Source organism: Acinonyx jubatus, chromosome D3 (assembly GCF_027475565.1).
Source record: "Acinonyx jubatus isolate Ajub_Pintada_27869175 chromosome D3, VMU_Ajub_asm_v1.0, whole genome shotgun sequence".
NCBI classification, from domain to species: Eukaryota; Metazoa; Chordata; class Mammalia; order Carnivora; family Felidae; genus Acinonyx; species Acinonyx jubatus.
Window position 1 is genome coordinate 16,637,730 of NC_069392.1, and position 288,358 is coordinate 16,926,087.

Below are 288,358 nucleotides of genomic sequence, written 5' to 3' on the forward strand. Positions count from 1 at the left end.
CTGCCCTGCTTTTTAAAATTATAGTCATCTTAGTGGATGTGAAGTGCTATCTCATGACTGATTTGTATTTCTCTGGTGATTAATGATGTTGAGCGTCTTTTCATGTACTTATAGGCCATTTATAGATCTTCTTTGGAGAAATGTGTATTCAAATCTTTTGCCCACACAAAGAATTGAATTATATTTTTATTGTTGAGTTGTAAGAGTTCTTTAAATATTCTGGATACTTAATCTTTATTGGTGATTTACAAATAATTTATCCCATTCCTTGGGCTTTTTATAGTCTTGGTTGTGTCTTTAAAGCATAAATGTTTTAAATTGTGATGAAGTGCAATTACCTATTTTTTTCCTTGGTTGTGTTTTAGGTATCCTGTCTTAAAAAATCATGCTTGGGGTGCCTGGGTGGCTCAGTCAGTTAAGCGTTTGACTTCGCCTCAGGTCATGATCTCATGGTTCCTGAGTTCAAATCCTGCATCAGGCTCTGCACTGGCAGTGCTTTAGATCCTCTCTCTCTCTGCCCCTCCCCTGCTCCCACTCTCTCTCTCTCTCTCAAAAACAAACAAAAAATATTAAAAGAATCATGCTTAATCCAAGGTTATGAAGATTTATGCCTATATCAATGTCTTTAGTGACCTAGCTTTGGAAATCTTACACTATCATTTCACATTCTGTGGTGGCCACACAGACCAGTCCTGATAGTGTGGGAGGGGACGATATAGAGAACATAAATACCAGAAAGAAAGGATCACTGGAGACCATTTTGAGATTAGACGGACTTCTTAATTCCTGTAAATCTGGATTCCCATCTGGGCTCATTTCCCTAGACCTGAAGAACTTTTTAGTAATTCCTGTAAAGTAGGCCTGCTGCTGCTGACTCCTCGTTACAGTTTATCTGAAAATGTCAATATTTTACCTGCATTTTGAAGAGTATTTCCACTTGGTGTAGGATTCTGGGTTGACATGTTTTACTTTCACACCTTTAAATATGTTATCTCATTGTCTTCTAGTCCCTGTGACTTCTGATGAGAAGTTTGCAGTATTTCATATAATTGGAATGTGGTTTCTTTGTAAAGCGTCATTTTTATTTTGGTGCCTTTAAGATTTTCTATTTTTAGTTTCCAGCAATTTGACTATGAAGTTCTTGAGTGCAGCTTTCTTTTTATTTATTCTGTTTGGGGTTTGTTGTGATTCTTGAACTTTTTCCACGTTTGGAAAGTTTTGGCCATTATTAAAAAACAAAAAACCTGAAGCACCTGGTTGTAGAGCATGTGACTCTTGATCTCAGGGTCCCGAGTTCAAGCCCCACGTTGAGTGTGGAGCCTACTTAAAAACAAAGAAAAAAAAATCCTCTTTCTACCTAATTCTTTCCCTCTTCTCATTCCAATTATGTATTTGTATGTTAGACTGTTTGTTGTTGTCCCACAGATCAAAGATGCTCTGACCATTTTTTCAGGGTTCCCCCCCCACCCCCCGTTCTTCAGATTGGATGTCTATTGTTCTATTTCAGGGTTGAAAAACTGGATCACTCCAGGCCACATCTGTTTATCCCTATTCATTTACCATAGTTCCTTTCACACTACAATGGCAGAGATAAGGAGTTGTAATGAAGACTTTTGACCCTCAAAGCCAAAAGTATTTACCATGATTCATCCCAGAAAAGTTTTACCAACCCCACTCTTTTTCAAGCTGAATGATCCTTTAACAGGTCACTGTCAATGTGTTGTTAATCCCACCTACTGAATTTACTTTCAGGTCTTGTATTTTTCAGTTTTATAATTTTTATTTGGTTCATTACTTTTTCTCTGCTGACAGTTCCTCCTTGTGCATTCATTATATTTTCCTTTATATTTTTTGGCATCATTGAAATAGTTGATTTAAAAGTTTTAAGTGTTAATTCTAACATTTGGGTCATCTCAAAGGCACTTTCCGTTAGTGCCTCTTCTCTTTGGTACGGATCACATTTTCTTGTTTTTCATTATGTGTAGTAATTTTGAATTCTCTCCTAGATACTGTAGAAGTTCTGAAGACTATTTTGAAAACAGGCAGTTAGGTTGGCTGACCTCAGACTAAAAATTTGATTCCCCTGTGCTGTGCAGCAGCCATTCCTTTTAAGTTCTTCTAGTTGGCTGCTTGGAGTCTGCTAAGTGTGTATTTAGAGATAAAAGATTTAGGCAGAGTTTATACATAGAACATGGACCTCTCTTTCTGGGATTTACTCCCTCATTTTTTAAGGTGCTAGGGTCATGCTGAACCATTTCCTTTGGTGACTGAAGCAATAACCAGGTCCTCTGGCACCTGGGACCTGACCTCAGGCAAAAAGCCATAAACATGGGAACTCACTCCGTGACATTTCCCTCCAACCGTCAACTAACTCCCTTTCAGTTTCTCTCCAGTTTGGTTGCTCTTCACTGCCTTACAGTGGTGGTTTTCTTCATTTCCTTGAGAATTTATAGTTGTCATTTGTGGGAGGGTTGAATGAATACTTCTACCCTTAGCAGAAGCAGAATCTTCTTTACTGCTTTATAGAAGACACTTTCTAGATTTTAAAGTTATTTTTAGCAGGAGGATTGGTTTGAATTACAGCCCACCATTACTGGAGATCATAACAGCAGCTGACAGTTGTTTTCATTTATTTTTATGGTTTGTTGTTTTGTTTTAATGACAGCAATGGGGGATTCATCATTTTAACATTAAAATCTGGTTGCTTCAGACGCCTCAAAGAGAGGTTTTGTTTGGTCCTGGCCCCTCCTTCTAGGGACTCCTGATTTGTACAAGAACAGTCTTTCGGTTAGTCCACACTGCCATAACATTACTGGGAGGAAGGCCTCGCATTATGCCTCTGAACAGCAGCTGGGTCAGAACAGGGCCCCAGGCAGCCCAACTCCAGCTCTTCCCTGCCTAACAGGGTTGGTGGTCACTAACCTCCAACAGTACGCTGTTAGCGCGGTGCCCTGTTTACGGGCCCTCCACCCCCTTTGTTTTAGCCACACAAGTCCTATCTACAAAACCTGGGTGGGACTACTTTCCGATAAGCTGGGCAAGGAGGCAGGAAGATCTGAGGCAAATTATCTGACCTTGAAACTCCTTTTTCTGGTGTGTAAAATGGATAATAAAATCTGTCTTCCCTGTATCATGAGGTTTTATTAAAAATATGAGGTGATTACCATCTTGGCCCCCAGAGGTGGAACATGCGCTGGATTTGGGAAGATCCAGGCAGAGGTGGTTGCAATGATCATTATTTGCTTTGGGCAGTGGTTGGGCTTCAAATGTTTCGCACCCAGTAGGCCAGAGAGCCGTGACAGAGTGTCTAATGACTTAGCTGTATTTTGAGGGTGGGGACTATCTGTAGTTCTGTGCTGGGGAGGAAGTACAGTGGTTAAGGTCACAGGCCAGCGTTTAGAGCAAATTCTGCCACTTGCCAGATCTTGGGGGCTTGGCCAGTTCCTCTGTAAAACTGGTGGTGGTAGTGGCACTCACCTCAGAGGACTCTTGTCAGGCGAGGCGGTCCTCATCTCTGGGGTCTGGCTATCACTTGCCAGGACTCTCTTCATCCAATTTCCCGGTGTTCAATGACCTGTCCTGGCCCTCTGAGCTCTGTTTGGATCATGGTTACGTTTTCTCCTTGCTTCATGTCCTCTTCCACTTTGCTAGCCTGGCAGTCGTGTCCTTAGCCACACTGGCAAGAGAAACGTTGGGCGAGGCTCAAGACAAAGACGAGGCCGTTCCTCCCAGTTACTGCCAGGCCATTCCTCTGCTCATTTGGAACAGAGCCATTCAACCAGTTATTAATCCACTACAACAATGACGTATGAGTATCAGTGATACTCAGCCCTGACTTCCCCACCTTGTCCCTGAGGATAATTTTCCAAATGCTTGCTGGCGCAGAGGCGCAGAGAGAGAAAGGCATTCTTACTTTTTACTCACACTGGCTCCTGTTCCCCTTCTATCTTGTGGACTGCAGCCAAGTGGCTTAGAATGACGCTGCTCTTTATTTTAAAAGACTGCAAGTTTGGCCCACTGAGTCTTTTGTTCCAAAGGTGTTCAAGAAAAGCCTACAGAGTTGGGAGCTACTACAAGCCCACAATGACTGAAGGGGTGGTTTCACAGTGCAGCGGTTAACTTTTCCCTCAAAACACATAGCAGGACTCTAAAGTACACCAGTGTAAAAAAGGGCATATGTGGCGTTTATTACGGAAAAGAAATGTACTACAAAAAAGTGAAAACGTCACCAGTGGTTGTTTGCAGAATCTGGTTACAGGTTGATACCCTTGGCCTAGGCGGCCAAAATGTTTAAGGACCTATTAGGCAGAACCTATCCCAACTGTGTTACTGGAAAGACTAATGTGGGGACACGTCACGTTTCTGTTGTGAGCATTCTGCTCAGTCTGGGCTGCAAAAAATTAAGGCCGAAGCTGCCTCATAATGAATGGCTAAGGGAAGGCTCTAAAGGTTCTGGGAGGCCATTCCTTAAACTTAGCCAGGGAGAGGCATACCGCTGGGTCCCACCCAGACATCCCAGGATATGCAGATGTGGGAAACTGCTACACACTCCCACCCATCATCCCTGCTTTGTATCAAGTCCTTCGGTGCTTACAGGAAAATGTCAAGACCCTGGTCTGGCCTGGTTTTATGGTAAAGATCCTACTACCTACGCAGAATCCATTCTGTTTTGGAAGACTGGACTAGGATTCAAGTGCCAGCTCTCTCTTCACGTCTCAACAGTGGAAAGATAACCAGTTTCTTCAGTGATGAACTGGAAGCATTTACAGAAGCTGTGGTTGTTTAGATAATGAAAGTGTGACACCTGTTTAAATAGGGTTATCTTAATTGTATTCTAACTCCATGAAGACTGATAAATTGTGTGGAATACATGAAAACTCAATAGACCAGTGTAGTGCCTAGTATTTATTTAATATTCTATTCTTTAAAAGCTAGATTTTTAAATGTTCATTTGTGAGAGAGTGCACATGATTGGGGAAGGGGCAGAGAGAGAAAGGCATAGAGGATCTGAAGCAGGCTCTGCACTGTCAGCACAGAGCCTGATGTGGGGCTCAAAGTCACAAATGCGAGATCATGACCTGAGCCAAGGTTGGACGCTCAACCGACTGAGCCACCCAGGTGCCCCTTTAATACTTTAAATAAGGCATTGTTATCCCCAAGGTTCAGAGGGGCTTTGTCACCAACCCCAGGCCACATGTGGCTATGTGAGGCTAATTGCTGACGATGCCTTACCACACAGAATGTCATGGGAGTCACTCTCCTGCCTCTCACTATTGCCCTCACCTTGGTATTTAAAGCCTCGGGGAATGTATGTTTCTATCTTTAAGACATCCCAGTTCTTTTTTAGCTGCTCTACTGGCTAAACCAGAACTCTTCTCCTTTATCTTTCCTTTCTCTCAGTTCTGGTAAATAGCTTTTCAGGTCAAAAGCTGAGGGGTCTCCTTCCGGTCCCCATCCTCTCCATCCAGTATGGCAGAGGGTTCTTCCCAACCCTTAGTCCCAGCCACCTTGCACCGGGACGGCACAGCAGGGGACCTGCTGGCAGAACAGCTCCGTGAAGACCACGGTGAAGGCCAGACCGGATGGCAGCAGGGGGACACATTAGGTGACATCCAGTGGCACAGGCCCTGATTGCACCTGTGGCTGTTGAAAGGGCCAGGGCAGTGGAGAATGGGGGAGGGTGTCTCTCCATTCCCCGAGCTTCTGGGTAGGGCTGGGGCTCATGGCCCGAGCTGCCAGCAGCCTTGGGGAGGGCAGCACCGTCTCCACCGCTGTCATCCATACAGTGCTTTGTCATCTTGGAGGCCAGCGGTGCTCCTTCCTGTACTAGCAGGTCCTTAACCTCTCTTTTGAAATTAGCTGTCTACCCTCCCCAGGAAGCTGCATAAGTGGGCACAGCAGCCCAGGATGTGCTACTGCATACCCACCAACTGAAGTATGAGGAAATCCACTGTCTCTAGGGGAAAAGGCTCAACTACGAAGGCCATAAGTTAGGTACACGTGCTACCTGCATCTCAAAGTCCAGGCGAGCTGTGTGAACAGTCTCATTAGAAGGTGGATAGGTAGAGGCACCTGGGCGGCTCAGCTGGTTAAGCGCCCAACTTCGGCTCAGGTCATGATCTCGCGGTTCGTGAGTTCGAGCCCCGTATCGGGCTCTGTGCTGACAGCTCGGAGCCCGGAGCCTGCTTCAGTTTCTGTGTCTCCTCTCTCTGCCCCTGCCCTGCTCGCACTCTCTCAAAAAGTGAATAAACGTTAAAAGAAAATTAAAAGAAGGCGGATAGGTAACTTGCTTGGAGCCAGTCTATTCGGCAAGGCAGAGGAACTGGCACTCAGAACCCAGAGGCTGGGATGCCGGCACGTGGCCACCCTGCTGCCCTCTCTCCATCTCTTTGTTCTCTGGACACCCCTTCCTTTCTTTCATTCCTCACGAGGCAAAAGCCCACTGGTTGGCATACTTCCCGACTCCCAGTCTCAAGCCTTGTTTCCTCTGCCTAACTTGGTTCCCGTTCCTCAGTCTTGTGGATCTAGTGAGGATCCCAGGACTCAGTGGGGGCTGGAGCAAGCTCACGGACTCCTCTATTTCAGGACCACTGTTCACCTGCGAACCAGCGGAAAGTTACACAGTTCTACTTAACAGGGGATAGACTTCTTGGAACTTAAACAATTGACTATGCAGCATCCAAATGAGAGGAGCCATAAGCCTGAGTCCACCACATGAATTTTTAATAATTCAAGTATCCAAGAGCTCTATAGCACACCAAAGTGCTCACCACTAGAAAGCACTGCAGAAAGCTAGAATTGCCACAAACGAACTGCTGGCTCTTGGTAGTGAGACTTCCAAACCATGCTTCAGAGACAGAATGTGCTCGGTGCTTCCTTCGGTGTCGTTTATACATTTAGTCAGGAACATGGCTTCTTCTGCACTATGGTTATAACCCTGCTTTCAACTTTGTTAGTTGGGCGCATCCAGTCCCGTGAACAAGCATTCCCAACTATGTCTTTGCTATTTATGGGAAAGCCCAGAGTCCTGGACTGAAAGCTCTAGAATGTACTTGTCAAAGGTGAAATAAAATGCAGCCGGGAGGCCATTAAGGAGGTGGGCCTCAGGCATATCCTCACCAGGTGGGGCCGTGAACTGGGCTAAACTGCAGATACTCCCAAGGACTCTGCTGGGACCTGCAACTTGCTACAGTGACAAGCTTCGCCTTCCAGGGGACAGCCTTAACAACCCATTATGTTCTGCCAAGATTAGCTGTCTGCCGCCAACACCAATGAGAACTCTTCGTAGACAATATCTATTCGCTCAAAAAAAATCCTCTGGTTTTTGCCCCCTAGTGGGACACTACTTGGGATGCTACCCAAATCGGTGTACCCCGAATTGCAATTCCTTGATCCCAAATAAACACCCCTGCTTACTACTGCCTCCTGACAATTTTAGGTTGATGCACTCTGAAACTCAGTGCTGTGCTGCTGGGTAACATCATGTGCGGGGACAACGTTCCATGGTTAAGCAGCCCCTGCAACAGACCACTAGAGTAGGGCATCGGCTGTTGGGTTTTGTTCCCCGGAGCAGCCAGTGCCTGACGCGGCTTAAGTTGAAACATGACTGAATTACCACCTATGGGTGGGAAAGGGTTTGAGTTCCAAAGGAAAGGCCAAGGAGGAAACCGATTACATGGCCGAAAAGGAGGAGTGGACAAAGTACTGTTCTGGGAGAGGCTCCATTCACATGAGAAGTTAGACTCCGAACCTGCAGAAGTGAAGAGTTCATTCAGTCTCGGAAATAGGGAGCAGTCTGTAAATTGCACCAGAATAGAAATAACTCATGGGTAAAAAAGGTCTTACCTGGCTTATCCCTCCCGGAAGAGAGAAGAGCCCGGGTTCTGTGGCCACATCTGCAGGACTTCATACAGACTCCATGGCAAGGCTGACACCCGTGTTAAGAGCCACTGTTCTTGAAGTGATTTCACGGCTGGAAACTGCCAAGGTGATGTGACGGAGCGAAGGGAGGAGGCCGTGCAGGCCGTTGTGCGCTGGAACACCAGAAGTAGGATGCGTTGCTTTCCTTCGGAGCCTGTGCGGCCTGGCCTGCCTTGCTTCCATGGAAAAGAACCGCAGTCGAGATTCCTGAGGAGTGTGCTTCATGTATATACAAAACGATTACATTCCGAGGCTCTGACGTAAATGTTGGCCTTCACCAAACACAAATGTCTACATACAACGCTGGATCTGGTTAGCGGTAACGTGAGAGCTGCTCTGCAGACACGGCAGAATCTATTTTTAACACTTTGTTGACAAAACAGAACTCCCTTCGCTCCAGCCTCACAGAGAACTAGCCTTTTTTCTTGTAGGTAACATAACTTACCTGTTTAACCAAGGCCTGTGCTGGCATGCTACAAAGCCACCCCCCAAGGCCCCCAGTGCTGATTTGCACCATCCCCACACAAGGCGCTGTGTAGTTGTCTTATTCAGAAAAACAGAAGCTGTAATAACAGTGATGGAACGTACAAGACTTTGGGTAAACTTTGCTGTCTTATCTTCATTAGCTCAAATTAGAAGACAGTTACTATGAGAGTTTCAAAGTGCAGTCTCTCTGGAGGTGGAAGAACCTCAGACCAGTGAGGAAGGAAGGGGGACTGTGCTAGAACTTTGTCAACATGCCTTGCCTAATGCAAACAAGACTTCTTAGAAAACACCAGAAGTCAGAGCATCTGAGAAAACAGAAAAAATAAGAGGAAGACAGAAGTCTGTATGAGGCAGGGGAGGGGAGAAGATTGTAAGGAGAAATTGAAATAATGTGCTATAACTGTAGCTGCTCCCTGCCCCCCAAGAGTCCTGTTATTTCCAGAACCAGGGGAAATTCTAACGTGTCTTTTGTGGTTGATTTAAAACAAAGGGAATATTTGCGGTTCCTGTGCCAAAGTTTTAAGGGCTTTGAGGACTAGCAGCTGGAATCCAAATTACTTTCAGGAGACCCGTGTGGGTACTTTTCCCCCTAAACCTGCACAGGAGCAAGGATGACAAAAAATTATATTGTCCGGATTTTAGGTTTTTCATGAAAAGATAGTTAAATAAAGATAATCACTGCCAGGATACTACCTCTAACCATTACTAGCACTTACTCACTTTGGAAGAGTTCCCCCACCCCCTGCCTTGTTTAATTAGCATCCTCGAGGGCTGAGGAAGGATACAGCTGATGAGCAGCGAGCACATGAGTGTACCTTTGGTATTCACCAAATCCAGAGGCTGTTATGAGTGCTGTGGGCAACGGAAGCTTCAATTCTTTGACATCTCTAGGACTGAACCAGAGCCACGGGTGACCTTGTCTGGAGACAGGGTCTTCCCATCAGTCTTCTGGAACAGGCACAGCAGGTAGGAGGTGACGGGAGCTCTGTGTGGTACCAACAACCAAAAGTGAAGATGAGGTGACAAAGGCTAGAAAGGAGTCATTTATTAAAAAAACAAAAACAAAAACAACAGAACACAAAAAACAAAACAGCCCTCAGCAGGATTTGAAGACACAACAGAAGAACGCACCATCCTGATCGCTTCCCGCCCTCACGCCCTGCGACGCGCACGGCCTACGAGCTCTGTCCACCGTGGCTTCTGGCAACGGGAAGCCCAGCACACCAGTTCATCACACAGGTTGAGGCAGAGGCACGTCACCTGCCAAAGGGAGATATCAGGACACGTGGGCCCTTCTCCGACCTCTGCTGTCAGGTAGCCAGGATTCTCTCTGCCTGTACAGTGGGCAATTTCTTACCGGGCTGGGGCTGCTGAGACAAAGGCGAGCTGACACGATCACACTTAAATTACTACCAGAATGCCAGCTCTCCAGCAAAGACCACAGCACATGGTCAGATTCTAAGGGGACAGAGCAGCTCGCTCCTTCCACAACTCCTAGAATGTAGGGCCCAGCTCAGAGGGGCATTTGACATTTGTCCCCAACACCCAGTTGTCACCACAGGTAAACCAAGACCATAATCACAACAGCAAGGACAGGATCGTGTTGCTTTTTTCCTTTTTTTTTCTTAAAGGAGTGAGGGCATGGAAAATACAGCACACCAATGAAACAAAATGCCAAAAAAAAAAAAAAATATACAAAAAAAAATAGAAAATAGAAAAATGTATTTACAAGTAGTACATTACTATGATCAGAAAGCACAAAGACACCTGCTGCTATATTACATGCATTGGTTCGAGAAGAAACTACTAAAAACCCTGCAAGGGAGAAGCCTGTAAAAACAAACAAAAAAAGGGCCAAAAAGTTTTAACTTTTCATCCCTAATTTGCTACACTGATCAAAACCAAATGAGAGCCCCCTAAAGTCCATGAGTATATCAGTACAAATACTATACTGGTTTTTAACTGCACGTTCAGTTGTGGAGGGAAAGACAGCAGCTTATCCATATACAAGAAAGCCAGAGTAAACTGCTCTACATGCTAAAAATTACAGCAAGTCCCTGTCTGCTACACAGCATGATCTTAGCAGGTTTTAATTTTTGTTTATTCATATATACCTATGTGCGTGTGTGTGTATGTATAAAAACCGTGCCCTCGTTCACTGCCAACACAACATCTGGGTGGACATGAACTCATTACAACAAATTCTTATGTTTATGTTGTAAGAAGTCACTCAATGTCTGTGGATTTAATAAGTCACTTCACACCACAGAAAATATTTAATAAATCCAAAAAAAGGAAAGAATAGAACGACAGAAGAGCTTCTGTCTCAGTTCTCTGAAACTGAGTCCCCCATAGGAAACTGGTCCCAAAGTTCTTGAGGGTTCACTGAAGAAACTTCGGTTTGCTAATATTTTTCATCCTTTTAGTGTTCAAAAGGTACAGAACGACTCCTTGCCGTTGTCAGTTTTAAACAGTCACATCTCCATCCCCCACGGGTAACAGTCTGGTGCAGATTCATAAAAACGGGGGAGGAAGGAGCGCTGGGGAGGGCCTGTCACTTCAGGAGGGGCTCCGCCTCTACAACGGCAGGAAGAGAAAGAACCAAGCAGGGCTCCAGCACCTCGCTCCTGCAAACAAGCTCCCTGCAAACGCAAAATCCAGTCACACGTCAGTTCCTTAAACAGGTACATCTCTGAGTACCAGGCCAGCTCTAAGAGGAAACAAAACCACGCGTTGACAGAAAAGGACTAAGATGGCCATTCTGGTCACTCTCTGGGATCCATCATACTTCCAGGAATCGGGAGCTGCTGGACTTGGAGTGGAATGGCTCAGACCACATCCGCCGAAGGTCACCCTGGGAAAGAAGGAACTTTACTAAGTTACAGGTTTAAACGTGAGCCACACACATCTACAAGTCCTTTTTGATCTCACACCACACTGCTTCTGCAGAGAATCAAAGAACATTTCAATTTCATGCACTGACAGATAACCACCATTCTTTGAAGAACTCACTAGAAGAGCTCTTAGGCCCCTTACGCCAAGAAGGGTGTAAGTTCTCTCATTTCTCAGTGAGATGCTAAAGGCGAGTTAGTTTGCCTCTCTGCCTCCTCCTCTGTAAAATGGGGATAATGCAAATATTATAAGGTAATGCTCCAAGTCTAGCTGTAATCATACATTTCTTATTTCCAAACTTTAAGGCAGAGTACTAAAAAAGCTGTTAAGTGACAACAGGGCGCTGCTTTTAAGGGAAACAGGAAGTCTCTGCAGCTGAGCTCTAGGGATTTCAGTTAGTCCATCCGTAACCAGGTGGCGTGAGTAGTGTAACTCACTAGCATTTTCTGCCAATGGCTGCAATAGTCTGGAAGAGGTTGCTAATACCAGGTTAGCAAAAACCCATCAACCCACTGTCAAGACCAAGAGCTCTGGGGCTTAAGGAGAACCACCTCTGGCAAGGAGAATGTATGCCAAGTTATTGCTTTCATAGGTTTTTAACTGCTTCTCTCACCTTTAAATAGGCCATCGTGAGCAGTGGCAATAAGGTAAATGGCACCAAATAGAGAAGGGCAGGCTGGGCTGCTCGGTGAATGCGAGATGCCACAGTAGCGGTGAGCAGACCTATAAGGAGAGAAAAACACTCGTGAATAATGCCAAGGGGCCAACCCCGAGAGAAAAGAACCTGTAATATGGCTGCTGCTTGCCAGGGTCTTCAGACTGGACAGCTCTACTGTGACACATTCTGTCCAATAGGTAGGTTATGAAATGCCCAGCCCTAGCAGTTAAAGAAGCATGGAACACTACAGCTTTAAAAATGCTAGCATCGCAAGGACGCGTGAGTGGCTCAAGTCCCTTTCTGTGCTCAGGTTCCTGGTTCAAGCCCTCACTTCCGCACTGAGCGTGCCTGGTCTTCCTCAGTCTTGTGTGGTATGTGATGCCAGACTCGGAGGCAAAAGACCTGGGTCCAAGTTCCAACTGTGCTACTTACAAAAGCTGTGTAACCCTGGCTACGGCACTTCACCTCTCTGAGCCTCAGCCTCCTCTACTGTTCAGTGGGGCTGACACCACTTGCCATGCCTGTCTCTGAGTTTTTGTACTGAAATGAACCACTATGCTGTAGCCATTGTAGGTGCAGACAGGTTACCGCTATTCCTAGCCCAATCACACAGGTCTCTTCCTGTTGGTCCGTAAGTGAGCTGCCTAGAGAAAAACTAGCCTAGTGAGAGTCTGAGATTAGAGGTGATAAACATTTTAGAACAAATGAAGGGAAATACCTGTTTAAAAAAATGGGAAATTAAGCAAGACATGGATTAACTTCAAGCTGAAGATTTAAATAGGCACACAGACTGATCCATGATCACTGTGTGGTAGAACTGACCATATTCTTCTTCCAATGTTCTTCAGAGATTACTGCTGGATCGGGAACGGGCTGACCAGTAAGGACAGCACCTGTCATCTCACAGGCCACTGTTACTGGTCCTTCGTGGTTGTCTGTAATAGCAACCAGTTACTGCACTCCTTCCATCCAGCGTCTGCAGCTAGAAGACCTGATTTAACTCCACGGGTTGGAGGACAGTTAGTGGATCACGTGCCTCTCCCACTGTCTTACCTACAAAGTATCCAATGAGGGTGCAGTGAAAGTAGGAGACCTTCTGCATGCGTCCAGAGATATTGGCGGGTCCAGAGGCACCGCAGGAGTCACCGTTGGCTTGTTTTTTGTAGTTGTCGTAACGAAGGACAAAGCACAACAGGAGTCCAGGCATCACGATGTCCCCAATGCCCAACATAGAGAAGTGACTGCCGGTGGAGCTGAAATGCAGTGGCACAGGTCAGGGATGCCACCCTCAACAATCCCATTTCTCCTCCTGTGCAGAGTCATTTGTCAGCTTTTTTTTAAGAAGTTGGACTTACCTGAATGGGAGGCAATCTCTAGCGGTGGAACAGCACTAGTTTGTAAGAGTTTAGAGATTACAAGCCAGAAGAGTACTGACGATGAATGTCTTTAACCAGGCTCCCTCACTGCTTTAAGAGAGCACCTCTAAAGTGACTGCTAAAGTCGTCTGTTTAAGTACTGTCTCCTCTAGAAATGTCAAGCAATTCAGTATTTGTCACACATTCACTGCTGTGACTTCAAACAAGCACCTGACTACTACCAGACACGGATATTAAAGCAACACAATTTTTTCCAAGATTATATTACCAGCCACTGTATAATTTTAGCATTAGGACATATTTTTACAAACATCTTAGAAGAAAAAAGGATCCAGATTCTCCTGTGAATTCCCTTCAGCCAACTCCAAAATATGGTAACAGTAGTAACATATGGTTATTTGAGAACATTAATCAATAATAAAAAGTAACACCTGTATCATTTAGTGACAAATCTTTGCAAGTCAAATCAATATTCTCTTTCTCATTTGTATAATGGACAGATGACTCACAGCCCTTTTCCAGTCTAGGATAAGAATGCTGGTGACAAAGACCAATCAAGGAGCACAGAGGCACAGGGAGAAGACAGTGTATTAACCATCACAAGACGAGGCCCAACATGCTAGTCCTACCTGGGAAAGACCAGTTTTCCAGGCAGAGACAGGCGAGGAACATCACGCCCAACATTGGGCCCCAGGTGGAGCTTCCGGGATAGAACGTCAAGGGGATTGTCAGCCGGTTGTGTGGCCACCTTCACCATGACATTGCTATTGAAGATGTAGGCGGAGAAAAACACCTGCCGAATGGAGAGATGTCTTCAACAGAGGGAGCTAGAAGCAACCTGATCTCAGCATCAGCCCTCCTCGTTCTTAAGAGCAAAGTCTCAGAATATTACATCATCAAGCTTTTTTGACTGCATGTTTTGGAGGTGAAAGAAAATCTTTGCTCCCAGGGCACAGAACTTTGCCTGCCTGCTCTCCCCCCACCCCAAGAGACACACACGTACTCCAATTAAACACAAAAGAGAACAGTGGCTTCAGGGAAACAGACACTTACCCAAAAGACATCATAGATTAGAAGCCCTGAGAGAAGCAGGCAGGAGACCTTGAGGCTGGGCAGGCGGACAAAGGCGATCATGGCGACACAGAGACCCATGGCCAGGGCTGGGGAGGAGGCCACAGACATTGGTCAGTGTGGAGTAGACTCATCCTCTTTCCACAAGCTATTCTGCTTATAAACCTGACAGTCTCTAAGTCCCCTCAAAAGTCAAGCAGCCCAGTTTAAGCTCCAAGTTAAGACATTTACACCCTACTTGTGCAAAGTGCCCACTTTAGCCCATTCTGACGGGCTGGTTTTCGGGGACATCCCTTTTCTCATGCTCTTGGATAGTGCTCAACTGTGTAAGACCCAGGAGATTGTTTTGAATGATAAAGCTCTGGGGTGCCTGGATGGTTCAGTCAGTCAAGCTTCTAATTCTTTTTTTTAAATTTTTTAAAATGTTTACTTATTTTTGAGAAAGGGAGAGACAGAGCATGAGCAGGGGAGGGGCAGAGAGAAAGGGAGACACAGATCTGAAGCAGGCTCCAGGCTCTGAGCTGTCAGCACAGAGCCCGACGCGGGGCTCGAACTCACGAACTGTGAGATCATGACCTGGGCCAAAGTCGGTCGCCCAACCGACTAAGCCACCCAGGCACCCCGAGTGTCCAACTCTTAATTTCAGCTCAGGTCATGAGCCAAGGGTTGTAGGATATTGCCCCGTGTCGATCTCAGTGCTGAGCATGGAGCCTGCTTAAGATTCCCTCCCTCTGCCACTCACCCATGTGCACGAGCTCTCTTTAAAAAAAAATTTGTTTTTGAATGATAAAGCTCTAAGCCAGGCCTGGTTTAGGACTTCTTAGCTCTGTTTCCTGTCTCCCCCACCCCTGAGGATACTTCCTCCTTGCTCCTGACTTTAGCGTCTGCCCATACCCAAGATTAAGCCCCCTTTTATTTACTCAGCAATTCATTCTTCTATACTGGCCTTTTTCTCTTGTACCTTTCAAAATCTGACATATGCCGTATGTGTGTGCGTATGTATGTATACATACACACGCACACACACACATATATATACATACATACATGTGTATACATATAATTTTTTTTTCATTCTCTCTCAACTAAAACGTCAGGTCCTTGAGGGCATGGTTCCCTGCTGTACCACGGGACTCTAGAACAGGTCTGGCAGATGAATGGTCTCTCCCTGTCTTCAGCTCTCCTCCTCCATTCTTCTCAAACACAGGTCTGATTAGGTCCCGTAGCTGCTTACACAATTCCAGTGGGTCCTCACGGTAGTGGGATGAGAGTTGAACAACGCGGCCAGGCACTGACAGGGATGCACAGGAGGGTGCTTGCTCTCCACTGTGCGGCCCCCCGCCCTCAGTGTGCACCGATGACACCTCTCAACACCACTGTGTTCCTTCCTGTTCTCCACAGAAGGCCCTGTCTCAAGCTCCTTTACCTAGAAAATCTATCCTCATTCTTTTAATTAAAAAAAAATTTTTTTTTAACATTTTATTATTGAGAGACAGAGCATGAGCGGGGGAGGGGCAGAGAGAGGAGACACAGAATCTGAAACAGGCTCCAGGCTTCAAGCTGTCAGCACAGAGCCCGACGCGGGGCTCAAACTCATGAACTATGAAATCATGACCTGGGGCGAAGTCAGTCGCTGAACTGACTAAGCCACCCAGGTGCTCCTATCCTCATTCTTAGGTCAGAAAACTCTTTTTCAGGGAGTCTTTCCTGATCTATCAGATTAAGTAGGGTTTTTGTTTTTGTTTTTTTTTCTTTTTGACACCACAGAACTCTGAAATCTCTCTCAACTTGCTCACCCATTCTGTAACAGTGATTATTTATATACAAGCAAATTTATTGCTTAAATTTGGTACTCCTGGTTGACCAAAACCATGGCTTATTCTTTCTGTGAAGCCCCAGCACTTATCAGAGTAGATGTTCAATAAATATTTTCAGAATGAATGAAAAATTATGTTCCATCTACTTTAAATTTAAAATTACTCCAAGGAAAGTTAGAAAAGTGAGGCCAGATTACAGATGTATATCATTTTAATAGAATTGGTGGTAAACTGTCAGGACATGTAGCTAAGTGGGCAAATAGAGCAGTCTGGCAGACCCTGGACATGTCAAATCAACTCATGTTTGGGGAGTTCCTACCATGGGAATGGTGTTGCACAAACAAAAGAGGAGAAAAACCATTCCTAACCCTGGAAGACAGTGCTAACACTGGGAAAAAGAACAAACTATCTTGATTCTTCCTCTGTCATACCGTTATCAAGCACTCGGTGATCTCCACGCTGTGTACTGCAGTATGCATTTTGGAGAGATGTGGTTGAACATAATTTCTGATTTTACGATAATCTAGGATGTGCTTGTTTTACTAGGGTCTCCTTTATTTTTTTATAAATTTCTAAGAACAAAACCAAGGCCCATGATATAATCAACCCATATGCATTTTTTTTAAACAGGGTTTCCCATTGTAATGATCTCCAGACACAAATAGTTGGCTGTGCTGTGAATCGATAAACAGGGCACTGGCAGGGATAAGCTCAGCTGGCCCGAGGAACAACAGTGGTCAGTGGAGGGTGGGAAGCCCCTGGGGCAGAGGAAGGGGTGAGGGCAGTAGGGTAGCAAGTGATCTGTTCAGGAACTTACAAGTGCAAACATGGGGTGCAAAGTGCACCAAGGGAACAAAGGAAGAGATGAAAGCCTAATGGACAGACCAGGGACAAGTGTGTGGCAGTAAAGGTCAGAGGGCTGACTGATGATAACCAAAGGGGCAGGTTCCCAAGGTTAAATGTATATGCCTCTGTGACACATGCAGGTGACCGGTCCGTTCCAGAATTTTTCAATTTACCATACAGTCCCTTAACCCTAAACTGGGAGAAGCCTTTACAGGCCACAGGGTCTAAGCATCCACTCATTGCTTTGTCACTCCTCTTATGCTGATCCTACCCCACCTGAGTCACAACCAAACACGGACAAGACAGAACTGCTCAGGGACATTGTCATTCTATCCCTATCTTCCATACAAGAAACTCTAGATTCGTTTTCAATTTATCAGTGTTTCATCACGTGCACTCCATCCACGGCCATTCTGCGTACCACCCTTTGTTGTTACAGCACACCTCGGTCACACTTCCCTAGTTTGATGTGCGTCCTTCTTCACTTTCTCTCTTTCCCACTTACTCTTCACTGCCACTGTAAACAATTCACTTTGCATCATTTCCTGCCTTACAGTCACTAGGCTCCCTACTCTGATGGATCAAGTCTAATTATAAGTCCCACAGCACTGGGCACAACTGACGGGATGGCGTGTCCCCAGAGTCTGTCTTCCTTTGTTCCTATTCCTCCCCAGTTAAGCCGAGCAATACCCTCTTCCCAGTCATGCCAACCAAGCGTCGCCAGCTGTGCTGTGAGTTCCACATTTGAAGCAGAATGCATCCCTTCTGTTTCAGATAACGAGTATCACTCTACCCCCAGAAGAACACTGCCACAATGTGTCACATCACAGGAACATGCCCTCAAGTATTCTAGTTTGCCTCTCTTTTTCTCCATTCTTTCATTCAAGTAACTCTTCATAATCTTACCTCCTCCTTAGCACTTTTCCAAGCCAAAATTAAGAGAAGTGATAACTTTCCCTCATTCCATGTTGCTTGAGAGACTCAAGACTCTCCCAAATGGCTTTACCAACCATCTTCACTTTGGGTTAATTTACATTTAAAATTAACCAAAAACGTTAAGAGTAGTAAATTATTACTCTTAGCCACTTGTCTAGAATTACTTTCAACTTAGTATCGATATAATCTTTGCGTCGCTTTGTCTTCCACAACCAGCAGGTTCAGGGACAAAGACAATGACACCAAACCAAGCCAAAATGTTCTTGATAAGCAACATGCAACCTGTAAATTCTTAAGCAGTGCTCAGTTCTAAGATAAAGTATCTGTAGATAGCTAAGCCCTATGTGGACTAAGTACCAGCGTCTAGCATTTTAAAACAAGAAAACAAATCAATTGCTAGATTTTTGGCACTGAACATTTTCTTATCACAGATTAGTAGCAAGTGTATTAGCTGAGGGGGCTGAACTAGACATCTGTTCAAGACTCTTCTAGTCCCTGAGCTGGTCAGTGGATCCACACTGTGAACCTGGTTTAACGACCCCTGAACAGTAAATGTGTGTGCACAAGATTCATCAGCTTTTAGCTAATGCATGATACCACCTATTGGTTAAATTCTCTCAAGATTTCCCAAATTTAAAAGGTTAATTTGCCAGATGAAACTGAAAGTAGATAAAACTCTAGATTTAGTCCAAGAACACACTGAAACGTCTTCTTACTATTAACACTTCTTAGTATATAAAATCCTGAAAACACACTTCATGCCAGGGCACCTGGGTGGCTCAGTCGGTTGAGCGTCTGACTTTGGCTCAGGTCATGATCTCACGGTTCATGGGTTCAAACCCCGCATCGGGCTCTGTGCTGACAGCTCAGAGCCTGGAGCCTGTTTCAGATTCTGTGTCTCCTTCTCTCTTTGCCCCTCCCCCAGCTCACACTCTTGTCTCTTTCTCTCTCAAAAATAAACATTAAAAAAAAATTTTTTTAAAAACCATACTTCATGCCTTGCCCTAAAACAACCACATTTATAATTGTCTTCACTTTAAATTAACTTCAAAGAACAGGCTTTAACTGAGAAACATTCATTCAAAAAAATTCTACTACCAAATTATCACTGCCTACAAGATGATTTCTGATTGTGCAGAGAAGTCTGTAAAGATAATTTCCATGTCAGAGAAGAACCTATTTCAAAGCATTAAAGACCATGGCTAGAAAGCTACATTTTCTGTAACAGCAGAAAACAAACATCAAACACTAGAATCTGAGAAACAGTAACTGTAAGAAAAGCTCAGGGGCGCCTGCGTGGCTAAGTCGGTTGAGCATCCAACTCTTGGTTTCGGTTCAGGTCGTGATCTCACGGTTCGTGGGTTCGAGCCCCGTGGGCTTGGGATTCTCTCTCTCCCAGTCTCTCTGCTCTCACTCGCAGGGGTGAGCACGCGCACCTTCTCTCTCTCTCTCAGAAATATATAAACTGGGGGCGCCTGGGTGGCTCAGTTGGTTAGGCGGTTGATTCTTGATTTTGGCCCCGGTCATAATTTCATGGTTGGTGAGTTTTTTGTCCCTGTGTCGGGCTCTGTTATCAGTGCAGAGCCCACTTCATATCCTGTTTCTCTCTCTCTCTCTCTCTGCCCCACCCCCGCTCTCTAAAAAATAAATATTAAAAACTATCATCAAAATAAATTTTAAAAAAGCTCAAAAGTTCTTTTTTGGGGGGTGGGGAAAATTCTACTCTTGGTCACGGGAAGTTCAACCAGTGCAAACTGGCAGGGAAAAGAGACTCCTGGGTAAGTAAATATTGGGGAAGATCAATAATGACAAAAGGTGATGGAAACGTCTACATGTTAGGGTTGATTAGGGTTTGGGGAACCTCACTGGACACTCAGAATTTTAGCTATCAGGTGAATTTCATGATGGAAATGTATTTCTGATGGGTCACTGGGAAAATAAAGGTGCCTCTTATGGGCAGCTTTCTATCGGCTCCACAGTCTAGAGGAAATGTTGCAGTGAAACGTACTCTGCAGCTATCTTACAGACAACTGCTTACCCCATTCTGCTGTCAGTGAGTCTAGTAAGCCTGGCCCCGGCCCCTGCCCCTGCCTGTAAAGGTACAATGAAGAAAATTCTGCTGACTTGTTCTCAAGTATGTGTTTCAGATGGCTGTGTAAATCAGTGTATCTTGAAAAGAATGTCACCTTCTATCATGCCAACTTTTTCTTTTTTAGTGACGTACTACTAGAAAATAGGTATTTTTCTCTTCTCTGCAATGCCTGGGAAGAGTAGACAAGAGAGTATAAAGAACATTGCTTGCTGTTTTGAGAGGTATCCCTTTTTGGGTCAGCAGCTTGGTAAATTTAAAACCCTTAGCAAAACCTATAAATAGTATCATGTGTGTCTGGACACACGAATAAAGGGCTCCACGAAAGCAGAGTCACCAAAAGTTAGTGGGATTACAGAGAACCTCAGACCACAGAGGGGGCTGACAGACTTCAGGTAATTTTTTTTAATGTTTATTTTTGAGAGAGAGAGAGAACGAGCGAGCGAACGAGCATAAACAGGGGAGGGGCAGACAGAGAGGGAGACACAGAATCTGAAGCAGGCTCCAGGCTCTGTCAGCACAGAGCCCGACGTGGGGATCGAACCCATGGATTGGACCATGAGATCATGACCTGCTGAAGTCTGACGCTTAACCGACTGAGTCACCCAGCTGCCCCAAGACTTCAAGGTAATTTACACACCATTTGTCATCAGAAGGACTTTGGGTTTGCCAGTGTTGAGATGAATCAATGTGGTGATGATTCAGGTGATGACTGCCCTATATTACTCTAGTTAAAGCAGTGGCACCTGAAGCTTTTATCATCTCATTTCACATAATATTTGTACAGGGAGAACCATTATGCTTGCAGTATTCTTATGGATTGGTGTTTACAGAAGTGGACTCTTTCATTTAAGGGCATTAGCATAAAACAGTTTCTCTTCAGAATATATAGCTAAAAGTCATTTTATATGGACTGAAATAATCTGGTTTAGGTATTAACCAGCTAACGAGCATTTCTAAATCATTTTTGTTCAAAAGTAGTAGAGGAGAAATGTCTGTGCTGCCTGCTTTCTCATCAGGAAGCACTGGTTTAGGTGAGGCTGAAGGATATAATCATAAAAGCAGCTATGCAGCTATGAGATTGATGTGGACTAACACTTACTATCTCTACTCCAGTCATTATCATGATTAAGACTCCCTAATTTTCTGTAACAGATTTAAAAAGAGATTAGGCTCTATGAAAGTCTTTCAAAATCACCTACATGCTTTTCAGGTTAACAAGTCATTCTTCTGCAGAAATCAAGACTTAACCTCAGGAAAAGTCAAACACACACACTTGCTACTTCATCAATACTCTTAATACCTAGTATATAAAGATAGGCATTTACTCTTCTACAATAAGCTGGGCAAGGAATTTATGTGATTTCAGATGTAACTTCTTTTTCTGAACTTATTCTTTATCAACCTCCACAAGCACTGAAGTATCAAACACCAATCCATAAGAATACTGCAAGCACTGATACTAGATTTGGGAAATTTAATAGTTCTGGTAACTACTTAAAAATCCTAAACACTGGGGCGCCTGGGTGGCTCAGTCGGCTGAGCGGTCCAACTCTTGCTTTTGGCTCAGATCATGATCTCACGGTTGGTCCTGAGACAGAACACACACATGGAACCTGTTTAAGATTCTCCCTCTCCTTCTCTCTCTCTCAAAAACAAACAAACAAACAAACAAACAAACAACCTAAACACTGCACTTCAGGATGCTTATATACATTCCAAAGCAAATGATCACAGAAATGTTTTTTTATAAGGCAATTTAAGATGCTAAACCGGTCAGAAATCAGCAAATATGAATTATCACATGGTCAGGCAGATTTTGACACTGTTTTCCATTCTGACTCATTAAAGGCCTCTAAATAAATCTAAGGGGTAATGTGGTCTGCAACCTCATGGAACTTTTTTTTAAAGTTCATTTATTTATTTTGAGAGAAAGAGCATGTGCAAGCAGCAGTGGGGGCAGGAGGGGGAGGGGAGAGGGGAGTCAGTTTCAAGCAGGCTCTGCACTGTGAGCGCAGAGCCAGATGCAGGGCTCGTTCCACAAACCATGAGATCATGACCTGAGCTGAAATCAAGAGTCAGGTGTTTAACCAACTGAGCCATCCAGGTGCTCCAGGAACTACTTTTGAGTCTCAAGAGCTTGGTATATGGTAGGCACTCAATAAAAGTGATGAACAACAACTATGACAACAATTATACACAAACAAATTATGTATTTATACAGTTATACATATTTTATATAATATTTAAGTATTAAATATTTTATGAATATGTGTAATGTTTGAAGATTAATGAACAGTAATATTGATAGTTTTTATTTACAGGTAATTCAGTGAATTTTAACACAGGCGTACACTTATATAGCCACCACCACCCTCAGTGTGTAGAATACTTGTATCACCCCAATAAAATCCTTGAGCTATAGTCACACCCTCTCCCCCACACAACCACTTGTCTGTTCTCCATCACCATAATTTTGTCTTATTGTTTTTATTTATTTATTTATTTTTATTTTTTTTTCAACGTTTTTATTTATTTTTGGGACAGAGAGAGACAGAGCATGAACGGGGGAGGGGCAGAGAGAGAGGGAGACACAGAATCGGAAACAGGCTCCAGGCTCCGAGCCATCAGCCCAGAGCCTGATGCGGGGCTCGAACTCACGGACCGCGAGATCGTGACCTGGCTGAAGTCGGATGCTTAACCGACTGCGCTACCCAGGCGCCCCGTCTTATTGTTTTTAAAAATATTTTTTGCTGAAGAAGTATACTGGATATCTCTGTATGATTTACAATTTAGTATATGTGCTGCCGAAGCGAGCACTGTATGATTTACAATTTAAAAAGCGCTTTCTCTATAATTATCACCTATGATTAAAATCACATGTGCCATTTACCTATAGCTTTACAGAGCTCTCAATCCACTCTATAGCTTGTTTCCTTACAATACTCAGTTTCTTAGAGTTTTTCACTAGTTAACTTGGCACATAAATTTCAAATTCTTGAACTGGTACAAGACAAAAAAAAAAAAACCCTTGAAACAAAAGAATAAGATTTTAATTTTCCTCAAGGTTTAAAATTTCCTCCTTATCAAGATTATATTACTAATTCTGGATCACACGTGCACACAAAGTTTAAAATCCTTTTTGTCAAGTTCTATCTGATTTGACCATGAGCAGAATATTGCGATACAAGTGTCAGCTACTCCTGAACTTGAGGCATGGACAGTGAGCATCACTCTCGCTGGCTCTGTGCTTAGGTAACACTGAATGACAGTTCCACAGTTAAGCCATCCTCAGAGCTGCAGGGACCAGTGCCTTAGTGGAGAGGAGCCTCTCAGACCTGGCAGTTGCTTCCAAAGAGCTCTGTCTCCAAGGTCTTGATTAGCCTTGTAGTTGCTTGGAATGAATAATGGGAGTAAGTGCAATCCATACCCATAATCTCTGATTTTTAAATTCCTCCTTTAAAAATTCTTTAGATAGTACTACAAACAGTATAAAATCATCTTTTGTATTTTAACTTCCTTCCCTTCTGAAACACCAGAGGAAAGGAGAAAGTGAACAGACTTTGTGGGGCAGAGCAATGGTTAAAGTTTCTTGAGATCAGGAAAATGAACTGTGAGAACAGGAGTCAGGACTGAATGAGCAAGGAGATGGAGGTGCTTACATGGTCTTTAAGAAAAATGAGAAACGTCTTAGGGGAGAGAAAAGAGCAAGGGGGGATTTTTGGAAATGTCCTTCCAAGATATTTTGAGAAGTATCAAGTATACACAGGAGTTCTGTGACTGGGTAAGTGACTTCTCTGAACTTCGTTTCCTTGTCTGTAAAATGGAACAATAACAGTACCTACTTCAAAGACTTTCCAGGATTAAATGAGATAATCCACACAAACACCCAGGAAAGCACCCAATGCGTAAGAAGCACTCAATAAATGTTAGCTAAATAATACTGCCATTATTATTTCATCATTATCATCACCAATGAAAGGAAATCCTCACATGCTATGGACAGGAGTATAAACTGCCACAGCCTTTCTGAAAGGCAGTATAATAACAGATAAAAAAACTTTTTACTACAAAAACCCTTTAATCTAGGAATTTAATATCTAGGAACTCATCCATAGAAAAATAATCTTATTAAGTAACCTGACATGTGTACCATGAGGTGGAACAAGACTGTTTACCTCAGGATTATTTATAAGAGAAGATTAAAATCAATCTAAGGGCCCAGCAATAAACAACATACAATGGAATACTCTGGAATTATTAAAAAGGATAGGATACATCTTTATGTAATGATACAGACATGTATTTGTATCATTACATAAAAGAGTCTATTGTATATAATACATATATGGCATATATTCCACATATGTATTTTATATTACAGTATTCCATTTATGTAGGAAAATATATAGTCTATAGACAAAAAATTACATATGAATGTTCATACTAGTATTACTCATAATAGCTAAAAAAGTGGAAACTGATGAACAGATAAATAAAATTGGCATATCTATACAACTGAACAGTGTTTGGCCATAAAAAGAAATGAAATACTGATTCAGGTTACAACATGAATAAGAACCTTGGAAACATGATGCTAAGTGAAAGAAGGCAGACACATAGGTCATATAATGTTATGATTTTACTCTCTGAATATACTAAAAGCCACTTCAAGTAGGTAAAAATGTGGACTATACCTCAAAAAGCTGTATTATTAAAAATATCTTGAGAATGTGGGTAAAAATAATAACTCAACAATATGTAACACCACCACCTTTGGACACCTAATACTCATGGTAATCAGAGGAAGTATTACTAAAACACAAAAAGCAGAGGAAGGGAGGACAAATTTAACTATAAACTGTATTAACACTTCAACTTGTCACATGTTACTCACCATCCATGAGAAGCCAATGGCCAGTGAGAACCCAGATAAGGACGAGCATGACAGACAGAGAGAATGACAGTAATTCAGCAGCAGTAAAACGCCCACAGCAACCAAAGGAAATCCTGGAAAACACATGGTATTTATTGGACTAACAGCTGATACGTTATATTCAATAATCAAACTCTCCCTTGGTTCTTCACGATTAGAGTTCATCAGGGCCAGATTAGAATAGCAGGCAATACCTAGACTCCCAGAAATTGAAAACACCCAAACCTCTTTGGAGTAGGCTACAGGAAATGCAAAGGCATTAATGATCCTTCTGCAGCCCTCTGATATTGTAGTTTTTATCCCAAATTATCAACATGGATGTTTACAATTTAAAGTGACAATACCAACCTTAGGAGAATGAAGTACACTATAGGGTAATTCTGTTTTTATGAGGAAAGCAAAATGAAGAAGGTCAATAGTTCAATCCACTGGGTGATGATGAATACATATTTATAAAATGGTAACAACTCTATCTGGTTATCACGAATTCCTGGGAAAATCAGCTGCTCCTAGTGACTGGTTTCCTTACGTTCATATGGGATCTCTATTAACACAGCACTTGGTGTCCATGTAGCAATGGCTTTAGGAGTTGAGGTGTGAAAGGTGTGCACACTGGGTTTAAACCCAAGTGGTTAGTATATATTCTTGGTCACCAAAGACAAAAGGCAAAGAATGTCTGAGTTGACCACATCCCATTAACTCACTAGTCAAGAGACAAAAGCATTGCTTCAAAATGAAACTGCTCATCTTTCAATAATCTAAGCAGGAAGCATGTTTCAACGACTCCGACTTCCTAAGATTTGTGTATATTTCCTCTCCTATGAAAAGGTGCAAAAGGAAGTACTACCTTCCAGTCTTAAAGATCAAACGTCTCCCTTCCCAGTCTTCTAGCATTTGTGTGCTCTGGTCCATACCAGAAATTTAGACTCCTAACAATGTTATCAAGTGCGACATAAAAACATTTAAAATTTAGAGAAAAATCCCAAGTCCTTACTTGTTCTGAGGTGAACAGGGTCTTGTTAAATACTGGCACATCGGGAGAAGGAGGAAAGCAAAAGCTATTGTGGCAAGAACTAGAGAAAGAAAATATATGGTTAAGTTTTGTTCTTTATTTTCAACACCTATAAGAAAAATGGCAGGACTTATGGAAACACTGACCAGAATACTCTTCTCAATAAGTAGATACAATTAATTAACTACAGAAGAAAAATATCTTCCTTTAGCACTGTACAAATAAAGTCTTGAAAAACAAAAAGTACCTGATTTGAAGGAATGGGAAGCATAGACAGGTTTTCTCATTCTTTTCTATCTTAACACGGAAAGATAAATAGCGAGCCAGGGGATGATCTAACATGTCTGGCATTTTGTTGATGTTCTATACATTTCCATCATCTCTTGACTTGAAAACTGATCAGAGGGTTCACAGTCAAATTACTCTGATTAGTTACCAATGTGTCTGTCTACAGAAACACTGGTGGGGGTTGCCAATGACCGCTTCGCCACACTGGACCTTCTGGACACTTTGACTCCAGACAAGGAGTCAAAGTGGTCCTGTTCTGGTGTCATAAAGCTCACAAGTTTTCAAACCCCTGGCCTTTTGTTCAGACTGTGCTGACAGTCCTGAACTGATGATACGGGTATCCAATGGTTCAAGGAGAAGATGGGGAAGAAAAGCCAGACTTATGGAAAAAAACTTGCATGGCAGGTTGTACAGGTCTTAAGTTTTGAATGATGATTAAAAAGAAGTACACAGAAGATCCTGGGTTCGAGTCTCAGTGGAACCTTGGTTCCAGGAAACTTACCTTGGTTTCCTTTCAAAAGAAAAAAAAGACGTGAGAGGTGCCTGGGTGGCTCAGTTGGTTAAATGTCCAACTTGGCTCAGGTCATGATCTCACAATTCTTGAGTTCGAGCCATGTGTTGGGCTCTGTGCTGACAGCTCAGAGCCTGGAGCCTGTTTCGGGCTCTGTGTCTCCCCCTCTCTTTGCCCCTCCCCAACTTGCACTCTGCCTCTTTCTCAAAAATAAATAAACTTAAAAAAAAAAAAAAGAAGTGAAAAAATTTCCTTTTAGGTTAATGTTCAAGAATAGAGAAACATGGGACACCCAGGTGGCTCAGCTGATTAAGCATATGACTCTTGATTTCAGCTCAGGTCATGATCTCATGGTTTGTGAGATTGAGCCCCAAGTTGTTGGGCTCTGCACTGATACGGTAGAAAACCTGCTTGGGATTCTCCTCTCCCTCTCTCTCACTGGTGTGTGCATGCTCTCTCTCTCAAAAATAAATAAACTTAAAAGAAAAAAGAACAGAGAAACTTATTTACCTGCTGTACATATTGTAAAAACTACTTGAACTGAGTCAAAGAAGAAGAACATTACTAGGAGAGAGACAGATGCTCCAATTGGAAGGAATAGGGCCTGGGTAGAGTCAATAGTTTGGATACCTGAAAGAGAATAAGGGACATATTAATGACTTATATGATAAGTACTGTGCCCATGTACTCCAGAGACATTAACCCATTAAAATGCAGACAGTCTATGGAGCGCCAGGGTGGCTCAGTTGGTTAAGCTTCTGACTCTTGATTTCAGCTCAGGTCATGATCTCACAGTTGGTGAGATCGAGCCCAAGTGGGGCTCTGTGCTGACAGTGCCAAGTCTGCTTGGGATTCTCCCTCTCTCAAAATAAATAAATAAACTAAAAAAAAAAAAAGTACAGACAGTTCTAGGAGTTAGTATATAAGATATAGATTATCTAGGACCTCTGATTCTTTCCTTCCCACTGAAATTATGAGGTCCTTGCTCTCCTCATGGTGCATTCGTTATAGCAGGTACTCAAATACTTGTTGAACTGAACTACTACCTCCTGGTGCTAACAATCTGGTTGGCAGGCTGAAGGAAGGAAGAAATAGGAAGAAGAGGGGGAGGGAGATGGGGGGGGGGGTAGAAAGATGAAAGGAGGGAAAACAAAAACTAAGAACATCAACAGGTAGTAAAAAGATTAGTCAATCTGAGTACATCTGTAATCTCATGTACAGGTTTGGTAAAAGGTAGTTTAAAGCCACTGACTGAAATCCTTTCTCATTATCTACAGATTTACTCATGTTCACTCTTCCCCACTGTTGCTGAGAACTGACTCTCAGTGGAGCATAAGAGTGGAGGGAACAAGACATCTGAAAATCAAAAATCAGAAAGATTATTCTGTGGGAACATCGTAAGGACCAAACAGGAGATAAATGGGGGGAAATAATTACTTGGGATATAGGATTCTTGGTTAATCATTAGAATCATCTGGAGAGCTTTAAAAATTACATGCCCAGGCACAACCCCAGAACAATTAAACTGAAATTTCTGGGTGTTATTAGGCCCAGCTGAAAACTCTCCACAAAATTTTATTTTGCATATAGAGTTGAGGAACACTAAGTATTTGGTAGAGAAGAGAAACACGGCACGATCTGGTAACTACTGAATGAAAAGAAAAAAAATTACTAATCTTGTGTGCTACTTCCAAATTAACACTGCTGAGATATAAAGTTCTTGAGTGGAGTAAAAAAAAAAAAAATGTTCATATGAGCTATTATAAAGAAATACTAGGGACGCCTAGGTGGCTCAGTTGGTTAAGTGTCTGACTTCTGCTCAGGGCATGATCTCATGGTTCGTGAGTCTGAGCCCCACGTCAGGCTCTGTGCTGACAGCTCAGTGCTCAGAGTCTGTTTCAGATTCTGTGTGTCCCTCCCCCCACCTCTCTCTGCCCCTTCCCAGATTGTGCGTCTGTCTCTCTCAAGAATAAACATTAAAAAAAAAAAATTATAAGTAAACATCTCTCTCCATTAAATTAAGGCAATGAATAAAATATAATGTGACCAGGATTAACATAACTAGGCACAAAGGGTTGTAATTATCAACCAATATTTAAAAATGGTTCTTTGATATTTGAATTTACCTGTCCCAAGAAAGCTATTTAGGGATTTTAGTTAAATAAACTATTAAATATTTCTACAAAACACAATTGCTTCCTACTGGCTAGATACATGAGTCAAATAATTCACTTAGGAATAGGGCATTTCAATTTAGGAGGAGTGGCTATGTGTCAAGACAAACAGAGATGCTCTTCAGAAGACAGCTGGCCAGAAGTGCAGTCAAACTTGTCTTCCTGGCCCCTTGATCGTGTGTGTGTGTGTGTGGGGGGGGGGGGGTGGTATCTTACTTAAAGTGTCTTATGGACATTTACAAAGTAAAACTCTACGAAATCTCTAACTGAATTTCACCTAGTTTTTTATCTGAGTGCTCTACACTAGTTCAAAGAAATACTAGAGGAAACTACAGATTTCAGGTGCCTTTCACAACAGAAAATAATGGTTTCTCAATGGCTCTGCACTGACAGCATGCAGAAAAATTAAATGGCTGGTGAAAACAAAAACTGTTTAGTAAGTCAGGTATATGAGAAGTATGTGTTTATAATAAATCTAAATTTTATCAGTTTAGTCTGCAATTAAAATGCAAAGCTGAATACAAAGAGCCTTTCTAGAATATTAGGTAAGAATGCACAGATTTTTGTTTTTTGAAAGCACAGATTTTAAAGCAAGAGGTATTAAGACACTGCTTCCATTAGTTCTATGGAAGAATGCCTAAGGGAGTTTACCAAACAGCAATGTCACAGGTAAAGTGAAGTTCCTTTAGTTGCTGACAATATGCTTCCCAAAAAAATACAAAATTTCAATATTGTACTTCCTAAAGGTCTGGAGATAATGGTCCTGAGGGAGATGGAGCTAATTAATTAGAAATTTCAGTGACTTCAAAACAAAACAAAATAAAATTCTCCGTCAGTATTCTAGCTTTATATTAGATCCTTGGTATTTCCTCCCTCTTAGGTGGTGACTTTAATCTGTCCTGTCAGTCACTCCTCATAATTAGGAGGAGTTACTCAAATGCAGTGGGCATTACCTTTAAAGCCAAAATTATGATAAGAAATAGGCATGGTTTTCTCTTCAAGGCGGACCCTAGAGATAAGACGCTTTAGGACAAAGGCAAGAAGCTGCTGGAGCACAAAGAGATAGAGGGCAGTCTCAAAACAAAAGAAATAGGCATGGTGACAGAAAAAAATATGTACAGAGAAATTATTTTTAGCATTCAGTCAACAAGGCTACAGGCTAAATACATGGTCATGAAATAGATACTGAACAATACACCAATCAATGTATTATTGATAATCATTAAGAAAGTTAATGATTTAGCACCTCCGTGAGAGAAGCATGTTTTGGCTATTTACTGTATTACACAGTAGGTAACACGAGGGACTGAAAAACCTGCACAATCTTCAGATATATTACATGGGTAGCCTGGTAAAGGCCTTCAAGATGTCAGATAATGGGGGTGAGGTTGGGAGTTGTCCTTTTCAACCCACCTAACACTGATTCAATGAAGGACTGGTGCGCCAGGGGAAAAAGTATCTACCTAGGTTTCTTGGAGCAGATGTAGGGATAAAACAGGATTTAAACAAGGTTAGGGAAAATTAGAGAGGCCCTGGAGGGCGCTCCCTCCTCCCCACTTTCTAACTCTTTTTATTGCAAAACATAACACACATACAGCAAAGTACATAAAACAAAAATGCAGAGTTCAGTCAATCATCAAATGGCTAATACCACCCAGGTCAAGCTTGCCAAGCCCAGAAGTCTTTCTTGTGCCTCCCAGTCACTACTCTTCCTCCCAGAGGGAACTACTACCCTGGTTTTTATACTTCCTTCTCTGCTCTATTTGATATGTTTTCCACCCAAGCATGCATCCTAAAATACTAATATTTATTTTGCTTGTTTTTGAGATTACATGCCTTGAATTACCAGGATTTTTTTTTTTTTTTTTTTGCATCTGGCTTCTTTTGCCCAACATTGTGAGCAACATCCATGCTATTTATGTAGCTGTACATCACTCATTTTCCTGTCTTTTTCAAATTCCTTGATTCTTACTTATTTTGGGAGTAAGCAACCACAACATTTATTTTTAATTCTGCAACCTTTAAAAACCACCTCATCTATCTACACTTTTTCCTTCAATCAGTTCAGAACACTTTTGCCAAAATCTGAACACTAAATTCATACCTTCCTTTCCTGAGAACTTCCCCTTAATTGTTATCATTCAGGACTTCAATCTCTTTGGTGCCTACACAATCTCTTGTATTTCTCTGTTTATCTTTCTGGCTGTTATTTCCTTGAGTTTGATAAATGTACCATGTTTTCCATGCCATCCCTTCAATCTGGAATGATGTCGTGCTCCACGATCAAGTGCTGGCCTTCCCTGCAGCAACAGCCATTTCTTTATGTTTTTTTCTGATTATGTGGAAGTGGAAGGCATTCTCTCCTCATCTATCCCTTTTTGGTATCCATGGCCCAGATGAGGCACTGAGGAAATACACCTGTGAGGATAATTTAGTGTAACACAGGAGACAGATTTAAGACAATGACTATTTAGCCATTTGGCTCCCTGAGCAGCGCCATGGTGGTAGGCAAGAACAAGCGCCTTAAGAAAGGTGGCAAAAAGGGAGCCGAGAGTGGCTGATCCATTTTCAAAGAAAGAGTGGTACGATGTAAAAGCACCAGCAATGTTTAATATAAGAAATATGAGAAAAACACTAGTCATCAGAACTCAAGGAACCAAAATCACATCTGATGGCCTCCAGGGTCCTGTGTTTGAAGTAAGCCTTGTTGATCAGCATGATGAAGTTGCATTTAAGAAATTCAAGCTAATTACTGAAGATGTTCAGGGCAAAAACTGCCTAATTTTCATGGCATGGATCTTACCCGGGACAAAATGTGCTCCATGGTCAAAAAATGGCAGACATGATTGAAGCTCACGTTGATGTCAAGACTACTGATGGGTATTTGCTTCGTCTTTTTTGTGTTGGTTTTACTAAAAAACGCAACGATCAGATTCAGAAGACCTCTTATACTCAGGACCAACAGGTCTGCCAAATTCGGAAAAAGATGGAAATCACGACCCTAGAGGTGCAGACAAATGACTTTAAAGAAGTGGGTCAATAAATTGACTCCAGACAGCATCGAAAAGATGTAGAGAAGGCTTGCCAGTCTATTTATCCACTCCATGATGTCTTCGTTAGAAAATTAAAAATGCTGAGGAAGCCCAAGTTTGAATTGGGAAAGCTCACGGAGCTTCATGGTGAAGGTTGTAGTTCTGGAAAAGCTACTGGGGATGAGACTGGTGCTAAAGTTGAATGAACTGATGGATATGAGCCACCAGTCCGAGAATCTGTTTAAAATTCAGGCATTTAATGGTGATAAACAAAAAATCTTATTTGTGATGTTTAAAACAAAACAAAACAAAAATGATTATTTAAAGCATTTATTTAAAGCAGATTATGATCTGACAGTTCATGGGTTCGAGCCCCATGTCGGGCTCTGTGCTGACAGCCCAGAGCCTGGAGCCTCCTTTGGATTCTGTGTCTCCCTCTCTCTCTGCCCCTTCCCTACTTGTGTTCTCTCTTTCTCTCTCAAAAGTAAATAAACATTAAAATACATATATATCTAAAAGAATATCTAAAAAATACACATCTAATAAAGTGCATGATAGGAACCCAGCATCAAGCTCTTAACAAATCAAGTCTCTTTATTTATAATTCAGTTCAGATGCTGGTAATGAGAAATAGAAAACTGACATAACCAGATACCCTTTCACTGTACGGACTGAGGATTTATTTATTTGAGGATAAAATTATACTTAGACACACAGTATCAATTTCTCTTAGGTTTCTGTGATGGAATGTACAATGGATTTATAATCTAAGTACATCATTTGCATATATGCTATGTAACACAGGACTTATAAAGGAGTTTCAATTGTATAAGGTGATTTGGCTTAAAATGTTGATAGAAGAGAAGTGCTCTGTAATAATTTAACCTGAAAATTAGATATTGACACTGGGTTTTACCTGATTCCTAGTAAGTTGGTGGTATGGTCTTTTACCTCATATAAGGATCTGTGTCCTAAGAAAAGCCTCATTATGTTTCAGTGATTCTACTTACTAGATTTATAATGCCTACTTTACACTGCTAGGGACAACAAACATATTTAACTGGGTGAAAACTGGGCAAGTGTGATTTGGCTGATGGGGTAGTAACTAGAGAAACTGAAAGTGATCTCTTAACAAGTTAACTTCTAAAATTCTCCATCAGCATTCTAGTTTTATATTAGATCCTTAGTATTTCCACCCCCTTAGGTGGTGACTTTAATCTGTCCTGTCAGTCATGCTCATTCTCTCCCCTGTGCCTATTACATGCTCTTCCCACCCAGAATGCCTTCTTCTCCAGCAATCCAAGTTCACAGTTTCAAATTTCTTTTTTTTTTTTAATGTTTTTTTTAATGTTTTTTATTTATTTTTGAGACAGAGAGAGACAGAGCATGAACGGGGGAGGGGCAGAGAGAGAGGGAGACACAGAATCGGAAGCAGGCTCCAGGCTCTAAGCCATCAGCCCAGAGCCCGACGCGGGGCTCGAACTCACGGACCGCGAGATCATGACCTGAGCCGAAGTCGGACGCTTAACCGACTGAGCCACCCAGGCGCCCCTACAGTTTCAAATTTCAAGTCACACTCACCTTGTCTGGGAGGAAGTCCCTTATTAAATTGGCCCTCTGTGGCTCACCCTGACTTGCCTCTTTACTCTCTTTGTACATGGATGTCAAAATCACTTCATCTCTAGTGTGTATTCTGATCTACTGATAGTAGATGCTGATTCAGAAGTATTCTAAGGCTATGGTAAGGGTCTGTGAGAGGAAGTACCTGCTCTAGGGACAGGAAGTGGTATTTGCTATCTCCGTCTCAGTACTTTATTAACACTTGAGAAAGTACTTTGGCCACAATGCCTATGTGACAGCTTGGGTGCAATCTCTTGTACTTCTGCAGCTTTCAAAATATGTAACAGAATATCCAGGGGCACCTCGGTGGCTCAGTTGGTAAAGGATCCAACTTTAGCTCAGGTTATGATCTCACAGTTCATGGGTTCGAGCCCCGCGTCGGGCTCTGTGCTGACAGCCCAGAGCCTGGAGCCTCCTTTGGATTCTGTCTCCCTCTCTCTCTGCCCCTCCCCTACTTGTGTTCTTTCTTTCTCTCTCAAAAGTAAATAAACATTAAAAAGTGTGTGTGTGTGTGTGTGTGTGTATATATATATATATATATATATATATATATATGATAGAATATCTAAAAAATACACATCTAATAAAGTGCATGATAGGAACCCAGCATCAAGCTCTTAACAAATCAAGTCTATTTATAATTCAGTTCTCTTTATAATAAACGTCACCAATTTTATATAACTCTACTGAGGCACAACTTATATATATTCATCCATCTTCACTGTACAGTACTTGCCACATAACTACAAATCTACTTTCTGTCTCTCCATATTTGCCTTTTTGGAAATTTCATACACGTGGACTCGCACAATACGCAGCCTTTCCTGTACGGCTCCTTTCATAATGTCTTGAAGTGCATCCACGTCGTGGCATCTACCAGCACCTCATTCTTGTTAACGCTCAACAGTATTCCTTCGTGTGGATACTTTCTCCACCCACTACTTTATTGATCTTTGAGCTGTTTCTACTTTTTGGCCACAATAAACAATGCTGCTAAACATTTGCCATATAGCACACTTCTATTTTTTATAAAGCAAGCTTTATTATCAGGTTGCCACAATACTTAGCTTTACAAGTACTTCAGAAGTAACTATCTTCAAGAACCACTGAGTGAATTTATGATCAACACATACAAAACTATCAACCTCACCAAAGGATTTAAATGAAGTCTTAAGCAGGCGGATACCTATTTTCCTACTTATTTTTAAGAAAATAAAGAATCTCAGCAGTAAGCTTTCAGGCATGAGTTAAAAGCAGTACACAAAGTACACAAGAAATCTGTAGTTCAGATTCAGAATGTAAGCATTTTTACAAATTCTACCATACAGATTAGATTTTATTATTACACCAAACAAATCCTTAACCCCAGTAAATTACCTTGGGTTATAGAAACAATCAAATGAAGCCCAGTGCATGTATGAAAGTTAATTGACATAAAAGGCCTTACTATTATTGGTGCTGTTGCCATTGAAAGACCCAGTAGAACTGCTATTGTCTTTCTCCTTATCTTGATTTTCAAAGTCCATATTAAGGGACCTGTGGAAAAATGTATAGGCAAGTTTTAATTTTGCTTAAGAAATGAGGTCAGAAAAGTCTGTTATGAGATAATATTTTAACATGGAAGGCATCAGGGAAGATAGGAAGGTCTCTTTTGAACAACTCTGCAAAACAGTTCTTGTTGGTACATTTTGGAAAAACCATCTACATCCCTTCCAATATGTCAGTTCAAGAATTCTCCTGACTGAAGATTAAAAGCATTCCACGTGGCTGATCTTCCAGACACATCTCCGTGCACATCCTTAATTACCTACTTATGATAAATACCTAGAAAGAGAAATGTTGGGTCAAAGGGCAAGCACAATTTTGAGACTTTAACATACTACACAACTGCTCCAACAAAGTTATACCAATTTGCTCTCTGTAGCAGTGTATGAAAGCATCTTCTCTATACCCTGTCAGCTTTCATTTAACAACAGCATACACTTGAATTTCTGCCATATATAGGACTGCTCTAGGCAGTGGAGGGGTGATAAATAGTGCGTAAGACAAGTTTTCATGGATTGTACATTCACAGAGGGGGATGCCAACAATAAACAAGTAAGTTAAATGGGTATTAATGGTAACAGCTAATGAGAAAATGCAGGAAATGAAAAGACTAGATTTGAAATTTTAAATAGGGTGGGCTGGGGAGTCAACACTGGCATGATTTCCATGTCAAGACATGAAGGAAGTGGTCATTGTCCAGCTGGGGAATGAACAATGCAATCTCTTAAGTTAGCGTTCTTTAACTACTAAACAATTTTGTGTATGTGAGCTCACTCATTTTTTCCTTTTTTGTAAACTATTTAAGTCCTTAGCTCATCTTCAACTACTATGTTACTCTAAGGTGTTTGTGCCCTAAAGAACTTCCTGCAATGATGGAAATGTTCTGTATCTGAACTGGGTAGACATTAGCCACATGAGCACTGAATACGTGGGAGTGCAACAGGAACTGAATTCTACATTTAATTTTAAGTAATTTTAATTATTTGGGGGCTAAAACTATAAAATTCTTAGGTGAAACATAAGAATAAATCTTTGTAATCTTGGATTGGGAAGTAGATTCTTACACATGATGCCAAAGATACAAGCAAAAAATTGATAAATTGGACTTCATCAAAATTTAAAACTTGTGCTTCAAGGACACTATCAAAAAAGTCTCTAACCCAAAGGATGGGAGAAAATATCTGCTCTTATACGTCTGTTAAGGGCCTTGTATTTATTTTTTTTTTCAACGTTTATTTTTTTGGGACAGAGAGAGACAGAGCATGAATGGGGGAGGGGCAGAGAGAGAGGGAGACACAGAATCAGAAACAGGCTCCAGGCTCTAAGCCATCAGCCCAGAGCCCGACGCGGGGCCCGAACCCACGGACCGCGAGATCGTGACCTGGCTGAAGTCGGACGCTTAACCGACTGCGCCACCCAGGCGCCCCAGGGCCTTGTATTTAGAACACATAAAGAACTCCTACAATTCAATAATAAAAAGACAACCCAATTAAACAATAAACAAAGGATCTGAATAAATACTTCTCCAAAGAAGCTATGCAAATGGCCAATAAGCACATGAAAAGACTTTTCACATCATTAGTCATCAGGGAAATACAAATCAAAGCAAAATGAGATGCCACTTCATACCCAGGACGATGGCTATAAGCAGAAAGTCAGATAATAACCAAGTGTCAGCAAAGACATCACTGGTGGGAATGGAAACTGGTGCAGATACTTTGGAAGCCAGTCTGACAATTTTCAATTTCTTTAATAAATATGAGGCTATTCAGGTTATCGATTTCTTCTTAAGTGAGCTTTAGCAGAGTGTGTCTTTCAAAGAATCGGTCCATTTCATTTAAGTTGTCAGATTTACTGGCATTAAGTTGTTGATAGTAGGCCCTTATTATCTTTGCAATACCCGTAGGTTCTAGTAACATCACTTCTCTCGTTCCTGATACTGGTTTTAGGTTTTCTCTTTTTCCTGATTAGTCTGACTAGGGTTAAAAAAAAATTTTTTTTTTTAAGTTTATTTATTTTGAGAGAGACAGAGACAGCATGAATAAGGGAGTGGGACAGAGAGAGAGAGAGAGAGAGAGAGAGAGAGAGAGAATGCCAAGCAGGCTCCACACCATTAGTACAGAGCCCAATGCGGGGCTTGAACTCATGAAACTGTGAGGTCATGCCCTGAGCCAAAAACCAATAGTTAGATGCTTAACTGACTGAGCCACTCAGGTGTCCCATAGCCTGGCTAGAGATTTACCAACTTCTATTGGTCTTTAAAAATTAGCTTTTGGTTTCACTGATTTTTCTCTACCCCTAGAGAAAATAATTCACTTATTTTGGCTTTGATCTTCATTCTTACCTTTTGTCCATTTACTAAACTGGTTTCAATTTGCACCCCCCCTCACCCCACCTAGTTTATTAAGTTTAAAGTTTAGATCATTGACACCTTTTTCTTCTATTCTAATCCAGGCATTTAGAACTGTAATCCCTCCTCTGAGTACTGCTTTTGCAAAATTCCATAAAATTAGTGTTTTTCACTTTCTTTTCATGCACAGTATTTTCCGTTTTGCTACATGACTTCTTTTTTGATGCATGGAAGTGTTATTTTTGTTTTAAAATATCTGGGAATTTTCTAGACATCTTTCTGCTATTGATTTCTAATCTGATTCAACTGTGATCTGTTAGGGACTGAATGTGTCATTCTCTAACCCCCAAAAGTTCATTTGTTGAAGCCCTAACACCTAGTATGATGGTATTTGGCGACTGGGTCTTTGGGATGTAATTCTGTTGAGGTCATGAGGGTGGGGCCCTCATGACAGAATTAGTATCCTTCTGAGAAGAAATACCAGAGAGCCTGCTGAGTGGGCACACACTGAGGAAAGACCATGTGACCACACAGCAAGAAGGGGTCTTTCTGCAAGCCGGAAGAGTGCTCACCAAAACCCAATCCTGCTGGCACCCTGACCTTGGATTTCCAGCCTCCAGAACTGTAAAAAAAATAGTAATTTTCTGTTGTTTAAGCTACCCAGCCTGTAGTATTTTGTTATGGCAGCCCCCCGCTAATTAACAGAGATCAGAGATCATACTTTGTATGCTTAGTATCCACTTACTGAGACTTATTGTACGTCCCCAGATATGTTCTAAACTGGTAAATGTTCCATGGGCACTTGAGAAGAATGCATATTTTCCGGTTGAAGGGAGTGTTCTATGAATGCCAATTAGGTGAAGTTGGTGGAGAATACTATTCAAGCCACTATATCCTTACTGATTTCCTGACAACTTGTTTTATCGAATACTGAGAGGTACTGAAATCTTCAGCTACACTTGTGGATTTCTTAACATTTATTTTGGGGACAGCACAAGTGGGGGAGGAGCAGACGATCCAAAGTGGGCTCTGCGCTGACAGGCTGACAAAAGGGCACCCAATGTGGGGGGCTGAATTCACAAACCGCGAGATCACAACCTAAGCCAAAGTCGGACACTCAACCGAGTGAGCCACTCAGGCACCCGTTTTATTTCTCCTTGAAGTTCTATCAATTTTTGCTTCATGTATTTTGAGGATCTTTTATGAGATGCATAAACATTTAGGATTATTACGTCTTGTTGTTTAATTGACCCCTTTATCATTATGAAATAGCCTTGTCTGTAAATATTCCTTGCTCTGAAAGCAGCTTTTGTCTGGTATTAACATAGTTATTCTAGCTTTCTTTTGATGATTATAAGGTATATCCTTCCCCAACCTTTTACTTTAAATCTTTTTCTGGCTTCATATCTGCTTCTTGTAAGCACCATGTAATTGGATCATGCATTTTAATTCAATCTGATAATTGTTGCCTTCTGATTGTAGTGTTTAGGCCAATTTCATTTTACGTGATTATTGTTATGATTAGATTTGAGACTATCATGTTGCTATTTGTATTTTTTGCTGTTCTCCTTTATCTAACTTCTTTTGGATTAATACAGTATTTTTAATGATTCTGTTTTATCGCTTTTGTTGTCTTATTATCTGTACTCGTTCTTTTATTTTAGTGGTTGCTATAACATTTATATTAAACATCTTTAACCAATACAGTGTACCTTCAAGTTATATTATGGTACTTTACGTACAGTATAAAAACCTGACAACAGTTCACATTTGTTACTCACTCAATCTTTGTACTATTACCATGCGTTTTACTTTTACATGTTATGCTACAAATTCCACAATATATTGTTAATTTTGTTTATATAGTCAATTATATTCTAAAAAGTTTTAAATAATAAGAAAAAATTATTTTATACTTATCAATGTTGTTACCACTTCTGGTGATCTTTATTCCTTTTGTGTAAATCCAGACTTTCAGCTGGTACAATTTTTAATGTGTTTGAAGTACTTCCTTTCACACTTCTTATAATGGAAAGTGGTTGGTGATAAATGTTTCAGGTTTTGGGTATCCAAAAACAGCTTTATTTTGCCTTAATTTTTGAAAGATACTTTTGTCAACAAAATTTGTCAACACAGAATTTTATGTTGATGGTTTTTCCTTTCTGTACTTTAAAGCTGTTGTTCCACGGTCTTCTCATTTATATTATTCTCAGTGAGAAATCCAGTATTCACCCTTATTTTTGTTCCTCTCTGTGTAATGTGTTCTTCTGCCTACTCCCACCCTGCCCCCCCATCCACCTCTGGCTCCTTTGGATTTTCTCTTTTATGACTGGTTTTGAGTGACTTATGATGGGCCTTGGAGTAGTTTTCTTCATGTTTCCTGTACTATGGGTTTATTAAGCTCCTTAGAGCAGTGGGTTATAGTTTATTTCAAGTTTGGAAAAATTCTGGCCACTAACTCTTCAAGTATTTTTTTTTAATGTTTGTTTATTTAACATTTATTTATTTTTGAGACAGAGAGAGACAGAGCATGAATGGGGGAGGGACAGAGAGAGAGGGAGACACAGAATCGGAAGCAGGCTCCAGGCTCTGAGCCATCAGCCCAGAGCCGGACGCGGGGCTCGAACTCACAGACCGCGAGATCGTGACCTAAGCTGAGGTCGGACGCTCAACCGACTGAGCCACCCAGGCGCCCCAATGTTTATTTATTTTTGAGAGAGAGAGAGGTAGAGTGTGAGCGGGTGAGGGGGACAGAGGATCCGAAGCGGGCTGTGCTGATAGCAGAGAGCCCAATGCGGGGCTAGAACCCACCAACTGTGAGATCATGACCTGAGCTGAAGTCAGATGCTTAGCTGACTTAGTCACTCAGGTGCCCCTTCAAGTATTTTTCTTTCCTTCCCTTTCTTCTCTCTTGTAGAGACCCCAATTACCCATATATTAGCCCACTGGAGGTTCTTCTTTGATGTTCAATGATAGGTCAAAGACACTCTTTCCATTAAGAACAATTTCCCCCTCTTTTCTCTATTTCATTTTGGATATTTTCTGTCACTGTGACTTCAAGTTCATTAATCTTTTCTTCTGTAATGTCTAATTGCTGTTAATCTCATCCAGTGTATTTTTTTCAGGTTTTAAAACTTTTTATTTACACATTAAAAAAATTGTGCATTCTAGTAGTTAAAATAATTTGAACAAAAAAATAATGCTCTGATGCAACTGCATTTTACAGCCTGCGGGACATCTTGGAAAGCTTGAATTTTACTCTCGATTTCACTGTTGTCCCAGCTAGCTTCTTCCGTCACCAACATGCAAGTTCTTTTCCTTTCCTGCCAGCCAGAGAGGCAGATGGGAGGTGTGGCCTTTGTCGTCAGTAGTCCTAGATTCTTTTTTTTTTTTTTTTAACATTTATTTATTATTGAGAGACCCAGAGAGACAGAGCTTGAGTAGGGGAGGAGCAGAGAGAGAGGGAGACATAGAATCTGAAGCAGGTTCCAGGCTCTGAGCTGTCAGCATAGAGCCCGACGTGGGGCTCAAACTCACAAATCACAAGATTATGACCTGAGCCGAAGTTGGAGGCTTAACCGACTGAGCCACCCAGGCGCCCCCTTTTTTTTTTTAATGTTTACTTATTTTTTGAGACAGAGTGCAAGCAGGGGAGGGGCAGAGAAAGAGGGAGACACAGAATCAGAAGCAGGCTCCAAGCTCTGTGTTTACAGCACAGACACGGGGTTCAAACCTACAGACTGCGAGATTATGACCCGAGCTGAAGTCAGACACTTAACTGACTGAGCTACCCAGGTGCCCCAGCCATCGATTCTTTGATGTGAAAAGGGGCAGCATTTAAACTTGATCCAAATTCTTTACAATTCACAAAGTTAAAGAGCTAGAAGCAGCAGAATAAGTAGGCAATGCTTGTGGAATGTACAGTGCATATTGTTAGTGCACACTTCACTACATTTTGCCTGCTTGCTTCTTCTGGTTAGCTGTTTCTTTTGAAGGAAGTAGATTTTGCGTTTCTATATTCTTCAGTCTGACTTCTTGAATTTCTCCCTATCAGCCATATCGGGTTTGTCAGACATGGTTGCAGAGGAAGCAGAGTGAAGTACATGAGCCTGCAGAGTCTGGTCTGAGCGGTGGCTGCCACTGAGTGCCCATTCGGTGTATTTTTGGTCTCAGACATCGTTGTTTTCCTCTCCAGAGGCTTGATTTGGGTATTTTAAAACATCTTCCATCTGTATCTATCTAACTTTTTTGTACAGATGGAATATAACTTATAGTAACAGGTTTGATGTATTTCTCTGCTAATTCCAACATACATGTGTCAGTTCTGGGTTGGTTTTGATTATTTCCATCATTGGTCATGTTCTCCTTTTTCTTTGTTGCCTGGTCATCTTTGTACTCCAGATATTGTGAGTTTTACCCTACCGAATGCCACGTGAGTCATACAGTTTTCCAATCTGGCTGACAGGAGCAGGTACTCTTTTAACCCCTTCACATTATTCCTTCCTTAGCCTTAGGTGATTTCCTCACATGCACGCACTGATTGATACCTGATGAATGCTCAAGGAGTGCACCTGCAGATCTCTGGGACTTTCTCTGTTTGTTGCTCTTGTCTTTCATACTCTGTCCTATTAACTCTGGCTGCCTCAGGCTTTCTAGACTCCCAGCTCTGTCTCCACCAGGCAGGGAATGTTTCTCCTACAAATTGTCTTTAATGTGTTCCCTTTTTCTTAAATTTGTTTCTGATTAGTAAAAACTGTACTATTTACTGTACACAACATGATGTTTTGGTGTGTATATACACTATGAAACAATTACCACAATAAAACTCATTAATATACCCACTGCCTCCCATAATTACCTTTTTTCATGGTCAGAATACCTGAGATCTACTCTCTAAGCAAATTTTAAGTATATAAATACATTATTATTAACTATAGTCACCACAACGTACATTAGGTCTCTAGAACTTATTCATCCTAGATCTTTCATCAGTCTCTCCTCTTTCCCCCACCTTCCAGCCTCTGGTACTACCACTCAACTCTGTTACTATCAATTCAACTTTTCTGGAGGTGAAGAGGACAGAGAGGACTATCTTAATACAGCTAGAAAAATAGTTTATCATCTCTCAGGATTTGTCCTTTGTTGTCTGATGAACAGTATCTTAGAAATCATTATTTCAGGTGGGATAGTAAGTCCAGTTCCTGTTACTCCATCTTGGCTGGAAGCAGAAGTGCTTCTAGGTAGTTCTTTTAAATATTCAGGTTCCAAACTGAGCAGATTTTGAAGTGAAGGAGAGGTCCCCTTTTATTCTTATTCATGCTGTTTTTAAGTCCTTGAGGTACTAGAACATTGTTGAGGTACTGGAACCTTGTCTTTTTAGGAAGAATACAGGATGCGGTCTTGGAGAGGTCAGAATTCTTCCTGGAAGGGACTCTTAACCAAACCATGAGGCTCAGGTGGTACTCGAAATGTTCTTCACTTTATAGTTTCCTACGCTTACAACTCAAAATTTGCTAGATACAGGAAATCTGCCTCCTACTGTAATAGTTTGACTTTGCCATTTGGCTTCCTGTTCTATCAACCACTGTCTAAAACTCCCTTATCTGTTACTGGTGCTGAAGAAGCCTCAATTGGTTATGACTTCAGTTAGAATTGGTGGCCTGCCTAGAAAAGCCTGTGGAGTATTGACTAGTTAGGTACCTTTCACCCTGGTCCTCTGTAAACTTGGCTAATTAGTTGCTTAGCAAACTGTCCCACTGGAAGGGCAGCTCTAATGGGTGACAAATTCTCCCATAAGACCAAAGGAGACTATATACGTATGTATATAGATGTGATAGACTCCCTAAAATATGGCTAACACTCCTCTTCTGAATACAGTCAGGACTCTGATGTGTTGGCCTTCCTGGGAGTTTTTAATTAAAAAAAAAAAAAAAAAGGCCCTGTATTTTGGAACATTCATCTTTTCCTATCTAATACTGGGGGCTTCTATTTCTCTGGCAATCAGAGGAAGACACTTTAACAGAGATTAGCAAGTATACGGGTTGTTCTCACCTCAGTCAGCCCTGGTCATTGCTACAGGACTGGCTCTGGGGACAAACTTTACCCTGTCAATCTGTTTAGTTCCACAACAAACTGGACATAATGTTTTGCATCTATTTCCCCTGCTAAGACACCTGCCCTAGTTTTCAGTATACGGTTTCATTTCTATGGTTTTTAAACTTTAATTCATGTTTCTCGTGGAAGTGCTAACGATTTGTGGACAGTTAAACTCTAAGACTGGTGGTGCAAGTCATGAGGGCCTGTGTGGAGCCACGGGGATATGAAGACTGCTTCTTCCTTGTGGGCATGCTTTGGAAAAGACCTGTAATAATTTAAACTGCATTTTTCAGATTCACTTATGAATGGATTGACAACAACATTTACTATGCACAGTCTGGTTCTCAGAATCCTGGAGACAGCATAGTAAATTTACAGAAATTGTTAACCCCCATCTCTACCACTGGGACTGGCTAGCAGGCATAGTTAGCTTCTCCTATGCTTTCTGCTGGCATTATATATTGATGTCTGGACTGGAAAGTTGCCAGTCATCTCTGATTTGACCCTAGGCACAGCTGGTACAGAGCCTCTGTCTTAAGACTGGGTAAATGAAACAGGGTGCTGAGAGTACTGCCAGATAGGCTTAGGGGTAGTATCTAAGTCTAGTTCAATTTTTACTAACTGAGGACTATTTAAGACTCTATCCTGGCTTTTTTTTTTTTTTTTGTAAGTGTTTATTTATTTATTTTTGAGAAAGACCGAGAGGGTAAGCACAAGTCGGGGAGAGGCAGAGAGAGAGAGGGAGACACAGAATCCGAAGCAGGCTCCAGGCTCCAGCTGTCAGCACAGAGTCAAGTGCAGGGCTCAAACCCACAAACTGCAAGAACATGACTTGAGCTGCAGTTGGATGCTTAACTGACTGAGCCACCTAGGTGCCCCTATCCTGGCTGTTTTAAGACAAGGATTCCTCTTCTTTTCAAACACTGGTAGGCTGTGGTTACCTTAAAACCAGTTTTAACTGTTCCATTTTCGTAGAACCCAATTTAAGAACTGTTGCAAAGGACGTGAAAGCTTTAGACAGACTAATGAGGTACTGGGGTGGTGGTGTGGTGGGGTGCAGAGTCAGCAAGCATGTCATATAATCTGAAGCTTACTCTGAATTTCTTATTGCCTCAAATACACTTAGCTAAAATCAAGCACTGCCTGATCCTTAGAGGCAGACCGTGGGTGACTACTACACAAAACAGAATGAAGTTGGTTAGATGAAGTGGTGGGCCCCCACACATTTGCTCAAACAGGAGGTTCATGTATTGTAGCTTTACAAAACAAGATCAATGAACCTGGGTTTAACAGATTCCAAGCCACTGTGACTGAAGTCCAATAAGAGTTACCCATACCGTATAGCTAACAACCAACTTAAGCAGTTTAAGTAAAGTCTTTGCTGAAGACTCTGCCTCCTGAGCTATCCAGGGACCATTCTGAATTTTGGGCCTTTATCCTGCCTTACTTGGTAATCTCTATTAACTCTATAGACATGAAACTGCTTGGCTGGATCTAGAACAGTTTATTCCATCTTCATAAAAGACTACCCTTCACTCTTCTCCTCTCTCTCCCTGCCATCCCAATTTTACTGTTATTACTACACAATAACATACATTAACTCATCATGATGTTATTACTAGACATTCCAGCCAAACTGTATGTGGGCTATTCACTTAACCTAAGTCTGGGTTACTGAAACCAATGTTTAAATACTCACTGAAAGACTTGAGCTATTGCTATTTCATCACAGACAACCATCTACCATCACAGAAAAAGCCATCTAAATTATAGCATATTATTTGCTATTGTTAGTTGCCTTATCATCAACTATGACTGAACAGGAAATAGTTATGGGTCAAGCTGTAGGAGGCAGACAAATTTCCAGTTATTGATGCTTGCAAAGAAGCTACACCAAGAATCTACTACTAAGAATCCAGGTAGAAGAGATGGTCTTTTGCCTAGGAAACTGAAAACTTCCTAAAGGTTAAAATAATGATAATAGTTCACCTTTACTGAGCTTATACTGTCAGGCTAATTATGTAACTGCTTTATAGGCAAGATTTCTTTTGTTTCACAGAATAACTATAATTAGTAATGTTGACTGTATTTGGAGACAGAGCATTTAAAGAGGTAATTAAATTAAAATGGGGGTAGATAGGATGGGCGCTAATCCAATATAATTGGTGTCTTTATAAGAGGAGGACATTAGGTAAGAGAGACTGACCAGACACATGCACACACAGAAGGCCAGGGGAAGAGCACCATCTACATATGAAGACAGTAATCTATAAGCTGTTTCAGAATGAAACCAACCCTGCCGACACCTTGATCTTGGACTTTTGGCCTCCAGGAATACATTTCTGTTTTTTAAGTCACCCAGTCCGTGTTACTTTGTTATGGCAGTTGTAGCAAACTAATACAAAGATGCTCTATTACTATCCCTACATGGTTAAGGAAACCAAGGTTCTCACTGTACACCTTGCCTCGGCTATATATTATCTTCCCTTCTAAAACAAATGAACATCTATTTTTTTGGGGGGGGGAGAATATATATGATTACCAAAAAGCCTCAAATGATAGAAAAAGGTACAAAATAATGGATTCCCATAATCTCTAGAAATAATCTCCAGAAATAAATGCACTTGGTATAAAATTGCCTTTTTTAAAAATGAGGATTAATATTATTTCACAAATTAAGCTTGCATTCAATAGTACGTCAAGGGCATCCTTTTACATCAATACATACTGCTTTTTCTCATTAAAAAAAAAATAACTACACAGTATTTCTCCTTGAGTTAATGTGATCCAATATCATTTTTGGATGAACTGCATATATCCTGCCTTGTTACAGAGAAATATTAAGACAAGCAACCTTTTATAAGCAGATGATATGGTTTTATCTTGAATTGGGTGGGGTTCAACTGACAACTGAGCCTGCCAGTTAATTAGTGTCAGAAGAACAACAGGGGCGCCTGGGTGGCTCAGCCAGTTGAGCATCCGACTTCGGCTCAGGTCATGATCTCATGGTTTGTGAGTTCGAGCCCTGCGTCAGGCTCTGTGCTGACAGCTCAGAGCCTGGAGCCTGCTTCAGATTCTGTGTCTCCCTGTCTCTCTGTTCCTCCCCTGCTCACACTCTGTCTCTCTCTCTAAGATAAAGATAAAAGAAAGGAAGAAAGAAAAAGAACGAACGAACGAACAACCACCGATCAAGGTTCTTCCAATTTAAATTAGTGTATAAGTATAATCCTAAGTGTGCCTTTTTGGGGTCACTTTGATGTACAACACAATATATCACAGACACTACATCAGGAAGTGGTTTAATATTCCCTGAGAGCTTTAAAAGATTTTATTTTGGCTAAGGTGGAGATCTGGTCATCGTATTTGCTCTAAATTTTTTGGACTAAAGCTAACTCAGCTATAAGGAACAGAACTTTAGGAAATCAACTACTCATGTCTTTATGTACTGGACTGGATTATACAGGATTTTCTGAGCAAAGTCCTAGGCCTGTGGGAACTTCCCACTGCTTGCCCAGCATAAGGGGAAAGATGGGCTTGTCGTTAGGCCTTTTTAGGTTCCTTGGTTCTGATGAAGGTACAAATGTGCTGTGAGCACTGTTAAGACGAAGAGGTCTATATTCAGCCGGCAACAGACTACATGTCTAGACTGCTGCCAACATTTATCAAGAGATCAATACTCAGGAGTAATCAGTTGATGAACTAACAACCCATTCATTTCTCTAGATATTCTAAAACATAATATTAGACGAGCGTAAGCTAGCAATCTGGACCACCACTTTCTGCTGCTGACTGTGTGCCTTTTTTTTTTTTTTTTAATGTTTATTCATTTCTGAGACAGAGACAGAGCACGAGTGGGGGAGGGGCAGAGAGAGACACAGAATCAGAAGCAGGCTCCAGGTTCTGGGCTGTCAGCACAGAGCCCGATGTGGGGCTTGAACTCACAAACCAGGAGATCATGACCTGAGCTGGTCAGTCGCTCAACCGACTGAGCCACCCAGGCGCCCCTGTGTGCTTCTAATTTTGGCAAAATTACTGTTGCTGAAATGTATTTTCATGAAATGCCACTAGCTTATATTGAAGGGCACTATAATTCATTCAACAAACATTTGAGTGCTTACTGTGAAATGCTACAAAACTCAAAGCTGCATCCTCTTTTTGAGGACCTTCAGGATAAAGGTCTGTCTGATCTTAAGACCAAGAACAGATGCAACTCACCTGAACTGGGTTCTTTTTATCCAAAGGCACTGTGAAGTTTTTTTTGTTCTTCTGAAAGTTGGCTGCTAGAAAGCTTACTGTGGTATTTGTGGACAACCAGTAGTAAAGGTGTTGGCCAATATGGTTTGCATTTTTAGAATTATTTCTGGCTCTCTGTTTCCACCCATACTTTTTCTTTTCTTTGGCCCCATTTTAATTTACCTTATCTCATCACAACTTGGAAAACAGCGAATGGTCTGAAATCCTTTTGAACAGGGCAGAGCAAAAACAGACAATCGCAGGAAGCAAAACGGAGCCGAGAATGTATTTACTGAGTTACATTTGTTCATTCATTTGAATTCTGATAACAGAGTACACTGTGAATACTGGAGAAGAAAATGGGAACTTTTTATCTTAATATTTTACTTTAAGAATACCACGTTTTTTGATCATCCTAATAGTAGAAGCAGGTGCAATGAAGGAGAGAATGCACTTGGTCAGGGTAAACACTATATGGTTGAACTGGATTTAAGCTAAGTGTGTGTTCCTAAAAAACTCAGTGGTTTTTATAAATGGAAAAATATACCGCATCCTACCCTATATTTTATGGTATTTTTTAAAAGAGTTGATGAAATTGTTAAATATATCAAGGAACTTGTCCATATACATTACAATGTACACATAACCGTTTCCTACATTACCTGATAAGTCAGATTTCTGTATAGGACGTTTTCTTAAAGTAGGACAGGCTCTGAGAAGGCAACAAGCAGCTCAGAAGGTAAAACATCACACACCATTGTGTGATAAACACACATTCTGACACTGTCAAGCATGGTGGGACTTGTTTTTGTTAACCTGGTCTGATTTTACAATTATACACGTTTAGTTTGAAGGGCAACACAATCATAGAAAGTACATTTCTTATTATCTCTGTAGTCTCATTAACCTGATGACATTGTCTTCCTAGACCAGGTTAGGGTATAAGCAAATAAACTGCTTTGTCATTAAAGAGAGCACAGGTATGGGGCGCCTGGGTGGTTTAGTCAGTTAAGCATCTGACTTCGGCTCAGGTCATGATCTCACAGTCTGTGAGTTCGAGCCCCTGTGCTGACAGCTCAGAGCCTGGAGTCTGCTTCAAGTTCTATTTCTCCCTCGCTCATGCTGTCTCTCTCTCTCTCAAAAATAAACATTAAAAAAAAAAATTTTTTTTTTTAAAGAAAGCACAGGTCCTGTTTTTTGTTGTTTTTTGTTTTTTTTAACATTTATTTGTTTTTGAGAGACAGAGACAGGCAGAGCATGAGCAGAGGAGGGGAAGAGAGAGAGAGACACAGAATCTGAAGCAGGCTCCAGGCTTTGAGCTGTCTATTAGCACAGAGCCCGACACGGGGCTCAAACTCACGAACTGCAAGACCATGCCCTGAGCTGAAGTCGGACGCTCAACTGACTGAGCCACCCAGGTGCCCCAAGGTCTTTAAAAGGTAGTAGTTACCCTGCAGTTATAGAAGTTTCATTATTCCTTCATATAGCCAACTTTAGAGATTATAGATAAATATATAATTATTTAGGGAGAGAGGAAATAAAGTATATCTCCCTTTTGATTTTTTAAGATCTATCTCAAACCTGTTATTTTTCTATGATTCCTGACGGGACAGAAGTCAAGTGTCTTGCCAGTAATGAGCTGCAGTTAGAAGTTCGTATTCTCTCTCTGTCTCTCTCCTTCTGTTAATGCTCTTCTATAGTTTGTCTAACTCTTCAGGGACATACTGATTAGATGAGTAATTATGCTATGTTTTTTCTGAGTAGCTGGAAAGACTAAGGAGAGACAGGTGTCAGTTGAAGTAATTTAGGAAATCCAGCAGAGCTCAGCCACGGGATGGCAAACATAAGGATTCCTAAACTGAGGATTTATTTTGGCTTTTAGAATCTGGTGTTTTGCGGTATAGTTTTCCCCTCTGTACTTAAAAACGTGAAAGCCTGATGGGAAATAACCAGTACAACTGACAAATCTTTTATCCTAAATTTTATGATATTCACCATGTCTTCACAGCTTTTAATAAATAAAATGTGGGGACACCTGGAGGGCTCACTTGGTTGAGCACCCAACTCTTGATTTTGGCTCAGGTCATGATCCCGGGGTTGTGGGACTGAGCCCTGTGTCCATCTCTGCTTAAGATTCTCTCCCTCTCTCCCTCTGCCCTTCTCCTCTGCTCACACACATTCTCTAAAATACAATTTAAAAAATAATAAAATGTGGTAATTTAACTGAGCAAATAACATATTTTTATGGTCTCAGGGGAGATATGAAAATATTTGGTCGAGTAGCTGGGGGCAATACAGACACAGTTCTATTCAAATTCAAGAAACATTTTTTGTGCTTGTCTATGGAGGGTAGCATAAAAGTGAATCACGGAAGCTAAGAGAGGAGAAAATTTCAAGAGTAGGTGGTGGCATACCATCAAGGACAGCTCAAAAATGAAGCCTGGAGGGGAATTTTTTTTTTTTTTTTTTTTAGCAAAAGGGAAAAACTCTGAGACATCTGGAGAGTTTCAAATAGACCTGTAAAGGGTAAATAACATATTAATGAATGGGCCCTGAAAATGCTATCAGCAATTAAGAACTAATGACTTAGAAAGTCAAGAAAGTTTCCAGAAAGTGTGTTGTGCAGGCCACTTGAACAGGCTTGGGTCCTGGGCCCCCAGGTGAAGCCCAGTGAAGCAATCTTCTCCAGGTGATTTTGATGCACAATAAAGCCTGAAGACCACTGCTAAAGAAGAAAAAAAAATTCACCAAAAAGGGATTTATAAGAAAGCTTCTCATTCCTTCGGGCTTTACTACGAGATCAATGTATTTGGTTCAGAAATGAAATTTTGTTATTGTTCTCAATGGCCAAAAGCAGTAAAGTACTTAAATCCCAGCTCCATCACTTACTACATTACTACTTAACATTTTTGGGACCAGTTTCCTCATTTGTAAAATGGGAATATCAATATCTATCTTGCGGCACCTGGGTGGCTCAGTCGGTTAAGATCCAACTCTTGATTTCAGCTCAGGGCATGATCTCAGGGTTTGTGAGTTCGAGCCCCATGTAGGGCTCTGTGCTGATGCCATGGAGCCTGTTTGGGGTTCTTTCTCTTTCTGCCTCTCTCCCTCTCAGGTGTCTGCTCTCTCTCAAAAATAAATAAACATTAAAAAGAAAAAACCAATATCTATCTTGTTGAATTAATATGAGGATTAAACAAGACTTTATGTAACACATTTAGCACTGTACCTGTCACATAAATGCTTAGTAAAATATTAGCTATTTTCTTCATCTTCATCAGATTTCTTTAATATAGTCAATGTCAAAGTAAAAATTTATTAACAGCCAACAGAAACCACACATCTCTACCCAACCTGCTCACGCAAGCAAGAGACATCAACTCACAATAATTAAAAAGCATCTAAGCTGTAGAAAACCCAAAGGTGGAAGTCAGACAGCAAGTGGGCTATGAAGCATCATGCAGAACCCACAGGGTACCCAACTGGCTACGCCTCAATGGAGAAGTCTCTGTAAATATTTTCATCAAGGAATCTATGTTGAAATAAGTCACAGGCCAGTTCTTCAACCAGCTATCCTGCATTTATGTGAAAGCAAAAATCAAGGAAATTGCTTTGCTACTGATTTTACCTCATATTTCAATTCTCACTTCTATTATCACAAAGAGATGTGTTTGAGAAGAGGCATAAACACCCTTACGTGACCCTAGGTCAATGAGTAAAAAGAATCTATCAGGTTGAACTACATGAAACTGCTAACATTTAACAAGTTTTGATCTACCAGAGCAATAATTACAGTATTGCTTGTTTATTAAATACTTAGAAACAAAGAGATGTGAAATTTTATTGTAAAAATACGTTTGGTTAAGCACTACTAAAATATACTTACAACTCCCTCTGGAAGCTTAAAGAGAGAGAGCATTACAGTCAAAGTATAGTTAATATGACACTATTATTGTTATAAATTAAAGTAATACTTGTAATTAATGAAGTAACAATCTTCCAGATGGGGTCTGCAGAGGTTAAGTTTAATTTACCCCAAATTAAACAGTTTGGGAAGAGCCAAACTAGAACGAACATCAGTCTCTTGACAAATTGTATCTGCTTTGTAGATCAAGTTTCCATGAAAAATCAGCTTCTTTTACAGAGCTTTCCATCTCAGAAACTACGTCATCGTTGGATCCAGTTGTTTAGGCCATACACCTTGGAGGCTTCCTTGCCTCCTCTCACACACACACTATCCATTCTATCAGCAATCATGTCCTAAACCCACTGACATTTCACTCCACCACTATTAACCTAGTTAAAGCCACCATCATTTCTTGGGGCTCGTGGGTGGCTCAGTCAGTTAAGCATCTGACTTCAGCTCAGTTCATGATCTCACGGTCCGTGAGTTCGAGCCCCGCGTCGGGCTCTGAGCTGACAGCTCAGAGCCTGGAGCCTGCTTCAGATTCTGTGTCTCCCTCTCTCTCTGGCCCTCCCCCCGTTCATGCTCTGTCTCTCTCTGTCTCAAAAATAAATAAATGTTAAAAAAAAAAAATTAAAAAAAAAAAAAAAAACCCAAGCAAACAAAACATTAAAGCCATCATCATTTCTTGTTTATACTAGGGCACTGCTTCCTTTATGTCACTTTCTCTCCTTACCCAACAAGCTATTTCTCATAGAGAATCCAGAACAATCTTTCTAAAACACAAACCAGATTATGGCACTTCCTGCTCTCAACCCTCTGTTGAAGGCTGATTTTTAATTGCACATGGAACATTCTTCAGGACAGATCATATGCTAGGCCATAAAACAAGTCTCAATAAATTTAAACGGACTGAAATCATAAAAAGTATCTCTCTGACCACAATGGAATTGAATTAGGCTCTTAAAATTCCTTTCAAAGAGAGAATTTTGAGATATCCCCCAATAGTAGGAAAGTAACCAACATCCTTATAAAGAACCCATGGGTCAAAGAAAACAATCACCAGGGAAATTACAAAGTATCTTTAATTGAATGATATGAAAATACAACATAATAAAATGTATGGGATGCAGTTAAAGCAATGCTTAGAGGGAAATTTGCAGCTTTAATCGCCTAACTTAAAAAAAGAAGAAAGGTTTCAAATCACTAACTTCAGCTTTCACCTTAAGCAACTAGGAAAAGGAGCACAAACTAAACCCAAAGCAAGCAGAAAGAAGAAAATAATAAAAATTAGAGTAGAAATCAATGAAATTAGAAAATAGAAAAAAAATAAAGAAAAATTAATGAAACCAAAAGTTGTTTCTTTGAAAAGATCAAAATTGAGAGCCTTCAGCTAGACTGACCAAGGGGGAAAAAAAAACCAAGATACAAGTGACTACAATAAAAAAATGAAAGAGGGAACATTACTACCGACCAATAAAAATTAATTATACATGAGCAATGTGAACAAGCTAATGCCAATAAATGAGATAATTTAGAAAAGATGCACAAAACCTAGAAAGACACAAATTACCAAAACTGATTCAAGAAGAAACAGAAAATGCAAGTAGACGTATAAGAAGAAATAAAATTAGTAATTAAAAATCTTCCCACACACAACCATAAGAGAGCTGGAATGGTTATACTGACATCAGACAGTTTAAGACTTTTAAGACAAAAATTATTGCTAAAGAGTGATATTTTATCTCACTCTATCAGGAAAATATAAAAATTGTAGACATACAGAAAGTGAAAAGACAAACCCACAGGCCAAGAGAAACTCTTTGCAAGCGTTGATCTGATAAAGGACTTGTACCCACAATATATAAAGAATTCTCAAATCAGTAATAAGAAGACAATGTAATTTTAAAATGGGCAAAAGATTTGAATAGACACTTCACTACAGAGGACACACATATGGTAAATAAGCATGAAAAGATGCTCAACATCATGAGCCACTAAGGAAATGCAAATCAAAACCACAGCGAAATACACTTCATATCCACCAAAACAGAATACAGTATCTATAATCAAAACAGATAATAACAGAAATTGGAGCCTTCATACATTGCTGGTAGGAATGTAAAATGATGCAGCTCCTCTGAAAAACAGTGGCAGTTTCTCCAAATGTTAAAAAAATAGAGTTGCCATATGACCCAGCAATTCCAGTCATAGGTATCTACTCAAGAGAAATGATGACTTATGTCCCCACACAAACTTGTACATGAATATTCATAGCAGCCCAATGTGGAAACATAAATGTCTATCAATTGATGCGTGGATTAGCAAAAGAGAGTATTATCGGGCAATAAAAAGGAATGAAGTACTGACACATGCTACAACGTGAATAAACTTTAAAACATTATGCTAAGTGAAAGAAGCCAGTCACAAAAGGTCACGTACTGCAAGATTCTACTTAAATTGAAATTTCCAGGATAGGCATATCTATATAAAAGACAGAAAACAGATTAGCAGTTGGCTAGAGCAAGAGAGAGAGCAAAGGGTAATGACTACTAATGGGTACAAGGTTTCCTTTGGTATAATAAAATTGCTCTAAAATTGGTGATAATTGCACAACTTTGTAGACATACTAAAACCACTGAATTGTACACTTTACATAGAAGAATTTTACACTATATATATATATATATATATATATATATATATATATATCTCAATAAAGCTGTTAAAAAAACCCCACACCTTACCAATACTTAAAAAAGGGGCCGGGGGATGGGGAAGGAATAAACTAGTGAGCCAAGCGGGAAAAAAACGAAACCAAAAAAATTTTCCCACAAAGAAATGCCTAGCTTTAGACAGTTAAACTCTATCAAATACTTGAAGAAACAATACAGTTCTACACAATCTTTTCAAGGAATAGAAGAAACACTTTCCAACTCATTCAATGAGGCCAATATTTTCCAAGTACCAAAGTTATAAGAAGACATAATAAGTACAGACCAATATCCCTCATGAATACAGACACAAATCATATATATAGATATATATAATTGTATATATGATATATGATACATATATCATATATATAATAAAAATATATGACCAGGGGCGCCTGGGTGGCTTAGCTGGTTAAGCCTCCGACTCCTGATTTGATTTTGACTCAGGTCATGATCTCACAGTCGTGAGAATGAGCCTCACATCAGGCTCAGGGCAGAGTGTGGAGCCTGCTTGGAATTCATTCTCTCCCTCTCCATCTGACCCTCCCCTGCTGGCCTGCGTTTGTGCCGTGGCATGTGTGTGTGCGCGCGCGCGCGCTCTCTCTCTCTCTCTCTCTCTCCCTCTCTCTCAAAAAAAAAAAAAAAAGCCCTGTGTGTCTTCCAGCTACCTTGGTCCTCATGCTCTTGTGACAAGAATGATATACTAATTCATTCTGTATCTTCTTTAAACATATATACATACATCATATATATGTACATACACACATACACATGATATATATATGTGTGTATATATATATATATATATATATATATACACATACATATATATGGTATATATATGACAAAATCCATTCGTGATAAAAACTTTCCACAAACTAGAAACAGGAGGAAATTTCCTCAACCTGATAAAAAGCATTGATGAAAACCTACAGCAAACACTATACTTAATGGTGAACAATTAAATGCTCTCCCCTTAAGATCAGGAACAAGGTAAAGAAGGATGTGTGCTCTTGTCACTTTCTATTCAACACTGTACTGGAGGTTCTATCCTATACAAGAAGGGGGAAAAAAGGAGAAGGGGGAAAAAAGGAGGAGGAGGAAAAATTAAAGGCATTCAGATATGAAAAGAAGCAAAACCGTCTTTATTTGCAGACCATGTTATCCTGTGTGTAGAAAACCCTAAGGAGTCTGTACACAAAAAAACTACTAGCAGTAACAAATGAGTTCATCAAAGCTACAGGATACCACATCAATATACAAAAAGTCAACTGCACTTCTACATGCTTAGCAATGAAAAATCCAAAAATGAATCCAAGAAAAAAGGAGTACTTAGGAACACTGGAAATACTCAGGAACATCAAAAGAATGAAATACTTAACAAAAGAAGTACAAGCATTGTGCACTGAAAATTACAGAGCATTACTAAGTAAAACTAAAGATCTAAATAAATGGAGAGACATTTCAGGTCCTGAACTAGAAGATTCACTATTATGAAGACAGCCATTCTTCTTGGATTGATCTGTAGATCCACAATACCTGCAAACCTCCAGCAGAATGTTTTTTTGGTAGAAATTGACCAGTTAAATATAAATTTTTATGGAAATCCAAAAGACCTAGAGTATTTGGAATTTTGAAAAAGAACTAAGTTGTAAGACTTACACTACTGGAGTTCAACACTTACTATAAAAGCTACAGCAATCAAGACCTGTGGTACTGGCCTAAGAAAAGACCTATAGACCAAAGCACAGAAATGGGAATCCAGCGATGAATCCTTCCATTTATGGTCAACTGTGTTTTCACAGTGGTGCCGAAGCAATTTGATGGGGTGAAGGACAGCTTTTTCAACAAATGGTGACGGCACAACTGGACAGCCATGTTCATAAGATGAATTTAGATTTATTTGTACTTCATGCCACACAGAAAAATTAACTCACATGAATTATGGACTTAAATGTAAGCAGTAAAACTAGAAAACTTCTTAAAGAAAATACGAGAAACTCTTTGTGTCCGTGGATTAGGAAAAGACTTTTTTGCTACAATACCAAAAAACATGATCCATCAAACAAAAAATTGGTAGGGTTCACTTTATCAGAATCAAAGATGTTCACACTTTGATTTTTTAAATGTTTATTTTTGAGAGAGACAGCGCAAGTGAGGGAGAGGTGGAAAGAGAGGGAGACACCGAATCTGAAGCAGGTTCCAGGCTCTGAGTTATCAGCACTCACAGAGCCTGATGCGGGGCTCAAACCCATGAGCCATGAGATCGTGACCTGAGCCGAAGTCAGATGCTTAACCAACTGAGCCACCCAGGTGCCCCAAGACATTTATACTTTGAAAGACAGTATGAAGAAAATGAAAAGGCAAACCAGAGACCGGGAGGAAACATTTGCAAATCCTACGACTGACAGAGAACTTGTATCCAGAATATTTAAAGAACTGTTACAATTCAGTATAAGAAAAATAACCCAATTTAAAAATGGCCAAAGATCTGAATAGACATTTCACCAAAGAAAAAAAGTATGTGGCCAATAAGCACATGAAAAGATGCCCAACATCTTTTCAACATTTTAATTGGAATTATTGGGGAAATGCAATCAAAGCCACAATGAGGTATCATTTCACACCCAAGTATTAAAACAGTCATAATAAAAGTAAAATAATGGACAGCTCCTGGTCATGATCTCACTGTTGGTGTGTTCGTGCCCTGCGCTGGGCTCTGTGCTAACAATTCAGAGCCTGGAGTCTGCTTCGGATTCTGTGTCTCTCTCTCAAAAAAAAATCAACATAAAAAAATAATAAAAAATAAAAGTACAATAATGGGTATTAAAAAACCCTCAAATCTGCTACTGAACTGTATACTTCAAAATGGTTAAGACAGTAAATTGTTATGTATATTTTATCACAATGAAAAAAATTTTTAAGCCCTTACCAATACTTAAAAAAAAAAGTAGTGAACAAAGTAGGAAAAAACAGAAACAATCTTTTCCCACAAAGAAAAGCCCAACTTTAGATGGCTTTACTGGTGAGTTCTATCAAATACACAAAGAAGAAATAACAAAATTTTGCACAATCTTTTCCACGAAACAGAAGAAAACACTTTCAAACTTATTCAGTGAGGTCAATTTATTTATTTTTATTTTTGAGGTCAATTTAAATGTGTAATTAAAGGCATTATGATTTACTTTTTGCAGAAATGCATTGAAGTATAAAAGACACAAGGTATTGGACCAGAAGCATCAGGAGCTGGGTTCCAATCCAGAGTCTGTTACCAACTAGTTGTGTAATCTTTGTCAAGTTACTTCATCTTGTTGGGCTTCAGTTTCCCTATTTGTAAAATACGAAGGTTGACTGGCGAAATCCTTTCCATCTATATGATCTAATTCCATGGTATACTTATTACATAGAATTTTGTTTAAAATTTATCCAATCGGGGGCGCCTGGGTGGCGCAGTCGGTTAAGCGTCCGACTTCAGCCAGGTCACGATCTCGCGGTCCGTGAGTTCGAGCCCCGCGTCAGGCTCTGGGCTGATGGCTCAGAGCCTGGAGCCTGTTTCCGATTCTGTGTCTCCCTCTCTCTCTGCCCCTCCCCCATTCATGCTCTGTCTCTCTCTGTCCCAAAAATAAATAAAAACGTTGAAAAAAAAAAATTTGTCCAACTGTATAATTGCTATACCCTTTCTGGAAAACAATATGGCAATATATATGTAGTAATAGCTAGCTCATACTCTCTGGCAAAGTATTTCAACTTTCAGATATTTGACTTAAGGATATAATTCAACCAGCCACAGAACACATAAAAATAAAAAGATGGTCACTTTAACCATCTACATGTCCAACAAAAGTAGAATAAGAGTAGTAACACAAAGAAATATCAAATTACTAAAAATTAGTATGAAGAAGATCAAGGAAAATATTTTTTGTTATGTAAAAATAATCAGAATATAAATGAGTTAAATTACAAAAATGTACACCGTATATAAATACACGCCAAACAAAAAGTCATTTCTACTGATGAAAGTAAGTATTCGAATTTTGAGTCTAAAAGATTTTGGTTTTAATTACAAAGTTTTTTGAAATATTGATACATGATATACTCAAAGAGAAAAAATCAGAAACTCATCCAAAGGACAGATAACAAAATATCAAGATTATGTTGATAAGGTTCTAAATTGCTCTGGCTTGATTAAGGCCTTCTCAGAGTGGTTATGAACCTAGAGCTCTCGGCAGAAATCTCAATGATTAAAACTTTCATCAGCTGATACTGGAATTATCAATGTATTTTACTTGTTCTACCCAGTATTGGGATAAAGCCTGGAGGTCTGATTTTACCAAGTACTCATCCAAATCCAGATATAATACTGGACAGTTCAAAATTCTTATGCCTGATTATTTATCAGTCACCCCCTTTCAAGTTCTCAATTTAAAAATTATCATACAGCCTCCATCTGTAAATATATAAGCCACAAGACATCTGTGTTATATAACCACTAAAGCTCCTCCCTCAAGTAAGGAGTGTGAAAAGAAGGGAGTATCTAGCTTCCTGACTTTCCTTTGTATTCCTATGGCTGCCTGCTTAGGACAGGAATTTCAAGAGGATCCAGTCTCAGCATTTCCAAAGTCAGTAGACAGAATACTTGGGGAATGATACTGGGCACGATCCTAATAATAGTAGGCTGAACCATATGAAATCATTGGCAATTGCTCAATGTGGCTCAACCTAAGTCAATGCCTTTGTATTAAGAAAAACTTGCTGTTCCCTTTGAGACGGTAGAATCGTTGTCAAGGCTTCTCTCCTTGATCTTTTCAATGAGTACATTTATGGGAGTCATTACTTTCAGAACCAGAATTTAAGCAATTTTAAATTTTAATTTTCAAGCAATATTTACGTTTGCATTAAAATGAAGTGTTTTACCGGCAGCCAACCAAAGAATAAATTTCAGAATTATCCCACTCTAACTCGATTCTTGTCAAAGTCATGTTTCCCTTCACAGAGCAGCAAGTTTTCATACTTCCCGCACAATGCTGCTTCCACCTCCAACTGAAATTTGTCCCATCCTGAGAGCATCTTACCTGAAACTACCATAGACTATAAGTAGAATGGAAATCAGAAATGTAGACACTTGACTGGAATCCACCAGGGAATAGGCCCTAGAGAAATGAGAAAAAAAAAAAAAGTTAAATCACATGGCAGCAAGTCCTCATGGAGTTTACAGTATGGTGGAGTTCGATCTCACTACGTTTCATTATTGTCTTTAAGTTAAAAAAAAAAAAAGGTGTAAATTAGCATTAACAAAATAACATAACTGAGACCTGCTAGTTTAACATAAAGAATACATGTGAAGGTTCACAGCTATTATTAGTTAACACTCATAGGATGTTAAATGACATCAATGTAAAAATCCCATCTCCGTATACCACATGATGCTTACAATATCCACTCCCAATTTAAGATATGCCAAGATATCTACCATTACCGTACCAAAGATAAAGTCTCAGTGATTATCATATGGTACCAAAATCAAAACTATATATACCAAAAGGGATACAACCAGGAAGTCTTACTCCCATCTAGTTCCCCCCAGGTCCTCTTGAGATAACCACTTTTACTGGTTTCTTGTATAGCGTTCTAGAACATATAGTATCAACACATATTATTTCTCACCATTTCTCACACAAAAGATCAACACTCTGTACTCCCCCCACCCTCCTTTTACAACATAACCTAGAGATCTTCCTATATCAGTATGTGCAGAGTTTCTCTTCTTTATTTTTATTTTCTTTAAACATCTACATAGATTTCTATTGTGTGGACACACTGAAAAACAACAGTTTTTGTTTTTAAAAAAAATCCCTTTTAGATGGACACTGTGGTTGTTTCCAAAAATTGTTACCCACAATTGTGTAATAAAGAGCCTTGTAAATTATACCTGCAACGCACACATGAAATGACACGTCTGTGCAGAACAAAGGTCCTAAAAGTGAGACTGCTGGATCACAGAGGAAATGTATTTGCAATTTGGATAGATGTTGCCAAACTGCCCTCCAGAGAAGTTCTATCATTTTGCATTCTCACCAGTAACAGATTAGGGTTCCTCTTTTCCAAAGCCTTGTCAACAGTGAATGTTGTATAATTTTTGACTTTTTATTTTTACCAATCTGAAACATGAAAACTGGTATCTCGATATGGTTTTCATTTGCATTAATTTTCTGACGTAATTAAAATTTAAAATTGATTAAAAGTGAGCTTAAGCAGCTTTTCACATGATTAAAGGCTAGTATAAGCATTTTTAAAAGAATTTAAACATTTTTTCCAACTCCAGAGCTATAAAAAACAAAGGGAGCTTTTTTTTTTTTTTTTCCTTTTAAGAAACCTTTCTTTTGCTGGTGTATTACTTGGATGACTTGGCTTTTTCGTATCCTGTGTATTCTGAAGCACATTGTCATTACCTAAAGGTAGATTAGAGTCTAAACTTCCCAAACTCAGTGTCTTAAGATCTCATACGACTGTATATTCCTTTTGCTACATCTCTCACATCAATGGAGGCCCTCCAGAGACTCATCACTGAAGACTTCTAGAAGTCTGGGGTTCAACTGTTATTAAACCAGCTCTTGTCTTCCACACATCCTCTGGGCTGTGTTCTTGTCTGTGTGGCTGACCATCTTGTAGTCACTGACCTTCTTCAGTCTTTTTCAAGGCAAGGGTTTGACCTTCTGAAGAGGCTGAGCAGGTTGACCAGCCAATAAGCCTGCTACCCACTGTAGAATGAAACACGGCATTTCAGGAAATGGTTTCTTCTAGCCTGAACAGTTATATTTTTCAAATCTATACAAGAAAATCTGGTAAAAGCTGACTCCAAATCTAGCCCACAATTTGTAATAAAACTTTTTTTGTTTATTTTATTGGGGGGGGGGGCAGGAGGGGCAGAGAGAGAGAGGGAGTGAGAGAGAGTCCCAAGCAGGTTCCACGTTGTCAGTACAGAGCCCAATATGGGGCTCTACCTCACCAACCATGAGATCATGACCTGAGCCGAAATCAAGAATCGGACACTGAACCTACTGAGCCACCCAGGCACCCCTATAATAAAACTTTTTGCAATGTCATATATTTTCAACTCAAATTATCATTATGGAAGTTTTACAAAAAGCTTTTTTTAAAAAAAATAATTATTTATTTTTGAGAGAAAAAGAGTGTGCGTGCATGCAAGCAGGGTAGGGGCAGAGAGAAAGGGGTACACGGTATCTGAAGTGCGTTCTGTGCTATCAGTGGGGCTGACACGCGGGGCTCAAACTCACGACCGTAAGGTGATGCCCCGAGCCGAAGTCAACCCTTAACCGACTAAGCGCCCTGGAAGTTTTACAAAAAGCTTTTTAACACAAAGAATTTATTATGCAGAATATGGTTTAAAATTAATTTTAGCCAATTTTAGCATTTTAAAAATAGTATCAATTTTATTTTTTAAAAATTACAAAAATAATTCATGTTCATTGTAAAAATCCAAACAACAGGTAAGAAGCAAAAGTACAAGTGCCTTGCCCCTCCCCCTTGTCCACATGCCCATTCCCTAGGAGCAGACACTGTTTACAAGTTGGTATGTGTATCCTTCCACATAAAGTGTGTATGCAGAATGTATACACACCATAAAAACGGATACACACTTCGTGTCCTTCTGTAACTTGCTCTTTTTTCAAACTCAACTATGTAACAGGGGCTATTCTTTTCTACTGCCTTAATTTATTGGCCTTTTGCTATAAAATTAAGACATGGAAAACCTGATAATTTAAACTGTACTCTTTCTTTTTTTTAAGAGAAATCACCTAGGTTCAATAAACACAACTTTTAACCATATACACATTGTCTAAAAATTCTCATTTCTGAGTTATTAACCACAGCATACCACACTTTTTCACCTCACTTGACCTCCTGAATTAGGAGGGTAGCTTGTTGTTTCTAACCTCAACAGAAACACATGAGGATGCCTCTGCCTATGCTGTTCTTTTTCGTCAGTTTAAGATTTAGTGAAGACAGGAATGTTTCCATTGCCCTTTTTTCAAAGGCAACCATGGAATCCCACAGGTAAAGGTAACATCCACATCATGATACTGAACAGTCAAATATCCTGTGAAAAATATTAGGAAGAGCTGCATCTTGTACTCTCGCCGATGCACCCTAACTCCTGTCTTGGGGCGCCTGGATGGCTCAGTCCGTTAAGCCTCTGACTTCAGCTCAGGTCATGATCTCGCAGTTCATGAGTTCGAGCCCCACGTCTGGCTCTGTGCTGACAGCGTAGAGACTGGAGCCTGCTTCGGATTCTGTGTCTCCCTCTCTCTCTTTCTGCCCCTCCTCCCTGCACCCCCCCCCCCCCAGCCCCCGTCTGTCGGTCTCTCTCGCAAAAATAAAACATTAAAAATTTAAAAACAATTCTTGTCTAGCCTAGAGCCTATCAAAAACATTGATATTATACATACTATTACATTTAAAATGTGTATGGAAATCATTTTTGCAAAATAACATCTGCTTAAGAAATGTGAACATGCTAGCACATTTTGTCACTAACACTGAACATGTTAGAACATCCTGCTATCCTAAGACAACTTGACAATGAAGTTTTTCTTTTTCCACACTTACCAGAAAACCTTCTGCTACTTACAGTCTCTGAGTTTAGGGACTTCTCGGCATAGATACATTATGCGTTACGCATCATTGAAGTTTATTTCATTAGAGGTTGCCCGTGTCAAGTTTACGTTGAAACATGTACATTTTACTATTAAGTCTTTAAAAAGCCGTGAAGACAGAAGCACCTATTTACCTGATGATAAGCCCAGGATGGACATAGAAACATAAGTTCTCCCTCTCATACCAGCTGTGTTAGCCAATAAATAATCTGCTGGATCATGTAACTTAATCAATACAAAGAGATAATAAGATAATTACAAAAATAGCAAAGTAAAGAATAAACGGAACGGGAACTCAAATACAGAACTGCACTGTCCAATATAGCAGCCACTAGCACTAAAATGGCCACTTAGCCACCAGCCACATGTGGCAATTTAAATGAAATTAAAAATTTGGTTCATTGGTTACACTAGCTGAATTTCAAGTATCCAATAGTTGATGACTACTCTACTGAATGGCCATATAAAGAACATTTCCATCAATGTAGAAAGTTCTAATGACTGCACTGATGTATACTTGTATAGGAAGACGCCCCTGTTATAGTTCAAAACTGGGCTTCTGGGATTTTCTTGGTGGTAAGAGCAACATCTAACGTTTTACTGAGCGCTGAATTTTCACAACCATTCTATGACATTAAGTCCTACATGTATACAACCCCTTATTCAAAAAAATACCTTGAGGATAGATGTGTTGCAGAAAACCCCCTCACTGGGGTCTAGAGCAGCAAGTACCCTGTAATCAAATATTAATATTTCTGTAGTGAAACATGAATAACCACACTAAATAAGATAAATAAAGATTAGAAACCGCTTCATCAGCTTGGGTCAGGTTTTGCTTCCATGTGAATTACAGAAAAACTCTGGGTTTTCAGAATTTGAGGTTTGGAAACTGTGGACGTGTGTGATTGTCACCATTGAGCTGAGGAGCCGGGTGCAGTTCTGAACATAGGCAGACTTACTCCATCATCTCTCAAACTGACGTGATCATCTGATGACAAACCTGGGAGTCAGGAAGCTCCAGTTTCTATCTTTAATTATTCTATAACTAGCCATTTGATCTTCCGTTAGGCAAGCTTTTTACATTTTCCTGGTCTCTATAAAATCCTCTTTTGGCCTAGACAAACTTGAAGGCCCAGCTAATTTTTATTTTCAAGACTCTAGGTTTTTATACTGTTTTTCCTCCAAAAATGATAAATATTACCATATAAATATGTTTGGCCGATCACTGGCATGTTTATAGGCAAATGAGCTGACAAAGGCAGCACTGTTTCCAGACTACTGAAAACTGTTATTCAATTTTTTTACATTGGACTATAGTTGACACACAAGATTACGTTAGTTTCAGGTGTACAACATAGGGATTCCCCAAGTTTATACATTATGCTGTGTTCACCACAAGTGTAGCTACCATCTGTTACCATACAACTATTGTAACATCCTTGATAATATTCCTTAAGCTGTGCCTTTTATTCCCGTGACTTAACTCATTCCATAATTGGTTGGTTTAATCAACCAAGGGAAAATTCTTCTCTTGAGTCATTTTTTACAAAAACTGGCCAGCTCTAGGGTCTAACCCACAGCTCTTTTGTTTCATTATCAAACGGATTGTTTAATAAAGGTTTTAACTGCTGATAACGATAGGGAGAAGAGAGCCTCATCCATACCTCTATTATTCTCTTTGCCCGCAAAGAGAAGTAAAGAATCAGAAACACTTCACAAGTATGCGAAGACCCAAGAATTTTACTGCAGAGACTGGGGTCTGGGCTTCTGGGGTACGACCAGAGTAGGCAGGCAGAGGGAAAGGTATTCCAGGGAAAAAGGGTAGGTAGTCTGGCCAATTCTAGGAAAGCAAAGCCCACAATCTTATTTCACAGCCTCTTCCTATCTCCCACACTTCAGGCTCTCCCACGGCCAAAAGCAGATGTGTATCATCTCTCAGGACCTACTCCTAGTGAGGTGTCTTTTCCCGAGACTCAATGCACATTAAAGACAGGAACTTACTCTACAGACTGAAACAAAGGAACTACTACTGAGATGCAAAAAGAAACTAAATACATGCCTTTCAGATAGGCCAAAATCAGGTTGGCCAAATGTACTGAAGAAAGACTCGGGAGACTTTGCCAAGTGATGTATTAGTACAGGTTAGCTGTTGAGATATTTTACATGGTCACTACAAAACCCCCTAATTCTTTTACCATATTCCCCCAAACCTTAATAGAGACAGAAAGCTACCAGAAAGTTCTCTCATATACAGTAAGATTATATTCTACACCCTAAGATTTTTAGAACCATGCTGGATTTTATTTAGTAATTGCTCTACAGTCAAACATCTATTTCTAGCTGCTTTACCAGCAAGTGCTTATAACACATATCCTGCTAAAAATCATGCCAAACTGAGACACAGAGAGTACTGTTCTATAATGTGTTCTATGTGTCAGCCTTCCAGCTATACAATGAAAGCATTCTTGTCCACCCAACAAACCAAGCAACTAATATTCCAACCTAGCACTGTCTGGTGCCCTAGACTGGCACTTTGCAAACTTTTTGGTCTTGAAACTATTTACACAAGGAAGACCCCTTAGAGCTTTTGTTCCTATGGGTAACAGCTGCTGGAAATTAAAACTGAGAAAAAATGAAAATGGTTTACTAACTCATTTAAATGTAACAAAACCATTACACATGAGCATATTTTTTTTTTAAAGGAAAAAGAACTATTTTCCAAAACAAAAAAGAATTTAGTGAGACAAGGGGCATTCTCTTACATTTCTACACACCTCTTTAATGTCTGGCTTAAATGGAAGACAACCAGATTCTCATATCTGCTTCTGCATTCAGTCTGTTGCCATATGTTGCTTTAGTTGAACACTATGAAGGCTACGGAGAAGGAAATCTGGCCTGACGCATACGGGTAGCTGGAAAAGGGAGGGGTATTATAAGAACATTTTTAGGTAACTGAGGAGACTCTTCTTTAATGCTACACTGCACTTCAACAAGTGGTAATTTCTTAAAGGTTATTTTCAATGTGAAATCTGAAACCGTATCGGTAAAGTTTTTTAAAAAATATATTATGTTAAAATCCAAAGGATTATGCTACACTTTGAATGGATCCTTTACCCATGAATGATTCTGTAACATCATACACTGGTCATCTGGAAAATATTGGTTCACTGAGTTATGCAGCTTTTCCAGATGTGGTCACATTTCATTACACAGTATCTGAAAAACCACATTTGTTAACATCATTCTTGAGACTAATGATAACAGATACAGTTTTCCAAAATTCTAATTTTCACTTAAAAGTTCAAACTGTATCACTGGTAAACAGTGTGGAGGTTCCTCAAAAAATTAAAAATAGATCGACCCTATGACCCAGCAATAGCACGGCTAGGAATTTACTCAAGGGATACAGGAGTGCTGATGCATAGGGGCACTTGTACCCCAATGTTTATAGCAGCACTTTCAACAATAGCCAAATTATGGAAAGAGCCTAAATGTCCATCGACTGATGAATGGATAAAGAAATTGTGGTTTATATACACAATGGAGTACTACGTGGCAATGAGAAAGAATGAAATATGGCCTTTTGTAGCAACGTGGATGGAATTGGAGAGTGTTCTGCTAAGTGAAATAAGTCATAGAGAGAAAGACAGATACCATATGTTTTCACTCTTATGTGGATCCTGAGAAACTTAACAGAAGACCATGGGGGGGAAATGGGGGGAAGGGAAAAAAAAAGAGGTTAGAGAGGGAGGGAGCCAAAACATAAGAGACTCTTAAAAACTGAGAACAAACTGAGGGTTGACGGGGGTGGGAGGGAGGGTGATGGGTATTGAGGAGGGCACCTGTTGGGATGAGTACTGGGTGTTGTATGGAAACCAATTTGACAATAAATTTCATATTTAAATAAACAAACAAACAAACAAACAATCTCTCATCACTGAGAACTAATACTCTAAAAACAAACAAACAAACCAAAAAACCCAAATTGTATTACTGGCAAAACGACTGTTTATTTTTTTTAAATGACAGGCTCACTTCATTAATTTTTGAGAAATTGCCAAACATCAAAGTGTGAATAACTCTAGTTTGTCCACTAGTCATTCTTCAAGTAAAAACAGTGTTCCAAGAAAAAAGTAGCTAGTTCAGCTACCATCTCAAATGACTGCACAAGTATTTTTTCAAGAAAACCAATGGTACCTTAGTATACAGCATACATGCTTAAGAACTTTCTATTTTATTATTTAAAAATGTGTTCTTAAGGATTGAGATTTTTTTTTAATTTTTTTTTTAACGTTTATTTTATTTTTGAGACAGAGAGAGACAGAGCATGAACGGGGGAGGGTCAGAAAGAGGGAGACACAGAATCCGAAACAGGCTCCAGGCCCTGAGCGGTCAGCACAGAGCCCGACGCGGGGCTCGAACTCACGGACCGCGAGATCATGACCTGAGCCGAAGTCGGCCGCTTAACCGACTGAGCCACCCAGGCGCCCCAAGGATTGAGATTTAATAAAAGTAATTTTCACTGCTTCACCCTAAGGGAAACTTGTTTTTTTGTTTTTAAACAAACACAAAACAAAACAGTGCAGTGTGTGAGGGGCATGTGGGTGGCTCAGTCGGTTGAGCATCCAACTTCGGCTTGGGTCATGATCTCACAGCCTGTGAGTTCAAGCTCCACATTGAGCTGGCTGCTGTCAGTGCAAAGCCTGCTTCATATCTTCTGTCCCCCTCTCTCTGTCCCTCCCCAACTTGCACTTTCTCAAAAATAAACATTTAAAAAATTATTTATTTATTTATTTATTTATTTATTTATTTATTTTGAGAAAGAGACAGAGTAAGAGCAGGGGAGGGGCAGAGAGAGAGGGGGAGAGAAAGCAGGCTCCACACCATCGGTATGGAGCCCTGACGCGGGGCTTGAACCCACAAACCATGAGATCATGACCTGAGCTGAAACCAAGAATCAGAGGTTTAACCGACTGAGCCACCCAGGTGTCCCCTAAAATAAAAATAAATAAATGAACGGTGTGTGCACGGTGGTGAAGAACATTATGATTACTAGTACAGTTTGGTGCCACTGCCTTGATTCATGTCGCACAGCAGAGTTTTTTGGTTTTTTTACCCACCACTGCTTTTCACCATAAGGAAAAAATGTCAAAATGAAAAAGACAAGGAAAAAATATCAAATGAAAAAGACAAATAACTTTAATGGTAGCCCCCCTACAAGGGTCTGAGGAACCCTGAGGGATTCGTGGGCCACACTTTGAGAACAGCTGCCTTATACACTCACCCACAGGTCCTGGCTATACAAATTCCTAGCATTTTCTCATATGAACTTCTAAAATCACAAAACACCAAGAAGTAGTTAAAATTATTTTGCTATGCAAGATTTTTGGCTTTAAATAGGATATGCACAACATGACTTACATTCCAGGCCTCAGCAATACTAGCTTTCCCTTTAAGGTAGAGTATGTTCAAAGAGGATTTCATTTGTATTTTTATCTAAAATATCTAACATTATAGTATCCACAATTCCCTTCCACATTTTTCCATTATTTTAAGGAAAAAAACCAAATATGTATCCTATGCTTAATAATGGAATAGATAATCTTATTAAATAAAATTTTAATAAGTTAAATTTAATCTTTATGTCCAAGACACAAAGTAAGACAGTCACTTAAGAAAGTGACGATCTAGTAAGAAAGACACATCGTACAAGGTGACAGAATGTAATATTCTAATAGAGAAATAAAGTGCTATGGGAGGTGCTATGGGTTGCCACGTACTGGAGGGGGCAAACTATGGCCTACTGCTATTCCAGTAAACACAGCCAAGCTCATTCATTCAGGTATCGTTTATAGCTGCTCTGGTGCTTCACTGGCGGAGCAGTAGAGTTGTGACAGTCTCCACATGGCTCACATAGCCCAAAATATTTACTAACTGGTCCTATATGGAAAAAGCTTGCTCACCCTTATTGTATATTGTTGTTACTGAATAAGGCCACCCAACTAAGAGGGCCAATGAATGTTGAAATACATCCTACCCTTCCCTCCCGGAGGATGCAGCAGGACTTCGGGCACAAAGCTTGATGAGCAGAACCTTGAGTCCTACAGGATGGATGCAGCCACCTGGTGGGAGGGACACCTTTTCTTTTCACAAAGGTGACAATTTTTGAGCCAAGCCCATCCGGTCAGGGAGGCACTATTTCCTGTTTTGCACAAAGAGGGGTGTGTGTGTGTGTGTGTGTGTGTGTGTGTGTGTGTGTGTGTGTGTGTGTAGTCTAGCAAGAGTCACGAACATCTCTGAGTCATACCATGAATATGGGTGGATTTCCAATATCAAAATATTTTTGGATTAGAAATGAAGAATTTTCATTCTTCCTATCTCTTCATTAGCACCAAATACTTTATGGAAAAAAACATATATGAGATGCACCATATGTTACTATTTTATTTTACCCAGCTAGCACGGTGAAAAATTATTTCCATCAGAGATGCAAAATCTGAGGACTGAGCATATTCCTATGAAAGAAAGGTATTAGTCTCTAAGGCAGTAAAGATGATCTGTAGTCATTTTGTTTTCAGACACATTTTATTGCCTACAATAGGTAAGAGAGGGTTTACAGGGTTCCAGTGAAACAGAAAGAAGACCCCACACTGAAGGATTCCATGGTAAGATGCTTCCATTCTTTCCTATGAATTACTCTTTTAGACAGATCCTCATATTACAATTTCAAAAGCATGTGCATTTTTTGGTGATTTGAGCACCCACCCAGCAACATAATTGTGACTCTTGTGTTAAAACACCAGCAGCCAGAAATAGCCCTGTACTGGCTGTAACATACATTTTTAAGGCAAGGGAAAAACCTAGGCAACTGGTTTTCTCAAAGTAGACAGAAACAAGCTGGAATAAAGTGGTTTATGCATTTCCATTTGACCAAGGGACTCATTTTCAAAAAAGAAAATTATAATGCAGCTTTTGAAGACATTTTTGTATCACTAGCCAAGCCAAGATTGCTTTAGAACTTGAACTAAATAAATTTCCTTAAAAACTTACAAAAATTTGTGTGTTAACATGCTGGTCAAGATTAGTATTTCATAAAGAAACTGCTCCTGAATGTCTAAATACTTTCTCAGGATATGTGCCCACAAAACTTAGTAAAGCCTATGTATATACCCCAAACAACTGAAAGCAGGGACTCGAGAGATACTTACTTGTACACATGTTCACAGCAACACAATTCACAACAGCCTAAAGGTGGAAGCAACCAAAGTGTCCATCAATGAATGAATGGATACACAAAATGTGGTGTATGCATACAACTGAGTATTACTCAGCCTTAAAAAAGGAAGGAAATGCTGATATGTGCTACAACACAGATGAACTCTGGAAACATTACGTTAAGTGAAATAAGTCCAACAGAAAAGGACAAATAGTGTTTGATTCCACTCATATGAGGGCCCTAGAACAGGTAAATTCATAGAGAAAGTCAAATAGAGGTTACCAGGACTAGAAGGAGGTGAAATGGGGAATTCTTATTTAATGGGTACAGAATTCTGTTTGGGATGATGAAAAGGTCCAGAAACGGACAGAGGTGATGGTTGCCCAACCTATGTAAGTGGACTTAATGCCACTGAACTGTACACTTACAAATGGTTAAACTGGGGGCGCCTGGGTGGCTCAGTTGTTAAGTGTCTGACTCTTGATTTCATTCAGGTCATCATCTCATGGTTCTTGAGTTTGAACCCCATGTCGGGCTCTGCGCTGACAGCCTGACATTCTCTCTCTCCCACTGTCTCTACCCCTCCCCTGCTCATGCTTGCTCTCTCAAAATAAATAAACTTTTAAAAAGTTAGCAGTTTAGCTTTTATGTTTACATTTATTTTACAGTAAAATTAAAAAAAAACAAGAAGGGGATTTTTTAAACACTGTTCTTAAAAACATTCAGCAAATTGATTTTCACTTCATGAGTCTCATTAAAAGATTATTCTTTGCCATTTAATGCTGACAATATAATAGCTTTATGTATAATTCTGTAAACAAAGTCTTGAAAGCATTCACACAATTCCAAAATTTGGACTTTAAGAAGATTTTCCAATGACTTATAAAACTGGATGCTACAGGTTGACATTTAGTCATTTCCTGGTAGCTAACCTCTCCTCATGACAGATCTACTTCTGTGGACAAGCAAAAAGAAGCCTGACAACCTAAGTCACAGTGCCTCCTTTACTTCTATCAAGCTAAACTAGAGAAGTTCAAAAGGAATGTCCCAGAACAAGGGGATTTCTAAGACAGACCGAATTTCAGTAAGAACTCTCCAATGCCCATGGGGGTACTTGCATCACCTCAAATTCAACACATCTAAAACCAAACACATCTCCCCATTATCTTGCAAAATGTAATGTCTGTTACAGGCTCTAACGGTAATAACTGCTTCTGTCACTGCTCCATCCTATCTTACGCATCAATGCATGCAGGACTATTTAAATTAGTACTCTCATAAGTGCGGCACTCCGAGATAAAGACCCAGCCCCATATCACCCATTGAGAACTGTCTGATGAGGAACAGAAAAGTAAAAAGGTTATCAAATTAAGCCATACTATGGATCAGTGTAGAAGCTCAGCTTGGAGGCCTGTGTGAGAGTACGGTCTACTGAGAGATGACCAACAGTCCAGTAGCTCAGCTAGGCTAGAAAGAGAGGTGAGGGAGCACGCATGGGTGGGAGAGAGAGAGCAAGAGCTACAATGCACTCCCACAAGAGTATCTGCTGGGGTGGGGGGTGGTGTGGGGGCACTGGTACGAGGTAGTGAAAAGAAAAAAGACCAGAAAGGTGAAACAGGCCAGGTCAAACCTTCTAGGGACTCAGGGGTGGACTGCTGTCTCTGCTAGGGTTTTTGTTTTTTGTTTGTTTGTTTGTTTGTTTGTTTTGGTTTATTTATTTATTTAGAGAGAGAGAGAGCACGAGCAGGGGAGGGAGAGATAGGGAGAGAGAGAACGAGCAGAAGAGGGGCAGAGAGAGAATCCCAGGCAGGCTCTGTGCTCAGAGACTGACACGGGGCTCAAACCTGCAAACCTCGAGAACGTGACCTGAGCCAAAACCAAGAGTCAGATGCTTAACCACCTGAGCTACCCAGGTGCCCCTCTGCTAGTGTCTTCTTGACACAATCTGGCTTCTGCCCTCAGTACTCCATGGAACATGCTCTCCCTCTCCCCAAGATCAGCAACAATCTTGTTGTTTTATCCAATAAACTTTAGTCAGTATCTTACTTGACATGCTCTCTCTGGCTCCTTGCAGGATCTGAAAACAGTGATCACTTTCTTTCTTAAAACAATTTTGTCCCAGCATCCACGATTTTCTTCTGGACTTCCTCCTATCCCTCTGGCTCCTAAAACTTCTTAGTCTCCTTCTCCTCTGCTCATCATGGCTTCTGTCATCAGTGCCCCCTCACTTCTTACTCCACGCATTGTCTTTGTGTGGCACTGTCTACTGTCATGTGTTCAGTTACCATCTCTATAGGCTGATGGCTCCCTCCTCCTCGAAACAATAACAATCTTCTGTTGAGTAGTGTGTCAAGTAGTGCATAAAATGCTTTTGCAGATGAAGTAACTGAAACACAGTGAGGTTAATCAACCTTTTTCCTTTTGCTATAGTCATTGTATTTTGTATACTTCACTCCACTATGAAGAAATTTTAAAAGAATAGCATGGAAAAACCGTTACAGGAGGAAGCAGGCTAAAGACCAATATATCACATAATACCACTTTTATTTAAAATGGGACTATTTCACATTTTTGCATTTATGACAATTTTTTTTAATTTTTTAATGTTTATTTATTTTTGAGAGGGAGACAGAGCACGAATGGGGGAGGAGAAGATAGAGAGGGAGACACAGAATCTGAAGCAGGCTCCAGGCTCTATGCTGACAGCTCAGAGCCTGACACAGGGCTCGAACTGACAAGCTGTGATCATGACCTGAGCCAAAGTCAGATGCTTCACCGACTGAGCCACCCAGGCGCCCCATGACACTAACATTTTAAAAAACTGTATTTAGGGGTGCCTGGGTGGCTCAGTTGGTTAAGTGCCCAACCGCTGACTTCGGCTCAGGTCATGATCTCGGTTTGTGAGATCGAGCCGTGTGTCAGGCTCTGTGCTGACAGTGCAGTGGAAGCCTGCCTGGGATTCCCTTTCTCCTCTCTCTGCCCCTCCCCCCACTCCTACACGCAAGCTCTCTCAAAATAAATAAACAAACATTAAAAAAATAAAAAATAAAAACTGCGTTTAGGATCTTAGGAGGATATGCTAAGAAAAGAAAGTGCTTGTGATTTCTGAATAGGCTACATTTTTTCATTTATTTTTAACCATATGCTAAAAGCTTATATCCTTCAGTTAAACGTAACATCCCATCTATGGTAGAATTTATTTTCAAAAAGCCAAATTTAAAGACAAAGGTTTTCTTAAACTTTTAAAAGCACCTTGGGGCGCCTGGGTGGCGCAGTCCGTTAAGCGTCCGACTTCAGCCAGGTTACGATCTCGCGGTCCGTGAGTTCGAGCCCCGCGTCAGGCTCTGGGCTGATGGCTCAGAGCCTGGAGCCTGTTTCCGATTCTGTGTCTCCCTCTCTCTCTGCCCCTCCCCCGTTCATGCTCTGTCTCTCTCTGTCCCAAAAATAAATAAACGTTGCAAAAAAAAAAAAATTTTTTTTTTTAAATAAAAGCACCAACATCATGAGGCTCCCGGGTGGCCTGGCTGAGTGATTCTTTTTTTAAAAAAATTTTTTTTAACGTTTATTTATTTTTGAGACAGAGAGAGACAGAGCATGAATGGGGGAGGGTCAGAGAGAGGGAGACACAGAATCTGAAACAGGCTTCAGGCTCTGAGCTGTCAGCACAGAGCCTGACACGGGGCTCGAACTCACGGACCGTGAGATCATGACCTGAGCCGAAGTCGGACACTTAACCGACTGAGCCACCCAGGTGCCCCTGATTCTTGATTTTGACTCAGGTCATGATCCCAGGGTTGTGAGATTGAGCCCCAAGTTGGTCTCCATGCTGAGCTTGGAGCCTGCTTGAAATTCTCTCCCTCTCTCTCTCTTTCTCTCCCTCTGCCCCTCTCCCCAGCTTGCACATGCTCACGCTCTTTCTCACATACATACATACATATATACATACATAAATAAATTTAAAATTAAAGCACCAACGTTACAATTACATATATATTTTAAGTCTTATTTAATCATGTAATCACATCAGTTGAGATCTTGATTCAGCACTAAATGCTACTAGATGTTATTTTTCTGGTTATTGACCCCTTTTCACACTGGAAATGGCAGCAAAGTCTCATACTGTGATTCATTTGAAAAGACAGCTTAAAAATTTTTAAGTAGCTACTGTAATAGATTTTTAACATAGACAGTTTATTTGTAGATGGGGCTGAACAAACATTAAAGAGTAAACAGACCCCCAGTCCCTTTCCCATAGTATGTCCTCCTATATGATACTACCTTAAATCTATCGGGCAGTCAAGGGGCATGGAGGTAGCTCAGTTGGTTAAACATCTGACTCTCAGTTTCAGCTCAGGTCATATCTCATGGCTCACTGGATGGAACCCCACTTTGGGGTGTGTGCTGACACCAAGGAGCCGGCTTGAGATTCTCTCTCCCAGTCTCTGTCCCTCCCTTACTTTTGTGTGCCCATGTGTGTGCACTCTCTCTCAAAATAAACAATCACACAAACAAACCTTAAATCTATTGTACAGTCATTATATTTAGTAACACAAAAGGAACATCTCTGTTACTAAAGTCAAACTCTGGGAAGAGGACATAGGTACACAGGGAGAATAGTATCATTAGGAGCAAGTATCTTCTCTCACAGAAGAGTGAAATTCCAAAGAGATTAACTGGAAGATGAGTTTCTATCTAGTGATTAGGTTAAAATATGGTATACTTAGATTCTAGGTTTGTCAGTAGAATTTTATCTGCTGAAATTTTAATCTCATCTAGAAATACTACCATTATCAATGAAGTAAAATCATAAAAATGACACAATAATATTTCTGGAAAATCAACTAGACAGAAATATCCAGTGTAGATGGAAGGGGCAGAAGAGATGAGACTGGAATGAAGGAGACGAACTAAAACTCTTACAAGAATCTAGGCCTAGGGGCACGTGGGTGGCTCAGTTGGTTAAGCATCTGACTTCGGCTCAGGTCATGATCTCATGGTTCGTGGGTTCGAGCCCCTGCATTGGGCTCTGTGCTAACAGCTCAGAGCCTGGAGCCTGCTTCAGATTGTGTTTCCCTCTCTCTCTGCCCTTCCACTGCTCATGCTCAGTCTCTCAAAAATTAATAAATGTTAAAAAAAAATTTTTTTTAAAGAAAAAAAAAAAAAAAAGAATCCAGGCCTATAGCCCAGATTAATAAGAAGTAGAAATGGAGGAAGTAAACAGTTACAAACTATATTTTGAAAGAAATACCAAGGAGATCTGGTGACACACTGGGCAAAGGGAATGAAGAAGAGACAAGAGTGAAAATTTCTATAATGTGACAGTGACCTGACCACTTAGCCTGACATTGGAGACACCGGACTGGGCACCAAAATCCAGGTCCAGGTACCTCACATATCAGTACCAGAGGCAGAAGTCACAAACCAAGGCAGAAGAACCTCGACACAGACCGTCTCCTGGCCCCATGCCTACCTCATTCATCAACAAGCCCCAGCAACCTACAATACCTAGACACTCCAATTTCTAACATGGTACTCTACTATCTTTTGTCTTCAAAAGCCCCAATCCATTTCCTCTACTTCAAATCTCATCTCCTAGAGCCTAGACTCTGTACTGGACTGGATTCACTTTTTTTGATGGCAAAACGTTTTCACTCAGTATTTAATCTTTGGTTTCAATTATCCTGAACAGTGCACAATGGAAATTAGGAATTACTACGGGGAGAACTTAGAGCGGAGAAAAAAGATCACATTAAAGGCTGAGCATATGTACTGAGCAAACTGGGGCTGTGAGACAGATGCTAACGAATTTGCCCCAAGTCCTAGAGAAAGCTTCAGGGGGCGCCTAGGTGGCTCAGTCAGCTAAGGGTCCGACTTTGGCTCAGGTCATGATCTCGTGGTTCACGAGTTCAAGCCCTGTGCACTGACAGTTCAGAGCCTACGGCCTGCTTCAGATTCTGTCTCCCTCTCTCTTTGTCCCTCCCCCACTCACGTTTTGTCTCTCTCTCTCTCAAAACTAAACATAAAAAAAAAAAAGTGGCAGAAACAGGATGTGAATACAGTATGGCTCCAAAGGTCCACAGTTCTAACCATTACCCCTGTTATTACCTCTCATAAAAGCAGATGAGGATGAAGGCTGATTTAGGAGAGATTACAGGTGATTTTCTAGAGTTAGTTATTCAGTATGAAGTGAACAAAGTACAACAGGTTCAAAGAAAAGAGTAGGCTTGGAAGTATCTTAAGCAGAAGTTTCCTTCAATTCAAATTAATCATGTACTTTTATAAAATTCATGTTAGAAACTCTTCATACTGAATTAATATATAAAAAGGGACACTTGAATTCCCTTCAAAGAATAATGAGTATCTAAGTGCTGTGGAAATCAGCCAGGTAAAGATGCCAAAGAAAGATATCAAGAGTTGGGGGAGGTGAACTGGGGAAGGATTCCTAGAAGACTGGTTGAAAAATGGAGGTATTTTAAGCAGAAAAGATGAAATATAAAATGGTAAGAAGATGGAAATGCAGAAATTGAGGAGGATAAACACCTAATAAAGTTATGAGAGCTGGGTCAATGAAACATGGAGCGTACAGAGAAGTGCACTGTGAGATTGTTACAGTTAAGACAAAAGGCTCTGTAGTCAGATGTCCTGGGTTCAAAACCTGACCCTGTCCTTTACCAACTGCAACCTTGGGCAAGTTACTTAACCTCTCTACTCTTCAATGTTGTCGTCTGTAAAATGAGGGTGATAATAACACCATCTATCTCATAGAGTTAAGCTCTCAATGAAGTGATCTGGTAGATGGAATGTTAATAACATAAGTGTACTGTTCAATGGGAATCACATATTCTTCAGCTAAGAGATGATGAAAAGGGAAAAGTAAGAAAATTTATTTTAATAATTCTACAGGGGTAAGAGCTAACATTTACCAAAGATTTGGCTCATTCTGAGTAATAGTTATTTAATCCTCATTACCACCCTAGGAAATAGTTAACTTTTATTATCTCTAATTTACATATAAGGAATCTAAGGAATATAGAAATGAAATATCTTGCTTAGATTACAAAGTATTAAGTGACAGAGTCCAGATTCAAATCCAGACAGTTTGGGTACAGAAGCTCTAAAGTACTCTGTTTACTCTGAATAGCTGCCATTTTGGATTTCCCAAGAAAAGGCTTCCCTCTATTAGTGAAAATATTCAAGGACTGACTGTAGATACAATTACTTGTCATTTTCTAGCAGACAAATCAAGATCAGCCCCAGGGCCCAATTTTTTCCACAGAGAACCATATACTTATATGTATACCTTTTGGCTACTTAGTCCCTCAATCCTTTTTCACTTCTAGCTGTACTACCACATTTTCAGGTGCTAATGTTCTATTTCAACTTGAACCCACCCAATTTATTCAACTGGATTTTTACCTGCATCAGCTGGCTATTACTACACAGTATGAGGAAAAGGCATACCTACATTTAATGTACCAGACGCCAGGACTGGCCATGGATGAAAGTCCACAATAGGAAAACATCATTAATTTGTCTGACAACTAAACTGGAGGTAATTCATTAATTTTGCCTCCAATTCAGTCGTAAAGGGTAAGGTTTCCAAATAACAGATTTCAAAGTAAAAGCTTATAGTGTTCTGAAAGTTTTAACATTACTTTTACTCTATTTCCAATAGATTTTATAAGGAATCTAAGACCAACGGTGCTGAGACTTCAGAATCTAAACAATGTTCTAGTTACAACAGCATGTTAAAAATGGCCAACATTTATCAACTCAATGTAAAAGGCAATTCATTGTGCAACATTCATGTAATACACAAGTCTTCCAACTCTGATAAAAACAGCTTTGCTGCTGGGGCATCTGGGTGGCTCAGTCAGTTGAGCATCCGACTTTGGCTCAGGTCATGATTTCACGGTTTGTGAGTTCGAGCCCCATGGCGGGCTCTGTGCTGACAGCTCAGAACCTGGAGCCTGGTTCTGACTCTGTGTCTCCTCTCTCTGCTCCTTCCATGCTCATGTGCTCTCTCTCTCTCAAAAATAAATAAACATTAAAAAAAAAAAAGAGAGAGCTTTGTTGCTGTTTTCCCAATATTATAAACATATGTCTACTGTAAGGTCATACTTGAATTCCAAGTTCCCCTCAGCCCCATCCCACCCTCATTTGGACAGGAGCCCAACTTCTACTCCTGAGCCTGCACAGCATAGCCCCTTGTAGAAAGAGAAATGCAGTTGTCTACTTCACCACTGCCTTGATTATACGAGGATTTAGTGATTCAGAAGGAACAGGAATGGTAAGCCAGAACCTTAATAAAATTGGTCACCGCTGAGCTAATGTCATAAGACAAATATAAGGGTGATAATAGGAAAATATCTGGCAAACTTCAGTATTAGTAACAACACCAAACCTCTTAAATAGTGTTTCCCAGATTCTATGGGACATAAGTTTCTTAGGCAATTTAAACTGATGGGCATGACTAAAAGTAGTAATGGACAAATAGGTTTGTTAAATGCTGAGCTAAACGAAATAAACTTGACTACTGTTTTGTTTTTTAAATAGAGAACTTCCTGAAGCTCATTATATATTTCTGGCAAAACTTATACCACTTCTCCCCTTTTTTTCTGGAGCAGCTTTTGTGTCCCACAGCACACTCTTGGAGAAGTTCCGCTCTAAAAGAAGGAATCTTTTTTCCAACACAAGCCTGGTAAAAACCTGGTCTCTAACTCTTGATTCAGAAACTAAACACAAATAATAACCGCAATAATAATAGAAAATGATAACTGTTAAGCATTTACTGTGTGCCAAGTATCATTATTCGCTACTTTAATTTCATGACTTAATTTTCATTACCACCCTATGAGACAGGCAACTTTTATTATCCCCAGATTAAAAGGATGAAACTGCTGAACAGACAAGTGTTCAAGAACTTGTTCAATGGTACAAAATCAGTAGGTGACAGAGTCTGGATTCAAATCTAGACTATTTGAGCCAGGAGCTCTAAAATAATCTGTGCTAAGTAACTCCAAAAACTCATGGTCTAAAGAGGACTCTTCTGTCCTCAGTAATAATATTTAATTCCCTGTTTGTTTGTTTGTTTGTTTTCAGAGACACATGCAAAGAATCAGTGACTGAGGTCTTTAGCTGGAATTAATCCACTTCTGCTCCTCTAAAAAGATTCAGATCAAATAACTACTGTCCAGGACTCTGGGGGTGGGGGTGGGGGAACAATACAAATATACTATTAGAAACAGAAACAAGAACAAGAAGCCCTGGGTTAATTCAGTTATGAATTTTCTGATTAATCTTGACAAAAAGTGAGACATTCATAAGATGAATGTCAATATTTAAAAGTCACACAAAGAAAGACTATTTTTAGTTAGTAGTTATAATGGGTACTGGACTCTTTTATAATTGGAGATTTCTGCTACTTGTAAGAATATTTTCAGAGGAAACTGTTGATTAAGAGTCAAATTCTTGTTTAGAGTTTAAATTACAGTGTTTTAAAAGCTTGGGTTATATAGATTTCCCAAACTTTCCATTTTCCTCGACACACACATGACACAAACCCTCAAATAAGTGTTATTTGGCTTCTCATAAATAATAAATATGAGAAAAACTTTTAAAAGGGGAGTAATGCTTTACAAAGTATCCAGGCAACCAAACAAGGCCCTATCTGACAGGTCTGTGAGACCAAGAAATTACACTGCTGTCATATAATAACAGTAACAATAACAACAGCAAATATTTTGGGGGCTCTTACTGTGTTAGACATTGTACTAGCTGTTTACATCCAACTCATTTTACGTTCATAACATCCATTTGAGGAAGGCACTATTATTATCAGCTCTAGAGATGAAAAGATGGAAGCACAGAGAGACAAACTAATTTTAATTTGCCTAAGGAGGAAGCAGAGCTAAGCAAGCCAATCCAGGCAGTCTGCCTCCAGATCCAGAGGTCATGCTCTAAACCATTTCACGATCCTCAACTCTGCTTGTTCCCCAACCTCAGCCCTGATCATTAAGTTGTACGATGGATCAAAATGCATGTTCTGAGTGCTAACAAGAAACAAAGCACACACGGACCATTTTCCTGGATAGGCTACGTGCTAAGCCATAAAAGCAATTTAAAAGAACTGAAATCCTATAAAATATATTCTCCAACTACAATGGGATTAAATTAGAAGAAATCACCCACAGAAAATCTGTGACATTTCCAATATTTGGAAATTAGGGGTGCCTGGGTGGCTGAGTTGGTTATGTGTCTGACTATGGCTCAGGTCATGATCACATGGCTGAGTTCAAGCCTCATGTCAGGCTCTGTGCTAACAGCTCAGAGCCTGGAGCCTCCTTTGGATTCTGTGTCTTCCTCTCTCTCTGCCTCTCCCCCACTCACGTTCTCTCTCTCTCTCTCAAAAATAAACATAAAAAAATAAAAAAATAAACAACACACTTCTAAATAATCCATAGGTCAAAATGAGAGATCACACAGGATATTAGAAAGTATCTTGAACTGAATGAAGATGAAAACAAAAAATACTAAAATATGCAAAATGCAGCCAAAGCAGTGTATAGAGGGAAATCTACAGCATTAAATTATTATATCAGAAAAGAAAAAGGTTTAAAAATCAATGACCTAAGCTTCCACCTTCAGAAACTAGGAAAAAAAAGAGAAAATGAAATGCAAAGCAAGTAGAAGGAAGGAAAAAATACAGAGCAGAAATCAATAAAACTGATAATTAGAAAATTTCTATAGGTATCAACAAGCCAACCCTAACTTTTTATGGAAGCAAAGGAACTACAATAGCCAAAACAATTTTGAGAAGAAAAGTTGGAAGATTCACATGAACTGATTTCAAGACTTACTCTAAAACTACATTATTTACTGTGTGATACTGATGAAGAATATACATACTGTTCTACAGAACAGAGAGATTCCAGAAATCGAAAAGTTATGATCAACTGATATTTAGACACAAATACCACGTGGAAAGGAACGGTCTTTTTCAACAAAGTGTTCTGGACATCCAAATGCAAACCAACAAAAACCTCATACTGGATATAAAAAGTAACTCAACATGAGCCATAAACTTAAATGTAAAACTGAAATCCACAAAGCTTCTAGAAGAAAAGAGAGGAGAAAAACCTTCATGGACACTGGGTTAGGTAAAGGTTTCTTAAGACACAAAACACAGAAATCATAAAAGAGAATTTGGTATAAATCAGACTTCATCAAAATAAAAACTGCTCTTCGAAAGACACTGTCAAGAAAATAAAAAGTCAGGCAATGGACTGGGAGAAAATTCTGCAAAATACATATAAGATAAGGGACATTAAGATAAGATTGACCACAATATATAAATGACTCTCTCAATTCAGTAAGAAAACAGATAACCCAATACAAAAAATTGAGCAAAAGATCAGAAGAGACACTTCACCAAGAGATACAGATGGCAAATAAATAAAGAGATGCTCAACCACCACTAGTCATTAAGGAAGTGAAAATTAAAACTTGGGGCACCTGGATGGCTTAGTTATGTATCTGACTCTTGATCTGGGCTCCGATCATGATTTTGGTTCATGGGACTGAACTCCACGACAGGCTCTGCACTGACAGCACAGAATTTGTTTGGGGTTCTCTCTTTCCCTGTCTCTCTGCCCCTCCCCTGCTCGTTCTCTCTCCCTCTCTCTCAAAATTGAATAACAAAAAGAAACATTAAAAAAAGAAAATTAAAACTTCTATCAAGATACAACTATACATTTTTTGCAATGGTTCAAATTAAAAACAAGTTGATTACAACTTGTTATTGTTCGTAACAAGTGCTCTGAGGAAGCTGAGCTACTACCAGAAACTGCAAACACTGCCAGTGGGAATGCAAAATGGTACTCGCTTTAGCAACAGTTTAGCAGTTTCATATAAAAGTTACCATATGACCCAAGAGAAATAAAAATATACAGCCACACAAAATCCTGAATGTGAATGCTTACAGCAACTTTGTCCAGAACTGTTAAAACTGGGAGACAATCTAAATGTCCATCCACTAGTGAATGGATAAACAAATTATGGAACCTTTACACAGTGGAGCAGACTCGGCAATAAAGAAATACAAACTACTAACACATGAAACGTTGATGGATCTATATATGCTAAGTCAAGAAAGCCAGACTAAAAAGTCTACAAACCTGATTCCATTTATAAGACATTCCAGAAACCATAAAACTAAAGAGAGAGGAAAGAAACCTGTTGCCAGGGACCAGGGATCACATGAAGGGACTGATTACAAAATGATTACAAAAGAGCATGAGGGAACTTTTGGGGGGCAACTGAAGTGTTCTCTCCCTCCCTCTATCTTCCTGCAAACAGTCATTTATTTGGGCAATTAGAAATTTAGGAGACACACTGGGGCGCCTGGGTGGCTCAGTCGGTTGAGTGTCCGACTTCGGCTCAGGTCATGATTTTGCAGGTTCATGAGTTCAAGCCCTACATCGGGCTCTGTGCAGGTAGCTCGGAGCCTGGATCCTGCTTCAGATTCTGGCTCCCTCTCTCTCTCTGTCCCTCCCCACTCAGACTCTGTCTCTCTCTCTCAAGAATAAAAATAAACAAAAAAAAAAAATTAAAACAAAACAAAACAAAACAGAAAGTTAGGAGGCAACAACTAAGGTAGAAACCTGACTCATGTTCCCTCTATTTCTTGATTATGGTGGTTGGTACAAGACTACGTGTTGTCAAAATTCATAAAACTCTATGCTTAAAAAGTGAATTTTATTGTTTGTAAATTATACTTTAAGAAATCTGACTTTCTAAACAGTGGAGGAAAAAGGGGATGACTGGCTGATATACTGAGAACAGATTACAGGGGGTATGGCAAAAGCAGAGAAAACAGACTACTGTAGTAGCTAGCCCTGGCAAACGACAATATATGGTGGCTATTACCAAGTGAAAGTCATGGTAGTGGTGAGAAATAATCAGATTTCTAGTTGTATTCTGAAGATAAAGTCTACAGGATTTCCTGATACGCATGAAAGAGACAGAAGCTAAGGATGACTACTACGGTTTGGCCTGAGTAACTGGAAACATGAAGCATCCAACAACTGACATTGGAAGGCTACATGGGGAAGATGGTGGGGTGGAGGTGGGGACAGGGGGGGAATTGGATGTTGATTAGGAGTAGACTTCTAAGCTCCAGTCTGCTATCAAAGAAAAATAATGTCATTACTGATCCCAAGGTGTTGTGTGTGTGTGTGTGTGTGTGTGTGTGTGTGTAAACATCACTGTATTCCTCCATTTTAGCTAGAAATCCCATCATGTAGACTCTGTTGTGACCCTAGAAGGAAGCCTAGCCACATACAGTTCTGCTTGATGGTTTGACCAGCTCTCACCCCCAAGTTAAGCATACTCTTCTTCTAAGAAAGGCAAAATGTGTTCACTGTCCATGGCTCCTACTTAATTAGGTCCTACTCACACCCCTCTAGCAGAAATTCCTCCATGTCACTATTTCTGTATTTCACTTATTATGCCCACTGTATATGCCCCACTGTTTATGCAAGGGAGAGAGAGGCTGGATACTTTGGGAATTCCTGTTGGATCACCTGTACCTCTGATTCAGTATTCCTTTCCTATTATGGAGTTTACTATTTCCACCAGTGTTTGCTTAATACACAAAAACAAAACAAAAAAAGCTTCTCGTTTCTCCCATCTCTTCAAGCAGTCATTTCCTCTGAAGTTCTGTAGTTCCTGATCATTTTTGCAGAGGCTCCCTATTCTCTTTTACACTAACATTTTATTTATTTATTTTAAATGTTTATTTATTTTGAGAGAGAGCACAAGCATGCACATGTGCAGGCGGAGGAGGGGCAGAGAGAGAGGGAGAGAGAAACCCAAGCTGTCAGTGCAGAGCTAGACGTGGGGCTCAATCTCATGAATGGGGAGATCATGACCTGAGCAGAAATCAAGATGCTTAACCGACTGAGCTACCCATTTTTTATTTATTTTTTTTACCCACTTTTTTATTATTAATTTTTTAAAAATGTTTATTTTTAAATGTTTATTTATTTATTTGAGAGAGAGAGAGAGGGTGGGGAGGGGCAGAGAGAGAGAGAGAGACAGAATCCGAAGCAGGTTCCAGGCTCAGAGCTGTCAGCACAGCACCCAACTCAGGGCTCTACCTCACGGATGGAGAGATCATGACCTGAGCCGAAGTCGGACGCTTAACCGACTGAACCACCTAGGCGCCCCTAAATGTTTATTTTTGAGAGAGAGAAATGGAGCATGAGCACGGGTGGGGCAGAGACAGAGAGGGAGACACAGAACCCAAAACAAGCTCCAGGCTCTGAGCTGGTCAGCACAGAGCCCGACACAGGGGTTGAACTCAGGAACCGTGAGATCATGACATGAGCCGAAGTCGGAGGCCCAACCGACTGAGCCACCCAGGTGCCCCCTGAGCCACCCATTTTAATCTGACTATCATTTTAATCTGAGAGTTGGGAAGGAAGAATCAAAAAAAAAAAAAAAAAAAAGCTACTATGGATTCCCACTGAAAGCTTTTTTCTCTGAAGGGAGAGCCAGTCCTTTTTCCTCCAGCAGTACTGTCACCTAGAAACCAAAATTCTCAGCTGACATAACATTTCAGGGCTAATCTAATTCCCAGGAAACTACTCTGCACAGTTCAAAACATAAAAACCAGCAGCAGCACTTGCCTTTACCCCAACAACAATCTAAAATCTCAAATTATAAATTCCTGATAGTAATTATAGTGGCTTAGTTTTACTGACCATTTAGTATGTGTGGGGTGCTGTGCAAAGTGCTTTAAATAAATTAGCCAATTTAATACTCGAAATAACCCTGTGACAAAGTTATATCATTATTCCTATTTTATTCATGTAAAGTTAGCATTTAAGGTAACATTTATAAAAACAGGAGATACGCCAACCTTAAAAATAAGCAAGCACCAACTAGCTAAAATTTGGTTTTAATGACCAATATTTTGGCAGTATACTAAGGAGTATGACATTTGATTAATTCCCAAAGGATTAGAGAAAGTGGTTTTTGCCTTATGCTGTTATTTTCTGGCTCTAACATAAAAAAAAAAAAGAAGACGAGGAGGAGGAGGAGGTGGTGGAGGAAGAAAAATACCGGTGTGACTGCTCTTAAAGAAAACAAGTTACTTGGAAACATCACATTTATGGAAATAAAAACAAAAATTTATTTTACTTGGAAATCCTTACAATCAAAGGGAGAACTCAAGGTTGCTCTCACAGCAATTGAGAGCTCACTATACTACACAGTGGGCAGCTTGTTTCCACACTGCAATTTATTATCAGAGATCTAACTGCACAGGAAGACTTTTAAAGCAGTGCACTGAACAGATGTTTTACTGAACCCTTCCAAAGTATAAGGGATTACTTTAGGCACCACATCAGCACTATGGGAATATGGTGATAACTCACAGCTCCTGACCTCAAGATTACAATCTAAGTGGGGAGATAAAAATGTACATACATAACTCTAAATGAGGCAGAGAGAATTATATTTCAATAAAAGGAACAGACAGGTACAGGAGAGGAGAAAAAGACTACTTCCAATTGCAGAGGTCAAATTAGCCTCTTCTGCAGAGGTAATACTTGAAACGTTCTCAAAGGATAAGCGAGACCTGGATATCTGGAATCCAGCAAGGAGAAAAACATTCAGAAGCAAAGCGTACAACAGGAATGATGGCACAGGACAAGGAAGTGTGGGGTGTTGGTAAGTACTTGGAGCTCATGTAGACCACGGGGCCCTGAGAGGAAATACAGGAAAACAAGGTTGGCCAGATAAGTGAAGTTGGCCCATGACAGGCCAACTTAAAAAAGGGAGAGAGCATAGAGGAGGAGCTATTAGAATACACTAGGCAAATACCTGAATGAAGGCTGATACCAAGGACACAGTAAGAGGCAGAACAGACACGGTCTGGCAGCTGACTTGGTGTGGTGGAGCAAGAGAGAAATAGGAATGAAGCTGGGTAAATGACAGGATGGTAATATGCAGCAAAGGAGGAGAAGACGACGCATGTGAGTTGGGACGGGGAAAGGAGTGCGGCTTTGCATATACTGAGCTTCAAGTGATAGACACTGCAGTGGTGAGATCCACTTTTATTTTGTATGACTACAGTGGACTGCAAATGTGGGGCTAACGCTCAGGACTGAGATTTCACCTTAACATATACATAAGGAAAGTGCCGTTAAATCTGCATAGTACTGATCTTTGAAGACTCACAATACACGTGTCTAGGATTAAACACTTTCACTTATAGTTGCCTTTAATCCTAACAGATAGCATTTATCTCATATGATTATCACTGTTTCCCGAAATTGTAATATTCGGTCTATAAATTCTTCCTAGCTAATGACTTCACAGTTAGAACTAGTTTTACGTTAACGACAATCTGGAATGCAGAAACAAAGGAAATCTCACTGAAGAGTTTCAAAAGTCTTCTGTTCCTAACAGGCAACCAGGCTAGTATGAGAATCTTTCAATTCATTTTTACTCCTTGTGTAGCTCCCTGAGGTCTACAGCACAATCATGTATGCTAAGCAGTTTGAAGCTGACTGTGCCGTGATTAACAGGGAGCTGTAACAGCGTGGCTGGTGAGAGGGCTCAGGGGTCGTGAAGGCTCCATGGTTGTCTCCAACAGGGGTTGAGGTGGGTGGTGAGCAGGAGAGGGTGGCCGGGATTCTGCCCTCTGAAGCACTCTTTGAGAGACTGCTGGGAAGACAGACAGACAGACCATGAACAGCTTCCATGTGAACAACTAACATTCAGGAGGTAGAAAGCAAAAGAGGACTGGACCATGGGTGTTGCCAAAGAAGAAGTTAGCAATGTCTACTAAAACAAAGGAAGACACTTCCTGTCCACTATCTAGGCAATACTGCCTTCTCCAATTTTAAATTCATTCTCCTTTTCTATCAACGTGAACAGGAATCAGCTGTGCTATTCTCACCCCTAGTATCTGAGAAGCACTACAGAAAGCCTTGAACTACTCTAGTTTAACCAAAAATAAAACCTTTTTGTTTCCCTTTCTGTATTTCATTAACAAATGTAATTCTGTGTTTCACTAACTCATGTTGAACTTCTACGTTATCACCTTGGTATTATATATCAGCTATTCATGTGCATCTTATTTGCCCTGTTGACCACAACCTCCTGAAAAATAGGTACCCTGTTCTAACCTTCTTTTAATGATGTCTAACAAAGTGTCTCAACATACAGTATACAGTAAATGTCTGTGAACTCAGTTATCACTCAAAAGGAAACCAGGAAGGAAAATCGCAAATAACATACTATTCTACAACTCAGAGTGAAAAATTGATATCCATATTTAAAACCACAAGTCTACATATTCTCATGATTCACTAAAGGTTCTCTAAGCATGTGACTCTCACTGGGCAACGTTCCTTTAGTTACCTGTCATTCCAGAAATTCTATGAACGCTTATTCCTTACAGTGTAACAGACAAACAAGAATTCTTCCCCAAAAAGCCCAGGACCTAACCCTTGACCCACTCTACCGCTGCTCTCACAACAAAACAAAGGCTTGCACAGTAACATTTCACAGTCCAAAAAAAAAAAAAAAAAAATCTCAAGAGAAAATGCTCTTCTGGTTTCAAATTCTTCTCCTACAACTTTATTCCCTATAAAAAGATCTTTTCTATGAAGTCAAACTATCTTAAAAAACAATACCCTTATGCCTTACCTAAAAAGTTGAATACAAAGAAGAAAATCTGTATAGTCTTTCAAAGTCAGCATTATAGAAATCCGAAATATGTATACAAGCCCTTGCTATTTTATGATCACAAGAAAACAGCTAGCCTGGGAAAATAAAAGAGAGGTGAACCATTCCTAACATCTTAACAGCCACTTCAAGCAACCACTTGTTCTGTAAATACCACAGGCCCCTTGAGAATCCTTAGATTTGGTCGGTAACTTCAACTCTGGCAACTTGCCCTGCAATGTTCTACTTGAAATAGGCATTAACAGCCGAAAACTATGAATCTTACATTCTATGTACTTTTTATGGAATTCAAACTAATTCACATTTCAAAATGAAGTAAGGTAACACTTACAACAGATCCAAGCACACATTGCCATCAATCCTATACCCTGACTATCTTGTTTGGAGCGTGCAGACTGTCTGCAAAGATGACCACCAACAATGCCTCGCTTATTCCTGCACACACCTGCTGCTCCTCCCACCATGAGGTGGCATCTATTCCGCCCACCCCCCCCAACCTTGAATCTGGGCTACCCTTGTGATTGTGCCGAGAGGCTGCTTACAGAAGTGAGGTTCTGTCAGTTCCAGACAGGTTGAGAGAGACCTGGCAGCTTCCAATTTTTGCTTTCTTAGAGCCCTGAACTTACATGTAAGGAAGTCCCAGCTCTTCTGCTAGAAACAAAGGGCCATGTGGAAATAGAGGCCCCATGGAAGAGGACACTGTATGAGAGAGGTTATGAGGAGGAGCACTTACACACTAACTGAAAGCTAGTACCAAGGCTGCAGGCACGTGAAGGAGACCATTTGGGATTCTCCAGTGCCAGTAGAGTCCAGCAGAGACAAACCATCCCAACTGAGCCCTGCTCCAAAGGCAGACCCACAGAGCAAATATTTCTGAAAAGACAAAATTTAGAAATGACAGACAGTGGTTGCAAAGGGTTAGGGATGGGAGGGAGAGTGGAATATCAGCACTGAGAGGTGGGTATGGGGCACGGTTACAAAAGAGCAGTATGAAGGGTACTTTTAGTGTTAGTCCTGTTGACTATGGTGGTGGATATACAAAGCACAGGTGATAAAACTGTCCAGACCTTACACTGTATGTTAACTAACTTGGATTTAAATACAATTAAAAAAATTATTCAGACCTAACACAAACACACATACACACCCAAGTACAAGTAAACTGATGAAATCTGAGTAAGATCAGTGGATTGTGTCAATGCCAATATCCTGGCTGTGATATTACACTATAGTTTTGCAAAATTTACCACCGAGAGAAAATGGGCAAAAGATATGTGAGATTTCTCTGCATTACTTTTTTTACAACTGCATGTGAATCCACAATTATCTCAATAAAAATGTCAATTAAAAATGGTTACTTTAAGCTACTGGGTTTTGAAGTAGCCTGTTATATAGCAATAGATAACTGATACAGAGTAGCAACATTTTAATTGAACTAATTAGCTTAGCTTTCTAAGAAAACACTAACTGGGTATATAACTGATGCTGGGGTGCCTGGCTGGCTCAGTCGTTAGAGCATGGAGCTCTCAATCTCAGGGTTGTGAGTGCAAGTTCCACATTGTACATGGAGCCTACTTAAAAAAAATTTAAAAAACCCTGATGCTAACAAGTGCTATTATTACTACGGTACATTATTTTTGCCTTTTTTATTTGCATCTGTTCAAACATTTCTCAATTACATACAATAATTATTCCTTCAACTGGCTAGAGAAAAATGGGAGGAGGCAAAAACCAGTTATGAGAAAGATTAACACTATCAAAGACACACTTTTCCCATGTTTTAACATCTCTAAAATTGGAATGTATTTTACAATTGACAGCATTTTTTTTCCTTAGTCATTATGGTCCATTTTAAATAAATAGTCTTAGATTAGCCAAAACACATTATATTAAAATCTGAGCTCTTTTTTTTTAAGTCCAAATATATATTTAGCTTCATTTTAATTTTTTAAATGTTTATTTATTTTTCAGAGAGAGAGAGGGAGGGAGGGAGAGGGACAGAGAAGGGGGGAGGCAAAGAGAGGGGGAGACACAGAATCTGAAGTAGGCTCTAGTCTCAGAGCTGTCAGCAGAGAGCCTGATGCAAGGCTTGAACTCATGAACCATGAGATCATGACCAGAGCCAAAGTCTGATGCTTAACTGACTGAGCCACACTTTAAAACACCAAAGATTTTTGTTTTCTATAGTTCTTTCCCATATATATGCCACTACTGTCTTGAGGGTTTTTTTTTTTTTCTTTTTTTAATGTCTATTTATTCATTGGGGGTAGGGTGGGGACACAAGCTGGGGAGGGGCAAAGAAGGAGAGAATCCCAAGCAGGGTCCATGTTGTTAGCACACAGCCCAATGCAGGGCTCGAACTCATGAACCACAAGATCATGACCTGAGCAGAAATCAAGAGTTGGATGCTTAACTGACTGAGCCACCTAGGTGCTCCGGTCTTGAGTTTTTTATCATATATAGTTAAACCTAATCCTAACTAATAAATCCAGCCTACAACAATGTTATCCAAAATATATCCCCATGGAATCTTAGGAAAGATTCCACAGAAAATATCCTTTTCTTGTGGAAGAGTTGCATATTTGAGTAGGAAAACACTGTCCTACCCATTAAAACCTAAGATTCTTCAAAGTCTACAAAATCATTTTTCTACCAGCACTGGAAACTTTCTAAAGGACAAAAACAAACCTACAATTCTTTCTATGGGAATGCATACAATGTTCCTGATATGTTCCTAGATGACCTAGATGTTTCTAAATGTAATTTTAGATGCCTCACCTTTTCACCAATTCTATATTCTAGCTGTTAATGAAATCCATGTAACAGCTGATATATAAATTGACTAATTAGTATTTGCTAAATTCTAGAGAAATAATAGGAATAAGAGTTGGTTAACAATTTGAGACTGACCATGAACAAGGATTTCAGCCCTTTTTACAATTTACACAAGAGACCAGTATTAAGAATCACTAAAGCAATTTAGGGAATGTCTTCAGACACTGAGAGGAGGAGTTGAACACAGTACCATCGTTGCTTTCTCAGAGGAAGCAGTAAATAAAATACCATTAATTTAGTTTTAACATTTGTGGTTTTAATCAGATTATTAAAATGTACCCAATTATGCTCTTATATAATCCTAATTTACCCACTCTAAGAAGAAGTCTGCTTTGGTCATGACAGTTTCATGCATCTTTATTCCTAGGATAATACCTATGGCTCAGCAGATTAGCATTCCCCAATTGAGTAAAACTCAATCCCTCATTAGACTTATACACCCATAGGGCTCCTAGGTGGTTCAGTCAGTTGAGTGGTCGACTTTGGCTCAGGTCATGAACTCATGGTTTGTGAGTTTGAGCCCTGCCGTTAGGCTCTGTTGGAGCCTGGACTTGCTTCAGATACTGTGTCTCCCTCTCTCTCTGCTCCTCCCCTGTTCACACTCTGTCTCTCAAAAAATGAATAAACGTTTAAAAAAAAAAAGTATTATACTCCCATGTTCACTGCTGTGTGACTTTATAATGCCTCCCACTGTGGGAGCAGTGTATTTCCTGGTCCCATTAGTTTTGGGCGTGGCCATATAATTTACTTTGGCTAATAAAACTGGGAGGAAGTATCAGTGTGCCAATTCCCAGATAAAGCTTTAAGAGACACTGCACGTTTCCAATCACCCTTCTCATACTCCTATGATCCTATATGAGAAGAACATGTAGCCACATGCCCAGGTAGCCACTGCCGCTCAGCTCAAGCCCCAGAATAAAAACTTACAAAATAGACCGGACCTTGGCCAGAGATTTGAAGTTCAGCCTGGCCTAGATGAGCAAAGCCCAGATGAGTAGAGGAACTGAACCAACTCAAAACCCATAGGAACAAAAATAAATGTTGCTGGTTGTAGTCCACTGAGGCTTCAAGGTTATGCAGCAGGCCCCCACCACCACCACCCCCCAAAAAAACGAAGGGAAAAGAAGACTAACAACATCTACGCAAGGAAAGTTATTAAACTGGATAAAATTCATATGATGCTCAGAATGCTTATTTGCATTCTTGTCACTGATGCCCAGAAGAGAATGTTTAAGCCACCCTATTTACTGCCTTGACCTGTACTTATCAGAATAAACTGGAAGAGTCATACAGGGATGCTGCTTCACATAAAATTCAAGTTGGACTCAGGGCGCCTCGGGTGGCTTAGTTGGTTAGCATCCAACTTCGGCTCAGGTCATGATCTAGTGTGTTGTGAGTTCGAGCCCTGTGTCGGGCTCTGTGCTGACAGCTCAGAGCCTGGAGCCTGCTTCAGATTCTGGGTCCCTCTCTCTCGCTCTCTGCCCCTCCCCCACTTGCGCTCTGTCACTATCTCTCAAAAATGAATAAACATTTAAAAAAAAATTTTTTTTTTAATTCAAGTTGGACTGGTCACTAAAAACCTAACCCCTGTATCGAGCAAGACTATCACTAAACAAAAATAAAACATTTTTCACTGCTGACAGATGTTTCTTTAGTATTAAATCTCAGACACAATGATTTATGAATACAGCCCATACTTATCACTTAAAACAAAGGAACCATTTTTGTTTAACAAAGTTATACAATACTTTACCAAAACAGAACTTAAGAATAAAGAGGCACAGGGGCACCTGGGTGGCTCAGTTAGTTAAGCATCTGACTCCTGATTTCAGTTCAGGTCATGATCTCACAGTTTGTGAGATCAAGCCCCATGATAGGCTCTGCGCTGGACATACACCTGCCTGAGATTCTCTCTCCCCCTTTCTCTCCACTCCTCCCCTTCACTCACTCTCTGTCTCCCTCCACCCTCCCCCCCCAAATAATAATAAAGAGGCACAGATATCACAGATTGGCCACAAAGGCTAGAAAAAGAAAAGCGTTGGTCTCTTGAGGAAAGATGGGCTTCTTAAATTCAGTACGTTATCGGGTACAGGCTCAAGTGCAAGTGCAGTTGGATATGAATTTTTTTTTTCTTTATCAGCTCCACAGAAAGAGATGTGTGACTCTGCAGTGGACTCTTATTGGATACATCTCAAGCATACATTCTCCCTTCTTCCCCTAAAAGAACCCTAACTTGGACTATACCCACTCCCAGCTCTAGCTTATCCCAAATCCTGACCAAACAAGAGCACACAACCCAAGGCAGATCAATCAGGGCCGTAAGATTCAACTGGGACTTCTGTTTAAGCCATCAGGGAACTCTATCTTAGAGTGGAAGAACAAGTCTTGCCTGAAGCCAGTACCACCTGGACTTTTCAGTCATTGTACTAGAGAAGCCTCATTACTCCCTAAGCCATTGGGCTTTCTGTTTTATTATTTGTATCCAAACATTCAATTGATAAAATTTTCAGGGTTATCAAGGAGCAAATGTGAAATCAGAATTAGAGGTATTACCAAAGTACATAGCCATCATCCTAAGAAAGTAGGCAAATTCAAAAAACCCAATGAGCTTTCCTCAACTCATCTTAAATTTAGGAGCCTTTCTCTTTAAATAACCAAAGGTGGAAAACAGCAGGCATAATAATATCCCTAGCTCTGTGGCTAAATTGCTTCTCAATATGTAAATACATTTAACACATTCCATTCACTGGACTAGTCAACAATGATATTATTTATGAAACAATAAGACAGACTTTAAAATAGAGCAATTCTGGGGCACCTGGGTGGCTTAGTCGGTTAAGTGTCCAACTTGGGCTCAGGTCACGATCTTGTGGTTTGTGAGTTCCAGCACCGTATTGGGCTCGGTGCTGACAGCTCAGAGCCTGGAGCCTGCTTTGGACTCTGTGCCCCCTCTCTCTCTGCCCCTCCCCTGTTCTCATGCTCTCATGTGCTCTCTCAAAAATAAATAAACATTAAAAAAATGTTTTTAATTGAACAATTCCATTCTTTGGTACATATTTAAAAGAAGTGAAAACACATGTTCACACAAACATATACACAGATGCTCATATATCAGCAGTATTCATGCTAATTCAAAAGTGGAAACAATCCAATGTTCACCACTTAAGAATGGATAAACAAATTGTGGCATAAACCATGCAAAGGACTATCTGGGGCCATAAAAAGGAATGAAGCACTGATACGTGCTACAACATGGATGAACCTTGAAAACATTATGCTAAGTGAAAAAAGTCAGACACACAGGCCACATATTGTAGGGGTCCAATTATGACACGTCAGAAGAGGTGAATCAACAGAAAAGAGATTAAGGCTGCTTCAGGCTGGGGTAGGGGATAAGGGAATGGAGACTGACAGCCTGGTAGGCATGGGTCCCCATGGCGGGGGGGATGGAAATGAGATAATGGAAACCAATTTCACAATAAATTATATATCTTAAAAAAATGAGATAATGATGAGGGTTGCACAACTAAAAGCGGAACTGCGTATTAGGAGAGAATAATTTTAAGGTATATAAGTTATCTCTCAATAAAGCTGGTATTAAAAAAAAAAACAATAAAGGCTTTGAACTGTTCAAATCTTTATTAGTCACTGACTTTCTTTGCCATGCCCTTTTAAGTGAAAAGAACAGATTACTTATATGCTGGGATGTCTCCTTCCTCCAACTTTGTTTTTCATTATTACAGATTCCTGAGACCTTCATGCTGTAAGAGGATGAGAAAGAGCCAAGTTACGTATTTTCCTTAAAAGAGTAAAAAGAGACGCTCCCTCAGTTTGCTCTTTGGTGTGAATTAGGTTAATTTACTTGACTGTATCAATCAGAAGTTCTGGAATATGAAACAAAATGTGTTAATTGGGCAAGTCCCAGTCTGTGCTTTATACAATCAGCCCAATGTTATAAAACAAGTACCCCTTGTTGTCCAAATCTATTCAGTTTCTGAGTTTGAAAAGTGAAAGGTCAGACAGAGAGTGATAACTATTTTCCTTTAGTTACAGAGTCTCAGCAATACAACTTCTTTCTTCAAAGCAAAATAAACATCAACACAACAGACTTTTCTGCTTTTACTACTAATCAATAGCCTGAATCACAGAACTATTGGTTTGTACTTTTAAACATGCACCAGTACTACTAGGCATGTAAGGCAAAATATGATACTTTATTATGTCTTAAACTTCTATCACGCCCCAAGTCTTAAACTTCTATCACGCCCCAATACTATCTTACCATCTAAAACAGTAAGTCTAAGGATCTACAGGTTGAATTAATTCTGATCACCAACACAGACTGTCTAGGTCTCTTCTGCTGGACTATCACAGTACAGATAGAAAAAGCACAGCTACAAACTGTGATAGCAAAAAGAACAGAAAGGCTCAACTTTGAAATGATGGGTCTGACTCACACACAGCAAGTTGATACTTTTTAGGGAGAGTAAAAAAAAAAAAAAAAAGTAGTCCTAAAAGACCCCTGATGGTCTACTTGGTTGATGCTAAGTTAAAGATGGGTACATCAGAAACTCCTGTTCATCAACCTTAGATAGTGGCAGAACATTATAAAACACACCAAGAAGGGGCAAGAAGGGGAATCTTACCAAGAACTTATAAAAATGTTCCTCTAAAAATGTTCCTGAACAAATTATTTTTCAAAAATAATGAAAGGGGAAAATATAGTGTTGAAGATAAAACTCTAGCAAACATTCAGTAAATGGAAAAAAACACCAAGAAGGTTTTTTGGTTTTGGTTTTTTAAATGCAGAAGGACCTGCTAATCAAGGATTTGGAACCTGCAGGAGGCAACACACACACACACACACACACACACACACACACACACACACTCCTTCAACTACACATTTTGTACTATTTCTAATTTGAAATATACTGAATTACAGCCTCAAACTGGTACAGTAAGGTTCTCAATACAGCCTATGCCACATTCAACAGCATTCACACAGTGATGGATCATAGATCTACTAATACATGTCTTGGGTCCACAGGTGGGAGGTACACATATATAAACCATATAGGGGTATTTCTATAGATCTGCACTGGGAACAAAGTATGTTTGTTATCCCAGTTCTCTCTTACAAAACATAATTACCTGTGGTATCTATTCGGGACATCATCCTTCCTGATATAAGAGTTGTCTGTAACTGTCACTTTCCTCACTTCTGTTCTCTCTGTGACCATTCATTCATATCAACTCCACTGAGAATGCTCTCATTAAGATCATGAATAGCTCTCAAAGCCAACATTACTGTAGTTCTTATTTAACTTGCCCTCCCAGGAGTGTTTGTCAGTTTCTATCCTTCCTTTTTGAAACTTTCAACTTTTGGTTTCTGATGCCACTATCACTGGTTTCCTCTCACCTCAGTGGTTGTTCCTCCTCAGTTTACCTTTGCTGGCTCTTTTCCTGGGGTCCCCAGGGTACCAGCTCTCCTCCTTTTCTCAATCTGCACAATTTCCTCAGTGATCTTATAAGTCCAGTGGTTTTAATTTTTTTTTTTTACGTTTATTTATTTTTGAGAGACAGAGTGTGAGCGGGGGAGGGGCACAGAGAGAGGGAGACACAGAATCCAAAGCAGGCTCCAGACTCTGAGCTGTCATCATAGAGCCCGATGCAGGGCTTGAACTCATGAACCTTCAGATCGTGATCTGAGCTGAAGTTGTACGCTTAACTGACTGAGCCACCCAGGCACCCCTCAAGTCCAGGTTTTAATTACACACTCTCTACTGCTTAATACCTGTCAGTCTGGGCTTTTCTCTGGAACTCTGGGGTCATTTGGTAATCTGGTATTTCCAGTTCACTATCTAACAACAGGTATCTTAAAATGGACAAAACAGAAACTCTTGGTTTTTCTCAAAAAGCTTCTCTTTCCCAGTTTTTAGATCAGTAAAGGTACTACCCACCCAGGTACTTAAGTCAAAATCTACAACACGAGTAAATCAAGCATGCCCTCAAAATATATCCCCAGTCCTTCCACTTCTATCTGCATTATAAGCATCCTGATACAACTCAACACCACCTCTATCCTAAACCACTGCAACAGCCTCCTAACTGGTCTTACTTCCATTCTCCTTCCTCCAATACACACACAACCAATTCTTTATGTCTAAACAGCACTGCTGTGCCTGTTTAAAATCCTCCAATGGCATCCCATCAAAAGGATAACATCCAACCTCCTGTCTACCTATCTGACCTCAATCTTACTCTTATTTCCTACATGACCCCTCCCTAGCACCCCACACCTCATCCCTTAGCTACACAAACACTATGATTCAGCCTCACTGGCCACCTTTCTATTTTTGAATATTCAAACTCATTTCCACTTTGGGACTATTCCTTCTGTTTAGGATATATATCCTCTGATCTTTGCATGGCTGGCTCTTGCTATTCAGACACCAGCTTAAATGTCACCTGCTCAGCCATTTCCTGCCTGTCCAATTTCAGTCATCCCAATCACCGTATCATTCTATATTAACATTAATTATATTAATTCTCTGCTTACAACTCATTATTGACATTTTCCTTATTTGTTTACTGCTCCCTAGAAGGTATGCCGCACTAGAGCAGGGATTTGACACCTTGTTCACTACTGTACCCCCAGCACCTAGAACAGTGCCTGACATAAATACAGCACAGTAAATATTTCAAATGACTGAAGAACTGAGAAGGAGGGACACTCTAAGAGAATTGATAAAATAATTTACTAATTTCACAAATTCATTTCAAACACATGCACAGTATGGCACCGTTGTTTAGTGTGTCACTTGACTTTACCAAAGATGGACGGTGGGCTCTTCAAACAGATTTTTAATTACACTGAAGGCAATGAAATTTTACTGTTTTAAATTGATGAAACAACAGTCTCTGGTTCACTTATATAGCTGCGATTTCAATTTACAATAGTTGTCTTAGAATTTTAAAGCCTGAACATGTTTTATCCTATAAGGGCTCTGGAGAGTAAAATAGTGAGCCAAGGATGTTTTTTGCTTATTTAGTGTATGTTACTTAAGGCTAGAAAGAGAAACAAGTCTTAAAATTGGGAGTTTTTAAAACTTGGCAGCAAATTAAGTACAATGTCTTAAGAATACAATCACAAAGTTTTCAAACAATTAAATTAAAGAACGGCCTGGAGAAAGCTGGCAAAATGGAAGAGAAGTCATAGAGTTTTGGGCATTTAGTTGAGACATATAAAGTTTCTAAACCAGTTCCACAGAAGCTCTTGGAATGGAGTCCATATTTTTGTTTGTCAGACAGAGGGCAGGAATAGAAAAATAGAAAACCCCAGTGAGTTCACGAGGGTGGAAGTGTGGAGGCTTCCTTCAGGCCCTGTCTGGGTGTTTATATTGTGACAGCAAACTCTGTGGTTAAGGCTGTGCAGTAATTAAGTAGTGTGTTTAAAACTTAAATCTCAGTGGATTTTTCTAAGATTCCCCTCAGGCTCAGGAAGAAGTGAAACAGGATTCTGACTTATAAACACAAATAAATCAAGTTTTATGTTACTGAACGCCTGCACCAACAGCCTCAAGCTTCACTATGCACAGAACCAAACATAAAAAAAAGGAAAAAAGGAAATTCAGCAAACAAAATAAACCAAAAGAAAAGAAGATGTAACAGTGATTTCAATGCTAACTAGAAAGAAAGGGAAAAAAAAAAAGAGAGAGAGAGAAAAAGACAAATTTAGTTAGTCTCTTAAGGAAAGCTAGAAATATGGATCAGGTTGATTTTTTAAGGTAGCCATTTGAAATGGCTTTCAATCTAATAAAAAGATAGTGCTAATATTCATAATTCATGTTTTATAGCAGAGCACTGGTCTTCCTGTTCTCCTGTAACTACATACCATAATCACTTTGTGTGTGTGCCCTCACTTTTAAATTGCCACAGTGAATACGAACTGTGTTCATTTTAACTGACGAGATAAAAGGAATAATCTCTGGTTCGGTAGAGTGTTTGCTTATTTTTTTTTTAAGTAGGCCCCATGCCCAGCAGGGAGCCTAACTTGGGGCTTGAACTCACAACCCTAAGCTCAACACCAGAGGTGAGAACAAGAGTTGGATGCTTAGCCTAATGAGCAACCCAGGTGCCCCAAGGAGTGATTTTTTTTTTTCAATACATGAAATTTATTGTCAAATTGGTTTCCATACAACACCCAGTGCTCATCCCAAAAGGTGCCCTCCTCAATACCCATCACCCACCCTCCCCTCCCTCCCACCCCCCATCAACCCTCAGTTTGTTCTCAGTTTTTAAGAGTCTCTTATGCTTTGGCTCTCTCCCACTCTAACCTCTTTTTTTTTTTTTTCCTTCCCCTCCCCCATGGGTTTCTGTTAAGTTTCTCAGGATCCACATAAGAGTGAAAACATATGGTATCTGTCTTTCTCTGTATGGCTTATTTCACTTAGCATCACACTCTCCAGTTCCATCCACGTTGCTACAAAGGGCCATATTTCATTCTTTCTCATTGCCACGTAGTACTCCATTGTGTATATAAACCACAATTTCTTTATCCATTCATCAGTTGATGGACATTTAGGCTCTTTCCACAATTTGGCTATTGTTGAGAGTGCTGCTATAAACATTGGGGTACAAGTGCCCCTATGCATCAGTAGGAGTGATTTTTATAATCAACTGAATGTCTGGTGACAGAAAGGAGAAGACATTATGCAAACAAACAAAAAACAAAAACAAAAAAACAAAACAAAAACAAAAGCCCACAAAAACCCCTCAAAACTAGCCTGGTCCATGAACACTGGCGTGGGATGAGAGGGTTTACATGTGTCGAAGAGTAGTTTCTGACCTAGATTATTTACCACCTCTTGATGAAAAGAGTGGCCAGAATCTGTTAAAAGAACATTACTAGCACTGCCTTGACAGAGAAGCTCAAGGCTGCCTTAACTTGTCACTGTAAACAAAGTTGTACTTGCAGCTTCTAACCTCACTTTCTCCACAGGATATAAATCTCAAGGAAAGGGTCTGAGAACACAGGTCAAACCATTCCTAAAGCCCTGGAATGAAGCTGAGGACTACATGGAAGTGTACAGGTCTCCAATTATTCTCCTACTCACATTGAGCCCTCAAGTTAAAGTCCTCCAACACGGGAAGACCCAAGGGAGGTGGCACACGAGCACTGCTATTCTTGTCTGGTCTGAATGACTGAGAACAGTGGTACCATTAAGAGAATGGTAAGAGTTTATTTTAACTACTTTACTAGCTCCCCCTTGAACCAAGTAAACTAGCTTAACAAGTATTATATTAGAATTGCTATATTACTTTAATCACCTAACATATTTTACATGGACTTGTGGAATTAATCTATATACTTAAGATTAAAGGAAGCCAAGTTTATAGTTTTCATAACTACTTTCTGATTGTTTCATTTCCAAAGTCACAAAAATCCAGAAGGTTACAAAATGAAAAGCTAGGTTTCTTACAGGTACTTTATTGTTCTTTTAGCATACCTCATTATATCTAAAGTATAAGGAAATAGTAAAGCAAGTAAGCAAACAATAAGGAAAAAATTTAAACAAATTTGTGCAGAAACTACTCTTTATCATCTCTACATGATAAATTACACTGATAACTAAAAAATGAGCAAGCTAGAGAGGATTTGTATGACATCCCATTTTTTTTAAACTATCTTTCGGGGCCCAGGACAAAACACTAACTTGGTTACTGTGTGAATGTTTTTACATCAATAAAGTAAAACTAAAGCTAAACATACCTCTGATATTCTCTTCCCTCTAACAAAGCTACCAGAGATGGAATCATCAACTCTAAAAAGCTGTACTGTGTATCAAACCATCTAAGTCAGTCTTCTAAAGGTAAAAAATAATAATAATAATTTCATGTAATTAGTACCCACTTCTACAAAGTTGTAGTCAACTGGAGGATGGTCTCCTGAGCTATTGTTTAGGTAGCTACTAATGGATTAACGAGCCACCACAGAGACAGTTGAAATGGGTGATCTGTTTATACCAGCAACTGCTTAAGAGATTTGGGGCAGTTCGATTAACAATATATAAAAAAAAAAAATCCAAATTGCTCAAAACCAGAGACTAACATATTTTGTATGATTTTTCCATATGGTACTGAGACTATGTCCAAGAAAATGTCTGGCTTGTACTAGGCATTCCAGTTAGGCTGTGAACTGGTTTGACTAGTGAATAATACATATGGTCTATACCTTTGGGGACTAGGAAAATCCTAATAAGCAGAGATTCCTGAAAACAACTCTGCATTACAGGCTCTAAATTATCTCACACATACCATCCCCCTCTAAAGTTTTCATATCCTCAAGCTTTATCACTTCTTTGACAGCTGCTGCTTCATACATCTCTAAGTCTAGTGTGAAAAAAAAGTTTTTTTAATGTTTATTTACTTTTGAGAGAGAGGGAGACATAAGTGACCAGAGGAGGGGCAGAGAGAGGGAGACACAGAATCCGAAGCAGACTGCAGGCTGTCAGCACAGAACTCGACAGGGGACTCGAACCCACAGACCGTGAGATCATGACCTGAGCTGAAGTCAGACGCTTAACCGACTGAGCCACCCAGGTGCCCCTAGCGTGAAAAAACTTTTCTCTAATATCTGAGGATTGAAAAGATGTTGACAAAGACTCAGTAAAAAAATAACCATTCTTAACAGTATATGAGATACACACAAGCAGATACCGATCAGATGCTTCCCTCAGCTGAATCACTAGTCCATGGAAAACCCCAACTTTGCATTTCAGAGAGGCTCTGAAACACTACCCTCTGGTGTGCAAACTTAAAATACATTAGGCCTGGAGAAACCGTTCTAAAGTAACTTGCATCAAACGCATCATGATGGATGGTGGGTAAAGGACAGATCCAGAGCTGCCAAGAAAACTCCCTGGAACCCTTTCCACTGCATTAAGCCTCCTACAGAAACTCTTATTTGAGATGTTCCAGAGGTTTAGGAATCCTCCCTACTATCCCTATCCAATCTAATTTCTTAAGTCTCTAGAGCCATCTGAGTGTTAAGGCCAAAGGAAATCTTCTCAACACGTACACACCATAGAAGTTTATGCCACAGTGTAGAGAACTCGAAAAAGCCAACTGCTGCTATTCCAGACTCCACGTTACAAAAAAGAATGAGGAGTCTTCTGACCCTGGACTACTGGTTTCTTAAAGAAACTGTCCCCTTTTCAACTTAAGTAACACCCTGTCTGTGTTCATTTTCTCTTGCTCCTGTAACAAATTACCACAAACTTAGTGACTTGACACAAATTTATTCTTTTGTCATTCTGGAGATCATAAATCTACAATGAGCCGTTTGGGGCTAAAAATTAAGGTGGTGGCAGGGCTGGTTCCTTCCGGAGGCTCTGAGGGGAAAACTGGTTTCCTTGCTTTTTTTTTAGCTTCTAGGGCCCTCCTCTACTCTGGCTCAGGTCCCCTTCACCACACCACTCACTCCCACCTCTTGCTTCCATCATCAACTCTCCTACTACTCACTCGGATCTCTCGCCTCCTTCTAAGGACCTACCTGGATAATCCAGGATAATGTCCCCGCCTCAAGATGCTTAACTTAATTACATTTACAAAGTCTCTTTACCATACTTATGGTAACAGAAACTAGAATGTGGACATCTTTGAGTAGCCACTATTCACTTTACCACAAACCTATCTAGAGACTTTAAATTCTATAAAACATACTTACCTAGAATATTTCATTTAAACCTTATGAGGTGTTATTCCTATTTTATAAATGCTAAGGCAGGTCTAGAACAGTTAATTTCTCAGCCATGGTCATATAGTTAGCCAAAGAACCAGGACTTAAAACCGGAGAATATGGCCCTAAGGAACCAGAGAATATACACCATCATCACATATGCCTTCTCCCCAGCCGTGCTGTTTACAATTCCCCTGCCTTTCTCCTCCCATTTTCTTGTACGACTTTTTACCATACCTGAAGTCCAAACTGCAATTTATCAAAAAAGTTTAACCCACGGCACAGGTCCTTACACTTTTTCAGGTCACTGTTCCCTTATAATCGTGGTCATTTTCTCATGGTATTCCCTGGGCCAAAAGAAATGCCAAAATATTCTGTTAGCTCCAACCACACTAAGTATTTATGTCCTAACAACTTAGCACCTTTTGGGTACTCCACAACTTCTCAACTTCTGATTCTTAGCATCAGGTTAGACACCGCCACCCTTACTTGCTATTTCACATTGACTTTCATACTACAGTACTTCCTTAGTTATAGCAATGGTCAAAATTCCAGCTTCGCAAAAATATGACAAAATATCAAAAGGAATGCAGTGATTTAATGCTGAATTGTAAACTACGTTAAACTAGCAGTTTGTGTGATGTCTGACAGATGTCACTGTGTTTCCCAGAAAATTAAAAGTATCCTGTGATGCCCATGTGAATTTGCTGGGGCACCCCTCAGTGTCTGGGCAAACTATTTGGACCTGTGGGCCTATGTATTTGGTATGCAAATAATAGCTGCATCTCTGAATAATGGGCTAAGACACACAATACAGGGAACTCCCAGTCTGTTTCCATACATATTGACATGCCAATTTGACATTTTCTATTAAAGATACATTCTCTATTACCACATGTGCTCATCATACTCTCCTGAGAAAAGCGACCAGATCAAGGAAAATATCTGTACATAGAAAGGATTTTTATTTATGTCTCTAGGAGCATGTTACATCTGAAAGAGAACTGTGTGAGACAAATAAAATACACTGACATTTTCATCTGCCCAAATGAAAGGTACTTACTCATTAAGACGTCACAAGAACGCCTGACACCAAACACCAAAAAAATATTTAAGAACCTTAAAAATGTATGCAATACTAGCAAAGTAAAAAACTGTTAACATAAACTGTCTTATTTCCTGATTCTTTGGTATCATTTTAAGACTAATGTTAGGGGGCACCTTGGGTGACTCAGTAGGTTAAGCATCTGACTCTTGATTTTGGCTCAGGTCATGATCTCATGATTATGAGATCAAGCCCATGTCGGGCTTGCACTGAGCATGGAGCCTGCTTAAGATTCTCTCTCCCTCTGCTCTTTACTCGCTCACACTCTTACTTGCGCACACGCTCTCTCTCTCTCTCAAAAAAACCTAATGTTAGGAAGGAAGGTATGATGTAAATCAAAGCACATGTAGAGAAAGTTTCAGAGTTGGTCCCACATGATACAAATTCAGGGATCTTCTAAATGAGTATTCTCAAACTTGAGGGTACACTAAAATCACCCTGAAAGATTTAAACACAGGCTGCTGGGCCTTACCCCCAAGTTTCTGGTTCGGTAGATCTGGGGCATTTCTAAATAGTTGCCAGGTGGGGCGGCAGGGTGGCTCAGACGATTAAGTGGCCGACTTCGGCTCAGGTCATGATCTCACGGTTCGTGGGTTCGAGCCCCACATCGGGCTCTGTGCTGACAGCTCAGAGCCTGGAGCCTGCTTCAGTCAGATTCTGTGTCTTCCCCTCTCTCTGCCCCCTCCATCTCTTTCTTTCTCTCTCTCAAAAATAAACATTAAAAAAAAAAAGTTCCCAGGCAATGCAGATGCTGCTAGTACAGGGACCACACTTTAAAAAAAACACTGTTTCAGACGAAACTCACATTTTCATGGCAATTCGAAAAGCTACTAAATGCATTATGAAAGCTGGTGAGGAAACAAAACTGCAAAACAATACAAACCCACCACAAACAACGAAAAACACCCAGAAAAAAGAAAACACACTGACAGTCAATACTTTCCCAAATAAGAAAACTTAGCTAACTCAAACTGAGCTCCTCATGGTTTGTGCAAGTTCTCAATTTACCCTTCACTGACTGCTCTGCAAGGATTAAATGAGACAACACATACATGTAACAGCCCTCTGTAATGTGGCCAGAGGAAACCAAAGTTCAGAAAAGCCAAGAGTTCACCATTAAGCACCAGAATAATTTTCAACATCCAGTGAGAGGGCATCAAATTTGTAAACAGAGCCTGTCCATCCCTAAACTGCTTCAGAATGAAGAAACAAGTAAGTTTTGCTGGTGTTTGCCAAATTACACTCTAATAGTCAGATGTAAATAAATTACACTCTAATAGTTAAATGTAAGTAAATCTAGTGCCGCTGACATAAAATGGAGATGTACACAAGCAGGCAGCACTTTTTAATCAGGGGGAGATGTGCTGTGTTGGTCACTACTCTCTTACAGAATCTATATCTAAAATCGTGAAACCACAGGAATGCAAGCTGGTGCAGCCACTCTGGAAAACACTATGGAGGTTCCTCAACAAACTAAAAATAGAACTACCCTACGACCCAGCAACTGCACTACTAGGCATTTATCCACAGGATACAGGTGTGCTGTTTCAAAGGGACACATGCACCCCAATGTTTACAGCAGCACTATCAACAATAGCTGAAGTATGGAAGGAGCCCAAGTGTCCATCGACGGATAAATGGATAAAGAAGATGTGGTATATATATATACAATGGAGTATTACTTGGCAATCAAAAAGAATGAAATCTTGCCATTTGCAACCACGTGGATGGAACTGGAGGGTATTATGCTAAGTGAAATTAGAGAAAGACAAATATCACATGACTTCACTCACAGGAAGACTTTAAGAGACAAAACAGATGAACATAAGGGAAGGGAAACAAAAATAATATAAAAACGGGGGGGGGGGACAAAACAGAAGAGACTCATAAATATGGAGAACAAACGGACAGTTACTGGAGGGGTTGTGGGAAAGGGGGATGGGCTAAATGGGTAAGGGGCACTAAGGAACCTACTCCTGAAATCATTGTTGCACTATGTGCTAACTAATTTGGATGTAAATTTTGAAAAATAAAAAATAAAAAATATGGGGCGCCTGGGTGGCTCAGTCGGTTGAGTGACCGACTTCAGCTCAGGTCATGATCTCATGGTTTGCGAGTTCGAGCCCCGTGTCAGGCTCTGTGCTGACAGCTCAGAGCCTGGAGCCTGCTTCGGATTCTGTGTCTCCCTCTCTCTCTGCCCCTCCCCCACTCATGCTCTGTCTCTGTCTCAGAAATAAACAAACTTAATAAATAAAAAATAAAACCAAGTTAATAAAAAAAAATAAAATAAAATCAGTGAAATCATAAACAATGGGCAAGTGTATGAAGTGCTATCAAATCCTTAATCAATTAAATGCTAAATTGCATTAGTATGTTTTATTAAGCAAGAAAGCATCTTAATGATACTAAAAAACCTCAAACAAAATTAGCTGTTACCTGAGTCAATCTAAAATTAGCCTAAATGCCCCAAAGCCTACGTACCATTAAGTTACAGAACTTTACAAAATTTATCAACAATGAAAAACTCAATCTCCTGATAGCCCTACTCCTTTTATTTATTTAATTTTTAAAATGTTTATTCACATTTTGAGAGAGAGACAGAGCGTGAGCAGGGGAGGGGCAGAGAGAGAGGGAGACACAGAACCCAAAGCAGGCTCCAGCTTCGAGCTGTCAGCACAGAGCCTGACGTGGGGATCAAACTCATGAACTGCAAGATCATGACCTGAGTGGAAGTCACGTTCAACCGACTGAGCCACCCAGGCACCCCAGTCCTATTCCTTCTAAATAACCACCACTGGCAAGTGTTTCCAAAGTGAGCATGTCTTTGGTACAATCAAAACTGGTTCCACTGAGAGAAACAGTGCAATAATGAGAACGTCCTTATATTTACATATATTTTTTTATTTGAGAGAGAAAGAGAAGTGAGAGAGCACATGAGCAGGGGAGAAGGCAACGGAAGAGAGAGAGAGAGAATCTTTTTATTAAAGTTTTTATTCTTTTTTAAATAAATTTTTAAAAAATGTTTATTTATTTTTGAGAGAGAATGAGAAAGAGAGAGCACGAGCAGGGGAGGGGCAGAGAACCCTATGCAGGGCTTGAACTCATGAACCATGAAATCATGACCTGAGCCGAAGTCAGCCTAACTGACTGGGCCACCCAGGTGCCCCAAGAGAGACAGAATCTTAAAATTTTTTAAAAATATTTATTTATTTTTGAGAGGTGGGGGGAGGAGGGAACAAGCAGGGGAGGGGCAGAGAAAGAGGGAGACACAGGATCTGAAGCAGGCTCCAGGCTCTGAACTGTCAGCACAGCGATGAACCGCGAGATCATGACCTGAGCCAAAGTTGTATGCTTAACCAACTGAGCCACCCAGGCAACCCCCCAAGAGAGAATCTTAAGCAGGGTCCCTGCTCAGCAGGGAGCCTGACATGGGGCTGGATCCCACGACCCTGAGATCATGACCTGAGCCTAATCAAGAGTTGGATGCTCAACCGAATGAGCCACCCAGGCGCCCCTATTCTTATATTTATGATATTTATGCTACTTACATGGACCTAACAGCAAATCAGGATTTTCAGCGCATGCGAGTAACTAGTGGTGGCACTCCACAGGGGAAGGAAAGAGAGAAAGAAGAAGCTTGCCTGATCCTACCTCTACTATTCAGGAAAGAGGAGAGGGAAATCAGTATCCTTCCAGCCACTCTTTCTTCTCTTTATACAGAATGATCACAGACCCCAGAGAGTGCTAGAATTAGACCAGAGAGGTACGGAAGACTATCAATGACTACATCCTTTTTCTGCCACCATGATGAGCAACAGAGTAAAGAAATAATACTTAGGTGATGGAAAGCACCAGAACAGGGTAACCCACATCCATGTCCACAGTTCTAATAATTTATGAAGTAGATCCCCTGGTATAAGACCTTCTGGAGAGCACAATAAAGGAACAGAAATAACACAGTATAACGTCATTTTTCAACTACTCAATTAGAAACTGACAAACGTATATAAACCAGTTTTTCATCAAGTAAATCACAGGTCTCTGCTACTTAGCATTATGACTCCAAAGCTTTATTTCCAAATAAAGTCATTGGTCTCAAGTAAAACAATACTTGCTTCAGAAATGTGTGCGGTCTTCTCTCAGGCGGTAAAAATCTTATTCTTCTTCATATACAGAGGAAATATATCACCCTGCAAAGGAGCAGAGATGTACCTACAGCCCAAGAGTCACACCAGGGTGGAATCACTGTTAGATACTGTGTCTATTCACTATGCAGATGTCCCTAGAAGGCTGGAAGGCAGTGGACAGAATTCCAGTCTTAAGGGTGAGTGTAATTCTGAAAGGCCCAGAGGATAAATCATGTTAACGTAAGCCAGTGCTTATGCTAATGTAAGCCAGAACTTTCTGTGATGATGAAAACATTTCTGTATCTGTAGTGTCCAATAAGTGAAATGTGATGAGTGCCACTTGAGGGCCACTAAGGAACTGAATCTGTAATTCTATTCAATTTTAATGACTTTAAACAGCCACATGTGGTTAAAGGCTACCTTACTGGATAGCACAGATGCAAGCAAATTCTGGAGATTCCAGTGCCCTCCACAGTGATCTAGAATAATTCTGGCCAATGAGATAGGAGGAAAAGATTTTCCTTGATCTAGAACAAACAAACAAACAAAACAACACACATACACAAAGAAGAAAAAATTCTTTTTTTTGCCTCTAGATGTGGTCTTGAGGCAGTGATGTCTAGGAAATGTTGCAGTCATCTTACAAACAATAGGGTAGCAAGCCTACATATGAGACAGATATGCTGAAAAGAGCAGAGCAGAAGAATGGAAAGAATATGGGCCCCTGATATGATCACTGAGCTGCCCAACCAGTACTATGGAGATATTTTCATCTATTTACTCATTCAGATATTTTATATATTTTCATTTATTCAGGTCCTAAGCACTGACAAGATCCTACAATGAGCACAACAGATAAAAATTCCTGACAATATGAATTCAACAAGGTCTTATTATATCAGTCAAATCAGGATTGCTGTTAATTGTAGCTGAAGATATAGCAATTCATAAGATAAGCAAAATAAAAGTGGATGAAATAAACTGTTTTCCTTGGTACAGGAGTGAAACAAACCCTATGTGTTTAAAGATCAGACACTGATGTCAATTCCAAATTTGTACCTCAAAACAAATATATCCTAAATAACGGGTTACAAGTACTTTGCTAAAAATAATTTTGTCAGCATGTATTAAGGCCAGACTACTAAGAAACATAAATAGATATGGTTAATAGTAAACCAACCACCTGTACACTACCATCCAATGACACGTGAAAAAATGCTCAACATCACTCATCATCAGGGAAATACAAATCAAAACCACAGTGAGATACACCACCTCACACCTGTCAGAATGGCTAATGTTAACAACTCTGGCAACAGCAGATGCTGGTGAGGATGCAGAGAAAGAGGATGTCTTTTGCATTGTTGGTGGGAATGCAAACTGGTGCAGCCACTCTGGAAAACAGTATGGAGGTTCCTCAAAAAACTAAAAATAGAACTACCCTATGACCCAGCAATTGCACTAGTAGGCATTTATCCACAGGATATAGGTGTGCTGTTTCGAAGGGGACCATGCACCCCAATGTTCACAGCAGCACTATCGACAAGAGACAAAGTAGGGAAAGAGCCCAAATGTCCACTGATGGATGAATGGATAAAGAAGTTGTGGTATATATATACAATGGAGTATTATTTGGCAATCAGAACAAAATCTTGCCATTTGCAACTATGTGAATGGAACTGGAGGATATTATGCTAAGCGAAATTAGAGGAAGACAAATATTGTATGACTTCACTCAAATGAGGAATTTCAGATACAAAACAGATGAACATAAGGGAAGGGAAGCAAAAAGAATATAAAAACAGGGAGGGAGATAAAACATAAGAGACTCTCAAATATAGAGAACAAAGGGGTTATGGGAGGGGGGGAAGGGCTAAATGGGTAAGGGGCACTAAGGAATCTACTTCTGAAATCACTGTTGCACTATATGCTCACTTGGATGTAAATTAAAAAATAAATTACTAAAAAATACTAAAAAACATAATTTAAGAAAAATGTGATGAAACAGAAGATTGAAATTGTATATTGAATCAATCCCTAATGACCAATTCTAAGACACAGTTTAGTAAAATTACTACATTTTGAAAACAGCAAAAATCATGGCATCCAGGAAAAAAGACCAAATCACTTGTAAACAACTATCAGAATATCTTTAGTCTTTGACAGTGACACAATATGGCAGAAGACAACAGAGAAAAACAAATGTGAGCCAAGAATTTATCGGCAGCCACGCCTAGTAGGAGTGAAACTGCAGGGTCATATGGTAAATTTGTTTAACTTTTTAAGAACCAGTTTCTTTTTATCGTCTATTAGTGTTTCCTTATTTAGTCACTCTATTTAGGGTCCTTAATATAAGTAGTTATGCTTTCATTTTTTTATTCTGTCTCATCATGTTTCCTGGAGGCACACTGAAAATTTTTTCCAATGGGCAGATTTTATCTATAAAGAAAACTTATATTGTGTCACAAGCAAAATATAAAAATACGTGCTCACATATCTTCCTAAATAAGGTAAGGATTACTGAATCCAAATGTTTTCAAGCAATAACTGAGGTTAAAATTGTGATAATATATACATCATATATAGTAGTATGTCTGTGTATATATGTTTTATTTTGACCCCCCAAAAAAGTACCTGAAACAAAAATCCTATAGAAACCACTAATTTAAATGCAACAGTTTTTAATAACAGATTGACTACTAGGGCTATTCAAAGTGTGACTCAGCACTGGTGTTGGTTCAGAAACTATTGGCAAGTGACCCACTTCAAGTTAAGCACAAAAACAGAGTAAACTGATTTTGAAACCTTTACAGTAGTAGTTTGGTAATTTTAGGTCTGTTGCCTCTAATAACAAAATTTTAGGGCATACATTTATAAGCTCTTATTTCCTTTTTTTCTGGTAATTTACTTTAATGTGTTTTACCAAAAAAATCTGTTCGTGACAAACTGAGGGCAGGGACAGAGGAGGAACTGGTACTTTACCAGAAATAGCATGAGAAGCAGGAGCCAACAAATTTTCTGTAAAGGGCTAGACAGTAAATATTTTAGGCTTTGCAAACCATAGGGTCTCTGCTCCAACTATTAACCTCTGCCATTACAGCATGAAAGTAGCCATAGATAGTATGTAAACAAATGGGCATGGTTGTTACAATAAAACTTTATTTATAAAAATAGCTGGTGGGTCAGATTTGGCCTGCAGGCCAAATTCACTGATCCCTGTACTATAACATTCAAGAAAAACAGAATGAGGAAGGAGACAAAGCATAAAATTATCCAAAAGGACAAAAGGTTTTGGCAATGGAAAGGAAGGGGAAAAAAAATAAGAATTTTGGAAACCAATCCTTAAGAGGTTGTTATCAATGTAGTCTAGATTTTGTTTAGCTATGCCAGCAGTCACATTTCTAGTCATATGTTAACCAGGCTGTGATGGATCCTTGCTTTATTACACTAAACTACAGTGCCTTGTGGTGATACTACATAAGCGAGATGACTTCATTTATATGCATCAGAGCAAAGGACTGAACCTGGTTTATCTGGCAGGGGAGAACACCATCTGCTATTACCCTTAGCATACAATCAAATTTCTAGTAGATTAAAAAAAAAATCACATTCTTGAAATCATAACTTATAAAAAACAATCCAATCTCTAACAGGTTAGTCCTATCCCTCATTATTTGTTTTTTGAAACAGTTCCTGTACCTAATAGGTACAAAAGTCTGCTCGTGGTATCCACTATTAAGGATGTAAAAATAGGTTTGCCTTCAAAACAGTTATATTCTAATAATTAAAATAAGAGACACCTAGGAGCGCCTGGGTGGCTCCATCGGTTCAGTGTCTGACTTAGCCACTTTCGGCTCAGGTCATGATCTCATGATTGTGAAGTTGAGCCCTGAGTTGGGCTCCATGCTGAGCATGGAGACTGCTTAAGATCCTCTCCTTTTCTGTCTCTCTGTCTCTCTCTCTCTCTCAAAACAAAAACAAAAACAAAAAAAACTATAAATAACCCAAATGCAAGGCAAAAATAACAATACTTCTCCTACTATACCCTATGTTACTTGACAGCAGGATTCATGCCTGATTCTTCTTTGCATCTTCTCTACCAAACACATTTAAAAAAAAATCAACTATTTACTGAGTAAGATGTGAGTAAGGGTGGGTAATTAGTATCTGCCTTTCACAGATAAGGAAACCAAGGGTACGAAAAATTTCATCTGGTTAAAAGTGGATTCAAGACCACAATCCAGGTTTCCTAATCTCTATTATTCAGGTTTTCCAACCAGACCATGATTTCCTCAGTACATACAAAGAACAAAATCCCATCAGCACTCAGACTTTCAACCATCTGAAATAAAACCGTAAAACTTTAAAGGTATCTGTAATACCTCTCAAGAACAATCTCCCAAACTGAGGGCCAATAACTATATCACAGTAATCTAGCATATTACAACAAGCATAACAGAGGTGGTACGGAAGGAGGGAAGAGCAGAAAGTACCCTCCAAAATAGGCTCTTGAGTCCCGAAACCTAAAAGTTTTGAGACCCCAAAACGAAGATAAGGAGACTCAGGGGTAAGAGAGAACTGTCAACATGGCTCTGGGTGGTAGTTCTTGAACATTTTCATTTTCTCCACATGGTTTCAATTCTAGAATTCTGATCAACATACTTGAAGGGATTAGGCCTTTAAAACAACAGTAAATAAGCCAACAATCATTCTAATACAACCCGTACTACTGCAAAATAATACCCACAGTGTCTAGAGAAGCTTTTCTCAAACTTTTTGGTTTCAGAACTCCTACTGGGGGCCCAAAAGGCTCCTGTTTACGTACATTATATCTACTGATATGTATCATTAGAATTAGAACTGAGAACATTAAAAATATTTATTTTAAAAGAATATACCGATGGGGCACCTCAGTGGCTCAGTTGGTTAAATGTCTGACTTCAACTCAGGTTACGATCTCACGTCGGGCTCTGTGCTGACAGCTCAGAGCCTGAAGCCTGCTTCGGATTCTGTGTCCCTCTCTTGCTCTTCCCCTTCCCCGCTCATGCTCGCTCCCTCTCTCTCTCTAAGAATAAACAAACATTAAAAAAGTTTTTTTAATAAAAAACAAAATAAAAGACACATTACATACTCACATAAATCACATGCTTTAATTAAAACATAAGTTTTCTTTTAAAGAAACTTAAAATTGTGGCACTGTTTCACATTTTTACAAATATCTTTAATGTCTGGTTTAACAGAAGTCAGCTGCAACCTCCTATCTACTTCAGCATTTAATCTGTTCCAATAATTTGCTCTGGCTGAAGTATATAAAGAAAATACAGCCTCACACAAATCTGTAGTTTAAAAGGGAGTTTAATAGTCTTTAAGAAAATTGTCAACATTCTTCCTCAACACTGCCACAAAACTTAACAGATGGTAGTTTTCTTAAAGGTTACATACAATACAGAATCTGAAACCACATCAATGAACTTTTTGTACACCGTTACCTTAAAATCCATTGGTCTATCTTGTACTAGGCATCTTTACTCAGCCAATATTACTTCACTGAGTTATACAGCTCTTCAAAACACTGATATACTTCCTTATTCAATATCAAAAATTCCTATTTCTTAACATTGCCACTGATCTCTTCAGAGAAGCCTTTAAATACTGGGAAGCTGTCAAGTCCAAATTTTATCACTGGCAACAGTTCTTTCATTTTTTTTTTCCAAGTTTCAGACATTTATTTATCAGTGTAAATCCCCACACAATACACCAACATGATTTCATGCATTTAGAGGAAAGATATTTCCTAGATAAGTGGAAAATTGTGCGGACAGCTTCTGGAACACCTTCATTCTAAGCAGCTTTATGGTTAAACATTTCATTTAGAAGTCTGGACCTCTTTTATCAGTTTGCTGTAATCTGCATTCACTGAGTGGAACTTGTATTGATCACGGAGATCGTTTGTTCCAGGGTTCTGAGTTATTCTTCCTATCCAAACTGACATCTGGATTGAACAATGCCAGGCACAAGACAGACAGCGTTGCTCCAGTACCTCCCGCTCCAATAAATACGAAGAGGGGGATCAAGCTCAGATGCCTGAGGATCCAACATAACACGGCTGCAGCAGAGGCCTCAGGTCTACAGGGAGAAAAGATCAAATCTGCAAGGCCCAGCACTAAGCAGTCCCTACACCAAGGATGAACAGACATCCAAAGTCACCCAGAACCTCCTATTTCTCAGTTCTTTCATTTTGTGAGAAAATGTCTGCTAATTACCCAAATCAGAATAACCATAGTTTTTCTGTCAATTATTCTTTCAAATAAAAATGATGTTCCGTGAAAAATTCTGCTAGGTCAGCATGCAACTCCAAGCCTCCAAGTGCTTTTTCCTTAAAATAACCACAGTACTTCAATAGGCAGAAGCTCCATATATGTATTTCTCATCATATCATATAGACTAATAAAGGGACGTGTTCTCTTTTACTCTATTTTTTACTTCAATAAAGGCATTCTTAAATAAACTGGCTTTTTTTTTTTTTTTTTTAACTGCAGAGTGTATGGCAGTGAAGAGTATAATGGCTTCCAGGACAATCTGGTTCCAGGGCACTGGAATTGCTCAGGCACCAACACTTTACTCACCGATGCAGCTATATCAGCAGTACAAATATTAGCACACATAAAAAGTCACAATTTCTTGGTAATGTTATAAAAACAGTTTGACCTTGAGGACCCCCTGAAAGAGTTCCAGGGCTTCCAGGAGAATAGAGGCCTCACCGAGAACTGCTAATCTACAGAAGCATTAACAGTTATCTAATTGATCCCTATGTGGCCCTTTAGAACTGGTTATTGTTTTCTGCTCTGACTCTAACTCTCTCATATAGTTAGGAGGCCACACTCTGTTGGGCATTCAACCTTACGTTCCACCACGTCTCTCACTTCATACACACGGTAAATTGTACACTACTCTACAATGTGCTGCACAACCAGCTTAGCTCAGCATTTGCCCTGCAATAGCCAATACTGTGTGACTAAGAGCACAGGCTCTAAGTCAGTTTGCCTGGGTTCCAATCCTAAGTCTACCACTTACTAGGTAACCTTATATAAATTACTTAGCCTCATCTGCAAAATGAGAATAACAGTACTCATTATCTCCAAGAGTTTGAGGATTCAACCCATGCAGTGTTTGGCATGGGGCCTGATACAAAGGAAGTACTTGCAAGATACCAGCAATATTCAAAATATCACTGTACTAGAACATATGTATCCTAAATTATAGCAAAGAAATTTTGTATAGCAGTCAAAATTAGGCAGCACCCCCAGGAACAAGCCCAGTATCTAGAGCAGTACTTGCCAACTATCCTGGAAGAATCACTTAGGGTGCCTACAAATCTAGATTCCTGGCCTCTACCCTAGACTTAGTATATCAGAAACTTCAAGGAAAGAGCCTAGGAATCCCGCATAACACATTAGGGAATTCTTATTGTCATGCGAGGGTGGGAAACATACCACTGGAGGAAATACTGTAATTGAAGGATTTAGATCATGGCTATCATCACACAACTTACACATTTTATTTTATTTTGTGGATAGTGTGAAATTCATTACAAACACGACTATTAAAAGGTTGATATAGGAGTGCCCGGATGGCTCAGTTTGTTAAGTGTCTCTTGAACTGAGCTCAGGTCCTGATCTCAGGATCGTGAATTCAAGCCCCACACTGGGCTCAATGGAGCCTACTGAAAAGAAAAAAAAGAGAAGAGAAGAGAAGAGAAGAGAAGAGAAGAGAAGAGAAGAGAAGAGAAGAGAAGAGAAGAGAAGAAGGAAAGGAAAGGAAAGGAAAGGAAAGGAAAGGAAAGGAAAGGAAAGGAAAGGAAAGGAAAGGAAAGGTGAAAAGAAAAGAAACAGAAAAGAAGAAAAGTTTGATACATAAAGTCACTTTCTGAATAAACTGAAATGGTAAGGCATAATCTACCCTGAAGAAGGCATGTTTGAAAGGAGGAAACATTTAAAAGGGAGAAATAACTCATTTCTTCCATTCTAAGATGCTATCTTTAGAATTTCTCAAAGTAATTACATACCACTTTCCTCTTCAAATTCTGATCCAAGTTTGGACTGAAACTATCTTCAAATTCAGAGTTTAACAACTTTTCTGAACTTCTGGCCATCAGCAACCATGCATAATATCAGATTAACACATCACTTTTCAAAAACCATACCTCTGTTCTCTTTGACATCTTTAGAACTGACAGCACAATTTTGAGGCGTATAGAGGAATATCTGGGAATCCTCTAATTTTTACATGTAGTTATCCTCTGTTTCATTTTTAACTAGATAGTAACAGAAGTTGAGCAATTTCTGTTAAGAATCAGAAGGATTTTTAAAGATGTTAGCACTTGAATTATAATCCATCACAAGTCATGAATCAGTCACACTCAACTCCCTTATCTCTCAAACTCTCAAGATGTGTTCCAATGAGTTAGTGATTTCTGTCACTTTTAATTGTATCATGTCTTGGTACACAGGCTGTTTCTTGCACATAAAATAATCTTTGCATCTTCTTCCTTTTGAAGAAATATAAAACAAATTCTATATCTACATTTAACTTAAAATTCAACCATGTGTAAAGTTGTCAGTGCAAATAACTGAGGTGGCAAGTGGGTGAAAAGACAACTCTACACGTGGCTAAATTGATATATAAGCAGGCAATAACATCTGTAACACAAAGTAATCTGCCAGTACATCACAAATTTTGTTTGCCATTAAGGACTGCGAACGCACATCAATTTAAATTTAAAACAATTTAAAACAATTTAAAACAACACAAATGTTTTAAACATTTTTTAGGCAGGCACCCACCCAGTGTGGAGCCCAGTGTGGGGTCTGAACTCACAACCCTGAGATTGAGACCTGAACTGAGATCAAGAGTAAGATGCTTAACCAAATGAGTCACCCAGGTGCCACATCACATCAAAAACACTTAAAAGCACTGAAAAGGTTCATTCTACAGTTGGGCAATTATGGTATTAGATAATTTATGTATAAGAAAATTACAGTGATAAATATAAGGATCAGATTTCTTTATAAAAAGTTACAGCAGAATGAACTGAAACCCAAATTCAATTACAAACTGTTCACAAACGATAGACTAAAGGGTAGAGTTTAAGTTTTTTTTTTTTTTTTAACGTTTATTCATTTTTGAGAGACAGACCATAAATGGGGGAGGGGCAAAGAGAGAGGAAGACACAGAATCCACAGCAGGTTCCAGGCTCTGATCTGTCAGCACAGAACCCAATGCAGGGCTGGAACCCATGAACCACGAGATCATGACCTGAGCCAAAGTCAGACACTTAACTGACTAAGCCACCCAGGCACCTGAAGGGTAGAGTTTAAAAGCATCTTGGGTGACTCAGTCTGTTAAGCATCCGACTCTGGATTTTGGCTCTGGTTATGATCTTATGGTTTGTGAGTTCGAGCCTGCTTGGGATTCATTCTCTCTCTCTCTCTCTCCCTCTCTCTCTCTCTCTCTCTCTCTCCCCCTACCCTCCCTATTCTTACTTTCATTCTCTCTCAAAAATAAACATTTTAAAACAAAATAAAACTAAACTAAACTAAAATAATCTTGGAGTACACCTGAAACCACTACGTTGTATGTCAGTTTATCTTAATTAGTTTAAGATAAAATTTAGGGGCTCTTAGGTAGCTCAGTCAGTTGACTTCGGCTCAGGTCATGATCTCACAGTTTGTGGGTTCAAGCCCCACAATGGGCTCACTGCTGTCAGTGCACAGCCTGTTTCAGATCCTCTGTCCCTCTCTCTCTGCCCCTCCTCCACTTGCACTCTCTCAAAAATGAAAATTAAAAAATAATTTTTTAAGTAAAATAAAATAAAATAAAATAAAATAAAATAAAATAAAATAAAATAAAATTTAAAACAAAACAGGGGAGCCTAGGTGGCTCAGCTGGTTAAGTGTCTGACTCTTGATGTTGGCTCAGGTCATGATCTCAGGGTCATGATAGAACCCCTCATCAGGCTCCCTGCTGAGGGTGGAGCCTGCTTAAGATTCTCTCTATTCCCGGGCGCCTGGGTGGCTTGGTTGGTTGGGCAGCCTATTCTTGGTATCACATCAGGTCACGATCTCACAGTCGTGGGATCAAACGCCACATCAGGCTCTGCACTGAGCATGGAGGCTGCTTCAGATTCTCTCTCCCTCTTTCTCTACCCCTCCCCCACTCACATGCGTGTGCTCGCGTGCATGCTCTCTCTCTCTCTCTCTCTTTCTCCATCTCTCTCTCAAAATAATAAACTTAAAGAAAAGATTCCCTTTCTTCCTCTACCCCTCCCCGCTCCTCACTCTCATGTTCTCTCTCTCTCTAAAACAATAACAACAATCAACAAACAAAAAGAGTTTTGCAATAAAAACTATATAGAGAGTTTAGAACAAAAACGGTAATTGAGAAAAGGTCAATGTACAAAAGCAAGACAAGATATACAGCAATGCCTCTCAAAGTACTATTGGTATTGCCCAGTCATTCATGAGACAGTGTGGTAATTTCCAAAGAATACTGATAAAAGAATATTTTCATACATATCTGAAATGTAGTATTAGTGGTAACTTCACAGAAATACTAAAGCCTGTGTATGTGTCACAGGGACTATGGAGTTCAGTTGTTTCTGCTATTTAATCAGTTCAGCGGCTCCAACATTACCAAACTCAAAAGCTCCTATTTATAAAAAACGTTTTAACAGTCCCTTTATTACCCTGAAATTATATTAAGTGATAACTTACCTATCCATTTAACTTTAAAATATCATTACAATGCCCCAACTATAAATACAAAAAAGAAAAGGAAAAGGAAATTAATTTAATAAAGCACTAAGATGTAAAAACTTGAGCATCACTACACTAGAAGATACATAAGATATATAAGATGTTTGCACCAATACGAAGAATCACAATGAAAATGACAGCTACAAACGCCAACTGAATCAGGTATGTGAAACAGTGACTAATATACTCTGAGGGGTACCACTGTGATGCATTTTTCCAAAACGGCAAATGCATTTTTCCAAAACGGTAAACAACTCTTGGTAAAGCTCTACATGAAAGGACATTACTCACTCCTTGACATACATACTAGTTGCATTTATAGACTAGATTATATATTAACATCATGTAAAAAAATGCCTTGTGTATACAGGTAGAATATTTTAGACTGAGGTAATTACATGAAATGAGACAAAACAGTTATTCCTTGTACAGCACTGTCCTGAACAATGTAAGGCATCTAGAAACTTAGCCCCTTGCTCACTAAATGCCTGTGACAACCTTCAGTGTGGTGACAACCAAAAATGGCCCCCTCTCCCAAACAGCAAGCACTACCCTAGCTGAGAACTACTGAGCTCAGTAACTAGGCTATTTAAAAATCACTGGCATGCTACTATTTCTATTTCTTAAATTAGCATTTTGCTACTACACAGTATTATTCTGTAGCTATAATTCACTATAATGGATCAACATAAAAGTAGTTATAAAAACAGAAACAAATACTACATCTAAGCATATCACAAATATATGTAATCAAACACGATTTAAATACAAACCAGAATGGAAATATGTATCTTCTGGAACAAAAGAATTTCGAATGTAGTTGATTTCAAATATACAGCTGAGAATCCAAAAATAGGAATATTTAAAAACTGGATTTTACTGGATCAGCAATCTACTCAGTACTAGGAACTACTCCTGAATGTCTCAATATTCTCTCAGGATATGTGTCCATAAAACTTAGTAAGGCCAAGGTATATACTCAAAACGATTGAAAGCAGGGACTCCAACAGGTATTTGTAAAGCCATGTTCATAGCAGCATTATTCACAATAGCCAAAAGGTAGAAATAACCCATGCCCACAAACAGACAAATGGATATGCAAAATATGGTATATCCATACAACAGTCAGTCTTAAAAAGGAAGAAAATTCTGACACATACTACAACATGGATGAATCTTGATGACATTATGCTAAGAAGACAGTCACAAAAGCAGAAATATTATATGATTCCATTTGTATGAGGTACTTAAGAATAGTCTAATTCATAGATACACAGAGTAGAATGGTGGTTGCCAAAGCTTAGGGAGAGGATGGAATAGTGATACGTGTTTAATGGGTACTCAGTTTCAGTTTGAGAAGATGAAAAAGTTCTGGAGATGAACAATGGTGGTGGTTGTACAACAATGTGGATATACTTAATGCCATGGAACTGTACGCTTACAAATGATAACTTTTTATTTTTATATTATATGAATATATATTAAAATATATTTATATTTTCTTATTTATATTTTATATATTTAAAACAAAAAGTTAAATGGGGGGAAAAGCTGGAAAATCAGAAAGTAGAAATGACATACACTTTGTTGGCAAATGAAACTGTTAAATCATTGAAAGTATTAATACAATTTAAACAGGAAGATTTGAAATTCTGAACATAAAGTTCTAATTGCTACAGGAATTGCCCTGTTCTTGTAAACAACTAGAAAACCTGACAAAACACATGAAATAGCAGTTTTTAGACATTGGGCAAACAGCAGCAGAGACTGTGATCTTCAAGAGAAAGGAAACAAAGAAAGTAAATTCCATGACTGACCAAACTTTATGGCCTGGAGGCAATTTCCAGACTTCACTGCAGGGACAGAAATTTGACACAGGATTCCTGGCTCTGACTGCACTGAGGAGACAAGAGTCGGGGAAGCTGAAGCACCTGGAATTTGCAGCTAGAATTTGCAGGACAAAGTACTGAAGAGCAAGGAGCTGCATGCATGTGGAGATCTGATGATCTGTATAAGGATCCTCTTCAATCTCGGAAACCTTCTCAAGAGCAGGGAGCAAACCACCAAAAAGCAATCAGCCCAACAATCTCCAGGGCTCACACAGGGCTGGGACTAGTTTGTGATCCTACTGGTCAGAATGTAGAAACCTCAGAATCACTAGAAGGACCATGCTTCTGTAGTGGGGCTAAATTAGTCTAAGGAAAAAGACTGCTGTGACCAACCACAAAAACCTTAAAAGCAAGCTTCCCAAGGATCAAACTGACCAAAAAATTACTTAATAACTGTATGACAATAAAGTCTGACATTCTTTAAAGGAATATAGCAGAATTCAGTGCCCAGAAATGTAAAATGTAGGGATGCCTGGGTGGCTCAACCAGTTAAGTGTCCAACTTCAGCTCAGGTCATCATCTCATGGTTCGTGGGTTTGAGCCCCGTGCCGGGCTCTGTGCTGACAGCTCAGAGCCTGGAGCCTGCTTCGGATTCTGTGTCTCCCTCTCTCTCTGCCCCTCCCCAACTCACGCTCTGTCTCTCTCTTTCAAAAATAAACATTAAAAAAAAAAATCAAGGGGTGCCTGGGTGGCTCAGTTGGTTAAGCATCTGACTTCAGCTCAGGTCATGATCTCGCGGTTCGTGGGTTCAAGCCCTGCATTGGGTTCTGTGCTGACAGCTCAGAGCCTGGAGCCTGCTTCAGATTCTGTCTCTCTCTCTCTCTCTCTCTCAAAAGTAAATAAACATAAAAAATTTTTTTAAATAAATTCAAAAAAGATGGAAAATGTAAAATTCACAATGTTCAGCCATACAAAGGAAAGAGGAAAAGATCCACATCCAGAAGGAAAGTGAATCAACTGAAACAGAACCATAAATGATATAAACATGATGGACTTAGAAGACAAAGATGTTACAACAGATACTATAAATATGGTTCACATAAATGTGACGTGGAAAAAAGAGAAATAGATGAAAAAAGACCCAATGGAACTTGCAGAGTTTTAAAAAGTATAGTAGGTAAAATGAAAAATACACTGAATGGGAAAAAGAGATGAGACACTGCAGAAGAAAATAACAGTGAACTTGAAGATACAGAATATAGAAACTATCCACAGAAAGAAAGATTGGGGGGCTGGGGGGCAGGGGAAGGAAAGAGCCTCAGTAACCTGTGGGACACTGTCAAGTGGTCAAACACACATGACTAGAGTCCAGAAAAAATGAAGGGAGAGCAGAAAAAACAACAACAAAGAAATAATGGCTGAAAATCTGACACATTGATGAAAATTATGAGAAATCCAAGAAACTCAAGTCCCAGAAGAAACACAAAGGGAAAAAACACCAAAGCACACAACACTGCTTAAAAACAAAAAACAAAAAAACTGATAAAAAGAAAAACTTTGAGTATCCAGGGAAAAAGGCCACACTATTCAAACAGATACACAGATAAAAATGAAAGTAGACTTCTCATTAGAAATCATGTAGGATTAAAAAAAAAGAAAGAAATCACACAGGACAAAAACAAGTAAGATTCTAAAGTTCTGAAGAAAAAAAAAACTTAGCCAACATAAAATTCTATATCCAGTGAAGTATTTTTAAACACAAAGACAAAATAAGGGCTTTTTTAGACCAATAAAAGCTGACAGAATTCATCACAAGCAGACCCCTGCTATAACAAACATTAAAGGAAGGTCCTCACACAGAAGAATATCAGATGGAAATTTGGATCTACAAAAAGGAATAAAGAGTGAAAGAAATGGTAAATAGGTGGGCAAAAGCAAAAGACATGTTTAAAATAAAACGTACTGTGGTGTTTACAACATACAAAAAATTACATGGAATGATAATAGAGATACAGGAGAGTGTAACAGACGCATTTTCCAAAGGTTGCCTCCTGTTGCAATCCACATGCTCTGCTTCCAATGAGACACTAATATTCCTCCACTCAGATGGGTGAGGGGTGCTGGGGGGGAGTCTATATTCCCTCTCCCTGAATCTGGGCAAATCTTTATAACTGCCTCCACCTACAGAATACAGCAGGAGAAACACTGCCTGACTCAAGATCAAAGTTGGGTCATAAAAGGCAAAAAAATTTCTATTTGTCTGTTTCTTGTTAGGATACGTGCCTTTGGAACCCAGGCAGCTGAAAAATTAAACTGTACCATTGTAAACCCTGTAAGTTATAGGTGACGTGGTGTAACATTATTTTAACACAGATGGTAGGAAATTAAAGATGTATACTGTAAGCCCTGTATCAACCACGAAAAATATAAAACAAAGACATAAACCAAGTAAACCAAGAAAGAAGATAAAATGAAACCATAAAAATTCTCAACAAATGTTTTAATAAAAAGAAGACAGAAGGAAAAATGAGAAACAAGAAAGAACAGATGGAACAAATAGAAAACAAATAGCAAGAAAGAAAATACAGGGGGTGCCTGGCTGGCTCAGCCAGAAAGCATGCGCCTCTTGATCTCCAGGTCATGAGTTCGAGCCCCATGTTGCACATGGTGCTTACTTAAAAAAGAAAAAAAAAAAAAAAGAAGGAAAATATGTGTAATACTAGCATATTAAATTACATATAATTACAGAAAATTTAAACAGTCTACTCCAATTAAAAGACAAAGGTTGTCAAACTGGATAAAAAAGCAAGCCCTAACCATATGCTATCCACAAGAAACAGAGTTTAAATATAAAAACACAGACAGATTAAAAGTAAAAGGATGGGAGAATACAAATGAAGGCAAACACAAAGATGAAGCGGTATAAATACCAGCAAAGTAGATTTTGGAACAATGACTATTAGGAGGGATATAAATAATGATAGAGAGATCGATTCATTAAAAGGACTTAAATAACAATCCTAAATATGCATGTATCTAATAATGAAGCTTCAATCGTCACAGAACTGAAAGCAGAAATACACAAAGCAACTAAAGTCGGCAACTTTCAACACACGTTTCTCGGTAATGGATAGAATTTTAAAAATCAGCAAGGATTTGAACACTATAAACCAACTTGACCTAATAGATATTCATACACTATTTCACCCAATAGCAGCAAGATACACATTCTTTTCAAGTGTACCTGAAACATTCACCAACATGAACATATTCTGGACCACTTAAAAAAAATAAACTACTCTGGGGCGCCTGGGTGGCTCAGTTGGATAAGTATCTGACTTCAGCTCAGGTCATGATCTTATGGTTCGTGAGTTCAAGCCCCATGTTGGGCTCTGCAGTGACAGCACAGAACCTGCTTGGGATTCTCTCTCTCTCTCTCTCTGTCCCTTCCCCATTGTCTCTCTCTCAAAAATAAACATTAAAGAAAAAGAAATTTTAAAATTTAGGTTCAATAGATATGCTATTAAAATATTAGATTCCAAAACTGATACAAAAAGACATGGCTAAACAAATCTGTAACAGAAGACACTGACCAAGATAACAAATTACCCAACCACCTCTTCTTTACCCCTACAAGAGCACTAAAACCCCAAACCTAGCTTTACACAGAAATTTTTAAATTTCTTACAAAAATGTGGCATACTGACCTCAAAGTACTGTGAAGTAAACATTATCCTGGTCTTAAAACCGTTAAGATAAAATTAAAAAAGAAAATTACAGGACAGTCTTATTTATGAATAATGATGTGAGAAATCTTAAATAAAATTTAAGCAATTAAAGCAGTACCTCAAGAGATTTATTTAAAAGAACTACTATATAGCTTTTGTTAGAAGAATGCAAGGGTTTTAAACAAGTAAAACTATTGATAGCACATGAAAGATTCGAGCAAAATATCATGATAGCAATAGACTCTACATATTATAAAATTCAATCAATCCCACTCCTTTCTATAAAAAGCAATAAAAAACTTTTGATTTCTTTTTTAATGTGATTAAAACAATCCACATTACAAATCTGATGGCTGAACATTAGTGGTCTTCCACTTAACAGACCAAGAGGTACCTGATTTAGCTATTCGTAATAACATATTACATATTCTTTACTCCAGATTAATTTTTAAGGGACAATAAAACAGAGAATTACAAAATCTACTGAAATATACAGATCACTACCTGAGTCTGTATAGAAGCTAAGCAAAGAATCATTAGAATAATTTGTCTACTATACTTGTTGGATATAAAAAGTAAGTCTGCAAAAACCAATGGTAATGCTGTACACCAGTAGTAACCAGCTAGAAAAGGAACGCGGAAGTATCTCCATTAAAACAGCAACAAAAAGAATAAAACATTTGTTAATTGGTGTAGTGAATGTATAAAAAAACCTAAACTTTAATGCGGAAAAACTTGGTTAGTTACAGAAAAGGAATATGCCACAGTATCATGAAGCAGACAATTTTGTCCAAGTTAAAAAATAAACGTGATGTACTTCCAATTAAAACACTAACGGGGCGCCTGGGTGGCTCAGTCGCTTAAGCGTCGGACTTCGGCTCAGGTCGTGATCTCACAGTTCGTGGGTTCGAGCCCCGCATCGGGCTCTGTGCAGACAGCTCAGAGCCCAGAGCCTGTTTCAGATTCTGTGTCTCCCTCTCTTTATGCCCCTCCCTGACTCGTGCGCTGTCTCCCTGTCTCAAAAATAAATAAACATTAAAAAAAAAATTTTTTTTAACACTAACAAGATATGTTACACAACTTGAGAACTTGGAAAAATAAATGGGGGAAAATCAAAGAACATTCTGTAAAATCATGAAGATAGGATTAGGCCTATGGAATACTAAAAGCAATGCTTAAGCAAGGGATTGGGTCTCAAACTGAAAAATGGCTTTCTCTTGCAAAATAAATGCAAATAGGCTGCTGATTCATTCATTTGCTGACCATCTCTGACACTAGTTTCTGTTCAATGTTTAAGTGGCACACTCATAATAGAGACAATCTTTCATTTCCTAAATCATAGCTTATATCATCTGTGGTACAGCTAAAATGCACAATTCATGACCAAGATAGAATCCTTAACTGAAAGCTCACATGTAAGAAGAACTGCGGGTCAAAGTGTTATTTTTTTCTTAAATATTTCCAAATGAACCTCTTAAATTCTTCTATTGTATTGTAATTTTACCATATCATACACAATGAAATAAAGCTAGAGCTTATTATTTACTTGTGGACAAGGGAAGTTGTAGTCACACGCAATTCACCTCTGGAAACGCAGCTGGCTGCCCATTTGAGTTACCTTACAGATTTTGGGAAATAAGCTCCAAAATGCTGCATGCCTGCTCTGTGTTAGGTAATTCTATAGATTGTTTCTTCACCAGGTTAGGATTTAATTTCCTGTCCTTAGCCTTTCTTGAAATTTGATACAACAAAGAAAACACAAGTATGAGTGGAACTTCCCAAAATAGTGTTAAGGGGGAATTGTTCTAGGTACTGTTAAGATGCCAAACTCTTCCCCTGAGCAAGTGTCTTTTAACATTTAAAACAAAATCAAACAGATTTCTTTTTTACCACCTGACTTACCAGAGCTCATGATATGCTAATTCAGACTATGAATTTCCAAGAGAAGAATTTAATATGCAGCCTTTCTCAGGCTTACTTGATTAAAGGTTCCCTTTATTCTCAGAGAACCATTAATGGCAAAGAGCCTAGGCTTTGGAGTTAAAAATATCTGTGTTCAAATTCTAGCTCTGCCATTCATTAACTCTATAATCTTGGGTGAGTAATCAGTTTTTCAATTGTAAAATGGCCGGGGGAAGGGAGCAATACCTACACTTCAGAGGACTGATTTAAGGATAAATTATATACACACACAGTGTGTTAAGAATATATAAACCTGATAAACTTTCAACAAAATTGCATTTGTCCTCCTGAAAGCAAAAGTTAATGATCTTTTCCCTTATATTCCCTCTTTCTCCCTTCCTTGCTTTTGCCTTTTCTTTTCAGTTTTCATTCCTGGGTTTAACATTCCTATGTGATTTTCTTTTAACTGTTCGTTAAGGTAGCCAGCCATACTCAAAAACCTCTCCTACATACTGACTTACACTGTTCAACTGAATGCTGGATAGAACAAAAAAGAAACAAGTTAGTGGGGCTGAGATACATTACTAAGTGAAAAAAGCAAGACATGGCATGACAGTGTGTAGAACACACGATCACTTCATCAAAAAGGGATTACACAAAAGAATGAAGTTGAATGCTTACCATAAAAAAAAAAAATGGATCCCAAATAGATCAAAGTCCTAAGCATAAAAGCCAATGCAAGAAAACTCGTAGAAGAAAACACAAGGGAAAAGCCTTACCTTGGATTCGGCCATGATTTCTTGGATAGGACACCAAAAGCAAAAATAAACAGGCAACAAGAAAAAAAAAATAAACATCAAAATTAAAAATTTTGTGCACCAGAGTAAACTATTAACAATGTGCAAACACAATCTATGGAATGGGAAAAAAATATTTGCGGATCATAGGACTGATAAGAGATTGATATCCAGAATATATAAACAACTACAACTCAACAACAAAATCAAGCAACCTGAGTAAGAAATGGGCAAAGGACTTAGAGACATTTCTTCAAATATATATAAATAGTCAATAAGCACATGAAAAGACACTCAACACCATCAATCATTAGGAACATAGAAATCAAAACCACAAGGATACCCTTCACACCCATTAGGATGGCAATGATCAAAAAACAGAATACGACACGTGTTGGAGAGGAAGTGGGAAAACTGCAACCCTATGCACCACTGCAGAGAACGTAAAATGATGCAGCTGCCATAGAAAATGATATGACAGTTCCTCAAAAAATTAAACTAAGAATTACCACACAATCTGCAATCTCACTTGAGTATATATTCAAAGGATTTGAAAGCAGGGATTTGAACAGATATCTGTACAATCATGTTCATGGCAGCATTATTCAATAATATAAAGCCAACAGAAGGATAATGGATTAGAAGACTGTGGCATATACACAGAATTGAGTATTATTTAGCCTTAAAAGGAAGGAAATTCTGACACATGCGACAACATGGATGAAACTTGAAGACCTTATGCTAAACAAAATAAGCTGGACACAAAAGGGGAAATAGCGTATGTCCCCATTTAGACGGGATACTCACAGTAGTCAAATTCACTGAGACAGTGAAGGGGAAGGGAAGGGAGGAGGGTAGAATGAGGAATTAGTGTTTAGTGTTTCATGGGTATGGAGCTTCCATTCTGTAAGATGGAAACGCTATGGAGATGGGTGGTGGTGACACCACGGTTGCACAATTTGAATGCACTCATTAATGCCACTGAACTGCACATTTAAAAATGGTTAAAATGGAAAATTTTATATTTTGTATATTTTACCACAATAAAAATGGAGGATTACACAGGATTATACTTATACATGTGCTTTCAAGCATACATTTCTAGAAGAATGGAGAGAAAGCTGGCTATATTTTCCTGGAGAGGGAGACTGGAGGATCACGAATGAACAAGACATAATAAAGAAGGGCTGAATATAGTGGTCTATTATGTACACACTAAAAACTAACCTATATTTAACGGTTTGAAAAGATGTTCAAGGTATTTTAAATAGAAAAAAAGGCAGATAACAAAATACTATTTGCTGTTTAGTAACAAAGTACTATTTACCATCTAACATTACTTAAACACACCAAAAAGAGTCTCAGAGGTAACATCGGAGATCAGTGAGAAAAGAAGGGACTATCAATAAATATAGCTGTGACAACTGGATTCCTATTATCCTCTACTAACAGGATATAATAATATAATTAATAATCTTGTAGTCCTATTACCCTATGGTTAAATAAAACAATTCCAGATGTCTTAGTCTTAACTAAATCCATCTTAATTTAGACAAAATTCTAAATTTAATCTAGATTTTAGATTAAAAATTTGTACATGAAAGGCAAAGTATTAACACTAACTCCAATTTAGAAAAAAATACAGGAGAATACCTTTAAAACCTCAGGCCAGAGAGGGATTTCTTACGACACAAAAGCACTCACCTAGGAGAGATGGTTAGATTCTAGCCCTAGGGATAAATCGTAGGAAAACTCTCAAACATGAACACCAGGCATGATCTCACAGTTTGTGAGATTGAGCCCCGCGTCAGGCTCTGCACTGACAGTGTGGATCCTGCTTAGGATTCTCTCTCTTCCTCTCCCCATGCTAGGGCTTGCGTGCTCGCTCTCTCTCTCTCTCTCTCTCGAAATAAATAAACATTAAAAAAAAAAAAAGAGAACACCAAGAATATATATAAGAATGTTCACAGCAGAAATCTTTGAAACGGTTCCAAACTGGAAACCTACATATCCGTCAACAGGAAAATAGATAAATAAATAATGATATAATTCACAGGCTGGAATATTATACATTAGTGGAAAATGAGTACAAAAAGTGGGACACGTCTTGGAAATAATATTGATTTTAAAAAAGCAAATTATAAAAGACACCATATATATCTTTACAATACTCAACTGTAAAAAATTAAAGTAAAAATAAACACTATATCATACAGTAAAACATAGTAAAACTAGTTTTTTAAAAAACAAGGGAATGTTAAACATCACATTCGTGACGGGGAGGAGGGTAGGTAGGAGGAGGGATCAAGGAGTACACACACAGGTGCTTCAAGAAAGTACTCGTAATCCTGCAGTTCTTTAGGTGGTTGGTGAAGTTCATGAGTGTTTATTATGTCTCATAACTAACATACACAGAACATTTATTCTTCTGTAGATATTAAGTTTGACACAAGAAGGAAAATACAGTATGAATCTACCCTTATTTTTGTGTAAAACATAATCTATACTTCCTATAATACCCAGAAGGGTACCATGAAATGTTGCCACGAATTTTCTAGGTAAGTTAAATTTTAGGTAACGATAATTTTTTTTATTACTACTTATTCAAGATTTCTGATTTTTTATGAACTAGTGTGTAATTAAACAACAACAGTCACAAGCATATGCATTTTTTAAAAGACCTGAAAGATACACAGCAAATTTAATGAGGGATGGGGGGGGGGTAGGTAGAAGTGTTTTTCTTTTCTTTTTCTGTTTATCTACATCTTCTAAAACTGCACCAATAAAATGTGTAGTACTAGAGTTCCATAATTCCTCATCTGATACTCTTGCAGCCAGGGATGTTTCAGAATCCTGATTTTTAAATCTATTTTTTTTTAATTTTTTTTTCAACGTTTATTTATTTTTGGGACAGAGAGAGACAGAGCATGAACAGGGGAGGGGCAGAGAGAGAGGGAGACAGAATCGGAAACAGGCTCCAGGCTCTGAGCCATCAGCCCAGAGCCTGACGCGGGGCTCGAACTCACGGACCGCGAGATAGTGACCTGGCTGAAGTCGGACGCTTAACCGACTGCGCCACCCAGGCGCCCCTAAATCTATTTTTGTTTTTATTTTGTGAGAGAGAGTGCAGGGGAGGAGCAGAGGAGGAGAGAAAGAATCCTAAGCAGGCTACATGCTCAGGGCAGAGCCCAATGTGGGACTCAATCTCACAACTGTGAGATCACGGCCAGAGCCGAAATCAAGAGTTGGATGCCTAATTGTCTGAGCCATCCAGGCACCCCTTTTTGGCTTTTAGAAAGGCAACACATACCCACGAAAAAGAAAACACAGAACCTGTACTAGGATTACCCTAGCACGGTTTCGGGCAGTACCCCATAACCAAACACAAATATTTCTGCAGCAAAGCAAAGAGTCACCCTAACAGGGATAAACAGGTAATATAATGAACTTCATGTCAGTTAGGGCTTGTTTTTTTTGCCATCAGAAGAAGTCTAAATTAGGTTTTACCACCGGAAGAGTGGAATTATTTAGTGCCTAAGACCAGAGAAGAAGTAAGGCTTCCAATTCTATCCCCACTGATGAGCCAACCAACTTGGAGCTTAGTCACTGCAGTCTGTGCACTCAGTTGAGAACAGGTAAAACAACTGTTAAATGAATATTTTGTAATACCAATAAATCAAAGCATTTCAAATTCTAAACTAAAAAGCATTATTTCTCTCTTTCAAGCACATTTCAAAAATGAAGTTAATGAACAAGTGTCAAACTAAACTTGGAAATTATCAAAATCATAATGTGTATCAAAAACTCAAGGGGCACCTAGGTGGCTCAGCTGGTTAAGTGTCCAACTCTTAATTTTCAGCTCAGGTCATGATCTCACAGTTTGTGAGTTCAAGCCCCGCATCAGGCTCTGTGATGACAGTGCAGAGCCTGCTTGGGATTCTCATTCTCTCTCATTCTCTCTCTCTCTCTCTCTCTCTCTCTGCCCCTCCCCTGCTCATTTGCTCTCTCACGCTCTTATCTCTCTCAAAATAAATGAACTTTAAAAAAAATAGAAAGGGAATTTGGCGTCTGGTATCTGGACACTGGTGGGAGGTCTCAGCACTAATGGAGAGGGTGAGACTTGCCCGGGGCCATGCCCTAGTCAGCAGTGGGGCCAGAGAGAAAGAAGAAGCTGATGGAACATTTATTAGAACATTAAGACCTCCAATAGTCAGCAAAACTTAATACAGTGGTCAAGTATGGAGTATTTGTGTCTCACGATGTAAGTACTCATAAGATAAAGTCTTTTTTTATCCACTGTCACTGGGGCGCTGATCAGCCATCTCCTTATCCCTAACCCACCCTTGTGGCAATGACCTAGAACTGATCATAGACATCAGGAGGGGGTCAACACTCAACTGCCTGCAGGGGCTAGGTAAATGATATAAACCAGTAATATACAGATTCTGTGTGAGGCAATAGAAAGTGGTGAGGGCTGAGGCAAACTAGAAAATATAAGCTATGAGTAATGACACTCAAATATTAAGACACTTGACCAAATTCAGTCCCTCTAGTAATCAAATGATTGACTGGGACACACCATCCATACAATGGCCCATTCTGAAATCTCTTCTCTTGAAGTGGTCTTAATTACATCTGCTGGCAAAATGCCAGCAGTCTCTATCAACAGTGTAAACTCATGGAAGAGAGAATCCTGTTTATTCTGCATTAGTTACTATAGTGAAGCCCCAGCAGGCAAAGAGTCAGTCATTAATTACAGAGATCAAACCCACAGCCTTATTTTGTCTAACCAAGAGAGAACTATGTGGTCACACAGTACGAGTGGTATATAACTGATAAACAGCAGGCCAAATGAGACCCTGAATGTACAAGAACAATTAGAATAAGAACCAAATGGTAGCAGTTCTTTCACCTGCCAAGAACTACAGAACCTGGTCCACACCCTTAATGATGAGGGAGACCAAAGTTCTTCTTTCTCCTGTTAACTAATCTCTACTCACAGCCAAGAATCTGAGCTGTAAGGAGCTGGTCTCTCTGTACCCCTCTGAAGATTCTCTTCCACATTTAAAAAAAGAAAAGGCAGTAACAACATAAAACTGAGAAACTAGAAATACAGGCTGATCAAGCACTCATCTGTTTTTCCTAATGATACAGATCATCATACATGTGAGCAGAAATCCTGATCATAAGCTCTTAGACCTCCAGAATGGTGTTTGTTCTTCAATATGGCAGCTGCCAGCCACTTGTAGATGTTAAGTTTTTAAAATGTCGCTACTCTGAACTGAAAAGACTATGTACTAAAAAAATGTAAAACATCTTAATTTTTGTTTTGATTACATATAATCAATGATCTAAATATTTTTATATACTGGATTAAATAAACTACATTATTAAAATTAATTTCATGAGTTTCTTTTTGCTTTTAATGCAGCTACTAGAAAATTTTCAATTACATGTGTACCTCATTATATTTCTATTGAACAGTGCTGCCCCAAAAAAGGTCGTATTTTACAACTAACTCCTCTAGTGATTACCTTGCTGGCAAAGAACAGATACAGAGGACTCCCTCCATGCAACCCCCGCCCCCCCCCCCAAAAAAAAACAACAACTTCAGTCATTAAACCAGTCACAGTCCCAAGACTACTGATGACACAGCAGGCTGCCGGAGTAATCTGGGCATTCACTTACTCAAAGGTAAAGAACTAGTTTAACAATCACCTGAGGTTAATCTCTTGCTAAATGATTCTAGCATGTAAAATAAGGAGTAGCCTGAAGAAAAATCTGAGTCAAAATATTATATTTTTTTCCCCTCAATTTACCTTTTTTTAGGTAATTAAAACTGAGGTGGCAACTCTGGTACTACCCTGTTAAGTGCAAACAGATCTAACATTTTAAACCACTGCTTTTATCCTCTATAAACCCTTAAATATAAACACTACACAAGTAAGAACCACTTCACACTCACTAGGATGGCTGTAATAAAAAAACATGGCCAATGACAAGTGCTGGTGAGGAGGTGAAGATGAGAACCCTCAAACATTGTGGGTAGGAATGTAAAATGTACAGCTGTCTTGGAAAACGATTTGGCAGTTCCTCAAAATGTTAAACACAGAGAAACAAAATGAGCCAGCAATTCCACTCCCAGGTATTTACCCAAGAGAAACGTAAATTTATATACATCTGCACAAAAGCTTTTACATGAATGTTCATAGCAGCATTTATTCATCATGGCCAAAAAATGAAAACAATCATCACCTGATGAACAGATAAGCAGAATATGGTATATGCCTAAAATGGAATATTATTTGGCAATAAAAAGGAACGAAGCACCAATACATGCCACAACATGGATGAATCCTGAACACAGCATGCTAAGAGAAGTCAAAAGACCACATACTGTATTATTCCATTTATACGAAATGGGCAAATCCATAAAAACCAAAAGTACATTAGTGGCTTCCAGGAGCTAGGGAGAAGGGGGAAAAGGGAGTAATTTCTAATGACAAGGTTTCTTTGGAGGTGGAAAAAAAAATGTTCTAAAATTGATTGTGGCAATGGCCCCACAACTCTGTGAATGTACTAAAAACCACTGGATGTACACTTATTTTTATTTTTTGATATTTCATTTATTTTTGAGAGAGACAGAGAGAGAGTGAGAGCAGGGGAGGGGCAGAGAAAGAGAGACACAGAATCCGAAACAGCTCCAGGCTCTGAGCTGTCAGGACAGAGCCTGATGAGGGGCTGAAATTCACAAACTGTGAGATCACAACCTGAGCTCAGTAGGACATTTAACCAACTGAGCCACCCAGGGACCACCAGACGTACACTTTAAATGAATGAATTATATGGTATGTGAAGTATACCTCAAAAATGCTATTTTAAAAATATAAAAGATTAGAGAGAAAACCTGAATGCTAGAGAAAGAGACCTACATGAAATCTGACTATATGATATGCTTCATTTTAGAACAAAATGAAAAAGTGACACCTAGTCACATGAAAGGGAAGTGGGAACTTCCAACTGTGGTTGACTGCTTTTACTGCCACTAATTCCTCGCCTCTCCCAGAATCTACTCTGTAGCCATGTGATTTTGCAGCTCCTCCCACAAACGGGGAAGATTTAGTTTTGTGGCTCCTTGTCTTTGGTTTCCACCAAAGACTTGCTTCGGTTGAAAGAATGAAGCAGAAATGACAGTATGCCAGTTTTGAGCCTGAGCCTCAAGAAGTCTTGTAGGTTTCCACCTGCCCTCCTATGCTTCTGCCACTGTCATGAGAAGAACTCCCCCCCACACACCCATGCAGATGCTGCTGCCCATTCAGTCTAGACCCCAAATTAAACACACATGCAGCAGAGCCGCCCAACTGACTTACAGATCTGAAGCAAGAAGCAAAGGTGCCCAGCCAACCTGCAGACTGCTACTCTAAGCCACCGGGTGTGGGGATAATTTGTTATGCAGTATTACTGCAGCAACAGCTAACCAACACAGTGATCAATTCTCCCACTGTATTTTGAAGAGGTTCCATAAACTAGTTATAACCAAGGTAGGTCCAGCCTAACATCTTCAACAATAATATTTTCAATTACTTAGTGTAAAAGACTGACCTATAGACCCAAATGATATTTGATGCTTGTCCCTTCAAGCTCTTAAACTGAAAGTTGAAAGCAACAGAAGATATCACATAACCTTCCATCTTACTAATTTTACTTTTAGGGTTATTTTAAAAAATAAAATACAGAATATTTATTTTTTTAATGTTTACTTATTTTTGAGAGAGACAGATTACGAGCAGGGGAGGGGCAGAGAGAGAGGCAGACACAGAATCTGAAGCAGGCTCCAGGCTCTGGGCTCTCAGCACTGAGCCCAAACCGGGGCTCAAACCCACAAGCCATGAGATCACAACGTGAACCAAAGTCAGACACTTAACCAACTGAGCCATCCAGGTGCCCCTAGAATAACACTTAAATAAACTATGTGCCAAGCCACTGAGGATAAAGACACAAAATATAATCAGGCCCTCAATACTTTACAAGGAAACAAACAATAATTGAAAAAGGTAAGTACGGGGGCGCCTGGGTGGCTCAGTCAGTTGAGCGGCCGACTTCGGCTCAGGTCACGATCTTGCGGTCCGTGAGTTCGAGCCCCGCGTCGGGCTCTGGGCTGATGGCTCAGAGCCTGGAGCCTGTTTCCGCTTCTGTGTCTCCCTCTCTCTGACCCTCCCCCCTTCATGCTCTGTCTCTCTCTGTCTCAAAAATAAATAAACGTTAAAAAAATTAAAAAAAAAAAAGAAAAAGGTAAGTACGATGTACTAAGGGAACACAAATAAGGGTCATCTAGGGACAACGATGGGAATGAAGAGGAGACAAATTGTTTCTAAAATTGAAGAAAAAAAATACATATATATATATATATATATATATATATATATATATGTTGACTCATTATCAACTTGGTAAGCCTAAACTGAAGCACAAAGCTGGATTTGCAGAGATGTATGGGGCTATTTGCACCTTTGCCACATGATGACTCTGGCTGAGTTTCCTATTCTAGTAGCTGACTATCTTTTCCATTTGGTCTCACTACTTGAGTTTCCTGATGCGTGAGTCTCGTAACCTTTGCCTTGCTTCTACTGTCCAATCACATCTGCTATTCACTGTTCTCTCTCACTTCTACTTGTTAGTCCCTTTTGTTCTAAATTGGTTGGTAACCTTTAGCATTAGGTCTTGGAACCTTTGCTATCCATGAATACCAGCCTAATATATCATCCTTAGGTCTGTCAGTTATTTTCACCATTGCACAGCATACAAAGGTGCAAAACAAAAACAAATTTCTAATCCCCCAAACTCCTGATTTATCCCTATCCAGACGACTAGGTTATTGAACTCTAAGCTAAGATTGAGGCACTGCTGTATCTATGCAATTTAAAATATGCACTCACTAGGCCGAGATTTTTTTTAATTGCCCTTTCTGAATTACAATTATTAAACAAGAGAAAGAAATGAGTTAAAAGAGAAAACAGTCTCTTAAAAACAGGGAAAAGATGAAGGCAAAATAAGTTTCTGTTTAAAAAAAAATTAGCACCATTTTTTTCCAGAAAAAAATTGTATTTTTAATCTAAACATTAGACTACATTGGAGGTTCATTCTTTATAACATAAGGAACAATTTGTAAATTGAAACAAATAATATTATTGTGAGACATATATACTTTCTTGATAGTAAAAGCAACAAAAATATGAAGGAACTGAATATTTTCAGATAAAATGTAAAGAAAATTAAGGAAAAATATGATAAAATCCTCTTAAGATAAATCATCAGAAATATATCTTTTAGATCCTTACTTATAAAATCTATTACTTTCCAAAAACAATTTCTCTCTTAAACTTCTGATATCCAATCCCTTACAGATATCTCCTATACCACCACCAAATTGTACCTGAACACTGCAATGCAATTTTAAAAAGACACTCATGTGAATGCAACCAATAATATAAACATTTCTCTGGTAACTCAAAGGTACTGATCATGCTATCAACTCTTTAAACAAAAGCTTAAATACAAGGAATATGAAACTCTGAAATAGAAGCAAGAGAGAAAATGTTAAATTGCTCAGAAGCTGGTTTCCACATAACTTATTGCTCCTCATACCTCAAAGGAAGTTTCCTGCAAAATATTTTCATTTGAGCATGTGACTGAAACTCGTCCCCTGCTAATTACCAAAAAAAAAAAAAAAAAAAAGCAGAGCTTCTCCACTTAAAAAAAAATAGTATTATATCACAAAGTGCCTGTTTGGGAGATCAAGTATAAATAAATTGGTAGCAGTTGGTCTGCAGTCAAGTTGAAGAAGACTGAGATAAACGAAGACGCTGACTCTAAATAGCCTGTGGTCCTCTGTAAACTCCTCCCATAGGTGTTTGGTTCGGGGGCTGAGCCACTTTCCTTCTCAAGGTGCTATACGGATATTAGAAAGTTAGGCAAATCTGGCCACAGCACTTGATCCAACTTAACAATAACAATTTTACTTTTGTATTTTCTTCAAAGAGCTGTGAGATGTTAGGTAAGTATTCTCTCCTCTCTTCTATGTGCCCTTTCATTATATTTTTAAGGAAACATTATATTCTAAAATCCAGCACCTGGCAAATGTCACCTCTAAGACATTCATTCTTTAAAAAAAAGAAAACCTCAGCCTCTACCCAGAGTTCACGGTCAAGGCAGGAAGACAGCCACATAAATATATTCAATGCAAGGTCAGAAAATCATCAAAGTGCTGCCACATGGCAGGATCAGATAAAGAACTACAGGCATCAGAAGAATATTTCTTCTAGACAAATCAAAAAGATTCTGTAACAAGAGGAAAGCATTTCAGCTGGACCTTCAAAGATGCATAGGACTTACATATTTAGAGACTTGGGAGAAAGGCTAACCAGGTATAAGAGCTTGAATAAAAGGGGAAACAGTGAGTAATCCAGTTTGGCAGAAATAACAAGTATTTTAAAGAAAATACAGGGAAGTAGGATTACAAGGCAACAATGTTTCAAATGACCAAAGAGGTTGGACACAATTCTCACACACACACACACACACACACACACACACGAAAACAAGACATCCAAATGAAATACAATCCGAAATAGTACTCATGTAAAGATCCAAAGAATCAAAGACTAAATGTCACATCCCCATTAAGTGTTGTTCATTTCCCATTAAGTTCCCTTCACAACTCCTAAATGAAATCCATGACTGCAATAAATAAATAAAAATCTCTAAATTTAAACTACAGTAAAATAATAATAATCTCTTTCCAAGATCAATTTCTCTTTCTCCCTGGCTTCAAATATACAATTCTCTACCTTATCAATAAAAACAGAAGACCCTATGGCCCTGTCTATACCAAGCATACTCTTTCCTTACATCTTTCCCATCTTATTTGGCAAACAAATGGCCAGTACCCAAAGGATGCCTTTATTTCTTCATTACCCTTCCCTAATTTGCCTTTCACCCTCACTACTCTGATCTTTATTAGTGCACTTTCACTAATGACTTCCTTTGCAAATTCAATAGCCTGTTTTTTCTTCATTCTCTTTGAACCTTGTAGCTTTTTACACTCTTGCCCCCCCAAATTCTCTGTGCCTTTTCTTTCACTGCCATGGAGCTTTGCTAATTACCCTACTTCTGATGGAACTTCCTTTGATTCCTCTTCTTCCTCCCATTCTCAGTTGTGAGTTTCCCAAGCCTCAACTTCCGGTCTTCCATTCTGCCCTCTCTATTCTCTCCCTCCTAATTAACTGATCTTATCTCAAATCTTTCACTCTGCTAGCCTTGCAGCAGTATCAGGTGGCATTTCTGTAACAAGACTAGACTTAGCCCCTCTGAAAGCTGTGTTTGAAAAAAAAATTTTTTTTTTACGTTTATTTATTGTTGATAGAGAGAGACAGAGCACAAGTGGGGGAGGGGCAGAGAGAGAAGTTGGCACAGAATTGGAAGCAGGCTCCAGGCTCGGGGCTCGGGGCTCGGGGCTCCGGGCTGTCAGCCCAGAGCCCGACGCAGGGCACGAACCCACAAACCACGATATCATGAACCGAGCCAAAGTCGGACGCTTAACCGCCTGAGCCACCCAGGTGCCCCAATGTTTGAAAATATTTTTAAGGTATTGGTGCTTGCACTAATCAACGCATAGATAAAAGAATTCACTCTCTTAAACTAACTTTTACTTCTAATAGTAGTATTTTTCCAAGCATTTTTGAGAAATGAATGTAAATTTCTGGGGGTTTATAAAGTCAGTAAAGCATACAGTCCAATGTTTAAAAGTTAAGGCTGTCACGCAAAGCCTGAAGATTTACAGATTTGGAGAGTAAAGCTAGACAACTCAAGCAAAACTTAAGACAAGGAAACAACAAAGTCAAGTACTGTACTTAAGTCAAAATGTCTGTATAAGTAAGTTGAAGAAACAATTAAAATTTTGCTGCACATGTCCTATTTAGGTCAAGAGTGAAGCCAAAATCTGAGGCCTTCAGATGAGGGGAAATGGGTGTGCCTGGCAGACCTGGTACAGAGTAGGGAAACAGATAAGAAACTGCTAACAGCCCCTCCTCACACATTTTAGGGTCCAAGTGTCCTGGCCATTCCAGAGAAAACCAGGAAAAGACTAGGTTTATCCATACCACTGCTCTCTTCCCCTCACATGAATACATTATGAAGGAAACTGCCTTCAAGCGATCAAAATAAAACTATTTTATGAAAAAACTTAGCTTTTATTCATGGTTTTTCTTGTTTGTTGGACTTCAAAACAGGACTAGAAGATGACCTTACAGCACATTTCAAAGGCAACAATACAAATCAATGACAATTTGCAAACTATTCTCATTCTTTTTATAAAACATTATTTGAACATCTCAAAGTTAAATGCTAGTTATTTCGTGAAATGAGAAAAATCATTTCTGTAGTGAGGAACCTGTATCTGGAACCTGTCTGGATCTTACAATGTAGAGAACAAATACCTTGCTTTTTATATTTCACTTAGCAATTACAAAGCATTTGCACTTACATTATCTCATTGAATCCTTGCAACAATTCTATGGAGGACAGGCATAACACTGTACAGAATATAATACTGGGACCAAGACAAGACTAGCTCACAGTTCATCAGAGATGGAAATCACCCCCCAACAAATGTTTCCCAATTCAAAAAAAAACCAGAACAGAAGTAGATCCTCGTATTTTAGAATTTCAAACAAAAATTTAGTGAATGGCGTTGGCAGAATCAAGTACTTTCTGAGCCATCACTTACGTTCAATACAATTTACATAAAAAACAACTGGGCACACCTCTACTTTAGTGCACTTTTGTTTTTTATCCCTTAATAGTTCTTCACTATCAATACCAGCAGTCCAAAATAGAGATTATTGAGTTTTCTTACCAAGCTAGGGTGCAACCTACAAACCAAGAAATGGGATTTTCTACTAGGTCTCTATTAGGCGACTGCATATTCATCAGTCTAATATCTTAAAAATACTTTCAAATCTTTTCACAGGTCCTCAATCTAGTCTAATCACAGCTAATGAGTAGGTCTGTTTTATGTTAAGCTGTGGACCTAGTGAGACCTACTAATAAAATCTGAGAGGTAAGAATTCATTGTGAGGATCATCAGGACTAACTGTAGATTTTCCCTGTAAAATTGAATTTGGTCACCTGAAGCCCCTCTAGACACCTAAGAGGTTAAAATTACGGAAGAGGAGAACTCTACCTCTCACTTTTTAAGTGAGGATTGGAAAATGTGTTACAGAAACTTGTTGCAAAGTTCCAAAAATTTCTTGCTTTAAACATACAATGAATAAAACCAATACTTCCCTTTAACTCTCAAGAAACAACCATTAAACGCCAGAAAATATATTATCTAATAAATCAAGTCATTCTTATGGCTCTATTGCCAGGGACAGCAACCACATGAAGTTCAGATGCCAAACGTAGCCAACTAAAACAGCACTTGGTTAGACACACTCTCTCCTCTTAGAACACCCCTGGATTTTCCCTGAGATAGTTTGATGAAACGTGAGAATAATAAAAATGAAGTTATTATGTTGAAGTAAAATACAACTATACAGAACTACATAACACCTCAATTCAGTGGCATTTGTCATCTCTAAAATAAGTGGTCACGTAGAAATCCGTTTTGAGAAATCCACGGACATTAGGCATTTTAATTCGTAATACTACTTGCTAAATTATAGGCTGATATGGCTACAAACTCTCCAGCTTCCCCCTTCCCCCTCCCCAGGCTTCATAAGAAACATTGAGGAAAATGATTTTGGTACAAATTCTTGGTTTTAGTTTTGGTTAATTTTCAGCTTGAATCATGCATCACCAAACCATTATTACAGCACCTTAACTCTAAGCAAAACATGTTTTTAAAATGAGCAAATCTTGGGGCGCCTGGGTGGCTCAGCTGGTTGAGTGGCCAACTTCGGCTCGGGTCATGATCTCACGGCTCGTAAGTTCGAGCCCCGCGTTGGGCTCTGTGCTGACGGCTCCGAGCCTGGAGCCTGCTTCGGATTCTGTGTCTCTCTCTCTGCCCCTAACCCACTCACATTCTGTCTCTGTCTCTCTCAAAAATAAATAAACATTAAAAAAATTTTTTTTAATGAGCAAATCTAAAGTTTATAATACTAGAGACATATTTTCAACTGAGTATTTTCTCTCTGAAAAACTTGTATTAGATGCAATGACCACAAGATACAACAATCAGATATGATCACTGGAGATAAAATGACACACAACAGTAACTGCAAAGTAGAAGTGACTTCCGTGAGTTCCAGAGATCTGTGTTATTTCTCACTCTCAGGTTTAGCACTATTTGTAAATACCTCACAGGATAAAGTCCATTATCATAACACTGTATCACCTCAACATAATACAATCCTTAGAGCAGATCTTAAACGTAGGCCAGAGGGAAGCATTCTCATTCATTTGTTCAGTAAATATTTACGAGCTACCCATTACGTGCCAGGCCCTGGAGAGAGTATCAAAATAGATTCTTACCCTTGTGTAACTTTTAGTTTGTTTATGGTCTGTCATCCCTCAGAGACACACACAAGATGAGACTATGAAGAGTCTACTAAGGAACTTAAATTTTATTCTAAGTGTGGCCACCAAAGGGTTTTAAAAGCAGAGGATTGACAGGATCTGAGTCAAGGAGTTAGAAGGCCACTCAGAAGGGCCATCATGTGGAGAATGGGGGGAACCCAGTGAGGAGGCTAACAAGGAACTCACTCAAAAGATGGGTTGGCTTGAGTGGCGACTGTGGAAATGAAAGTAGATTCGGTGACAGAATTTTCGTGTCAGTCTGGACTTTGAGCCCTTTTACCATTTACATGTTATCTGGCAAGTTACTTAAATTCTTTGAGCCTCAGTTTCCTTACTTAGCAATGCGTGTAAAGCCCTAGCATGGAGAAAACACAATAAATTATTATGATACTATTTTGGTAACGAAATTCATCCCAATGAGGTTCACATGTACTTATTTCCTTTTCCCCCTACACCAACATTAACCCTAACATAAGTAACTTTTACCACCAAGATTCAAGTGCACTTATAAATAAGTACTGCATTGACTCCATCAAGAGACAAGCCTAAAAAAAAAAAATTAAAAAATAAAAAGAGAGACAAGTTCCCCTTTCCCACAGAACTTAAGCTAAAACAATTGCTCAAAAATATTTATCAAGCAAGGTATTTTTCTCAAATTAATAAAAGTCTAGTTTGCACCTTCTATTTGTGTTTTCACATGCATTCCTTTACTTCCTCACTTAACAAGTAAAAAGGATACAAGCAGAATCTTGTGGTTTAATCATGATAAAGACTGTGGTGTTACTACCAATAACTTCAATTTCATATGTCAATAGCTTTTATTTAAAACTTTATTAAGGATGGCATTACTCATTCTTATAGCAAGTGATACCAGGAAACTAAGTTACCAAAAGCTCTCTTCTATAAGTATATGGATTATAATAAACACTCATCTAACTGTAGCTTCCCTTTACACTTAAAATATTCTTTCAACAAGGGTGCCTGGGTGGCTCAGTCAGTTGAGCGTCCGACTTTGGCTCAGGTCATGATCTCACGGCTGGTGAGTTCGAGCCCCACGTCGGGCTCTGTGCTGACAACTCAGAGCATGAAGTCTGCTTTGGATTCTGTGTCTCCTTCTCTCTCCCTCCCCTGCTTGCACTCTTGTCACTCTCTCGCTCTCTTTCAAAAATAAATAAACATTAAAAAAAAAAAAAAAAAATCCTTTCAACAAAGGATGAAACACCCTGAAAATCATGTTGACTCAATCAGCTCCTAAGCAGGAGCTATGGGCAAGACAGAGGTTAGTGTTAATAGTGTCCTTACCCTCAAGGAGTCTACAATCTAATGAAGAGGCTCAGGTATTCACACATGTAAAGGGAGGAATGATGCAGGCTACAAGTATCAACAATAAAGAGATCACTTTCAGTTGGGGTGTTCAGAAAATGCTTCACAGCTCAGTGGAACTTGCAGTGAACCCTTCGGTGACAGGATTTTGATAGAATTTGCTAGGAAGAAAGTGTGATGAGGAAAACAACTGTTGAGAACAAGAACTTTGTTTTTCTGAGTTGCTACCTAGCCATTTTTTAGTATGATATCCATAATCACACCCAGAGTCTGGACATTCAGATGAGGACTCAAGTTTGGGATACTCACCACAAGTCCCTGCTTTGCTTTTCCCTGGGCACCTTTTAAAAATAACCACTAGCATTAAGCCCCCCAAACTACTGACCTCCACACCAATCACAGGTGCTTGCTACCCGGCTATGTATCTCCTGCTCATGACCTGGGACACAGGTCTACCCTCTCCCTGGCTCATGGGGCCCCACGATTTCAGTTACCAGGGTCAACCACAGTCCAGAAGCAGATAATCCTCCTCCTCACGTACTGTCAGAAGGTCAATAATAGCCTAATGCTACATCACAATGCCTATGTTCATGCACCTAACTTCATCTCATCACATAAGCATCTTATCATCTCCTATCATCTCGACAAGGGTGAGTACAGTACAGTAAGATATTCTGAGAGACCATTATTATAGTATGCCATCATAATTATTTTATTTTTTGTTGTTAATCTCTTACTAGGCCTAATTTAGCATTTAAACTTTATCGTAAGTATGTATGGATACAGAAGACATAGGATATATTAGGGTTCAGTACTATCCTTGGTTTCAGGCATCCACTGGAGTCCTGGCATGTAAACCCCACAGACAAGGGGAACTCTGTACTTCTGTTGTATGGGTGTACTGAAACTGCACCTTCAGCCAGAGCAACCCCATGGATTTCATGTGCCCAAAGTGGAAGCTCGCATGCTCAGGGAGCTACCTGCCCACTACCTGGGTGGCTCGTGCCCCCTCATTCATCAGCTCATAACCTACATATTCTTAATACACCTACTCACAGAAAGCTTCTCAACACAGAAAGCAAGCACAAGAAATCAGAAAACAGCATGAACAGCATGTGTAGAGTTTTTAAATTAACTTTTTATTATGAAAAATGTAAATATGTCCAGGTATACAGAATAAAATAATAAACCCCCGTGTACTCATCACTAAGCTTCAACAACTACCACCTCATGGCCAATCTTGCTTTATGATTTCCATTATCTTATTATATGAAAATCCTAAAGAAACCTATTTTCATTCTTCTGACTTCTACATTCTTCGCTGATTCCATCCTCAAACAAATCTATATTGCCACAGTGGTCTCCACGAGGTTGATTTTCCTCAAGGCCACATACAAATAAAGCATAAGTCTATTAAAAAAAAAAAAAATCAACTCTTATTTGCCTGAACCTAAGGAATGGTGACAAACATACTGCAAATGAGAGATATTCCAAAACTCACTTTACATGTACTTTTGGAATACCTTTTCCATACTTACATTTCAAGGAGAATGAATAAAATGATGGGAGAATTCATGTCCAACAAAATAAAGCATCACAGATGAAGTATCTTAGACAAATCACTTGTCCTCCTGAGCCTACATTTCCTCCTCTTTAAAACAGGGAGTGATCACCGACCTCAGGGCCTTGGGAGAATTAAACAAGTACCTTACTGCCACATGGATCATTACCTCTGGTAACTATCAGAACCTAGAAAGCTGCCTGGTTTTCCAGTCCTCTCGCCTCAGACAACTCCCTCTCTCAAGATGATGTAAAAAGTTTCTCCATCTCAAAACATACTAAAGATGACAGGCTAAGCACTCTGATTTCAAGGAGCTTCTCTGCCTGTAAAGCCAAAGGGAGCTGAGATTGAAGTATTTCAGTAGGATGAATATTGTAAACTATCAAACTTCACAAAATAGTCCCTACTGAACGAGCAGAGCTGTCCAAAATCACACAGAGATGGTGTGTGGCCAACCTACCTAGTGAAACACTCTCATTTCCCCCACTTCTTGGCCAGTGTATTTCCTCCAACCATCCGCGGCCTGTATACAGCACAAAGCAGGGTAGCCATCAGGACTCTCAGCTGGGCCAGAGTGTTAAGAGCTTGAGATGAGTTAGCTACCACAAGGCGAACTTACTCTGTCCATAAGAAAGCTCCAGCCGCAATCTTGTGTTCCTTATTACCTGCTAGGGAGAGGCAGCTCTCTGTTGCTCGAAACTATCCAATTAAACAGCTTTTAAAAATACATATGCGGTCACAACTGTTTACCAACGTTTTAATTCTTCTTTTAGTGTTACTTTATTTCAGTCTTTCCGTTATCTTCTTTTTGAGCTTGTATGCACATCATTGAGGTTCCCTTTTGAAAGATCGTCTTCAACCATCAACCCTCTTTCCCTCTGTGAAGACAGAATGAGTTCCTGACTTATCCTAACGCCAACCACCACAAAGCATCCACTCAATTAAAGCCCTCCACCTAAAACCATTCTTTGTTTTCACTTATTACCCATTCTCTGTTGCCCTAACTCTAATGTAGTAAAATGTAACACTTTGCAGCTTGCCACGTGCTTTGTAAAGTTATTCATTTAATCTTTACAACCCAAGAAAAAGGCAATTCTCCTATCGAGTAGTAAGGGAAAAGAAACGGAGAACTTACTATCCTGCCCAGTTATAAAGCAACTTAGTGGCGAACCGGCCCTCCAAACCAAGTCTTCCAACTCCAAATGCCCTGCCCTTCCTACTCTATTGTGCTCTTTTCTAACAAGGGAAAGCACACAATTCTGTCCCAAGTCAAATTTGCTTCAAACCAAAGGCAAACCACCTTCAATCTCTCTAGATTGCAACCGGATTCCCCATCCCCACACCATCATCCCATTTCTTGCCTCCTCACCCTCCCGTTACTACCTCCTCCGCACTATCCAATTTCCACCCTTCAAGGAAACTATCATCATTCCCTCAACCCCTCCTGCAAATATTCCACCTCCACATGCTACAGGGAGGCCTCTCATCCCCTTCTCCCCAAACACCGCACTCCCTTCTCAAGACAGGTATGTTCTCACTCTATAAACTACATAGTAACGCTTCTCAGTCCTTAATAAGCTATTTAATAACTTTAAAAGTCCTATAACAATGGGCAGATCTTGCAGATCTTCCATCTCCACACTTGACCCAGGGCACCAGGCCACTTTAAATTCTGAAGAACAGAGTACCGACCCTCACAAAGATTCTACGCATGCCCCACTGCCACCAACGACCTCCCTTCCAGAATGTGGTTATCCAAACAGGCTCCCCTTCCAAACTCTTCACAAGGGACTTCCCTCCATGGCTCCCAAGACGCTCCTTCCGCCGTTAACCCTTCCGTCATGCCCGGGCCTCTGCCCACCTTACCAACTCTGCCTGCACTCGCCCTCCAGGTGCTGAGCAGCGGTCCCAGTTAGACGGCTCCTCCTCTCTCACAACTTCCAACTTTGTCCTCTTTTATCACCTGTTTTTCCCACCAGCTTCCTCGCAACCCAGGGGCTCACCCTTGCCCCGGCCCGCCTCTGCCCACCCTTTCAATTCCTCCTGCCCGGAAGCCACCCCCTCAAGTCAGTTCCGGGGTGCCCAGGGGATTCAACTTCCCATCCGCGGGCCTCCCACCTTTGGGGTCATGCTCCCCTTCTCCATCACCTGCTCCGCCCATGACCAGATGACATCCGCCGCGGCCGCTGCCGCCGCCGCCTCCATCCCCCTTCTCGGGCGCCGGGTCCCCGGCCGCTGACCGCCTTCCTCCAGCGCCAGCCGCCCCCTCTGGTGGGGACGAGGGGGGCGTGCACCCCCAACCCGTGCCCTCCCCCCCGCAACGCGCACCTGTTCCTCCTCCTCCTCCTCTTGCCCCCAGCCGGCAGCGCCGGCGCCCCGACCCCCACTTGCGCCGCGCCCCGGCCTCCCGAGCCCCGCACTCACCACGAGTAGGTCTGCTCCGCCATGGCGCTGACTCTCGTGGGCTCCGCTGCAGGCTCTGGCCGGGCCCGGCGGCGGCGGCGGCGGCACGAACGGGCGGGCGGCGGACTCGCTCGGGCCGGGAGCGGAAGGCGCGGCCGCGGCCCGGCGCTCGCTCGCTGGCTCGCACGGCGGGCGGGCCGGGAAGGCGGCTGGCGGGCAGAGGCCGGGCTCCAAGGCGGCCCCGCTCCCTGGGCCCCGGGGCGGGGCGGGCTCCGCTCTCGGCCTCCCTCACCGGCGGCGGCGGCGGCGGCTCCGCTGCGGCTCTAAACCCAACATGGCGGCGGCGGCGGCGGCGGCGCGGAGAACAAGGGGGCCCCGGGGCGGGCGAGCGGCGAGAGGGCCCCGCGCTCACTGCGCGCTGGGCCGCGGGAGCGCCGCGCTCGAGCGGCGGCGGCGGCGGCCGGGGGACATGGCCGGCGGGCGGAGGCGGAGACGGTGGCGGCGGCGGCGGCGGCTGAGGGGGGCGCTAGGCGTTGAGGCGAGGCCGTTCGGCTCACACCCGCCGAGGGGAGGAGAAGAGGGGGCGGGGGCCAGCCTTGGACCCGCGCGGGTCACGTGCCCAAAACACGCTCACGTGACGCGCGCGCCCCGCCCCTCGCGCCAGGCCCTTGCGCGGGGACGTCGGTTCGCTGGTTCGAGGCGACTGTTGCTCGCAAGGCTTCTGGCGGATGGGCCGCCTCCCGCCGCCTGGTGCCGCCTCCTCCCCACGCGGAGCCGTCGCCTCGGGCCCCCTCCCATTTCCCTTTAAGGGGGCTGCAGCAGCCAGCCAATCAGGAGCCCCGAAGCGTCCGTTGGCTGCCAGTCAGCTGTCAGCCGTCAATCAACAGTGTGCTGGCCGCGGGTCCCCCAACTGTCAGTCAACCTGTCAGTCCGCAGGCCGAGCGCCGCATCCCTTCGTTCGCTGGTTCATTCATTCGTTTAGCAAATGTTCCGTGCTGCCAGCCTCTGTTGCGCCAGGCTCTGTGCCAGGTCCTCGGGGTGCCAACTCGAATACCCCACACTTGCCTTCACTTAATCCGTCATCCGATATTTATTGGGAACCAAACGATAAATCCACCGATTCTGCTGGATCTCTGCCCTCTAAGAGCTTACATTCTAGAGGAAGAGACATAGTCCAAGCCGACAAATAGGTGAAGATGATGTCAGGTGCTGTTTCATGAAGATGATAACTCAAGGGAATGGGACAGAGTGTGTACGGGTGGAGGCTACCCTTAGATAGGGTGGTCGAGGAAGGCTTAGCTGAACAGATGACATTTGAGTGGACACCTGAAGGATGAGAAGGAGCTGGTCCTGCAAAAGCAAAAAGCTCAGGAAACTGCCCATCGGGATGACAGGAGGCAGGCACAAAGTAAAATAACAGCGCTAGACCAGAGACCAACAGAGTGAATCTGGGGCGGAGGAGGAGAGAGGAGAGATGGATTGAGCTTCTAGGCATCAGGGGATGCCTCTCCAGGAGTGGCTTATGAGGAGAAAAGGCATTCTATGAAGAGAGAATGGCATGAGGCAAGGCCCAAAGACGTGAAGGCTTGGAGTGAGCTTGGATCCGGGAGCGGGAGTGGATAGTTTGTGTGCTGGGGAGTGTTGAGAGAAGGGACTGATAAGGTGCATTGAGGCCAGACTCTGAAGGGCCAAGATAAGCCAGTTACTATGTTCATGAATGAAAATGATCAGTGCAGCTCCAGGTTTGAGAAGCATGCTTGGGCAACAGACACACGAGTGCCCCCTGGACCCCAATGTCCAGAGGGAGCAGACCTTGCACACCCGAAGCCAGCATATTCAAGCTCCTCTGCAGCTTGGCCAATTTCAGGCCGGGATCTAGCTCTGCTCCAGTTTCCCAGGGCCTGCCCGGGCTTACAGGGAACACCACACCCCGAATCTATCTCCAAATGGATCAGTTGGCCACTGCCCATACATCTGCTGCTTGCCTGTTCCCCAAAGGGAACCCATTAATGAGAAAGCCAAGTACACTTTTCCTTCAGAGGCATTCTCTCCTTCTTCCTCCTTGCCCCACTGCCAGATGCCAAGACCAGTCAGGTTCGACATGTTTCCTGAAGCTCCACCACAGAGCCCTGGGAAAGGGCCAGCTGATAAGATCAAAGTCCCAAAGAGGGTTTGAGATAGGGCCCCAAGAAAATGCCAGACCACCAAGTGCCCTTCCTCTGACCATTGACAGAAAGATACCAGCCTGCAAATATCTTCCCAGCTGTAAATAGCACTGGACGTAGGGATATCATGGGGAGATAGGAAGGCAGAGAGCCTACATTTTGATGTTCACTTAGCTCTTACAGCTTTGCCAGGTGCTTTTACAGAATGCCAAACATTCCCTTGAATGTGACATGCAGTCATTCTGAGTCTCAGAGGAGCATGAGTTGAGGTTTCAGACCCCACGGGAAAGACCAGAAGCCATTGGTACAAGTGGCTTTGAGAGGTGCAGAAGCTTCTTGCCTGGAAAGCTAAGAACAAAACAGACCAGACGTGTTGCTAATGAAACAAAAAGATGGAGAGCCTCTGGGAAATTCACTTGGTTTTTAGTTCCCAGTGAGTCATTAAAGGCAAAGCCAAGTGAAAAGTTGGTATCTGCTGGATGGGACAGGAGGTGCTGAGGAAAGAAAGTCAAGGCTTTCCCAGAAGCAATGGGACCATTCATTGCACTGAGAAAAATCTGGTGGAAGAAAGGAAGGAGAAGAGGTTTGGGTAAAGGTATGGGGTCAGAAATGAAAAGAAAGGTTTTTGTCTCTCCATCTAAACCAGGGGTCCTCATAGTGTCTCTTGGGTGAACAAGTGAAGGCAGACTGTATAAGAAGCCATAAGATACCATATGTTTTCACTCTTATGTGGATCCTGAGAAACTTAACAGAAGACCATGGGGGAGGGGAAGGAAAAAGAAGTTACAGAGGGAGGGAGCCAAACCATAAGAGACTCTTAAAAACTGAAAATAACCTGAGGGTGGATGGGGGGTGGGAGGGACAGGAGGGTGGGTGATGGGCATTGAGAAGGGCACCTGTTGGGATGAGCACTGGGTGTTGTTTGGAAACCAATTTGACAATAAATTTCATAAACAAACAAACAAACAAACAGCATTTGACAAGACTAAGAGAGTGTCTAGGCCACAGAAACCCTGTGTATGTGGTCCAAGGAGGATGGAGTGTGAGCCCAGGCTAGGGGCTTGAGCATCTGGAGCTAAGGTTGCCAAGATGTAGAAAGCACCTCCAGGTCCCGGGCAGGATCTCTGGGGAGTGACTTTCAGTCACTCTGTCAGTAGCACTCAGCTCCAACCTGGAGCAGTCCCAGGTGTATCCACGGCACCTCTGGGCCTCAGCCCGGTAGTCAGGTGTGCTTGGCGCTTGGCAGGAGGAGATAGATGCAGGTGTTGGGTTCCCCCACGGGGGATGCCTGGCTTCCTCCCCCCGCACCGCCCCCCCCCATCCCCGAAGATAAGAGGGCCACATTTTATGCAATGTTTGTTGAAAGAAGTAATGGGAGTTCCTCTAATTATCACCACGGTAATTATAGGATCACTTCTTCTATCAACTGTGTTCAAAAGAGACTTGGTGAGTCTCCCCAGGACCTGTCATCTGCCTTAGGCACAGACTCCTGGGAGCAGGCTTTGCAGGTCTGGTTGGGCTGAGTAGGCACTAGTGAGAGGGTAAAAGGCATGGGTCCGACCGTCCCCCTTGCCTCTCCGACCCATTTTCACCTCTATCGTCCACTCCCCACCCCCACACACATGCTCTCTATTTACATTCCACAGTGAGTGGATGGCACTTCCTGATGGGCTCTGTTCTTTTTTGTTTCTAGATCTCTGACCAAGCCCGGGAGGCATTTCCATTGCTTCTTCACTGCTGCTCATAATTTTGAGGTTTGCTTCTATGTCACCCAGCAGGGAAGTCTCACTTGACCAAACGTAAGCTCGGTTAGATACTCCTCCCCAGGCCTCCCCCAGGCCCCTGAATCTACATGTATGGTAACACTTAGCACACTGAACTGTCACTGCTTGTTTACTTGTCATTCTCTCCCTCTGGATCGTGAATGCCTTGTGGGAAGGGACTGTGGCTTGCTGCCAGTTACACCTTCAGTTCCCAGTGCAGAACTTAGCTCAGAGAAGCTTGAATATTGTGGAATGAATGCTTGAGTGAGCAAGAGGCTAACCAGGTTTTGAACCAGAACAACTGGTTTCGCCTGATGTTCCCATGATTCTCTCCATGACCTTGTTCGTATTCAGCATCCCCTCCTGTCCTCCAAAACCCCCTCCCTGACTGAGAAAGAGAATCCTTCAAGGCAGATAAATCTCGGTTAGAAATATTATGGGAAGGCAAAAGATTGGAAGGAAGGTATATGGTAAGCTTAGGTATCAGGTCACCTACAATCTTTGGACATGGGTCTTTCAAAAAAAACCTTAATTTTTTGTAGAACGTTTTTAAGTTTATAGAAAAGTTGATGGGAAAGTACCAAGGGTTCCCGCATACTCCCCTGCCCCCAACACATAGTTTCCCTTATTACTTATATCTTGTGTGGTACATTTGTTACAATTGGTGGGCCAATAATGGTATACATTATGATTAACCAAAGTCCATAGTTTACATTGTGTTTCACTTTTTAAAGTCTTTTTTTTTTTAATATTTTTTTTCAACGTTTATTTATTTTTGGGACAGAGAGAGACAGAGCATGAACGGGGGAGGGGCAGAGAGAGAGGGAGACACAGAATCGGAAACAGGCTCCAGGCTCTGAGCCATCAGCCCAGAGCCTGACGCAGGGCTCGAACTCACAGACCGCGAGATCATGACCAGGCTGAAGTCGGACGCTTAACCGACTGCGCCACCCAGGCGCCCCTAATGTCTTTTTTTAAAAAATAATCTCCACACCCAACGTGTGGCTCAAACTCACGACCCTGAGATCAAGAGTAGCATGCTCCCCGATCTGAGCCTAGCCAGGAGCCCCTAGGTTTCACTTTTTGTGTGGGTTTTGACAAAAGTATAAGGATATGTCTCCACCAATACAGTATGGTACAGAATAGTTTCCCTGCCCTGAAAATCTCCTGTGCTTCACTTACTCATCATCCCTCCTTCCCAACTACCTATCTTTTTACTGTCTCTGTAAGCTTACCTTTTGCAGAATGTCATATAGTTAGAATCATACAGACTTTCTGGATTGGCTTTTTTTTCTCTTTGCAATATGCTTTTAAGGTTCTCCATGTCTTTTTTGTGGCTTCAAAGTTCTTTTTATCGCAGAATAATATTTCACTGTATGAATGTACCAGTATCTGTTTATCCATTCACCTACCGAAGGACATCTTGGATGCTTCCAGATCTCGGCAAGTGTGAACAAAGCAGCTAAGAATATTCATGCGCAGGTTTTTGTGTGGACATACGTTTTCAACTTAATGCAGAATGTCATGGGTTTTTTAGAGGTGTGTTGTTTAATTTCCCAATATTTGGGGTTTTGCCTGATATCTTATTGCCATTTATTTCTAATTAATCCTGCTGTGGTCAAAGAATATATTCTATAAGATTTTAACCTTCTGAAATTTGCTAAAACTTCTTTATGGCCCAGGATATTTTTTTTCTTTTTTAATCTTTATTTTTGGGAGAGAGAGAGAGAGAGAGAGACAGAGCACGAGCAGGGGAGGAGCACAGAGAGAGGGAGACACAGAATGTGAAGCAGACTCAGGTTCTGAGCCGTCAGCACAGAGCCTGATGCAGGGCTCAAACTCACAGACTGTGAGATCATGACCTGAGCCAAAGTCCGACACTCAACTGACTGAGCCACCCAGGTGCCCCAGGATATGGCTTATTTTGATGAATATTCCATATGCACTTAAAAAGAATTTGTATTATTTGATGTGTAATGTTCTATAAATGTCAATTAAGTCAGGATAGTTGATAATGTTCAGATATTCTACATCCTTACTAATTTTTTTGTCTAGTAATTGATTTTTTGTATCAATTATTGAGAAGTATTAAAATTTTTCATTATAATTGTGAGTTTGTCTACTTCTTTCTATAATCCTATCCATTTTTGTTTTATACATTTGAAGCTCTGTGATTAGGTTGATATACATTTAAAGGTGTTATATCTTCCTGATGAAGTGCCTCTTCTATCATTGTGAAATATCTGTTACAGTCTGCTTTGAAGTCTACTTTATCTGGTATTGATATAGTCACTGCAGCTTTCTTATGCTTTGTGGTTTTATTTTGTATCTTTTTCCACTCTTTTGCTTTCAACCTATGTGTAGTTTGTGTTTAAATAATGTGTCTTGTAGATAGCATATACATGGATCTTGCTTCTCCGCTGTCTCTGGCAATTTGTGCTTTTTGTCCATTTACATTTAATGTAATTATTGATGTATTTAGGTTTAGTTCTACCATTTGCTATTTGCTTTCTGCTGTCCCATCTTTTTGTTGTTGTTGTTGTTCCTCTGTTTCTCCTCTCCTTCCTTCCTTTGGTTTATTTGAATAACATTTTGTATTCATTTTAAATCCTCTATTGGCCTTTTTAGCTACACCTTCTGTGAATTGTATTTGTGGTGGTTGCTGTAGTGATTATAACACAAATCCTTAACTTATCACAATCTACTTAAAATTAATATTGTAGTACTTCACATAAAATATAGGAACTTCACAACAATATATACAGGAATATACAGTGCCAGAATATGGATTCTTAGCCTGTATGCTGTTGTTACTACATAAATCACATCTGTTATAAACCCTATAATATAATGTCATAATTTTAGCTTTCAAACAGTTATGTCTCTTAAAGAAATCAAGAAATGAAAAAATAGAATTTTTTAAAAATTATTTACTCACATATTTACCATTCAAGTGTTTTTCATTTCTTCCTTTAGATCTGAGTGTTTATGGGGCGCCTGGGTGGCTCAGTCGGTTAAGCGGCCGACTTCAGCTCAGGTCACGATCTCGCGGTCCGTGAGTTCGAGCCCCACGTCGGGCTCTGGGCTGATGGCTCAGAGCCTGGAGCCTGCTTCCAATTCTGTGTCTCCCTCTCTCTCTGCCCCTCCCCCGTTCATGCTCTGTCTCGCTCTGTCTCAAAAATAAATAAAAAATGTTAAAAAAAAAATTTATAGATCTGAGTGTTTATATGATGTCATCTCCCTTCTTCCAGATAAACTTCCTTTGGCATCTCTTATTATACAGGTTTGCTGGTGACAAACACAGTTTTTGTTTATCTGCAAATGTGTCTATTTTGCCTTCATATTTGAAGTATATCTTCACTGGATATAGATATCTGGTTCAAGAAGGGATTTACTATGTTTTGTTTTGTTTTCCTGCATTTTAAAGATGTCGATCTGTTAGGTTCCAGCTTCTCATTTGCAATGAGAAGTCAGCTGTCATTTATATCATAGATCCCCTGTTTATAATGTGTCATTTTTCTGTGGCTGTTTTCAAGATTTTTCTCATTCTCTTTGGATTTGGGTTGTGTGACTATGCTATGCTGGGTATGGCTTTCTTTGCATTTTTCTTGTGTGGGCTCCACTGAGCTTTTTGAATGTGCAAATTTATCTTTAATTACATTTGAGAAATCATCAGCAAATATTTCTTCAAATATTCTTATGCCCCATTCTCCCTCTTTTTTCTAAAAATTCAATGATGCGTGGTATATAGATCTTTTAATGTTTTCCCACAGGTCCATGAAGCTCTGTTTAATTTTTTTCAATTTTCTTTTTCTCTCTGGTATTCGGAATGGGTAATTTCTTTCTTTCTTTCTTTTCTGAAGATTGTTCACGCTTCTTTTTTAAATGTTTATTTATTTATTCTAAGAGAGAGAGAGAGTACATGCATGAGAGAGCATGAGCAGGGGAGAGACAGGAAGAGGGAGAGAGAGAATCCCAAGCAGGCTCCACACTCAGCATGGAGCCCAATGAGGGGGCTCAATCTCACAGCCCTGGGATCATGAACTGAGCCCAAGTCAAGAGTCAGATGCTTAACCGACTGAGCCATCCAGGCACCCCCAGAATGGGGTTCTATTGATCATGTAATCCTTACAATAGCCCTGTGAAGGATTCACAGAGTCTTTGGTCATCTTCATACTGCTATTGAACCTATCAAGTTAATTTTTCATTTCATTTGTTGCACATTTTAGTTCTTAGATTTTCATTTGGTTCTTTTTTATAGTTTCAATTTCTCTGCTCAGGTTCTCCATCTGTTTCTTCACTGTGACCATATTTTCCTTTAAGGCCTTGAAAATATTTATGAGTTGCTTTCAAATCCTCGATATTTAATTCCAACATTTGGATCATCGCTTTTCTCCTTGAAAATGAGTCTTGAGTATAAGTCAGTTTTTTGTTTCTTCACAGGTCTACTACAACTTACTTGGTTTTTGTATGCTGGACATTGTCAACGATCCATTGGAGACACCCTGGATTATGTTATGTTCCTCTCAAGAGCGTTCAGTTTGGTTTTAGCAGGCAACTAACTTGGCTGGAGTCAAAACTCCCAACTGTGCCCCCTTGTAGAGGGCGACCCCTGAAATTTCCACTCAGTTCTTTGAGCTTCCAGGTGCTGATTTCACTGGGATCTCTGGAGCCTCCTGTGCGTGTGTGTACGTCAGTGGACAGCTAAGGATTTGGACAGAGTTTGTATACAGATTTGGGGACCCATCTCTTCTACAGCTCATGTCTTTCTGGGATTCCCCACCACCACCACGCCTTAATTTTCCAGCAATTTGCATGGAATTCTGTACCCTTGACACCTCAAACTAGTAAGACCACAGCTCTCTACACATTCCCTACCTCCCACACAGATTAGAGAGTGCCTCAGGCAAGAGGCCACAATACAGATTTCACCCAATGTAGCTCCTGTCTCTCAAGTATCAACTCCTCTCACATTTCTGCCTCCTGTTGGGTGCTCTACAGTGCCATCAAATCATTGGAGGTTTTCGGTCTATATTTTGTTCAGATTTTATCATTGTTATCTCATGGAGGGTTATCCTGCCCAATCTCATCTCCTATTACCACCCCTTTTCCCTTACACTCTTTAACTTTTTTATTCTTCAGAGCACCACCTCAAGGTCAGTATCATCAGTCCTATTTTTAAGCTAAGGAAACCAAGAATTTGAAAAGAAGCATTTTGCCCAAGGTCACACAGCTAGTTCATGGCACAACCAGGATTTGAAACAAACCAGATGACATAACCCTATCCTTGCTGTAATTCCCAGTACTTCCTATATGTCTTTAAGGTGGTTTGGATTCCACCCTAGAACCCCCTGGAAAATATTCAAGGATGGGAAGAGGTGAGATCCCTGAAAACCCCTATTCAGGCTAGGGCAGTAGTTTTCAACCCACAGTCTCAGAATCATTTGACAAACTGTGAAAAATAGAGATGCTAAGCCCCATTTCCTGGAGAGGTATCTCTAGTGGGAGAGACTTGAAATCTACATTTTATACTGTTTTTTAATGATTCTAATGCCCAGGCAGGGTTACAAACCTATCTGGTAAAGGCAAAGTAACCGCCACCAGGATTCTTCTGTCTCTTGTAGCTCAGGATTCTTATTTTTCCATCATGCGTCACCAAGATACTAACACTGGTGTTGACACTGGTTAAGGCTGTGGGCCCTGGAGTCACTCCACTTAGAGTCACATCCCAGCTCTGTCACTTGTCAGCTGTGTGGCCTTGGGCAGGTGGCCCCACCTCTCTGAGCCTCCTGCTTTCTCTTATCTTAAATGTGGATCACAAGAGCACCACCTTCACAGGGCTCTTGTAAGGATTACATGAGATAACTCAGCTGAACCATTTCACAGAGTGCCTGACTCCTGGTAAGCCCTCAGTTGATAGTAACTATTATTATGAAAACCCCCTCCCTTAGCTTTTCTGCTTGCATAAACTGTGTTTTATCACTTATCTAAACCCAGCTTCTAGAGTTAAACTACACCCGTGTTTTCTAAGGTACTTCAAAATCCCCCTCTCCCAAAAGTTAACACCATCTCTGACCTTGCAACCGATCCATTCCTACCCTGAGCAGGAGGCGTTTAAAAAAATTTTTTTTTAATGTTTATTTATTTTTGAGGGACAGAGAGCAACAGAGAACGAGCAGGGGAGAGGCAGAGAGAGGAAGACACAGAATCCGAAGCAGGCTCCAGACTGAGCTGTCAGCTCAGAGCCTGACGAGGCTCGCACTCAGGAACTGTGAGATCAGGACCTGAGCTGGAGTCGGACACTTAACTGACTGAGCCACCCAGGCACCCGCAGCAGGAGGCATTTTAAATTGAGCCCAGAAGGGCACCTGGGTGGCTCAGTCGCTTAAGCGTCTGACTTCCGCTCAGATCATGATCTTGCGGTTCCTGAGTTTGAGCCCCACGTTGGGCTCTGTGCTGACAGCTCAGAGCCTGGAGCCTGCTTCAGATTCTGTGTCTCCCTCTCTCTCTCTCTGCCCCTCCCCTGCTCTCTCTCTCCCTCTCTCTGTCTCTCAAAAATAAATAAATATTAAAAATAATTTATAAATCGAGCCCAGAACTTGAAATAACTTCTTAGCAGTGACTAAGTAGCCCTTAGCGTCAGGCTGTGCCCCTTCTTGCCTGTGCGTTGGACCTTACAGGCCACACCTTCTATGAAGCCCTGAGTGACAGCTTTGAATACCAGAATGGGGCGTTACAATGGCAAAACCAGATTTACATTGTTGAAACTAACTACCTCTGTTCCCAAGTCAGGCCTGAGTCAGAGTGTCCTAAGGGGAATCCAGGCCTGGCCAAGAAGATCCAAGGAAGGCAAGCTTCTCACACCCTGTTCCTGGACACTGGCTAAACAGCTGGGGGTATGAGAGGACACACCCACCACCCTTGAAGCTTGCCCCATCTGGTAGACTTCACTACAGGACTCCTGGCCGGGGAAGCCTTTCCAATGTGGCACATGCCCGCCAGAGCATTCCCTCTGCTTCCATCATATGTCAGGTCTGTAGGTTTCAGGAAACACCGAGGACTGGAAGGGTTCCCACGGCTGGTTCCTGGGAAGGAAGGGAAAAGGATCCCCCGTTTTACTGGGGACCCTCTATGTGCCAGATGCTGCACATTCTTTATCGTACTCCATCTGTACTGTGAGGTGTCTGTTTTCCTCAGCACTGAATCCCCAATGCCCAGCAGAATAGACACTAGGTAAATACTTAATCGTGATAAGAGTAAAATAGGTACCATTTATTGAGTGGTTATTATATGCCAAGTACTGTTCAAAGGGCTTTATATGTCTTAACTCATGCTGTATTTGCCGAATGAAAAAAACAACAACACTATGAGGCTAGACTCTTGATTCCTATTTTACATAAGAGGAAGCTGAAACAAAGAGAAGTGGGTGGGGGGGAGGGAGTCAAAGGGCAGACAAGTAATAAATGAATAGTGGGAATTCAGGCTTTGAATCCAGGGAAATGTGGCATCCCAGGAAGTAGAAGGGAGGGTCTGGGTTGAGTGAATGAGATAAAGGTGCAAAGGGAAAAAACCTAGTGGGTTTTGAAGGAGGCATCTCTGAGGAAGAAGGGGCAAAGACCAGCGAATGTTGGTGGGGGCCGATGCCAGCTGGCCACCTCTTAGAGCATATGTTTCACATGCAGCACTACAAACCCAGGCCAGTCCCCTAAGAAATGCTGACATCGTGGGGGCACCCGGGTGGCTCAGTCGCTTAAACCTCTGACTCTTGATTTCGACTCAGGTCATGATCTCACGGTTCGTGGGGTATGAGTCCAGCATCGGGCTCCAAGCTGACAGGGCAGTAGCTGCTTGGGATTCTCTCTCTCCCTCTCTCTGCCCCTCCCCTGCTTATGCATTCTCTCTCTGTCTCTCTTAAAATAAATAAATAAACTTAAAAAAAAAAAAAAAGAAGAATGCTGACATCCTGCCCTCAAGGACCACACCCCCTTCCTACGGGAAGAGGGTAGAAATGAACCTTAAATTTCATCATGGCCACAGGGCGCAGAGGGGTATGGCTCCTGCCCCAGTGATCACAAGCCCCTGTTTCTGTGCCCCTGATCAGATCCTCTCCCAGAGTCCTAGAGTCAGGGTAGTGTGGGGAGGTGGGGAGTAGCAGGCAGCTTCCCAGCTCCGCCTGAGATGAGTCAAAGGTGACGCCCCTGCCCTGGAGTCTGGGCGTACCTGGGCAGGTAGGAGCACATCGAAAACCCCATCAGTGGTTCAGAGGACACCCACCCACTTGGCCTCATTCTTAGGTGAGACCCCTGGGGTCGTCTTGGTGAGGGGGCTACAGAGCTGGCCTGCCTTCCTGGGCAAGCATTCGGTGGACCTGACTTCTCAGATGGGACAGAGGCCCCAACAGGGCAAGGGCTGGGGTAACACCCAAGAAAAGGAAAAAGCTGTGACCCTTCTGCCCCTAGCTCATCCCCTGGTGACACAAATGGCCAAGTCTGCTCTGGTCACTCAGCCCCACCCACCTCAGCTGCTCCAGTGTATCACATCATTTTCTTCACAACACATTTCACCACAGGATTGACCTTGACCCATCTGATGCACTTGCTTGGTATCTCCCTGCTGCTTTGAAGCTCCTGCTCCCTGTTCACTGTAGGTGTGGAACGGAACTGGGCACAGAGCACGTGCTGAATAGCTGTGGATGAGCCATGAGTATGACAGGACCACGCCTCCACCTACGGTCTTGGTGTCCCAACTGCCCCTCCACCAGCACCACCACAGCTGGGCCAGCAGGAAGTCCTGACCCGGACGTGGGTCCCCTTCACCAAGGATTCCAGCCATGCTCTCGGTTCTGGTAGGGGCTGTGGCTCCCTCCGAGGTCCGGGAAGGGAGGAGACGCCTCGGATGCGGCCAGAGCTGCTCCTTGCTGGCTCGAGGCCCCTCTGCCCACTGTTGGTGGGGCTCAGGCGCTGCCCCACTGCTGACTTCCCTTCGGGGCCTGCCTACCTGGGAGGCTTTATGCTCACTCCTCTCTGTGGCCAGTCCCCTGTAGTGTCTCCTGTTGAGCTCCGTCAGAGAGGGGGATCCCTTAGCAGAGCGTTTTGGGCCCCACGTGAACCCCTCCTTGCCTTCACCCCACAGCCTTCTCATCCCAGAACAAATGAGGGCTATGTGGGGACGAAGAAGGGCAAACGCATCCTCAGACTGTTCCCTGAACACCTGTTCCTAACAATCTCTCAGCCTAGTCCTCTGTCAGGCCCTCTCCGCCTGGTGTCTTCCTCCTGGGATTTTCTCTCTCAGGGGCCTTTCCTCCCTGCATGTAGTTATGTCTATCCCTGCTGATGCTGTTGGGTTGGTGTGACCTTGTCTGAACCCTAGGTTCAGATACCTGGACAGGGTATCAGCTCTTTTCCTTGAGGTCCATGGGTCCCATGCAGGTCAGAGGGTGTGTCCAGCCATATTGCAGGAGGTACCATGCCCCCCGCCTCCCACCTAATGTTCCACAGCCATCTGGGAACCAGTCTATTTCTAGCCCACGGGCCCCTCTGGAGGGTACTGTGGCCGGATTGCTCTGCTTTCGCTGAGCCAAAACAGTCCTACCCAAGAACCCAGCAATCAAGAGGCTGGGGGGAGAGAAGGTATATTTTCTAAGCACCCACCATGAGCCAAGCGTCCTGCTGGGCCCTTCCAAACGGAAGGTCTCAGAATCCCCTAACTGTTGAATAAACTTTTGGTGAACACCTACTCTGTGTCACGCGTTATGGACCTCATCTTTTTTTTTACAACATTCTTGGGAAGGATTTTCATCTCAGAGTTGAGGAGACCGAGGGTCCAAGAGGTGAAGGGGCCTTCCTAGGCTTACAGCTGGTACCTGACTCCAGAGTCCATGCTTGTCTCAGCCTGCCACATCCTATCCCCAGCTGTGGCCTTAAGAGACACACTCAAGGGGGCACCTGGGTGGCTTAGTCAGTTAAGCGTCTGACTTTGGCTCAGGTCATGATCTCATGGTTCATGAGTTTGAGCCCCATATCGGGCTCTGTGCTAACAGTACGGAGTCTGCCTGGGATTCTCTCTCTCCCTCTCTCTGCCCTTCCCCCACTTGCACACACACGCGCGCACACACACACACACCTGCACACGCGCTCTCTCTTACTCTCAAAATAAATAAACTTTCCGCTCAAGGAAAACAAGGCATGAATCACAACACTCTACTCACCTAAACAAGGGGTACAAACCCAAGAGCCTCCGGGGCCCAAACAGATCATTTAAATAAGCGAAGCAGTCCAGGCCAACAGGGATCAGTGGAGACCATGGAAAACTGGAGGAGGTCACACCCCATTGAAAGGCAACAGGTGCTACTCATCTTCTACCAAATGTTAGCACGTGGGACCGTGTGTCAGTGTGGCCAGATCTTCTGATTTTTCAAGAAAATCTGGAAATCAGAAACTTGTATGTGAAATTTACAAACAAAGCATTTCTGGGGCACCTGGGTAGCTCAACTGGTGAAGCATCCGACTCTTGGTTTCAGCTCAGTCATGATCTCATGGTTTCATGGGTTCAAGCCCCACATCGGGCTCTGCACTGACGGTGTGGAGCCTGCTTGGGATTCTCTGTTTCTCTCTCTCTCTCTGCCCCTCCCCTGCTCCCGCTGTCTCTGTCTCTCTCAAAATAAATAACATTAGGGGTGCCTGGGTGGCTCAGTCGGTTGAGCATCTGATGTCGGCTCAGATCATGATCTCAGTTTGTGAGTTCAAGGCCTGCGTCAAGCTCTGTGCCGATAGTTCAGAGCCTGGAGCCTGCTTCGGATTCTGTGTCTCCCTCTCTCTCTGCCCCTAACCCACTTGCATTCTGTCTCTGTCTCTCTCAAAAATAAATAAACATTAAAAATAATAACATTAAAAAATAATAAACAAATAAAAGCCATTTGTTTAAAACAAACAAACAAAGCATTTTTACTTCTGGCTGTATCAGGCTGACAATTTGGCCCTCTGAACTAGAAGATGCTCCACAATCTTGGAAAGGATCCCATGTCTACGAATCTGCTGTTTCCAGTTTTGCACTGTGTTTCGGCCCTCAAGATACCCCTCCATCGGGGGAGGGAAGGTTAGAGATGGGAAGACATAAGACACGCACACCCAAAAGGCATGCCACTCTTGAAGAAAAGACAGTTAAAAAAAAGAAAAAGAAAAAGACACATGGTTGTAACACAGGACTACTTGAAGGTCTGAGCTCATTAGCTGCCAACAATAGAATCCATTTCTAGGTAACTCAGGCAGAAAGGAATTTGTTAGAAGGGTATCTGGAAGCTTAGAGAACCGGTGAGAGAAATAGAAGCAGAAAATTGGCAGAAACCCAGGGGAGGGAGATGGATGGAATGACGCCTAAGGATTTTGCCACAAATAGCCTGTGGCCATCGCTGAGCATCAGAGGCCCCATGAAGCCTAAATCATCTCTCCTCGTAGGTAGCCCTCACCCTGTGCTTCCAGAAGTTCCAGCCAAATGATCCAGCTTGGTGAGAATGAATATCTGATACTTTTATTTCATAGAAAATCTGACGTTTGATCCAGAAGGTGGACCCCTCCCAAACACAGGTATGAGGTTCAGATGCTGGGAAGCCACACATACACACACCTACCGTCCAACCCATAGTCTAAGCCGGAAGGGGTCTTGAAGAGCCTCTTGTCTTCCATTTTCAGAATGGGGAAACTGAGGCACCAAGCAGGCCAATGGCTTGCTCAAAGCCACACATAGAGCTTGTGGTCAAGCCACACGTTGACCTCCTGACTCGGGCTTTCTAACTGAGCTGTAAAAGGCTTCAGAAGTCATGAGAAAGGAGAGAAATGTGGGGTGTGGCAAGCAAGAAGGCATCGTGGTGGAGGGGAGAGAGGAAGGTGAAGGAACCTCACAAGAAGGCTTAAGCGGGGTTAGGCCATAAGGGAGGACTAGAGATAATTAATACGAAAGCCATAGCTTTGTTGTTGGAAATGCAGAGCGTCGGGCCTGGCCTGCATTTTTCACCAGATCCCCAGGTGATCGCGGTGCATGTGCAAGCTTGAGACGCAGTGCTTTACTCAGTGGGGGGAGAGCCGAGCTATCAAAACAAAACAAAAACCCGAGCTTCAGGAGCGATAATATTCTAGCTCATAAATCAGGGGTTGGGTTCCCAGATGCTGTTTATTTTGTGATGAGGCTTTATAACATATTTCAGGGTTTTGCTCAAGAGTTTCCTCCTCAATGAAGCTTTTTATAGTCGCACCATTCAAAATTATATCCACGCTGTGCTCCTTCGCCTCTCTCCTGCTTTATTTTTATTATTTTTTCTTTCTGGAAAGCTTATTATCATCTGAAAGACGAAAAGTGTCAGTGTTTTTGTTTGTGGATTCTCTCTGTACGAGGTACAGAAGCGGCAGTTGGGTCCGTTTTCATCTCTGCCGTATCCCCAGCATCCACAGCAGGGCTGGTACCCCATAGGTCCTCAATAAGTGTTTTTGGAATGAAGAGGTTGCATGGTATACATCAAATATTATACAATAAAATGGCTTTTAAAATGTAAAAACCATACCTAACAATTGGTGGGCATTGCCACGGGCCAAGTCCTGGGTTGAACACTTCAGGCACCATTAAGATCTCACTGAATCCTCATGATGCAGATGAAGGAACGGAGGCTCGGGGAGCATGACATTCGCCCAAGGTCATACAGCTAGGACGTGGCAGCAGCAGAATTCGAACTTAGCAGAGACAGGAGGCCGGGGTGATTCTGGAGGTGAACTGGGGACAGGGTTGGGCTCCAGAAGCAGTGGCACTGAGGTGAGGTCACGGAGGGAAAACGCTCCTCTGAAGCCGGGCTGTGCTGTTTAAGAGCGGGGGTTGGCTGGGCGCGGTCGGGTTTGTACCTGGGGACTCTGAAACCACGCTGAGAAGGCCGCATGTGGATTCTGGCAGGTGTCAGTGCTGCCTGGAGCTTGTAATGTTGCACTCAGATTACAAGGTGCTGAGGAATGCTGGGAAGGCGGCTCAGAGCCTCATAGACTCACCCCTCCAGTCCCTCCAGAGGCCCAGGAGGGCAAGCTATGTGTAGAATGACAGGCAGCCAAGAAGCCGGCAAGGGGACTCTGAGTCTTTCTGGGGTTACTGGGTGGCTCAGTCAGTTGAGCGTCTAACTCTTGATATCAGTGCAGGTGGTGATCCCAGGGTCGTGGGATCCAGCTCCACGCTGAGTATGGAACCTGCTTAAGATTCTCTCTCTCTCTCTCTCTCTCTCTCTCTCTCTGCCTCTCTTCCCTGCTCACGCTCTTGCTCTCTCTCTTAAAAAGAAAAAAAAAAAATCAGACTTTCTGAATCCCAGAGCTGCATGGTCTCTATTCTCTGAGCAGCTGAGACTGTGGAGCCGGGGACTCCCTGCTACGGGCTCTCTGCTTGCGGCTGCTTCTGCTCCCCTGCCAGTATTACATTTGAGGGAAGCAGGGACTCCTACAGAGCCACCCTCTGCCCCACTCTGTCCCCTGAAGTAACCCATCTTCAAAATACGTCCCAGATCCAGCCACTTTCCTCCACTGGGTCCGAGCCTCCCTTCCCCTTCTCCCCTCCCCTTCCTTCTGGTTGGGATATAGTTCACATATACGTTAGCCGACGTTCTCTAGAGAAACAACACCGATAGGGGTAGGGATAAAGACAGCGATGGGGTAGGTATCGGTATAGAGACACGTAAGAGGAGATGTATGAGGTGCCCGGCTGGCTCAGTCAGAAGAGCGTGTGACTCTTGATCTCAGGGTCGTGAGTTTGAGCCATATTAGGTGTCGAGATTACTTAAATAAGCAAATAAACTTTTTTTAAAAAGGAGATCTATTCTAGGAACTAACTCACATGGTTATGGAGGCTGAGAAGTCCCATGATCTGCCATCTGCAGGGAAGTCCGTGGTATAATTCAATCTGAGTCCGAAAGCCTGAGGACCAGGGGTGTAGATGGTCTAGTTCCGATCTGAGTCCAAAAGGCCCAGAACCAGGGGCACCAGGGTCTGAGGGCAGGAGAAGATAGCCGTCCCGGCTCAAGCAGAGAAAGTAAATTCTCCTTTCCTTCAGCTTTCTGTGCTATTCAGGCCCTCAACGGGTTGGGTGATGCCCACCCCCATTGAGGAAGGCTACTTGCTTTATTCAGCTCATTAATTTAAATACTAATCTCTTCCAGAAAAACCCTCACAAGACAAATCCAGAAGTAACGTTTCACTGGCTACCTGGGCATCGCTTAGCCGAGTTGGCATAACACATAATATCAACCAACCCAACGTACTAAAAACTTCACCTTTTAAAATTCAGTGAATTTTAGTATAGTCACCAACTTGGGCCATATCATCACCATCTAACTTCCAAATTATTTTCATCACCCCCAAAAGAACCCCCCTCATCTGTTAGCAATCGCACCCTCCCATTGTCTCTCCCCCTAGCCCTGGTTAACCTCTTATCTAAATTCTGCCTCTAGGATTCGCCTACTCTGGACATTTCATATAAATGGAATCACAGAATACATGGTCTTTTTGTTTCTGGCTTCTTTCACTTAGCATAAGGTTTTCAAGTTTCATTCACATCGTATCACACGTCAGTACTTCCTCGTTTTGTTTTTTTTTTTTTTTATGGCCAAATATTCCATCGTATGGTTAGACCACATTTTGTATATCAATTCGCCAGTGGACATTCGTGTTATTTCCAGTTTGGGGACGTTATGAACAAGGCTACGATGAACACGTGTACAGTTTTTGTGTGGACACCATTACTTTTTGCCTGAACCAGACCACTAACACCCATGCTGGAGTCCAAGCTCCTGCCCTTGGCCCCCAAGGGTCTGTTCTCACAGCAGCCAGAGGGATCCTTTGAACATGGAAGTCAGGTCATGTCATTCCTTTGTTGTAAACCTCCAGTGGCTCCCCATTACCCTGAGGATAAAGTTGAAGACCCGGCACAATCTGTACCCCACTTCCAGCCCCGTGGTCACCCGAGGGTGTCTGTACTTCTGCTTCCCTGGCTGGGTCTCAGTTCCTCAAAAAAGCTATGATCCTTCCCACCTCCATGCTTCTGCAAGTGCTGGCTTTTGGTTGGGAGCATTCTTCCTGCTCCTTCCTCTCTTCTGTCTGCAAACTCCTCCTCATCCCTTAGGTCCCCTGGGAAAAATCACTCATATTTGCAGACAAGCCTTCTGTGACCTTGAAGGTGGGGCAATCGGGTTCAGCAGGGCAAGGGTGGGGGGTTTGCCTTGAGGCTGCATTTTGGCAGCTGTAGAAGATGCTGTTGGTATTCTCTTCGGGTCCCTCTTCCCAACATCCATTGTCCAGACACTAGGAGCATTGCTGCTTCTTTTTCCAGAGAATTGCCTTCATCTACGGGGTCCTGCCTCACCTAGGAGGTTCCAGCACCTCCTACTGCTCCCCCTCCGAGCAGCCTGCAGGCAACGACTGATACAGGGACGCAAAAGACTGGACGTCATGCCTCAGTGTGGGACAAATCTATGGTGTAGTTTAGACTCCAGGGCACCTCGCCCTCTGCCCCAGCTGTGGTAAATCAGGCCAAGGCTAGACTTTCTCTAGCCCCTCTCCCACCCCATCCTGCTTCCCTCACTCCTTCACTGGATCTCAGGCACCTGCCTCAGACTCAGCCTAAGATAATCACATTTTACGTGAGACTGAAGAATTGTCCATGTCAATATCAAATACATCCCCTCCCGGCTTCTGCTGATAGAAATGATGGGGAGGAAGGCTATGCCCTTCCCCAAGTCCCCTTTGGCACTGACCCTGTGACTGGGCACCCCATCGGTATTCCCAAGGCGTCATGCACTTCCCTTTGTGCCCCTACATATTTCACTGGCTTATTGACTGTCAATTGTCTCTTCCTCACTTGACCTTAAGTTCTCCAAGGGCACAAACCACATCTGTGTCATTTTCTACCTTATCCTCATTATCCACCGGGATAATGGGGGAGCTTAACCAATATTTGGTGAAGGGTGTTCCTTGCTTCAGCGCTCATGATACCAAGAGGTGGGAAGCAACCTAAACGTCCGTGAAAGGGGAATACCTATCCGTGGTACTTGTACAAGAAGCCGTGGCCAGCTGGCTTGCTTACCTAGCAGGTAATTGATTTCATTAGGTTCACACGCAGCCGGAAGCTCTGGACTCCAGCTTTCTTGATGCCTTACATGGAGGCCACAGAAGTCACAGAAATCTCAAGGACCCTCCCAATCATCAGCCACCCACTTAGGAGCCAGCACAGGGCAGAGGAACCGGTGTGGGACTTATTCGGCTATATACATTCCACAGCCACCCCCTCCCATAAAAGTACGCAAACACTTTGACCTAGAAATTCCGTCACTAAGAACGCATCCTAAAGGAAAATGGAGGATTATGCACGAAGGTTTAGCCGGAAGTATATTCACCGAAGGATCACTGCGACGGTGGAGGGAAAGTGGGAACAACCGTCACCGGGCTGGGGGTGGGGGGGACTCTTGCTGTACTCTTTCTGAACAGCGTGACCTTGATTTACTCAACTTCCCTGGACCTCTGTTTCCTCATCTATAAAACGAGGACACCCGCAGACGCCCTGTGTTAATCAAGATTGGCTCGCTGCTGAAACAAACAACTACGAAGTCTCACTGGCTTAACCCAACCACGGTTCATTTCTTTCTTGTGCCAAGTCCGATGCAGATGTTCCTGGCTAGGTAGACGAGCCTTCTGCCAAGTGATAGACTCAGGGATGGGGTTGCTTTCCATCATAAGGGTCCACCATCTTAAACTCCTTTGTTCCCTTCCATGTGGCCGGGAGAGAGAACATGAGAGGTGGGGCGGGATGTTTCAGGGCCAGGCAGGGTGGAGTGGACATCCTTTCCGGCCACCCTCTGCTGGCCGCACAAGGCACTCGGCCCTCCCTAGATGCAAGTGCGCTTGGAAACGTGGTGTAGCCAGGGCCCAGGAAGGGAAGGGGGTGCGGTGAACCCTCGGCTTTGTTTCTGATCCACGCCTCATGGTGGGGGGGGGCTCCTCTGGATGAATGAATGAGCTTAAATGAAGTAGCACATAGTAGGTACTCGGGCTTTTCCTCGTTCCCTTTCCTTTGTGATTGATTCTGCCCTGACTTTTCAAACACTGGTGCCCTCCAGATAAGTTTTGTGTAAACTGAGGCAAGATGTTTATGCTGGGTGGGGGGAGAGGGGATGGTAAACTGGAGGTCAGGGTGTCCATTTAAAGGAGCCCTAGAGAAGAGGTCCTCCCATCCGCCACTCCACCCTCAACCCACCTAGATGACTCTCTCCCCAAAATTCATATCCTGGGGCACCTGGATGGCTCAGTCGGTGAAGCGTCCGACTTCGGCTCACATCACGGTCTCGTGGTTCGTGGGTTCAAGCCCTGTGTCGGGCTCTGTGCTGACAGCTCAGAGCCTGGAGCTTGTTTTGGGTTCTGTGTCTCCCTCTCTCTCTGCCTCTCTCCCATTCATGCTCTGTCTCAATCTCTGTCTCTGTCTCTGTCTTCCTCTCAAAAATAAACATTGGGGCGCCTGGGTGGCTCCGTCGGTTGAGCGTCCAACTTTGGCTCAGGTCATGATCTCACGGTTCGTGGGTTCAAGCCCCACGTCAGGCTCTGTGCTGACAGCTCAGAGCCTGGAGCCTGTTTCAGATGCTGTGTCTCCCTCTCTCCCTGCCCCCCCCCCCACTCGCGTTCTGTCTCCCTCTGTCTCAAAAATAAACATTAAAAAAATGTTTTTAAATAAAAAATAAACATTACAAATAAATAAATAAATAACTCTTACCCTCATTAAAAACAAAACAAAACTGTAAATACCATGATGTTTCTCTTCTTCTTAAAGCCTTCAGTGGCTCCCCATTGCTTTAAGGGCCAATCTAAACCCTCTCCCTGCTCGTGGGGTCTGGCCCCAGCTCACTTCTCCAGCCTCCTTGCCCTTCGTGGCCTTCCTCATCCTGTCCACACTTCCTTAATTTCTAGAATGTGCCTTGTTCCACACAGCCTTTCCACGCTATGGAGAGGCCCACCCAGCACTTCCTCAGGAAAATCTCTCTCTCTGACTCCCCATTCCAGACGCGGTTCCACGGGCCCTACCCTCATGGGCTCTCTCTGCTTTTTTCTCCACGGTGACGAGCTAATTTTGTGAGTTAATACTGGTCTCTCCCACCAGGCTGTAAACTCAAGAGGGTGGGATTAGCGTTCCTCTATTTACCACTGTAAGTACCCAGTCCTTTATCTTCCTCACTGGTAAAATGGGGATGCTAACAGTAACGACTGAATGTTTGCCTCCCCTCCCTTAAATTCACAGATTCACAAGTTGAAGCCCTAATCCGCAGTGAATGGTATTTGAAGATAAGGCCTTTACAGAAGTAATTAAGGTCAAATGAGGTCATAAGGATGGGGCTCTGATCCAATGGGATTAGTGTCCTTCTAAGAGACACCAGAGAGCTCATTCTCTCCCGCAAAACGTGCAGGTGAACACATGGTGAGGAAGTAGCCACCTGCAAGTCTGGAAAAGAGCCCTCAGAATGAAACCTACCTTGGAGCATCTGGCTGACTCAGTCAGTGGAGTGTGAGACTCTTGATCTTGGGGTCGTGAGTTCAAGTCCCACACTGGGTGTAGAGATTGCTTAAAAATAAAATCCTAAAAAAAAAAAAAAAAAAAAAAGAATGAAACATACCTTTCTGGCACCTTGATCTTGGACTTCCAGCCTCCAGAACTGGGAGAAATAACATTTCTGTTGCTTAAGCCACCCAGTTTGTTATGGCAGCTTGAATGGGCCAGGTATAACAGAATCCACCTAAATCATTTTTTTCCGGAACTAATTGTTAATACCTATAAAACACTTAACACTGTGCCTGGCATCTAGTTACACTGTTAAACTGCTTAACACCAGATGTAAATATTTGTGGAATGAATAAACAAATCCTTTTCTGCAAGTTTGAGCTCTTATGCGACGGTTTCCTTAAAGTGAACCTGCCTGCATTACCATCCCAGAATATTCAGACACAGATGAACTCCTTAAAAAAGGACCTTATTGGGGTGCCTGAGTGGCCCCGCTGGTCGAGCATCTGACTCTCGGTTTTGGCTCAGGTCATGATTTCAGGGTTCGTGGGTTTGAGCCCCACATCAGGTTCTATACTGGCAGTATGGAGCCTGCTTGAGATTCTCTTTTTCTCCCTGCCCCTCCCCTGCTCTCTCTCTCAAAAATAAATAAATAACATAAAAGAAAGGAATTTATCAACAAAAATACAGTCTTAAGAGGCTGTGTGTGTGTCAACTCTTGTTTTTTTGTTTTTTTTTTTAGAATGCCCACCAGAGGGCTCCCTGAGGTCTTTCTCCTTCCAGATCATGATTGGCCCCTGGGGAAAGGACCACTACGGGAAGAAAGAGAAGCTGTGTTCTCATCCGGCTTACCCCACGGGAGTAAACAAATATATAAACGAAATTGTTCAGTATGTGCTCGGTGTTGCCTGACTTCTCTCGCTCAGCATAATAACTTTGAGATTCATTCACGTAGTTGTGCCTGAACGAGTCGTTCGCGAGTCATACTCGATTGCATGGAGAGAACACACTTTATCTGTCCACTGGTTGATGGTCTCTTGGTTCGCCTCTCATTTTTGGGTACTACGAACATTTGTGGCACACGTTTACATGTGGGCAGGTGTTTTCATTTGTCATGGGTAAATACCTAGAAGTGGCGTGTGTAGATCAGAGGGTAGTTACGTATTGAACTTTTAAAGAAACTACAAGCTACTTTCCAAAGTGGTTGTACCCCCTTACGTTTCTTTTTTTTTTTTTTAATTTTTTTTTTTCTCAACGTTTATTTATTTTTGGGACAGAGAGAGACAGAGCATGAACGGGGGAGGGGTAGAGAGAGAGGGAGACACAGCATCGGAAACAGGCCCCAGGCTCTGAGCCATCAGCCCAGAGCCCGACGCGGGGCTGGAACTCACGGACCGCGAGATCGTGACCTGGCTGAAGTCGGACGCTTAACCGACTGCGCCACCCAGGCGCCCCTCATTCTTTCATTTTAAAACAGTCAACAGTTAGGAAGTAGGAACACATTTCAATTTTAAAGACACTGTTGAATTGAGTGAAAACACCATGCATGAACTAAAATCAGCACTGACCACCAAGAGTGTTCCATCTTGCTGTTCACACGGTGCTTCGCGGTGTTAAATGTTGGAAACAAAAATTCCAAGTGGCCACGTAAAATGACCGAATTCTAGGTAGGCTGAGTTCTGTTACTTCGTCTGTATAGTCACTGTATTCTGCTTTTTTTTTTTTTTTAACCCAATGACTTTATATTATTACAAACTTGCTCTTGAAACCAAGATAGCTGAGACCAGCCATGCCACCAGCTGTATAACTGGAATTCTCCGAATTAACTTCCCTACGAGTACTCTACGATGTTTATTTAAAAAAAAAAAAAAAAAAAGGTAAGTTATTTCAAAGTGCTAGGTTTACATTTATATTACTTGTGTTCTATTTTTAAAAAGTTTTTTTAACGTTAATGTATTATTGAGAGACAGAGACAGGGCAGAGAAAAGAGGAGACAGAATCCGAAGCAGGCTCCAGGCTCCGAGGTGTCAGCACAGAGCCGGACGCGGGGCTCAAACTCACAAATCTCGAGATCATGACCTGAGCCCAAGTCGCGCTTAATGGACTGAGCCACCCAGGCGCCCCTACTTGTGTTCTATTTTAATTTATAGTGTGCACTTGTTATATAATCGTTTATATTATTAAAACCCAGCAGTAATTAAAGCAATTGTTTTATTTTTTAAAGATTTTATGTAGAAATTTTTTTAATGTTTACTTATTTTTTTAATTTTTTAAATTCCTTTTTTTAATGTTTATTTATTTTTGAGAGAGACAGAGACAGAGCTTGAGCGGGGGAGGGGCAGAGAGACAGGGAGACACAGAATCCAAAGCGGGCTCCAAGCTGTCAGCACAGAGCCCCACGTGGGGCTCGAACCCACTGACCGTGAGATCATGGCCTGAGCCGAAGTCGGACGCCCAACCGACCGAGCCACCCAGGCGCCCCTTTAAAGATTTTATTTTTAAGTAATCCCTGCATTACTTATCTCGAGCTCACAACCCCGAGGTCAAGGGTCGCATGCTCCACCTTGACTGAGCCAGCCGGAAGCCCCAGCAGCAATTGTTTTTAGAACAATTAAACCAACTCAGAGGGGAAAGTATTTTATCACTCACATTGGTGAGAACTTCTGCTGCATTTTGGGGATAAAAAACTTCTACTGCGCTTTGATAAAAACTAACTTTTAGCGGGTTTCCCATTATGTTAAAATTCTCTACACGAAATGTTCCCCTTTGTTGATAGCTGTTCCCATTGCCCCGCCAGTGGTACATGACCGGTCACATGGACGAGAGACTGGCCATCTCAGGTGGCATAGAGGGTAGGACCCAGGTGGGTGGCTGTGTATAGCTGTGCAACCTTGACTTTCCTGAACCTCAGTTTCATCATGGCTAAAATGAGCATTTCATAACATCTCTTTTAAAGGACAGCTGTGAGGGGCACTTGGGTGGCTCAGTCTGTTAAGCGTTCTCCTTCGGCTCAGGGCATGATCTCGCGGTTCGTGGGTTCGAACCCCACATCAGCGCAGAGCTGTTTGGGATTCTCTGTCTCTCTCTCTCTCTCTCTCTCTCTCTCTCTCTCTGCCCCTCCCCCACTTGCTCGTGCAAGCTCTCTCTTTCTCTCTCAAAATAAATAAACTCAGGGACGCCTGGGTGACTCAGTCGGTTAAGCGTCCGACTTCGGCTCAGGGCATGATCTCACGGTTCGTGGGTTCGAGCCCCGCATCAGACTCTGTGCTGCCAGCTCGGAGCCTGGAGCCTGCTTCAGATTTTGTGTCTCCCTCTCTCTCTCTCTGCTTCTCCCCTCCTCCTGCTCTGTCTCTCTCTCCCTCAAAAATAAATGACAAAACATTTTTAAAAATTAAAAAAAAAAATTTTTTTTAAGAAAAAACCAAAATGTTTTCTTTAATTTATAAATAAATAAATAAAGGACAGCTGTGAGATCCAATGGCCTAATGCACGTGTAGATGCTTGCTCTGTCCATGGGGTTGATCCCTTTCCTCTGGGGGTCATAACAGAAGAGACTCCGGTCTTACTGATCTTTACCGCAGATGGGGACCCCTGAGTCCATATTGTCCTTGTCATCTTATTACCCACAGCGTGCCTTGCAGTCCCACTGACGAGGGCTTTCTTTCCCTCTCCCTGACCTCATGCCGCCTCACCTACCTTCCTCTGAAGCCGCCCGCACGCCTGGACCTTGAGTATGGTGGCGAAGACCTTTCCTTAAAGCAGTGGTTCTGCAGTTTGAGCCTGCTTCAGAATCCCCTGCAGGGCTTAGGAAACGCCGGCTCCCTGGGTCGGCTGGAAGATTTGCATTTCTAACAGGTTCTCAGGTGAGGCGAATGCCACTGGTCCTTACCTGCACTCTGGGAACCACTGGCCTGAGTCAATTGTGGTAATTCTTTCTCCTTTCGCCCTCAATTGATTCAGAGCTGGCCGAACCAAAACGGTGTAAACAGCTTTTCCCTCTGCTTCTTCCCCCGCTAGGCCAACATGCCTCAGTGAGCGGTGGCAGCCACTTTGTGACCATGAGGGGAATCGCCAATCAGGGAGTCTCGTGCTATGGACGGCTGAGAAGGAACATGGCAAGAACCTGAGGTCCTAATGTTGCCATGGAGTTGTCCTTAGCTGCCCTGGGGAAGGCTGTGGATGGATAAGTTTTCTGGGGAGAAGATGGAGAATTTATTTGATTTGAGGTTTGTTTGTTTGTTTAATTTATTTATAATCCCACGCTCCACACGGAGCCAGACTCGGGCTTGATCTCACGATCAAGAGATCATGACCCGAAATCATGACCTGAGCTGAAATCAAGAGCCAGACGCTTAACTTGACTGAGCGACCCAGGCGCCCTGGAGAATTTTAATCCAGGCTAAAAATCATCCTTTATAGCTTTAACTTTGCTTCCCTTGTTTCCAGAACTACACTTTTGATCAAACTTGGCCTTTTCATTTTTTTTTCCATTTCCCCGTTCGTTCCTGAAATATAAAAAGGGCAAAAGTGAGGGTGGCCTGGGGACCCCCAAACTTGCAGCCGGTGTGAGAGGAGGGTGGTCTTGTGGAAGATATGTCCCTCTCCTTGAGTTTTGCCAACTCATTGCAGGAGGGTCTGGCCATCTACCTAAAATAACACCTCCCTTTCCTTGCAGTTTGGGGCAGGTATGAATTTCCACCACAGATGCTAGGGAACAACACTTTATTTTTCTGAAATTTTCCAATTATTCCTGACCCAAGACTTGTCTGTGTTCAGAGGACGGCGTTTCATGCTGGGTCATAACTCGGCTTCCTCTTTTCAGTCTGGTACAAAGGTTGCGGGATTTTTGGTTGAGGGGGGCCTTCTGGCCTTTGGTCTACACTGGTTACACTAATATGCCCTCTGTTCAAGCCTGTGGAACCCCCCCCCCCCCAAGGCTGGCAAGACCCTGTGCCAAGCTTTGGTGCAGGTGTCTTGGTTCAGACCGGCCGCTCCCTACCCAGGATCAAGCCTCCTGGGGTTTTGCCTCCATCGCCGATCCTCAGGCCCCCCAAATCTTGGGATAGCTTCCACTCCCCAGAGGATGGGCTGTGTGTCAGCCATCGTCTCTCCCAGCTCCTTGTCCCACCAACCTGCCTGGAGGGTCCCGCGTAATCTCCTTTCAACGGGCCTTTAGAACCGCGCTGGCCTCTCTTCTCTGTGGGGGGCGTGACCCTGGAGTTGTGCAAAATGGCAGCCCTGTGATGGTCCCTTCCTCCCCGCCCGCCTACTTCTGTCTCCTACCTTTGCACAGCTCCCGCCCTCCCCTCCTCCCGCCACTCTGGCCATCACCCATTTCTGTAAAGGTGTCAGAGTCCCCACCGAAGCCCCTTTTTGTAAATTGCTAAGTGCGCAGTTCTGGGAGTCTGCTGACTATCAAAAGCCTTTCTTCTCGGAGTTTCTGCTGACTCGCAGAGGGGAACAGAGGGACTTTGGTCTCACCATCTGTTGACTCCTCTGGGGGCAGGAGCGCGGGGAGGATGGGGTCGGCTGGAGCCACGGGGGTTTCCATGCCAGAGAGGGGCGGCCAGTCTTCTCTCAGTGTATTTACAATCAAACCTATCTCAAACCACAGAGATTAATTTCCTTCTGAAAACATTCCCCCCCAGTCTTCTGCTTGGAAATTAATATTTCCCCAAGTCACAGCATTTTGATTCCATTTCAGGAGAACCAGTAACCCTGACCTTATTATGCTAAGGGAACATTCCCCCTCCCTGCTTGGGGTCACATTACAAAGACTTCTCACATCAGCTGCTCACAGTTAAGGGGCCATGCCCAAATGGCTCCTCTGTGCGTGCGTGCGTGTGTGTGTGTGTGTGTGCGCGTGTGTGTGTGTGTGTGTGTGTGTGTGTGTGTGTGTTTCCCTGGCTACGGAAGGGGCAGAGGTCAATCTGGTTTGACCAGGCCACACTGGTGCACTGTGTCTGGCACATAGTAAGCGCGGAATAAATGGAGGTGTTATTGTTATCATTTGTAGCTAGTTACGCATCCAATATGCTTTGTTTCTATTTTTCCTTAGTAACAGGATCCTGATCTTGTCTAAAGGCCTAGCCCTGCTTCTCTTACATCTAGGTGTGGCCACGTGACTGCATTTTGTTCAGTGAACTGTAGGTAGATGTACTGTGTGAGACTCTAGGAGTCTCAGCCTTTAATTCGGTTCTGACGCTAACTACCCAGGGTTGGTGCAGAGCCCATAGACTAAGGGCTCAGTCCCGCGATACTGCCCCCACCTCGGACGCCAGTCACAGGTACTGGGTTCCCAGGGTACCCACGCTTCTGTCCGGCTTGGCCTCAAATCAGAAGCTCCCAGGACCCTGTCCTTAGGCTCAGTATTCTGTTGTAACAGCTCATAGGATTCAGGGAAACATTTTACTCACTATCACTGGTTTATTGGAAAGGATATTATAAACGATGCAGGTAAGCAGCCAGAGGAAGAGGGACATAGGGCGGGATTTGAAATGGTCCCAAGTACAGAAGCTTCTGTCCCCATGGAGTTGGGGGGCACCACCCTTGTGGTGCATGGATATGTTCACCAACCCGCCAAGCTCTCCCAACGCTCTCTCGTTTAGGGTTTTAATGGAGGTTTCGTTATGTAGGTATGGGTGGTTGAATCATTGGCCTTTGAGGATTAGCTCAGTGGGCAGCCCCTCGTCCCTCCTCAGAGGTCAGGGGTGGGGGTGAGGAAGGTGGGGCTGAAATTTCCAATCCTCTAATCCTGAGTTGGTCTTTCTGGTGGTGAGCCCCCATAGTGCCCCTCCTCCCCCCCACCCCCACTCCCCCCCAGCCATCAGTCATCTCCTTAACATACAAAAAGACAGTTTTATCACTCTGCAGATTCCAAAGATCTTGGAAGGTCTGAAGTCTGGAACCCGGGACTAAGGTCAAAGATTGTAACAGAAGATATTCCTATCACCCCATCACTCCATTTTACAAGGATTTAGGGGCTCTGCCAGAATCCAGCGACAAGGACCAAATATATTTTTCTTACATCATCAAAATCACAGTCACCTCGGGGCGCCTGGGTGGCTCGGTCGGTGGAGCGTCCGACTTCAGCTCAGGTCACGATCTCACGGCTTGTGAGTTCGAGCCCCAGGTCGGGCTCTGTGCTGACAGCTCAGAGCCTGGAGCCTGCTTCGGATTCTGTGTCTCCCTCTCTCTCTGCTCCTACCCAGCTCGTGCTCTGTCTCTCTCTCTCAAAAATAAATAAACATTAAAAAAAATTTTTAAAAATCACAGTCACCTCCATTGTGTGGTGGTCTGGTTTGCCCTGCAGCGGTGATCTCCGGTCTCCACTCGGCTCTGTGTCCCGGGGAGTCTTCCTGTCCCTGGTGGTTGCATGGGGCAGGTGGGGAGACCCTGGGGCAGGTGGGGAGACCACACTGGAGTGGAGGTGGAGGTATTTACTGCCCTCCCACCTCCTGGCTTGGAGTCACCTGGTTCCGGCCTCTCAGGACAGCCCTTTCCAAAGCACTGAGGGCCATTCCCACCCCTCACGTGTCCAGGCTGCTGACCAGCCCCAGCCCCAGCCCCCACCCAGATACTCCGTCCCTCGGGTTTTTCTACATCTCCCACTTTGGTAAAGAGCCCCTTTACGGAAAGTCTCATCATCTAATTTGAGAATGCCAGCTGGATCCTGCCAAGGTGCCGTAAAAATGAAACAGCACAAAAGAGAAGACTTCATCCCACCTTGTCCTCCAGTTCTTGGGTCCCCCCCTCCCCCCCAGAAACAACCAGTGTTCCCAGGCTCCTTTGTCTCCATCCACTCAGAAACAGAATCACAGGCTTTTGGCTTATTTGTCCTGGATCATCAATGACTCGCGAAGCGTGAGGCCCCCCGAGGCATGTGAACGGATGTGACTCCAATGCCAGACCCTGGGGACAACTGCTTGATGGAGCAGTTCCTTCATGTCCCTTCTCCTCACAGGGGCTCCGTTTTCAGTGGGTGGAGTCCAGAAGCTACGGCTTTCTGGAATTGCCCATGTCCTGTATTGAGGCTGTGACTAATTGACATTTGTCCATCAGCGATGCCAGGGCATCGGCACTTCCTGGTCCCCCGAATTCAGGTGCATGGGGGCCAATCTGGGAAGACTTGTAGGGCGAGGACTCTCGCCTGCACCTGCTTTCCACCCCTCAGCTGCTTTTTGGACTTGCTCAGCTGATTGGTCGACTTTTCTCCAAAGCAGCCAAGGGCCAATGTTCGTGACTCCCGAAGGACACGGTAGTTTCGTCATCCTGAGGCCATTTCATCCTGGGGCTCAGAGCCAGGCTTCCTGGGCTCCAATTTCAGCTGTCACTTCTAGCTGGGAGACCTTGGGCAAGTTGCTTAACCTCTCTGGGCCTGTCTCATCTGTGAAAGGGGGAGAATAATACAACCTATTTCACAGGGTTATTGTGAGGGTTGAAGGAGCCGATAAAGTAAAGCACTAAACGTGAGGCTTGGCACATGGTACATATTAGCTATTTTTGCTAGGATGAAAACCAACATGTCATCAACGCCTGCTTGTCGTATAGATTAGTTCACTGAATTTATCTTATTGAATTATCCCACCCACCCTGGGAGGCCCACCTCATGCCTACTTTGCAGGTAAGGAAACTGAGGCTGGACCTGCTTCTGGGACTTGTTCAGCCACGCAGCTGGTACATAGAAGAGCTTTGCAACAGTTTACTCTGCGGCCAGCACCGTTGCCTCGCCCTGGGTGGCAGAGCGAAGTCCTGGCTAATGTCATTTGCTTACTCTGATTCCTGTCTTTGTATTCTAGTAAGTGTCCCTGGGCTTCGGCTTTGCTCCTAAGGAGGGCAGAAGCCACATCTGAGACACCCGGGCAGCTGTGTGAGGCAGTTTCTTCTCCAACTTGCTTGATCCCGAGAAAACGGCCCAAGGTCTTGTTCAGAGAAGAGATTCTCTGTCATTTCTGCCCGAGTCCGATTCAGGAACAATGCGGGCGGCGCCTTGGAATCCGGACCTCTTTTACTCTGGGACTGGGGAGTTCATAGGAGAATTTTTTTTTTTTTTTTTTTTTGGCAATTTTTGCTGCGTGGAAGTAGAGCGCCCTCTGCTGTCAATGAGGAGGATGACATCGAAACAGACGAAGGCACTCTGAGCAGCCCCCCCACCCCCACCCCCTCTTCCACTGGTGTTTTTCCGCCTCACCTCTTTGTTCTACCCTGAAGGGCCCTTATGTGCCCATATCAGAACCGGGCAGGGGCAAGGGGGGTAAAAAGGTCAGGGTTCTCCTGCTTTTGCAGAGCTTACAATCTAATTTCACTGATAAGGTACCTTCAGAAAATCCTAGGAAACAGGTTCAGAAATCGTACTGGACTCCATCCCACGGGTACTACCTGGGCATGTGCTGTGTATAGACCCCAGGAGTGTAGAATCAGAATGTATGAGCTCTGGGTGCCCAGTTGTAGACATACCGTGGGCTTTTGCCACCAGGTGGGTATCCAGAGCCGAACACCTGAGATGGGGAACAAAACCCTGGGTGCCACCATAGCCTGGGGAGCCTGGCTCTTTGGCAAGGGGGTGGGGGGGTAGGTAGGAGTTACCAATCAAATAAAAATAACTTTATATTAGGGCGTCTGGTTGGCTTAGTTGGTAGAACAAGCAACTCTTGATCTCAGGAGGTCCTGAGTTCAAGCCACATGTTGGGCATAGATATTACTTTTAAAAAATTTTATTATTTTGGGGCACATGGTGGCTCAGTCGGTTAAGCGTCCGATTTCAGCTCCGGTCATGATCTCGAGGTCCTTGAGTTCGAGCCCCACATCGGGCTCTGTGCTGACAGCTCGGAGCCTGGAGCCTGTTTCAGATTCTGTGTCTCCCTCTCTCTCTGCCCCTCCCCCACTCACGCTCTGGCTCTCAAAAAAAAAAAAAAATGAATAAACATTAAAAGAAATTTTAAAACATTTATTATTTTTAAAATGTTTATTTGTTTTTGAGAGAGAGAGAGAGAGCAGGGGAGGGGCAGTGAGAGAGGGAGACAGAATCCCAAGCAGGCTCCGTGCTGTCAGTACAGAGCCTGACGTGGGGCTTGAACTCACGAACCATGAGATCATGACCCGAGCTGAAACCAAGAGTTGGACGCTTAACCGACGGAGCCACCCAGGCGCCCCCCAAAAACATTCTTTTTGATATAAAAAGTAAATATTCATGTTAAACTATTCAAATCATACAGAAAAGAATAAGCAAGAGAGTAAAAATTACCTGAAATCCCACTATCTAGAGATAACTGCAGATACATCTTTGGAGGCCATCTTCCCATAACCGCTCACCGTGGTTTATACCGACACACGTACACACACCAAATCACTTCATTTTACATGTGGTGTCTTTTTTTTTTTTTTTAAGTTTATTTATTTATTTAAGGGCTTACGTATTTGGGCCACACTCCAGATCTACTAAAAATCAAACCCTTTGAATGTGCAGTCAGGAACCTGTATTTCTAACCCTCAGTCCGGGGTATCCTGGTCCTGCTCCAGGGAGGTTAGGGAAGGCTGGCTAGTGAAGGCTTCTGTTGCTAATGGCAATAGAAGGGGTCAGAAGGAGGCCCGGGAGGATCTTCAGGACAGGTTAACAGGTGGAGGTGTCCAGGTAGAGGAAACAGCTTGTGCACGAGCGTAGATGTGAGAGTTGCAGACGTGCTCCGGAAGTGGCCGATAGTGTGGCTGGTTAGAGGGTGGAGTTGAGGTAAGGATGGCCTTGAATGCCAGAATCAGGGCTTAGCAGTCAAAGGGGATGGGCGACAGGGCCTCTTAAGGGAAGAACTTTTGCAAAAGAAGAGAAAGCCTGGCCAAGGGGAGGGGGGCACTCGTGTTCATAACCACGTGACAACACTCTTCCGGTGGGGGGTGTGCTTACAACGTGCCCGTCACAGTGCCTCCAGTGTATTATCTCATTAATCTTCCTGCCAACTCACAGGGCAGATAGTATTTTCACCTCCACGTCAGCGAAGAGGAAACCGAGGCACAGAGATGTTAAGCAAGTGGCCCAAGGTCACACAGCTGGTAAGTGGCAGAGCCAGGCTCAAACCCAGGCAGCCATGAGTGGAGTCCGTGCTCTTGACCACTGTTTTATTCCTTGGCACCTTAGTCTCTTCATCTGCAAAACCAGCTCGGAAGTGTCAAGGCCGAGAGGCAGAATCACCCAGAACCACCACCACCACCAAAGTAACAGTAACAGGGGTTTGGTGAGAGCAAACTGCCTCAAAAAAAAAAAAAAAAAAAAACAGGTAGCGGGGCACCTGGGTGGCTCGGTCGGTTGAGTGTCTGACTTCGGCTCAGGTCATGATCTCAGGGTTCGTGAGTTCGAGCCCCTCATTGGGCTCACTGCTGCCAGCATGGAGCCTGCTTTGGATCCTCTGTTCCCCTCTCTCTCTGCTCCTCCCCCGGCTCATGCTCTCGTGAGTGCACATGCTCTCTTTTTCTCTCTCTCTCTCTCAAAAAAAAAAAAAAAAAAAAAAAAGGTAGCATGGAATAGTGGTTAGAGCTTGGACTCTGGCATCCGGGGGACTTGGATTCAAATCCTAGCTCTGCTATGCACCAGCTGGACAGGTTACATATCTTCCTAGAGCCCTGGTTTCCTCAGCTGTAAAATGGGATAGACGTCCCTATCTCCTGAGGCTGTTGAGGTGTTAAAGGAGAAAGCGGACGAACATTGCATACGCCAGCCACTGTTCAATAAGGGCTAAAGGGTAGAGGGGCTGGGAGGAAGAAGAGTCTGAGTCTGAATAGAGGGGGACCCTGAGATGGGGGTGGTAACTGATTTCCAAGAGAGCGCGGAGATTGGCTGAAAGGGCACCCCTCTTGTGCTGTCTCTGATGGCCAAGGGGGAAGCCTTATGCCTTCCCTGAACTTTGGCCTTGCAAATCGCTGCTCGCCGAGTGGGGCAGAATGGCGATAAAGCTCACAGCTACTGAGCTGAGGGTACTGAGTACCTACCGTGTCCACGTCGCTCCGTTATTAGGTGGGCAGGTCTCAGACTGCACGCAGGTGCCCCAGGGGACCGCAGACCATTTCAGAAGCTTTTTGAGAGGTCCACAGCGACACCTGCCGGACACCTTGAAAACTGCTAGCTCTAGGTAGTTCGCATTTTCAAGGTCGGAGCTTCATTCCTTCGGATGATGTTGCAACTCGGTAGAGCTGGGTTGATGGCAGTTTCGATAAAAAACAAGTATAATGCGAAAATTACTGTGGAGCAGGAAATTAGGATGGTAATGACCAATCTAATTCCAAGGGTTGAGTTGTTGAGAGTCCAACAAGCTCTCATTCCATTAGGGTGTACTTAGGATTATTCAGGAAGGAACTAAAATATTACTCTTTCTTTCGGCTTTTGTGTATTTTGCAAGTGGCTACTAAGTTGTTAGAACATGCAGATTTAAGAGTTGTTTTGACCTTAGGGGCGCCTGGGTGGCTCAGTCAGTCAGGCGTCCTACTTGGGCTCAGGTCATGATCTCACGGTTAGTGGGTTCGAGCCCCATGTCAGGTTCTGTGTTGACAGCTCAGAGCCTGGAGCCGCTTCAGATTCGGTGTCTCCCTCTTTCTCTGCCCCTCCCCTGCTTGTGCTCTGCCTCTCTCTCTCCACAATAAATAAACATTAAACAAAAATTTTTTTAAAAAGGGTTGTTTTGACCTAAATACTTACTAAACGTAACGGCTAGGTTTGGTTTTGGTTTTGTTTTGTTTTGTTTCGCACGGGTGGGAGTAGGAGGTGCCCTGAAAAAATTTCTGAGACCCCGGGGGTGCCTCAAACCAAGAAAGTTTGGGATCTCTGCATTGCGCGCTTTACGAAAAGTCATCTTAAGCAACCCTAGGAGACCCATACCTCGTCAAGAAAGGCTAAGGTGGCCTGAGGCCAGCCAGGGGTGGGGGTCGGAGTGCGGTCAGTGACAAAGTAGGTCCTGCGTCATTCTCTAGAAGGCGAACAGCTCCTCAATTTAGCTTTATCTCCCGATTGTGGGCAAGGGCAGCCCTTTCTGCTCGTTGTTCCTTCGTCCTTGTGGAAAAGCAGGGTCAGGTTCGTGACGTTTCCCTTCTTATTCACACCAGGGAGCCCTACTCAGGGGACCCAGGACAGCAGCCTCTGTGGGTACTGGGACCGGAAGCTCCCTGGAGGCTCTGCCACCCCATCCCCCCCCCCCCCCCCCCAAACCCACCTTCAGTTCAGAGTCCCAGGCTCAGCCGCCAGGCTGCGCAGGACACAGCAGTTAGAATTCAAAAGTGGTTCGAAGAATCCAGGCCCCGCCCTCCCGGTCCCTCCTGGGTGAAAGGTCGCCACGGGGAGCTGCAGGCGGCCTCCCGGCAGGGGATAGCGGCCAGGAAAACCATGAGACCATGAAGGGGCAGCACACGGCATCCTGTCCTTCAGCTTGGACTTGAGAATCCGGCCCCGCCCCCGCAGCGAGCTGCCCGCTCCCCAGAACAACCTGCATCGGAGGAGAAGCCCTGGAGGAAAGGCGGGGTCCCACTTTCCCAAGGGGCAACTGCCAGCCTCATCCTGCGCAGGCGGGCTGTTGGCTCTGGGGGACTCTGAACCATTTAACCCCTCTGAGCCCGTTTCCCCCCCTGCAGATGGGAACAGCAGCACCTACTAGGCGGAGTTGTTCTAAGAACTGAATGCATTATTAAAGCCTCTGCTTAGCGCAGAGCTAAGTATGCATGGTCCTTGCGCAGTGAAATTTAGCTAGCGATTCACTCAACAAATATTTATTGAGCACCTACTGTGTGTATGTACATTCTAAGCACTGGGAATACAGCAGGGCACAAGCCAGGCAAAAAACGCCTTGCCCTCAGGGGGTGTACGTCCTAGCAGAGCGAGACCGACCATTAATAACAAACAGAATGGGTAAGTCAATTATAGAGCAGCTCCATCCAATAGAAATACAGCGTGAACCATGTATGAAATCAAAATTTTTCCAGAAGTACCATTACAAACGTAAAAATAAACAGGTGAAATTCATTTTTCTAATGTTTAATTAAAAAAATTTTTAGGGGCGCCTGGGTGGCTCAGTCGGGTAAGCGTCCGACTCCTGCTCAGATCACGATCTCATGGTTCATGGGTTCGAGCCCCCGCATCAGCTTCTGTGCTGACAGCTCCGAGCGTGGAGCCTGCTCTGGATTCTGTCTCCCTCTCTCGCTGCCCCTCCCCTGTTCCTGCTCTCTGTCTCTCAAAAATAGACTAAAAGAAAAATTTTAAAAAAGAAATTAAAAAAAATTTAAATTGTGTTTAACAAAAATTGAAATCTCACCCAATATATCCAAAATATTATCATTTCCACCAGCGGCATTAGCCACATTTCCAGGACTCGGTAGCCATGGGTTACGAAAAGTGTTAAAAGATGACTGGAAAGATGAAGACATAGTTCAGGGCAAGGGGGACAGGAGTCCCAGGCAAGGGGGCATATGACGGACAGAGAAGGTGAATTCCCGTGGACAGAGAGCTCTGTTTCAGTGGTTAACCAGCTCCCTTTCCTCTGTGCTGGCCTGGCCTGGCCCACAGGAGGGTTTTCTGGCCAATGACATGTCCTCCTCTCCTCTGCCCCCAAGCATGACCCTAGTTCTGCAGCCCTGAAAGATGCACCACCCTGCTCATTCCAGGAAATGGTGTGCACCCCTTTTTCTGGGAGCTTGGGGCCACCCCAGGGGGACAAACTGCAGGAATTTTGTCAAGGATCTTGACCGGAACTGGGAAGAGGTTGGGGGTGGTGTGGTGTGTGAGGGACGAGTTCTTGCCCAGGGCTGGGATTAGGGGGAGGCCAGTGAGGACTGCAGCCCATCTTTATTTAAGATTGTGATATTTTAGGGGAGGCCGAGTGGCTAAGTCAGTTAAGCCTCGGACTCCTGATTTCGGTTCAGGTCATGAATCTCACGGTTTGCGAGTTCGAACCCTGCATTGGGCTCTGCGTTGACAGTGTGGAGCCTGCTTAGTTTTCTCTCTCTCTCTCTCCCTCTCTCCCTCTCTCTCTCTCTCTCTCCCCCCCGCCCCTCCCCACTTATGCGTGCGCTCTCTCTCTCTCAAAATAAATAAAACTTAAAAATAAATAAAATATGATAGTTTGCTCATTACAGATACTTTTGCCTGAATTAAAAAAACATACCTTATTGACTCTTGTATCACAAATTCATGCTTTTAAAGTGCTCAGTTCAGGGGGTGCCTGGGTGGCTCAGTCAGTTAAGCCACCGACTCTCAACTCATGACCTCACAGTTTGTGGGTTTGGGCCCTGCATTGGGCTCTGCACTGACAGTGTGGAGACTGCTTGGAATTCTCTCTCTCCCTCTCTCTGCCCCTCTCCTGCACTCTCTCTTTCTCTCTCTCTGTCTCTCAAAATAAATAAATAAACTTAAAAAAAACCAAACAAACCAGGGCTCAATTCAGTGGCACCTGGCTGGCTCACTTGGTAGAGCGAGTGACTCTTGATCTCAGAGTTGTGAGCTCGAGCCCCACGTTGGGTGTAGAGATTACTTAAATGAATAAATTTAAAACACTTAAAAAATAAAGTGCTCCATTCCGTGGTTTTTAGTATTTTCACAGTTGTGTGACACTGCCTAATCAATTCTAGAACATTTTCATCATCCCCCAAGAAACCCCGGCACCCTTTAAGCAGTCACTCTCCCCCCCCACCCCCCATCCCCCCCTCCCCCGCCCAGTCCCCCCTCCCCAACCCCTGGCAACCACTAATCTACTTTCCGCAGGCATGGATTTGCCTGTTCTGGACGTTTCCTATCAGTGGAATCCTATGCGACCTCTTGTGACCGGCTTTTTTCACTTAGCGTAATACCTTCAAGTCTCAGCATGTCACTCACTCCTTTTTATGGCCGAATAATATACCATTGCATGGATACACCACATTTTACCTGTCCATTTGTCCATCAATCGATGTTTCTGTTTCTTCCCCTTTTTGGTTATTGTGAACCATGAACTATGAACATTCACATGCAAGTTTTTGTGTGGACACGTTTTGAATTCTTTGGGGGCCTGCATTACTTTCTATTTTTAATACATTGCATATTTTTATGTACTTTGGTACACTGAATATTTTTACATATGATTACTGGAGTTTTTGATGCCCCCTTAAAATGTATACTTGAGTCAAGTGCCTGACTGGCCTCCCCTTGCTCCCACCTTGCAAGTCCCGTCCCTTGCTAGCTGTGGGACTTTGGGCAAGTTGTTTAACCTCTCGGTGCCTTGGTTTCCTCGTCTGTAAAATGGGGATGATCCCTGTACCTACTGACAACGATTAGGGGGATACAATGAGGCAATATACACAGGGGGGCCTGGTGTTGGGCCTGCACAGGTGGGTCTCAAAATGGATGTGACCTAGCCTTGACCTTCAGGAGAGCCGACCCGCCTGCCTAGAACCCCTTGCTGCTTCAGTTCCCAAGGGAAACCCGCTATTTTTCCCTCTCTTGCCTCGGCCTGAACCCCCTACAAAGTCCTCGGGGCGGGACCGAAGCTGTTCGCCAGAAGGCCTCGGTGGCCCCCAGCCCCTTCCGTCCCAGCTGCCCTGCCCCCTGCCACGGCCTCCCCCACCCTCCCCGCTGCCCATTCCCGTTGAAGGCCTCGGCTCCCCCGTCCCTCTGCGCTGCCGTGAGGCCTGCACTTTGCAGGGCTGAAGTCCAAAGTTCAGTCCCTTCGCTAAGCACACGGATAAATATGAACCTTGGAGAATTTCCCCAGCTCCAATGTAAACAGAGCGGGCAGGGGCCCTGATTCACTGGCCGCTGGGGCCAGAGTTGGGGGTTGGGGGTGCCCACAGGGCTTGGTTAGTGGGGTTTGGGGGGGCAGTAGGCGCAAAGAGCCTGGTTCGTGACTGCCTGCCAATCGGCCAGCCAGTAGACAGCCCACTCGGTGGGGGAGGTGGCCGGTGTGGTGGCCCCAGGCCGCGTGGCCCGGTGGTGGTGGTGGAGCCATGGTGTCTAAACTGAGCCAGCTGCAGACGGAGCTTCTGGCGGCCCTGCTCGAGTCAGGCCTGAGCAAAGAGGCGCTGATCCAGGCCTTGGGGGAGCCGGGGCCCTACCTGCTGGCCGGAGATGGCCCCCCGGACAAGGGGGAGTCCCGCGGCGGTGGCGGTCGGGCGGAGCTGGCCGAGCTGCCCAATGGGCTGGGGGAGGCCAGGGGCTCCGAGGACGAGACGGACGACGATGGGGAAGACTTCACGCCGCCCATCCTCAAAGAGCTGGAGAACCTCAGCCCCGAGGAGGCGGCCCACCAGAAGGCCGTGGTGGAGACCCTGCTGCAGTAAGGACCCCTTGCCCGTCCCCGGCGTTCAAAGAGCCCAGGGAGGCCCACCCTCGGCTCTCAACTAGCCCTTCGTCTGGGAGCTATGGCTCTTAGCCTGGCTGTGAGGAAGGGGGACAGGGCCCCCGAGAGCTCAGGGCGTCCTTGCTCAGAGGCTGGAGTCTCCCAGCCCCTGAGCTGGCCCTCGGCAAGGTCCCCAGTTCCCGTGAGCCAGGGCTTTCCACCCAGTGCTTGAGAAGGAAAGGCATGCTCCAGGGGAGCTCTGAGCCGGGGTGGGAGTGGGGGTGGAAAGCAGGAAAGCTCATAATTCAAGTGCCTGGAGAACCAGAGGGTGGTGGGAATTTTTAGCCACCAGGGCCATTTCTACTTCCCAAACCCTAACTTCCTGCTATGCACTCAGATCGCAGGCTCCAGGGTCAGGAAGCACGGTTAGCGAGAGGGGGTGCCGATGTTAGGGGCTCCCTTAGCCACCCAGGGACTCAAGCATTAAGCCAGGAAAGCCCAGGTCTTACCTGAGTGAGATGGAACCTCGGAGCAGGACCTGGTTCCCCTTTCCTGCACAGTGTTAGTTAGGCCCCCACAACTCACCAGCAGGCACCATTAGAGGCCTCCCTGTGTACCCCCATCCACTGGCCGGCTCCCCATCTCCCAGAGAACTGGGTGGGTCTGAGCCCGATGCCTCCCCTCTCCTCAGCAGTGCTGACCTGGTTACTAATTACCCACGAGCTTTATTATTTCTCTTTTGTTTTATAAATTTATAAACGGTAAAAGGCTCTGATAAGGCCTGTGATCATTAACTTGTAAAGATGGCCTGGGGAGACTTGGGCCAACCAACCTCCCACCAAGCAGGGGTGGGGGGAGGGGGCCCAGGGGCTACAGGGACTGCCTCCCCAAAGGCTCCTAAGCTCTAATCCTAACAGCCAGGTACTGTACTGCAGTTTTATACGCAGATGTTCAGATAATGTTGAGACGAACCCTGGAAGGAAGCTAGGCATAACTCTGCTTCACAGATGAGGAAACCGAGGCCCAGAGAGGGAAGGTAGCTTGACTAAGGCCACCCAGCTGAGACTCCACAGCCACTCTGTTTGGTGCTTTCAATTCCCAGGACGAGGCAGCCAGAGGGAGAGTCCCAGAGACGCTCTCTAGGGGACCATCTCTTTTTCTGTCCAAGGTCCTGATCCCAGCTTGGGGTGGGGGAGCCCTCAGGGTCTGCCTGGCCTTGTGAGGGCCTGGGCAGGGGGCAGGGAGCAGCTTGGGCCCCCTGACTTGGCAGGAAGAAGAGGGCAAAGGGCCCTGCTGAGCTGCAGGGGAGGGGCAAAGAGTCAGGCATTGCCAGACCCAGGGCGAGGGCCACCGAGACAGGGTGGGGCTGGGCCAGACCTGCTCAGGGCCCCAGATGGGACTGGGGGCTTTGGGGTGGGAGTGGGGGCAGGAGGTGCCAAGGGCCTTTCTTACCTGGCTGGGTGGGGCCTGTTGATCAGCAGCCCCTTTAGTGGAATGGTGGGTGGGGGGGGAGGCTCGATCCACAGCACTTGAGGGGGGAGCAGAGGTCAAAGTGCTCCCTGGGGACCAGCAGAGATCCTGGAAGCTGCGAGAGAGAGAAGAGCCACTGAGGAAGACAGAGGGCATGGGGGGGGGGGGGGGTGAGATGCAGAGGCCTGGAGAAGCACAGGATAGCGGAGGAGCCAGGAGGGCAGAGGGGCTCACACCCAGCTGGGAGAAGGGGCTGGGGAGAGAGCGAGACGCCCCAAGCTGAGAGGAGGCTGGAGTGCTTCCCCGCCTGCCCCGATTGGGTTTTCTTTAATGCTAACAGCATGCTATTTACTTTCCATTTAAATTTGAGATGTTGCTATAAATTATCAACCAGCTCCTTGTTCCTGCGGAGTTTATAACTAACTACCTGGGTTACTTATTGTTCAGGTAACAAAAGGGATCTGAAAACGCCCCGAGGGGAAAAAGTGGGGCCTCTACCCTCAGGGCACAGGAGGGAGTGGGGTGGGCACCCGTGAGGAAGGCCTGGACACTGGGGGTGGGGGAGGTTAAGGCTGGAAGGGATGGTGCACAGGCCAGGTTTCCAGGGGAAGCCATGTCTTTGGAGAAGACAGTGTGTGGAAAGAGGCAGGGTGGGTCCTAGGTGAGCAAGTGGTGATCGGGAACCTGAGCTCTTCCCTCAGACCTCCACCCTTAGTTCACCGCGTGACCTTGGGCAAGTCTCTTCTCCTGCCTCAGTTTCCCTAGCTGGCCAATGAATAAAATTCAAATTCTCTGTCCTGGTTCCCTGACCTCTTCTTGAGGGACCTTCTCTCCCTCCCTCCCTCCCTTTCCTCCAGTTATGTTGAATGCGCTGATTCCTACCTCAGGGCCTTTGCATGTACAGTTCCTTCTGCAGACACTTCTTTCTAGATCTTCCCATGACCGATTCCCTCTTCTCCTTTTGTTCAAATGTCACCTCCTCAGGGAGGCCCTCCTTGACTCTCTATCTAAAGGCAGGACCCACTACAATCATGCTGTCTTCCACCACCTTCTGTTACTAGCCTTTGTCCCTTAACTTTATTTATGATGATCTATTTTTGTGTGTTCTCTATCTCCTGTCATGAAAATAGAAACTTTTCAAAGCTTCTGTGTGGCCTGGTTTACCACCCTGATATCTAGCCCAGTGGCTAACACAGAGCAAGAATGAAAGGGTGGCTAGGGTTCCCTGAAGCCCTGGGGACATCTGTTAAGGTCAAGGGAGGAACCTGTACCCAGGGCTCCTTCCCGGGTCTCCTCCCGGGTCCTCCCTGTTCCTGAGCAGCTCAAACCACAACCTGAGGGTCTCTGATCCTCTCCATCAGGCAGCACCAGCATTGAGACCCAGGAAGACAGCGGTTAAGGTGGGACAGTCTGACATCTCTGACTGAGGCCAACCTGCGTGGGTTCAAATCCCAAATCAACCCCACCCTAACTTGGGCAGGTGATTTCATGCCTCCGAGCCCTAGTTTCATCCGCAAGGCAGAGATGACAATAACACTTACCCACGGGGCAGTAAACGGTTACTATGAGTAATAGTACCATTTTACAGATGAGCAAACTTAAGGCTCAGAGTGGCAAAACGACTTGCCCAAGGTAATTTACAAAGTACTAAGGCTGGGACTGGGACCCCAGGTCCTCCTAATCCCTGTGCTCTGCACAGCACCCTTGAGGTTGTATGCCCTTCCTTGATAAGCTTATTTCCTTTTTATCCTCCCGAGTTCTTGCTCTTAACCTCCCATCCACCCACTTCCACGCAGGGCTCTAGAGGTCACGGTGGCTTACAAATCGTGGAACTCATTTTCTCCTCCTGGCAACCTGTGAAATACTATTAACCCAGTATCACAGCTGGGGAAATTGAGGCACACTGAGGTTAAGCCATTTCCTAAGGCCACCTGGATAGCGAGTGGCAGAGCTGAGATTCAACCGGAGATGGGAACCCTCCCCCCTCCACCAGCCACATGCACTGAGAACTCAGCTCCCCTTCCAGCTGCTCTCCAAGCTCCACAGCCTTGGACCCTCTGAAACCCCCGTGGCCAGCGAGCCAAAGGCCCAAAGTCTTGAACCTCTGATTGAGCCCATAATGTGTAGCAGGTGGGAGGAGGAGACGTGCGCAGATCTTCACCTCTCCTGGGTCCTCTGCCCTCTGCTCTGGGGCTGGGGGTCCCAGGGCCACATCATCATGATGACGACAATGATGATGAGGATGGTGACAAATTGTACTTACTGAGCATCACGGGCCAGGCCCCGCTCTACGCGGTTCACTCCTGTTTGAAACTCACTCATTTATCCCAAGGGCACTGGGAAGCAGACGTGGGCTTCCTGCCATGGTACAGATGAGGCGTGGGGCACGCGCCCATCGTGCTAGGGCGCCGTGGTGGGATGTGAACCCGGGTTGGCTTGACCCTTAAACCCATTAGAATAAGAGCAGGAGATATCTGGAGAGGTGGCCTCTTCGTGCTGGGTTGCGAGAACTGTCCTGAAAGGGGTCAGGTCCTCTGAGACTGATGTGAGCAAGAGACAGAGCAAACAACAGAGACACAGACAGGAGAGACAGAGAGAAAGAGAGAGAGAGGCAGAGAGAGGCTAAGACAGATACAGAGAGAGACACGGTGAATCAAATGGACAGTGACAGATAGTGAATCTTTAGTGTGAGCCAGGGAGGCCCCCCCGAGAGAAAGACTTAGCTCATTCTCTCCTGAGAAGAGAGAAGGGAGGGAGGGAGGGTTGCTCAGGAGGGTGATGCCTACAGTGGGGGGAGGAGGGAGGCCAACAGGCAGCCTGGCTCCAGAATCAGATAAACATGTTTGCCTCGAAGCACAACACCGGACTTTGTACCTCGTTTCCCTCCTGGCTCTGACTGGCATCCAGGGAGCAGGTGAGGGATTGACAAGGAGGATCCTAAATGCAGGGAGGAGGAAAAGCTCCAGGAGAGCTCTGGTTGGGGTGGGGGGAGGTGTCTGGAAAAAAGAGAAATATTCTGGAGTCCCAGCTAGGTCACTTTGCACAAGCACTCCCCTTCTGAGGTTCTGGTTTCCCATCTGTGAAATGGGCACATAAGTAGTACCTGGTTCCCAGGGTTACATGGTAAAATGTAAATGACCAGCCTTTAGCGCAGTGCCTGGTTCACGGCAAGTAAGAAACACGAATTCTCACGTCGGTCATTCTTCTACAACTGGGACTTTGCCGTACCGACTGCCGGCCGACCTAAATTGAGTGGCCCCTGCCTCCCTTCCCTCCCTACGCGTATGGGAACTGCTGATAAAAAGGAGAAAGTCACGGGACCCAAGCTGCTGAAAGGCTCTGTGCCTATCACACCTGAGAAGGGCATCATCAAGGGGGCAAGGCCAGGCTGGTTCTTTGGGAAGGAGGGAAGGAGGGAAGGGGAGAAGGCAGTATGAGGTGGGCCTCAAAGTGCTGGGGGGCTTCTTTGCTTTTTGTTCTTTTACAATTTAGTTTTAAGGGTTATACATGCATGAATAGCATATTGTACAACGATATATTACATTATTTTAAAAGTGCAGAAAAGCAACAGAGGACACTGTCCTCTCCCCCTGGCCCCGGCACTCCATTTCTATCTCAAGACCACTGGTGTCAAAAGTGTCTTCTGTGTTCTTCCGGTATTTCATGCAAACACAAGCAAATATGTGGAAATCTGTCAGGCCATTTCACATTTTACACAAATCGCACAGCAGACCTACCAGAGGGGCTCTGTTCCATCAGGGCGCAGGGAGAGCTTTCTCACTGGGTTTTTACGGCCGCATCTGCTGGAGGTACCGTGATTGGTACCCTTTCGCTGGCACTTAGGTGGTTTCCCATATTTTGCTGTGCCAAACATGGCGATGAACTGCCTCCCACACCTGCTATTTGTCACACGTGCGAATACCGGGAGGCTCAAATTCTAGAAGCGAACGGCTCAGCTGAGGAGGTGAGAGCCTCAGGCTTTGGAGCCACACAGAGCTGGGTTCAAACCCCGCCCCCCGCCCTTGCTCTCCTGTGTCAGCACTGTTGTGTGGAGCTGTTTTCATCCGACATATTTGTCCTACCAGCTCAGGGGAGGACGGGGCAAAGACAGGAGGGTTGAGACAGAACAGGAGAGGGAGAGAGAGCATTTGTGTAGTACAGGCAGTCAGAGCCCCCCATTCTCCACAGTGAGCAGGGGATAAGAACATGAATCGTGGATGGCTGTCTCTCCAGTGAGAGAGTCTCAGCCCACAGAGTGGGATTCAGGTGCGCGCGCACACACACACACACACACACACACACACACACACACACAGCTGTATACCAGCTGACAACCTTTTCACCTGGACCTGTCTGCCCCTGTGCTCTGGGAAACTGGCCAGGCCACAGCCTAGGGGTTAGTACAGATTTTCAGGGGGGGTTTGACCCTATGTGATTTGTACCTGATAGGTTGACTTAGAACTGAACCCCTTCATATGGGATGGGACTCTGCTGGGCTGTCCCTGTGACCTTGGCCAAAAGATGCTATGCCAGCACTCTTAGCATCAGTGACCCTGCCTGTAAAATGAGAGAATTGCTTTTCTCTCCTTGTTTTCAGAACCACCCCCCGCCAAGTAGGTCTCCCTCATCCACCCATCCATCTGCTCACACCCCTATTCACTTATCCATCTAGCCTCCTATCCATTCATCAAACTACCCATCCATCCATCCACCACCCACCATCCCATTTACCCAGCCATCTACCTGTCCACCCATCTACATATTCCCCTATCTACCTATCCATCTACCTTCCTATCCATTCATCCAACCATCCAGTCACTATCATATATTTATCATCCATCCATCCATCCATCCATCCATCCACCCAGCATCACATTTACTCACCCATTTCTCCATCCCTCTATCCACCTACCCTCCCATCCATTCATTTATCATCCACCCATCCACCATCCCATCCATCCACCCACTCACCCATCCATCCATTCATTCATGCATTCACCATGGGCATGCAGGCCTATTCTGGGTGCTGAGAACCAGAGAGTTCCTGCCCTCCAAGTGTTTACGGTCTCTCACAGTGGATAAGACACAGCCACAAACAACATGTTGAGGTAGGAGGAGGTGGGGGGTCTTCAAAGGAGGCACAAAGGTGAGGATCTTCCCCAAGTGACTTGTATAGCTTCTGGTGGGAGTCAGTTCATGTCTTCATGTCAGTCCATATGTCTGTGCATTCATGTTTCTAAACTTTTCACTGTGCCCGCGTCTGTGTGGCACTGTTTGAGGCCTGTGTCCACACGTGTGTGCCTATAAGTCTCTGTTCCCATGTTCGTGTGTCTGCGTTCCTGTGTCCTGGCACGAGTGCCCCTCCCTTGCTGTCCCTGAGTCTAAGTGTAGGTCCCAATCCCCACGCCTGCTTTCACCCCCAATCCCCATTCTCAGGGCTGACGGGACCCCCGACCCTGCCTGCACCCCCACGCCCAGCAGGCTCTGTCCTGGCCCCTCCTCCTAGGGAGGACCCGTGGCGCGTGGCCAAGATGGTCAAGTCCTACCTGCAGCAGCACAACATCCCACAGAGGGAGGTAGTCGACACCACCGGCCTCAACCAGTCGCACCTGTCCCAGCACCTCAACAAGGGCACCCCCATGAAGACACAGAAGCGAGCGGCCCTGTACACCTGGTACGTCCGCAAGCAGCGAGAGGTGGCCCAGCGTAAGTAAAGACCACAGCCCGTCCTCCCTGGTAGCTCTGGGGTGGGGGCCGGAAGCTCCTCCACCGCATGACGGGGATAGGCCGTCTGAGCGGAAGTCCATGAGAGTCAACGGGCGCTTAGTACCTGTTCCGCGCAAGGCACTCTGGGGGAGGGGAGTAGGTTGGCCCCGGGCATCCGCGAATGGGTGAATGGAGTCCTTGCCTTCTAAGTGTTCTGTGTAGATGGGAAGCAGAAAAGATCATCATGATACAGCGAGACATGTATTATAATGTGATAAAAACAACAGTAACGGCTAGTGTTTACGGAGCATTCACCGTGTGCCAGGCCCAGGGCACAGTAGGACTGCGTGAAGTATCTCAAAATGTTGAGCTGGCAGAGGACCAGAGAGTAATCTATCGTCAGCGGGGAGGCAGGGGCATCAGAAGGGACCACACCAGAGGCAGAACTTTCAGACTAGGTCTTCAAGTCAGAACGGAATTTTGGCCCACGGAGGCGGCAGGGAATGGTGTTTGGGCCAAAGGAGCAGCCTGAGTAAAGGCTCAGAGGCAAGGTGTAGGCTCAGGGAATCCTCCATTGCAAACTCCAGATGTGGCCACGCTCTCTTCAGAGAAGTCTGGGTTTCCTTACCCCGACCTCACACCCCACAAAATCCCAAGTGCACTTTCACACTACTGAGCCTATGTGTAGACATTAAAAAAAAAAACAAAACAAAAACGTTTATTTTATGATTTATCCAAGTTTTTTAAAAAGGCAATACATACTTAATTTAAAAGAATAGGAGGGGGCACCTGGGTGGCTCAGTCGGTTAAGAGGCCGGCTTCAGCACCGGTCATGGATCTCAGTCTGTGGGTTCCAGCCCAGCGTCGGGCCCTGTGCTCACAGCTCAGAGCTTGGAGCCTGCTTCCGACTCTGTGTCTCCCTCTCTCCGCCCCCACCCCCCCCCCCCACGCTCTCTCTCTCAGAAATAAACATTAAAAATTTTTTTTTAATTAAAAAAAAAGGGGAAAATAGAGTTTACAATAAAAATTAGGTGTTCTTCTCCTAAAGGACACCCCCAGTTTGATGTATACTTCCAGAGATATTTAATGCATATACTAGCAATATATATGTATTTTCCTCTGCTTTTTTTTTTTTTTTAATTTTAAGCGAGAGCAAGAGAGTGCACATGGGTGGGGGAGGGACAGAGACAGAGAGGGTGAGAGAAAGAATCCCAAGCAGGCTCCGTGCTGTCAGCACAGCACCCAGTGCGGGGCTCGAACCCGCAAACCGTGAGATCATGACCTGAGCTGAAATCAAGAGTCAGATGCTTAGCTGACTGAGCCACCCAGATGCCCCTCCTCTGCTTTGCTGCTGGCTATTCTGTTATTTGGATGTACCGTTATTTGTTTAATTGGCTCCCTACCAAAGGACTTTTATTAGAGTTTTTCCAATGTGCTGTTAGAACCAATTGCTTCAAAGAACATCCTTTTTTGTATCTATTTGTGCTCACACGAGAGTATCTATAGAATAATTTCTAGAAGTGAAATTCTAGGTCAGAGTGTAGGTACTTGAAAATTTTTGATAGATACTCCCGTAGTTCCTTATGAAGACATAGTGACAATCTGCATGTTTGGTAATTAAAAAAATAAACTTTCCTCACCATGCTTCCTAAACGTTTATTAAAACGTTAAAGTCCTAAATTTCACATATCGATTTGCTGTTTGTTTATTTACTTATACAAGCTGGAAATTTTTTAGAATGTTTACTTATTAAAAAAAATTTTTAATGTTTATTTATTTTTGAAGGAGAGAGACAGAACATGAGCAGGGGAGGGGCAGAGAGAGAGGGAGACACAGAAGCAAAAGCAGGCTCCAGGCTCTGAGCTGTCGGCACAGAGCCTGATGCGGGCCTTGAATTCACAAACTGTGAGATCATGACCTGAGCTGAAATCGAGAGTTAGACGCTTAACCGACTGAGCCACCCAGGTGCCCTTAAAAAAACAACTTTTAAAAGCTGCGAAAAACTATGATATTGGCATTATCAGCAGGCTGATTAAAACATTAAGTGAACTAACATTTACCGAGCAACCACTATGGGAAAGCATTAATATTTTCTTACAAAGATGATCACTGATTGCTTATTCGTGCAGAAATAGCAACACCTCCTGATGCCCGAGGGGCCAGTGAGTGTCTGCGCCACCTCTATCTGCCAGGAGCATACTCTCGGGTCTCAAGGGGCTGGGACTGTAGATGACATACTTTGAAGACACTACGTGCTTTTAGAAAATTAGCATGGCTTTAATTTACGCCTCCTTAGCAGATAAAACTGAAATAGCACATAATAGACTCTTAATTTTAGAATAAGTGTTGATTTTCAGAACTTCTGGGCAGATGGTAGAGAGACTCCCAGTTTACCCCAGACCCAGCTTTCCCTATTATTAACACTAGTATGGGACATTTTTTAAAAGATTTATTTATTTATTTATAGAGAACACAAGCTGGGGAGGGGCAGAGAGAGAGAGAGAGAGAGAGAGAGAGAGAGGAAGAGAGAATCTCCAGCAGGCTCAGCACCGTCAGCGCAGAGCCTGATGCGGGGCTCCAAACCACGAACCACGAGATCATGACCCGAGCCTCAATCAAGAGTTGACGTTTAACTGCTTAACCAACCGAGCCACCCAGCCACCCCTAGTATGGGACATTTGTCATGATTAACAAACCAACACTGACACAGGATTATTAAGTCCGTACTTCGTTATTCAGATTTCTTCGGTTTTTCCCTAACGTTAATGTCCTGTTTCTGGTCCAGGATTGTATCCAGTTGTGGAGACGCTGTATATAGTTGCCATGTCGCCTTAGGTTGCTCTGGCTTGTGACAGTTTCTCAGATTTTCCTTGTTTTTGATGGACTTGCCAGGATAGTTTCTAATGTTTATTTATTTTGAGAGAGAGACACAGTGTGAGCAGGGGAGGGGCAGAGAGAGAGAAGGAGACACAGAATCAGAAGCAGGCTCTAGGCTCTGAGCTGTCAACACAGAGCCCAACGTGGAGCTCGAACTCATGAACCGCTAGATCATGACCTGAACTGAAATCAGATGTTTGACAGATTGAGCTACCCAGGCGCCCCGACAGATAGTTTTTTTTTAAGCTGAAATATCTTAGTTTTCTGGGCCAAGTCATGTCTGGTACTCCAGATCTTGGTCCAGCCCGCTGCCAGGAGAGATGGTCAACGAAGTCAGTTGGAATCTGAGTCAAGCGGGCTTCTAGTGGCTTCTAGGTGGGTCTAATCCCACCTGTCCCCAGAGCATTGGTGCTGGCTTCTGCCTCTTGAAACTCAGATGATGAAGGCACTCCTGCATTATCCCCAACTCGATCTTCCTGCCTCCCCTCTCATAAAAGTGGCTTGGCATTTATCTGTTCTATTCTCTTGGAGGCTTGCTCAGGGATAATCCAACAGTTTCTATTAATGTAGAACCAGCTGACAAGGGCTGGCTGGGTCTCTCTGGGCCAACACTTGCATTTTAAGTGTGCTTTATAGGTCTGAAAAGTTTGAAATAGCTCTAACCTACTCAAGAAATGTGGTTCAAGTTTCTGTTCTACTGTGCATCCCTGGAAAGATATTGAGCCTCTCTGAGCCTCAGCTTCTTCATCTATAAAATGAGATAGCAAATGTGTTAAATCTGAACAAATGCCAATGCTTACCTGGAGCCCTGTATTAGGAAAGATTGCGAGCTTATGTCTTGGCTCAGTAGAAAACTGTGCAGGTTTTTTTTTTTAATTTTTTTCTTAGCAAATTTAAGATTTATTTTTTATGGGTTTTTTTATGTATTTTATTGTCAAGTTGGCTAACATACAGTGTATACAGTGTGCTCTTAGTTTCGGGGGTAGCCTCCCATGATTGTTTACATACGACACCCAGTGCTCATCCCAACAAGTGCCCCCTCAATGCCCATACCCATTTTCTCCTCTCTCCCTGCCCCATCAATCCTCAGTTTTTTCTCTGTATTTAAGAGTCCCTTATGAGGTTGCCTCCCTGCCTCTTTGTTTGAAACTATTTTTCCCCTTCCCTTCCCCCACGGTCTTCTGTTAAGTTTCTCAAGTTCCACATGTGAGTGAAAACATGGTATCTGTCTTTCTCCGACTGACTTATTTCACTTAGCATAACATGCTCCAGTTCCATCCGTTGTTGCAAATGGCAGGACTTCATTCTTTCTCATTGCCAAGTAGTATTCCATTGTATGTATAAACCACATCTTCTTCATCCATTCATCAGTGGATGGACATTTGGGTGCAGGGGTTGATTAGTAATGTCTGCCTTGGACACAGGTTAAGACAGTGATGGTATGTGTGCTGTGTGACTGTCATCACTGGATTAGATGATTTCTAAAAACATTTTTTTCTAATGTTTATTTATTTTTGAGAGAGAGAGAGAGAGAGAGAGAGAGAGAGAGAGACAGAGCACTAGCGGGGGAGGGGCAGAGAAAGAGGGAGACACAGAATCCAAAGCAGGCTCCAGGCTCCGAGCTTGTCAGCACAGAGCCCGACGCGGGGCTCTAACCCACAAACCATGAGATCATGACCTAAGCTAAAGTTAGATGTCTAAACGACTGAGCCACCCAGGCACCTCTAAAAAAATTTTTTTAATGTTTATTTATTTTTGAGAGACTGAAAGAGACAGAGCATGAGCAGGGGGGACAGAGAGAGAAGGAGACACAGAATCCAAAGCAGGCCCCAGGCTCTGAGCTGTCAGCACAGAGCCTGACGTGGGGCTCGAACCCATGAACTGCGAGATCGTGACCTGAGCTGAAGTGGGACGCTTAAACGACTGAGCCACCTGGGCGTCCCCGGGTTAGATGATTTCTAAGTTCTAGCTGTAAACCCATTTGGCTCAGCACCCTGGGAATGAGAAAGAACCGGGAGCGTGGTCAGAAGCGGGAAGGCGGGAGTGGCCAGGGCCCTGCTGATGGCTCTCTGTGCCTACAGAGTTCACCCATGCAGGGCAGGGCGGGCTGATTGAAGAGCCCACAGGTGATGAGTTGCCGACCAAGAAGGGGCGGAGGAACCGTTTTAAGTGGGGCCCAGCCTCCCAGCAGATCCTGTTCCAGGCCTATGAGAGGCAGAAGAACCCCAGCAAGGAGGAGCGAGAGGCACTGGTGGAGGAGTGCAATAGGTATAATGGCTGGTGGGTTAGCGGGGCTGGTTTGGTCTGGGCTGGGGCAAGGTTGGGTGGCTCTGGGTTCTGAGGAAGGCTCGCCAGTCCTTGAGAGCTCCTCCTGCTGGCCCTGGGGCACTCAACTTCCGCTCAGTGTCTGCAACCTAGCTCCACTCCTAGCACCCACTCCCCACCCACCCGAGCAACCCTTGCGTGGCCGCTCATCTCATTCACCCTCATCTAGCCTCATGGCTATTTTGCTCACTTTATAAACGGAGAGACTAAGAGAGGCTAAGACACTTGCTCAAGGCCACACAGCAGAACTGGGATTAGAACCCAGATCTGCCAGTTTTAAACACTAAGGTAGAACCCTACCGCTCAGAACTCTCTTCGCCACCTCCAGCCCCAGGAGAGGGTTCCTCTGAGCCTGGCCTGGAGGCTCATGAGTGGCCATTTCTGCAGGGCGGAGTGCATCCAGAGGGGGGTGTCACCATCGCAGGCACAGGGGCTGGGCTCCAACCTCGTCACGGAGGTGCGCGTCTACAATTGGTTTGCCAATCGGCGCAAGGAAGAAGCTTTTCGGCACAAGCTGGCCATGGACACATACAGCGGGCCGCCACCGGGGCCAGGCCCAGGCCCTGCGCTGCCAGCCCACAGCTCCCCGGGACTGCCCCCGCCCGCCCTCTCCCCCAGTAAAGTCCACGGTGAGTGATATGTGGGCAGGGGGGTTGAAATGTAGAGGGTAGAGGGGACACGAGTGTCGGCTGGGGAGCTGGGGAGCACCACCTCAGTGGCGGTAGCCACCCAAACCTCTCAGCACTTCAGCTTGGATCCTTATCACTCCACTCCACTCATTACAGTCTCCTGTCCATCCCACTGACCACGCCCCTCTATTCTCCAGTCCAGCCTAACTTGACTTGGGTTACTTCCATTCAGTTCATTCATTCAAGATCAATTGACTTCAGTTCAATTCAATTCACTTCAATTCAATTCTGTTCAACTCCACATGATCCAATTTAGTTCCTTTAAATTACACCCGTCTAATTAAATATAATTGGAGGAAATGAAATTAATTTTGTACAGCTCAGTTCAATTCAATCCAATTCTCTTTGATCCGATTCAGTTCAACTCCACGCGCTCAATCTAGCTGTTCATTTCAGGCTCAATTCAGCTGGATTCCATTTCATTGAACTAATTCCAGTTCCTTCTATTCAACTTGGCTCACTGCAATTTCATCAGCATCAGCTCATGTTGATTCAAATGCCTTTCACTGCACACCTACTGCCTATCACATGTAGTGCGAGGAGTGGGGGCCATGGAGCTAATAACACTCAGGTCTTGCCTTCAAGGAGTTGGAGGCAGCCAGCCCAGGAGCTAGCAGGAGGATGCTCAGGTGAAGTTTGCCGCTGGCACACAGAAACACGGGGCAAGTGGCCTAAGCACACCAGTGCGGTCTGGGGTGATGAGGGCCAAGGAGGGCAGGGAAGTGAGGTGCTGAGGCTGGGCGCTGCTCCCACTCCAGGCGTGCGCTATGGACAGCCGACAACCAGCGAGGGGGCAGAAGTGCCCTCAAGCAGCGGTGGTCCCTTGGTGACGGTGTCTGCACCCCTACACCAAGTGTCCCCCACGGGCCTGGAGCCCAGTCACAGCCTGCTGAGCACCGAAGCCAAGCTGGTGAGTGTCCTCATACCCCCCGGGTGGAGAAGCGCCTTCCAACCCCATCTCCCATCCTCCCTTGGCCGGGAGATTCTGGAGTCATCCCCAGGGAGACAGTGTGGGGCTCCACCCTCACTCAGCTTGGTTTCCCCTCCAAGGTCTCAGCAACCGGAGGCCCTCTCCCCCCTGTCAGCACCCTGACAGCTCTGCACAGCTTGGAGCAGACATCCCCAGGCCTCAACCAACAGCCCCAGAATCTCATCATGGCCTCACTTCCTGGGGTCATGGCCATTGGGCCCGGTGAGCCCGCCTCCCTGGGGCCCACCTTCACCAACACAGGTGCCTCCACCCTGGTCATTGGTAAGTTGGTGGGCATGGGGGGGGCACCCGGGTGGGGGGGTTCGTGGGACTGCCACAGAATCCAGAACCTGGAAGAGCCACTGGGACTCATTCATTCATTCATTCATTCACATACTTATTCAGAGCCTGCGCTGTGCCAGGTACTACGCTACATCAGTGACACATAGGTGAACCAAACAGACTGAAATCTCAATGACTCCAGTGGGGAGGCAGACAGCAAACATAATGCAGACGTCACACAGTGTCTTGGAAGGCAAAATGTCTATGGGAAAAGTAAGCGGGGAAAGGGGGATCAAAGTTTTGTAGGTTTTGGGTGGCGTGTGTTTTTTCTAAGATGTCTTATTTATTTTTGAGAGAGAGAGAGAAAGAGAGAGAGAGAGAGAGAGCAAGGGAGGCGCAGAGAGATGGAGACAGAGGATCCAAAGCGGGCTCTGTGCTGACAGCACAGAGCCTGATGTAGGGCTCAAACTTAGAAACCGTGAGATCGTGACCTGAGCTGAAGTCGGACACTTAACCAACTGAGCCACCCGGTGCCCCTGTTTTTTTTAAGCCCAGAAAGACTTTATTTGTAGGAACCAGGATGCAGAGGCTCAATATAGAAGACAGAGAGACAGCTGCTGGGAGAGGGGAACAGAGCTAAGCTGTAGGGCCTTTGCACTGCCGTGGAACCAACCTAGTTGGACAAAGCCCCTGCCCCTATAATGAATTAAAGGCTCAGAGAGGGGGAGCGCCTTGCCTAGATCAAGTAAGTTAGTGACAGCTCCTAGGGCAAAGGTGTTTCCTGGTCGCCTCTTCCCTTCCCCCAACCCTTTGGCTCTGGGAGAGAGGGACAGTGCCCCCAGGGGTTGGTGCGGGGCCAGGGGAGGCAGTGAAGGGGGTAGGAAGCCTGGCTGACTCCCGTGCCTCCCGCTCCAGGCCTGGCCTCCACTCAGGCACAGAGCGTGCCGGTCATCAACAGCATGGGCAGCAGCCTGACCACCCTGCAGCCAGTCCAGTTCTCCCAGCCACTGCACCCTTCCTACCAGCAGCCACTCATGCCCCCCATGCAGAGCCACGTGGCCCAGAGTCCCTTCATGGCCACCATGGCCCAGCTGCAGAGCCCGCACGGTGAGTACCCCTAGCCCCACGCTGTCCACGAGCACGGGGTGGGCGGGTGGAGGTATAGGGTGGCTTAGCAGCTGTTGTGGTCTGTGTGTGTGAGCGCTTCTGTGATGAGGTGGTCTGCAGGCCAGAATATGACTTAGTGTGTAAATATGCGTGGTGTTTCTGTGAGTGGGAAGGCACGCGGGCGTTCACGGGTGTTTGCAGGGGCACACCCACGTGAGAGGACACCACACGTCCTTTCTCTGCAACCCACGGGGCCACGTGTATTTCAGAATTCGCTACTTCTCAGACTTCACATATGGTGGATCCGCCGTATGTTTTATCACACTCCCAGCGGGGCTCGGGCAGTGTCTCGTCATCAAAGCCCTGGGATGTCTGCAGCAGGAGGCAGGAGGCCACGAAGGAGGTTAATAAAGACGGGGCACAACCTCACAGCGGGCTCGGGTGGGAGTTTGCCACCAAAAGCGCTCTAGTGCCGACCTTATGAAAATCTATGGGTTTTTCAGACCTTTGTGGAGTTCGGAACCGGGCCTGAGGGACTGTGCACCTGTGTATCTGTGTGGATTTGGTTCAGTGCACGTATTTATGTGCGTGTATGGTTTCATCTGCGTCGATGTGAGAATGTGTGCTCATGTGCTTTTCTGCTGGTGTCCGTGTGCGTTCTTGTGGGGCCGGGCTGTAGGTGAAACTTTGGGTGACATTTTGGAGAGGTGTCCTGGAGGCGGAGCTACACGGCCCTCTGTCCCGCTCAACCCCCTAACGGGAGCTGCCAGCCTTTCCCTCCGTGGCCCGTACTTAGCACAGTAGCACCTAGCCTCCCACTGCCGTTCACACTTGTCGTCCTCAGGCGGTGGGTGTGGGTTCCTGTCCTCCCCCAGCCTTCCCCCCATGGAGCCAGCCTGAGCAGGGTCCTGTAGTTGGGGAGAGGGTCTAACCCCTCTATCTGGAGCTCCCAGCTTGGGATATCTGTCCTGAGTCCCCAAGCACTGCTCCATCGGGCCACTTACCAGGCCTCATGCCTCACCTCCCCCACAGCGCCCAGCTTTGAGGCCCTCTCAGGAGGGACCCAGCCTGGCCCAGGGTGTCTGGTCTTTACCCCCCTCTCTCCTCCCTCCCGGCCAGCCCTCTACAGCCACAAGCCTGAGGTGGCCCAGTACACCCACACGGGCCTGCTTCCGCAGACCATGCTCATCACCGACACCACCAACCTGAGTGCTCTGGCCAGCCTCACGCCCACCAAGCAGGTAAGGCCCAGGCCTGCCTGGCCCCTCGCTCGGGCCCCACCCCACAGTGCACCCATGGGGGGCTCAGGAGGCCGCTCTGTTCCCCCAGGTCTTCGCCTCAGACACGGAGGCCTCCAGTGAATCCGGGCTGCATACGCCGGCGTCTCAGACCACCACCATCCACATCCCCAGCCAGGACCCCGCCGGCATCCAGCCCCTGCAGCCCACCCACCGGCTCAGCGCCAGCCCCACCGGTGAGCCGCCTTTCCCTGCTCCCTCGGGTGGGGAGGAAGGTGTGTGCGGCAAACCGGAGGGTGCCCTGTGCTCCCCTGACGGGAGCCAAGAGGGGCGTGAAACCACAGGGAAGTGGGCCTGTCTTACAGGAATATCTCACTGACTCGGACGGGGAAGAGATGAATTGCGAGAGACAGGGGAGGGTGACGGTGAGGAGCGATCTGATCTGGCCTTGCTTTGGGCCAGAGGTGGCTTGCAAGCGTGTTGGGTGGCTCAGGGTTTAGCATGGAGTTCATTGCCCACGTTTAAAGATGAGCTTTCACAAAGGAATCGTGATTTCTGGCTTTTCCTGGAGAATCGGAGACCCGTGTTCCCACGCAGCAACAACAGCGTGCAGGCTCTCTAGGTCAGCTACATCGCACTTGACCCATTCATTTCCATCCCCCGGTGCCCCGAGCCCGCAATCTACGATGTCGATGAAGGGCGGGCACCGGGGAGTCAGGCTGCTGGGCTCTGAGGCCGGGGGTGGCCACTCGCTAAGTGCGGGACTTGGGCAGCCGCTTCATCCCGTGAGCCTCAGGTTTCTCCCTCCAGCCCTGGTGGCTGCAGCGACAGGAACTGAGGGCTTCCTGCTCTACCCACGGGGCACGCGTCATCATTCCCGTTTTACAAATGGGAAAGCAGACGCCAAGGAGGTGAGGGACTTGGTCTTGCCTCCGACAGCTACTACCAGGTGGCAGGGCCAGGACTTGAACCCAGGTCCCAACTCAAAGCCCATTCTCTTAGCTGTCGGAATCAGTCAGGGTTCTCGTAAGACACAGAACCAATAGGAATACAGTAGATCCCTGAACAACATGGTGTTTGAACTGCACAGGTCCACTTACATGTGGATTTATTTCATTGTTTTTTTAAGTTACTTTTTTTTAAAGTTTATTTATTTTGAGAGAGAGAGAGAGAGAGGGAGAGAGAACGAGTGGGACTGCGGCAGAGATTGGGGGACAGAGAATCCAACGTAGGCTCCTCGCGGACAGCAGGAAGCCCGATGTGGGGCTTGAACTCACAAATTGTGAGATCGTGACCTGAGCAAAAGTCGGAAGCTTAACTGACTGAGCTACCCAGGCGCCCCCACGTGGATTTTTTCCGACACAGCACAGGACTGTAAATGTATTTTCTTTTCCCTAGGATGTTCTTCTTTTTTAATATTTATTTATTTTTGAAAAAGGGACGGGAGAGAGAGAGAGAGAGAAGGAGGGAGAGAGAGAAGGAAAGAGAGAGAGAGAGATGGGTTAAGAGAAAGGAGAGGGAGAGAATCCCAAGCAGGTTCCCAGCTGTGTGCGCAGAGCCCGACACGGGGCTTGAACTCACGAACCACAAGATCGTGACCTGAGCTGAAATCAAGAGTCGGATACTTAACCGATGGAGCCACCCAGGCTCCCCTCCCTTATGACATTCATGATACTTTTTTCCCTCTAGTTTACCTTTTGTAAGAATACAGTGCCTAATACCTCTAACATACAAGATATGTGTCAATTGACTTGTTTATATTATTGGTCAACAGTAGGCTATTAGTAGCTAAGTTTTGGGGGAGTCAAAATTTACCTGCAGATTTGTGACTACGCAGGGGGTCAGCGCCCCTGACCCTCGCACTGTTTAAGGGTCAACGGTATAGATATATATTCAAGGAACTGGCTCACATGCCTGTGGGGCCGACCAGTCTGGCAGCAAAGGCAGGATGTGATCCTGCAATCTTGAGGTAGGATTCCTTCTTCTCTAGGAAGCCTCAGCTTTTGCTCTTAAGGCCTTTGACTGATTAGATGAGACCCACCCGTGTCAGCCAGAGAAATCTCCTTTACTTGAAGTCAACTGATCAGCGGTGTTAACCGCGTCTACTCAATACCCCCACTGCAACACTTCAGTGTTTGGTTTCATGACTGGGCCGCAGCCTAGCAACGCCGAAGCCTGAAAGTAACCACACCGCCCCACCAGGGCTTCTCCGATGTTCCTACTAAAACGTCCTGAGGTGGCCACCCCCTGGGTGGCCCCGGAGCCTGGCTGGGGGTTAATAAGACCCAAGGGTAGAGGCCTGGCTTTGGGGGTCTGGTTATCTGCTGTAATTCAGGAGGTGGCGAGGCCCTGTGTGGCCTGTCCCAAGGGCCCCCAGGGATGGGTGGGCGAGGTGGGGTTGGGAAGGGCTTGGCAGACAGCCAGCTGTCTCACTTGCCCCTGCAGTGTCCTCCAGCAGCCTGGTGTTGTACCAGAGCTCCGACTCCAATGACGGCCACAGCCACCTGCTGCCATCCAACCACAGTGTCATCGAGACCTTCATTTCCACACAGATGGCTTCATCTTCCCAGTAACCACGGCAACCGCCCCCCAGGGGCTGGGCCCTGCCTGGAGCGTGCCTGGCGTACTTGGGGGGTGACTGGGACATGTGAGCCTGTGAAACTTCCACTGCCACAAGAGAGCGGCCTTCCCTGGAAAACTGCCACCCTGCTCTGTCAGCAACGGAAAGGAGGGTTTCAAGGCGCCCCGACCTCAGGAGGGCTGTTTCAGTGCACGAGAGGGGACTGTGGAGAGCTGGGAAGCAGAGCAAGACGCGGACGAGAGGGACTGTCCCTGCTGCTCAGGGTGAATCTTGCCACTTGGAACAGAAGGGGACAGCCTTTGGACTTTGGTCCCTCCAGCCTGTGCCTGTGGAGACCCCCGGGAACCCCCAAGGGAACCCTTGTAGCCGCACTCCTCGGGACACAAGCCTGCGTAGCTGTGACTCACGGAGCTCAGTGAGAGGCCCAAGATCAACATGGCCCCGTCCTGTCACCTGTGCCCTGACTAGGCCCCTCCGCCCTGCCCCAGTTCCAGCTATTGACCCTGCTCCCCACTCACATAAGCATTCTCCGAGTGGCTACCCAGTGCCCGGGCTGGGGCTCAGATGCCCACGCCCCAGGAGGGCTCAGGCTAGCAGCCGAGGCATGCAGGGCTCTCCAGCTTCTCTCGTCCTCAGCCACCCCTCCCCTGGCCTCCAAGATGGCTGGTTCTCTCCGCCATTCATCCCCCCCACCCCGGGCACCACACCTTCTCACGCCAGCCCGGCATCTCGCCTCAATGGGAAAGCCCCCCTCAGAACTAGGAAGTCCGTCTTGCCCCACGGGAGCCTTGTGACTCTGCGCCTGGTGCCGCTGTTGAGATTCTGATAACAGCTCCTCTGGCTCGTGGGGCCCTGCAGCCCCTCCCTGGTCTGGAGGACAAGCTGCTGGGGTCAGAAGGCAGCAAGGCCTGAGCAGATGACAGAGCTGAGGTGCCCAGAGGGTGAGGGGAGAGACAAGACCGGCGGGGAGGAGCTCCCCGTGGGGACGGGGCTGATGCCTGGAAGCTTGGGAGCTCGGCCGGCCGGCTGAGGGATGTGGAGGCCAGGTGGCCACAGCCACACCCAGGAGCCTGAGGTCCTGAGTGCCACCAGGAGGAACACTGTCAGCCCAGGGCTCTATGACCACCTCTCCAGGAAGGGGCTGCTGCAGATAACTTGGCCTTGAGGGCTGCTCCCACCCTGGACGGAGGAAAGGGCCGGGGCAGAACCAGCACCCCCGAGGCTTGCAGCCAGCCAAGAGCCAACCTGTACATTTATTTAACTTGTAGTAAAGGAAATGAGGAACGGAGTAGTGGAAATGCATACTGGAAACTTCTTGCTTGTCCACATGTTGCCCAGACGGGGCTGGGCAGGCAGAGGGAGGTGGTGGTGGGTCACACTCTCACGTCCTGCCTCTGTCTTTCTCGCTCTGCCAAACCTCAGAGTCAAGGCCACAAAGCCAGAATTCCACTTTAACCTTGAGCTTCTGCTCTTCCCCTGCAGAATGCTGCAGGTGTCTGAAAACCGGTCCACAAGTGCTGTGGTGCTTCTCGAAGTCTTGAGGCTGGGGTGCAGGAACACAGCTTGGGGTGTAGACAGGACCCCACCTACGTGAGGTTTATTTAGCATGTCTCATCAAGATTCGGCACGGACAGGGAAGGAGCACCCAGATCACTTTGTTATGTCTGGGGTCATTTATTTTCAACAATCTGGTTGGCTCAGAGACACGATCACGTGTGGCACATTCACAAATGTGGAGAAAGAAAATTCTGGCAGCCTAGGGGGGAAAAAATCTCTCTCCTTCTTTTTATCAAGTCTGTGCAACCTGGAGAGAGAAGTACAAAACTCTGTCTTGGCGAGAGAAGTACAAAACTCTGTCTTGGCCTTGTCATCTCAGGGGCCCCTTCCCTCGTTAAGGTGGTCTCCCACACCAGGTTGGGAAGGTGGAGGGGAAGGAAAAAGTCTCCTGTCACTTACTCTCCTCAGACAGTGCTGGGAAGATGGAAGCTTTACCATGTGGCCTTCGGTCTTGAGTAACTGGAAGGCTCCTTTTTCCTGAGGCCATGGAATGTTCTGGCATCACAGGTCTGCCCCAGTTCCCAATGGGAGTACAGATGGGCAGGGCTTGATTAGGCTTCTCACCCTACAACCGTGTCTCTGTCCCAACCCTTGGGCGAGCCCCAATCATGGGCAGAGTCTGGACCTCTGTCCAGCCAAGTCCTTGAATTTGGAGGGAGGTGGGGCTTGGAAATGCCTCGTCCTCGGGCTAGTTGGGCCCCGTGCCTGTGGGGCTCTGATCAGTTGGCAGGCACGGCCACTGCCCTCTTTATTGGTGGGATTGGGGAAGCCTCGCTGGCCTTTGCTTTTTTCCTCCTTCTCTTCTTTTTGGTCCCAAGTGATGTCTGGTCTCCATTGAGCCTGGGTGAATGCTTTTCCTGCTTCCCTATGGTGGCCCCGCTTGTGGTGGTGGTGGCGGCCGGGGCGACCGAGTCGGCACCGGCCTCCTTCTTGGCTTTCTTTTTCAACTTCTTTTTCTTCTTCTTTGCCTCTTTCTCCACTTTGACAGGGCCATGGATGGCAGATTCCTGGAGGATGTCGGAGGCTGACACGGCCGCCTCCCGGCACCGCTGCCACTCCTCGTCGCTGTCCTCGCTGCTACAAGGGGAGGGCACAGAGTGGGGACAGGGCCCCAGAGCCAGCAGGAAGAGGTCACGGCGGGGTCGGGGGGGGGGCGGTGCTAGAAAGCTCCAGCTTGGGAATGAGGCCGGCCTGGGTTCCAACATTGGCTTCTCCACTTCCCAGCTGTGTGATCTCATTAAGTGACTTAACCTCTCTGACCCTCAGTGTCTCCATCTATGAAATGGGTGCGTGGGTCTCACAGGGATGCCCCAGGAATGAGGTGTCTGGCACAAGATGATGCTCAAAAAGCAGTAAAGATCCAAAGCGAACTCCCAACAGAACCCTCTTCCCTCTTCCACTGAGGGTACTACTTCTCGAGCTCCCTGACACGGCTCCTTCTTGGCCTAGATCTGACCAGATTCTGCATGGCTATTCTGGGGGGCTGGCAAACACAGACGACGGGCAAAAAGGAGGGAACGTGAGGAGGGGGTGTGATACCTCACCTGGAGCCGGAAGGGAAGCGCTTTCGGCTGGGCTGGGGAGCAGCTTTCTTGTCGGAGTCTCCGGGGATGGATGTGAAGAAAAGGCGGAAGCCTAAAATCCAAAGAGGTCGATCGAGTCAGCACTGCCAGGGGCCAGCCCCTCCTCCCAGGTGCCAAGGCTGCCCCGCCTCTGCCCTCGAGGAGATCCAACAGCTGTATGTTGAGAGGCACTGGGTGCCTCCTGGAGCCAGGGCCCGAGATGCCAGAGGGGACGCGAGCTGCGCATTCAGAGCAGCAAGCCCTCAGAGGCTTCTGGAAGCCAGCGGTTGAGCCTTCTGCCTAAGGCAGCTTCCAAAGTAGCAGGTGGGTTGGGCGCGGGACAGACACTCAGCAGGGAGAGGCTGTGAAGTGCCGTGGTTAAGATGCCCCTGCTTGGGGTTAGACAGACAAAGGTGCTTCAGACAAGTGACTTCGTTTCTCAGAGCCTCAGCTCCCATGACACCCTGCCCTGCAAATAGGGGGATCATCATCATACCCACCTCAGAGATCCCAGAACGTACCAAAATGTATTTCCCAGCTCCAGATACACATGAGGTGGGAGACAAGAGCTGGCCTTAATAGTAAAACCACTCACCATCATCCTCCGGGGGGACTTTCTGTATTTCAGTCTTTTTCGGCTCCTTCACTACTTCTGAGATGGTAATTGAGCTACGGAAGGAGGAAATGGTTAAGGATGAGATTTTGGGTAACAAGAAAATTTTTTTAAGTGGAGGGGACGGGGGCATGTGATGTTAAATGCAATGGCAGCAAGCACGCCGGCCTGATAAGAACGGTTAACGCCTACAGCCATCACATGCTGATCAGCCCCCGACAGCTGAAACTGCAGTGCCTCATTTGTTTGCACCCCACTTTATTCCAGGAAGTACTGAAGAAGTTTTAAAGATATACACAGTACCACAGAATGAATGCAATTTTGAATAGAGCAAAGAAAATAGGCCAGGAGGGACAGAAAGTGCTGGAGAGCAGGCACATGTTTTGCTTTGAGCATCCTGGCAGCAAGCATGAAAAGGGAAATAGGACCGACCAATCTAGAGAACTGGTTCAAGGTCAGCTGCCAGCTCGGACACAGTGTTTTTTTTGTTTTGTTTTTTCTTTTTTTTTTTTTTTTAAGACAGATTTATTTTTTAATTTTTTTCATGTTTATTTATTTTTGAGAGAGAGACAAAGCACGAACAGGAGAGGGGCAGAGAGAGAGGGAGACACAGAATCTGAAGCAGGCTCCAGGCTCCTAGCTGTCAGCACAGAGCCCGACACGGGGCTTGAACCCATGAACCATGAGATCATGACCTGAGCCGAAGTCGGACACTCAACCGACTGAGCCACCCAGGCACCCCTCTAACACAGTGGTTTAATGTAGGTCTGCAGGGCACATTAAGCAATGTCTGGACACATTTTTGGTTGTCACAACTGGTGGGGGGGGGTGGGGGGGGAGGGGCTATAGGGAATGCTATTAGGATCTGGTAGGTAGAGGCCAGGGATGCTGCTCCCCATTCTATAGTGAAACAGGAAGAGCCAGTCTAAAAGGTTAGTGGTGCCAAGGCCAAGAAGCCCTGATCTAACGCAAGAGACCAACTAGAGAACCATTTAAGTCTCCTTGCAGAGAAACACAAAAACGCCTCAGGGAGTGTGCTGACTGCTGTTGACACGCATCCGGTAGGATTTCCACCTGCGGAAAAGTCTGATGTGGATCATCGCAGTGCTGGGTGGGCCTTGTTCACCCTGAAGCCGAAGAGTCATGAAGAAAAACTGCACCCGTGTGTTGAAATGCCAACAGACCCTCCTACACGTTTACCACATTCTCGAGCTGGGGCACTGGTACTGAGACCGCGGTGGTTCAGGCTGCTAAGGTCTGGCCCACCACTCTATCTCAGAGCAGCTGGTTTACACTGTGATAGGACATGTTTGTCTTTTTCATGTTTCGGGACTAAGGCCTGAACATCCTCATTTCCCTTTCAAAATCTGGTAGGGCTCAGTCAATCAGGGATGGATCTAGGCCAGTGTCTCTTGAAATGTGTTCCTTGCTACACCGATCGGCCTTCCATGAAGCAAAGCCACTGTGGCCAGATGAGTTTGGAAACTGCTGGGCCAAGCAAAGTCACGCATGTCCCTTTACCGCAGATTCTCAGAGCCTTGACTACACGATTAGGAATCTAAATCTCCGGGGGGCACCTGGGTGGCTCAGCTGGTTAAGTGTCTGACACTTGATCTCGGCTCAGGTCATGATCTCATGGTTTGTGAGTTCGAGCCCTGCATAGGGCTCTGTGCTGACAGAGTGGAGCCTGCCTGGGATTCTCTCTCTCCCCTTCTCTCTGCCCCTCCCCAACTTGTGCTCTCTCTCAAAATAAATAAATAAAGGTAAAAAAATATCAGCTCTGCTCCCTCCTCCCTATGGCTTCGAGCAAACGCTCCTTCTCCCAGAGAGCCTGTTTCCTCACCGGCAGACGAGGACAACGACAGGACCTACGTGGCAGATTGTGCATGCCGTGAGGTGACACAGCATGTGCTCCCCGCAGCGCCTGCTTGCACACCCCAAGCTCCCCACCGACGAGGGCCGCTACTGTTCGTATTAACGGAAGCAGGGGAAGAGAAGGAACATTTTTGGTTACCTGTCCAGCAGGGCTCCCAGTTTCTTGGCTACGTGGGCTCGGAATTCAGGGGTGGTCTGAAGCTCATTGCCATCTTGTTCATGTTCGTCCGCTTTCCGCCTGCAATGCACACGAAAGGACCTCACTTCGCGCCAGCTCAGAGGCTGCTCCCCACCCCCCACCCACGAGGGCAGGGACGACATGTGTCTCATTCACCCCGATAGCCCAGGGTCTATCCTTGCATCTGGCACACAGTAGGGGATAAATATTTGTTTAGAGAATGGATTAAACTTGGACCCAAAGCACACAGTACCTGAGGCTTGGCTGGCTGGCTGGCAACTGATTATTTGCGGCATCTGTGGAAATAACGAAAATTGAGGCATTTATAGAGAAAATGACAGGAACAGTATCTGTTGTGCGTCAGAGGTGATTTTAAGTGATTTACACGTATAACTCATTGAATGTTGCCAACAACCCTGTTAAGGGAGTTATTATTCCCATTTTGCAGAAGAGGAAACTGAGACGAGGAGATAAGATAACTTGGCCAGAGTCACACGGCTAATAACCGAGAGGGTTGGGGCCAGACCCAAGTCATCTGGCTCCAGAGCCCCCTCTTAACTACCATACTGAACAAGAAAGTGTATTGGATTCCAGTATTTATTGAGCACCTACTATGTGCCTGGCTCTGTGCTAAGTGCTGTGGGGGACAGAGAATCCATTATGTAGATCACATTTTTTCAAGCTGAGACTGGAAATGGCTGGCCTGGTGATCATTCACTCAACTGAATACTGAAGCTCTAACATTACCCAGGTGGTGTTCTAGGTGCTGAACAATTTAGACATAGATGCCAGTCCTCACGGAGCTTACATGCTGGTTGGTGGATACGGAGGACTAAAACACACAATTAAAATATAAAATTAGATCATGATAAATACACAGGGGAAATAAACACAGCAGGAGAGAGAAGTGGTGAGGGCTAGGCGGGGGATCATTTTATAAAGGCAGGTAGGGAGGACTTCACGTATAGGTGACAGGTGAATGGATTTCAGAGAGGCAAGGGAGTGAGTCAAGTGGACATCTGGGGAAGAGTCTTCCAGGAAGAGGGAAGAGCACCTACAGAGGCCCCAAGGCAGAAGCCTGCCTGGTGCATCTGAGAACCAGCAAGGAAGCCGGGGTGGCTGTGGCCCAGTGAGTTAGGGGAGCAGCAGAAATGGGGACCTTATGGGGGGCCAGATCATGAAGGGACTGGTGGGCCAGTGTGACGACCTGGGCCCTGAGGGAGGTGAGGAGCCACTGGAGTCTGCACAGAAGAGGGACACGAATGGACTTGGGATTTTACAGCACGTCTCTGGCTGCAGTGTGGACGTAGACCCTGGTAGGGCAAGGGCAGAAGGAGGGGGACCATGGCAATCATGGAGGCAATGAGAAGGGGCAGGACTCTGGATGTATTCTGAAGGAATCAACAGGATTTTGCTGACAGATTCGATGGATGGTGTGAGAGATGTATGAAAGATGGTTCTGAGGTTCTTGACTTGAGTAATGGGACAAAACGTTCTTGTGAATTTAAGGAGCCAACTGGTCAAAATGATCACTTGGTAACTCTGGGCCCACAACAGGGCCATGTGGTGTTAAAACAACTGCGGGGCACACAGTTCACATTGTGATCCATGTCAAAAGTGCTGTGGAGCATAACACGGAATGCAAAGTGCCCGATGCCCCTGGAGTCGGAGAATGCAGATGGCCGGGATAGACCCAGAGTCCTTCCTTCTGAGCATGCCATCACAAGGAGGAGAAGGATTTCCTCTGTCATGACCGCGGAGCGAGGGCTGTGATATAATGTCATGGAACAGAAACAGCATTAGACCCCGGGCCTCAGAAGACGGGTTTCAGTTACGTTCTGGTTCTTCCACTGTGACTCCGGACAAGTCCCTTTACCTCCCCGAGCCTTTGTTTTGGCATCTAGAAAGTGGGGATAAGACCTCCAACTTCCCAGAGTCCCTGTGAGGATACAGCGAAATTTTACATGGGTTTGGACACTTTGTTTGCACGTCTGTCTCCCCCTGGATTTGAAAGCTGCTGGAGCACATGGTCTGTGTCTTGCTTTCTGTACGTCTCCAGCTCTTGGCATGGTGCCTTGGTGTGAAAGAAACATTGCATAAAGTAATCACAGTGTACGTTGTCTTAAAATGTAAGTGGTTTGAGGTGTGGGTGACCAGTGCTTCATTACTGGATTAAAGAGCTGTATCAGGGGTTACAGTAATAATGTAGTAACCTACAGGGGCGCCTCGGTGGCTCAGTCAGCTAAGAGTCTGACTCTTGATTTCGGCTCACGGCATGATCCCAGGGTTGCTGGAATTGAGCCTCAAGTGGGGCTCTGTGCTGGGCATGGAGCCTGCTTAGGATTCTCTCTCTGCCCCACCTCCACGCTTGCATTCTCATGCTCTCTCTCTCAAACACACACACACACACACACACACACATATATAATGACCTACATTTCCACATGGTTATGGACCAAAGGGTCAGAGTTTTGCCCACAATGGGCAACTGTCCGTGGCAGGGAAAGGCAGAGGGCAGTTAATAGCATGGGCTTGGAGGCATAAAGACCTAGATGGGATGCCTGGGTCTCATACTTACAAGCTGGAGGACCTTTCTGAGCATCAGCTCTCGCATCTGTATAATGGGGCTAATAGTTGCTGGAATGGTATTGTTGGAAAAATTAAACTAGACACCAAATGCAAAGTGTTTAGAGCAGGGCACACAGTAACAGCTTCACCCGTGGCGACAATTTTTATTATCATACGGCCCAAGAATGCGTGTCATGTGTTCAGGATCTTGCCTGGCACACAGTAGGTGCTCAATAGGTAACAAGACTCGTCATCAGCAGTCACATCTACTTTGATCGGCAGAAGCTTCATGAATGCACAAAAGGGTAGGCTGTAAAAGTGGTATCTTGGATGCCACTCCTCGCACGCGCATTGCTTCACATGTTGGCCAAAGCTGTTCACATAGGAGACTCACCACAACCCTAAGACCCAGGCGTTTTACGGATGAGAAAACTGTGGCTTTCAGAAATGATTTTCCTTGTCTAGGACCAGCTTCAGAGCTGGCACTTCCTATCAAGTGCTCCCTCTGCTGCCACAGAGAAATCTATCCTGCCAAGGTGGAAGCTACTGGCCCGGAAATCTAGTTGGAGTCTCGGCGACCCCCCCCCCCCCCCCCCCCGCCTCATCAGAGAAGTGCCTTTCTGGCCAGGTCATTCATTCAAGAACTATTTTCCTGAACGCTGATCATGACCTGTGCCAGGCCCCGGGGGAGAGGATACCACGGTGAAGGGACAGGCCAGATCCCAGCCTTCATTAAGCTCCCGTCACGTAACCTCTCCCTTGCCATATTTGTCGAGCAAGTCAGGCCAGGTGCGGCTCAGGTCACGATCTCGCGGTTCTTGAGTTCGAGCCCCGCGTCGGGCTCTGTGCTGACAGCTCGGAGACTGGAGCCTGCTTCGGATTCTGCGTCTCCCTCTCTCTCTCTGCCCCTCTCCTGCTCGTGCTCTGTTCCTGTGTCTCAGAAGTAAATAAACCTTAAAGATTTTTTAATATGTGCCAAGCATTGCAGATGTATCATCTGGGTTACTTCTCAACCTTGGGGGCAGGGGTACCCACCATTATCCCTACTTGATGGGTACCTTGCCGCAATTCTCATTGCTAGTGAGCGATGGAGATGGAAAGGCAGACCTGTAGATAGAGCTTGAATGAGAAAACTCCCGAGTTTTGGTGTCCAGAGATGGGAGGATATAATACTGTTTGGCGTCTACCTATGGGACATACAATGTGGCAGGACGACAAGAAGGGAGAGGCGGGGGGGAATGAATTACCAGAAGACTTGTAAGTCCTTTTATTTATTTTCTTTTTGTTTATTATTATTTTTTAACATTTGTTTATTTTTGAGAGACAGAGAGAGAGCACGAACAGGGGAGGGGCAGAGAGAGAGGGAGACACAGAATCCGAAGCAGTCCAGGCTATCGGCACAGAGCCTGATGTGGGGCTCGAACCCACAAACCTTGAGATCATGACCTGAGCCGAAGTCGGACGCTTAACCGACTGAGCCACCCAGGCGCCCCGACTTCTAAGTCCTTTTAAACAAAAGCAGGGGTTCTTAACCTTGCTTTGCTATGGCCTGCTCCGGCAATGTGGGAAAGCTTGGATCCTTTTTCAGAATAATGTTTTAAATGCATAAAACACAACACATTACAAAGAAAGCCAATGATACAGAAATTCAGTTATCATTAATAGTTAAAAACAGGGGCGCCTGGGTGGCTCCGTCGGTTAAGCGTCCGACTTCGGCTCAGGTCACGATCTCGCGGTCTGTGAGTTCGAGCCCCGCGTTGGGCTCTGGGCTGATGGCCTGGAGCCTGCTTCCGATTCTGTGTCTCCCTCTCTCTCTGCCCCTCCCCCATTCGTGCTCTGTCTCTCTCTGTCTCAAAAATAAATAAAAAAACGTTAAAAAAATTAAAAAAATAGTTAAAAACAAACAAACCCAAATTTGGCACATTAATAATATATGTGCTTCTTTATTAATGCATTAAATCTTTATGAATGCATTACGATCTACTAGTGGGCCCAAAAAATGGCTGTAATTTTTTAAATGGATTAATTAATTGATTTTTGAGAGAGAGAGAGGGAGAGAGGGCACAAGCAGGGGAGGGACATAGAGAGAGGGGGACAGAGGATCCGAAGCGGGCTCTGCGCTGACAGCAGCAAGCCCGATGCGGGGCTCGAACTCAGGAACTCGAGATCATGACCTGAGTGGAAGTCCCATACTCAACGGACCGAGCCACCCGAGCGCCCCCCAAAACGACTGTATTTTTAAAGCAGGGATGAGTGTCAATTATTTTTTCCCAACATTTTACCGTGACTAAAATGATACTTTGATATACATGGAGACGGTAACGGGATATGGAAATCTGTGATTTTGTTAGGACCAAGTAACAGGTACTGCCCAAACTACTGTAGCACTAGATTGTCACCGTCAGACACGTGGAGGACCCAGCTCGCTGACAGCCCCAGGATCTGAGAAGGTGCTGGAGGCGGGGAAAGGCTGGATGCCAGCATCCGGGAAGGGGGGCTGTCCCAGCCATCTCGGAGAGGTGGCGGGCTGCCAGCGTGCGGCAGTGAGGAAGGACCGAAGGAAGCAGAGTCAAGAGGCATTCAGGTGCCTCAGTTTCCCCGACCGGGGTAATGGAAGTACCCTCCCTGTTGCACCTGCCCGCTCTCTGAATCTGAGTCCCGCGCAATCCCCGGAGCTTTCTCAGGGAAAGAAGTCGCGTGCCGGTCACCCCCTCTTCACCACCCATCCTCTCAGACCCCAGGAGAAGATCCCACGCCTTTCGGCCAGACTCCCTGCACATAGCCTCCTACCGGCTTTTGGCTTCTCCGGCCCCCTCGAGCGATGCTCCAAGCCCCAGGCCGGCATCGCTGCCTCGCGGCACCGTGCCAGCTCCTCCTCATCGCTGCTGCTGCTGCTGCTGCTCTCCAAAGCGCTCAGGGGGCCACTGGGCGCGGCCATCTTGGGCCACCGCGAAGGATTGTGGGGAGCGTTCCACTAGCAACCCTTCTCCACCACGGCACTAAGGGCGGAGACGCGCAGGGCATTGTGGGGATTGTAGTTCTCAGGCTCAGTCCGCCCTCGGTTCCCCCGGACTGCCCTGAGGGTTTCCTCAAATATGAGAGCTGGAAGAGCCTAAGAGGTGAACTCCATCCTTTTCTTGATGAGGAAAATGAGACCTACAGAGGAAAAGGAATTGCCTAGGTCATACCAGAACCTTGACTCCAGCCCAGACCTACCGAATGGGAACTTGCATTTAACCGTGATTGCCTGGTGATTGGTGTGCACGTTAAAATTCAAGAGGCACAGTCCCGGGTGATTCTGATGCACAGTTTCTCCAATTTTTTACCTCAGGACTTCTCCACTCAGCCTGCACATTGGAAACACTTGGGGAGCTTTTACATACTGACTCCTAGGACCCACCCAGGACCGACACATTAGAATCTCTGCAGTTAAGATACTCTGCTATGTAGGATGAACAAAGTGACTTTTGTCTTTGGGATGCTTCTCTTCATGTTTTACCTTTGAGGCTGCGTGTCAGAAATTGTATTAAAATAAACTCTCGGGGTGGTGGGGGGGGCCTGGCTGGTTCAGTCGGTAGAGCATGTGACTTGATCTCAGGATTCTAAGTTCAAGCCCCACCCTGCGGCAGAAATTACTTAAAGGAAAAATAAAATCTTAAAAACAAAAACAAAACCTCTTTGGCCTTGGGCTTTTCTATTATGAAAGAGAGGAAGGTGACTTATTCATTCCTTTTTTCTTTTTTAAACAAGAATTTTCCCGTTACAACGTGGGTACTGGGGGCACGATCAAGAATAAAAGCCGGGGGTGGACTAGCCTGTCTACCCTATGGAGGGGAGGCAGTTGTTCTGTCCCTTAAGGCAAAAGAGGGCGGGGAATAGGTTACTATTGGTAAATTGCCCAGAGGCTGCTGAGAACCAATTATAAAGTAAGGGAGTAGTTCATCAGAAACCAGGGCAAAGGGGAGGAGTAAAAAGGAAACTTTTTACTGGTTGATGGGAGGAAACCTGATCACATGATATCCTCTGATGATAAAGATACTGTTCTTTTCCTCAAGTCCTTGGACCATTATGTACTGTTTGTGTGTGTGCATCAGGAGTTGAAGGGATCGTTTTACACTTCATCGTCCTCGCTGTCCTGGGCTTTGTCTCTGTCTGTCTCAGTTTCCCTGCAGTCCTCGCCTCCCAGAGTTAGGAGGCTCCAATGAGTAAGCAAGAACCACCAGGACGGCATCAGCACCCCATAGAAAGAGACGACGACCACCCAAAGGAGAATAAACAAAGGTTATTTATTTCCAACTTGCTATTGCAAGGGAGTCAGCCAGCATCCCTCGTAAACTGGCAGAGATTCCAAGACAGGGAAAACTTGATAGTGGAAAAAAAGGGAAGGCTTCAGGTATACGCTGATTGAAGCTGTTGGCATGGGGAAGCAGTAGGCAGCTAATTAGAAGCAGGGCCTCCTCTGTGATTGGTTAGGGAGCCTATCTGGATTTTTCTGGTTGGTTCTAAGCTGGAAGTGAGGTCGAATTAGGGAAGCTGGCAGTGATCAACCAAGTCCTGATGATTTGGGGGTGCTTGCTACAGAGGTGATAGTTTGGCTTCCTGGCCTAGGGGACTGCAGAGGCTGTGGGTCAGAATTCTATTGTCATGTATGGTCTGGCCATTGTCCATCGTATAGCAAGTGTCCCACATCCCTCCTGGTGGAGCTACGCTCACTATTTACAAAGCTGGTGAAGACATGGGACCTCCCCCAGGCGAGAGCTGGAGGAAGTGGTTGATATGCTGAGTCCCGGATTAGTTGGGCAGAAAAGGAAACTTTCCAGCTCTCTTCTCGGAGAGGATGAGGGTGTCACTATCCCGGATACCATAGCTCCACAAAGACACCCAATCCTGCAGGACTTGGCCTTGGAACTCCAGCTGCTGCTGACTTGTGGGCAGCCCCTGCTTGTCTTCAATCTGCTGCTTCAGGCCCAGGATGAAGCTTTTGGGGTCAATGGCGTAGGCATGGCTCCCACCATTGGGATGATTCACAAAGACCTGGATCTCGGGGGAGATGGTCTCCACCAGACAGATGCGGATGTTGGAGAAGACTCCGTAATAGGCCAAGGAGCACTGGCTATTGAGGGGCTGTCGCTTGCCACCAGGCTCCTGGAAGGACAGATGCTGTAGGCCCACACAGCCCCGGCTCTGCCAGATCTTCTCTTTAACCTTCTTTATGGGTTCATAAGGGTTCACCCTGAGGATCAGATCTGAGTAACCCCACTGTTCCACGGTCACTTGGATGTCTCGTGCCCGCTGGAAGGGAGAGAAGAGGGAGAGGGGTTAATTCCACCCTCCTCTGACATGCAAAATTTCCCTTTACCCATCCTTGTGTTTCCAACAGCAGTAAACATTTGGGTTGTGCCAACCACCTTCCAGGCCCTGGGCTGGGCACCTGTCACACTCTTCTGAATGCATTTTATTGTCACAGCAGCCCTACGACCTTGGTTCCTTTTATCCCATTGTACAGATGAGGAAATTGTGGTCGAACGTGGTTAAATAACTTACTGACCATCACAAAGGTGGTGAGGAGCACCGTGGGTATTTGACCCAAGGTCGGTCAGATTTCAAAGTCTGTTCTGAACCACCATCAGCGGCCACGCTCGAGGGCCTGGGAGTCCCTGGTGGCTGAAGAACACCACTTGGAAGGTGCTGGGGAGGGTTGGACACCAGCTGATCTTTTCAAGAAGGAACATAAGCCCGGAATCCCCAAGTCTTCTGATTTTAGAAGATAAAAGTTTTTGCACAACGGTTTTTAGATTCAGGAAAAACCCAGAGGCATATATTTTTCAGTCTATCTGTGGGCCTCAGTTGGCTGGTGGGCCCCACAAAGACCTGGTGCAAATTCTGGCTCTGCTGCCCCTTTGCAGTGTGATCTTGGTTAATTAACTGAACCTGCCTGAGCCTCAGTTTCTTTATCCCTTGAGGGTAGGGGTTAAGTCTTATTTCTGCACTACTGTTGTTCCATTGCCCCTCCCCACAGCAACCCCAAATGCTGGCACAAGAGAGCTGTTGAACTGACTCACCTGGGCTCAACTCATGCAAAGAATGATCGCGAGCATGACTGATTCTCTAGGGGGTTGTGGGAAAGAGAAAGACAAGGAGAACACGAGTTTGTAAGGAAGGCTGAGGCTCAGAGGGTTGAAAAAATGTCCCCGAGTTCACAGAGCTGGTGGGTGCCCCAGCCAGGCTTCCAACTTCCTGACTCCATCGACACAGAAGTATATGCTACGCAGTTACCCGCTTCCAAGCTTCAAGCCCTTGACAACCCCGAGAGGAGCCATTACCTTCACGGTCCAGCTGGGGACTGGATTCTCCTTGTCGTCATAGCAACAGTTCTGTTTCAGGCACTGGGAGGCCCTCTGAGCGACGATGTCCCATCTGTACCCTTCTGCCACATTGTGGGTGGGGTCAGCTGGATCCAGGATGACAGGCCTGCAACACAGGGAGAGGGTTCCCAGACTCTCTTCCGTCTGGAGGCCAGCAAGCCAGAAAGAATCCTGCTCAAGCGATCATCTGTTCCAACCACTGAGCACGTGCTGTGTCTGGAGCCCTGGGCAGGCTGTCAGGCCAAGAGGACCCAAGAACATTGGTGGAGAAGAAGCGAGTGGGGATGATTATATTTCCAAGAATTCCTTTTGGGGAGAGGTGCGTGCAAGGTGTTTGGGGGGGGGGTGTGGAGTGTTGAGATGCCCCAAGGGCATGGGTAGCGATAACAGGTACCCGCTTAGGCAGGTGGGCAGAGCTTTTGTTTTGCTGAGGCTCCATAGGTAAGTTGAAGGCTAGGGCTGCTGAAGTGCTTTGGATGATAGAAACACCACCACCAACAACAACTACTGATATTTATTGAGGCGCTGGGCCACACCCTGTGTGAATTCACCTATTTTAATCCTTCTAACAATTCTGAAAGGCAGCGACTATTGTTGTTGCTGTTGTTGCTGTTGTCCCCATTTCACAGATGAGGGAACTGAGGCACAGACTTCTTTCTGTGAGTTCTCACAGCCAGCAAATGGGTGTTCTCACCCATGGGCTCTGCCTCAGTAGAGCAGGGGTTAGGCTGCCACCAAATGTCTCTCTTCTGTATAAATGGTGAATGAATTTTTAAAGAATATTGGCTTGAAGGAGGTCTAATCGCTTCCTTAAGTGGTGTGGGGTGGCCATATGTGTTGGATGCCAAGCCCATGATTAAGACCTGGCCCTTATACTCCAGGAGCTTTGGGCATAAGAGGGAGCTGTGACTTTATCCGTGACAGAATGCAACATCCCTGCATCCCTGAAATAATCCTGCCTGAAAAAGGGGGAGGTGCCAGGCTGTCCTAGAGGGTGAGATCACCTGACCCAAAGTGACCCACCAGGTGACCTGACACATAGCGCCTGTGCCCAATGGGTAGACTAGTTCCCTCTGGGGACTGGACCAGGGATGATGCAGGTTCCTCATCAAACGGAAGTAAGAGAGGAACAGGGCAGGTGTGGGGAGAGCAGCAGAGGTCATGGGAAGAAAGAGGGCCTGGGGACCACGAGAGAGACAGAGAAAGAGGGTGTCTGCAGGTTTGCCTTGGGTCCCAGTGGCTTTCTAACCTCACATTCCTGGGCATCCTTATAATAAAAATCCCCTTCTCATCAGGAGATTGGGGTTTTCTTCCTTGTAAAGAAATAAAAAGACCCAATACTCATATAAGGGAACAATAAATATTGCTTGCAGCTACCTAGAGCTAATGTAAAGACTTGTTTCAGCTGGGTGTCCCCAGAAGTAGGTGCCAAGAGCAGGATCTGGGTGCTAGGGGTTTATTTGGAAGGATATGTGGGGAAGCACCACATGTGGGGAAGGATATGTGGGCCACCGGCGGTCAGTTCCACTGCAGGGCCTCTGGGAAACAGTGTAGCACACGTGATCCAGACAGAGTCCTCCCATCTGAGACAGGAGGGAGCTGGGGTATTTATCCCCCAGCTTCCACCAGTCATTAGGGGAGGCTGAAAACCCTCAGGCAAAGGGACCCAAGTGCTGACGCTTCAGGTTGAACCAGCCTTCGCTGAAATGGTTGATGGCCCAGGGCTTGGGGGCGGGCGCTGGTGCTTTTCCTAGAGCTACATGTGCTCCAACGGCGTGAGCTACAATAATGAACATTTCCCCGGCATCTACCATAGACTGCACTCCATAGGCCCTTCAGACTCTGACCCTTACAACAGCCTGCACAGTGGGTGCCAGTTTCTCCTGTTTTCCAGATGAGGAGCTGAGGCTCACAGAGGTGAGACAAAAAGGCAGGACTGAGATAACACCTGGCTCTCTGTGATTCTTTCCATTTTTCCATGCTGTCACTAAAACGCACCGAAATGGGCTTTTGGAAGCCAGAGAGGAAAGCAGGGTGAGGTTCCTTGAGGGACAGGGAAATGCCCCTCAACCCCTCCGGGCCCCTGCGAGTTTGAAAGGTGGCCAACTTTTTTTTTTTTTTTTTTTAGTTTGGATACCATTAATTTATTATAAAAGAGAGACATGAAAATTATTTACACGATGAAAGATTTTGCAACTTCACTGGAACAGGCAGCTTCACTTCACGCCATTTCAATAATGATTTGTTTCAGTCTACATACTTTCCGTCTCTAAATAAGAGATAATCCATCTCTAAATAAGAGATGCCACCATCTCTAAATAAGAGATAATCCTTGACGAGGCACCTGGGTGGCTCAGTGGGTTGAGCATCCCACTTCGGCTCAGGTCATGATCTCACGGTTCATGAGTTCAAGCCCCACATCCGGCTCTGTGCGGACAGCTCAGAGCCTGGAGCCAGCTTCGGATTCTGTGTCTCCCTCCCTCTCTGCCCCTTTCTCGCTCATGCTCTGTCTCTCTCTCGCTCTCTCCAAAATAAATGAACATTAAAAAATTTTTTTAGGGGCGCCTGGGTGGCTCAGTTGGTTAAGCATCCGACTTCGCTCAGGTTATGATCTCACAGTTCGTGAGTTTGAGCCCCACGTTGGGCTCTGTGCTGACAGCTCGGAGCCTGGAGCCTGCTTCAGATTCTGTGTCTCCCTCTCTCTGCCCCTCACCCGCTCACACTCTCTCTCTGTCTCTCAAACATAAATAAACATTTAAAAAAAATTTTTAATGTTTTTTTGTTTTGTTTTTTTAAAGAAAGAATCCTTGTCATCTAGAACTACTTTGGTGCCTCCATATTCTGGAAGAAGAACTTTATCTCCACCTTTCACATTGACTGGTTGAATCTCTCCATCCTTTCCTTTAGATCCCCATCCACCGGCCACCACTGTTGCTTGCAATCCTTCTCCTTGAGATTTTTCTGGAAGCACAATGCCTCCGTGGATTACAATTTCGGCGGGACCCCTTTCAACTAAAACTCGGTCCAAGCGGGGAAGAAACTTTCTAAACGCCTGTTCTGCCATCACTCCGGCCGTCCCAGTTGGTACTCCGAAAGACGGCCACCTGGAGGTGTGCCCCGAGTCACTGTGACATTCCGGTTCAGTTTTACTACTTGATAAAGCCCAGCCAATCAGTGCGACACCGCTTTTGCCTCCCTTCTCTCTCCGGTCTCCGTGGGATGTGGCGAGCAAGCAGGGGCCCAGTACCTGTCTCTTTTGAACTGTTTTCTGACAAAGCCCTTGATGAGTGGGTTCTGGAATGTGTAGTACTTGGTCCAGTAGATGCAGAGGAACTCATACTCCTGGAGCAGCTCCATCACAGTGGCAAAGCCCTCGTCCAGCCTGAAGCTCTCGTCTTCCTGGGCACCTACTTCCCAGGCGTAGATAGTCAGCAGCTCAAGGGCATAGACAGGGGGCAGCGCCGCCCTTGGGCACTTGGCTTTCACGTACTGTAGAAAGAGACCCGGGAGAGAGAGAGACCCCAAGATTGTGTGTCAGGATCCGCTCTGGACGGACCACAAACTGGAAAACCCAACTTCCTGTGTCAGCTCTGCCACCTACCGGCTGTGTGATCCTGGCCAGTCACTTTCCCTTTCGGGCCCTGCATGATTTTCCCGGTTTTAGACTTAAGGGGCTCGCTCAGTTGGCCCAGTGGGTTTCAAAGTATGCTTTTTTTTAAAGGTTTCATTTAAAGAATTTTTAAAATATTTATTTTCAAAGACAGAGACAGAGCAGGGGGAGGGGCAGAGAGAGAGAAAGAGAAAGACACACACACACACACACACACACACACACACACACAGAATCCCAAGCAGGCTTTGTGCTGTCAGCCCTGAGCCTGATGTGGGGCTCGTGAACCCTGAGATCATGACCTGAGACTAAATCAAGTCACTTTAACGAAGTGACCCACCCAGGCGCCCCTTAAAAGATTTTATTTTTAAGCAATCTCTACACCCTACATGTGGGGCTTGAACCCACAACCCCGAGATCAAGAGTTGCATCCCTCAAACTAGGCTTGACATAACCCCTGGTGTGGACTTACAGAGAGATGTCCCACGGAGTGAGGGGTGGGACTCTGCTGCTAGATCCCAGCCTAAGCAGCTCAATTTCTATCTCTCTTAGTGTACTGGGCTTCTGAAAGTTTTCCTTCAAAGAAAAGTCTTCTTAGCTAATAGAAAAAAAAAGGGAGGGGTGGGAGGTATCTATAGAATTTGTCAATAGCTGAGATTCTGTGGGGAACGCAGAATGCTCTAGCAGGCATCTCTTTCTTCTCCACTGTATAGTGGCGATGCTGGTTGGAGGACGGGATTAGCATCCCCCTCAACTCCAGGGTGGGTCCTGACTGGACAGGGTCATCAGCATAAACCTATTCCCCTTGCTGAGTGATTGGTTCAAGAGAAGCTTGTGATGTGAGCTGGCAATGTGAGTGAAGCCCAGGGGGGCTGAAAGGACAGAAATCTCCCATGTGTGGATGTGAGGGCAGAAATAGCTGTGGCCATTTTGCCATCCTGAGGTTAAATCAGCCTGAAATCTGAGTTGGGAGAGAGAGAGAGAGAGACAGACAGACAGACAGAAAGAGAGAGAACTTGAGGCAATTCTAGAGAAAACAGACCTGCCCCCCCCCCCCCCGCAAACAGTGCCTGAAACCCCATCCCCACTGTTACAGGTTTTCACACATGAGCTGATAATTCTCCTTGGTGTTTAAGTCAGTCTGAGTTGGTTTTTCTCTTACTTGCAAAAGAAAGCATCTTAACTTAAGCATCTTAAAGAAAAGCATCTTTTCTTAAAAAGAAAGCATACCAGTCACTTCTTGTCTAAACAGTTTTTCTAGTATTCAGTTAGAAAATGAAAATTTCTGTCAAACATCCAGCTATTTGGTTCGTGGATGTGAAATTGACATCTTGCCCTGTGGCCACTAACACCCCATAGTCAAAGGGGGGGAAAAAACCCCTACTTCGACCTTGAAACAAACAAAAACAGGTCATCTAAAGGATAACAACTTTATTCTCAACTTTTAGAAGCATTTTTTCATTGAATTAAAATTTATTTACAAATTAATGAATTTGTTTTCATAACATTTTTTGAATTCACACTTAAAACTCAAGACTAATGTAATTTTGTTAAGAATTCAAACTCATAGCAATATAATTTATTTTCTCCAGTATTAGGGAGATTTTACTAGTGGGATTCTTTTTTTAAAAGCTTATTTATTTATTTATTTATTTATTTATTTATTTTGAGAGAGAGAGAGCTGGGGAGGGGCAGAGAAAGAGGGAGAGGGAGAATCCCAAGCAGGCTCCACATTGACAGAGCAGAGCTGGACGTGGGGCTCAAGCCCATGGACCGAGAGATCATGGCCTGAGCTGGAGTCTGATGCTTAATCACCTGATCCATCCAGGTGCCCCTACTAGTGGGATTCTTAAAATTTAGATGATAAATATAATGCAGAATGCCTGTAACCGTAAGATGTAAGCCTTAGGGAACACGAGCCCCTTCATTCTCTTAGGAGCTTCAACAGACTATTTAATGGTACAAAGAAAAACAACAAAACAAAACAAAACAACCCAGAAGAAAACATCTGTGTTCCCTTCCAGGGCTGATCTTCAGAGATACTTTGCTTTCTCCGTGTTCAGAATGTTTCTGACTCTTGCAATGGCGCCGTCTGAGATATGTCATGACCTTTCTAGATATGATAAATGTGAGAAAATTGCCATTTTTCCATGACCAGACAAACTCTAAACCTAGTCTTGATAATTGTTGTTTCTTTAAACACCTATTATATTTTCCACTGGCTTAAGCCTTTTCTTCTGCAGTCTGATTCCCTGGCAAACTAGCCTGCAAGTTCTCATTTAATAAGTGACTTTTGTCTGTTAGTTTCTTTCTGCAGCAGGAGGTCTGTCTCACTGAGACTGTCCAGGAGGATTCATTTCCCAAACGACCTGAACTGTGTTGCCTGAGAAATGTACCCCATGGGCTTTGACATTTGGACACGCCCCTCTTCCAGCTCCCAGGGTGGACCTTGTGTGGCAACAGCTTTATCCTTGCTGATGTTTCTTTCCACCTTCCCCAATCCGACTGTTTGTACGTCTGATCCTAATTAAGTCTGGTTCTTGGCCAAATCCGATTCTGGTTCGTGTTCTTACTTATTTGTACAGGGCCGTTTATGTCCCTTTTGGTGACAATGACCTGTGCATCTAGTTTTATGGTTTGACCATTTGGTCTCTATGGGGAGACAGATGATAGGACTTTATTCTCTGCTGGGTGGCAGTTGATGGGACTTTGCTTGTATTTTGTGTCTTTCTCTGTTTCTCTTTTGGTCTGTTTTTTTTCTTGAGGATTCTGGTATCTCCCAGGAGGCTCACTGTTGTTGTCTTACGGGTTTTTAAATTACTCAAAAAGTTGTCTGCATGTGTGAATATGTGTGCATGTGTGTGCACATGTATACGTGACTCGTGGAAAACAGCCCTATGAGATGAGGAGCTGACTGATGGCTGGATTTCACCCTATGTTTATTTTTGACCATAATTAAAGTAGTAAAACCAAAAGTGGTAGTTATTTTTGTTTTTGTATATAAAAGAAGAAAACATTTTACAAAAGAATGATCTGATTACAATATAATCTATTGGTAGGTAGATTTCTTTCTTCCCACTCAGAGATTGGAAATTTATGGAGCATAATTGGGAATAAATTCATATTCCCAAAAGGGGACTGAGGCAGAAGTTCACCAGATTCTTTTATTCCAGAAGCGGATGACTTCATAAAAGCAGATTGCTTAACCAAAGATCAACAAAATGAGAATTAATTACCCAGACTAATGTTCTATTTTTGATGGATATGTGACAAAAAAAAAAAAAAGACCCATTCTTTCTTCTTAATCTAATTTCTATCCTCAATCTATGGCTATACTTGGGCAAGCTAAGTTTAAACGTTCTTTAAATGACATATTATTCCAACACCTCAGGATAAAAAATGCCTATAAAAATTCCTACCATCGATCATAATCTAACAAATCCTCAGAAAAACAAAGATAATGATGCTGTAAAAGCATAGCATATATAAATTGGCCCTGTTTACAAAACTATTCAGAATGATGGTTAAACATTTACAGGGTGATTTTATTAACTTCTTTTTCATGAATACGTAGCATTTACATAAGTTCAATACAAATTTATCCTTCTTCCTACGAGGATAGGTTTCAATAAGGCAATGTGTCAATTAACCGATAACCAATAATAAATCAAGTTTATAAATAAAATTGTTTTCATGCAAGAAATCTCATGTCATTAGGTGTGAAAATTCCACTATTAAGAATCAAAGACAGGGGTGCCTGGGTGGCTCAGGTAGTTGAGGGCCCAACTCTGATTTTGGCTCAGGTCATGATCCCAGGGTCATGGGATCGAGCCTCACATCAGGCTCTGTGCTGGGCATAGAGCCTGCTTAAGATTCTCTCTCTCTCTCTCTCTCTCTCTCTCTCTCAGCCCCCTCCCCAGCTCTCTCTCTCTCACACAAATAAATAAAATTAAATTAAAATTAAGAAAAAGAATCAAGGACAGGGGCACCTGGGTGGCTTGGTCAGTTAAGTGTTTGACTCTTGATTTTCAGCTCAGGTCATGATCTCGTGGTGGTGAGATCCAGCCCACGTTGGGCTCTGTGCTGGGCATGCAGCTTGCTTAAGATGCTCTCTCTCTCCCCTCTCTCTCTCTCTGCCCCCTCTCCCTCAAAAGAATCAAGGACAAAATAAAACAGACCAGAAAGACAGATAATGTATGATTCCATTTAAATGAGGGACCCAGAGAATAGGTCAATTCATAGAGACAGAAAGTTGAATGGTGGTTGCCAATGCCTGGGGAGGAGGAGGATGGGGAGTTACTGTTTACTGGGTGCAGAGTTTCTGCCTGTGAGGATGACAATGATCTGGGAACAGACAGTGGTGAGGTTTACACAGCATTGTCAATGTAATTAATGCTGCTGAGCTGTATACTTAAAATGGCAAAAAACAAAACAAAACAAACAAAAAAAACACACACACACCAAAAAAACCCCCAAATGAACAAAAAACCTTGTGTGAAAAGCACAACTAAAACACTGGGAAAAGTCCCATCTTGTTCCCAGAACTGTACTGAATTAAATACTTCCAAATATAAGAAACAAACATCATTTTGTCCGTAAAAGAAAAACAAAACAAAACAAAACAACAAAAAAAGCAAGAATAACCCCCTCCTCTTCACACATGGAAATGATGCTTATAAAATCCCTTCCAGAAACTGATCTGATACTGTTGTAAGGCTGATAGAAGCCCAGCATTATATAGATGCCAAAAATAACACTTTGGGGACAGGCTACGAGCATGAACACACTCAGACGTCTCTAAGATCGGTGATAACCTTACAGTCAACTTGAAAGATGAAACCCCCGAGGAGCTAAGTTGCGTGCTCCCTGGTTTCCGACCCCCTAGTTGATGGACTGAAAAGAAGAATGAAATACTTCTGAGCCATGAAAGCACATGACAACTCCTGGGACTTTACAAAGCCTCCAAACCAACCAACAAACAAACAAACAAACTTTAATCTTTTAACCACAATGAGACTGTAGTTGTGTTTACCAAATGGCATGAGCTCTTTATGTCCTTCTATATTGACCAACACATCTTGCAACACTCAGCTAAACAAAACTAGTTGAACCAAAGATATCATCAAATCAGTAACACTGAACAAAAAACTGTTTTAAGAAACCACACGTGATCAAATCCCTGTTTTAAGGGAGAAGGCTTGAACAAAAACAGAAGGGAGGATTGTAGAAGTAACGCTGATATGTTGTCCCGTGGATATTACAAAAAAAATGTGTATATCATATGCAGGAAGAAAACATTCAGCGCTCAAGCAAACAGACAAAGCAAGCAAATGAATCATTCTTTTGGGTTCAAATTCTTCAAGTCCACAAAACCTTGCATTGTTTCCTGTAAGTAATTGACTCACCAACAAAACCAATTTTATTCTTGGCTTTGGCGATGCTGGTGTCTGAAGATACATCACAACCTTGGTTGACATGATAATCGTGTAAGAAAATGGCTATTTTTCCACCAAGTAACTGCAAACTTACTAACCTTGCAAAGATTTTAAGTTCTTAATGTTTATTTATTTTTGAGACACACACACACACACACACACACACACACACACACACACACAGTGTGAGCGGGCGAGAGACAGACAGAGAGAGGGAGATACAGAATCTGAAACAGGTTCCAGGCTCTGAGCTGTCATTACAGAGCCCAACCCGGGCCTCGAGTCCACGAACTGTGAGATCATGTCCTGAGCCAAACTTGGATGCTCAACCAACTGAGCCACCCAGGAGCCCCTTGATTTAAAAAAAAATACTTTTTTCTAAAAAAAAAACAACTTCCTTTTTAAAAATGAACAAATCTTTCTAAAATATGACTTTCTGACCATTTATTTATTTATTAAAATTTTTTTCCTTACCATTTTTATTAAATAAGAAAGCAGCTCCCCTCCCACCCTGCCCTTTTTCATTTTTGAGTTTGTTTCTGAATTTTCCTTTTGTAATTTTATTTTTTTTATTTTTATTTATTTAAAAAAAATTTTTTTTAACATTTATTTATTTTTGAGACAGAGAGAGACAGAGCATGAATGGCGGGAGGCTCAGAGAGAGAGGGAGACACAGAATCGGAAGCAGGCTCCAGGCTCCGAGCTGTCAGCACAGAGCCCGATGCAGGGCTTGAACTCGTGAACCACGAGATCATGACCTGAGCCAAAGTCGGACACTTAACCGACTGAGCCACCCAGGCGCCCCTCCTTTTGTAATTTTAGACGACTTGTTCATTTGGATATTTTGGAATATCCTTGGTGCCTTGCAAACTATCACGTGTGAAATCTAAAAAGTAGCTATTAGTGGATATATTTAGTCAATAGTGGTTGTGATAGGAACCCGACCATTTGTGGGGGGAAATTGGTGTGGGTGCAATTAAACAAAACTTTCCTCTGGTTAGTCCTTAACCAGCTGAGATTAACTAATGTCCACAGAACTCAGTGAAGTTGACATTAGCCAACATAGACCATAACTGGGGTGTTACAAACATTTGTTTACTGAAATACTGTGTGTTCCTTATTTTCCTCCTTCCTTCTCTGTTCCTCTTTCTCCTCCTCCTCCTTTCCCACCTTTCTCCACTGTTTCACTTTACAGTTTAAAAGATTAGCAGTTTCTTCCCCCTCCCCCAGTTTCCTGGAATGACAAATCAGCCCCGCCCTCCCCCCCGCCGCCCCCCCCCCCCCCCCCGCTGCTTCTGCCAGCGACCCCTTCTGCCCCCATCCTGGCAGCCCCCTCACCTGCAGGTACCAGTGTTTTACCAGCCGCAGGAGGCTTTTCAGCTTGGTTGGCCGATGTTTCACAAAGTTCCTCTGCAGCTCGCTGAAGGATGGGGAGAAGTTTCCAGGGTAACCGTGGGCCTCAATCAGACTCACATAGACCTCAGGAGGTGGCTGAGAGTTGGAAACAGAAGGCCCTGAGTGGGAGGAGGCAGAGGTAGAGAGTGGGGATTTAGGAAGCCCCAGGTTGATAAGAGGTCTATGGAGCTAGCCTGCTCATGCATTGGGGTGTCTCTCCAGGGAAACCTGAGACCTCACAGTCTAAGGGAATCAAGGTTTGCCTTGCTTGATTGTACTTCTGGAGAACCAAAAGTGGGCTTTCCATTCCTTGGGTCTCAGAAGACTGTGGTCTTCTCTCCACGTCCCAATACCCCAGGTTTCCTTAATGTCTGCTTTGGATTCCTTTCTCGGGGATTTATTCCAAACTCCTGACCCCAGAAGCAGAGAACCAGTTCCAGATAAGAAAGCTGGGCTCCTCAAGCAGTGTGCTGCTGAATGCTGTGCTTTCCTGGCATGCATCACTAATGCATCTGGGCACTCTCTTTCTTGCTCACGTAGGATCCCACTTCTGACACCTTCTCTACAAAGCAACTCCTGGCAACCACTCTAGTTAACAGGAGCTGGCACAAGAGGAAACATGATCATCTGAGATTGTAGCTGATACTGTTTACTTCAAACATCGAGGACTCTTTGCCTGAGGACAAACCAGAAGTGCTGGGGAGTTAATGGTCCTGGGAAGCAGCCGTCAGCCAAGGGTGACTGCGAAGTTGGGGAATAAATGCCAACATCCCACTTGGGATTCAGTTGAGGGGTACTGTACGTGGTGACTTAGAGTTCTCCAGGAGCACAAAGCCCTGTGGTTCATAATGGTGACCTTACGATGCTTCTTTCCTCCCCTGTCCCTCTCCCGTACTTCTCTATCAGCATCTCCTGGGACTGCTTGTCCTCAAACCCTTGTCTCAGGGTCTGCTTCTGGAAAAGCACAAACACTACACCTGTGATAAATGCTACAGAGGCACCCCAGATTATGCTTCTAACACATTCCCCTCTGTGGGTCTCGTCTCCTCTTGCAATCATATATTTATCCACATGATTATTTGGTAAGCGTTTCCCGAGGTGGGTGACACAGTGGCCCAAGTTGGGCCAGTCCTGGGCCCTGTGGTCGCTGAGCCCCCAGCTCAGAACATGGGTTGAATGGATGAATGCAGGTGTCTGCATGTGGTCATGAACAGGAGGTGAGGGAACTCGGGTCTCCCGGGGAGGGCAAGTGTGTGAATCAGATCGGCTTCCCCTCCCCTTACCCAGGGCCCTGTAGGCAGGCACGACGGTGACAGTGACGAGCTCTGCGGTCTTCCTGGTCTGGATGGTAAAGACAAGGGCGTCGGGGACTCCTTGGACTATTTCCACGTTCTCGAGCCCAAGGGCCAGTAGGTCCCGGCAACACCACAGCTTTTTCCACATCAGACTCAGAACGGCTTGGTGGTACCTGGCCTCCTCCCGGAAGCTGTGGAAACAGCTCAGGAACACCACCAGTTCCACCTCCGAGGTTCTCCTGAGCACTGTGCCGTTTCCAAAGGAGCCTACCTGCGGAACACAGAGCCCCGTCACCCTGAGCCACTGCCCCTGCCAGGCAGTCCCTGAGGCTCCTTATAGGAATTATCCCACGTAATGTCCACCGCAGCCCAGAGGTACGGGTGGGGGTACCACCGTCCCCCTCTTTCCAGGTGAGAAAACTGAACTTTCAAGAGACTAACTCACTCACCCAGGGTCACACAGTGCACAGAAGGGTCTGGGTCTGAACCCAGGCAGCCGGACCCCAGAGCCCACACTTCTTATTAATGACAACGCATTGCTTCTGAGACGGGGTATTCTCAACCTGTGGAGTGACGCCTCCTCCAAGAAACCTAGTGGCGCCTTCTGTACAGCGCATTCTGAGCCTTCTGGGTGTCTGAGTAATTTCATGACAGTAAAAAGCGGGGCGCAGGATTGCCTGGTGGATAAGAACCGTAGGGCAGCCTGCGGGATGGGGCAGCCTGACTTTGACCCCGATTCTTGCCCTTGTTTCTCAGCTGTGTGATCATCGTGAACCCTCATTTCTCATCTGTGAAATGAGAAGAGTAATGGCACTTGAGTCACTGGGAGGAGACTCAGTGTATCACTGGGATGATACATACGGCATGGCAAGGGCTTACCACGTGCCCGGAATGCAGGAGGTCAGCAATATATTTCTCACGCTCTTCTTTGTCTAGTGGACTGAGATCATCCCTTCTCTGCCTGGGATTCTGTTTCCCCATCTGGATGGAAGGGGCCTGAGCTGGACAAGTTGGAAGTGGTCTATTCGATGTTCTGAGAGTCTAGACCTGCTCTCCCGCCCCTCCTGCCTCTGTTATACAAAGCCCCACAACTCTCCAGCCTCAGGTTGGGCAGTAGATTTGCTAGTGATGCCCCAGACCTCAAGTTGGCTACCGCTTCTGGGGGGGTGGAGTCACCAAGGGTTGATTATAATCCAGCTGTCACGGGGTGAACACTCACTATATCACTGAAGGCCCTTTACACATACAGTATCTTTTAATCCTAACACCCGCTGATTGAGGTGGGTACAGGTATGATTGTCCCCAGTGCACAGATAAGAAAACTGAGGCAGTGAGGATTAATCAACTTGCCTTGGACTCCGAGCCGGGAGTCATAGTCAGTCAGATAAAGGGGCAGAAGACAAGGGTGGTTCTTCTCCCTTTCTTTCCTGTGACCCAAGTGTCTGAGGCAGGCCCTGGGTCTGAGGAGAAGACTGCCATCTTTTCTTCCCCGCCCTTTTGCATTCTCTTCCTTCACTGAGACCCAGCATTTCTGCCCCATTTGGCAGGGCTGGGGATGGAACCCTGTGTGTGAATGAAGGGCTCATCCCCCTGAAAGCTATAGGCTTCCTGCCATTTTCAGTGGTAAGACCCAGGCAGAGAAGAAAGAATATTCTAGAATAATCTTCATGACTTGCTTCAGCCCGAATCTGCTTAAACCCAACTCGTTCAAGGACAAGCCCAGTAAATCAGGTTTTTGGGAGTTGGGGGGGGGGGGGGCGGGAAGAGGGTTTAGAGTCTGAATAAAGCAATATTTCTCATTGACCATTGCTTTTGGGCTATCTCTTTTATTTTGTGGTTTCAGAGAGAAGGCAAGGGCTACAGTCTTCAGGCAGAGTTTGAGGGCTGGGTAAATACCACTTCCTGCCATCAAAACTCATCCTCTTTGTAGCATCCTATAGTCTCCGGACCTGCCCCATTTCATCTACTCCATTCTCTGGATTGTTAGGGGTGGGGTAGGCTGGGAGGCTCTGCCTGACTCAGAGCAAGAATTTATAACAACGCTTTTGTTTTTGAGCATGTACCAGGTGCTAATTTTTTTTTTTAAGGTTTGTTTATTTTTGAGAGACAGGGCATGAGTGGGGGAGGGGCAGAGAGAGGGGGAGACACAGAATCCGAAGAAGGCTCCAGGCTCTGAGCTGTCAGCACGGAACCCAACGCGGGGCTCGAACCCATGAACCGTAAGATCATGACCTGAGCTGAAGTCGGATGCTTAACCGACTGAGCCACCCAGGCACCCCCAGGTGCTAATCTTTTAGTTTTTAGCTTTTGCTGGACAAGGAGGAAATGGTGATGAGGAGGCAGAAGCTTGATGGAGAAGAGGAGTTAAGATCACGCAGCTGGTAAAGAAAACATGCCAAGAGTCAAACCCAGGTCTGTGGAAATCATACGGCCTCAGGCTCTAGGTGCTAGGGGTGGGTGTAAGGAAGGGCTAGGGACCTGAGATTTCTAAATCCTTCCCTGAGGTGGCTGCCCCTGGAGACAGAACTAGAGCACTGGGCTGGAAGTCAGGTGCCCTAATTCTAGTCTTGCTTTTGCCACTAGCTCTCTGTGTGAACTTGGGACATCTATCACCCTCTCTGTGCTTCAGTTTCCTTCATTTTTAAACAAAGGTGTGGCTGAGACTGTCTGATTCTCCAGGGCCGTTCTCGCTTTGACCTTCTTGAATTTTGACTCTAGCCAGGTCAAGAAGCAGCTGAAGGAAGGGCTTGGGGGGACATCTCAGTGAGGGCAGCCTGGAGCCCCGGCTGTGGAATCAGATAGATCCTGGTTCAAATCCCGGCCCCACCACTAGCTGTGTGACCTTGGGTAAGTCACCTCGCCTCTCTGAGCTTCCGTTAAAGAAAACTTCTTTTTTTTTTTTAAGGTTATTTTCTTTCTTTTGAAGGCTTCATTTAATTTTTTTTTTTTAATTTACATCCAAATTAGTTAGCATATAGTGCAACAATGATTTCAGGAGTAGATTCCTTAGTGCCCTTTACCCATTTAGCCCATCCCCCCCTCCCACAACCCCCCCCCCCCCGTAACCCTCAGTCTGTTCTCCATATTTATGAGTCTTTTCTGTTTTGTCCCCCTCACTGGTTTTACATTATTTTTGTTTCCCTTCCCTTATGTTCATCTAAGAAAACTTTTTTTCATCTAAAACTTAAAACGTAGAAGAATAGAAAGAGAACACAACGAGCACTCATAGATCCAGCCAGTGAGATTCAACAGGTTTACCCTTCTCGCCACATTTGCATCATCAAAAACACTTTAAAGCAGATTACAGATACTTTTTCCTTGAATACTTTAGGGAGCACATTTCCTCCCATAACCGCCAAACTGTTAACACCTAATAAAGTCAACAGTGGCTGCCTTAGATTACCTAATAGCCAGGCTGTATTAAAATGTCCTTAATTGTCCCCACACTGTTATTTTCCAGATGGTCTACTTCACACCTGGATCCAGAGACCTCGCATTGCATTTGGTCACTAGGAACCTTAAGGCCTCCATTGTGCTCATCTGTAAAATGGGCAAAGGACAGTGCATACCTCACAGGGTGCATGGATTAGAGACAGGGTATGTTAAAGGTTTGGGCTAGTGAACTACAATCACTAGTTTCCTTATCAGGCTTGTTCGGCTCAAGGCAGACAGTACGTACGTACTACAGGGTGCACGCAGCTAGCTGGGGTGTCCTGACATGTCAGCAGCATGGGCTGAGGATAACGAGGCAAGACGTCCCCAAGCATCCTCTGACACGAGGACCCTCATGCTGCCTTTGCCGGGCCCTGGCCTGTGGATGGGAGGGAACAATCTCACCTTGACCACCTTCAGCACCCGCGCTTCCTGGTCCAGCCCATGCTCCCCCTCAAAGTGCTCTTCCCGCAGGAATTTTTGCACCGTCCGCACGGCCTCCAGGACCTCTTCTTTCCAGTCCCGGCTGGGCTGCAGCCACTGAGTCACGAAGGAGTCCAGCCGGGAGGCAGGGGTGTCATAGAGCTCTGCGGTCAGCGCCATCTCTGAATGAGGAGAGTACCACTGGGGCACAGATTTATAGCCACGCACCTACCCAGCTCCCTGCACACACCCACTTCTTTAAGGGGGCTCCCCCTCGGCTGACTGCCAGCGTCCTGTGGGATAAAGGGACCAGAGAGGAGACGGAACCAGGGTGTCTGGGCTGACCTGGGTTCCTCTTCTTGGAGACCCCTGGCCGCGGCGAGGACACTGAGGGACAGCGAGCCAAGCTGGGAGATCTGGGGCCACCTTAAAATGCTTGGCTTCCAGTCCACCTTTTTGCTGTTGGTTTCGATTCTCAGCTTTTAGAGTTTCTAGAGTTTCCCTTTCATGACGTTTGGAAACTGAAATTGGCTTGGGTTTGGCCCCAGAGGAGGCAACTCTCCCAGTAGGTCAGAGTGGGATGGCATCCATCGGCCCGGCCACCCCCTCTTGTCACACAAAAATGAGGCTCAGAAAGACAAGGGACTTGCTCACGGTCGGTTGGTGGTCGGTCAGGGTGAGCCAGGGGAACCCCAGAGTCCGGCAGAATAGACTGCCCGCCACACTCTTAACTTCTGTGACCCTCGCATAATTCATCTGTAAAAAATAATGCTAACCCACCCCCTAGGAGGTTGTGCAGATGAAGCACTGAGCATTGAGCACAGAAAGCACCCGGTAAATGCAAATATTATGATTCAGTCACTAAACACCTATTGAATGCCTGCTAGGTGGCAGATGCTGTGTTAAAAAGACAATGAGATGTAGTTCCTGTCCCAGGGGCTCCCAGAGCAGTAGGGGAGCTGGACAAGAGACTCTGAGAGTCCAGTGTGAGCCTTAAAAGACCGGGGACGCGGACAGAAGGGAGAGGGCGTTCCAAGAACAAAGTAAAAGTCCCAACGATCCCGGTGTGTGCCAGGGACTCAGCTGTCAACTATGTGTTGGCACAGAAGGTAAAGGAGGGGGAGAGGAGAGGGATGGGCCTGGACAGTTGGACAGGAGTCGAATCTTGGCCATTCATTCGTTTATTCAACAAATATGGATTAGCTACTACGTGCCAGGCAGGTGCTGGGGATACAGCAGTGAAGAGACAAAAATCCCTGCCTGCAGAGGGCTTGCATTCTGATGGTGGGGACAGAGAATAAACAGGATAACTATGTCAAATTTTATAGTAAATAAGATGGTGAGAAATGCTAAGGAGAAAAACAGAGCAAAGCAAGAGGTTAAGAGGTACCCGGTGTGTGTGCGTGTATGACTGTTTAGATGTTCAATCTTAAAGGACGTGGTTGGAAAGGCCTGAAAAGGAGATATTTGAGCAAAGACACGAAGGAGGCGAAGAGTGAGCCACATATATGCTAGAGGGAAGAGGCTCATTCGTGGCAGCAGGAGCAGCAGGTGCAAAGGTCCTGTGGTATCAATGTGCCTGGTGGGTTTGAGGAATGACAGCATGATTGGAAGGGAATGACCAAAGGGGGAGAGTGGGAGGGGATGAGGTTTAAGTGGCAAAGGGTGGGGAGTAAATGCTATGGGATCTTAAGACCACTGGGCCTGACTTTTACTCTGAATGAAATGGGGAGCCACTGGAGAGTTTCAAGCAGAGGAGTGACATGGTCTGACTTTTTTTTTTAAAGTTTATTTATTTATTCTGAGAGAGGCAGAGACAGCGCAAATGGGGTTGGGACACAGAGAGAGGGAGAGAGAGAGAATCCCAAGCAGGCTCCATGCTGTAGTCACAGGGTCGGATGCGGGGCTCCAACTCACGAAACCTTGAGATTCTGACCTGAGCTGAAGTCGGACGCTTAACTGTCTGAGCTGCCCAGGCACCCCTCTCCTGTGTTATTTAAATGTGAATCCTAGACATGACATCATTTCCCTGCATGTATTTTGAATATAAACAAGTCTTGCTAATGGATAGAATATGATGTGAGACAAAGACTGGACTCAAGGACCACTTGGAAGCTTTGGGTTTAACAACTGGAAGGATGGAATTATCCTTAACTGAGTCAGGAAAGACTGGGAAGGGCGTTTTGTGGAATGCCTCTAACCCTCAGTATTCTCACCTGTAAAACGGGAGAGAAGGTGTTAATCCTACTCCTCCATCTAACTTCCGGGGTTGGGGGGGGGGGGATAGGGATCCATGACATCATGGTGGTAGAGAATCTTGGTGTCAATGCCATGTCGACGCATGGAACTATGAATTTAGTGAAGAACAGAGAAAAAGAATTTTACTGAGCTGCAGAAGCAGATCTTAGTCAAGGCTTTGGGGCACACCTGATCTGCTGTGATCTGCTTAATTTAGACTGATGAAAGGTTGGGGGGGATTTGATTTTTTTTTTTAATGTTTATTTATTTTTGAGACAGAGAGAGACAGAGTGCAAGTGGGGGAGGGGCAGAGAGAGAGGGAGACACAGCATCTGAAACAGGCTCCAGGCTCTGAGCTGTCAGCACAGAGCCCGACGCGGGGCTCGAACCCACGAACTGTGAGATCATGACCTGAGCCGAAGTCGGACGCTCAACCGACTGAGCCACCCAGGCGCCCGATTTTTTTAAAAGGGCAGGTCTAACAGCCCCCCCGCAGTGTCTCTCCCTGGGGCTGTGTAAGGACTTTGGATTCTCTCTTGCTATGCGTGGCTCCAGTGCTCCATTGTCTGCGTGGAGGGGTGTCTTTTTACTCACCTGTAGACTTGAGCTGAGGCTGATCTGTTCCGATTGCATTTCTGCTTAGATGTTCACCCTTATTTAACTATACTGGGAACTGGTCCCACCCACCAGGACTCAAAATCTGATAGGCGAAGTAAAGCCAATAGATGGATTCTATGCTGGGTCAGCTGATTCCTTTGGGTGGTTAGGTTTGGACAGATGAGTGAAGCTATTGGGTAGGAGCATGGAATGGTCTACGACTCCAGCACCAGGCTTGTATGGAGGAGAATGGGCAATCTCAAAGAATGAGACGCAGCTGGGGGACGGGTGGGGGAGCATTCCAAACCATGTGGTCTCCAAAACAGAACTGGCTTGAGACCGTCAGGAAGATAATAGGGAAGAATTCAAAGTCATTCTTTGGTTCGTTTGTTTGTTCAGCAAGTACGTGCTGAACATGTACATCAGGCCAGCAGCATTCTAGACCACGGGGACACAGGAATAAGGCTCTTGTCAAGTCTCTTTAAATCAGGGAGACTAATGATCCCACATGGGAACACAATGAGGGTCCCAAGTGCTTTCACGGAAGGTCTGACCTGGGTGTAGGGGCAGAAAATGACTTGGAAGGCTTGTTGAGACACAGATGGCTGAGTCCCACCACCAAGAACTGACTCGGGTGAATCCGACATAGTTGTTGAGAAATCTCATTTCTAAGATGTTCCCAGGGGATATGCCAATTCTGCTGGTCTGGGGTCCATACTTGGAGATTGACTTAGAGATGTGCGTGTTGAAAGACGAAAGCATGGGGAAAGGAATAGTTGATTCACAGTCATGGAGGTATGATCCGGCATTCAGTGCTCTGGAGATGCAAGGGTTTGGGCACATCTGGTGTGTTTTGAGAGTGGTGAGGAGAGATTAAGAGGTAAGCAAGGGCTAAATTGTCAAGGACCTTGAATGCCAAGCAAAAGAACTTGAACTTTATTACATAGGTAATAGGGCCATTGGAGGACTTCACGCAGGGGAAGGGTCTATTCATATTTATGCTTCAGAAAATCACAGTGGCCTGGGTAGAAGGGGGTGGGTGGGGGAAGAGGGCCATAGAAGTCTATATCATGTACAACCCGACCGTGGGCACTCCTAGGGGCCTGTGGCTTCTCCTAATGAGCATGATGGTGTCACAGTCTTTGATCTGCAGGTCTGAGAGGCTGCAGTGATTCCTCAGTTTCCGATTCTGGAACTTTAGTATCTGATCCTCCACGTAAGGTCCTTCAGCCTCCTCAATCTTCTCTTTCAAGGCATAGATAGAGTCGTCAGGGTGGATGGCATAAGGCTTGCTCTGGCCGCTAGAGTTCTTCACGAAGACCTGGATCTCGGGAGGGAAGGTCTCCAGCACCCGGATGCTAACCTTAGAGAAGATCCCGTAATGGGCTAACGTCCGCTGGCTACTGAGCAGCTGCCGTTCCCCTCCCGGCTCCTGGAAGGAGAGACGCTGTTGCCCTCTGAGGCCAAACATCCTCTTGATCTCCGTTTTCATCTTCCAGATGGGACTGTAGGGGTCCACCGACAATATCCAGGCCTCCTCTCCTGTCTTTTTCACCATCACCTGGACCTCTCTTGCCGGCTGGAAGGGAAGGAGGAGCAGACAAGGATATGCGATGGTCGTGGCTGTTGCCTCCAAATCCTCCTTCTTGTCTACCGATGATATGATGTATCGCCTACCAAGACACTTGGAGTAGAAAAAGGGGCTATCGATGATTATCGCAGCCAACGGGTATAAACCAGGACTGTCCCAGGCAAACCAGAACATTCGGTCGCCCTAGGCTTACAGGACCACTGGGTCACCCTCTGTCCTGTGACTCACCCTGATCAGAGTAACAAGTGGCAACCATTCTCCAAAGAGCCACTCCTCCTGTGTGGCGTTATTCAGAGTCCCCACCTGTCACACAGGGATAACATTTGCGCCTACCCCACAGGTGCATCATAGGGTTGTTCTAGGTTAAATAACCTAACAGATGTCAGGCACTGGGCCATATGTTCAAGGATATTCACTGTGATGGCAAAAGTCTGGGAGCAGCCTAAAGAATCTTTCAGTAGGGTGGGTAGTGGTCATAAAAACTACGGTACTTTCATTCACTGCATCATGCATGACACAGCTGTTAATCCAGGGTGACCCGATGTTCCTGTTGGTCTAGGGCAGTCCAGGTGTATGTGCCTTGTCTTGGCATAATTAGCCTCACCCCATCTCCTGCTCAAAAATATCCTGGTTTGGACTTTATGTTATATGGTTACGCAGATCTGCCTTTGAGGCCAGCCTCAGAATTTTCCGAGGGATGTGACATGTGGGAGGGGCAACAAGGTTTCTCTGGGAGTGGCAGGTTGGGGAGATTAGCTCTCAGATGAGCTAACAGTCCGGGGCTTTGAAGCCTGGATTCCTATGTAGTGTTCAGACCCAAGACTGCTATGATGGTGCAGGAAAAGCTGTGCCCAGGGGCCTTCACCACTGGTATGGTTGTCTGTGGTCAAATCCTGTGTTCCTCACTGACTGTCTTGGTTGCGTCTATTAAGTCTCTTTCTCTTTCTTTTTTTTACATTTTTTTCTTTTTTATGAACGTTAAAAAATTTTTTAAACGTATTAACTTATTTGGAGAGAGATAGAGACAGTGAGTGGGGGAGGGACAGAGAGAGGGAGAGAGAGAATCCCTAGCAGGCTCTGCATTGTCAGCACGGAGCCCGATGTGGGGCTTGAACTCATGAACGGTGACATCGTGATTTGAGCTGAAACCAAGAGTTGGACGCTTAACCGACTAAGCCACCCGGGTGCCCTGAACCCCCCCTCTCTCTCTCTCTCTTTTAAATGCTTATTTGTTTTTGAGAGAGAGACAGAGACAGAGTGCAAGCAGGGGAGGGGCAGACAGAGACACAGAATCAGAAGCAGGCTCCAGGCTCTGTGCTGACAGCTCAGAGGGGCTCAAACTCATGAACCGCAAGATCATGACCTGAGCCACCCAGGTGCCCCTTGAGGGGATTCTTGGGGAGTTGACATGCGGTCATCATTGAATCATGCCTGGGGGTTGGGGACAGTGACTGTACCTGTACATGCCAGCCCTGGCTGGGGTCTTCATTCCTACAGCAGGCCTGCCTCAGGCAGTGAGCAGCCTCTTTGGCCACCAGGTCCCATCTCTTTTCCTTTCCCAGGTTGTTGGTAGGGTCAGCTGGGTCCAGGATCACTGGCCTGGGAGAGAGAAAGGGAGTGGATCTCCATCACACTTAGGATCCTGGCCTCTGTCACTCAAGTCTATGGGATCGTACATGCTTGTATGAAGGGAAGCCTTCCTGCAAGCTCAAGTTCTCGGTTCATGATTGGATTAGGTTACAAATTGTAACCCCATCAGAGTGAGCCTCGGGGATTCTGCTTAGAATCCTAGGACAAAGGTGTACTCCCTCTTGCAGTGGAAGGGAGGAGTTCAGATGAGAAGACTAGAAAAGATGGAAGTCATGAAGAGATGAGCCTGAATTTCAAGGTAAACCCCCCCGGGAAGGGCAGATTTCACAGAATGGGACCCTGAGGACATAGTGAACATCTGGATCACATCACACCTGAAGCTTCATTCATCTTTGGACTTCTCAGTTACAAAAGCCAGTAAGTTCCCCTTATTTTGAAACTCGCATGAGTTGGGCTTTCTATTCCTTGCAGCTGAAAGTAATACTCACCTGCATTCCTTCAACTGTTGTTTGATGTAGATTCTGACAGTCTCATTTTGGAAATCATAGTACTTGGTCCAATAGACGCAGATGTCTTCATAATCTATGAGGAGTTCCATCACGGCTCTAAACCCTTCATCCAGGTTGAAGTTCTCACTTTCATCTGTACCTATTTCCCAGGCGTAGATGGTCAGTAGCTCCAGCGCGTATTTTGCGGGCAATGCTTTGTTTCGATATTTAGGTTTCAAGTACTGCAGGGTTGAGGGGTGGGGAGAGGGAAAGAGAGAGGGAGGGAGGGAGAGAGACAGAGAGAATGGTTTTGAGATTGCTACCCTGGCAACTGGGAGTTTCCAGTTCTGTTCCCAGGTCCCGGTAATATTCTGTTGACTTCAGGGGTGCCTGGCTGGGTCAGCCAGTGGAACATTGACTCTTGATCTTAGGGTGGTGAGTTCAAGCCCCATGTTGGGTATAGAGCTTGCACAAAAATAAAGAAATAAAATAACTATTTTGTCAACTCCATTTTACATCTGGATTATGTAGCACATCCATGAAATCTGAAACGAGCCCAGCAGCTTGGGCTCTAGATGGCTTATGTCCTGGGGCCATCAAAATTTCAACGAAAGAGGAAACCGAGGCCTCTCATGGACCTTCTGGGCCAGTGAGTCGGAATGGGGAAGGCAATATAATATAGTGTATATGGAAGCTAATTAAAAACCAAAACACATCGACACACTGGAAACATAAAATCGGAACAAACTGAGAGATGGAGAAGGTGTAATCATGGGAAATTTTCAGTGCCTCAAAAATTAATTTAGACATTTATTGTAATTACAATTAGCATCCCACTAGTGTTTTTTAGTGGGAGAAAAATGATCTTAAGATTCAAATGCGGGAATAGATGGTTAGGAGACCCAAGAAAATTGTGAAAAAGAAAAACAGAGAGGTTGGTATTTGTTTTCTCAGATATGACTTAGAAAGCGCTTGTCCCCCAAATGGTGTGTTTTTGGTGTCAGTATAAACCGTAGCCAAGTGTAACAGAACAGAGTGCCCCGTGGATACAGAAATGTAACAACCGGTAAGGGTGATGAACAATGGGAAAAAAATGCATAATCCAACAAATGATGCTGGCGCGACCTGTCAGCCAATTTGGAAGAAAATAAAGATGATCCCACTGTCACACCAAATACCAAAATAGATTGCAAATGGAGTAAAAACGTATATGAGACATATTAGAAGAAAATTAAAAGACCACCTACACACTGCCGGCAAGGTAGAAAAACTACAACCCAGAAAAGTCAGCCCTGTTTGTGTAGTTTAAAAATTAGAAATAATTGTATTGTCAAAGATACGAGATAACTAAGGTCCACAGAGGAGCAGTCGATTGGTAAAAATATTTGCAACGCATGAGAAATAATGGTAAATATTTACAAAAAGGTCTTTCCATTGATAAGAAAATGTCCCAATGGGAGAAGATGCAAAATACACGAACAGGTTAAGTCCCCAAAGTTCAACTCCAAAGGTCCGTAAGCAAATGCGTTTTTGTAAAGAGTGTACCATAGAAAGAGTACACGTGATAGGATTCCACTTAAGTAAGCTCCAGGCATGAGCTGTGTGAACACAGATACAAAGAGGGGCGTAAGGCATAGTCTCCAAAAATGTTATTAGTATCATCTCACGCATCTCATGTAAATTTAACAGATTTTTTTTAATGTTTATATATTTTTGAGAGAGAGACAGAGCATGAGTGGGGGAGGGGCAAAGAGAAACACACAAAATCTGAAGCAGGCTCAAGGCTTTGAGCTGACAGCACAGAGCCCGATGTGGGGCTCGAACCCAGGAATTGTGAGACCATGACCTGAGCCGAGTTCGGACACTCAACCATCTGAGCCACCCAAGCACCCCGCATTTCATGTAAATTTTGCCTTCTCTCTTATGCTTTTTTTTCATCACTTGAATTTTTCATGAGCCCAATGTAACATACAAATAATCAGAAAAAATAATTGTTATTATGAAAATTATGATTACGAAAAAAATTATTATTATTATTTTAAATGTTTTTAATTTATTTTGAGAGAGAGAGTGAGAGAGCGGGGGAAGAGCAGAGAGAGAGGGAGAGAGAATCCTAAGCACCCCCTACACTGCCAGTGCAGAGCCTGATGCGAGGCTCAAACCCATGAACCATGAGATCATTACCTGAGCAGAGATCAAGAGCTGGACGCTTAACCGACTGAGCCACCCAGGAACCCCATGAAATAAATTATTATTGTAAAAAGCCAGGTGGCATTGTTGATTAAGAGCACACAGGCAGGCACCTTTGTGTTCAAATCTCAGCCCAACTTTAGCCCTTGAGCCTTGGCTTTTTCATCCCCGAAATGGGGCTGATGAAAAATACATACATTACAGTGCTGTTGGAAAGACTGAGAAAAAAATATGCAGAGCACTCAGCATAGACCACGGCAGACAATTAATGGTTGATACATAGCGGGGCGCCTAGGTGGCTCAGTCAGTGAAGCGTCTGACTTTGGCTCAGGTCATGATCTCACGGTTTGTGGGTTTGAGCCCCACGTCGGGCTCTGTGCTGACAGCTCAGAGCCTGGAGCCTGCTTCGGATTCTGTGTCTCCCTCTCTCTCCGCCCCTCCCCTGCGCGCACTCTGTCTCTCTCTGTCTCTCAAAAAATGAATAAACGTTAAAAAAAAATTAAAAAAAAAAAAGGTTGATACGTGGTAGCTTTCTTCTTACTGTTGTATGAAATGCCTGAGGTCTGAAGCCTGTGGAAAATCACATTTGTGCATGTCAGGAACCATTTAATTGTCCTTTAGAAACCAAGAGGCTGTGACCAAGGCACGGTGCGTTAGAAGTTAAGAGAATATCTGCACAGAGAAGGCAACAATCAGCAAAACTAAAAGGCAACTGACGGAATGGGAGAAGATAATTGCAAACAACATATCAGATAAAGAACTTATCAAACTCAACACCCAAAAAAACAAATAACCCAGTGAAGAAATGGGCAAAAGACATGAATAGACACTTCTCCAAAGAAGACATCCAGATGGCTAACAGACACATGAAAAGATGCTCAACGTCACTCATCATCAGGGAAACGCAAATCGAAACCACAATGAGATACCACCTGACACCTGTCAGAATGGCTAACATTACCAACTCTGGCAACAACAGATATTGGCGGGGATGCAGAGAAAGAGGATCTCTTTTGCATTGTTGGTGGGAATGCAAACTGGTGCAGCCACTCTGGAAAACAGTATGGAGGTTCCTCAAAAAATGAAAAATAGAACAACTCTACGACCCAGCAATTGCACTACTAGGTATTTATCCAAGGGATACAGGTGTGCTGTTTTGAAGGAGCACGTGCACCCCAATGTTTATAGCAGCACTATCAACAATAGCCAAAGTATGGAAAGAGCCCAAATGTCCATCGATGGATGAGTGGATAAAGAAGATGTGGTATATATGTACAATGGGGTATTAGTCGGCAATCAAAAAGAATGAAATCTTGCCATTTGCAACTACGTGGATGGAACTGGAGGGTATTATGCTAAGTGAAATTAGTCAGACAAAGACTAAAATCATATGACTTCACTCATATGAGGACTTTAAGAGACAAAACAGATGAACATAAGGGAAGGGAAACAAAAATAATATAAAAACAGTGAAGGGGACAAAACAGAAGAGACTCTTAAATATGGAGAACAAACAGAGGGTTATGGGAGGGATTGTGGGAGGGGGGATGGGCTAAATGGGTAAGAGGCATTAAGGAATCTACTCCTGGAATCATTGTTGCACTATATGCTAACTAACTTGGATGTAAAAAAAAAAAAAAAAAAAAAAAAAGTTAACAGAATAGAGCAACAACAAAGAACAGCCACAATAATGCAAAATGCTGTCCAACTCCCTACAATTCAGTTTCCAATTACATCACCTGCCTACACTATTTAGCTCTATTCTTTTTTTAAAAATTTTAAAAGTATTTATTTGTTTTTTGCGAGACAGAGGCGGGGAGGGGCAGAGAGAGAGGGAGACACAGAATCCGAAGCAGGCTCTAGGCTCTGAGCTGCAGGCATAGAGCCCAATGTGGGGCTCGAACTCACGAACTACAAGATGGTGACCTGAGGCGAAGTCGGATGCTTAATCGACTGAGTCACCCAGGCGTCCCTATTTAGCTCTATTCTGAGATGGCTTGTTTCCATTTTTTTCTCTTAAAAAAAAAAATGCTAGCGTGCACCTGCCCTCCTTGTTGTCCCTGCACCTCCCAGCCCGGTAGCCCAGCCCCACACCTGCAGGTACCAATGTTTCATCAGTCGCAGAAGGTTCTTCAGCTTGACAGGGCGACTTTTCACAAAGTGCCTCTGCAACTCTGTGAAGCTTGGCGAGAACTCCCCAGGGTGGCCGCCACTGGTTATCAAATCTTCATAGATTTCCGGAGATGGCTTCGAGTCCGGGCAAAAATTTCCTGGGAGACAAAAGAACTTGTGTGAGAAAATCCACTCTTTGAGGAGAGGAAGATGGGAAATAAAACCACGAGGTATCCAGTGGACATGAATTGTCTCCTGCACGAACAGCATTATGTTTCCCATTTTCCAATGGAAGCTTAGAGGGTTTGGTGGCCCCCTCAAAAGTCACATAGATTTTAAAGAACTCCCATTGACCAAAGACTTAGCATGAGTCAGACACTGGGTTAAGCTCACGGAATCCTTAGAACAGCTCCATGCAGCAGGTAAAATTAAGTGGACCCATAGGGAGTGCCCTTTTTGAGGCTCAAGCGTGGTCAAATGTGGCCAATTTCCTATGGTTCAACCTGACATTATGCCATTTGGCAGGCTGGTATATTGAGTCTTGGAGGTGTTAGATAGCTTGCTCAAGGTCATATAGTTAGTAAGTCTCAGTGCCAAAATTTGAAGACACTAAGAGCCCTGGTTTGTTTGTTTTTTTAAGTTTATTTATTTATTTTGAGAGAGGGAGAGCACACACTTGCGAGTGTGTGGACAGAGAGAGAGGTAGAGAGAGAATCCCAAGCAGGCTCCACACTGTCAGCACACAGTCTGACTTGGGGCTCGATCTCACAAACCGTGAGATCATGACCTGAGCCAAAATCAAGAGTTGGCCGCTTAACCCACTGAGCCACCCAGATGCCCCAAGAGCCCTGTCTTTAAGAATGATTCCGACCTAGGGGCACCTGGGTGGCTTGGTTGGTTGAGAGATCGGCTGTGGCTCAGGTCATGATCTCATGGTTCATGAGTTCGAACCCCGTGTCGGGCTTCTGCTATCAGTGCAGAGCCCTCTTGGGATCTTCTGTCCCCCCCTCTCTCTGCCCCTCCCCTGCTCATGCTCTCTCTGTCAAAAATAAAGAAACATGAAGAAAAAGATTCCAAGCTAACTCCAAAGACCCTGAAGTGCCTACTTGCCCTGGTGTTTCCCAGAAGGTCAGAGAAGAGTCTCCTCCCTGGGTTGGGTGGGAATCCAGAAGTTCCCTAGCTCCCCGGCAGCGGGACATGGAAACACATGAGTTTATGGAAGGAATTAATCTTCAAGGTATAGCTCCAGTCCCAGCCCTTCAGGAAAAAAAAGGCAAACTCCACTCTCCCCGCTCTGGCTTCCACTTTCCCAAGCCTCCCCCAAGGCCAGGTTGGTGGAGGGCCCCGGCCTAGTTTCTCTGGCCCCGCCCCATTGTTGTCTTTACTTAGAGCGTCATAGGCTGGGAGCACATCCACTCCAATGGCTTCACTGTTCTTCCTGGCCTGGACGTGGAAGGACAGGGAGCGGGGGACCCTGGTCGTCTCTCTCTGCGGGACCATGGTGATGCTGTAGGCCAGGCTCCTGCCATACTGAGTCAGTCTCTTCTCGATGAAACTGATGACAGATGCACGGTGTTCTGCCTGGTCTTGGAAGCTGGGGAAGCAGCTCAGGAACAAGACCAAGTCCACGTCGGAGCTGTAGTTCAGCGTCGTTCCCTTCCCGGAGGATCCACCCTGGGGAGGACAGTAATGTTGGAGCTTCACCTCCCCTGGGGACTGAAGCTTTGAGGCTGGGGTGAAGCCAGGGGCCTCATGTTAGGCTGTCTACACAGGTACCAAAAGGAGCTCCTGGTTTCCTTCGTACATGGTGGCCTTTGCCGACCACGTCTTTTCATTCATTTAGAAAAATTAAGTACATGATAAACAGTTCAAAGAATATAAATGAAACGTAAAACCCTCCTGTACCTCAGGCCCTAAGCTCCTTCTGCAGAGGCCCCCACAGCTACCAGCTTCTTCTAGCTCATTCCAGAGATGTTCGATGCCTAACTGCGTGCCGTCCAACATGGTAGCCAAGAGCCACGTGTGGCTACTTAAATTTAATGTATGTTTATTTTTGAGAGACAGAGTATGAGTGGGGGAGGGGCAGAGAGAGAGAGAGGGAGACACAGAATCCGAAGCAGGTTCCAGGCTCTGAGCTGTCAGCACAGAGCCTGACGATGTGGGGCTCAAACCCACCAACTGTAAGATCATGACCTGAGCTGAAGTCAGACGCTCAACCAACTGAGCCACCCGGGTGCCCCTGTGGGTACTTAAATTTAAATGAAATGAAATTTATAAATTCAGTTTCATAGTCACACCAGCCTCACTTCAAGTGCTCAACAGCCGCCCACAGAGAGTGATGATTACATTGGGGGGCACATGTATAGAACATTTCCATCACTGGGAAAGTTCTATTGGACAGCTCTGGCCTAGGCAACCATACTTGTACGTATGTATTTCGTACATATGTTTTGTGTGCATATGCACAAATACATTTTTTGGACTTTGTGTGTGTGGATGTGTGGGTATGCAGGGATGCTGGAATTTCCAGTGTGTAGGTAACATATGTGTTCATAGAACAAGGCACAGCAGTAACCTTGAAAGATGCATCGCAAATCTCTCCTTCTGGGGGTGCCTCACGATGTCGCCGTTTGTTAGTTTGAGCCCCGCGTCAGACTCTGTACTGACAGCTCAGAGCCTGAAGCCCGCTTCAGATTCTGCGTCTCCCCCCACCTCTCTCTCTGCCTCTCCCCCACTCACGCTCTGTTTGTCAGTCTGTCTCTCTCAAAATTAAATAAACATTAAAAAAAATTTTTTTAAATAAATCTTTCCTGGAAAAGAAAGAAGCAGGGAAAAGGAATTCAGATGTCATGGACAAGCATCGAAATCCCGGTACAAAGTGAGGTGGGGTCCCCCTACTGGAGGGGGACTAAGGACGGAAAGTCCTGCCTGCCCTTAGTTCACCTGCAAATGATCTTCCTCCTGCCTTGTCCTTTCCCCCTACTTAGTGCCGATGCAGTTGCAGGGAATGAACTAGAAAACTACATGTTCTTAATATTTGGTCAAAAGAAACCTCAACAAGAGGAGGAGAAAATGTGTCCTCTTCTGCCAAAGTGTGGAAAGGCAGCCACTGTCCTATGGAATGTTATATATGTTGTTAAGTTTATATATATATATATATATATATATATATATATATACACACACACACACACTTATGTATATATATACTTATGTATGTATATATATATACACACACACACACACACACTTATGTATAAATATATATATATTTAAATGAAGTTTATTTATTTGTTCCCCTGTCCTGGGGAATGTTATTTTTAAAGACTCAAATTTCGGGGAGCTTGGGTGGCTCAGTCGGTTAAGCGTCTGACTCTTGGTTTCGGCTCAGGTCATGATCTCACGGTTTGTGGGTTTGAGCCACACATCGAGCTCTGTCCTGAACGCGTGGAGCCTGCTTGGGATTCTGTCGGCCTCTCTGCTCCTCCTCTACTCACCCTCTATCGCTCTCTCAAAAATAAATACATAAACATTAAAAGAAAAATAAAGACTCCCAAATTCCGGGGGTTGTTGCTACGTCTGAGGGGCTGTCTCTGCTCCTTGGCTGGGTAAACAGCGCTGAAATGAACATGTCCTCTGAGGAAGGGGGATCTGGGGGTCTCCTTCAGTAGGCAGGGAAGGGGGCTGGCCCTTCTCCCCCGCACAATAATTGATTTTTATTTTGAAATAACTACAGGTATGCAGGAAAATAGTTTAGACAGGTCTGCAGTTTCCTCCCAATGATCACACCTTATCTAAATATAGCCAGGAAATCAACATCGATGCAAGGCATATAGTTCTAAGACATTTTATGCATGCGTAGATTCCTACAATCACCACTGAAATCAGGATACAGAACTATCTCATTGTATTTCCTCCTTCTGCTCTTTTAGAGACCTAACCACCTGCCCCCCCATCTCTAAACCCTAGAAACCACTAATTTGTTTTCCATTTCCATAATGCTGTCATTTCAAGAAGGACACAAAGGCAATTGTACTGTATGGGACTTTTTAGAAGCCGGCTTTTTGTTTTCACTGAGCACAGTGCTTTTGACATCCATCCATGTTGTTCCATGTACTGCTAGTTTGCTCCACTGTAACCACCTTTGTTATAGCTTGTTATTTGAGTTTTGACTTCGGTCCCAAATCTGCCTAATGTTGTTTACTTTTCAGAGTTCTTAAACACTTGTTTTTTGATGTCTGCCCAGAGTTTTAGCTATAATTTGTGTGAGAGTTTGTAAGAGCCTTACTTCATCTGGGTTGGTGCCAGAAATTACTTGTATAATTTTTAAAAATCACGGGGCGCCTGGGTGGCTCAGTCGGTTAAGCGTCCGACCTCAGCTCAGGTCATGATCTCGCGGTTCATGGGTTCGAGCCCCACATCAGGCTCTGTGCTGACAGCTTGGAGCCTGCTTCAGATTCTGTGTCTCCCTCTCTTACTCTCTGCCCTTCTCCTGCTCACGCTCTGTCTCTCTCTTTCTCTCAAAAATAAACGTTAAAAAAAATCATGAGGGGCGCCTGGGTGGCTCAGTCGGTTAAGCATCTGACTTAGGCTCAGGTCATGATCTCACGGTTTGTGAGTTTGAGCCAGTGAGTTCGAGCCCCTTGTCCGGCTCTGTGTTGACAGCTCCAAGCCTGGAGGCTGCTTCTGATTCCATGCCTACTTCTCTCTCTGCCCCTCCCCCACTTGTGCTCTGTCTCTCTCTACCAAAAATAAATAAATCTTAAAAAAAAAAAATTTTTTTTTTTTTTTTTTTTAAATCATATGAGGCTGGGGCACCTGGGTGGCTCAGATGGTTAAGTGGCCGACTTCAGCTCAGGTCATGATCTCAGAGTTCTTGAGTTCGAGCCCCACGTCGGGCTCTATGCTGACAGCTCAGAGCCTGGAGTCTGCTTCACATTCTGTGTCTCCCTCTCTCTCTGCCCCTTCCCTGCTCATGCTCTGTCTCTCTCTGTCTCAAAAATAAATAAACATTAAAAAAAATTAAAAAAAAAATAAATCACATGAGGCTGGGGCGCCTGGGTGGCTCAGATGGTTAAGTAACCGACTTCAGCTCAGGTCATGATCTTGAGGTTCACAGGTTCGAGCCCCACATTGGGCTCTGTGCTGACAGTTCAGAGCCTGGAGCCTGCTTCAGATTCTGTCTCCCTTTCTCTGCCCCTCCCCTGTGCAAGCTCTGTCTCAAAAATAAATAAATGTGAAAAAAAATTTTTTTAAAATTGTGAGGTAATTTTGATCTCAGGTTCCCATGTAGCCTTGATTTTGGCACTGGGTTCCTTGACCTGAGGAAACAGAATAGTACAAGGAAGAATATAGATGTCAAAGGACGGCCGTGATCAAGCACTGCAGGGGGTATCTTTGCAAAAGTTACTGCTGGTCCCAGAAGACTCTCTAGATGACTCATGGTAGGAAATCCAATGGTATCGGTACATTTAACTCAAGAAAGTCACAGTACTCTCCCCACCATATAGATAGACGGAATCAGGAAAACTAGATGCAACTTAGAAAGTTTAGTGCTTACCAAGGTCCAGAAAGGCAGAGAGAAGGAAGTGTTGAATTAGTGCAATGTAACCTCTTCCTTCCTCCTCACATAGAAACAGAAACATTCATTACCAACATGTGTCCTTTTTGCAGCTGCTGGTTTACCAGTGTTTATCCAAACAGGGCGTTTAACTCCATAAACATTTGTTCTAGGCATTTCTGATACAGCTCAAAATACTTGGGACATAGTTATTCCAGGAGTATTGAAACTTCTGGAAATAAAGATCATTGAGAGAACAAGAGGGAAAGGGAAAGTGATTTTTTTCTTCTTCTTCTTCTTCAAATAGTCTCCACTTGACACATAGCCCTAAAAGTGAGAATGGGAACTTCAGGGCAGGGGTATTCGAAGTAACATAAATGGCGTGTAGAAAATGCAACGTGCATCTCCAATGGAAACACAGCACTTTCAAATTCATGAAAGAGCTCTTTTTGCGACATATGTTAAAATACTTGAACACTTTCAATCCCACCCTTCAGAGAATATGTGTCCCATTTCTGGTTCTTTTTTTTTTTTTTTTTTTTTTTTTTTGGGTTTTCTGTCCTGAAAGCATACATTACAGTCCCTCCAGGAAGTTCAGCTATGTGGAACAGGCAGAGCCCGGTGCAAAGTTTGTATCTTTTTAACTAGAGTTTGTAATTCTTGATTTCCATTTTGGAAGCTCATGCTATGCTGGTGACACCCCTGACTCTTTGGTTTCCACTCTTTATTTAAAGATTCTTAAAAAAAAAAAAATTCCTTAAAGCCGCGGGTCCTTCCTTTGGCAGCCATACCACCTCCAAGGCAAAGCCTGATTTACTTAAGTAAATTTTAGATATATGAAAATTAAGGGAAACCTCACAAAATGGGGTCTGAGGCCAGAGGGGGAGGCCAGCAGGAGGAGCGGGACCACTCAATATCAATTGCAGGAATTGTCAATTACAGACCCCAACAGAATTGTAAACAGACACATCAATTGCAGTGCCCCGCCCCCCCCCCCAAAAGATGCATGTTGCATTTTCTGCAAGGAACCGACTACCTCTGCAACTCAGCCAATGAGAAAGTCTCATTACTCTGACCAGCTTTTCCTTCAGAACAATCCCGCCCACCTTCCTCTTCCTTCCGGTAAGTTCCTCATCTACTTTGCGGTGGGACTTGCTTATTATGGTTTTGCATAGCTGGCCTGTGTTGAGTTGCCATTCTTTGTTTTTCGTGAATAAACTTATTTTGCTGGTAAGGTAATTGGCTACTTTATTATTATTTTTTAGGTTCATAGATATCTTTCATCTAGCGAAATTAGCAAAACCTAGCCTGATTGATGGTCAAGGCACTTTTGACTTAGGGTGGTATGTTAAAAGTTGTATTACAATTTAGTACTTTCCAGGAAAAACCATGATATAAGGGAGTGTTGAATTACATGGTCAGTCCGTTTAATCCATTAAGTACTCCTAATTGCTAGGTAGATTTTTTTTTAAAAATATTTATTTATTTTGAGAGAGACAGCAAGCTTAGCCATATTTTTCCTGCCACCCTGGCAACCAGCTTGATCTCAAATAACCATCATCATCCCTTACCATCCTTCAGATTTATAGGATGATTTCCTGTTTAAAAGCACTTGTCCACGCGGTAGGGTCCCCTCCCTACGGGGGAAAAAACACCTTAAGGTAACCTGGCTATAGGCATATATGACAACATCCCTCACAACCTTGTAACATGAAACCACTCAACCAGACTACACGTTTGTGTGTTACCATATATGGGAGACAAAGAAGTAAAAAATATATGAAAAACTACGCCACGTGGCATTGGGGGCTCACTTCTTCCAGTACGAACCCAACTGATCAGTGACAGCACGAATAAAGTTGCTTCCTGTAAAGAAAAGCCTGGGTGTCACGACTCTCTCTGTGAGAATCCTGCTACACCCACACTTTAACTCATTTATTCCTTATAACAAATCTAGGTTAAAGACGGGGTGGGGGGTGGGGGTAATGAGGCTTCCAGAGATGAAATAACCTCTCCCGCAAGGTCACATGATTTCCAAGCACAGGGCTTGGGATTCAAGTCCCCCACTCAAGTTCCCCCTGGCTCACCTTCACCACCTTTAACACTCTGACTTCCTGGTCTAGAACCAGCTCATCATGGAAGCATCGATCCCTGAAGAAACGTTCGATCCTCTGCCAGGCATCCTTCACTTCCTCCTTCCAGTCCCCCTCGGGCTGAAGGCTCCGCTCCACAAAGGCGGACAGCATGTCTGCGGGGGTCTCATACAGGTTCTGGAAGAGCTCCATCTCTACAGGACCAGGCTGCCCCTTGGGGTAAATTCTCTGGGCTTCTGCCTTGCCCTGTAAGGGGTCTAGCCTTTCTCCGGAAGGCTAAAGGACGGGGGGAACACATTCCATTCCTCCTCTCCTCTTCGGGCGGCCTCGGCCCCAGAGGCGGTTCTTTCCCAGGCCTCGCTCACTGGGTTTGGAAACCGAAAGTGAATCTGCTCAGCTGTAATTTTCTTTCTGTTTTTACAAGATCAGGAAAAAAAGGGCTGAGTGTGGGGCCGAGCGCCCTCTGGAGATCACTCACTGACTCGGTTTGAGCGTTTCCCAGTGTGCTGGCCTTCCCTGCCCCCCGCCAAGCAGCTGCTGCCTTCTTGAGGGTCCTTTCTCTCTCCCTGCCTCTATTAATCCTTTCCCTACTCAGGGCCAGGCCCAGGATGAACTGAGCTCTTTCTTTTCTAAGAGCCAAGGTAAACACACCCTTCATTTGCCGTTTTGTTCCTCACATCCAGGCCAACGTCTCCCTTATCCCCAGGGTGTGCAAAAACTTGTCGGGGTCGGTGTTATGAATTCACAGCCGCCCTCATCCAAACTCCTTCCACAAAATGCCAATAAAATGCTCAGGAGGATTTTTCTTCTCTTTTTTTTTGTTAATGGCAAGGATAAGATTTGGCCATTCATTGAGATCGTAGGTATGGGGCACGTCTGGGGAAGCCATGGCTAGGAGGAGGAGACTGGGTTTTGGAAATACGGATGCTAAGGTGTGGTGAAGGACCAGGAGAAGCTGACTCCAGGTTTTGTGGGAGGGAGAAAAGCATGCAAAGTGCCAAGCCCAGAGTCGGCAACACAGGGTCTGATGTGTCCACGGTACTGTGGATCTTTTTTCTTTTTTTTTTTTTTCCATTCTTATTCCCTCTTGTCCAGGGAAAGTATTTTTCCATTCTTACACATTTTAATTAAAAAAAATAAGGGGGCGCCTGGGTGGCTCAGTTGGTTGAGCATTCGACTTCAGCTCAGGTCACGATCTCACGGTTTGTGAGTTCGAGCCCCGCGTCGGGCTCTGGGCTGATGGCTCAGAGCCTGGAGCCTGCTTCTGATTCTGTGTCTCCCTCTCTCTCTGCCCCTCCCCCATTCATGCTCTGTCTCTGTCTCAAAAATAAACATTAAAAAAAATTAAAAAAAAAATAAGGCATCCCATCTGTAGCAGGATCAACCATTTACTACTTTTCTAGCCCCCTAGTTTTCCAGCAAGAGGCAGTACAGTGCAATGAGAATCAAGATTTACAAACGTGGGATTAATTTTAATATTCCCTGAACTTTGTCCTCTTCTATTATTCAAGCTGCCAACTCAGATTACTCTAAGGGGTTCGAGTCCACTATTATTTTCTTCTTACTTACTACTTCTAAAGGAAGAATTCACTGAGTGGAGAGAATTTCAGGTGATTATGCATATAAAGCACTCAGCATAGTGCCTGGCATTACATTAATAAGCAATACATTAATGTTAGTAATCATTTGATCCATAAGAGTAAGCCAGCTGGGTGCCCAGTTCAATCTCAAAGCACTTTTATTTACCCCGACTTTTCCCCTAAGCCGCTCAGAACCCCTGGCCATCAATGCCAATGTTTAATTAATTAGGGATAAGAAACATTACAATAGCCAACAGTTTTAGTGCATCCCCCAGTGTCTAAGCACTTCAGCTTCTTTAATACTTTTATTTTTTTTTAAGTTTATTTATTTATTTGTTTTGAGGAGGAGGGGGGGAGAGGCAGAGAGAGAATCCCAAGTAGGCCCCATGCTGTCAGGACAGAGCCAGATGTGGGTCTTGAACTCACAACTGTGAGATCATACAAGAGTTGGGTGCTCAACCTACTGAGCCACTCAGGCTCCCCGCAGCTTCTTTAATACCTTTCTTTCTTTCTTCTTTTCTTTCTAGACAGAGCATGAGTGGGAGAGGGGCAGAGAGAGAAGGAAACACAGAATCCGAAGCAGGCTCCAGGCTCAGAGCTGTCAGCACAGAGCCCGATGCGGGGCTCGAACTCCCAAACCGCGAGATCATGACCTGACCTGAAGTCACAGGCTTAACCAACTGGGCCACCCCCTCTTTAATCCTTTTAAACGAAGCTAGTGACACTCTTTGTGGAAAGGGTTCAGGGTTCCTGCCAAGGAACAGCCTTCCTCTCGCAACACCTGCATCCCTCCTCGAGACCAGAGGGGGCGCGGGAGGAGCGGGTCGGCATCCCTCCGGGAGGCGGGCGGCTCCGGTTGGACGCCCTGCTGAAGGCGAGCACATTTTGGATATGCGTTTTCATTTCTCTTGAGTGTATACTGGGTCACACCGTAACACTGTTTCACTATTTGACCGCCCACCTGCCAGACTGTTTTCCAAAGCGGCTGCACCATTTCCTGGACAATCGATCGTTGTGGGCTGTGATTGCTCGCCATCCTCTCCAACACTTGACGCTCATCTGTTCTTTCGATGATAAGTCACCCTCAGGTGGTTGTGAGGTGATACCTCACTGTGGTTCTGAGTTGTCTTTTTCTGATGGCTAACGATGTTGGACATCTTTTCATATGATTGATGTCAATTTCTGTATCTTCTTTGAGGAGATTGTTCAGTTCATTTGTCTTTTTTTTTTTCTTTTACAAAGATGCCTTTTATAGTATAGGGTTCCTGCCACTGCCTTCTTTCTCCTCCTATATCCACTTATCCCTTCTTTTATATTCCATGTTGTATCATCCTGGGTCTGAACGTGAAATTCCTTTTTTATTTACAGGTCACTTTGTTATCATAATCCTTTACTAGCTTGGATTATGACTTAAGAAAAATTGAAGTCTTTTTATGATTGAATCATAGTAGTTCTTTATTCTAGATACAGGTTTCTTATCAGATTCGTGATATTCAAATTTTTCTCTATATTGTGGCTTGTTTTTTTCACTTTTTAAATCATGTCCTTTAAATCGCAAGAGTATTAAATTTTGCTAATGTCCAATTTATGCATAATGGAGTCTTACTAGTTAGAAATTGTATAAGTCACATCCTCATCAATATTTTGGTTCTGTAAATTAAAAGCCAACTGTGAAAGGATCAGGGAAAGATTTAGATTAGTTCTAGATCAGAAAAAGTTCATTGGGGGTGCCTGGCTGGCTCAGTCAGTAGAGCACAGGACTCTTGATCTCAGGGTTGTGAGTTTGAGACCCACGTTGGGTGTAGAGCTTAGTTGGAAATGAAGTCTTAAAAAAAAAAAAAAGTTCATCAGGAACATGTCATTCCCCTGCGGAAATCCTCCGGTGGCTTCCTACCTCCTCGTCTGTGGTTAAAGTTCAGGCTTCTTCGTGGGGCTGTGGATCAAGGTGTCTCCGATTTCAGCCTGCCTCGTCTCTCATTACTCTCCTACCTATGTTTTCATCGTTGCTGCCACTTCCCCAAACATCCCAGCCTTCGGATCTTCTCGCGATGAGCTCATTACTGCGCACCCCCCATCCCTTCCATCTGCTGAGTCCCAGTTGTCCTTTGGGAGCCTCCTTCCTCATCCCTGCAGGCAGACATTGTCCTTGTCTTCGTGCATCCTCCATCCATCACTACTGTCTGCTGCTACAAGGAGCTGGACCTGAACTTGAGCTTCCTGTCTGAGAGGCGCCTTCCATAGAAGGCAGGATGTGAGAGAGAAGTTCACTTGCAAGGCAGACCGGGTTCTCTTGCTCACCGCTTGGTCTCGAGTGCCTGTTGGGTTGTTTGCTGAATGAAGGGTGATTGAAGTTAATTGGAAAGATCTTGAGGTCAGCGCACGTCTCAGATTATTATACACGTCTTTGTGGCCTGGGCTGAAGTAACGCGGAGTGATTCCCCTTTGCCTTTCTGGCACCCAAGTCCAGCTGTTGCCAAAAAATGGCTCAGACGTAAAACCAAGCGTTTGAAGCATTTGTCCAAGGGCAGAACATCCTCGCAGGGTCTGTCCCCTTGATGACCAGCGGTGACTGATGCACAGCCTTCTCAGTAGGACAGATGGCCAGGGAACATTTTTAATTTGGTAGGACTTACCACGCCAAATGGAGGCCAGCCCTGCTGGTGTGGAGTCGGTCAGTACTGGAACTACCTCTGTGTATACCTGATAACGGGTGTAGACTGGGTTTTCAGGGCACACGCTTTCTTGCTTTTCATTCTTTTTTCCCCTGCTTTCTTGCTTCCCTCTGAGCACCTGAGTATTCCTTATTTTTTTCCTATGTTCATTTTTTTTCTTGTTTTCATGGTATATCTTTTTCTCATCCTTTCATTTTTTAAATTAATAGACTTAAAAACATTTTTTAAATGTTTATTTATTTTTGAGAGAGAGATAGACAGGGTCGAGGGGCAGAGGGGCAGAGAGAGAGGGAGACACAGAACCCAAAGCAGGCTCCAGGCTCCGAGCTGTCGGCACAGAGCCCGATATGGGGCTCGAACCCACGAACCCCAAGATCATGACCTGAGCTGAAGTCAGACACTTAACTGACTGAGCCACCCAGGTGCCCCCATAGACTATTTTTAAGAGCAGTATAAGCCTATGGAAAAATTGTTAAATAAACAGAGTTCCCATTTACCTTCTCTTTCTCAGCCCCTCCCTCCCCCCCACCACCCCAGTTACACCTCTAATTAATATCTTCCATTCGTGTGGTGCATTTGTTATAATTGATGAATCAGTATTGATATATTATTATTACCTAAAGTATGTAGTTTACATTAGGGTTTATCTATGGGTTTTGAGGAATGCAGCTTGACACATATCCACCATTAACGCTATTATACAGGAAAGTGTCTCTGCCTTAAAAATCTCTGGGGCCCCTCGTGGCTCAGTCAGTGAAGCGTCTGAGTCTTGGTTTTGGCTCAGGTTATGATCTCACGGTTTGTGAGTTCAAGCCCCGTGTTGGGCTCTGTGCTGACAGTGTGGAAGCTGCTTGGGATGCTCTCTCACCCTCTCTCTCCACCCCTCCCATGTGTGATTCTCTCTCAAAATAAATAAATAAACTTACACTTTTTAAAAAAAAAAGCCGACAAAGTGTACAATTTTTAATTCCCACCAGGATACGATGTTGAGCCTCTTTTCATAAGTTTATTTGCCATCTGTATATTTTCTTTGGGATTGTCTTTAGGTCTTTCTTCTTCTCCTCCTCCTCCTCCTCCTTCTGGCTTTATTAAAGTATGACTGACATATAACAGTGCCTAAGTTTAAGGTGTATGAAGCGATGATTTGATATACCTATTTATTGTGAAATGATTACCATAGTAAGGTTAGTTAATGCATCCATAGTAGGGTTAGTTAACATATCTATCATCTCATGGTTATATTTTCTCGAGTATGGTGACAGCTTGTAAGATCCACTCTTTCAGCAACTTTCAAGTATACAATACAGTAGACCTTGGGGCGCTGACCTACCCACACAGTTGAAAATCTGGATATACCTTTTTTCTTTAAAAAAAGTTATTTATTTTGAGAGGGAGGGAGGAAGAGAGAGAGAGAGAGAGAGAGACAGCGAGCATGCGCATGAGGGGGGCGGGTGGGCAGAGAAAGAGGGAGAGAGAGAATCCTAAGCAGGCTCTGTGCTATCCCCGTGGGGCTGGACATGGGGCTCGAACTCATGAACCATGAGATCATGACCTGAGCCGAAACCAAAAGTCAGATGCTTAACTGACTGAGCCACCCAGGCGCTCCTGTGTATAACTTTTGACCGTCTGAAAACCACCAATAACCTCCTGTTGACCAGAAGCCTTACCGATAACAAACTGCCAACCATATACATATCTTGTATGTTATATGCATTACATATTGTATTCTTACAATAAAGTTATCTAGAGAAAAGAAAATGTTATTAAGAAAATCATAAGGAAGAGAAAATACACTTTATGGTAATGTACTTTATTTGTCAAAAAAAAAAAAATCTGCCTGTAAGTGGACCCTCGCAGGCCAGGCCCATGTTGTTCGAGGGTCAGCTGAATTGTTAACTGTAGTCACCATGCTGTAGATTAGATTCCCAGGATTCATTCCTCTTACAACGATGAAGTTTGTACTCTTTGACTACCTTCGCGCATTCCCCCTCACCCCACTCCCACTGCCCCAATCTACTCTCTGTTTCTGTGAGTTCTTTTGTTTGTTTCATTTATTTATGATTCCACATATAAATGAAATCATACAGAATTTATCTTTCTCGGACTTATTTCATGTAGGATAATGTCTTTGAACTTTATCTGTGTTGTCGCAAATGGATTTCCTTTTTTCATGTGGCTGAATAATATTCCATTTTAGTTTATTATGTTTTTTTTTCTAAGTTTATTTTTGAGACCGAGAGAGACAGAGCATGAGTGGGGGAGGGGCAGAGAGAGAGGGAGACACAGAATTGGAAGCAGGCTCCAGGCTCTGAGCCATCAGCCCAGAGCCCGACGCGGGGCTCGAACTCACGGACCGCGAGATCGTGACCTGAGCTGAAGTCGGACGCTCAACCGACTGAGCCACCCAGGCGCCCCTAGTTTATTATGTTTTAATGTTTATTTATTTTGAAAGAGAGAGAGAGGCAGAAAGAGAGAGAGAGAGAGAGAATCCCAAACAAGTTCCGCACTGTCAGCGCAGAGCCTGACGTGGGGCTCGATCTCATGACCGCAAGATCGTAACCTGAGCTGAAATCAAGAGTCAGACGCTTAACAGACTGAGCCACCCAGGCACCCCAATATTTCACTTAACATATCACATTTTCTTTATCTGTTCCCGGATCCCCACTCATTGTAGATTCCAGATTGAGGGACCACATCTGTCTCACGGCTGGGTCCCCAGTCCCAACACCGTCATGGCCATAAACAGATGCTCTCAAGAAAGATTCTTTACTTTTATTTTTTTTCAAATGAACTGTTTTGAAATAGTTTTAAAATTGCAGGGAAGTTGCAGAGGCAGTACAGATAGCTCCTGTATCCCCCCTACCTGGGTTCTTTCATTGTTACCAGCTCCCGTTACCATGGTACATTTGTCACAGTGAAGACAATGCTGTTGTTTATTTCCATTAGATAAACTCCATACTTGATTTTGCCAATATCTGCCTTAATGTCCGTTCCCTGTGCAGGATCCAACCCAGGGCACCACGCTGCGTTTAGTTGTCATGCTTACCCAGTGTCCTCTGGTCCGGGACAGTTTCTCCGTCTTGTTTTTCATGACCTTGACAGTTTTGAAGGGTACTGGTCAGCTCTTTTGGAGTATGAGCCTTCATTTGGGTTTGTCTGATGTTCTTGTCATGAGTTGGCTGGGAGTATGGTTTTTTGGAAAGAATACCACAGAGGTGAAGTGCCTCTGTGCCTTCTCGTCCCTTAACAGCAGGGTGGGGGGTGCCTGAGATTCACAGGACATTACTGCTGACTTCTGTCATTCAGTTAAGGTTGTGTGTGCCAGGCTGCTCCGCTAAATCACTGTTTCCCTGTCTATACTCTGTTATTTGGAAGCATGTTCTAAATCCAGCCCTCCTTTGCTTGAGGTGGGAGATGGGGAGGATTCAACTTCATCTCCTGAAGTGGAGAGTCTATTATTTGGAATTCTTTTAAAGGAAAATTTGCCTCTTCTCCCCCATTTGTTTGTTTGTTCATTTGTTTATATCAATATGAACTCATGTACATTTATTTCATGCTTTGGTTATAATCCAATGCTGTGTTACTAAGAAGTATTTTTGAATGACAAAAAAAAAAGAATGAATTTAAGCATCTCAGCAACTCTCTGAGATTGGTACCATTATTATGCCCACTTTATGGATGAGGAAACCTAGTCCTAATGTCAAAATGGCAGAGGCAAGATTTGAATCCATCTGGGTCAAGCAAAAATTGTCCCACCTCCCTTGGGGGAATGGCTCTCTGTTGGATGATGGACAAACACTTTCCTCTCTCCAGAGTTCAGAAGATTCCAGAGCATCCAGGCCTCCCTTTCTCAATTATCTTCTTTCCTATCCCTTACCCCAATTATGTTCTGTTAATTCATTTGGTCTTTTATAAAGCCTCTCTCACCAGAATGTAGAACAAAAATCACATCTACCAGTCCCCCACAGCAGTTACTTCTATCTTATAAGTTCCCTCCCTGTCTTAACCCCTTGACACTCATTGTTTTATACTCCGTTAGCTCACGTGGGTACAAGATTTTACAGTTTATAAAGTGTTTGCACACGTCATCTGAGCCTCATGATGACCTTGTGAGGTAAGTGTTACGACCAATGTGTTTCCCATTCTATACATGAGATAGTTGAGGTCAATGAGCCCGAGAAACTTGCACAGGACCTACTGCTGGGAAGTGACAGACCCTGTAAGGCAGAAGGAACAACACGTGAAATGACTCAAAGGCAACAACCAGTATGGGACATTTGGGCCAGTGTCTGCTGTTCATTGTAGAGTATTGATGTGTAGCACGTTGTGGCTATTCATATTTTCTACTCCTTTTGATTCATTCTCGGTAGGTTGTATGCTTCTAGAAATGTATCCATTTCCTGTAGGTTATCCCATTTGTTGGCATATAGTTGTTTATTGCTGTCTTTTCCAATCCCGTGCATTTCTATAGTGTCAGTTGTGATGTCTCATCTTTCGTTTCTTTTTAAAAACTATTTGATGCCTCCAGTGCGTTGATTCATGACTGAAGGAGCTCCATGAGGAAGGTTTGCTGTGCCCATTCTGTCTGTGATCACTCAGAAGGAAAAGATCAAGACAAATGGTCAGCTGGGAAAGCTGGCGTCCAAGATCGAGAACCTGGAGCCACTGTTGAGAACTACTCAACAGCTTAACTCAAGGATGCTGAAGGTCCAAGGTGAGGCGCCTGTCCTGTCTCGGGTCCTGTGACTCACATCCGGGGACAGGAGGTAGGAATTGGCCCCGGCTAAGTAAGATGTTGAAACACAAGATCCAATCAAATGTAGGTGACCCTTATAGACCAGACACTTTCCGGTGGGCAAGGAACGCTTTACCACTGTCCCAGGGGAAGGCAGGTGAGCTCCTCTCTATGCAAAGCTCCAGTTGGGGAGCCTAATGTAAGGAATTACAGGAGGAAAAGGCCAAGGCCCACCTGTGAGGAGCAGGTGTGCTAATGACACAATGTGAGAGTGGTGACCCTGCCCACCACCCCAATAGGCAATACAGCCCGTCATGACACCTGTACAGTCACAATGTACAGAGACCCGAAACTCCCCCCTCCTTTTCCTCACTTATAATCCTTCTTAACACCCCGCCAAACTTTGCATACGGCTTTCAATGAAAAACAATCATTATGCTTCATATTAAAATCATTAATTGTATGGCTTTAGTGTATTCTGGCAAGGTAAGGTCACAGAAGACACTGCTTTTTAAAATATAATGCAATTGATATTTATTTACAAAATTGGAAAGAGGAGTATGGAAACCAATTTGACAATAAACTTCATATATTGAAAAAAAATCGGAGAGAGGAATGTAAGTAACTTGTAACCCTAACTCCTTAACCTATCCCAAGTTTCCCCTGCATTGAGATTCCTTCAAATTTTTCTGTTCTGTTTGGTTTTTACATATATGTGCAAAATCTATAGAATCCCAGCCTCAGAAACGGTGCCATGAGGTGACCAGGTCGTCCACAGGGCTCCTCAGAGGCTGAGGGGCCCCCAGGGCTTGGGCAACTCCCAGCCCGGACTGGAGGCTGTGGTGTCCCCTCCTTGATGCTGGGCTGCTATGTGCCCACGGGGTTGCAGAGCTGGGCCAGGGGAGCCTCCCTCCACCATGGCAGGGAGCTCCGGGGACTCTGTCCTCCTCACCCCTTCCCCAGGAGCCTGAACTGGGAGACTTTGAGCCCACCTCCGCACTATCTCACCATATTGATTGGCTGAAGTGCTCCCTGTTTACCTTGAGAGGGTTGGGCGGGATAGGGTCCTGCAGAACTGGGTTCTTGAACCCTCCAGGGACGCTTTTCACAAAGAACACGATGTGACCTGCTCCTCCTGCAGTCCGGCACACGGTGGCCCAGCAGGTGCCTCCAGCCCTGTCTCCCAAATTCAGCAGCCAGTGGAGGCCTCGGTCCAGCAAATGTAGGGTGTCCACTCCCTGGGAAATGTTGTCAGTACACCCTTCACTTGTGGCAGTGGCCATGACCTTCATGCCCTCCCGAGAGGTCATGCGCATTTACAGCCACCCCAGCGTGCTCCTGGAGGTTGAGGTTCCCTGAAGGGCACTTGCTTGCCTTCTGCCCCTCCTCCTGCCTCTCTGCACTCCATTTCCTCCTCCTGTTCCACTCCATGCCCCTTCCTTCTTGATTCATTCTCTTGAGTCCAGGACAGGAGGATTTCTGGAACCAGATTCCTGATGGAATAATTCCTTTTTTAAAATTGTGTGACCTTGGTAGCTGTAAGGCAGAAGACAGTCATGTGATTCCAGAGGCCCCCACCCCCTCTCTGGGGCAGGAGAGCACCAAGAGGGGGTCGGCCAGGGCAGATCCAGGCTTCCAGGGGGGCCCTCCAGCAGTGTGGGCCCAGCCCTCCTCATTCCAGCCCTGCTCTTGGCCCACCACTCAAGGCTGCTCAGCAGGATTCAGCCCTGCAGAGCTCAGGTCTGGAGCCAGGGCGCTGCTGAGAAAGTGGGTGAGGGGGTGGCGGGGAGATTGTATAGACACTGGAGATGCGAGGACCTCCTGTGCCTGGACGGGACCGGGTCCTTCAGGATGAGAATCGTCCAAAGAGAGAGCAGGGAAGAGTCACGCAGGAGATTTATGGGCAGGAAATAAATAGAAAAGAGCCGGAAGTGGGAAGTAAATTATATGCAGATGGCTGGGGTCTGCATCCTAATCCTCGGGATCTGTAAAGCAGACTTCTGCGCACACAAGGGCAGCGACAGTGATGGGGTGGCCTTGGGGAAGGGAGGGTGAGGTCAGGGTGAGGTGAGAACTCAGGCCGCTGCCCCCGGGATTTGCCCCAACCCCAGATGGCAATTCTGTCCTCAGGGCTGCAGTCCCCCTGGAGCCCTGATCCGATCCTTTCTCCAATGTGATGAGGAGCAGGTCCAGGGTCTCTAGGTCCTTCCCAGCCCTCAGATTCCATACCTGGGACCAGGAAGCAGCACCTGAGCCACCCCGTCCCTCCGAGTGGCAGTCACTGTCCCCAGGACTTTGTGTGCAAGACACTGCCCGCCTCCCAATTTCCCTCCCCCAGTGACCACCTGGCCTCCTTCCTGCCTCCTGATTCCTGTCCATTTCCCGTCTCCTGGTCAGCCTCCACCTTAGTAGTTTTCTCCAATATGGGGACAGCGGAACCACAACCATGGGTATATTGCGACCTTCCCTAACCAGTCAACCCATCAACTAATTGATCCAGCCAAATCCAGGGGCACCTTCATGGCTGTGCTGGGCCCGTGGAGAGTGACCACCAATTCCCCATATCATGTGACCTGTGCCTGCTCCGACCTTAGGTACTTGGGAGACACTGGACGTTCACACAACCTTGTCCTCCGCATGGGTCCCCGAGCCCCTTAGGGAGGGTGACCATGACATTAGAGGTAATATAATTTATCCAAAGTGGCCCAGTCTATAGGCGAAGCAAGGGGAAAACACCCACAGGTGCAGCCACAGAAACACCTGTGCCTGCCAGCCTTTGCCCTGAGCACTGGGAGGAGTAGGGGAGGGCCCGGGCCGGCACAAGAAAGATCACAGTGTGGGCTATAAGTGTGGTGTGGGGAGCAGGCCCATTGCTGTGTGGTTGGAGCAGTGGGATGTGACAGGGGCAGGAACCCCAGCCCCACTGCCAAGAGCCTCTGTCCTGGGCCTGTTCAGTCCTAGGAGACAGCTCAGCGGGGCTGTGAGAGCCAGTGTGTGCGGCCGGCCCGGAAGCCTTCACACAGGCCTCTAGAATTCCTGCCAACGAGGGAGGGCCTCGGGACAGCCGCACAGAGGTCTCTCTCACAGGGAGGCAAGTACAGGATTTATTCTGGTCCAGGGACCCGGGATTTGGGTGAGGAGAGGAGGAGAGAACTGTGCTCCAGGGAGCACCTCTCACCTCGCTTCTGCAGAAGGTCCCGGGAGCACGCGCAGGAAGGAGGCCGAGAGGGAACATTCTCTGTGATGCCCACCCCGGGAGCGCCCTTTCACCCACGGGCAAAGCTGCGGGTGGCCCATGGAGGTGCTGCTCCGTGACCTGAAGGTGCAGAGGGAGAGGGTCCCCGGGTCCCCAGCGCCCGGCTCACACGGAAGCACTTTGTCTCCAGTTCAAGTGTGCGTGACAGAGTGCCTCATCGGACCGCCTCTGTCACAGGTCGCACCAAACCCGACCCAGTAACTGCCCCTGCTCGATTCCCAAGACGTGCGAGCCTAACATCGCCGAGGCTTTGATGCTTGGCAGAGGCAGAGCAGAAAAGAGCCGGTCTTGGGGGAAAGAGAAACTTTAAATAACAAAGCAAGAAAAGATGATTCAAAACAGTACAACCTAAGCCAACAGACACGACAGCTCTTATTCCTACATCATTAAAATACGAGAAGGACACACATTTCCTTTTCTCTCTGATTTCACACCCCGCTTCCTCAGTCTCCAAAGCTGCAGGTATAACCTGACTGCTCCCGGGAACCGTTTCCTGATGCACCTGAGGGCTGTTCCCTCCCTGCGGGTTCTTCGTCCTCACTGCTCGAATCATGCCTTCTGTGGACGATCCAATCGGTAGTGACACAAGCATGAGCAAGCAGGTTATTAGAGAGAGGGGCTCCCCCGTTCCTGCTGCTCCCGCTGAGGCCACGCTGGCTCACCCGGCCTCACCTGCCCTTTCTCCGGGTCCTCAGACCTTCCCTGGGCTCGGGGGAGTCAGAGCCCTTCAACAAGACATTGGCCGCAGTTGTAAACCTTTAATGAGAGAGCATCCCCCTTCACCTGGCACTTCCCCAGCCGCACGGGATCATGGCTGTCACCTGCCACGGACCAGACTGACCTTCCTGTGATGGACACACGTTGGGTTAGGTGGGTTCCACGAGCAGACCCTGGGCCAGGCTCAGAGCAGCTGCCCAGGAGAGACGTCTGTGAGGATGGAAATGTTCTCTGTTGTAAACATGCACCTGCTGGGCACCTGAACTGTGGCTAGTGTGATGAGGGATGGAATGTTTAACTTCCTTTACTTTAAGTAATTTAAACGTGAGCCGGCACGTCTGGCTAGTAGCTGCCCCCCTTCCCCCGCCGGCCCAATAGCGCAGCTCTAGCATCTAAACATGAGGAAGACGGGACCCTCCTGCCCTCGGGGGGGGGGGGGTTCCTGCAGAGGAATTTGCTGGCCTGATCTGATCTTTCATTCGTAGGTTCTTCCAGGGCTCATGCACACGTGCCAGGCACTACGTGAGGCCCTGGGGACACTCAGGATGGTCACCACCAAGTCCTAGAGGAATCCAAGCAGGGGCCCACTTGTCAGAGTGAAGAGTATACCTGCCCCCCCACCCCCCGCTTGTAAGGGATGTAATCAGAGCAGTGGGGAGGGGTGGGGGGGACACCTCACCGTCCTCAGGAACCTACCCTTCTCTCTCTGATCCAGACTAGAGCCAGGACAGACACCTGGCTTAGTGTGAGGCCCAACAGGCCTCACTGTGGGGGAGCACTGTGGGGGACAGGAATGAGGGAGAGGCTGTCGGTGTCCTTGTAGTGACCACCCAGGGCTAGGGCTCCTGTGCCCATGAGTGGAAGGAAGGACACAGATAGGGTTTGGAGCTGAGAATTCCAATACCTTTCAGACAAACTCTCCAACTGATGTCCTCGGGGCCAGGAAAAGGTACAGCAAGGACCACCTTAACCCTGGGATCACCCCCACCACTTTGCTGAGCTCCCTGTGCACCGGAGCCTGAGCCCCTCTCACCTCCTCTGCAACTAGAATGTTCTACAGCTGCCCTGGTCACGTGGGGTGAGATCCCTTGTGTATGGATGTGTTTCCAGCCAAACAACTCTTGGCCAACCGTGTGTAGACAAGGACTGGTTGTCAGGTGACCCCCAGAAGCAGGTGAAAAGTACAAACTGGTCCCTCCTGGCCCAGGTGGATCAGGCCTGGGAACCTCCTTGTGTCTGGCCTGGCTCTGGTTCCATCTTTGCTGATGTGTCCCGGGTGGGAGAAAGGAGACCTGACTCCATTGTCTGTCCCTCCCCAGTGTCGATGAAGGAAAGAGTCGGATAGACGGAGAAGAGGCTGGGACGGGAAGGACGCCCCTCTCCCCAGGCTTTTAGGAAGATGTCGATGCCGTGCTCTCACCAGCCATGTCGGCTCGTCCTGCCCCATCCCTGCTCATAAGTGGTTCCCAGGCAGTGGAGGCGTGAGAGACAGTACATGGGGCTTAGGGCCAAGGGCCTCGTCTCGGTGCCTGGCTCCCCATCCACACAGGCTGTGCTATTCCCCCGTAATCCATCACCCTCTCTGGTCTCCCTTTTCCCAGGGGCCAATTAGATACCATTAGGGACTCCTTCTCTTTAATCAGAACTGATCCACCTGCCCTGGGGATAAGGAAACAGCGTGCTCAGAGGCGAGGTCTATCATTAAATGAAGTGGTTCTTGACCCATTAAGGGTGATTCTCGAACAGTTTTGTCTGCTTAGAATGCTGTGAACCCTTCCTAGCTGGCCACGGGATTTCCCCCCAAGTGTATTAGCATACACTCAAAGTGCAGAATTTGATCAAGTTTGAAATACATATAATTGCATGAAACAATGGTGATGGGAATTTTCACTTAGAAGCTGATGTTGTCAACTGTGTTTTTGGAGGGGACACCAGTCTAGGGAGACACACACACACACACACACACACACACTCAGAGCCACACCACCTAGATTCACACAGGGAAGAGCCCACCGCCACGCACGCAAACCCTCACCACCCAAAGGGAACAAAAGTGCTTGTTAAGAAATGGCCACGGTTCTTTCCCTGTAGGGTCAGCCTCATTCCCCACATCCCCAGCTCCCGTTCCCAGCAGGCACCCAGAATCGGGGTGGCGTTCCCAATGAAAGCCAGCAGGAAAGCCCGCGTCTCTTACCACCTTGATCTTTCCCCAGCAAGTGCAGGACTCCGCAGAACTTACTATTTTCACTTTCTCCCGAGACCACCTGCAATGACAGAAAAGCATGAGGATCCAATCGCTCCCATGTGTCCTCTGGGGGACTTTAGAGACCTAGCTGAGAGACCTTCCCGTTGAAGCCCCCAAGGCCAGCATAGAGGACGCTGCTGAAAATTCCTGGATCACGTCCTCTCAAGTTCATGTTGGTTGCCAATCGTGAAATTCTTGATCTGATGGGGGGGGGGGGGTTTCTGCTAAGGAAAGTCCTGCCCCCACACAGTCTACGAGCTGCTGTGGCCCTTTGCAAACAGCCACGTGAACCAGGTGTCACTGGCGGGACTCGACACCCATCCCCAGCAAGGAAATGATAAATATCGTCTCTGATGAGCATGCCCACATTTTCACACATGAATTCAACTGAAAGAAAGAAACCTAGAAAGCAGGGTTTGTGTCTCAGACAAAGGCAGGTCAGCTCACCGTGCCATTGGACGGGGCCTTTGCCTCGGCCCTGTCCCAGGATGCTCCTCCACCAGGCCCTTGGGGGGCAGCTAGGAGGACACAGGGTAACCGTCAGTCACTGGCGGTGCTGCTGGGCTACGCCGGGGGGTTCTGCTTGACGTGACACGGGCCCAGCCTGCCTGGCAGCAACGGGTTAACAAGCAAGAACTTAGCTGTTCCGGGCCACCCATCTTGGTGAAGGAAGGAGGCAAAGGAGAGGGGCGGGAAGGGAGAGAGAGGCAGAGTCCGGGCTGATAACAAAGCGCATATTGAGTTCCTGTTTGTCACTGTCCCCGGCCACTAGGCTCACACAACCCAACGCTTCCAGGGCTTGTGGTGATCCTATTATTAAATGCCCTAAAGTATCTCCCCGAGTCTTACCTGCTTTGGGCCAGAGGCTGAGGAGTGACCCCAGCACTGACAGGCGTTGACCTACATTGTCCGAGGTGGCCTCACACTTCTCAGAAACTGTGGGCCCACCGGGAGCACAGGGCTTCCTCCGTGCATTTCGCACTAATGGCCGTGCCGAAGTCGGCTGAAGGCACTTGTGGCTGCGGGGGGCTGCGTGACCGATGAGGCCACCTTGTAAGGCTGGCAGGATCGGGGACCTGGGTGGACTCTGGCGCTCCAGGCATGTTCCCAGATGCCGTAACGCCCTCGCCCCACGTCGAGTGCGCGTGAGGAGTGCAGGTCAGAGTTCAGAGCTGTGGCCACGGGCCTGGGGGCCGCATGGTAGCTCCTGAGCTTGGGCCCTTCATCTCTGCACCTCAGCCCCTCTCTCCGAGGGGCGGGGAGAGAAAGCCAACGCCAGCACAGCTGTGGCAAGGGGTGAACAAGATAATGTATGCAAAGCGTGCGGGGTGATGGGGTTCTCTCTGAGAAAAGGGACCCGGCATTGTGACGTGCACGTGGGGCCTGTCTCCTGGGGAAACATGTGCTCTTACCCACAGGCACTGCCCACACCACACTTTCACACCACACAGACGCACAGAGAGCCCCGCCCCTAAATCCCATACACACAGACCCACACCGCATAAGGGAGCGTGGCTGTTCCCAGGGACTGTAGGACTGGCCATGGTTCTTTATCTGGAAAATCGGTCCTCACAGAGACGTCCCCTTTCCTCATTCCCAACAGGAAGCTGGAAATGGGATAACCTTCCAGACTAAAACCAGCCAGAAAGCCCCACCTTTCCTTTCTTAAGGATTTTTCCTCCATAGGTAAATGATTCTAAAACACATACTATTTTCACGGGCCCTTGAGTCCCCCTGCGATCATAGAAATGAAAACACAGTGAGAGTCAGGTCATACTGTATTCTGCTTGCATGAGGGTTTTGTTCTCTTGGTGAGTCTAGAAAACCAGATGGGAAAAAGCAGTTGACTCAAGGGAACCCAAAGGCAAGAGTACGGCAAATGTACTTATGCCGAAAGGCACCAACTTTTCCTGGAGAATAGGTCTCAGGTCCATTTTGGTTGGCAATTATAAAATTCTTTTCCAAGGAAGAGAAATTCCAAGATGCTCACTACTGTCCAGTTTGGAATGGATGCTGTCATTTTTGAGTGCCCTCTTGACTCAGGTATCTGTGGTTGAGAGACTCCCAACTGACACTCTCCCCACCATGGAAGTTGCATATGCCATCTATAATATACGTTGTCAGATCGTCCCGTGTGAAATCAATCAAACGTGAAATAAACCGCCAAAGCAACATATCAATCTCAGACATAGACAGGAGACCTCACCTTGGCATTAGATGGAGCCTCTTCGTCTGCCGTGTCATGAGGAATTTCCTCGATAGGCCCTCCGGGGGATCTAGAAAGATACACCAGTCATGAGTGGTGCTAGTCGAGACTTAGGCAGGTTTGGTTGACTGGGCAAGGAAGGGGGGGGCTTACAGAGCCGGTTAGTTAATAACCATGACCAGGGTTTTCCTTGGTGGAAAAGGAGGCAATGGGGAGAAGCAGAAGAGAAATGAGAAACAGAGCCTTTTGACTTTCCAGTAAGGGCCATCTAAGTCACCATGAAGTGTTCATGATTGCAACCGTATTACATTTTGGAAAGGGCAGATCTGGAGAGACACTAAAAAGACCAGGGGTTTCAAGGAAAGAGGGAGGGGTGAACAGGTGAAACCAGGGGATTATTAGAGCAGTGAGATTATTCTGGTTGGTTGATAGCAGGTATTATATACTTAAAAAAAACAGAAATGGGGGCATCTGTGTGGCTTCGTTGATTAATAAGCATCTGACTCCTGATTTCAGCTCAGGTCATGATCTCACAGTTCATGGGTTCGAGCCCCGTGTCAGGCTCTGTGCCAACAGCTCAGAGCCTGGAGCCTGCTTCAGATTCTGTGTCTCTCTCTCTTTCTCTGCCCTCCCTGCTTGCACTCTGTCTCTTTCTGTCTCTCTCTCTCTCTCAAAAATAAGTAAACAAAAAAAAAAAAAACCCATGCAGCAGACAGACTGTGAGAAATACCTTTCCTTAAATGAGGCACTATAGAAAGTCAACGCATCGTGACTGAGAGCATGGGGTTGGTGCCCGATGGCCTGGGTTCAAATCCCACTAGAGACCACATGAAGCCGGGAAGGTTAGGCCATCCCTGTGTGCCTCGGTTTCTCTGCACTGTCCTATGAAGACGTCAGTGGAACCTACTGTTTCATATTATGGTATGAAGCTAAAAAAAAAAAAAAAAAGATTAAATACAGGTAAAGCCTTCAGACGATGACTGTTACTTCCCTACACGCTCTGTAAGTGTTCAAGTGGTGGCTGCCTCCAGAGAGGGGAGTTGCATGGCTCCAGAGCCGGGGGGGTGGAGGTTTCCTTTCCATCCTTTCCATGGGAAGGATCTTTACAGCTCCTAAAGGATATCTGTAGTCATCTCCTGCGATCTCCATGTCAGCCCTGTGAGGTGGGCCGAGCAGGGCCTGGGGACCCCTATCTTATAGTTCCCGGCATGGAACCTTAGGGACCTTCAGAGATTCACAACACCGATGAGTGATGGATCTGGGACAGGAATGCAACGGGTTCCCGGGGACAGAGATCCCTGAACCCCCAAGCAAGTCCTTTGGATCATGCCCTTGACTCCTAAACCAAGGGCTTCCCTCCCTTCAATCCTCAACTCCTCCTGCCCCAACGTTCCTCCTGGAGGAGGCGTCTGAGCCAAAAAAGTGGCCTGAATCGCAGCTCAGCCTCTTCTCTGTGTTTACCAATCCCTGACCCAAGCCCCACTGAAGGAGCAGGGGAAGCCCAGCCGTGCACATCCTGCCCCCACACCTTCACACCATCAGCCGCCTCGTGTGGAGCCTTCCCCAGTGGCCAGCTGAGCACTGTCAGTGGCCAGGCGTCTGCTCGGCTCCGAAGCTGACTCAGAAGCCAGGACGTCCCAAACCAACCGTCACACGGCAGCTCTACCAAGAATTAGGTTCCCTTCTACTGGCCAACCCTGGCTGAGCAGCTAATGTGAACCAACTGGGAACGTGTCCTGTTGGGCTGGTGCTTTGGTGGTTTATTGAATGAAGTCTGGGACTCTCAGCGTTTCACTGTCGGTCTGAGTAACCGTCCAAGCAGTCTGGGCTAAGGCCCGCCTGACAGCAGGGAGGGGTTGTACTGGCTCTGAGGGGTCACCTTCCCTGCTCCTTGCTTCCTCCCCCAAATCTAGGACTCCTCATCCATTCCTAGACCCTGCAGTGGCAGGGGACAGAGTCCCATCTCCTCTGAGATGGTCCACTCACTCCTTACCCACAGCCTGTGACCGGCCCCAAGATTTTCCTGAGGATCCCCAGACCCTCACGACCTCTGCTACCAAATGTTTATTTCACCACCCTGATAGCACTGTCCCTTCTCACCACTCTCCCAGGCAAAACACAGGGGAGAACACTGGTTTGTTCTGGATGCTTTTGGCAGAAGGAGGAGGGGGGAGGGCTGTGGGCAGGGGCGCGAGGGGGGCGGGGGGGTGGGGGAAGGGGAAGGGACAGCGTGGTGACCATCCCTGCAGAGACCAGCAGAGCCAGAAACCCAAGGAAAGACCTGGTGTCAGAGGGACGCAGGCCCAGCTGCTGACCAGGGGCCCAGAGCCGTGGAGACGCCTCAGCTGCGCCCTGCGCAGACCCCTCTCCTGCCCGGGCATCCTGAGCCCTGGGGACTTGGGGGCAGCGGAGGCAGCACCCTTAGCTGAACACAGTACAGATGGAGCAGAACAGGGAAGATGGGCCTCTGAGCCCACAGACCCGGAGGACCGGCACCTGGGGGGGCCAGGAGGGAGGGAGGCAGGGAGAAGGCTGCTCCCGCACTGGCCCTGAGTCCTGGGTCCTGTTAAGGGGACCTTGTCTGACCTTCTGTGCTGAGGCTGCCAGCTCATGCGGGTCACATTCCTGGCTTCTGTGCCAACCTCTGTCCCAGCCTCTGAAACTTTCTCTTCCAAATGTCCTTGTGACACTCCCTTTTCCTTCCCTTCCACTAGATGCTGTCTACCGTCCCTTACAACACCCCCATTTCTGATTCCTAGGTCCTTGTGTGGACGAGGCAGAGAGGTGATCTGGGGAGTCCTCCCCATTCCCCAGAAGGCGAGTGGAGATCCGCGCGTTTACCTGGGCTCCTTGACATTATGGTGACAATATTCACTCTGAGAGCTAGAGCTGGACAGGCACTCAGCATGTTTTTTTTTTTCTTTAATGTTTATTTATTTTTGACACAGAGAGAGAGACAGACAGAGCACGAGTGGGGGAGGGGCAGGGAGAGGGAGACACAGAATCCGAGGCAGGCTCCAGGCTCTGAGCTGTCAGCACAGAGCCCGACGCGGGGCTTGAACCCACAAACCACGAGATCATGACCTGAGCCGAAGTTGGATGCTTAACCGACTGAGCCACGCGGGCGGCCCCCAAATGGCTACTTTAAAAGGAAGAACGTCTTCTCATCTATAGACACCATAAAACGATAAACCACAGAGTGGAAATGCTTTCTGCATACATATGTCCAATAAAGAACTTGTGTCTGCAGAGAGAGAGAGAGACAGAGAAAATAGACAAAGATGTGAATACACATTTCACAAAAGAGAATATCCATTGATAAAACTCAAATGAAAATATGCTCAATCTCATCAGTTTCTGGTGAAATGCAATTTGACCCCTCCATGTGAGGCTGGCACACAGGCACCAGGAAGTCTAAGTGAAAATTGTCAATATCTAGGGCTGCTGGGGATTTGCAGGATCTGGAACTCCCTTCGGTGCCGACGGCTGCGTAAGTTGATACAACATTCTGAAAGACTATGTGTCAGTATCTCCTAAAACTACATTCATGCCCTGCGCGCCACGATTCCCCTCTGTATGGTCCCAACGCAGACGTGTACTTATGCTCACAAATGCAGACAAACTGGAAGGTTCTGTGAGCACCACTATTCGTAAGTGCCCCGGACATGCACCTATCCAAATGCCCACCTACACCGCAGGATAAAGCACGGTAGTCACACAGCGGGGATGCCATACGGCATGGAGAATGAAAAAAGGCCCAGTGCAGGCAACAATGTGGATGAGTCTCACAACCACAGAGCCGAGGAAATCAGACCCCAGTGTATCTACTGTTTGCCAGGTAACGGGGTAGGCAAGTGACGCACATTGTCTCATTCAGCCCTAATCACGAGACTTTGACCTGCTGCAATTATCCCATTGTGCAAACAAGGAGACCGCGGATCTGAGCGTTTAGGTGTCTTGTCTGCATTCAGAGCTCGTATGTAACAGACCATACAGTGCCCATCACACCAAGAGCTGGAAACAGTGCCCGGCCCCTTCCCACGGATGTCCTAGGACAAGGCTGGTACAGGCTGGTCAGACCCCCGCAAATGGGAGAGCACTTACCCGCCAGCTCCCCTGACACTGCACGCTAAGAACTGATTCTCTTCCGTTCCGGGTGATGTTCCTGTTGTTCAGGACCCTGAATAATTCCACCCTTGGTTCAAATGGTTCCAGTCCATGTGACTGGTGGCCACCATCCAGTGGGCTTCTCATCTGTCTCCCCCCACCCACCGCAGCCCCTCTGGCCTCTTATGCGCACTACAGCCACAGGGGGACCTTTAAAATGCAAATATGGGGGCGCCTGGGTGGCTTGGTCTGTTGAGTGTCCGACTTCGTCCGACTTCGGCTCAGGTCATGATCTCACGGTCCGTGAGTTCGAGCCCCGCGTCGGGCTCTGGGCTGACGGCTCAGAGCCTGGAGCCTGCTTCCAATTCTGTGTCTCCCTCTCTCTCTGCCCCTCCCCTGTTCATGCTCTGTCTCTCTCTGTCTCAAAAATAAATAAACGTTAAAAAAATTTTTTTTTTAAAAATAAAATGCAAATATGACGTCAAGACCCTCTCCTCCAGTGCCAGGGGCTGAAGAAAATCCTTCACCGATTCCCCTGGGTTCCATTTATGGGTCCACTGGGAAGGGCTATGATTAGTAGTATTTTTTTCACGTATGTCCTTCTGTTCTTCATGTGTTAAGATGGTCTTCCTTTTTTGAAATGATACAGATACGTACCTGTTGTTGCTTTTCTAGTCCCGAATAACCAAAATAGAAAAAAATATATATATATGTGTGTGTGTGTATATATATATATATTTGCTGTCGGGGGGACACAGTTGGTCTTTTCTGCCATTGGTTTATGGCTTGGAGTCTTGTCTCCATTACCTCTTGGCTGTGTGACCTTGGGTAAGCAATCCTGCTTCTCTGCGCCTCGCTGCCTCCTCCCCGGGGCCTTTGGGAGGGTTAAGCGATGGAACCTGTGGAAAGCCCTCCTCCTTCAGCCAGCTGCTTGAGCCACAGCGGGTGGCAGGGATCATGGTCCTTATTCCCGGGGCAACGGCGCCACCTAGTGGCTCTGTATCCCTGCCGCACCGGGTGCCGCTTCTGCCTGGCAATAAGGCGCGGGATCCTTGTACATCCGCCAAGGCTGAGTCAGAAGCAGGGAGAAAAGCCATAAATATTCATGGCCTCGTATAAAGCACAGGCCTGTCCATCTCCCCGAGAATAAAGTTTGTGCTCTGTCCAAGCTGTCAGCTCTAGAAGAGGAAAGAAAATGAAATCTCTCTCCCTGGCCCCGGGGGTGGGGGTGGGGGGCGTGGGTTGCTCTCTGGGGAGGGGGGAAAGCTGTGTCTTCACCCTGGCTGACAGGGCAGTGGGGCCTTGGTCTTGTCACCCACTGGGGCCCGGGCTGGGTGTCGGGTCGCGGCCAGCCACAGGCTCTCCTTGCCTCTTGCTTTCCTGCGAGGTCTGAAGAATGCAAAAGAACAGTCAGCTGAAGCGGGAGCCCTTTTGGGGACAGTCACCAAAGAGGGACAAACGTAAGCTCCGTGCTCCCTCCGGGAAGGGTCTTGTGGCCGACAGAGCCACTAGCCATTGGAAACAGCCCTCTGTCCTCAGAAAAGTTGCTGCAGGAGAGTCTGTGAGACCCAGAAGCCACAAGAGCACCCTCTCGTTTTACATTCCTGCCTGCGTGTGAGAGACTGACATTGACTTTCCTGTCTGTGCTCAGAGGCTTTGGTTTAGCCTGTGAGCCTGGGAAGGAGGCTCAGCAGGGGGCCAAGAAGGCTGGCCTCTGGGAAGAAGCAGGTTTGCAATCAAATCCCCGCTCTGACACTTGCTGACTGTGTGGCCTTGGGCAAGTCGCTGTCTCCTTGACCTTGTTTCTGCATCTGTAAACTGGGGGTGACCATAGTATACCTCTCAGGGATTCGATGTGGGATTTGAGTGTGCTAATCTATCTCACCACCTCAGGTGTCTGCAGAGGCCAGGCAGGCCTTGGAAATGAGGGAGATGGGCCAGAAGCAGGGCAGCAGGGACTGGGGACAGACAACTCAAAATCCCAAGATTTGGGTGTCGTATGTTTGGTTTTGCACAAGAGTCCGTGGGTCGCCTTTGGCACTGTGGGGCTTCGCTGACCTGACGGGATAGATTTGGTTAGCAGGGGAGTGTGTTAGAAAGAAACGTGGCCCCAGTGCTGCCAGTTTTTCTCAAACGTTCGAGAGAAACAGGAAATCAGCTGCATTTTTCAATGCTGGCCATTAAACGACATTTTATAAACAATGCACCGGGACGCAGACAAAATCCTGCGTCAGCTGTGTGACCTCGAGAAAGTCTCTTAACGACTCTGAGCTTCTGTGTCTTCCGTGAATAATGACGGTAAGAATACACCCAGTTCCTGATCTTAGCCATTTACAGAGATTACTCTGTTCAAACGTTCCCTCTGCGTGATGAGCCACGGGTTGCTTTTAACCCTCAGTTTACGGGTGAGGAAACGGAGGCACAGGGAAGCCAAGGAGCTTGCCCAGAATCCCACAACCAGACAGGACTGTTGTGAGGCTTCAGAATGAAATAGTGTGTGTAAACAGTTAGTGGCTATTAGCTGCATTTATTTGCATTGTCAGTATCACTACTGTTATTGATAACAGAAATGGCTCACGGTCAGGTCTCACGTTTAATTGGATGACCAAAGCAAGCCGCTAGACTTCAATCTGCCAGGCAAAGACAGGGGCCAGCTCTAAATTATGCAGTATATATATTTGCAGGTTGCTCTTGACCATCTTAACGTGGTTTTTTTTGTTTTGTTTTGTTTTTTGTTTTTTGGGGTTTTTTGTTTGTTTTTTTTTACACACAGGCACCAGGCTACCCTGCCAATGGGTTTCCTGGGACGATAATTAGATTTAGACCCCGGGTGCAGTGGATAGATGTTCATCTCAGGGTGACCAAGCCAATCCTGACCTGTAATTTACAGCTTGAGTTGTTCTGAAATCAATATGGATTTGCTCTTCGCCGAGTGGGCTGTAAAACATGGGTGACAGGCGGCCCCGAAAAGCAGTTGACATGGGAGCAGAGAGCTTGCTGGGGCCTGGAGAGAGAGGCCAGGCTACTTGAAAGGCAAGGCGGAGGGGGCGAGACACCGACCTCGGTCCCAACGGGCTGGGGTCAGAGCCGCCCAGCCTTCCCGCTGGGGTCCGTGCAGTTTTTCTGCCTGTGGTGCGCCGGGGGGGATTGGGCTCCATTCCCCGACACTCAGCTTTCTCATCTGTAAAATGGGCCACTACGTGAGCCTATTGCAGGGATAAAGACGAGATGAGCCAGAGTTAGCAAGGCCCGTGCTTTACTGCCCCGTGAGTCTATCAAGCGTAAGAGTCTGTGGAGTCAGGAGGACCTGGGGGTGGAATCCTGCCCTGTTCCCCTTTACGCCCAGCAGCCTCAGGTAAGTCCCTCCACCACCCTGAGCCCCATTTTCCCTATTCGGGGCTAATCATCAAAGCCCCTGCCTACGGTGGCTGTGATCGTTACATGAGCTAACACACACGAGATGAATTAGCCCCGTGCACAGAACACAGCGAGGGCTTAGCGAGAGGAAGGCGCTATCTTTTGCCAGGCTGGTTCTTTGCTACCTCATGCCGGGCACAGACGAGGCTCTCCGAGAACACCGGCTCCGTGGCAGGGTGGATTCGTGTCTTCTCCAGGAAATAGAGAGCATCCTCCAACTGGTCACGTGAGGAGAGTTTAACGTAAAAAATTAATGACGCCGAAAACATTCAAAGAACAAAAGAGTCATTAGAACGACGCACACATGCACTCTTTGCAAACGTGTGGATGAGGCATCAGACAGGCATCGTGGCGAGAGCCGAGCAGCAGGGCTATGCCAGTAGCATACCACCCTCTCCACCCGTTTAGCAAGCGTTTAATAATTATCCATTAAAAAATTTTTTTGACGTGTACTTATTTTTGAGAGACAGAAATAGAGTATGAGTAGGGGAGGGGCAGAGAGAGAGGGAGACGCAGAATCTGAAGCAGGCTCCAGGCTCTGAGCCGTCAGCACAGAGCCCGACGCAGGGCTCGAACCCACGAACCGCGAGATCATGACCTGAGCCGAAGTAGGACGCTTCACTGACTGAGCCACCCAGGCGTCCCCAGGATTACCCATTATATGCCAGGGCTTGTGATGGGGGCCTGGGACACATGTGACCAAGACATGGTTCCTCTTCCTAAGAATGTCTAGATCCGGGGCGCCTGGGTGGCTTGGTCGGTGAAGCGTCCGACTTCGGCTCAGGTCATGATCTCGCGGTCTGTGAGTTCGAGCCCCGTGTCGGGCTCTGTGCTGTCAGTTCAGAGCCTGGAGCCTGTTTAAGATTCTGTGTCTCCCTCTCTCTCTGCCCCTCCCCTATTCACGCTCTGTCTCTCTCTGTCTCAAAAATAAATAAACGTTAAAAAAAAAAAAAAAGAATGTCTAGATCCAGTGGGCAAGATATAGACTCTTAAATTTAAAAAGATTCAATAAACCTCAACCCGTTTTTTTTAGAGATAACCAGTTTATTTATTTTTTAAGTTTATTTACTTATTTTGAGAGAGAGAGAGAGAGAGAGAGCGTGCACAAGTTGCAGGGGTGGGGGGACAGAGAGAAGGGGAGACAGAATCCCAAGCAGGCCCCATGCCATCAACACAGATCCCGATGCGGGGCTCGAACTCGTGAACTGTGAGATCATGGCCTGAAGCAAGATCAAGAGGTGGACGCCTTGGGGCGCCTGGGTGGCTCAGTCAGTTGAGCGTTCGACTTCGGCTCAGGTCATGATCTCACAATCCGTGAGTTCGAGCCCCGCGTCGGGCTCTGTGCTGACAGCTCGGAGCCTGGAGCCTGCTTCCGATTCTGTGTCTCCCTCTCTCTCTGACCCTCCCCCGTTCATGCTCTTCCTCTCTCTGTCTCAAAAATAAATAAACGTTAAAAAAAAGAGGTGGACGCCTAACGGACGGTGCCATCGGACGCCCCAAAACTCAACCAGTTTTTAATAAGATATGACAAACAGGAAGTAACATCCTGTGCTGGTTATGCACGTGGGCTTTGAAGCCATCTCAACGTGACCTTGATGGGGGCCCTTGCCCGTGCTAGGCGAAGGTCCCTGTGCCAATCACAGCACCATGCCAAACCTCAGTTTCCGCATCTGCTAAGTGGGAATGATGGTTGCATGTATTTCAGGGGATCACGGGGAACACTCAACACGGTAATGTAAGTAAGTCAACGTGCTGTGAGGGAGCCGCGTGGCAAGGAACTCGGATGCCCTCCAGGAACTGAGAGTGGCCCCAGCTGACAACCAGCAAGACAATGGGAACAAAGAACTGATCCTGCCGACAGCCGCCCGTGTGGACTTGGAAGGGGTCCCTGAATGCCAGCAAGGGGCTCGCTGACACCTTAGGTGCAGCGGCTGGGGCTCTGAAGCTGTGCCTGGACCAGCGACTCATGGAAACCACAAGATGTTAATCGTGTGTTATTTTAAGCTGCTGAATTTGAAGTCATTCGTTTTGATCACGAAGACATTGCGTAACACCAAGGTGCTAAGACGTGATGGTCACTAAGACATTAGGTAACTTGCCCAGGTCTACGCAGCTCCTCAGGGATAAGAGCCGAGATTCAGAACAAGAGGGAACCACCACACTGATTGAAACCCCACCAGCCAGAGGGGTTAAAATGCAAAAGATTTTCTGATTAGCACTCGGCTGACTGGAAAATTCAATTCATCAGAATCTCTAATTCCTGGGCCTTGTGATGAGTCGGGATTTTCTGGATTAGAAATCGAGTTTTCTGGGACGCCCGGGTGGCTCATTCCGTTGAGCGGCAGCCTCTTGATTCCTGGTCAGGTCATGATCTCAGGGTGGTGAGATCGAGCCCCACCCTGGGCTCTGCGCTCAGCACAGAGCTTGCTTGGGAGTCTCTGTCCCTCTCTCTCTGCCCTTTCCCCACTCACGCGCGCTCTCTCTCAAAATAAATAAACTTAACAAAAAAAGAAATCAAATTTTCCATGGCGATCGGGACCAATACTGCGGATGCCCAGCGGAAGGGCAGCGACCCCAGAGCCAGGAGAAGGAGGTTCCACGTCACGCGTTACACGGAGGTCTCATTCAGAATAGCCACCTGTTTCCATTTCGAAAATGCAGTGGGGTTGCTAACCTAGCCGCAGCCACCTGACCCTGTGCCTCTTCTGTGCCCCTCCCCACTGGGCCCCAGGGGCTGAAAAAGTGATGTCTTGGGACGTAGGACTTCTTCCTTTTGCAGAGAGAGCACGACTCCAACGAGAGGAGATGAATGTCCACCAACCAAACAGCCACCCCCACTCCCAGTGTAACACTAGCGGCTCCCAGTCATCCAGCCCAGAGCCCGACGCGGGGCTCGAACCCACGGACCGCGAGATCACGACCTGAGCCGAAGTCGGACGCCTAACGGACCGAGCCACCCCCCAGGTGCCCCGCGAGACAAACAGAGTGACCTAGGCTCAGCCAGCCATTCAATGGCAGAGCTTGGACGTAAATGTGATGCAGAAGCCTGTCCCCGAAGTCTGTGCTTTGGTTCATTCTGTTGGGCGCTCTGAAGTAGGATCCAGCACACCGTGGGTGCACACGTGCTGTTGTTGAGGGCTGACTGTACCCGGGCTGAGCCCCCGCCGCAGGTGACAGACTCGCCGTGAGTCTGAGGAACCTCGGCTTCAGCACCCCTCCGGTGTGGTCCAGACTCACGTGTTTCCACAGTTCCGTCCGTCTCCATCCATTCCTTAGTTGAGATTCACAATGACAAACACCCAGTGGGGAAGCAGACAAAGTCCCTGCTCTCGGGGAACTTGAATTCTAACATAAAGGTAATCCTGATAAACAAGAAAAGCCGGAAATCAAGTAGTTTTTAAAGATACGTGTCGAGGGGCGCCTGGGTGGCGCAGTCGGTTAAGCGTCCGACTTCAGCCAGGTCACGATCTCGCGGTCCGTGAGTTCGAGCCCCGCGTCGGGCTCTGGGCTGATGGCTCAGAGCCTGGAGCCTGTTTCCGCTTCTGTGTCTCCTTCTCTCTCTGCCCCTCCCCCGTTCATGCTCTGTCTCTCTCTGTCCCAAAAATAAATAAAAAATGTTGAAAAAAAAATTAAAAAAAAAATAAAATAAAATAAAGATACGTGTCGGGGCGCCTGGGTGGCTCAGTCGGTTGAGCCTCCGACTTCAGCTCAGGTCGCGATCTCGCGGTCCGTGAGTTCGAGCCCTGCGTCGGGCTCTGTGCTGATGGCTCGGAGCCTGGAGCCTGCTTCAGATTCTGTGTCTCCCTCTCTCTGTTCCTCCCCTGCTTGCACTCTGTCTCTCTCTCTCAAAAATAAATAAAGATTAAAAAAAATTAAAGAAAAGAAAAGATACTGAGATATGAAGGAGTCACAGGGGGATCTTCATAGGGAAACCAGAGAAGATCTATCTCAGGAGCAGAGCTGAGACGAGAATGGAGAGAGGGAGGGAGCCAGGCTGGGACTTGGAGGAAGAGTGCTCCAGGCCCATGGAAGAGCAGGCGCAAAGGCCCTGCGGTGGGAATGAGCGAGGCCCACACAAGGAAGAGAACGGATGCAGTTAGGAGGCTGACACACAGTACACACGGTGAAACACAGGGGGCGCTGGTGTGGCATGAGGTCAGAGAAGGTCATCAGGGGTTTTAGGATAAAAGGAACTTGGACTTCGTCCTGCGGCCACAGAGAGCCAGGAAGAGGAGAAGCAGGATCCAAGTTGCACAGACATTCCAATGTCCCTGACTGCCATGGGGAGATTGGAAGAGACAGCTCTAAGAACGGGGGCAGGGAGAACAGGTTGGAGGCCCAGCAGTGGTCCTGGCCTGGCCACCCTGAGGGACTTCTTGCTTTGTCCCACTCCAGAGGCACTGGGATCCTGACCCTCCATTCACTAAGCTCTTTCTTGCCTCCAGGTTTCTCACAAGGCACTCCCTCACCTCACTTAAAAATGAAAGACACAATCCCCATTAGCTCCTTTCTCTAACGACCTCTCCAGCTCTTTCTTTACACCGGCTTCCCTCCCCTCACGTCTGTTCACCCGGGAAGCGCTCTCTGACCCCACGTCCAAGTAAACGCCTGTGGCATCTAGCTCTTTCCGTTGGAGCTACAGCTTGCTCGGAGCTAGTGAAGGCTACTCACCCCTTCCCCTCCGAGAGCCTATAAAGGCAGGAAATACATCATTGTGCCCCCCACAGGAAGCACATAGAAGGCCTTCAGCAAAGTTGGGGCGCCTGGGTGGCTCAGCAGGTTGAGCGACCGACTCTTGGTTTCGCCTCAGGTCATGATCTCACAGTTTCGTGAGTTCGAGCTCCGTGTTGGGCTCTATGCTGACAGGGCGGAGCCTGCTTGGGATTCTCTCTCTCCCTCTCTCTCTCCGCCCCTCTCCCACTTGCACTCTCTCTCTCTCTCTCTCAAAATAAATAAGCTTAAAAAAATCTCAGCAAAAATTTAGTTGATGGAGTCATATCTTGTTGAAGCTAGTGGCAATTTGAGATGTATGCTGCTGACCCCAAATGCCTTTTAAACAATTAAGTAGGGTCAGTCTTTCAAACGAATGTGTCTGTAGGGCAATAACCGTGATTGCTAGCATGCCTCGGATGTGCTGGGGACAGCGCTAAGCGCGTGAACTCCACTCACTCACCTAATTATCTCCATAACCGTAGGAAGTGGGAGCGCTCACCCCCACTTCTCAGATGGGAAACTGAGGATGGAAATGGTTAAGAAACTAGCCCAAGAACACCTCGTGACCGGGTAATGGAGTCCAGTGGCTATGCGATTTGAGTCCACGTCTGTTTGGGTACAGAGCTCATCATCTTTTGACCGCTGATTCCTGAAAATAGGTACAATCATTCCTTCAGCAAGTATTTACCAAGTAGCAGCTTTGCAGGTGGAGGAGGGTGCGCTGTGTATTAGCCAGGGCTCCTGCCTTCTAGGAGATTAGCATCTAGTAGGAGAGATGAGACCCGGAGGGACGGGTCAGGGCAGCGCTGGTAACCTGGGATCCACATGGACCAGTTTGGAGAAGGACTGAGATCAAAAAAACAACTCAACCACCCCAGGAATACCAGCAAAATGACTCACGTTCACTTATTGTAATTCTCCAACGCTGTGAACTCACAGTGCACCGAAAAATGTCTTAAAATTCCTTTTCTAGCCCAGCGTCACCCCAAACTACCTTCTACACTCTTGACTGATACACTTTCTTTCCTTCTGCCTTAAGATTCCTTATCACCAAAGCTACAAACGGCAGACAAAACCCGAACCAGCGCCTTTGACAGGCTGCGAAGGCCGTGTTCTCCCAGAGACACGTTTCAGTGCAGACGCATGCATGCACAGGCACCCCCACGCACACACACACACACACACACACGCACAGGCACACCACACACGCACACACACACTGGTTTCACTGGTTTGCCTATCATTTCACAGGGCCCGCAGACCTCCGGAATCTTACCCGCTGTTTCCGAGTCTTCTGTAGTCTTACAATAATAATCATAAAATCATGGGGTTAATGTGTTTGTTATTTCCCCAAGACGCATTAAAATGAGGGCACAACTTTAAAAATAAAAATCACTTGGGGCGCCTGAGTGGCTCAGTCAGTTAAGCGGCTGACTTCGGCTCAGGTCACGATATCACCGTTGGGGAGTTTGAGGCCCGCATGGGGCTTTGTGCTGACAGCTCAGAGGCGGGAGCCTGCTTCGGATTCTGTGTCTCCCTCTCTCTCTGCTTCTCCCCTTCTTGTTCTCTGTCTCTCCCTCTCTCTCAAAATAAATAAACATTGAAAAAATTTTTTAAATAAAAATAAAAATCACTATCCAGGTACAATGAAAAATCATTCCCTATATTCCCCTCACCCAGTGGTACGGTTACCACATTTTTTAATGTTTATTTTACTTTTGAGAGAGAGAGAGATACCATGCGCGGGGGAGGGGCAGGGATCGAGGGAGACAGAGGATCTGAAGCAGGCTGTGCACGGACAGCACAGAGCCCGATGTGGGGCTCGAACCCACGAACCATGAGATCAGGACCTGAGCTGCGGTCGGATGCTTAGCCACCTGAGCCCTCCAGGTGCCCCTGTTTGCCACATTTTGAGGACACACTGTTCTAATAAGTAAGTGCCTTCAGGAGTTGAAAGAAATTACCTTTGATCCATTTATTTGTTTGTGAATTGCATTTCATCTTTTAAAATCATCTGTTACAAAAAAATCTGTCAGTTTCTCACTACGTAGCAGGCACTGACCTGAGCACGTGCACACTCATGGTGGTTGCCATTGCTGTTCCCATTTCACAGATGGAGAAAAAGAGGCTCAGAGAGGTCTGAGGGTCTTGCCCAAAGTCACACAGCCTATGCCTTCCAGGGTGGACAGAACCAAGTTCCTGTCTTCCTGTCTAACAGTCCCCCTCTAAACAGCCAAACCACAGCGCGGACATTTGTTTGTGAAATATGTCGCTGTGTTCCAGCAGTCGAGAATATTTCCAAGAGTTTCTCAAAATCCAGCAGAATAAATATCAGATTTTTTATTGCCCACCACATAATAGGAATAGAACTTATTACTGTCGGAGCGCCAGACTTTCGGAAGCCTCCATAAATCTGGCGCTCCAATCGACTCCATATGCATTTCAGCAAAACCCGGCCCGCGCAGGGGAGCAGTGGATGTAATTGTAATATGGAGTGGGGCTTTTGGATTAATCACATTCTGAATATTAACTGTGCATTATGCTGATTTCCTTGTAAATATATTCAGAAGCCCCAGCGTGTGTACCTGACTCAGGCTTATACAATCAGAATAGCAAATGTCCTGAATGTGGGGCTGGAAACAGTCCCATCTGCAGTGCGTGAAGCTGAGTTTCATTTCCCCCGAGAGAAAGAATATTTCCGCCCTCTCCAGGAGGCCTCCAAACACAATGTATGGTTTTCCGACACCAGGGAAGGAGCCGTGTTTGTTTTCAACTGCCTGGTTCAGAATGGATTTTGCCAAAAACAAGAACGCTTTTTTTTTTTTTTCCCGCAGCGAATTCTTGGAGGATATTTCTGGCCCTAGAACTTCTTTACGAATAAGTCCTTCTGTATGAGTGTCTTTACTAGGTGGGTGGTGGGGGCAGAAGGTGGCGGAGGAGAGAATAGGATGGGGAACAGTGTGACGAAGGACTGAGGTTTAGAAGGAAAGTCCTGGAGGCACCTGGGTGGCTCAGTTGGTTAAGCCTCTGACCTCGGATCAGGTCATGTTCTCGTGGTTTGTGAGTTGGAGTACCGCATCGGGCTCTGTGCTGACGGTGCGGAGCCTGGAGCCTGCTTTGGATTCTGTGTCTCCGGCTCTTTCTGCCCCTCCCCCACTCACATTCTATCTGTCTCTCTCTCAAAAGTAAAAAAAAAAAGTATTAAAAAAATTAAAAAGAAAAAAAGGAAAATCCTGGATCACAGTTCTGCTAAGCACACCGCTGGGGTAAACTTGAGGCATGAGAACAGACAGCACCCCCTGGAAGTCACACAATTCATCATTCACAAAGAAAGGCGTGTTACTTGTACAATTTCATCCCGCACTCACGGCAATTGTGAGAGGTAGGTGTTATGATTCCCACTTTGCAGATGTAAAAACTGAGATCTGAACAGTCTTGCTTTGAGGAAATGTGAGTAAACCAGCTGTGGGCGAGGGGCCTGGAGATGGGCACAAAGCTAAAGGGGCACCGAAAAACTCAGCAATCAAGAACAATAATATTTTAATGCCGTAATTTATAATTACTGCAAAAAAGCTATGATGAGCAAAATATCAACATTTTAAATAAAGACAGGGTTAGTAACAGTGCTTTGCTGAGACTTCTGGAGCCTGAGACAAAAGGATATATCAGTAATACTGACTCATCTTTAGCTCGATTAACTGAGCTGGGTTTTTTTTTTTGGTGTGTGTGTAGGTTTTCGTTTTGTTTGTTTATTTGTTTGTTTTTGGCCTCTCCTTGAATTTTGTGGCTCACTGGCCTCAACCTAGTTCCAACCCATCATGGGAGCCAGAATTATCTCCCTAAATCACACACGTGCCCATGTCAGGCCTCTGATCCCATCCTTCGGAGGAGGGCTCCATATTACCTACTGGAAAGAATCCAGATGGCCAAGCCTGCCTTGGAGAAGCTTCTGGAATAGAGGGAGAACTGTGGCTCTGGGATTTACATGCATCAAATGATTAATAATATTTGGGATAACAACACAGTTTCTGGACT

The 288,358-nt window shown here is 44.5% G+C and overlaps 5 protein-coding genes, 2 long non-coding RNA genes and 2 pseudogenes across 20 annotated transcripts; 2 read left to right on the forward strand and 7 right to left on the reverse strand.

Annotated features, from left to right (window-relative positions):
• Window positions 1-9,421: 9,421 nt before the first annotated feature.
• On the reverse strand, window positions 9,422-147,433 carry SPPL3 (signal peptide peptidase like 3). Of its 3 annotated transcripts, none has more exons than XM_027043980.2 (11): window positions 146,926-147,433; window positions 59,582-59,659; window positions 35,112-35,200; window positions 27,349-27,468; window positions 26,022-26,100; window positions 24,989-25,101; window positions 14,386-14,492; window positions 13,962-14,125; window positions 13,010-13,209; window positions 11,912-12,021; window positions 9,422-11,260 (listed from the first exon to the last, which is right to left on the reverse strand). In XM_027043980.2, the coding sequence occupies exons 1-11, from the start codon at window positions 146,946-146,948 to the stop codon at window positions 11,189-11,191; spliced, it is 1,155 nt and encodes a 384-aa protein (XP_026899781.1). In that variant the 5' UTR covers window positions 146,949-147,433; the 3' UTR covers window positions 9,422-11,188. The 3 variants fall into 3 exon arrangements, with proteins under 3 accessions (XP_026899781.1, XP_026899782.1, XP_026899783.1); XM_027043981.2 differs by lacking the exon at window positions 146,926-147,433 and adding an exon at window positions 49,518-49,661 and having other exon boundaries at window positions 59,582-59,665; XM_027043982.2 differs by lacking the exons at window positions 35,112-35,200; window positions 59,582-59,659; window positions 146,926-147,433 and adding an exon at window positions 31,117-31,252.
• LOC106971679 (40S ribosomal protein S3a-like) lies at window positions 31,511-32,055 on the forward strand (annotated as a pseudogene).
• LOC128312451 (thymosin beta-4-like) lies at window positions 37,221-46,779 on the reverse strand (annotated as a pseudogene).
• On the reverse strand, window positions 102,408-113,322 carry LOC128312452 (uncharacterized). The gene is made up of 2 exons (XR_008291806.1): window positions 112,869-113,322; window positions 102,408-103,085 (listed from the first exon to the last, which is right to left on the reverse strand). It is a non-coding gene; the product is annotated as an uncharacterized LOC128312452 (long non-coding RNA).
• A 32,323-nt stretch (window positions 147,434-179,756) lies between the features above and the next one.
• Window positions 179,757-181,536, reverse strand: LOC128312302 (uncharacterized). The gene is made up of 2 exons (XR_008291385.1): window positions 181,364-181,536; window positions 179,757-180,524 (listed from the first exon to the last, which is right to left on the reverse strand). It is a non-coding gene; the product is annotated as an uncharacterized LOC128312302 (long non-coding RNA).
• Window positions 181,537-181,561: 25 nt separating this feature from the next.
• On the reverse strand, window positions 181,562-217,230 carry CD3H12orf43 (chromosome D3 C12orf43 homolog). Of its 12 annotated transcripts, none has more exons than XM_053205496.1 (9): window positions 217,052-217,230; window positions 211,947-211,989; window positions 211,655-211,753; window positions 209,623-209,696; window positions 209,010-209,100; window positions 193,964-194,053; window positions 188,116-188,248; window positions 187,161-187,215; window positions 181,562-182,406 (listed from the first exon to the last, which is right to left on the reverse strand). In XM_053205496.1, exons 1-9 carry the CDS (start codon window positions 217,197-217,199, stop codon window positions 182,354-182,356), a joined length of 786 nt encoding a protein of 261 aa, XP_053061471.1. In that variant the 5' UTR covers window positions 217,200-217,230; the 3' UTR covers window positions 181,562-182,353. The 12 variants fall into 12 exon arrangements, 9 of the variants coding, with proteins under 9 accessions (XP_053061471.1, XP_053061472.1, XP_053061473.1 ...); XM_053205498.1 differs by lacking the exon at window positions 181,562-182,406 and adding an exon at window positions 183,377-183,599 and having other exon boundaries at window positions 187,173-187,215; XM_027043989.2 differs by lacking the exon at window positions 181,562-182,406 and adding an exon at window positions 186,526-186,655 and having other exon boundaries at window positions 187,173-187,215.
• On the forward strand, window positions 186,107-207,210 carry HNF1A (HNF1 homeobox A). The gene is made up of 10 exons (XM_027043983.2): window positions 186,107-186,660; window positions 193,640-193,839; window positions 198,798-198,984; window positions 199,429-199,670; window positions 200,489-200,640; window positions 200,781-200,982; window positions 201,898-202,089; window positions 203,209-203,330; window positions 203,419-203,563; window positions 205,773-207,210. The coding sequence occupies exons 1-10, from the start codon at window positions 186,332-186,334 to the stop codon at window positions 205,898-205,900; spliced, it is 1,899 nt and encodes a 632-aa protein (XP_026899784.1). The 5' UTR covers window positions 186,107-186,331; the 3' UTR covers window positions 205,901-207,210.
• Window positions 217,231-218,528: 1,298 nt separating the features above from the next.
• On the reverse strand, window positions 218,529-236,416 carry OASL (2'-5'-oligoadenylate synthetase like). Its single transcript, XM_027043984.2, has 6 exons — window positions 236,199-236,416; window positions 232,350-232,632; window positions 231,010-231,185; window positions 223,874-224,115; window positions 220,585-220,732; window positions 218,529-219,553 (listed from the first exon to the last, which is right to left on the reverse strand). The coding sequence occupies exons 1-6, from the start codon at window positions 236,394-236,396 to the stop codon at window positions 219,053-219,055; spliced, it is 1,548 nt and encodes a 515-aa protein (XP_026899785.1). The 5' UTR covers window positions 236,397-236,416; the 3' UTR covers window positions 218,529-219,052.
• A 3,548-nt stretch (window positions 236,417-239,964) lies between these two features.
• On the reverse strand, window positions 239,965-255,074 carry LOC106978233 (2'-5'-oligoadenylate synthase-like protein 2). Its single transcript, XM_015075870.3, has 6 exons — window positions 254,670-255,074; window positions 248,408-248,696; window positions 247,005-247,180; window positions 242,721-242,962; window positions 242,100-242,241; window positions 239,965-240,630 (listed from the first exon to the last, which is right to left on the reverse strand). The coding sequence occupies exons 1-6, from the start codon at window positions 254,865-254,867 to the stop codon at window positions 240,115-240,117; spliced, it is 1,563 nt and encodes a 520-aa protein (XP_014931356.3). The 5' UTR covers window positions 254,868-255,074; the 3' UTR covers window positions 239,965-240,114.
• Window positions 255,075-288,358: the final 33,284 nt, after the last annotated feature.

Coding starts and splice junctions, on each gene's coding strand:
- SPPL3 (XM_027043980.2), bottom strand. CDS start 146,948: ATGGCGGAGCAGACCTACTCGTG. Junction 14,126..14,385: donor TAATCTATGATGTCTTTTGG/GTAAGTGTCTGT, acceptor TCCATTCGGCAG/GTGTTTTTCTCCGCCTACAT. Junction 13,210..13,961: donor GGAAAACTGGTCTTTCCCAG/GTAGGACTAGCA, acceptor ACTGCATTTCAG/CTCCACCGGCAGTCACTTCT.
- OASL (XM_027043984.2), bottom strand. CDS start 236,396: ATGGCGCTGACCGCAGAGCTCTATGACACCCCTGCCTCCCGGCTGGAC. Junction 224,116..231,009: donor TAAAACACTGGTACCTGCAG/GTGAGGGGGCTG, acceptor CTCTTTCTACAG/TACGTGAAAGCCAAGTGCCC. Junction 220,733..223,873: donor AAACAGTTCAAAAGAGACAG/GTACTGGGCCCC, acceptor CCTGTGTTGCAG/GCCTGTCATCCTGGATCCAG.
- HNF1A (XM_027043983.2), top strand. CDS start 186,332: ATGGTGTCTAAACTGAGCCAGCTGCAGACGGAGCTTCTGGCGGCCCTG. Junction 200,983..201,897: donor TGCCTCCACCCTGGTCATTG/GTAAGTTGGTGG, acceptor CTCCCGCTCCAG/GCCTGGCCTCCACTCAGGCA. Junction 202,090..203,208: donor CCAGCTGCAGAGCCCGCACG/GTGAGTACCCCT, acceptor CCTCCCGGCCAG/CCCTCTACAGCCACAAGCCT.
- LOC106978233 (XM_015075870.3), bottom strand. CDS start 254,867: ATGGAGCTCTTCCAGAACCTGTATGAGACCCCCGCAGACATGCTGTCC. Junction 248,697..254,669: donor GAGTGTTAAAGGTGGTGAAG/GTGAGCCAGGGG, acceptor TGTCCTCCCCAG/GGTGGATCCTCCGGGAAGGG. Junction 242,963..247,004: donor TGAAACATTGGTACCTGCAG/GTGTGGGGCTGG, acceptor TCAACCCTGCAG/TACTTGAAACCTAAATATCG.
- CD3H12orf43 (XM_027043985.2), bottom strand. CDS start 217,199: ATGGCCGCGCCCAGTGGCCCCCTGAGCGCTTTGGAGAGCAGCAGCAGC. Junction 211,754..211,946: donor GCCAGCCAGCCAAGCCTCAG/GTACTGTGTGCT, acceptor TGTGCATTGCAG/GCGGAAAGCGGACGAACATG. Junction 209,101..209,622: donor AGTCCCCCCGGAGGATGATG/GTGAGTGGTTTT, acceptor TTTGGATTTTAG/GCTTCCGCCTTTTCTTCACA.